The sequence below is a fragment of the Photinus pyralis genome, unplaced genomic scaffold (assembly GCF_008802855.1).
Source record: "Photinus pyralis isolate 1611_PpyrPB1 unplaced genomic scaffold, Ppyr1.3 Ppyr1.4_LG3b, whole genome shotgun sequence".
NCBI lineage: Eukaryota > Metazoa > Arthropoda > Insecta > Coleoptera > Lampyridae > Photinus > Photinus pyralis.
The window spans coordinates 23991483-24279840 of NW_022170510.1; the positions used below are offsets into that span (position 1 = coordinate 23991483).

Sequence of the window (288358 nt, forward strand, 5' to 3'; positions counted from 1 at the left end):
GTTGCATAGAGGTAGAAATGGTCCTAGCATGGGCACGGCCATGATGTGCACGTTTTAGTTATTTTCTAAGGAAATTTTCCTAGTGCTCAAGTTTTGAGACTATTGCAGTCTTTGAAAATGACATGTGTCACAGTAATTTATTTAGAAAACGTGAGGTTAATGTTGGGTTAATGCTTGTTTATTAGTTTTGAATTTCGCGCCAAGTGAGTGCACATCATGGCTGCCCCAATGTATGCGTCATTTATCAATCCAGCATTAGCAGTTCATCTTAATTTATAAGTTCGTGCTAATTACAGAGTGACCCGCATATTGCTTTTTAGAGGTATATATAGGTACTAATAAATGTAAAACAACGAAAGGCATTTAGCCAACGAGGAGACTATCTGGGACACATCCACTAACGCGCGGACAACAACTAACGAAGGGACAATAGCTACGACTTATACAGGTTACACGCGTATTTTAAAAATTCTAATACACAACCTCACCCTTTTGTACATTAATTTAGTTTTAAATTTATCTATTTATATTTATGTATTTGATCTCTCCCATTTTATTAATTAACCACATTTACGGCATTCCTGACCACACTGTTATATAACATCGTTAAAATGTTGTATTCATTTTCACTTCATCAATGACGGTAAGATATCACCACCTATAATTTGTATTATATATTATAGCTCGGCCTGAAGATGACCAGTTAGGTCGAAATCGATAGCCGCATAAGACAAATACAAAACGTGTTTACAAAGAATTTCTTTAAACTCCTTCCACAATAGATACCCTCGTGAAAACATATTTCCCTAACGACACCAGTAATTGTATAGAGGAAGACATTGATCCAAAAAAGTTGGGGAAGCCAGACGACGAGTTCTCGTGGGAGGAGATATATCAGGTCGTCAAAGAGGTAAAGACATAAAGCGGCAGGCCGGAGCAAAGTTACATAGGCTATAGTAGAGGCGGAAAATCCACAGAGCTTTTAATATACAGGGTGGGGGAGACCAACTGACCACATTTGAAATGGACGTCATACTTTTAATTTTCTCGTTATCCGAATAAAAAAATTACAACTCAGGTAACCTAGGTAAATGGCGGAGGTTTTTTCTAATATAAAAAAAATTAATTATTTAGAAGAATGTCTGATAAATACCGTCCTTCATTAGTAACGCATTATCATTCTCCAACATTTCAACTAGCATTATTGCAACTCAACGGCGTCTGGCTTCTTTGAAATGTGTGGCTTTGTAGATGGACACTTTTGACACGTGTCCCGCAGGAAGAAATCGCAGGGGGAATCGGTTGAGCGGGGTGGCAATGGAACGTCACTATATCATTAAGTTTTTCCCGGAGGAAATTCACTGATACTCCACTTTGTTGACCAAAATGTTAACCCTCCTAGAAACTGAACGGTTGTCCGGGAGAATAGCATGCGGAGCTATCGAAACTGCGTCCGGAAAGTATTCCGTGACACCGTGTATCCATAAAACACTCATTGCGGAAGAACCTCTTCACGACGAATGATGTTGAGCACTCCAATGAAACATGGCAACTAACTTCCCAAATAAGTCAACCAAATGTGACATTGAACGATCTTCCTCCACTTACCGACCACGACTCATTATCGTATGGTCGCTTGGTCTCACCCACCCTGTATTTTCAACGATGTGATAACATGATTGAATAATTCCAGTAAGATTAACTATTTTAACACTTTAATCAACTAAAATCGAATTTAATCATTTTTAGTTTGTCCTGTCAAGATAAGAATGATCGGTATTAAACCTTTTGCCACATCTAATCGGAAATAGTTGGTTTTCAGTGCATTTCCAAAAAAATAAAACTTACTTACTCGTGTAAGGCGCGTTAATTCGTATTAAATTTATTCCCCAAATATGCTTCTTAAGTAATCTCTACTAAATTTATGTAAGGATATTACATGTTAAAGTGTTATAACTAATACACTATTACAAATAATTTTGATATACTAGTTTAATATCGTGTTGAAGCAGAAAATGACTTCAAAGGGGATTATAACGACATTCATATTTATCATTTCCTACTTAAAAGTAATACCTTAACCTAGTTTGCAAATTCCTTCATTCTAATCTATAGGTAACAAATCCAGCACAACATTTATAAATATGCTTCACGAATTTTAACGAGCATACATCGCATAATATGAATTCGACATTTCCATAATAAAACTGTTTACCAATTACAATATTCGAAACAAATAAAGCGAAAAACTATATGTGAAGTCAAAAACAAATTTGCGAAGGTGGCGTAGACATTCCGTCAAATTTAAATATTTTAACAATTTTCTTTGAATAGGTTCAATGTTTGATATTTGATAATAAATTATAAGGGGTAGCAACGTATCATATATAGGGAGAAGGAATAAGAACAAATATTTGATGGTGTTGATGTCAGTGAAAGGCCTGCACTTACATACGTAGTATATAACCTAATGTCTCAGAGGCAGAATTGCATACTTGATTAATGTGATTTGAAAAAGTGATCTTGTAAAAATAAACTCCGAGGTATTTAATAGTGTAACTCGCAAATCGTAAATCGCAATTAGATAAATGTTATAGTTAACCCAGTGGCGGATTTTCCATAAGGCACAGTAGGCCCGGGCCTAGGGCGGCCAGAGATTAGGGGCGGCCAATCGTCACTGATGATAACAAAAAATAACTCAAACTCAGAGTACGTACCTGAATATTCTAAAGTTCTCACTGCAAGAGTCTATTATAGCAGTTAGCAGCTGTTATATAAATTAAAATTTCTGAATCGATTTTAAAAGTTGGCAATAAAGTAAATTCATTATTGTAGTCTATATGATTTGTACTAAGACAGGGGCGGGTACGTGGCCTGGGGCCTAGGGCGGCCAAGGCTGCAAATCCGCCACTGAGTTAACCCCTCCAACTGTATGATATACCTAGTAACACTACATATTTTAGACCCTGTTTTAGACGCATCCAAGGAAAGTTGCAAATAAAAAAGTCAGTTGAAACCCATACGATTTATGTTTTACCGTATTTTTCATGGAAAGGAAGTTTATCTGTGTGAATTCCGTCCGTCTGCCCCAAACATAGAAAGCTCAGCATCCGCAGTCCACACAGAAAGTTTCTGTTGTTTTTATTAAAAGGTGATAATAAGTAGAGTGGGTAAAATGAACGACTTTTATACAAAAACACATTTCAACTTTCTTCTTTGTTCAACTATTTTTAAAAAAAGGTTAACACCCGACTATACCAATAAAGTTAAATCCTGTCACAGTCTTGGTTTGGGTATGCGCGCTGCAACTTGATAAAAATTAATTTTCTCTTGTAAATACCACACAATTAAGACTTCCGAAGTACCGAAGCAAAATTTTACCACCTTCATAGGTACGCTTAAGCGCATGAAAATTGCAGTATAGGTAACATTTTATAAAAAATTGGAACCACATAATTAGTCATGCACAAATAACGATTTAAGTCGATATTATGATTAAATGATCACCAAAAATTCGATATGTCGATCATGGTATTCAAGTCTGCAAATTCGATTCCAAAAATTCCGTGGCTGCGGGTGGTGGGAAAATGCTATGTAAGTAGAAAAGTACGTCAATTGTTTGCATTCCTTTTCCTAATTACATTTATGTATCACAACCTATATTATTTTTTAATTTTAACAATGAAAATCAAAACAAACCTAATTTTTTACTGATTTTTAAATAGTAGGTAAGTAATAGAAAATTCATAAAAATTTTGTTTCTTTTATTGTATCCATTGTAACTAAGGCAGCCGATATCTATCAATAAAAATGGCTGACGGTAGAAATATGCAATTTTAAAATTTTGAGAAATATGATAAAATATATAATAATATAAAAAAAATATAGAATGGTACATCAATATAATCACGATAAACAATGCAAACTTTGATGAATATACAGGGTGTTGAATTTAAAAAATACCAAGTTTGGGTCAAATCAAAGAAATTGTTTTTTGACTACGCTACTGGATTCTATGTAAAAATATCTAAAATAGGCAGTTTTTTTATTTTTTCTATCTTACATCGGTGGTAATATGATAACATCCCAAAAACCCTGTATCTCCGCAACAAACGTAGTTGGATAGATTCTGTCTGTCGTATACTCGTATTAAGTTTCACAAAAAAAGTGGCACGCCGTGAAGTTGTTTATGACCCGCAGCTATACAGGGTGATTCCTATAGTACCTGCCACCGTTTGAGAGCGTATAGGGGGTGCCTAGGGGAGTATTTTGATATAGGACACTTGGGGTCGGAAATCTAAAATAAGGGCGCCAGAACCAAATTTATCTTCTGGAATTTCACGCCTGTATGTAGGCAACCCAACCGACCGACGTTTCGCGCGGAGCGATCCAGAGCGAGTTAGCGCGAGGAAGCGACATGGGAGGGAAGGAGGGAAAACGACAGTCAAAAGCAATAACGTTTACAAGTGTTCAACGTGGCCACCGTTGTTCTCAATGCACTTCCTACATCTAGCCAACTATTATTATACTATTGCCATAGTTTTATTCACTTGATACGCGTCGTTGCAGACGGGATTTCGTGGGTTTAAACAAAATTCTGATCAAGTGTCAGCCACACATCGCCGCCTGAGATCGCTCCGTGTGCACCGCCGGCCGGTTGGGTTGCCTACCTACAGGCGCGAAATTCCAGAAGGTAAATTTCGCTCTGGCACCCTTATTTTAGATTTCCGACCCCAAGTGTCCTATATCAAAATACTCCCCTACGCACCACCTACACGCTCCCAAACGGTGGCAGGTACTATAGGAATCACCCTGTATGTAGAAACCTAAAATGGCCCTTGATGATAAAGGAGTTTGGCATACCCTAACTTATAGGTAAAATAACAAGTTTTCCGTTGCACGTCATTACTGGAATAATTTCACATACCAACCTAAATATTTAAATGGGATGTGTTGTTATAAGTTAAAAACAGTTTATTTGAAATTATACGGTTGGTACAGAAATGCGACGTTGGCGCGACTCTGTACTATGCATTTAAGGTTATGTTGCTATCTGTCACCCATTCTGTCACCTTGCGTGTGCTTCCAATCGACTAGTTTATCGTAGTTTCGTGGCTTTTTATCAAGCTTCTCAATTCCACAAACCAAACTGTTCTTTTCCGATCCACTTTTTGTCGTACTGTACGTGAAGCGTTATTTATTACGATGACGAAGAATTTGGATAGCACTGCTAAAAAAATGGTAGCATCTTTAATTCTGTATTTTGAACAAGAGCGTGACCATGGAGGCCTCTTGTCACCTTTGCATGCAGTAAGAGAGGTAACAAGAGCATAATTTTTACATTAGGTACCTATTCTACTAAGTAATTATCGTAGAGAGTGGCACAAGCTTTAAATATCAGTATCTCCACGGCCAGTACCATATCAGCGGCAGTGAAGAAGAATGAAGTGTTGAAATCGCCTTCAAAGATTCGTCCTCGCCTTAAGCCTGTGACAGATGTATCTAATTTGAACATCGATGGTATTACAAACACAATTTATAAAATGTACGAAAACAGTAAGTTGATCACACTTTGTTTCACAATTTGTATAATCAGAGTTGCAGAAGTGCATGAACAGCTTCGTGAAAAAGTAATTTTTCATGGTTCATTGGCATCATTGCGAACAGTGCTAAAAGAAATTGGATTTAAATGGAAAAAAACGAGCCCAGGCGAGGTCTAATGGAACTACCCCATGTGGCAAGTAAAAGAATTCGTTTTCTGCGCCAATACAAAGCTTTCAAGGAAAAAGATTTGTACGGTCTATTCAGTATATCTTCCGTTGCACGTCATTCCCTGAAGAAAACGACGTACCAACGTAAACTTACTTTCGTTTATTAGGCAACACATTAAGCATGTAGTTTATTTTAGCCGCAACAATTGGTAGCATTTCGCTATGTTGTCGCGTTTAAATTTGTAAATTTGACAGGTTGCTTTTGGTTTACTTTTCGTTTGATTTGATTTTGATTATTTTCTACGTCTTTCGTTGTGCATTGGTTTGAAGAGAAATTACTGAAGAATTTAGATAACCCGTTAGTAATTGTGTTCGATAACGGGAAAACAAACAACATTAAAGTGTGGTTAGGTGATCATAATGTGCAGTTCTTCGAAAATGATTTTACAGCCGAACTGTTGAAAAGGTTGCACAGTAAGTACGTTCGCAAATTATTTGATGTTATATAAATCTTGTTGATACTTTTAGGAATAAATCAGCTAAAATGTACCGCATAAGGCATTGACCACTTAGCCGAGCAATACGGTTACTTCGTTTTACGATTATCACCCTATCATCGTGTTTTTAATCCTATCGAACATATTTGGGGCATAGCGAAAAATTACTACAATCGACACAGATGGAGATGGACGAAGCATTGAAAATTGCATAAAAATGTGACAAGAAACACTACAATCGATAACTTCCGAAATGTGGCGCAATTCAGTTAAGGATACGGAAACTGTAATACACAAGTGGTACGAAAGAGAAAAGCAATTAGATCTTGAAAACGTTGCTACTATTATTATAAACTTTGAACACGAAAGCAGTTCCGATGATTCCGATTAATTTGAATATCATCCATCACATCACATAACCTGTAAAATTTTATATTTAGTACCTACTTTCTCTGTAAAAGAGATGCTACATTTGTACAGTTCATAAGTTATTAAAGTATATTGTATGTATATTGTGGTTCCAATTAACGAAATGAATAATAAAAATTATTTTTATTTTATTTAAGGTGTGGATTGTTCACACAAAGAATGCACTGTCTTGTTGACAAGTGACATAACCTAAATCACTCAAAACTAGATTTGGCATTATTGCATAGTAATTACGTCATAGAATATGATGACGTGCAACGGAAGTTATACGGAATAAAGTGTACCAATTTGTTTTTCTTGATCAAACGTGGATATTCCAAAATGGCACTATACAACGCTCATGGCAAGATAGTAATGGAAGAAGTGTGAAGACTATCAAAACTGATGGAAAGCGGTTGGTTTATTATTATAATAGTGGTAACAATAATTATAGCAAAAAATATGTTACAGACAAATAATTCTGCATGCTGGAAATGAGAAAGGATTCATACCTGGTGCAAATTTAATATTTGCATCAAAAACTTCAAGTGGTGATTATCACGGAGAAATGAACCATACGAATTTCTTACATTGGTTTCAAAATCAAATGCTTCCAAATTTAAGTGAACCGTCTGCCATTAATTTCCAGAATTAAACCAGAAAAAACATATTTTGTTGACCAATTAGCGTAACAATATGGTCATAAAGTGTTGCGCCTTCCACCCTACCATTGTATTTTTAACCCTATAGAGTTAATATGGGGTATAACAAAAACTTGTTTAAATATGTGGCAAGAAGCAGTTAATGTCGTGACACCAGACATGTGGAAAAATTCAATCAAACACACTGAAGGTGAAATAATGAAATGGTATGAAAGAGAAAAAATGTTAATGCAAGATATACTGCCAATTTAGGGGAAGATAGTGACAGTGACACAGAAGATTCTTGTTAATTTGCAAATTAAGTAATTTGTATTTATTTAATTGTAAGATTATAAAATAATTACATAAAAGTGAGTTATTACTGCAAAATACTATCCCCTGGCTTTAATGGTCAAGTATGACATGTAAATTGTGAAGCCTTTAAACCATGTAGAAAAGTTAATTAATGAATTTATCGAAAGTGCTGTCGGTACTTAACTTCCCAGTATGTACTACAAAGTGTTAATCCTTACATAAAGATCCAACATTAAAAAGTCAATCGCCTGTAAGCAATTGATAATCGTTACATTCCTGTACACGTAGATATCTTATACTTCATGACAACTGAGTATAGAGTTAAGATTTGTAACCTATATACGTTGTCTGGTGGGTTTATTTTTGTATAATTTTCTTGTGTTAATGTTTATTTGACTCAAGTTTTGAAGATTGTAGGGATATGAGTAGGTACTGGGTGGGGTACTATAAAAAATGTGTGGTTTTATGGCGGCGATTTAAAGGTAATTTAAGGCACGTAAAAGCGATTCTAAAATTGTTGATACTACATGTTTAGTAGGTCAAATGTGCAAGCAGTAGATACAATGATTTGAAAATAGTTCTATAGTATACTAAATGTTTGTCAACGCTGCATAAGAACGACGTCAGAAAATTAATGACGTGCAACGGAAAACTTATTTTTTCTCCAACCACCTGAATAAGACGCTATTTTGTTATACTTTTTGGTCCAAAAAATGGGCGATTTGGGGAGCCGTCAGTATCACCATGGTAACTGTCCAAAAAGTAGGTACTTTTCGGACTAGTCCGCAAAAGTAATTTGGCCAATCAAAAAATTACATATAGTTGTCATTGACCTGTCATTCAGAACATGACTCGAGATGTCACATTAACAAAAACCGTAAACATGTCTATTTTTATATTAATCAGCACTTGCACATCAACTTTCAACAAGATCGAAATAAATGTCAACTTTCTGTAGGAAGCGCTGTCAAGACTTGTTTAGACGTGCAAGATTTTATTGCAGGAATGACTTGCCTGAAAGTTTTCGACTTGCTGGGATGAGCTCTTCTATCACCGTTTACATTATGAGAGTTATTGGGAAGTGCTCTCCGACACAAATTTGTGGTAGTTTTACTATCCCGTGTAAATTACGCTTTAGTGCGTGAAAGAAATAACTACCTACAAAATGTTGTTTTACATTAAAACATTTACAGATGGAATTGAAAATTACAGCTTCGGTAACATATGTTCGCAGTTAATATGTAGGAGTAGCAGTTCAAATTAAACTTTTTGAATCAAAGTGAACATTCCTTCAAACATAGGAAAAACTAAGACTTCACAGTACATACGAAAAGTAACTTCGCAATTCAATTCATGTACGATTAACTAATATGGACAACTTCGCACAGTGCTTATATCCGCATGCTTTGGTTGTGAAGAAAATATGTTTCTCGGTAAACAGTTTCGCACCTTCAAGTAAGAGTAAGGAGATGTTCAGCATCCTAGACCTAATTTTATGCACTCCAATGCTTCCTGTACTTGTACCAGTAAATTTCGAGGTTACGTTGCGCTAATAAGCCCCCCAGGTATGATCATGAAATTGATAGAAATGGATAGAGGACACCTTAATAACACGTTATCAGTTAAAAAATTTGCGGAAGAAGCCTTACATTTTCCACAATCTTCATTCAAAGTTCACTTCATTTCGTCGTGAGTGAGGTTATATTATTCAAATTACATTGTTGATTTTAAGTTGGTTATAGTGTAGTGTTCTTAAAATTCCTCAGTGCCAACTTTAATTTCTTAAGAGGTTATGTTATTTCTTCACGATATAATAAACATTAAATAATGATGTACAAGTATTATACATGTGTTTTTAATTATATCATAATAGTAGTAAGCAGTTCCCTACATGTTTTACTTAATTCATGTTCATGTTTCAATCCCAGTGATTTGGATATAACACAAGGGTGTCACGTTGAAGTGAGATTGACAATATTATCATGGAAAATACGAGAGATGTTCCTTCCCCTCTCGACCGTATTAGGCGGTGGATGCTAAGCGGCGATCGATACGAAAAAGGCGTTCCAAGTTAAGCGGCGATCGCTAACGTAGCTGCGATCCATCGAAAATGCGAGAGATGTTCCTTCCCCTCTCGACCGTATTTGGCGGTGGATGCTAAGCGTCGATTCATATGAAACATGCAGGAAGTGCCTGGGTTTCCCCTCTCGGTAATCGATACCAAGAAATTTTTGCCCCATGCAACCTTCTCTACTACATCCTTCTTCCCCAATGCATTCAAGTTTAGACTGTATAAGCTTCAAAAAGTGGTGTTATTAAAATGTTAGTCACATGGAAGTGTCGCTTATTTGGTGTTTAAGTCCAACAAAACCTAAAATTGAATTGTATATTATACCTGTTGTACTACTTTTATTACATTCTGTTAATATACACGTTAAATCCAGCATATTTCATTTTAGTAGACGAAGAAGTTAACATAACCTCCCACAAAAATTTACTGTCACCTTTGTTTATTAGTGGAAAAAGAGCTATCACATAAAATTTTTCAGTTTCGCCAACTTAAGAATTACAAAATATACGTAATATAACACCAGATTTCCAGAAAATGAGGTGAACTTTTAATTAAGATTGTGGAAAATTTAGGCCCTCTTCCGCAAATTTTTTTAATCTAAACGTGTTATTAAGGTGTCCTCTATCCATTTCTATCAATTTCATGATCATACCTGGGGGGCTTATTAGCGTAACGTACCCAATTTCGAAATTAAACTTGTCATCGACCACTTAAAGAGAATCTTAGGTTAATAAAATGTACCCGTTTATGCTACTTACTTGATTGTACATCTTGTCGTATTTGATTAAGCAAAAATAAGATGTTTCGTGTTCATATTGAATTGTTCTAAGATATTTACTTCATGTTTACTTTCATAAGGAGGCTACTTAACCTAAAAAATATTAATAGAGTGGCACCCAAAAGATGAAGCAGTGGTCGACAAACGACAACTACAAGAGCGTGCGCAAACACACTGGGTAAGTAAAAAAGTGCTTGGAGAAAAAATTTTATGTTTCATTCGTACGAAAAATGCGTTTCCGTGACACGGAATGTTGGTGGACGACGCTGACGCGTCGTCCACCACCACCCTTCCTCGTCCCGGAAACGTGCATTTTTCGTACTTATGAAACAAATAACTAATTTTACCTATAATTGTAACACTACGAATTAAAAAGTTATGGAATATAGAATCCACACAATGTGAATTGCCGTTTATTTCCAATTTTCCCAGACAAGTAGTTGAATTAATTGATCTGTTCAGAGAAATATTTGACTTTTGTAGCAGAAGTTTCAAACAATTGTCTATGATCATGAGAAAGTGAGAGCTAATACAATTGAGACAGAAGTTTACTTGGTAGGTTTGTTAAACACTTTAATAAAAAGTACCCGTTGTGCCGCTAGTCCTGAGATTCTTATAGACTGCGTAAGTAATAATCATCATTGAAATATTATTTCCATGGAAAAAAGATGCAAGGTGTGTTCCAAGTAATTTTCGAAGTAGCAATCGTAAGTTCCAAGTACAAGTGTTAGTATAAACTTAGTCGGATTGGTTCAATACGCGAATGTGCCATTGGTGCCGTATTGTATTTATTTTTGTACAGGGCGCTGGACATAACGTATCCTAACTTACGAGCGCTCATGATGTGCCTGGTTAAGTATTGTACGAGTTTCGTATAAAATATGGAAGCGATAAATAAATACATTGTACTGAATTATCGCGGGATCTGTTTTCGATTTGGAGGCACATATATAGAAATACGCCGATTCTGCTTTGCATGGTGATGTTAGTGAACCGTTTAGCGTTATTCCCGATCGCAGGTGCAATTTATGGTTCTCTCAAGATCGAATTCCGTGATTTACTACCTCTATCTTCGAAACTATTGCCTATACTTCTTATCCCCTTACATCTCCCGAGATTCGCAATATTTCAAACATCGCCATCATTATTTTCAATAGAATCACATTATTTTGGTCGCATATGAAGGTGGAGTAAAATGGAAGTGACCATATTGGCGTGACAGAACATCATACCGGTATTAAATCGTTGCAGTATGACTCGGTCGTTCGTCAGAAATCAGATGGAGAGCGCGGATATTGTGAACTGTCAAAGCCTGCCATGAACCGTCTACTATCCACCACAAATCATCCACTCCCGGAGGGCGAGCAGTCAGCTGTCACAGTGCGAGAATCCGCCACGACACACGTTTCACAACAATAGAATCGAGACGTGGTTGGAAAAGTAAACTTCCTTGTCGCTTTCCTCACGGGATTGTGTACGATTTTGTATTCGACATGTTCAGAAGTCGTCGCCCATTTCCAAGTACTAGCCGTTATACTTGCTCACCTAACCCACCCTTAACATTTCCTACAGCCTTTACATTAGATAATGTTATCGGATAGAAGATTATTTGTTACTTTCCGGCTGAGTGTACACAACGCGTTACAAAGGAGGGCAGCGAAATACAGACAAAATGTAATATTCAAGACCTTCTGTTTGAACTAGAGAAAATAAATTGTCTGGCTTGTATAATGGATGAAAGGAATTCACAGAACTAAGTGATGGCGTGCCACTGAGAAATCTCAGAGTACAGAGGGCTGTGTTCTTTAGTCACTTACTACGTATATTTGGATGGCAATTTAGACACGGCACGCTTAGGTCGCTATTCATAACATTCCCATATTAATGAGAGGTGGAACGTGTATGCCATTTTTTCTGCACGAGGCTTTATGTCAGTTATTCTATTTCGGAATTCTGCCTTCCAAGAAAGTCGTAATTATCACAAACCTTTAATTATCGCCACAGGCTCATCTCTTGTTTATCCAGAACTTAGCAAAGGGATGTTAGCGAATGGAAAATAAACACTATTAACACAAACAGATATTTACTCTGTTTTTCTTTTCTCTTCACTTAGTAAAGGAGCCCTCCGGCAAACTTCATAAAAATAAATTCCGAACAGAGTTTCTAATTACTAATACACTGCATCGCACTGAGAATAAAATATGGCGGTTTAGCTCAAAGTTAATTTACTGTTCCTTGCTAACAGCACTAATACTAATTCACACCTCCATGTGCAGGAATAGTAATACTCCATGCTGGCATCACTGCAATCATTTCATGAGTATGTCATTATAGGGGAAAGCGATTCGTTTATTGAAACACAATAGCGTTATTGATTTTAAATTGTAAAACATCAACGCTGGTCAGATTTTTTAAAGTGCGAAGTACTCTCAAATTTAATCCTGGGAATGTTGTTTTAACTGGATTTTAAATTTATGGAAATTGGAAACATGATGTACATTTTCAAGTTTCCTTTTCCTTATCTCAATTTCAATTCGGCGTAGACCCCTTAACCTGGATTCGCCATTCCAATTATGCGCTGTTACGGTAAAGAGCATACTAGATATCTGTATGAAATGATCTTTATAATAATAACGTTCTTAATAATTATTAGCCTTAGAGTTTGTGGGCATTAATTATTTAAAAAAATTATCCAGCGCGCTCATATGATTCCTTCAATTACTTCCTTTAGAGTTTATTCAGTTTACAATAATCTCTCCGAAACCGTGGAGATTCTAAAAATATAACGTTAGTGTGAAGATCGTATTATCCTTAGTTGCCAACTGCCATGGATATAATCTTTCACGCCTGCAGAAAAGGGAAATGTAGATATAGTTGTCATCTGTTTTTGAAAAAAAGGACTCGGAGACTGGACGTGACAGCAGAGCGCAGTGTCCTGGAGAACTTTCCTTTGGCCGTATCCATATTATAATTGATCCAGTGTGTAGAGACATTTTTTATAAAGGAAAATAGCGCAATTCCAACGTCATATTTGGGTCAATCCACCACCAAATTTTAAAAAAGGATTTGTTTTGCTACCAACCAAAACGCAATTCTAGCAAATAAAGTGGGTACTCTACGTTATCATGCAACACATAATCAAGAAAATAAAGTAGCCGAGTTTGTTTCGTTCAAAAAATAGGTCCCGTTCTTGAGGAGCGAGATTGAAATAGTGAAGAAGTGGGAGGGCGAGAGATTCTTGTTTGAGTTCGCGAGTCGAAATGTACTAGTTGGGTGCGTTGAAAATTATATTCGAATACGAATTTGCGATTTAATTTTGATATACCCAAATAGTTGTTTCACTTTTTCCGAAGTGTTGGAGGAAGATATTACCAAAATATTATTTAAATTGTCATCTAATGCTACTGGCGTGGACGGCATCAGTATAATTATGTTAAAACATTGTTGCCCTTTTCTAACTCCATATATAACTCATATTATAAACCATTGCATAAAATCTCATTCCGTACCTTCTGTATGGCAGTGTTCTCTTCTTAAACCTATTGCGAAAGTGGCATCACCTAGTGGTATATCCGATCTTCGTCCTATAAGTATATTACCTGCCCTCTCAAAATTACTGGAAAAAGTTATATTTGCGCAGTTGACTGACTATATTAATCAACTTAATGTCCTCCCCGCTACGCAATCTGGATTTCGTGCTGGGTATGGTTGCCCTGGAGCACTTCTCGATATTGTTGATGATATATTAACTGTTTATTATTAGCGCTTCTTGACTATTCAAAGGCATTCGACACTGTGAATCATTCTCTGCTTGTGTCCATTTTAGGTTACCTAGGTCTTAATGCTGAAGCAGTAGCTATTTATGTAATAGAAAACAGATCGTGTGCATTGGAAATAATCAATCAAGTGCTGTTACAGTACAGTCGGGAGTGCCTCAGGGTTCCATACTCGGTCCCCTACTTTTTACGATTTACACCGCGTTTTTATATAAGGACATAAAGCATACCAAAGTCCATATTTTTGCGGATGATACTCAGATCTATATCTCATTCCCTAAAATTGAATTTCAAAGTGCAGTAAACAATTTAAATCTGGACCTCCAACAATTGTCAACAAATTCTAATAAATATAATCTTACGTTAAACTCTAATAAATGTAAAGTTATGTTATTTGGGAGTAAGAGGAATAGAGTGCCGTTAATAAATCTCACTCGAGTATCCATGAACGGTACAATACTCCCACTTGTGGATAGTGCTAAAAATCTTGGGCTCATTATGGATTCAGATTTGCGATTTAAGTTGCATATCTCAAAATTAATGCAAAAATCATATTTTACGCTGAAATTGTTGTATTCTCATAGGCATTCATTAAATCAACATTTAAAAAAGTTGCTTTGCGATACTCTCATTTTATCGAATTTTAATTATTGTGATGTCGTCTACAGTTCAAATTTGGATTTCTGTGAAATAAGACGAATTCAAATCGTTCAAAACTCCTGTCTTAGGTTTATATTTGGCGTCAGAAGAAGGGAAGGAATTTCCCATTACATTAGTAAGGCAGGTTGGTTGAAAATGGAAGATCGAAGGAAGCTGCATTGCTACTGCACTTTTTATAAAATAGTTGTCAATAAATGCCCACAATTTCTCGTTAACTTAATACGTTTCAGAATTGACACTCATAATATTAATATACGAAGAAAGGATTTACTTATTACAATCCCTAAGCATAATCTTCAATTATATAAAAGGTACTTCTCTTATTTAATAGCTTTTTATCTGAACAAACTAAAAATTAACTTTTCATCTATGTCGCTAGCACAGTTCAAAACCTTAATTAAAAATAAGCTTTATTCTGGTGAAGTATAATACCTATAATTAATGTAAATTTGTACCATCTTCCTCAATTGAAATCATTGACTGATAACTTTCTCTCTTTTTCACAATTTAATGGATGTAGGTAGATTTCCACGACTGAAGTATACCTCTCTATGGCGTATTGGGGCTGAGTGGTAGACCAGATGGTTAATATTTTTGACCAATCTGAATCTTAACCCCTTGGGGGAAACTGGAAGGACTAAAAAATTGTAATGATCATGCTCATGCACCTGATGATGTATTCCATGTTAAACCCAATAAACGATTTATTATTATATTATTATTATTATATTCCTAGAGGAATCGGTCAATGCTTGCTTGCACAAATTTGGATTTCATTTGTGAATAAGAATCGAATCCAAACAAAGGAAACAGCCTGTATACTCAGGTATAAACAAAAGGTGGAGAAGATGGCGGATGGTTTGGGGGTTGCAACGATTCAAAATCTCAGTAGTCGTGTACGAATATTTTTGAAGTGAAGTTGAGTATTTATATTGATTTTGCTATCAGAGTAAATATTTATAGGATCCTGTCAACAATTAGGAGGACTACAAATGTTCAGGCAAAAATTATATGAATGCAGAATACTACCCAAAGCAATTTTCAAAAATTTGATGACGGATATTTTGACCAAGATGAATCATATTTCTTACCCTCATTGAAATTTAAGGGTAGCTCGACAAGATAGGGCTGTCAGAAGTAACTTTTAATATTCTGTTGGAATAGAGGATTTAATGCCGTTTGAAATGACAACCTAAAGTTGGTCACTGGCTTTTCCAAATGTGGATCATATGTATTTCTTTTGTGTACCTAATCCATCAGTTACCTGGACATTATTGGAGTCGAGATTATTTAAGATTCCTGATAAAAATCTTGTCGGATCTTGATTACAGTAGTTTTGTTATGGCTGCTATTAATGGCCCAATTTCGTTAGCGCGTCAAGTGCCTTGGAAACTAACCTTTACCCACAAGTAATCGTAAAATACCAGAAAAATAAAAATAAATTGAATTGTTACGTTGCTCTTGTAACCCCACATTTGAAAATACGGAGATCATCTACGTGAGCTATAATCGGATCTCTAAAAGATAGGTAACATTCGGTGATGGTATTCTCAGATATCGGAAAGGCCTACGATATTGCATGTAGTTAAGTTCTTCAACCGTTGCCATGGCAGCAATCGTAAGGGTAATTTTCCGACAGTTATGTCAGCAAACAACATTGTTATAGTAGCCCGTAACCACGGTGTAAAATATCTTACACCGTGCCCGTAACGTAATCACACTGACTTGAGGAGCTTTAAAGTGAATAGGCATCGTGTATGTAGTAGGTTCGTTTTTACTACGGAGCAACGACCAAAACGGCGACCAATTTCGTGGTAGCCACGACGTTTTGCCAACGTCCAGGGAACAACGATAGCGACGGTTCCGTAACGTCGCGGTTATGAACCAACGACGTCGACCCCACGTGGCAGCCACTGCACTTTAATTATTTATTTATTTACAATAGCACATGAACTTTGGCTTCTGGTTGTTGGTGAAGAAATATACCCACAACGTGTTTTGATTAAATTGTTTTTCCCATGCATCGGAAAACTTAATTCTTATCGCATTCTGTGCGAACTACATGTACGAGTTATGTCCACAATGCATATTGCGTCAATTTGGACGAGTTCTGTAGATGGAAGATGTGAATGAAACTGGCAACGTTTAGTATTGCATGGACTGACCCATTAGTCTTATTATACAGACTATTCAATTCATCTAACATTTGTCACATTTCAACCAGTGAAATGTCTCGATTTCAAATTGCTGCGCCAATGGGAACGAATTATAGTGACAATTCAACTCATGCATAAAAAATCGCATAAGTCGCAGTGAAATTGTCACTTTGACAGCGGCAAAAGTTACCTGCAACTTTTCCAGCGACAAATGCACTAGTGGTTTTTTCACTATTCATTTTCGAACCAATTATCGCATTATCCTTGCCCATATGACTAGTTTGACGTCTGTCAATAATTGATTAGTTTGGTGAATTTCTTGTTCGTTAAATTGTCCTGCCGAATTACACTCGAGGGTTGTATTTAAACCGAGTAAATTTGGGTTGTGGCAATTCAAATCTATTTCCTTTTAGCAATTGGACTCGAAAAACTGTCAACCTAAAAATGCGACACCGCATTTACTCGGTAAAATACAAACCTCTTGTGCAATTATAAGTGATAATTGCACGTGTGGTATTTCAGCGACAATTCAACTCATGTATAAAAAATCGCATAAGCCGCAGTGCAATTGTCACTTTGACAGCGGCAAAAGTTACCTGCAACTTTTCCAGCGACAAATGCACTAGTGGTTTTTCACTTATTCATTTTCGCACCAATTATCGCATTATCCTTTCCCATATGACTAGTTTGACGTCTGTCAATAATTGACTAGTTTGGTGAATTTCTTGTTCGTTAAATTGTCCTGCCGAATTACACTCGAGGTTTATATTTAAACCGAGTAAATTTGGGTTGTTGCAATTCAAATCTGTTTCCTTTTAGCAATTGAACTCGAAAAACTGTCAACCTAAAAATGCTCCACCTTCGGTGTCGCATTTTTATTAGTTGACAGTTTTTCTCGTCTAATTGCTAGGCAACAGATTTTCATTACCTTAACAACCCAAATTTATTCGGTAAAATACAAACCTCTTGTGCAATTATAAGTGATAATTTCACGTGTGGTATTTCAGCGACAATTCAATGCGATTATTCAATGACATTTGTCAAACTTCCGCCAGTGAAATGACGCGAAATTTTGTCGTATTAACCGGAACATTCTTCTTAGTTTGTTAATCAATTTCGACAACCGACTTATCACCACATCTTTTAATTTAATCACTCATAACGAATTAGCTTGGACCACAAAAGTTCGAATAGAATCAATAGCAAAATGAAAAGCAACTTCCATAATTTATTTTGACGTTTATTGTTGTCATGGAAATACATTCGCGTGGGTAATTATGCTTAATTTTTCTTTTGATTCATTGGATAGTCCTCCGAATACCATTCGTAGTCGAAGTATTTGTAGATTATTTTTGAGCTGCTGCTCCACTCATGCTAGTTACGCTTTTTAATACCACTCGCGCAAGCGCTCGTGGTATTATTCAGCGTAACTAGCATTCGTGACAGCACCTCAAAAATATTCGACAATACTTCGACTACTTATGGTATTATATATGAATATTTGACGTATAATTTATAGTATGTCCTGCACCAAATACCTACAAGCAAAGTATTATCAAGATCCACCCTTTTTAAATTATGAGAACGTTGTGTTTACATCATACAGTCTTGTATTCAAAAGTGAGATATAAATGTTAATGCGACGTAAATGGGGTAGGATATTCTGAGCGCGATAGTAAAGCTGCAATTTTCATATAAAGTATTACTACACTGTGTTGCAAACCGAACCCTGGCGAGTGTAGTGTATTAATAAGTACCTAGATAGGTAAATTAGTTCACACCTTCAATTCATGAGAAATGGAGGTCCATTCATCAGTTGCTATGAACAACCATTGTATTTAAAAGGTTTATTCTTCTGCTGAAGAACGCTAATCATGTTACCGTATCAATATTCTAGTAATAAAAATTGCGTTACACAAAAATCTCAACTTATTATACACGAAAGCTGTAAATGACTTAATGTAGGCAGCAGCCGTGAATAGAAAAGTACCTTTTGTAATTATTTTATGTACAATCCACCTTTCAAAAAAATAAATGCTGCTTGAACTTTGCGAGTAAAACATTTACAAGCAGAAATCTCGTTACACGCTGCAACGTTTTATTTGATGAAGGGTTATTACTATATAAAGTCCTTAGTCGCACAAGATTATTAAAGCTCGTAAAAATTACGACAGAGTTAATTCATAACGATACGTAATAATTATTACAACAAAGATTAAACCTTGACTTCGGTTTCAGTTTAACTCTGAACCTGTAATAAATCTAGTGACCACAACATGGTTAGCTAGCTGCAACCCAATTTATTTACGTTAGACAGAATTTCTATTTATTTGTAACTTTGGTTTACGGAAAAATTTGTTACCGGTACTTATTCCCCCAATTTGTCTTGATAACGAATTATATGGTAGTTATAACATTTTATGTTGCAAACTTGAAATGGATAGCCCATCATTGTGAAAGTGATCATTTTACTGAAACAAACATTATACAAACTTGATGTATGTTCATAAATAACAGGTGGATAGATTTCTTTCTTAAATTTAACGATTGAGAACTATTGCTTACAATTATCCCTCAACTTCAGTTGTGACCCACATTTTGATGGATCATTAGATATTTTTCTTGGATCAATTTTATTGTATAACATTCCTTGCGGATGAAAGAAACCTAAAACAGTAAAACTTGATGCACAAAATTGAAATTTGAACATTGTGTACTTCATATTATAAAGTTTATAACGCTGTTGAAGCGAGCTGCACTGAGAGGATTTATTTCAATGCCTCAAACAATCCGCTTAAATAAGACGTTTATTACATTAAAGTTTGTCGCTACCTACGATTGTTTCTCGAGTGTAACACGTCAATACAGTATTTTCTTTTTGGGTCTCAATTTTAAAACAGCATGCTTATTTGCAAAACTGACGATTGTTCAGCAATTTATGTGAGGCGGATGAGAGACCTTGAAATTCGACAATGATTGGTAATAAGAAGACCCCCACTAATTTGAGCTAGAGAGGACACTTTCGAATCTCTTACAAGGGTTTGGTTCTAGCTGTAGTTATCGCTTGCTTGTTCTGATAGAGGTACTTTAGAACTACTGCCAGGTGGCGGCTCCAAACTACCTCCTCCTAATCTTAGTGACTTATCGGGATGTACGTTCAGGTTACAAATGCCTGAAGTGTTCAGCAATAAAAAATATCGAATTTTGGGAAATATTCTGACTTAGTCCACTTGTGATAACAAAATGTATTAAAACAAAGAAAAATAACCGAGCTAGATCAATATGAATGTAAGGTGTACTTTAATTTACGTTTCCTCATCCTTTCAGTCCGGTGCGCTGCAACAGGGGGAGGGACAAATTCTCGCCTTGACTGTCTTTATGATATTGAAACACCAAAATCAGATAGATAATCACAAATAAGTGCAAAATTCTCACACGTGCTCCGTAAATGCTACCTAATTATGTACGGCAAATCCTCGATTATCTCAAAATAACTTAAAAAAGCCACAGTAACGTGATAAATAAAAGCACGAATGGCTGATTATGCAACCAAAATTCTTCCTTACCTTTTAAGACAAAAAAATTCAAAAAGCGGTCAAAACACAATTTTTCATACCAACTGGACATCCAGAAAACACCAGGGAAAGCTAATGTGGTGGCCGAGACTTTATCAAGGCCGCGTCGCCCACCCCAACTTTCGAGGCCTGCCAAGTAACCTCCCCTCCAGGTCAGCAGTAGACATTCGGCGGGCACAGCTCCAGGATCCGGAACTGACAAAATCAACCAGTGATCCAGTGGAAATCGTAAAACCTCTAAATAATTCAACCTTCTAATTGTGAATTTGTAATTTTGTATCGGGAAACTTGAACACCATTCATGATTAAAGACGTAGGTAAGAGAAAAAAGTAAGCTTTCTCATGACGCGCACTCAAAAACCGTGGGTCAACAAAATTTCTTTAACCTTAAGTGAAATAATTTCAAATAGAAGCGTGTTCATTTTAATGTCTATATCTCGAACGATTTGAGCGTGAGAGCTTTGGTTCCATCTTTAATAGCGACCCTGTATAATAAAGTTTGATTAATTCTAAAATCTTTTTCCCTTTTACAAAAACTTCCTATCCACCACCCACGTGAATTAGCAACTTATTGGGGATCGTCCAACAGTATACCGTTCGTGTGTGTCAGCTTACGCGACTTAAGGAACTGTGTAGTCGCACTTGATTATTTTGCAATCAATACCTATAAGTGACTTCCCTTGGTAATTTGTAGCTGAATTGACGTAGGCGGAGTCGGCTAGGGCCCACACAAATACATACTTCAACTTCGTTTATAACGAGAATGTTCGATATGATACTTGTTTATCATCAATTTTTTATTATTAAATTATACTTAAATTCAAAGCAAGATGGAGGCTGGCAGAAAGTGTCAGTATTCGAGGTAATTAGTAGAGATAGTGGAAAGGCTATGCGATTTAGTAAACGAACGAGAAATAGACACATACAGCACTTCACCAGGTTCGCAATGCAAAATTTCGCCCGTAATTGTATTTCTAAACATAGAAAATTGAAACTGAGATGGCAGACAAAAGTCTGCTGCGAAATTTAAATAACAGGTTAACACAAACTTTCCACTGGCTAAAAAATAAGGCGGATATTGCCCCTACAATACCAAAGTAAATTAGAATTTCCTGCTTCCAACGCCCTTAATAAAGGCATAAACTACTTGGATCTTTAATGAATCATTTGCATTTTTAGTACACGCCTTTTAAATTTGTTTTACGAGGCGGAGATATGCAATCAAAAAATTAGCACACATTTTTCTAGAGGAAATTGAGTCTTCATTTTTTATTGAAAATTTACTTATTACTTATAATTTAAGTATCTCTTCTATTACCTGGTATAAAACGTCAAAACATTATTTATTGATTCTCCTTCAAACTATATGTTATACTTTGCAAAAGTAAAACAAATCATAAATAAACCACAATAACTAAATACACGAGTACATACGTAGGTACGTATTATTCTGTATTTTTACTTACGATTTAGGATGGATGGTCGGTCAGTAAAAGCACAAGAAATAGTAATATACGTATGTTGTACATATACATATATTATTGTGGGTTATTGGTGTTTTGTTTTACTGTTGTAAGTTCAACAGCCACAAGTAGTTCATGTGCTTCCAGTACTCTAGCGTTTCTCCAAGAAGTTAACACGGTAAGAAAAGTGCAGTAAATCGAAACAAAGACCTTTAAAAAAGAAATTTTTAATTTCAAATTGAATTACAAAATTACTTTAAGCTTTTAAAACTGCGCTGGCTCTGAAATACTGAAAATTGATAATAAAATTTTCCATGACACGTCCGCTACTACGAAAAATCGGGTCCGTTAACTTGGCCCCTCCACTGAGAGATTTGATAGTCGTATTATGCGCTCATATGCGCCACCGGTAATAACTCTTGCGCCATTATCGTTTTTTAGAAATCCGAAAAAACATTTGGGGGGGGGGCCAAGTGAACGTAGCCCCCCCCCCCCAGTACGTATTTTGTCCCTTGTAACTAGGCCACCTGATACATTTGGTTCTGAGCTCAATTGCGCCACTTGAATTAAAGCTAGCGCCATTACGGTTAAGCCGTGACAAATTTTCAAAAAGTGGGGGGGCCAACTCAACGTTTTTAAAAGTTACTTTTTTTTAACATCTTTTCATACGAAATTGTACTCTTTGGTATGCGCTGAAATGCGCCGTAAAAAGATATCTTTGCGCCATTATTGTTTTTTGGTTATCCTTAAATATATTTGGGGGGGGAGGGGGGGCAAGTGAACGGAAACCCCCTTAACGCATTTTGCTACGCGTTATTGTGCCCACCTGGATACATGTGGTTATGCAGCTCAATTTGCGCCACTTGAATTAAATGCTAGCGCCATTTACGGTTAAAGCCATAAAAATTTTTTAAAAAGTTGGGGGCTAAACTTAACGTTTTCAAAAGTGACTTTTTTTAACATGTTCTTTCTACTACATCGTACCTTTCATCATGCGCTAAAATGCGCCGTAAACAAAAATCTTGGCGCCATTATAGTGTTTCAGAAACACTCTACAGGGTGTTTTTTTGGGAACTTTAGTTAAACGATTCTGGGAAAGTAAAATAGGTAGGTTTTTAAAAATTTGTATTTAGGAGTTACTCCGAAGGCCGAATCGAAGTAAAATATTTTCAAAATGGACGCACTTCCGGAAATAACTTTTGAAAACGCTAAATTAGACCCTCCACTTTTTAAAATTTTTTTATGGCTTAACCGGAATGGCGCTAGCTTTAATTCAAGTGGCGCAATTGAGCTCATAACCAGATGTATCAAGTGGCACAAATACCGGTAGCAAAATGCGTTATGGGGGATTCCGTTCACTTGCCCCCCCCCCCAAATATATTTAAGGATAACCAAAAAACAATAATGGCGCAAAGATATCTTTTTACGGCGCATTTCAGCGCATACCTGAGAGTACAATTTCGTATGAAAAGATGTTTAAAAAAAGTAACTTTTAAAAACGTTAAGTTGGCCCCCCCCCACTTTTTGAAAATTTGTCACGGCTTAACCGTAATGGCGCTAGCTTTAATTCAAGTGGCGCAATTGAGCGCATAACCAAATGTATCAGGTGACCTAGTTACAAGGGACAAAATACGTACTGGGGGGGGGGGCTACGTTCACTTGGCCCCCCCAAATGTTTTTTCGGATTTCTAAAAAACGATAATGGCGCAAGAGTTACTATCGGTGGCGCATATGAGCGCATAACGAGCGCATTCATTTCAGAATAATACGACTATGAAATCTCTCAGTGGGGGGGCCAAGTTAACGGACCCCGAAAAATCTTGACTAGACTTTAATTTTGAGAATACAAGAAATTCAGCAGCAATTGCAAAAAATATTTTACAAAATTTTTTAATTGATACCTGATACAAGCACCCACCAAAAAGCTTCACCAAATAGCAACGTTTCTCATTTGCTTCGTCTATTTAAGGACTCTTCCCTCTCCGTTTACTCGAATTTAAAGATTGGATAAGTACACCGATTGACAACATCTCCTCCAAACTTTCCACCTTATTTTTAAGAGTTTCCTCTCCCAACAATTAATTTTTCTAGATTCTGGTTAGAAGTTTTGTTCATACCATAGAGTATTTTCTGTATGAGAGTATATTGGAAGTTTTGATCTCACGGTGAGATATGCTCCGTCCAAATCTTCTATTTTCGTTTTGAGATTACTTTTTTTAATAACACTTTGTTTCCGAGATACAAATTTCTATATTTGACCATATCGACGGAAACATATAGCTAAAGACTGTTAGTGAAATAATTTTCACATTAGTTTCAAAACAGGAGATAGCGAAAATAGAAAAAAAACTTAAGCCGTTTTTCCGTAATATCGGACACAGAGGGTATGAACAGAACAATCATATTAATAAAGTGCAGCTACTTCGTATTCAAAGTACTTCCGAAACAACAGCTTTCACGCAATTTTAAGTGCCAAGAACGTACTCTTTGGCCTTTGCCTCCTCTAGTGGTCCCCCTGTTGCATTTGTCACAAGACAAGAAAATAGAGTAAACAGTTTGGGAGATGAGTGAGGTAGATTACTGAACAGCAAAATATTAAATTAAATCGGTTGAACGTTGAACCATATGTACACTTTAATATGGAAAATTCGAATTTGTACCAGAGAACTCTTATATTTGTCGTATTTGGGCTCGATCAATTACAAAACCAGTCATTTACAGTATTTACAGATAAAATCAAATTCACTTTACATTAAGCAATCAGGGATGAACGAAAAACAGGCGCTCAGGTGCAGAATAACACAAACCAGGTAAACAAACGATCGATAGACGATTCGGAATCTCACTTCTTCGATTGCAAAAAAAAAACAAAAGCACATCTTTCACCAAAAAAGAACCACGATTAACGTCCGATTTGATATCTAAAACCTCGCTTTTTCCTTTCCATTTTCTTCCTTCCACCTTCCTTTACAAAATAATGCGCGTCTTCAAAAGATCAAACCCACTTCCTTATATTGAAGTTTAATTAGAGTACGCAGCGATAAGAAAACTTCTTATCTAAGACCGGAAAAAACATGAGATAAACTTTTACAAATACTACAAAAATAATTTTCAGATGTTTAAATCTGATCAACACCCAATTTCTCTACAACCAAATGAACAAAACGAACTAGACAATTATTTAAACGATAATGTTGCAAACCTCCTCGACGTATAGACTTCAACGTTGTAGGAAAAATGCTGAATTGTTTTCAATTGTTCAATTATAAAATTCATTCATTCATTTATAAAAAGAAAGTGTATGTATAAATACAAGCGATCCACCAAGAAACAATTTGTGTCCATTCATATGCTGGTAGACGTATAAATCTTTATTGAAACCTCTTACAAATATTGAAAGCAAGTCATCGAAATTAAAAGTTAAGAAAGTGTCCCCTAGAGCCATTATCGTGAAAACGGAATACTGCAACGAGCACGATTTTGTATAATAAAAAATTACAAAAAGACGTTGATTTAAAATTAACTTCATGAAATATCATCTTTGGAACAACGTTAAATTCCAATTGAGTTACAAAATTTGAAATTTAAATTATTTAAATCGACAAATGGAATTGAATCGGTATTTAAAGAAAAGTTACATGATTTTCTTTCAGAAGTTTATTTATATTAGACAAAGTTTTAGTAGTGAAGGAGAAAATCTGTCATAAGAAATATATTTGGATGGAAATAAACTGCTTACATTTAGACGGATTTGCATAATTGAAGTTTCTAAAAAATGCCAAAACTTACGTTCGGTTAAGAATTCAAGCGAAAAATTATTGTACATATTCTTGAAAGTAATTCACAAATGCATCTTGTCATTTAGATTATACGAAAACCATTACTCACAAATTCCCAATGGAATCTACGGTTGCTGTCAGTTGTTCAACGACCAATCTTCAGTGACATATTGGACTAGCACGCATTTTGTAGGTTGTAATATTATGATAGCATACGGGTTTGACAACACGCTATTATGGAATTTATTATTAATATATATTTCTAAAGCTTTGATCCGGAAATAAAATCTAAGGATAAATTTATAATGATTCTGAACAAATCGAAGATAGAACGGTCACTTACTGAGGGATAGTTTAGGATTCCAAGGTGTGTTTCGTGATTAATGGATGTGGCCTAATGGTGCAAGTAATCCGAACGGGGCATTTGTGGCGGTTCATGCATGCACGTTTACAGTTTCTTTGAATATTGTATAAGGTGAATTACACAGGACTAAAGGAATAATTATGGGTAGCGAAACGTTGTTTATGGTAGCCGATACGCTATCGAGCACCATTCCTATTTCACGGTGTTAGTTGGCGCCGAAGCTCTGCATTATCCAAACTTCTGTTCTGTATGCAGTTCAATCTGTTCCCAGTAGAGGGACCGAGGAGCTCATGCATAATAATGAATTACATCCCAAGGGCAAATTAAAATTAAGGTTCTTGCGTCTTCAAAACTTAGCTATTTAGTGCAATGATTTCCCTATGCAGATTATCCTTTGGAAAATTCTATCGTAACAAATGATTTGGAAAGTAAGGGACGCGAATTCGAGTATTGCGGAGACTTCTTTAATAGAGGTTACTTGCAATTTATGGAGAAACAATGAACCGACTCTGTTCCGAACGACCCTAGGGTTGCATTATTAATAACCCTCTACTTGGACCCACGCGACTAAGCAGCGGTGAATCTGTAACAGCTAGGGAAGTCGTGCGTCGCATCGAGAAATGGACCAGCAAATTCACGACTTTTGGCTAAGGGAATACATTTTTATTCTTATTATTCTTATACGTAGTAAAGCGCGAATTTTGATTTTTTATAATCTTATATGTGAGACACAACTTAATTAGGTAACTGTGTTTCTTAAAAAATTATCAAAGTCCTCGTGAGAGATCGGAGGGACTTCAGCCGATTTTTGTGCGGCAGATCAGTATTATATTAGCCAGTTTTAACTCCACTATCAGTAAGATCCTGTCGAGGGCTACCGCATTCCCTTTGTTGGTACCCACTTTCGACTTCCCGTTAACGCGCCATTCGCGTTTCAAGTGTTGACTCCACCATTAGTCAGATCTTGTCGGAGGCTACCACATTCTCTTTGTCGGTACCCACCTCCGAAGTCCCGTTCATCCGTTTGAGTTTGAAGTCGCCCTGTTTCCAATGTGGGGGACGCAAAAGGGAACTAAATCAAGTTTCTATGCTGCTGTCACACTCTCCAGAGTTTCACTTGAGTGCTGTTTCTTGTACTGGACGGTGGACCAACCAATGAGCATTTTATCAAAAATAAAATAAAATTAATTGCTTGTAGAGTATAATTTTATATTTAATTTATTAACAGTAATGCATTTCGTTCGAATGATCGTTTTTGTGTCGCTCACTGCTGCTACTACTAGTACTGTAACAGCGTTTTATTGAACTTGTTCAGCCATTTGGTTTCACCTAACTTGTTGCTGATATTAAAGTATTTCCTTACACAAAAGTTCAAACGGAGACAAAAAATTGGCATACGTTCAATGCATTTTACGCGCGGACGTCTTTAACATTCAACATACACAATTTTGCACCGAATCCGTATAAAACTTCGATTTAAAAGTTGCATTTAAATGTTATGAGCTTTAAATGTAGCATAATATCCTCTTGCTTGGAAATGTGCATGTTTATTACATATCCCATAACATGGTTTATATGTCTTTTTCCACATCATTAATTAATAGCCTGCTCTATTTTTTTTTAGTTTAGTTAGCATAAGAGTCCAGTCATTACTATGCCAAAAAACGGCAAATAGAAAAAATTATTCGTGTAGTTCCAATTTTTTCGGGAATGTGTGGTTGAAGGTCCCCTGAAGATTGTGCAATAAAGCCCCGAGCGATTTCGGTGTCGCTGGAGGGGGCTGAAGATATTGCAGTTTTTCAGCTATATCCGAAAAATGGGGGTCGTAGGAAAAAATTGTCTCATCAAAATCGAAGGCTCACAAAATTTTCTACAACTTTGTTTTTATGCATTTTTTTTTTTTCAAAAAACGCATCGTTTTACAGCTACGGGCTCTTGAAGATAAGTAATTAAAAAAAAACTCTAGTTATCGGTAGAACTTTTCCACTAGCTTTCCTCTGCAATCTGAACGTACAAGTGGATGGTTGGAGATTGATCTCTTGGTTGGAGATTGATCTCTAGCATTGAATAAATAATTATTATAAATTATTTATTCTCTAGTGCGCAAAATTTGTTGATCATTACTATGTCTATGAAAATTATTGTAAGAATATCATACTATAGGTATTAGACGTTTCGCAAACGTCTCTCTCCAGATGGAAAACTGGCTCGTTCCGTTCGCTCGCATGTTCCAACTTAGAGCTCTAGAGAAACCTTTGCTCACTTGTACTAAAAATAACTATTACCAAAAATCTAATCAACTGCATACGGTCCATGTGTGTAAAACATCCATTGCGTTCTACAGACTTTGGACTATTTCTTGTATTAAATTTAATCTGAATTAGCGAAGTTTTTCTGACTTTTCTCCACTTTTTCATTTTAATTTTACATTTTCAATTTAAATGCCTAAGGGCCCTTCTTTCATATTGTCGGTAAATTTATCTGATAGTTGTTTTCCATGGAAACAGAAAATTTGCGTCGGATTTTGTGTATCAATTAAGACTGAAAAATAAATACTAACTCTAAATTGATAGTTCAGGTTGCTTTCCATTATGACAAAACACCTGCGTCGAATATTCCCTCATAGTCATGAGAAGGAAAGTATACAAGACTATAACTTGTACTGTTATTTTATAGGCTTTGCAGTTTGGTACATTATAATTTATAAGACATCGTGCAATAAGCCCCGTGACTAACAAAGAAAACATTTGTTTCGAAAAATTCATTTTTATTCACGAACATAGTTACCTTCAAGAGCATACAATCATTCCAATGCTTTTCCCTTGTCCTCAAAATATGCTCCAGGTGCCGCTATCATTTCATCATTCGAACCAAATCTTTTTCTGAAGCATCTTTTTGAGATCAGAAAACAGCCAGTAATTTCTGGGGGCTAGACCTGGAGAGTACAGTGGACGGGGAAGCAAATTGAAGCCCAACTCGTTCAATTTGGCTATTGTTTTCATTGATTTGTGACAAAGTAGCGTTACTTCAATCACTTTCACCATAGTAGCTTTGTTGTTTATTGTTCGCTTGACGTGAAAATGTTCTTTGAAGGTGGCTTCTTTCCAAAAATGAAGTCGTGTTGATATTACTAACGCCACCTGTGTCCCGGTGATTATTGAACGACGTTATTATTTGGCTAACTGATACTTCTTTTCGCTTTTGTAAAATTTTGATATGGCGATCAGTATTAAAGATATCTTTGTCCTCGGCCATCTTGGTTTTATGGTATTTAAAAGCGTTACCTATAGTCCGTACGCTGAGTAATCTAACATAAGTTATTAATTCTTAAATAAAATGTCATTTATAACACGACCAATTGAGATGCGTGAACTGAGCTCACTTTTTGGCGTCAACATCTAACTTAAATTAAGGCAGGAGTTGCCTCATATGTTTTACTTGTACGTGCGATTTTATTATTCAGTAATTAGTTTGCTAAACGATCATTCTTATTTGGGGCTTTGTTAAACTGGGGAATTTCAATTGTATAGTGACGTTCCTAAGAGTTGTGAGTAACATATGTTACAATTTTGAGTATTTGGGGGAATATTTTGTGGTTGTACAGTACGCTATCCAATTGTGAAGACAATTTTATTTTACAATTTAATATATTTGACAATAAATCAGTATACAGATTCTCACCAAACCATCTGAAACTGTGTTTATGGTGCATTATCGAGCAAAAGGTACCTGGGATAACACTCCGAACACCATGCCATCTAAATAGGCACTTCGTGCATTGTTGTTTCACAACATAGGTCCTGTGATACGGTATTAGAAAGCTTACGCATTTTTCTACTTATGTTGGAGGGCACTATTATGGTCACTTTTTCCGTTCGTCCGTTCGAGGCCTTAACTACTCCTAACGTTTTCAAGATACTTACTTCATTTTTTTGCATTAGGAAGCTTATAGCTATGGTACTTGATCCAAGAAAAATCTAGACGATTAGGGTGCGCAGGTTGAGTAATGTCCACTTTCTTATTTATGGAGATATTTTGTTGAATCGTTAACCACAGATGCTTATTTGGGAGAATTTTTATTATTTATGTCTTAACTTATTTTCCTTTGTACACATAAATGGACCGTTACATAACTTTTTGAGAAGTCCTGATCAATTCACAGAAAATGCGCTAAAGTTACTCATACTCGCCCTAAGGCGAAATCATTTTTTTAAATTTTTTTCTCTTTGTTACTACCTAATGGTGTTAAAATTACAAAATAATGCAACAAAAATAGAAAAACCTTGCCGTACCTAGCTGATGTAATGCACTTTAAATATAGATACCTTTAAATTTACAAAACGTCAAAAATTATCAAAAGAAACCTAGAACATGTTTAATAAGTGACAAAAGCACAGTACGTTTGATTTGTTTCCTTACAACTATTATATTAAGTGACAAATAAATCTTAATTTTGTGAAATACGGACCATTTGACAAACTGTTTTGTCCATTGTTTTCTAATTAAGCACCATTCGTGATTAAGGTAGTAAGAAATAAAAAAATGACGTATCACATGACACGTTCAAGTTGCTACTTAAAAAATTCAAGAACCATGCGTCAAAAAAGTTATTTTAACCTCAAAATATGCGAAATAATTTCAAATGGAAGCATTCTCATTTTTATGTCTCTATCTCAAACGGTTTGAGCGTTGAGAGCTTTCATTTCACCTTTAACATCGAACATGATTGTGTGTTAATTTGCAATTTTTGCAAAAATTCAAAACACTATTAATGACCATTCCTATAGTATCAATCAGGGTGTCAATCTAAGCTGTTATTCTGCATTTTTTACAACTTTTGTATTTAGAGGGGCTTTACTTATATTTATCATCTTATACTGTTATGCATTATGCAGAAAAATGTTTCGATTTTATGTAAAATTAGGACAACTGGTCACTCAAACAAACCTAAAGAAAACTGTACCTATGCCTCTGTATAGTGTACTTTTGCAAACATTTCAAGACATTCTGGTTCCTCTCCTTGCACTTTACCATTCCTTTACAAAAAATTGAATGAATCTGCCGTCGGTTCTCTCAACTCTTTAAAACTTTGTTTTTTTGGTGCTTGTTTGCGTAGTTAGGTTTTTTCGTTGTAAGTTTTACACATTTTTTCCACTGACCAGCAAAAAAAAACACTAAATGGCCATATAATCGTATATTGAGAGTAATTTAATAATATTAATATTTTCCACATGCAACGTAACGTAACGTAATTTCAATTGAAATGGCCACTTCATTTTTAGCGCATTTTTGGAAAAATACGCTATTATATTCGTTATGGCTGGCCGGCCGGCTGTCCCCGTGAGATCTCGGCAACTACAATAGCTAGAGAATTTTTATTAAAAGCTTTCCGCTATAGTGTAGATGTGCAGGCACTAGTCTATTTTGAATTAGATTACTTGTGAGATCGATAATTTAAGAAAATAATTTCGATATGGTTTTCGGAGGTGCTATAATTTTACCGTTAGATAGCGTTACCAGTATAAAACTTATTATTTACTTTGTGATTTGTTTTACAAAATAAAGACGTACCCTCAATTGAAATTAAATAAAATTAATTATTTAAAGCAGCCAAAATTACTCGTGAGATCGATAATTTTAAACTTCGCTAATAAAATACTGACCTGCATTACCAAAAATGCGCTTTAATCATGCATATGCTGATTTACAACATGTTTAAATATAAATTGCCTAAATTCTTGAATTTGAGTAATTATACATATACACCCAAACAATTTTTTAGTCACTTTATAGAGTGTTTCTTAATAACATGCTAATATTTAAGGGGATGATTCTTGAGCCCATTTTAAGAAAAAAACTTCCTATAAACGTATGTCCAAAATGTCTTAACTTTTGAAATACAGGGTGTTAAAGAATCTATTTTTTGTCACTTATTCTTGTATAATATATATAAATAATATTTTTTATGAAATTTGATGCGTGCAGAGTTTATGCATGAAAGAGCATTTTTGACCTAAAAAACAATTTTTTTATAATTCTAACAGTAGTGTACGTACTGGACTGAGACTGGATATTTTTGAGAGAAAAAGTGGTGCTTTCTCTTAAAATAAAAATTATGGAGTCTCCATTCAATTTAGAACCAATCTAGTTTCTTGACTTTTTTCGTACGACTAACCTTGAACTAGAGGCCACCTCGTTCGTGGAATGGATTGAAGCCCTGAGCATCTAGTAGGTATAGCGGAATGGTTACAATAGAGATGTTTTTTTTTCAAGAAACTTGCATTTAGAAAGCCGTCGATATTGAATTCTTCAGGTAATTACCTCAAGTGGGATTTTTTTCTCGATTGCAACAAGTAGTCCAGTCAATGAGTGCTCAAGGGAGACGTGTAGAATACAATAAATAATTATTCGATTTTTTTTGGGTCAGGACTTTTTTAGGAGTAGTAAGTAGGTAAATATACTAAAAGTCCCCGTCTCTGGGGGGTGAGCTAAAGATGGGAGGGGGGGTCAAAGGTGCAATTTTGGGGTTTTTTAATTATACCTCGGAAACGGTAGATTTTAGGAAAAATTGTTTTACATAAAAATGGCAGCTAATTAAATTTCCTATAAAATTATTTCTATACATATTTGCCGAATTGTCAACGGTTTTTGAGGTATACGATATTGAATGTCGATGATTTTCGAAATGATTATTTTAACTAACTCTTTTTGTCGATATTTGTTTATTACCTTGACTTCCACGATCGTTTCTCAGAAAAAGTTTCAGAAACCAAGTTGTGGAGCAGTAAATTTCCTTTAAGTTGATGTAACTTGCAGAACATGCAGAAAGATCTGGTAACTTTCTTGCTCACTTGAATTTCTGTGAGCGAATGATAACTTTTTTTATGCCGCTGGACACTTCGCCCATGCCAATTAGTCTCGCCACTTATATATACATTGTATCCCCTCTATTGCGTTGACACGAGAAGTACCAGAAGTACGTGAACAAAGGATACTTTACTATGAGAGAGATTGATCAGTTCTGGTCCGGCATGTGGTCAGACATAGCCATCGAGACAACCATAATGCGGCCATTCAAAAGCCGAGGTGGAATGATCCGTGGAATTATTTAACTAAAGTGGAATGAGGAAGCGCAGAAGTCAGTACCTACTATACAAACTGTTTAAGGATTTTGATAGGGTCGTTGACATTTGAATTTGTTGTTGATGGAGGTTTCCTAATCCACAAAGTTGTTTGGCAGAAAGAGACAAACCATTTGTGATGGTTACGTTACATTTCTGAAGACCCATTATAATGGGAGAGGTTGATGGGCACCGACACACAAGTTATACCTACGTACCACACCCAAGGAATTTTATTGCTCTTAAATTTTTTTCTGAGAAATGATCGTGGAAGGCAAGGCAAACAAATATTGGCAAAAGAGTTGGGTAAAAATGATCTTTTCGAAAATTATGGACATTCAATAACGTATCCCTCGAAAACCGTTGACAATTCGACAAATATCTATAGAAATAATTTTTTCTAGAGTCCATCGTTTCCGAGGTATAATTTAAAAACCCACACATTTCACATTTGACCCCCCCTTCCATCTTTAGCTCACCCCCAAGGGCGGGGACGAAGAAAAAAAGTGTCACATATTCCATGCATTCTACAATATATTTACTGACTGGACCATAAGGTCAATTTCATTTATGGACTTTGTTAGTATTTAGTATTATAGAAGAAAATCCTCAGTAAGCACATGCACAATATGATTTCACAATGAGATCGTTTGAACTAAGTCTATTTTATGAAAATATCGATTAGTTATAATCTGTACGTATTTAATCAAGCGTCTCTCCTGATTTAATTAATACGCTACAAATCTTTTTATTGCACTTAGCAGTAGCTTTCGATTTTAATGAAGGAATACGGGATTTTTCTGTATATCAAAACATAATTTTTTTTAGATTTCATTCACATTATATTCATTTTTAGGATGATAGGAGACATACGTTTCTATTGTGTGCATTTGAAATGTACCTTCGATACATTTGATCATTATATTTTCTGTATTGGTCAACGCATATAATCACTGTAGGTGAGAAAAGTATCTTACACAGGATTTCTTACGGAATTACACTAGTACTAGCGGTATAACGGAAATTCTTGAAAGATACTGCATTTTTTTATACCAAGGTGCCACTTGGTGCAGTTGTTCCTTAGAGCAATTTAAACGATTTGACCCGAATAACACTTGACATTTTCCGTGTGGGTAGATTTTAGAGGGGTTGGGGGTGATTTATTGTAACATTTTTTTAAAAACTAAATATGGCCTAGAGACGAGATCTGGGGGTTGATTTCGTATGATTTTAACCCGAGGAATCCAATGGTAGCGCCAGAAATGTAATCCGGATACGCGGAAGTCCGTAAAAAGCCGCCATTTTTAGAAAATGACAGACTTTTGATCGAATTATATTTCTAAGGCACACCGGGTCGTGTAAGGTGTCTAGACTTATGTTTTTGGGGTCAGGGAATTCATTTATGATAACAAATATAACCTAGTGTCATCGGAACTGCATGAGAGGCTTCCCCGCTGCACTTTTTGAAGACGTCGCACGCGGTGAAACCCAAGATATTCCAAAGTTTTAATATATAAACTTATATTATTTTATTGAATAAAAATACACATTAACAAAACATAAGATATATTAAAACATGGGGTAAAAAATGTATAAGCCGATGAAGAATCACCAAGTACATCGCTGACCCCCTCTGAGATTGCGTTATCACCATTGAAAAGGAATTTTACATATAGGTAAATATTAAAGGTTCGGCAGTAAATTATATCGAAAGTATACAATCTTACCCTTTGTTTGAGCAATCTCCCATACATTTTTGGCATGCAGGGGAACATGGTAATCCGTGTCGCCGCAGCAAGAGGTGGAGGAGCACATAAGGAGGGCGGCGTATGTCGCTGGCCATATCTGGGAATGTGCAAACCAGGTGATGAGAAGCTCCACAAGTCCAGAAGGATGGGGATGGACTCTTGAAGCCAAAGGCTGGAAGGTTCTGCAGTCCAAGCTGCCACAAGTATGAAAGGCAGTCCGTGCTCTGGACAGGTGTGGCTGCGGGACCCTTTTATACCGGGTGAATATTCCCAAAACGAACATAGGAAATTAACATGGGAAAAGGGGTTTTTGTAGATAGTTGCTCCCCATGTTAACTTAGAGGGATGATCATGACACCAATCGAAAGAAGATTTTCCTCGTCTAATGATATACGAATTAGTTCATTTTCAGGTGTATTTCTCACTGTATTATCAAAAACTCGAGAAATCGTCTTACCAAAATCATATCTTTAGCCATGACTAAGACAAAAAGCAGATTCAAACGTCGAAATCAATATCAGTTTATGACACCTGGCATTAATTTTTTTTTGTAAAATGCGGTTCACTGAAAAAAAAGTATTTATAATAAACAACGTTTACAGGGGAAATATTTACTCTAGTACGCGGTATTTGTTTTCCGTGTATGTGAAAACCTCCTGGAAAACCTATTTCAATTCGTTAGGAAATTTCCATCGCTTAACATGATTTTGCTATTAATTGGATTTATTGCCGAATTTTTGATAAAATAATGAGAAATACACCTGAAAATAAGCTAATTCGTATATCATTAGATGAGAAAAAAATCTTCTTTTAATTGGTGTCATTACAAACCCTCTAAGTTAACATGGGGAGCAACGATCGGCAAAAAACGTTTTCCGCATGTTAATTTCCTACGTTCGGTTTTAAAATATTCACCCGGTATGTGAAATACATTTTCAGTGGTGATAACGCAATCTCAGATGAGGTCAGCGATGTACTTAGTGATCCTTCATAGGCTTATACATTTTTTACCCCATGTTTTAATATATTTTATGTTTTGTTAACGTGTATTTTTATTAAATAAAATATTACAAATTTATATAGGTATTAAAACTTTCGAATATCTTGGGTTTCACCGCGTGCGACGCCTCAAAAAGTGCAGTAGGGAAGCCTGTCATGCAGTTCCGATGCCAGTAGGTTATTTTTATTATCATAAATGAATTCCCTGACCCCAAAAACATAAGTCTAGACACCTTACACGATCCGGTGTGCCTTAGAAATATAATTCGATCAAAAGTCTGCCATTTTCTAAAAATGGCGGCTTTTCACGGACTTCCGGTATCCGGATTACATTTCTGGTGGTACCATTGGATTCCTCGGGTTAAAATCATACGAAATCGACACCCAGATCTCGTCTGTAGGCCATATTTAGTTTTTAAAAAAATGTTACAATAAATCACCCCCATCCCCTCTAAAATCTACCCGCACGGAAAATGTCAAGTGTTCTTCGGGCCAAATCGTCTAAATGGCTCTAAGGAACAGCTGTACCAAGTGGCACCTTGGTATAAGAAAATGCAGTATCTTTTGGTATACCGCTAGTATACCTCTCATGATTACGATTATTACTCAGAACCGATGTGATAGTACTATATTATTTCAAATACCTACACCAACAAGTAATGAATGAAAATCAAATGGGCAATTCGAAAACGTGCGCTGATCTGTATACGTTCTACAGAATTACGATGGATTTATATCTTATTGTTCCTAAAATGTTAGTCGTTAAACCGTTATAAAAAAACTGCTTTATGTTTGTAAAAAATGAATACATTGAGTTATATTTCTTGACAGTTTCCTTACGTTGTACGCAGAATGGATCTGAATAATTTAATTTTAGAGCTGTTATAGGCGTCCTACTGTTTTATTGGGCACTCAAATGCAGCTTTGTGACTTTTAAGAAGTGCGACCGATTACGCAACATCACATTCACATGCTAGTCTTTGTAATTAATTACTTTAGCACTGACAAAGTAGTCAGAACGGTCTTATTTCTAAAATGCTTCCATACGTACCTTAATTAAACATCTTCTCATTGGAAATAGTGCAGTCGCTCTTTGTGACTTACCTGCTCTCTTATAGACCGCTCAAGCTAAGATGATAACAGCACGCAGGAGGGATTTTCTAATATTTATAATGTTATTTAAATTGTATTCCTATTAGTTTTAGAAATATGTCAAAAACAATAGTAAATTAATGATTTATTTATTGTATTAGCACACAATGGCAGTAAATTCTCATATGCTGAATCGATTTCGGTTGAAACTTTCCGAGGATGAGGAAACGCATAGGGCAAATATAATAAAATAAATAGAAAAAGAGTAAACTTCTTTCCATTCATACCTACCCTGAACCCTATAAAAACAAGAAGATATTACGAAAATCGGGCAATATTGGCAGGATTTCGTTTTAAGAAGGTACATGTGACAATATTACTTTTTGAATTCGATATGTGTTAAATTTCAAAGGAATCGTCGGAATAAACGCCAAAAGCGTTTACACTCGCGAATTGTAGCAGCTTTATTGAGAAATTTACTTATCTAATACATGGTAGTATCACGCTCTATTATCAGGCATCTTATATAGACCTAAATAGCATCGCGAATATGTTATATACATTATATATACGTTTTACAAACGTTAGTCTTTTTTACATATTTACAGTACAAAATTCAGTCGCACAAGATATGTCACTTCCACCACTAAACGTCAAACATTCGATGCGAAAACTCTTATATTATGAAAAGCGAAGTCACCTGCGATTTAGTGTCACCAACCCCAGCACAACAAGCAGCGTAAGCAGTCGATGGATTAGAGATCTTGATCCGCTGCTGAAAGCTCCGGGGTCTTCGTGTATGGGAGGTGGGGCAATTGAAGGTAGAGTGTATTCATCGTCATAACCATATTCTGAAACAAGTTATAAGTATTGGAAAACGGATTTAGCAGTTTAAAGAGGCACATGTACTTTAGAAAAACATTTTTCATATACTCTCAGATGAAAACGGTTATTAAAATTCGATATTTGAAAGGACAGGTCCCTACAAATATATCAGGTGCATAAATACATTCCTTTCGTTGCAACAGGTTATAAAGTACCACAACATTAAAGTCGTTTTTCAATTGGCCGTATGTTTAGCAATAAATTCTCAAACCGGGCTGCTCTAAAAAAAAAACTTTCTCCTCCTGAAGTCTCCTGGTTCTCCGCCTGTCCTTAAAAACACACAAACTTTAAAAGTCTAATTTAACTTTGTCAAACAGTTACCTAACAGAAAAAAGTGATACACAGTCCAAATTGAGTGATGCGTCATTTATACACTTATATTGATAAAATTCATGAACTTTATTACGAGGGCGCTAGACCCATGTCGATGTTACATACATTCATAATCCTGCTACCAGAAGTGTTAAACATGGAACAACTGTGTACAACAGTTACGTCCCTTCAGTATTATGTTGAAAGGTAGATCCTTTAAACACGTGGAAACCAATCAATGTTCGCGCCCATGCTCGCCTCTAATGTTATATTTGTAGATAATCAGCGGTAAAAGGCCTAATTTTTTCATTACCCACGCACGAGTGTACGTAATGGGTCTAGGCCTCGAAATTATACGTTATGACCAAATTTTCAGAGAGGTCGTAGAAGATCAATACAATCTGTAAACTAGACTATCCAATGGTGATGTCAAAACTTTAAATGCGAATATCTAAAGAACGTTGTGTCTGAGGAGAGTACTAACAAAGGCGAAATAAAACGTTTGGACGAGACATACCTATTGATGAGGTCGAAACGAATACCTCGCAAATGAAGTGTCGGAAGAGGGTACCTACTTATAAAGGGCAATTGGAACGTCTGGAGCAGAAATATCTGTTGGTGGCGTGAAAACTTTCAATGCAAATATCTGCATATCAGGGTGTCGGAGGAGCATACTCTCAAAGAGGCTCTTGGGACGCCTAGACGAGACATATCTACTGACAACGTGAAAACTTAAGTGTGAATATCTCAAAAATGCAGTTGTTGCGTCCCCAAACTAGAATAAAATGTCCTTTCGTTTTTCCTTTAATGAAAATACCCTGTACATAACCGTTTTGCCTTGCCTGTATATATTCCTATTTGTTACGTGTGCGCGCATGAACCGCAGAAGCGCAATATGTGTACTCGTCGCGCAGAATTCGTCCGATTCTTCGCTTAGAAGCAATCGACTCAACTTTGTTGAGAAGTCGCCGTTAACCAATGGCCGATTAGCCTTCGTCGTTCGCATATAGATCTCGATCGATCCCCAACGGGTCAAGATGTCGCCGTGCAGTTCGCAACATCGTTATTAACAAGCAGAACGTCAAAGCACCGCACATCAATTAGAAGATTTCGTTGTAACAAAATCGACAAATTCGACAACTTCGTAGAAAAGAGCAATCTTCGCCATTGCAACATCGCCTTCGTTGTTAATGGACTTCGAAACAACACGTAAGTTCCTTCCTTCCTTCGTAACTTTACCATATTCTAGTAGCCGTCGTGCCTACGTCAACCATGTTCAATAGAAATTCATTCCCTTTGTATTTTTGATAATAAACACGTTTATTTATGTGTCTATATTCTTTCATTCCCAGCATAAACAAGGCCTTGGAAGTAATTCATAATTACAGTCCACTTACAATCAAATTCTTTGTTATCGAAGCCCCCTTGTACGGTACAGCAGTGTTTGGGGAAATGCAATACTGCTTCCCCATATTTTTCAGTTATCAATTAATTAAAAATCAATTGTCTAATTCACCAACTACCTAATCGCTCCTATGTTTTTTAAAGAGTCACTTTTAATTCCTCTATAATTTTTACAAACTTAAAGATTGTTAACATAACCTCCTTACATTTATCGCCATAACTTCACGTAGTCTCCAGTGTAATTCATATACAAACATCGATAATGATCTAAACAAGCAAGTAACGTTAAGTATTGGTTTTTTAAATAGATCCAGCTCGAGTAGCAGAAAACCTCACCTCAAGACCCATAACAAAGGACGATACTTACTAATAGATAAAACTTAGAAAAGACAAGAGCATAGCTGAAAGTCTAAGCGAAGCTTATGAAAATGGCCTTATAATGAGAAGCCACGGTTTATAGAAGAGGTTAAGGCATTAGCGAAAGAATGGTGGACGCTTACGAATGGACGGCAATGATTGGTCTGGAAGGACCAATAAGTTAAAGGTACAAATAATTTAATTATCGTCGGAAAAGTAACATTCAAAATGGCGGATAGACCGAGACAGGCAGACAAACAGAAAGCTGGTCCAAAATGGCGTCCAACAAAATGGCGGATTTAAAATAGTTACTAATAAAATGGTGGTCGAATCCAAGATGGCGTCCAACATGGCGCCTTACAAAATGGCCGACCACACCGCTCATTGGCTGTGACGTCACAGAAAGCGGGCCGCTTAAACCTATTGGCTGTGACTCACTTCTTTCTCCATAACGAGTACTAATCGCGTGAGGGGGTATGCACTCGGTATTTTAACCTTACTACGTCATAGGTTGTGAGTAAACCAAGCGGACACTGAAATTGTAATAACGGACCACTAAATCTTTGTGACACCGGAAATCTACCACGAATGGTACTTCCAAAATTCTATTTTCAGGTATTTTAATAGACCAGGGACCTGCAAACTTTGAAAAATGAGAATTTCGTTCAATAATTAGTTCAATGTTGATGTAAACAAACGTGAAAATAAACTTTAATCATGAATCATGAAAAATGCATTGCAAAACAAAACATTCGAATACATATTAAGGACAGCAAAGGCATGAGGCTATAAATATACAACAATCTCGCGATTTCAAAAAGAGCGATGTCCGAAAGCTTGCGATTACTCTGAAAGAAAGCTTGAGCTCCTTTTAAAAGTATTTGGAACTCGGATACTTGGGACTATACTTTGGACAAGTGCTTCTGATTACGACTTATACAAGAATATTCTTTTTTGTGAGGAGACGCCTGTACCTGACTCTCCTCCTCCACTCGCTCCTGTCCCATACATCATCTTCATCCAACCCCTTCTCTCTCGATTCTGCTCTCCATTCTTTCAACATATCCCTCTTTTCTTCCCATTACATGTCCAAACCAATGAAGTTTCGCTTCGGAACCTTTCTTAAGACTTAAGACTTTGTCACTTCACCCATCTCCCTTTTTGTATCTTTCCGAATCCTACTCTCCAGTTCCAATCTCTGTTTTAGTAAGTACCAAGACCACCGTCTCCTTCAAATCGCATGTATTCCGTTTTCGTTTTACTAATTCCGAATCCTCCACCCTCGATAAAGCAGGTAAATATGGGCTCAATGCAGATCCTCTGTACTCCAACTCCTACAGGAAACCTAGCTGTCATTCCACCAATCGTACCCTGATATGTACTTGATCATATATGTCCTTCACGAGCGGCATATACTTTTTTGGCATTCCCTTAACCCTCATACATCTCTATATTTCATCCCTAGACACCGTGTCGTACGCTTTCTCCTTTGTCTCCTCTCCATTACTCGTTCCCAAACCTTAAATGGTGCGCTACCAGTTTTATTCCTCTATAATTCTTACAATCCTGGATGTCGCAATTCTCTTTGTACAGTGGCATCAACACACTCTCTCTTCAAGCATCGGGCATTTTCTTATTGTATATTTCACTAAACAAATCCAATAAAAGATCTACACCTTCCCCATCCAAAACCTTCCATCAGGCCGTAAGGCTCTATCTCTTTGTATTCTCAGCAACGCCTCAGCGATTTCCTCACGTTCTATTCGAGATGTAACATTCTCGATAGCATTTCCTTCTACTCTATCAATTCTTTGACAATTTTACATTCAACAATTTACTGAATTTGTCACCCCACCTCTTCCTTATGTAGGTATTCCTTACTTCTGAGCACTACCCCCTCACCATTTTTAACTTGCCTCACGTGTGTAAAATCCTTTGAGGCTCTATCTCTGGCTCTAACAACTGTACAATCTTTTAACTCCTTCAGGTGTATTCAGTTCCGTAGAGCTCATCCGATGCCCTTGAATTTGCTATTGCAGCAGCTTAATTCGCCTCTTTCTTTCGTCTTTTGTACACTTCCATGTTCGTCTCACTCTTTATCCTGTGTAATTACTCTTTGAATCAAGTCTGCAAGATTCCAGCCTATTCCAGTCATACCCCCGACATTGAAATATCCTATGCCACTATCTTCTTTAACCCTACTCGCTCCTCATGGAGTAGTCCTTGCCGTATCGCAAGGGTAGAGCGAGGCCGTTTACGCTTACGGGGTACGTCCTAGCCGTTACACCAATTCTTCCACTCCCCATCTTTGGTTTTGACCGTTGAGTGAAAAATTTCGTTTTTGACAGCCGGATGCCCATCTTGCCACCAGCCTTTGCCAATTTATCTTGGTTTGGGCTCGGTACCGAGTTGAACTGGTGATAGTGACAGCGACCTAATTTTATTGAGATGCTACTATCATCAAATCTAATGATAGTCAACTAATGGTAATGATTGTATAAACCAAAGTATAAGCCCACCAAAAATGTAAAAAAAAGTGAAACTTACCGAAATATCTAAAATGTAAATAAAGTACGAAAAGTTGTTCGTCATTTTATTACACCCCTATCAATTTCAACGATACTACCGTCACGGTTTCTATTAGAAATTTCTTATAACGTTTCCATCAATGTCACAGGGCTGTATAAAGATCGCAGCAACATACAAATGATATTACTAAAGGTATCATAATGTATGTGAATAAGGAAGAGCTTTCGCATGGATTACTCACTAAACACCTCATTTTACTTGGTGATTACAGCACAACACTAATAACTCAAATTATTTAAAATAACAATTCAAAAACATGTAAATACCTGACAATTGCCACAAGGAGCAGTGAAATTCTGATATTTCCCACAGTTGTGTTTTTATAAGTTGTTAAAGAGCGGTAAACTTACTATTAATTTATTATTAATAGCATCGGTAACATTTCTTGGCACGGTATTTGGAAATAATGGCATGTGTTACTGTGAAATATGTAGGTAAATATTTGATAGATTAGTTGAAGTGTAAAGTGTACTTCCTAGTTATTCTCTGACGTACTATTTCTTCTTAATAAAACAGTACTGTAATAGGAACTAGCCCGTCTAGAATTTCGCTACATAAGAGAATGTCTAAACTGAATAAGCTACGCGTTGCTTTGAAACGAAATTTATGTTCATGTGTATTGGCATGAGAAAGAGAAGATCCTAGCTAGAGTCTGCAGTTCAATTTTGTTCACTGCTGAGGGTATTGTTACATTCCATAAGAACGGACAAACCAACCGGTACAATTTTTACTACTGGGATACACTCATTTCCCATAACTCCTTTTTTATTGCATTATTACTTTTGGTCCTTTAAGTGTGTGAAACTATCTTTCAGGGCTTTATTTTTTTTAAGGAGATATGCATAATTGCAATTAATTATTATTATTACAAACAAAGTAGCCACAATATTTTGAAGTGGTTGCTGAGGACCAACCACATTATAGATGAACAATGTATATTTGTATATTTGTAGGCTAAACTTTTATTCTCGGGGTTTTGTAAATGACTGGGTTTATCGAACTTATGTTACGGCTAAGAAGAGTATGAAGCAAAAATACGTGAGATATTTCAGAATTACAGAATCACGTACACGAACTCATATCTACTTGAATCGACATGAAGGTTACATTGCACGTCTCATTTGATCCACCGCATATGGTTTTTTGTGGATTTTAATAGTATATTATTCCATGAGCATGTAATGGTGGCTATTACTCATGAGAATGTGTTTGCGGCACGAGCCGAAGGCGAGTGCCGTAATTCTCTCGAATGAGTAATAGCCATTACATGCGAATAGAATACTATACTTTTTCTACGAATATTTGGCAAAATTTAATGAAAATATTGAAACTTGACGTTTGTTACCAGTTCAGTTATTTTATAAATATTTAAAGTTGGTCATACGTTTCAAACAAAATTTTGAAAGTCGACAGCGTAGAAGGACTAGGAGATTACTGGTGGGGTAAGCTCTAAGCAGTCTAAGTATAATTTTATATTGCATTACGATCTATCCGGTCGCATAGTAAAACGTCCGCTCGCACTTCCGGTTTAACCGGAATTGGAGGCAACTTTGTTTTTCAAATGCAATGACTACATTTTAAAATATTTGAAAAGAACAATTAATTTCCTGTACGGCAACATAAAATCGGATTTATGGCTCAGTGGTAGAGCATTGGGTTATAAATCCGGAGGTCGGGTGTTCGAACCTGGGTTGAGGTGAATTTTTCATCTGTGGCGGAGATGGAAATTACCTTAGACCAGTTCCGAGCATTCTACCGGCTACTCCGAATTAGGTTTTCCTGCAGTTTTCCTAATTCGTAAGGTAAATACCGGAGTAGTATAGACCATCTTAAGACCTTCTGCAGAGGCACCTCTAAATAGCATTGTGCGGGTCACTCTGTAATTGGGCGCATGCCTGTTGAGGGCCCAAAACAAGAGAGGGATAATAAAAAAATAAAAATAAAAATAAAATAAAATATGCATATGGTTGATATACAAAAAAAATGGAAAAATTCAATTTTTAGAAACCCTATGGGATCTAGAATACTGTGTGCTGTCAGGATGCGCGGTGTCGGTTGTATTATACAGGGAGATACTACCGCGCAAAAGTAAATATTCAAAACCGAATATTACACAAGTTGATGTAGGTCTTTTCTGTGTGGGCACACAGCATGTTAGATTTCATAAGTTTTCTAAATATTGAATCACGAACTTCTCCATTTTTTGTATATCAAGGCATATTTTATGTTAGCAAATTGATTGCAAAGATCTTAAAAAACATAGGTATTGCATTTAAAAAACAACAGTTCCATCGATTTTCGGTTTAACTGGAAACGATACCGGGAATCTCAATATTCCATCGGATAGATCGTGATGTCGCTTGCAAAATTATATTTGACCATTTTTTCGAATCTCGCCAAATAAAAGAGATATTGAATTGGCCCTCTGGAACATACTGTACAAATTTTTATTCAGAAAATCAACCCATCAATAATTGTTCTGATCAGAACGTCTGTGTATTTGTTGACCATACGAACTTATCACGTACGACGTTCATGATAGATAGAGAAAACTACAGTCAACTACTTTTAGGACAATTACGATCATACGTACAGTCGTAGCCATGTGGCGCAATTGACATGGACATGGACTGTCTAGACAATTCGTGAAGCAGGACTGTGTAAAAATATTTAATTGATGCTTCTGAAGAAATTTTATTTTTTTGTTTAATTAAGATAGGGATGAAGACTGATTATCGGCCTTTATTCGTTTTATTTACAAGAACTACACCGCAGTGGGTCGACCGCGTAGCAATTCTTCGATCTTAGATACAATGTATTAGATCAGTTCCAGCTAATCGGCAGGTAGCAATCTTCAATTCGAAACTCATAACTTCTTTAATACGATCACTCGATTGATAGGAACGTAGAAAGAAAAATATATCATAAAATTAATTAATAAATGGGTTTCGGATTGCGATATAGGTAAAACAAAGCATAACCTAAAAAGGATACAGCCTGCCCATTCGCGTAAAAACGCTTAGATAATTAATTTAAACAATTTTAGCGTGATGACTGGAATTTTCCAATATATCATCATTCGCAAAAAATAAGTCTTGTGACTTCCACGACAAAAGAAAAAGGGATATATTTTTTATTTTGCCTTTATTTTTGAGTGGGCGGAGTTTCAGCCAAGGTTCAGCTTTAACTTTAACTGCGCAACACGGGCCGGCTCAATACCAATGGTGCTAACTACACCTGATACACTAGAGCGCATTCAGTTCATCACCCAAACCAAGAGTACATTCAACAAAACAACGGGACGTTACAATTTTTAAAAAAATCTGTCTTTTGACAATATTGTTAGACCAAGCTTCTACTATTGTTTGCAGCGGAATGTTCATGTGGGTGTATCGAAGGGATATTTATGGTGGTCTAACACGTGCAAAAAGAATTGAAATGGAGATTATTTACCGACAAACAATTAGAAAACGATCTTCAAAGCTCCTCTCGATTGAAGATAAAACGAGCATTTTGAATATCCTCAAAGCTTATTCTCAAGACAACCCAGAAAACTCGACAACAAAAACCGTAGAGTTTACCGCAAATGCAACAGGTATTTTTCGTTTCTGTAGACATGAGGATTTATTTACACACATCTTACATCAGGTGTTAGTGTCGCGAGTGTTTACAAGATTCTTCGAGAATATAAAACAAACTCACGAACTTCACGCACCTGAAGTATATCAGACCGAGCACAATTTTGGACAAACATCGATGTTGGAACTAAAAATGTTCCCAAACGTTTGGTCCATTGCTTTTTTGAGATAAATATATCGCCAACATTGAAGAACTTGTAATATAAGTACTTATTTTGCTTGTCATTATAGATATGGGAAAAGGTCGCGCAATAGTGTTCTTAGAGAAAAGGATGAGGTCATTACTTGGAGGCGTCATTTCGTGCGAGAAATATGGAAGGATGTCACAATTCGCAACCCAAGACAAGCATTCACTGAAGGATTAACAACGGGATTGAAAGATCTATCGGGTAAGGGGAGTCGATTCAGTACATTTGGTCTGAGGATGGCATTGTCGAGGGAGATTTGTTGTCCTTTGAATCGAAGAAAACGGGAGACTGGCACGAAGAAATGGCCAGCGCAGTATTTGAAAGCTGGTTTACGGGAATTACAAGCCACTTAGACGAACAATCTGTGATTGTAATGGACAACGCCTCGTTCCATAGCCGAAGAAGTGAACAACTACCAAACACAGACAAGAAGAGAGCCGATATACAAACTTGGTTGACAAGTATAGGAAGATATGGTAAGAGGGGAACTCCTGCAGCTTGTCAAGCAGACTGCTGTTATACTTTAGGTACGTTGTTAACGAAATTGCGAGAGCAATCTACAGTTTTGAGATCGCCTCCGGTATCACTGTGAATTGAATCCAATTGAATTTATCTGGGGGGTAAATAATTAATGGTGAAGTTATGAGGAACAACACCACATTTAAAATGAAAGACCTGCGTTCATTACTTCAGAAAGCTATAGAGAATGTTACCGTAGAAAATTGCCGAAATGTGGCAAATTGATATCGTAATGGACACATCATAGTGATCATCAATGTGGGAGATGGCATGTCCTCCACAGAATCAGAATTCTGATTGAAGGCCCTGTAATCTTGAAATTGAATCTTTCTTTACTTTACTACACACACATGTAATTTTCAAAATTTGCGTTACTGTAACGATATTGCACTTGCTTTAAATGATGTTCCACATGTTATGATTGGTGTAAATAATAAATTAAGTGAGTTTCTGCGGTGTGAAAAATAACCAATGCTCAATACATGACCCTAATGAAAATGAAAATTTATCAGGACTTCTTGTGTTCATATGAACTTTTTAAATTTCCAGTTGGTATCCATTCTCCTGTTGGTAACTTCAAATGGGGTGAAATGTTAACCGAAGTTGAACATTTTTTATTTACAAGACCTCTATAAAATTGTAATTGAGTTTATTTGAACGGCGACATGTTTCGGTTAAAAGCCATCATCAGGCCCTAAAAGATGTAACATAACAATTTTGAGCGTTGTTCATGAAGTTTCTTCGTCTTAGATTAAGCTCAAATTTGTTATGTTACATCTTTGAGGGCCTGATGATGGCTTTTAACCGAAACATGTCGCCGTTCAAATAAACACAATTACAATTTTATGGGGAAGGTCTTGTAAATAAAAAATTTTCAACTTCGGTTTTTTTAATTTCCCGGTTTTGATCGTTTTGTGGGTGAAAAACTGACTGATTGAATATTGGACAAAATTTAATGGGAGTGGCTTCACCATTTCTGTTCAGCGAACAAATTATAGGATGTTGCAAACAAAACGGGGGTTTGTTTGAATATTTCGTTACAATTATAGACGATCATCGGCGTTACGTTTGTTACAAAAGTGCGATGCATCGATCATGACAAATAAATTTTTGAAGTACACAACAAAAATGTGATACGATATCTTAGGTAATCTTAGAGTAAGAGGTAAGACAACATGAGGCGCTTTATAAATTGTTGTATGTGACCAAAATACATGAATTTTGACAATGAACATAAAAATTGTTAGTCGTAGTCGACACTGCAATATTTCAGGTCTAATTCGTAAACGTTCAATTATTACAAGACCATAAATCATCGCTGCATGGTTACTGCTTAGTCAATAGAAAGGAACATTTATTGTACAAATGAACCATTTGTTAATTACATAACTAGTTGTACTTCAATAAACTATGTTGAACTTTCCAACCGATCAATAAACCTACTGTAACCAATAAATAATGCAGGTACGCCTAACGCATTGGAGATTTTAAGGGTTGTCCTAAATTGACAATGAGCTTAATAGAAAATGCCCGCGAAATAAAAACATTTTACCTAACGCTATGGAATCAGCCAAATTAGTCGAAAAGTACCTAGGTGAACAAAAGCACCACGGTGTTTGGACACGGAGACTACTTAGGACAAAATTGAGAGATATAATCACTTAACAGCTTCCACCTTTAATTGAAACAGAAGGAAACTGACAATTACAACAGTCAGTATATCTTTCACGTTTTATTTACGCGTCGGTTTTACACAGCCTACGTACCAAATACGTTTGAAACGTCGGAAAATTTGCCATGGGCACAATAACAGATAGGTACATTCTCCTTAAAATGTGTGCGCCATAATTTGCCATGAAAAGCTTCACAATTGCCTTTAAGGTTTCTTTATGTTTGGAAATTATTAGGAATATACTAATCTGTATTATTAATTGTTTCGTAATCAGTTTGTGTTCCAAATCCTTGTATAGGTACGCTTGTTCTGGTTGCTTCTTGTCTATAGTTTTCACACTCATAATTACGAAAATTTAATTTTCAAAACCTGAATCTTGTTCCGTCAGTGCAATATTTTCTTTATTTCTGGCTTCATAAGTATTGACAGGCTGATAGGCAATAATATAAATAGGAGAAAAATTTCATCACCAGCCCACAGTCGTATTTCCTTATATTGCTAAACACGACAGACAGTAGAACTGTTCAATAAATCTTCAGTGTCCGTATTATAGGTTGTTTCAGAGTAATTACTTAACTACGAAATCGCCTATATCCCCTTATGATTTAAAAAAAATTTAAAAACCACCAGGTAGCTATTGCAACATTATACTATTGTTACGGATGTTTGTATCAAATGTGTATGGAAGTAATTCCTCTACTAATCCAGAGGGGATCGTGTAAAATTTAAAAATCGACCTAGTTTACCTAAACATGAAGAAGAAAAGTGGCAACGGGTTATTTGTTTGAAAGTATTGATTGCTGCTTTACTGTACAATCAGTGAGTTGCCAACCCACTGCAAAAGAAAAAGTCGATCAGATTTTGGAAAAACTTTTTCAGTAAACGAGGTAGTTTGAATGAGTAAGATAAATGTATTTTTAACCGTAAGGGCGACGACACACTTAGGTGTATAGTGTGAGTATAGTGGTGAGGCGCTATCACCACTTCTGCGGAACTAAACTATAAACAGGGGGTATGCGGATGATGGCTGTACATTGCCATGATAAAACCTATCCTCTGCTATGGAGCAATTATTGCCTGGTGGCCTTGAATTTGCTCTCCACAACTGTAGACCTTCTTAAGAGGCTTCTATACCAGCGCAAAAACCCTATGTAAAAGTGTTTCGCGCCGTGTCTGTTTATTCTTAAACGAAATATAATATTGCTAAAATTCAGTGACTATGATGTTTATAAAGGTGAGATCTGGGATTGTATCGAATTGTATTTTAAATAGTAACTTTAAATCATAAGATACAGTACAGAGCGATAAAGAATTGCTATTTTAGACAATATTCAAAGGGTCGTAGATCTTAAACAAAAAAAAATAGTAGCAAAACAAATTCGATACAATCCTAGCTTTAACCTTCCTTTGGCAAAATCCATTCACAGTAACTGAAAAAAGTTTATTATGTACCAGTAAACAGACACGGCCCGGGACGCTGCAACTGTAAAATTCTAGCAAAATTTTATTAGGAAAGTGCTGCCACGTCTTGTGGAATTCGAACTTAAGTTACATGTTACCGCCCATTTGATAAAAGGAGGAGTTCATTCTTATCTTTCCAACATAATTTTAAATCTACCGGAGTTAGTTAGCAAAATAATTTTCTTTGAGTTTTAACTAGAACCCTTTAGGAAAGTAGGCACTGTAGAAGTATACTAATACGTACAACAATGGAAGTACGACATTCCTATCTCTGTGAATAGACGCTATAATGCAACAAAATATTATCCCTGATTATCCGTCTGTCTGTCCGTTCATTTGTCTGTCTACGCACAGTAAAGCCTTGCTCTTAGATCACCTATCGATTGCAGGTTGTCGCTGTACCATTGCTTAGGCTGCGTTTAGTTGTGCGAAGTACCAAAACCATTTGTGAAATTAAAATATAGGTTGTAAATGTAATCAAAAAAAAGAACGAAAAACAAATCCTATTAAGATATACAGGCTGTTGCATTCAAAAAATGCCAATTTTGGGACAAATCTCAGAAACTGTGTCCCAAAAATTTGCTGTGGGTAACACAGATACCACCCGCACACCTGTACATGCGCGATTCTGCCTTTTTTGGATTTGGATCCAGTCGGTTCAGCCGTTTAGCCGGAAACGAGGCCGGAAATGAGAATTTGACACACTTGCGCATGCGGGATTCTGTCCAAAAGATTTTCAGTTCTTCCTTTTATGTTTATGAATAGGTATACGGCAGGCATGTCAAACTCATTTATCATCAAGGGCCATTATAAAGTTTCCACTTATAGCTGCGGACGAGGCTGCGGACATCATAAAAAGTCCACATAAAAAAATTTTGATTTTTTATTATTAACAAAAAAGTAAGCATACAAAATAATACAAAAAACGAAAAAATGCAAATATGTAAACATAAAATCATTAATACGTACTCAAGAAAATGTACCGTGTGTCCTATGTTGGTTAAGACTGCAGTGTATTTCAGCTGCTTTTAAAGATAAGAGACTTGTGGTTTTCGCGACCCTGTGCCACTTTTTTGTGAAACAATACCACAAACAGAATCGATACGTTTGTTTCTGAGGTCTGAGATATAGGGTGAATGTGAAAAATTGGACTTTTTGTGATGTTGTCATATCTGGCTACCCATGTAAGATAGAAAAAAAGTAAAAACTGCCTATCTTAGGTATTTTTACGTAGAAACCAGTGACGTAGTAAAAAAAATTTTGACAACAGTTTCTGAGATTTGACCCAAATGTGATATTTTTTAAATGCAACACCTTGTATTGTATGTTTACATCAATTTTGTTGCATTCTTTTTCGAGATTACATTAATGTATCATTCTATATTTATTTACCATTTTTCAAAATTTTGAAATGTCGTGTACCGTCAGCCATTTTTGTTGATTGGCATCGACTGCTGTACTTACAATAGAGACAATAAACAAAACAAAATCTCCATTTATTTATTTATTATTTCCTACTATTTAAAGAAGTAAAAAATAAGGTTTTTATGGTTTCAACGCTAAAATTAAAAAAAAAATAAGTTGTGATACATCAATGTAATCAGGAAAAGGAATGATAAGAAATTGACGTTAAGATATACATAGTGTTGCATTTACTCAATACCAACTTTGGGTCAAATCTCAGAAACTTTTCGTTTTCACCTTGTATCTCAGAATCTAACGCAGCTAGATTGGCTTTGTTTGTGGTATTATGCGTTTCACTTTAAAAACAGCTGAGATACACTGCAGTCTCAACCAAAATAGGACACACGGTAGGTACAATTAAATTTTATAATTTACAAAAATCGTGATGGGCCGCAGGTTTCAGAAGGGGGGGGGGCCGCATGTGGCCCGCGGCCCGCGTATTTGACATGCCTGGTGTACCAAATTTGGTTCTAATCGGTTCAGGCGTTTCGCCGGAAATGAGCGTACAGACGGACATAATCAAGATCTTGGTTGAATCGGATTCCTGGTGCTTCAAAACGTGTATTTTCGTCAAAAGTGGGGGATCATTTTTTACCCCAATGCCCTTACACGTGCGGGTGGTAAAAACAGCAATCAGTTTGGTCAGTATTACGATTTACGAAAGTTACATAAGTAACAAACTAATTAATTGTTTATCCACCTGATGTGCCGACACGACACCCCTTCACTACCGAGGAAAATTAGTCTTAGTACTCCTAGATCAGTTTGCCATTTTTGCTTACGGATTTTGTTACCTCTTTCATATGTGGCCTCAGCTCACCTTTTCTTTTCTACAGTCACCCATTGTTCTAGTCAAGGAAAATGCGTCGCCGTGAATAGGTATACTAGAGTCTAGACCGATTAATTGGCGTTGATTGACGGATTTCAATCGATGCTGATTATAGCAATAACACCTATTTTAGGTGTTGTTTCATGTTTGAGTTGTTGATTATAGTGAATCTCAATATTGTGTGCGCGGAACGGAAAGGGAAAGATGCGTATCTACATACGAAAATGTACGGAGGGAAACGATATTGCGAATTGTAGTACCGCCTCCTCCGTACTCTAAATCTACACCCCGCAGGCCCCTGAGAAACTAAGCGACGGGTATAGAAGCCTCTTAACCATGTGCAAAGACTTGCGTACCTTGCTTGCACGAGCGCGATGCGAACAACTCCCACAGCCGCCATGGAGACGCTTCTGGGTCTGCCTCCACTAGATCTCCACGTGAGAGAACAGGCGATTCTGGCATCCTTGCGTCTGAAAAATAAGGGGTTGTTGAATAGCATAGGTATTGGGGTGGGCCACTGTCGAATTCTGGGACAGGCGATTAAGCGATTGCCTATTCTAAAAGGGCGATCTGACAAACCCACTCCTCAATTCATATTAGGGAAAAACTACCACATCTATCTTGATGAGTATGTAGCATCACAACCAGACATACCTATATATCTTCGCGGATGGATCTAAAACAATGGAAGGAACAGGCAATGGTGTCATCATCCAACCACTAGGCAAACTTCCTTCTGTATTCCAATCAAAGTTGGTAGGATTAACGTACAGTGCGAGAAAAGTTCTTATGTATAACAACAACCACAAAGCTATCAGAATTTCCAGTGAGAACAGGGCTGCCCTGCGGGCACTTGGTCACTGTAAAATTACCTCTAGGTTGGTTCAATGCCACCATGCACTAGAGCAAGTAGCAAGCAGCAACACCCTTGAGCTCGCATGGGTCAAAGAGTATCCTGCAATGGAAGGTAATAACAAAGCCGATGAGTTGGCCCGACTGGCCTTAAAACTTTCACTTACAGCTGCAACTATTAACAACTTAATAACTCAAGACACTCAAGCCCAGCACAGGGCTAGTTGGAACATGACATGGGTGGTTATTGATGAACAAGCACAAAATTGGTTTTATTTTAATTTGTATTTCCATAGTAATTTTTCCATTTTCTAAGTGTTTGTAATTGTGTAATTATTCAATTCAATTCTATCCTGCAGTGGGAGCACTTTATATGATTTGTTTTGTTATTCGGAGGTTCCTCTAAATTAATCCTCTACACCTCATTACTATTATTATCAGTAGGTACTTGCAGTTTCAAGAACTGTCGTATTTTATTCAATGTCTCTTTTGCCTGCTCTCCATCTTTCCTATCCAAAGTTGAGCCCCAAATGTTCCTTCTCTTTTAATATTAAGTTTGTAACCCTTAACAATTTTTTTCCTACGCCACTGGTTTCTGGATAATCTTTATATTCTCTTCTTAACCTAATGACACTACTTTACGCACAGCTAGTACAACAGTGGAAGTTGTTTACGGGACGTTCATTTCGAAATTAAGCGGTATACTTTCCGATTCCGATATTTCTATAAATCCCGGTTAACCATTAGTTTTATTATTCAATCCTAGATGACCGTTAATACCAGAACAGAAAAAGTAGCCACAGTGAATAAACAATAAAATTCATCAATTTTGTACACTTAGGTATTCCCTGGGGTATTCCCTTTTATCTCTGTAATTCTCAGATCAAAATTAAAAGGATAGTGCGCGTGTCATAAAAGGCTTATTCAATCCCTCTTTTTAATTAATAATCCGATAACGGTGGAAATTCACCGCAGTCTCAATAACCTCTGGTGAGAAAATGAAGGAAGTAATCCAAGGTTTGTTTATTTTGACATAGTTGTACTGTATACATTGTCAGTTGTATTATAGCTTCCATTTTATAATAACATGTAACCAAAATTAATCCATAAAGAAGGGTATTATAAACTTACCAAGATGTTCTCTGTTTTTATCTCCAACGACGCGGTTCTCATTCGAATCGCCTCGTTCGTGTCTCTCTCCCCACGTTCTACCTAAACATTCCAAATTATCATAACTTGCCGGCAATTTTACATATGCATAAAAGAATAAGAGCTATCCTAAAAAATTTCGTACCTCCATTTACTTTAATCTACAAATTACTTCAGACGTAACGATCAATATAAAAATGTTTCATACCTCCGAGCACTTACTATAATGGCCAACAAAGTAAAATTACTCTTCTGCGCGATCGTGAAAGATCTAAATACAACTTTGTGGCACACAGATGACCGAATAACATAATTCAACGCGTATACCGGAGATACAAATGTAATTGCTTAAATATTAAAACGCAAAAGTCACCTAAGGTTTATGATATTCGAAGCGGAAAACCGGTATAATAAAACCATTATTTTAATAATTTTGAATAAATATGTATGGGGGTTTACCTTTCTTCCTAGACGCTACGGTAAGAAACTGAGTTGTTGTGCGTATAGTCGTTGGAGCCGGAATTTCTGAAATGAAATTAGTACACATGAAATTTCCATACATCTACTAATATCACTAAAATACAATGATAATAACCCACCCTCCAACTTGATAACACCATCCGTTTCCCCGAGAGAGTTTTTGGCGACGCATTTGTACGATCCGAAATCCGACACGCTCACGCTTCGTATTTTCAGCATCATGTATTTTTTGTATCCACTTTCCATTGAGACTGCTTCGTACTTATCACCTGTGCGAATAATTAACTGTTAGTGGATACATGGGCTGATACCAAGGTATCTGTCGGCTGTGGCTTTGTAAAACATCAAACAGTTGCAACCTCAAATTTCAAAGCATAATAATATTTTAGTACACGATGAAAACAAACAAAGCTTTTAATAAAAAGCTTATGAAGCTCTAAAAATATCTTCATTTCGCGATCATATAGCCAGAAGCTGTCCTAAACAATAAACCACCCCATTATCTATGGAAAATGAATAGCAAATATAAATATCTATACAATACTAGTGAAATATAAATCAAAGCATGTACAAGCTAAACGATTTTTACATAATTTTAACTGTTCTGATAGTTTCGTCAAATACATTCCGTAGTTTATCTTCTTTATGAATTAAATGTTTAAGAAAAATTTGCAGACTTGTCGTGATACTATAATTTCCAACAAACGTCAGTTTCAGATGCAGAAGACTTTCCATCACCATTACCCACGTTCAAAGGTTCCATGTATTCAAAGATTTATTCGATGAATTCAATTCAATCGGCTTTTTGATTGATTGATCAACAAAACCAAATAACTTACGGCATTTGTTGTTAAATGTAAAAGGCCGATTCAGAGTTCCGTAACGGTAAGCGGTAAGAGGTAACGATAAGAAATAAGAAAAATAAACATTCAAACTGTAATGGTGACATTCAGAGTTTTTCCGTAAGACGCAAAACGTAAGTAGTAAGAGGTAAGAAATGGATTATTTCATTTCATACCTTATCTCTTACGGAATCATGTTTTGTTTATTAAGATGAGAAGGTTAAACATTTGTGTTGAAGGTATATTAACACTAAAAGCGCTATGATTATGATGTCACTATCCATATTCGTTTACCTACGTCTATGAAAAGCAAAATAACCTTTGGTACTAAAATCTCATACGTCAGTTTGACAACATATGACGCAAACGGTCTTCCGTTACCTCTTACGGATTTACGTTACCACTTATTTCTTATTTCGTACCTTATACCGTTACGGAACTGTTCAAAAATATCGAACAAGATTTACCCTAACGATGACACACTTTTAATACAGTATTTTGTAACTTGGTATTGTGTTTTAGGTAACTTAGTCCGCATATGGTAGATTTGTATATCTGATTATTTGTAGCTGAATTATGCTGACAAATCATATTAAGGTGATAACAAAGAATATAGGAAACCATTCCTACAATAACACCGCATAATTATATTAATGATGAAAAATACAACAAACTGCAAAAGAAGAAAACTCTTCTTTTTTAGCGCCGCTTTCCAAAACAATTACCTCCGTTCAGTGAGGCATTTCATAAGCCATTCAATGCTTTGGGGTAAATGGTTTAATTTTTCGATATAGATCTAAAGGAGTGGGTATATTTTCTTCAATTTCATAAACGGGTTCATTGTCTGGAGGTTGAAAAACTGTGGTTAGATGCTCTCCGAATAGGTTAGCGTTAGACTTTTCTTTATCACTCTTCACCCAAGGTTCCGCATTATTTTTCCTTATTGGTGGTACATTTAGTTTAGGCCTCCTGGAGTTTTTGATTGGTTTCCATATAGAATTATCAGTTCTAGTTAGTTTGGATATAAATTCTTCGAATTGTTCATTTCTTACTTCTCTGAGTGTTGCTTTTAACCTACTACATAAGCGATTGTACACATTTTTATCGGCGGGTGTGTGGCTTCGTTGCCAATTTGCTCTAGCACGTCTCTTCTCTGCAATCATTCTTTTAATTTCTGGTGGTATATGTCCTTATTTAATTTCTTTTGAGGAACTTTTGGTGTCTCTTGCTCTACAGCTTGTTATACTCGTAGATTTGTTTTAGTAGCTATTTTTATTTATTCAGGCTGTTTTAGTCGAATTTTTAGGTATGTTTTCACTTAGTGCCTTACGATAAGCATCGCAGTTTGTTCTGTGTGGAGTTTTTGGGTATAACAGATGTGCATCCTGTTATTAAACTACCATTATATTGAATTAAAATAGGGGAATGGTCAGATGATAAGTTAGATACCTAATCCTACTACTGCAACAACACAGGAAATTAATGTAAATACTTCTACATCTCCTCAAACTCCGATACAAATGCAGATTTTTACTTTTTGGTGTACTGAATCATAGTTATTAGCAGTTTGTTATGTGAACTAGGATGGCTTATACTTCCGGAAGGAATCATCTAGCGGAAAATAGACTTTTTACTCGGAAACTAATGCGGAATCACGTAGTGAAGAGTTTTGTTGCTCGAAAAGACACACCCTGTATATCTATTCGGTTTTGGGTACTGTGTGCTACCTCGTTTTGCTCCATGCTATGGATTGATTAGGGCGAACCTGTTTTAATTTTCAACCGATTTAGGTACTTTATTACGTACCGTATAAAAACGTGTTATGAATTTAATGTAATATTTGATTTGTTTCACGTAGTGTAGTATTGGAGCCCAGGCAACCTATTACTTTCGGTTAAATTTGTTAGTAAGATAGTACTGTAGAAATTTTAACAGTTTTGGTAAGATTTTTTAATTGTGTTGCGAATTTTAGCTAATATCAATGTTTGAAGACCCAAAAAAGTTACTTAGAGACCTCAAATCTCGCAGCCAAACTTCACTTTTTTATTTCGATTCTTTCGACTGTGCTGTCGGGAATCGGGATGTAAGCATATATTACAGACGTTGTTTACAAAGTAATCGGTTAACAACAAAAACCAAATAATTTCACCGACAAGAGTCCATTTCGATTATATTTTTTATTTTCTCGCTATAGTTTTGGGTAGACGCTTTTAAATTATTTTATTTTTCATTTGTCTATTATATGCCAATTATATCTGTCATATGATATATATAAAGCAGTCCATAACGTCCTTAGGTTAACTCCACATCTGCTGATAGCACCGGGTCACGAAGGAGATATTACCATCGAGAATCGACTCTTATATGGGACAACTTCCGTAACTTTAGCGTCTTGCTTGATAACTATTTTGCCCCTTCAGGGTTAGATGGGAATATATTTAAGTAATATGTGAACATAAGTACAAGCTCAGTATCTTTGTCATGTTATGATCGAGTTTGAAACAGAGTTGGACTGGGTCACTGGGTCAACTGGGTCACCTGGGTCACTAAATTAAACTGGGTCACTGGGTCACGTCCTACTCTTTTCAGTTAGGCCCAGTGACCCAGTTTGACCCAGTCCCAGTTTGACCCAGTGACCCAACTTGACCCAGTTTGACCCAGTGACCCAGTTTGACCCAGCGACCCAATTTCACCCGGAGACCCAATTCGACCCAGTCACCTAGTTTGATCGAATAACGCAGTTAAGTCAGTGCCCTCGGTTCAAGTGTACAGATTATGAAATAAATGAAATGCTGGTTTGTTGAAAATAATACTCGATTGCTTGACAACTGCCATTTCTGTGATGTTTGCTTTAATACTGCCGTAAAAAGCTTTCCATGTCCCGAATTGTATTAGAATAATGTTATTTCTTTGCTTCAGGGCTTACCAATTTGCTTACAGGTGTTCATTCACATTTAATTTTTTTCTACTAGTTAGCTTAATCCAAATAAATCTTTTTTCTAAATACTTTCATTGACTGCTTGACTACAAACTATAAACAAATGCATTTGATTTTTTTAGGTATTAGTTCTCTTGAATGAAATTGGGCTACGTGCTTGTTGCCGAATATTATTGAGGAAGTTTTTTTTTAAATTAAAAGTTACTTGAAATTGTTTTGGATGATACCTAACAATAATTTAATTACTGGGCCACCGGGTCAGGACGGGTCACTGAGTAAATGGGTCACTGGGTCAAGCTGGGTCACCGGGTCAAGCTGGGTCACCGGGTCAAACTGGGTCAAGCTGGGTCACCGGATCAAGCTGGGTCACTGGGTCAAACTGGGTCACCGGGTCAAGCTGGGTCACTGGGTCAAACTGGGTCACCGGGTCAAGCTGGGTCACCGGGTCAAACTGGGTCACCGGGTCAACTGGGTCACCGGGTCACTGGGTCACTGGGTCAGTAAACTAACTGGGTCACCGGGTCACTGGGTCACTCTATGCTTGACCCAGTCCAACTCTGGTTTGAAACGCGAATGTTGTTGCAGACCATCGTTTCCTTCTGGAGGAGGTGGCCTATTTAGTATAGATGCATCTTACGAGTAGAATTTTTATGGATTGAACTTTATTCAATTAGCAGATAAAGCAACAAAATTGCCTGGTTTATGCATACATGGTTTTAATTATTAATATAACTTCAGTGAATGGAAAATAAATTGAATTCTTTCCTTTTTATATGAGCTAGCCTGGAAGTCGTAGGACGGTAGGACGAAATTTGCATAAAGAATTGAATAAATAGAGCCACAAACCTGAGGTCTTTATCAATAATTTCAACTGCTTTTTCAAATTTACATTTCCCCTTAATTGTTATCTTTAGCTTACTGCAACATTGAAAAATGTTTTAACGATTTATTTTATCAGCCTAACGATGACGTACCTACTGTCGCAATATGCAGCTATCAACACGACCTTTTTAAATAATAGCTGAGTATGGGAGAGATCTAGAGTCTTTACAATTCTATTTAACCAGGTACATTTTTTCCAGATAACTGTTCACGGACCTCTTTTTCCGCTATTGGATCTTTTCTGTGTCGCCGTTTTTAAATAACGAGCTGTTGATTTCCTTTCCACAATCGAAACTAAAAGTCATTATCGTTATACAGGGTTTCTCAAACTTAATTGTTCCACGTACCTCTATTAGACTGTCAAGCCCATGGCGAACCCTGTTAAAAAATACAGACTACAGATAGGCATTTTATTTAAAAAATCATGTTTTAAATTTGGTAAAACAAATAAGGTGTTTTCTTAAAATAAACAAAAGAACTATTTTTAATAAAAAATAAAATAATTTAAAAAATAACATAATTAGCTACTAAAAGGTTTATTTTTCTTTCGGCCTTAGGTGGTGTTGAAGTGAAGGTTTGTAGGGTGAGTAGGTTCAAAAAAATTTGAGCCTACTCACCCTACAAACCTTCACTTCAACACCACCTAAGGCCGAAAGAAAAATAAACCTTTTAGTAGCTACTTATGTTATGCTACCTTATACCCACTGAAATTAATGTGGTGGGTGGGCTTGTTTTTTTTCGCAAATGGGGTCGATTCTCGGAGCAATTTTGCTCAATTTTTTAGTCTTTATTGATATTCGGCGTTCAGTCGATTCCTATATTTCGTCTTAACATGACCAGGCGTGAAAACCCACTCTCACATAAATAAGTGCGACTTTGCTCGTGCGCCGTCACGCTTGTTGTAAGCTGCCACCATTACGTAATTTTTTTCGCGTACCCCCTATCATTCAATGGCGTACCCCCAGTGGTACGCGTACCCCACTTTGAGAAACGCTAACAAGAAAAAACATTGATTGTACCTTTCGATCAATGTAAAATAATCAACAGAACTTTTAAAATTCGAAGGTGCATGCGCGTGTTTCAGAATTCAATATTCACAAAATTTAATGCACTGCTTCACGATCCCCTACAGACCACCACGACAGTTTCCTTTTTTTTCACCGCATAGTCTTGGAAAGCAGAAGAAGGAAATTAAATTCAGAACTACTAGCAGCTTTCCTTTACCTAAAATTACTATGATTACGTACATGACATAATCCTTCGTAGCGCTTATGAAAATCGGTATGTAACTTATTGTAAGTCAATTTGTACTTCATAATGAGAACTAAGGGCGTAGGTACACCTACTTCCATTTTAGAGAGTATCCCAAACGCTTGAACGGGCTTGTAACATTAAGTTCGGTGAAAAGTTACAAGATATCTATCTCTTTGCTTTAGAATCAAACAAATAGAGGCATTAAGTTCAAATATCTCCTTTACTATAGACCTATTTGATCAGCTAAACTTCTCGGAAAACTCAGCAAACTGAAAGTGTCTTGCCTGCCGATCTATTATCAACGCATGAGGTGTTTTTATAACAAAAAATTCCATTTAACGACAATGAAACTAATTCAATCGAGATGACAAAAAAGTCTTTTCAAACGTAACATTATTTGCCATCTTTCCATTGTAACGGGTGGAGTAATGGCCGGTCGAAATTTTGCAAATTTTTCGGATATCGCTTTGGATTTGTACTAAAATTGGATAAACCTTTCTTCCTTTTGGGGATAAAACTTTTTTCGCTTTGTAACTATTGTAGTATGACATCATGTTGGGTTCATTGTATTAAACTTCCTTGTGCCGCGATTCGCAATAAATGGGATCACAGAAAATTCTCAGTGCAAAACAGGATGCAGATAACGAATAAATATCGGATTTCTTTAGATAAGTTTTTTTATCATTGAGTCACCATCCAAGCTTGGGAAAGCTGGTTCTGCAAACGCTGAAAAAATTAGTTGATAAGTATTCCCCAGTTAATTGGTTTAGATGGAGGCAATTGTATGAGAAGTACCAGTAATAAAAAAGATCAGCCATTTTGCAACGATTAAGGGGCGTGAATATGTTAGGAGAGAGTTAAGAGGAAAAAATTTTTAAAAAAGATTGGTACTGCATAGCCGGGCCGAAGAGATCGTAAATTTTCAATCGCGTGCATTAAGCACCAAATAAGTGATTCCGTTTAAGTGACGGTCGATATTAGTCCGAGTTTAAGTACAGTTTTGCACCATTAGTTAAAACGTGAAATTTCCATTGGGTAAATTTCACGCCCGAAGAGAAAAAGTAAATCGCGGAATCTTAGTTAAAAATTTGTCAAGCGTATTGTGCTATGAAATCATCCACATAGTGTTGAAATTAAAATTAGACGTGGACATTACGTATCAAATATAAAGCGCTAAGTAAATTCGAGCGATAATAGCTGTGTGATATGAACCCTTGTTCTTAAAGGAAAATAATACGAGCGCATTTTTTGGCATCTATCCGACGGAACAAATTTGAACGTTTCACTCATTTGCCGTTATGTTAAAATTTACTATTGTGCCTCCTTGGAATATAACCATCAAAGTTTTTTAAGTGTGGATAGCCGTTTTCATCAAAGTAATGTGGTTTAAAAGTTCAATGTAATAGTTTGTTATGAAAAAACTTCTTTAAATCGACCAAAAAATCAGGCAAATTAATTCACGAACTTACGCAAATTAAGGTGTTCACATCAATAAAATTTCACTGTGGGATTATACCTACAAAACTACATGTTTTTGGAAAATCTCGTCTACCTTCTACAAGGAAAATAACCTACTCAACAGCGAGCCAAGGATTTTTCAACTGTAATCATCAGCTATATAAAAAAGAAAAAAAAAGGAAAACAATCGACGACGTAAAGTTGGCATTCCAAAAGTTGCAGTCTACCCCATCCATCAATCAACTAGCATGTAAAGGGCTTCCCAATCTTCATCGAAGTCCTGGAATTTTAAAGGTTAGTCTATTTTGAATATTTTCATTGTAATAAAAATAAAGTCAATTTGTGTGTATTTATATGTTTTATGATATGTTTTAATCGATTGTTTAGTGAATCAATTTCCTTAAAGAAGGTAATTAATTATATTTGAAATAGTGGAATTCGTGTCAAGGAAAATGTAGTCTAAAAAATAATAGTCACCTCTTCAAGGGAGAGAACATATTGTGAGTTGGCCAACAGAACTAATAATATTCAAATTTTTTGATAACTTAATAAGGTTTTAGTCATAGTTCCCAATTTTTATAATATTGATTGTAAAGATCGCAATTTTCTGGAATGCATTGGATTTTGCATTAAAATAAATGAATGAAATTATGGCCATTGAGTTGATGATTTTTCAACGAGAAGTTAGATGAGAAGTAGAGTAATTAACACCAGTAAAAAGTGAATTAGATTCCTGATTTTTCGATGGAAGTAAGACAGTAGAAATTTTGTGTGTAAGTATTTGAGCTAGTCGGAAGCGAGGTAAAGATTTTGTGATTTTATTAAGAATTAGCGAATTTTGTTGAGATAAGTTGTCCAAAAGGGTTGATGAGGTGAGAGAGGAGAGAAGGGAGAAGCGGGTACGTGTACCTGAGGTGGTTGTGTTTATCCGTAAAAAGAAAGCACCGCCACACCATAGTCCTTTTAACTTTATTAAACTTTTAATTACAGTAAACTGAATTCAAATATGCTACTGTGCGTAGGCACTATAAACGTAGAATTTCAAATTTAAATTATATTATGGTGTTATAATGAACTCCTCGTTACAAGCATATCCAAGCGACTTTTTAAATACAAATAGAGATATAAGAACAGACACTGAGATTGGATATATCGTTGGTTGGATAATAATGGTATGCCGACAGCTGCTATGTACTTTTTCGTTTGAAATTTGACACAACGCTAACTCGATTCGTAAACAGTTTTTAATGAGTAAAGTTTTGCGATCCTCGAATTTTGTCATGACCCCGACCGCTACGATTGTTCTCCCATTCCTACTGACCATTCGTGAACTAACTCGCAGTGAGTAAAAAGATTTCATTTGAGGTCAGTTTTGATGTACCTATCAATCCTTCACAGAATCGCTTTCCTTCCGTTGTGAACACTCGCTGAAACCTTTGAATATAATTTTATATTCAAAGCTGAAACGTTGTCCTCAAATTACGGCAGCAAACTAATTCTTGAAGAGGTACAGGTAACTGTCAGTTATCTTACTTAAATGTAAGAAGAAAAGTTGAATGGCTTCACAAGAAAAAATACAACTATTGCTAAGTGTTCAGGTCGAAAGCCTTAATTAATTTCAGATTAGGTTTGAAAGGTATCAATTTGTGTAGATTGAATGAAGCCTGTAGATTGGATGCAATTTTAGCAGGTTCACGGGTACGTTGTACACGTTTAACATATATATTTCTAGGCATTTTCCTATGTGAACACATTGCTTGTCAGCTGGTCAGTTAGTTCATCCAACCACTTTTTACTCGAGTACTATTGGCCTATAATGACTAGTTCTGTCCCTTTCACACTAGTTCGCTCTCTTCTTTTAGCCGCGATGTATGACGGAAAAAAAGCAAACTCTCGGGTTTGAACCCGTGTCATCGAGGTTCACAGCCTCTTACACAAAAACATCATTGCACAAGACACATATCACTTCGCGTGTACACTCGCCACGATCTGGAAGAAGACTGACAGGTCTTGGCTGTGCGTTAAAATGACGCATGCGGACATTTCAAGGTCAGATCAAAGTAGGTCAAGCTATCGATCAAAGTTCACACTGTTCAAAGTCCATTCTCCACTGTTCAAAGTACAAAGGTTGCTCACCGATCAAATTCCACTACACACCTGTTGTAAATCGCTCAACTGACTGGTTAAGGTTGTGCGTTAAAATGACGCTTACCAACTGAACTGATCGGACCGCCTATTAATAATACTTATACTGTTATGAATGCCACAAACTGATACGTATAATTAACAATAAGCTTAAACTCATTTTATTCACTGTGGTGCTATCAAATACGGTTTAAATTAGCATATTAGTTTCAAAGAATTCATAAATCGTTAATGAGTAAAACACAAAACCTTCGAAACACTTCTAATTTAATTTGTGAATTTAATTTTAAATAGCGACTAGTTTCGAAAAATGGTCATCTTCTAGCTGTAATACGAAGCTACAAAGAAATATTTACAGATCTAGACTATATAGTACATACCTCGTTGCAATGATGAATTCTGTTAAATTTGAAAAAATTACGTGTTGATGGACAAAATGCAATAGAGGATAATGTTTTTCATTAGGTTGTGCTTCTCATTGTGCATTTCTCAGGTGATTTTTTTCTTTAATTAACTAATTAAATGAGTGCATTGCATTATAGTTGCTAAAGGTGAATCATGGGTTGATTTACCAGGATACGTTATTAGTCAAAACTATCGCGCATGGGTAAATGAAAATTTTTTTAGAGCGATCTTCTAATTGCAAAAGGGTACGGCCTTCCTACTGTCCAGATTTGATCCCAACAGGTTTTTTTCTGCTTCCCATATTAAAGAATACCACTTTCAAAATCGTTTTCACGCCCTTGAAGAACTTTAGAATGCCGTCGAGAAATAAGTATGTCACACCGGCAACGCCAGCACAAATATTTGAAACATGAACCAGATACTAATAAATTAATTTACTTTAATTAATGGTGGTTATTATTTAGTTATCCATTACATTGATCCATCGCTGATTTTAAATAGATGACATTTTACCAACTTCAACAATTTTTCATTTTGCGCGAAATTCAAACTGTCCGCAATCATTTTGGATCGTTGCATATGTGCACCAGGAATCCGGAAGGCATTGCTACTGATAGTTATTAACTAAATCAGCTTGATCCTCATGTGATTTTGTTTTCAGTAGAAATACCCATTTAGATTTTGCAATTCGCTTTTATATTCGCTATCACTGTCGAACCCGTTTGTAATCTCTTTGGTATCTGCACACACTTCCTAATACCTGAATCAAATATGCATTCTGGACCTTAATTATTTATTTATGACCCTGTAGAGTAGAAAATGTACTTTAATCGTTTGTATAACTAACAACAATTCCCTTAAATTGACTGTATCCTTCATTTTAATTTAGGATGTAAATTATTTGCCCGTCTTTAAACAAGAATCCTTTCTATTTAATTCTTTATTACCTAACTTCAAACAATTCCGCATACAATTAAGTTGTTAGAGATTTTTGAGACTGGCTAGTTAATATCCTACATAAATGGCAATTATAAAAATGTTTCTCTTGAGTTTATATGCCACACAAGGATATATTAAAAAAGTCGGAAAAATGGCACGCCATCAAGTTCTTTCAAGTAAAGAAAAGTAATTTCGTCTCTGTATTTATTATGCTTGCAAACTTTCAAACTTTCTTTTCCAGATTTTAATATTAATCAAGCAAAATCTGAGAATAGGTATTTTTTTGAATGAAATTCTGACTGATTTCATGTAAATTATTTTACAAAAGTTACGAAGTTTCCAGCACTTCAACAAGCTATTGTTTATAGTAAGTTGCAAATTTATGCATAACTAAAGTTAATATTAAGTTTTAACCTGTTATACCAAATATGACTGCGGAAGAGCAGAATATCTCAACAATAACCGTAAATTTGCATTACGTACCGTTTGGCGAGTAGCTCTTCATTCCACCTTATTGATTATTATCACTCATGATAACCGTATATCAAAATAGTCGTTTTGCAATTGACAAGCGGTCTATACAACTTTACAACATTGATAGATAGATAGATAGATAGATAGATAGATAGATAGATAGATAGATAGATAGATAGATAGATAGATAGATAGATAGATAGATAGATAGATAGATAGATGTATATTTGTGCTGTACAAATGTATAAATATGTTTGCACACGTCAAATTGCAAATCTTGTATAATAACAATGGTATGTATACACGAAAAGAGAAAAAAAGTATTTGTATAGATAAAAAAGACATTTAACAATAAGATTAATGTATATCAACAAAAACAAATATTAGACAAACAAACAGAAAACTCAACCACACATATCGAAATCACAGTCTAAGTACTCTTCTACACTGTAGAATGCATTGTTTTGCAGATGTTTTCGCACTTGGGTTTGAAATTGTTTTGTTGGCAGGCATCTTATTTGGTTTGGTAGTTTGTTCATAAATTTTATACCGTAGTAGTTAAACGCATTTCTTGTTCGTGTAAGGCGCAGTTTTGAAAATTTTAGGTTGTGTCTATTTCTAAAGTTGTATTGATCGTCGGTTTTATCACTGTAACTGTTAATGTTAGTTTTTACATATAGCAAGCACTGATCAATATATGCACTCGGTATTGTTAATAATTTTTGCCGAACAAACACTTCTCGTACATCATCCCTATAATTTAAATTTGTGAGCACCCTCAAAGCCCGTCTTTGCATTTTAAAGATACGCTGCACGTGTGCCGAGTGTCCCCATATTAGTATCGCATACGTCGCGGTTGTCATAAAAAGTGCATGATAAGTCATAAGTAAAACACTAGGAGGAACAACATTTTTTAAGTTTTTCAGTAGAAATATCACTTTCGACAGTTTACCCGACACTTCATTTGCATGTAAATCCCACCGGAGCCCATGATCCAACGTAATCCCTAAAAAATGTACTTTTTCCTGATGGTCATTGTTTTTCTTTAAGTTAAAGATGATGGTTTCCGATTTATTGTTGTTTAGTGTTAATTTATTTTCCTTGAACCAATTAGATGCAGATTCATTTAGTCGGTTGGATGATTCTTTCGCCAATATTAGTGATGGGCTGGAGCTTAGGATAGTAGTATCATCAGCATATAATACTAATTTGGAATTGAATATATTCTGGGTTATCAAATCAAGGTCATTGACGTATATGATGAACAACAATGGGCCCAGCACAGAACCTTGTGGAACACCACTTTTCAGATTTGTCATTGTTGACTTTTCACCGTTATGACTTGTTATTTGATGTCTATTGGTTAAATAACTACTTATTAACTTTTGGCTGTTATTATTAAAATTGAAACACTCTAGTTTGCTTTTTAATAACTCGATCGATACGCAGTCGAAAGCTTTAGTTAAGTCCAGAAAAGTGGAGCAAGTGTATTGTCCCTTTTCGAAACCGTCAATAATATAATCGGTGAGGCTTTTGATTGCATCCACCGTTGATTTAGTTTTCCTATAGCCGAACTGCATAGGGCTCAGTAGATTATTTTCTTCCATATGGAAAGTCATTTGATCTTTGATAAGCTTTTCAAATATTTTTGACAGAACTGGTACTATTGAGATGGGCCTATAGTTACTCGGTTCATCCGGTTCTCCTTTCTTGTAAATTGGGACAACTTTGGATATTTTCAGCGCCTCCGGATATACTCCTTGTCTTATGCATGTATTTAAAAAGTTTAGTCATGGGTGAAATAATAATGTCTTTTACCTTGTTTATAATATTAATATTCAAACCATAATAATCTCTAGAGTTACTGGATTTTATTTTATTTATGCAATCCCGTACTTCAATTAACGTTACCTCTCTAAAGGAGAAGTTTTGTTTAAGAGAGTTAGATTTATTATAGATTTGCTGATAGGTAGGGAGAGTAGAGTTTCCGAAGGGATTTGACAGCTTGTTTGCCATGGATGTGAAATAAGAATTTAATTCTTCAGCTTTTAAGTTGCTTTTGACGTTGGAGTTTTTGTGGGGGCGATGTTTGTTGACGATCTCCCACGATGTTTTGGCTATATTTTTAGTTCGCATTATTAAGTCTTTGTTGTAATTTAATTTGACCTTTTTTACTGCACTGTTGTAAAATTTACGATAATTTTTTCTCATTGTGTTTAGTTTTTCATTAGGTGTTGCTCTGCAAAGATCTGATAGTAGCTTTAAAACTTCCCTTTTTTTGATTATGCTTTCGGAGAACCATCCATGTCGAGTTCTAACATTTACGTTTTCTTTTTGGCGTTTCTTTGGAAAGCTCGTATCCATGGCTAACTTTATCCTCTCAATGAATGAGTCCATCATGATATTAGGATTATTTGTGCTCTCAATGAAGTTCCATTTCATTGCCGCAACATAATTATAGAAATAATTCAATCCCATTTCAGTTATTGGTTGAATCACATTGTACTTAATTTTATGTGGATTAACGTGGTTTACTATATCAATATCGATACCCTTGTGATCAGATAGTTGATGGTCCTGGATATTCGTGTTATAATTTAAAACGCCATGAAAATTGATAAAAATGTTGTCTAGACAGTTATCATTTCTGGTGCTTAAATAAATTGTCTGTTTGAACCCATAAGAGTTTAGGATATCGCAAAAATTGATAGTTCTTGTCTCAAGGGTATTGAACCTTACGTTAAAATCACCTGCAATGATTACATAACTATTTTTGTATCTTGCAGTTGTGAAAAGTAGCAGTTTCTCAACGCAATCTAGGAAAATTTCAAAATTTCCGTTAGGTGATCTATATATTGAAATCAACAATAGATTATCTGTAAGCAGCAATTTCACAGTTTATTTCTGAGGAGAGGTTACATATTTCTTGAACGTTGTTGCCTGAAATAGTGTCATGACATAATATCATGGTACCTCCGTGAATATTATGTTTTCTTGAGAAAAAAGATCTTACTGCGTAACCTTCTAATTTAAATGTGCCTATTTCATTTTCCGAGAGAAAATGTTCATTTATACAAATTGCCTTATAACTTTGATCTGCCAAAAACGCCGTGAAAGTATGCACTTTATTTCTTATTGAGCATAAGTTTGTGTGTAACACACTAAAGTTACTTTTTGTGGGTGTTAAGTTGGTGCTGGTTGGTTTGTCCTCTTGTGAAAAAACCGGCTTACTCGTACACCAATCGGCCACATACTTGGATCGAGAAGGAACGCGTAATTAGAATTAATGTTTGCTCTTGTATCAATTCAATCTCTTACGCTAAGGAATTGATTTCCAAATGGTACATAAGAGTAGATTGTGGTATGTATGTGCATGCATATTTTTAACATGCCATTTTCTTGTTATACACGGTGATTCAGTTGTAGGAACCACTAATTCTATCGGCTTGTATTATAGTTTTATACATATTGTTTTCTATTTTGCGTTCAGAATGCTTCTATTACGATACGCGAGTGATGACATTTGCGTATCGAAAAGTGACTCATTACGACATGCAAACGGGATTGTTATCGGATTGGTAACACTGTTGAGTGAAAATGGTAACACTGACAAAATTTCATAACTGCCATAACTGATTAGTACGTTCTTCGAAATGTTGAATGCATTGTTTTGTGTGCACCACTCTTGAAACTTTGAAAATTCCTTTTCATACACCTTTTTTAATTTGTTAGGTAATAATCTTCACTTATATTTTGGGCTATTTCGCGCAATTCTGGTGGGGTACAACCCGGGGTACAACTCAATTCTTGGGGTCATTATTTCCGAATTTCGCGTATTTGTGTAAAACTTCAAATGTTTGAATCAAGAGTATGAAATTACCAGTTCTACCAACCTAAAGGTCAAAATAACAAAATTGACAAATTTTGCAATCCGGTTCATACCCAAAACATTCAAAAGAATGTTATGGCATGAGCCAATCAATATGCCAACATCCTCATCGACTTCTCTGATTGTGATTCGATGATCATTCATTACCCTTTTGTCCACTTTTTCCACTTTATTATCGGTTGTTGATGTGCTGAGGCGTCCAGGGCGTTATTGCCATCTTCAACGGCTTCACGGCTACCTTGGAAACGTTTATACCACTCGTAAACCCTTGTTTTATTTATCTATAGAAAACTCACTATAGGCCTTTGTTAACATTTCACACACTTTATTACACTTTATATCATTTTGTACGCAAAATTTGATACAAATTCTTTGATCCATTTTTTTCCGAAACGAAAATCGCCGAGCTCATAAAAGCACGTGTAACAATAGCGGATGCCACAGTCACAATGAATATATCTGGAAATTTTATCATACTTCAGGGACGCGAAATTTAAAAATTCTCATTAGATTCTGAACACACCTCGTACTACACATACAAAAAGACAATAAAAGGTGAAAGACGTTGAGATATGTATGGAGAGTTAAAAAGCAATTTAAATTAGCCTTCCTTTCTATGGTTACGCTTGCCAAATTCTGTTCAAGTGTGGGTACTCGTTTTATTACGTAAATTTAATCATATACCATTTAGAATTGAGCATCCAATTTTGGTAAAAATGGAAAACATATCGTTTCTAATAAACGCAATAGAAATGTTTAGCAATGGACGAACATGCGTGTAGTCGGCGAGGATGTTGATCTCCTTGTTCTCTTGCCTTTAACACCAAAAAATATAAAAATAAAGTCAGACAAAGGCAAAACTAAAAAGAAAATTTTTGCAGAAGTGATACCAAATATTGTATGTTTCAGAAGCAAAAATTACCATTTTTCAAACACTTGTAAAACAAAATGCAATTGGCTATAGTGAGAACCTTCAATGACCAACATTTCAACCCTATGAGAAGTAAGAGAAGCTGGTGAACCCCTTTTCCTGATGGTATACGGTGCGAAGAAAATTTGAAATCTTCGGTTAATTCATATAGGTTTTACCAATTTAAAACGGGTCATTGTAGCCTATTACAACACTCTTTATGCGAGGGCCACAATCCGTACAAGTGTACTACAACTTATTTCGTGCAACTGTACGGTTGCATACATGGAGCACATTTGCAAACATCTTTATGACCCCGTCACCCACTGATCTCGAAAAAGGGTCGCGCGGGAAAGTAATAGTTTGTACACACCAATTTATTTCGATGAGACCTTTCATTAGAATACCTTGAAAGGTAGAACCGTGTGTTTACCTCCCCCCCCCTCCCATTTACAAAAGTTTTACTTGGCACCACTAAAGGCATGCGTATACAAAACCCCAAACCAATTGGTTTTCGTATGTATAAGTTATGCAAAAAAAAAAGTGAAAATCCAGTTCACCCTACGCTGTTTGAGCATGACCACTCCAGCACACCTCTTGTGGTTAGGGACTCTTCGGTTCCTTGAAATATACGTATTTTCAAACGTCTATACCAAGTTTCAACTACTTCGCAATTTTCTTGTCTATTTTGGACAATTTGCCTGTACTATTATGATTGCTACTCATTCGTCTGATGCAGATCGCACAATTAGAGTTATCATTAGTAGATTTTTTTAGTACTCCTACTGTCGGGTGATAAATGAAAATGTTATCGATTTATCGATAAGTCTGTGTAGTACGATAATTATCGATTAATCGTTAATCGATATCTATCGACAATTATCGATAAGGTTAGGTAATTATCTATAACTTACAATAATTATCCACAATTATCGATAACTGTTGATAATTATCATCGATAACTTTTGATAATTATCGATAACTTTTTATAATAATCAATAATGATCATTAGCTGTCGACATCGATTATTGACATCTGTTGAAAATTGTCGATTTCTGATAGTTATCGATTAATCGAATAGCGATAATTATCGACAGAAAACTATGGATACCTTCTCATAAATCTTATCGATATAAATATATTCTCAATCGGTATAACTATGTCATCCATGCGTACACTCGTTTGCACTTTTGCTTATTTGGTATTGATATTGCTAGAGATAATTTACATAAAAACAGGATCTTTTGAAGAATATTAAAACAACTATAACTATTCCGTACTTTTCTGAAATCAAAGGTGGTCAAGTAGACGATAATCCTCAAAAGTTTGGTGCGGCCTTCCATATCCTCAAAGTTATTAGTTTTTAATAGAAACGGTATTTATAAGCATAATAGTATCTATTTCATGTCAACCAGCCTGAAGTAGGTTGTCAATTATTGTGATCATATTTTAGAAGTATCATCCCAACTCTTCAATGCTCTATTTGATTGCTTTTGCGATAACTCGATGTAAAATTAATCGGTAGGTTATAGGTATCGGTAATTATCGATTTATCGACCACTCTAAAATCACAGTTAATCGATAAATTTTTCAATAATTTTCCATAAATGATCAATTAGTCGACTATTTTTTAAAATATATCAATAATTATCGATAAGTTATCGATTAATCGTTTTTTGCAAAGCACTACTTTTAAATGACTAATTATTATTATTAATGGATGATTATCAATTAATCGATCATCTTTTTCAATTATCAGTTGCCTATTAACCGATAATTATCGATAAGTTATCGATTACCCGTTTTTTTGCACAGCACTACTACTACTGTAACTCTGTTACAGCTGTTTCAGCACCCCATTCAATTATCTAATAAATTCTGACTGATTTCACATTTTAGTTTCTTCTCAGACAACAACCCTAACTGCCTCTAGAAACGGTTGCGGAAAAATTCAGGCTGTACGTGGAAAGTTCGCACTTTACCGTTTTAAGCAATCACTCATCGCCATTCTCATAGTTTTGTTTATCATTTTTACCTTCCAAATTTTAGTTCCTTTTTAGTGCTTTTCTTGTATGTTATGTTGTATATTGAACAGATTCAAAATCTGTTCTCTGACTGAAATCCCCGTATCAGACTGTATAAATTAACCATTTCCCATCTAAATCTGTATTTAAAAAAGCCTTTGTGCGGACTTTTCTTTAAATTCTAATTAAAAACATAACTGAAAACGTAATATTCACTAAGGAACTGAAAATACTGAACAGACGTTACCCTTATATTACAGAACCTGTGCAAATGAAAAAAAAACCTCTCAAGATAAATTAATAACCGTCACTGTTAACCACATTTGACGGACATGAGGAATTACTATTGATTTTGTTACAAAGAAAGACACAGACCACGGGCTTGTTAAGAAATAAAACCCCAGCCTTCCCTTGGTAGTATTGCGGATTCATCGGTACGATAGAAAGCATTTCAAAGAAATAATTGCGTGTAATTCCCAGGCACGAAGGAGTATATAAAACAGTGCTATCCTTTGTTATCGTACCTTAGGTATTATTTTTATATCTAATATGAAGTTATAAATAATTACACTCGTAATGGACGGCCGGCCTTTTAATCGGTTATAATGGACAGGAATGCTATAAAAGGGGAAATTTGTAAATTATTTCACGAATGAATGCACTGCATTTATATTAATTAGCATCCATCTCGGTATAAAGTAAATAAATGACAGTAAAAAAATAAATAAAACTTGAGCATTTTCATCTCTCTCCCTGATTTAGGTTGGAGTGGTTTTCCGTAGGTAATTTTACAAAGCCACTTTAATTAATGACCGTACATAACACACATTAGTAAAGTAAAATTAGAACGGAATATTGAATTCATGTTACCTGAAACTATCATATCTCCCCTTTCTGTGGTCCAATAATTAATTGATGTTGGAAACGCTTCAGTGTGACACTCAAGAGCCACATCTTGGCCGATATACGCTCCCTCCAGTTGATTGGGGATGGAGAGCATTGGGGGAACTAAAGATTTATGTTTGGCAATAAATTAAGCGACCGTCGAATTATTTGTATGTAAACTCACATTGCACCCTTAATTGAACACGTTTACTTATAGACGGTGGAATCCCATTGGAAGCTATACATAAATACACAGCCATGTGTAATCGACTCACTTTTGTAATAAAAAGTATTTCCCCGTCGACTACGTTTACTGGAAATAGAAGCGTAACTGAAATTTTATTCTAAAACAATGGAATCTCTTTACCGTTTTCGCCGTTGTATCGAATATCTTCACCGTCTTCGCGTCTCCACATCACGTACGGTTCCGGAAAACCTGTAGCTTTGCAGGTGAGACTTACGTTTGTGGATTCTAGAACTACCATGTCTGAACTAGTTTCGCGGTCAATTATACTAGGAGGAACTGAAACGAGAATGTAGAATGCGAGGGCTGGGGTGAGGAATCGCCTTACCGACAACTTGTAAGTATCCTTGGCGACTTCGCATAGGATCAGTGTTTACTTGGCACATGTACCAACCTCTGTCGGCTTGTTGAACATTTTTAATGTGTAAATACCAAGAGCGATGGTCGTTGTAGCTTAACGATATTCGGGGATTTTGAGTGATGACGTTGTGGTGTATGGATAGGATAGTTTGTGTATCAACACGAACCCACGCGACCTGCACACAAACAAGGAGAGAAATGTTAGGCTCTTCGCGTAGCAATAAATTTAATAAAAGTTTCAGTGTATCGAAGTATCGAAGCTGTATTGCACGACCTAACTGATGATGTAAAAGGTATAGAGTAGGTAAAATGAAAACATGCCCTCACGGTATCTATGAATCAGAGAAACTGTTCACGTCTCTAGTCTGTCGAGACCCAAAAAACTGCAGCAAATTCTACTCACGAACAATTCCTCACTCCTTTTGTAGAGAATCGCACTTCCATTTTCAAGTTTGTTTTCTTTCTACCTCTTTTATTGTTTATACATAGCATGCGAGTACGGTAATGTTATTATTTTTCAACCCATCCATGAAATCGATTCGGTGCCTGTACGCATAAATCTAACACAGCTACCCTGCATAGCATAGCAGCTAAAGAAACTCGATTGCTAGTCGCGGTCCCTTGTCGCTTGTGCAATCCAATAATCCCTTCTAAAGCAATCCATCACCCAACCCTACTTACCTTGAATCCCCGCAGGTTGTCGACCACGCAGGTCAGCAGTGCGTCGCGCCCCACAGTCACGGTTACGTTAGGGATGGGTTCTGCAAAGCGCGGGTATGACATTTCTGAAACAAGAATTTATATAAGTTAGTTTAACCTAAATCTATCATACGCACAACAAACAAAATCGAATTCTCTCTTCAATATTGCATTACTCCAGCCGTCACATTATTAGATAAAAGTAAATGAGCGACCAAGCGACAAGCTCAAATTTACCTCCCGAAACGGTAGCCAATTAAGAACTTCTAATACACGTTATTTACGCTTCCATTGGCAACATTTTGAATAATTTATTTTGGTACTGCTGTCTCAATTTCACAGGAATTTACTTCACCTCTTTCAGAGAGTATAGAGACTACTATTAATATTCATGCATACACATATTACTTTACCACAGACTTCTATACAAGTGCATACTACGATTCATTTTAAACCATCACTAATTACCTGACCCTATTTAGCCATAATGCAAAGTAATTTAGGAATTTTATGAAACTATTCCCATTTTTGGGAGTAATATGTGGTTTTTCGTTCAAGATTAACAATAATATTTTTAGGCTATCATCACAAAAACGTTGATTTTGTGGTCGCTTTTGCGGCCATAAAGTTTCACTTTATTGTACGCTTCTGTCAATCTTTACTTTATTGTACACATCTGTCAAACTGTACCTACTTATTTGAAACTGATGTGTGAGAAACAGTAATCTGTTTGATACAAAGTGTCTATCTGGTCTAGCCCCATCAAGGATTGGGCCATCGACGTGCGTTTTTTTCATTTTCGAACTTGTAGGAATGTTTCACACTATTTTGCATAATCACAATGTTCACATTTAAAATTATAGTTTGACGTTTCAATCTTTGCTGCTTGCAGACCTTTTTGAAGTGTAGAACCAAAACATGAGGGAGATGTTATTGCTTACATTATTATACGAAGAATCACCAGCAATTAACTGAGAACACAAGTAGCTACCTATACCTACCATCAAAGTAGGTAATCTGATTTCTAATAATTGTACAGCATGTTAACTATAAGGTCTTGGAAGCCACAGTTACGAAGGACGTATTGCATTTGACATTATTTCGGGCGCCTTCTTGTGCAACGGAGGAAGTTGCGATTGTACTTTTACTCTCAAACGCCTGCTCTTATATCATATATGACTTAGGGTCGCAACGCTTGCAGCTTCCAAAATTTCATTTGGGGTATCTGAACTGTCGCTATCACCCATTTTGATACGCACAAAACACACGTAAAGATGCTAATTTTAATTACATACGACAGGAAATGCTTTGTTTTTAATTGTCTAAGATAACTATGATTTTCAGAAAAAATATGTTTATGAGCAAATTTTTGAATTCTTTTTTATGATTGCCTAAAAAATGTTGTGTGCACCTTGGCCAAAAGTGATTTGTTAGGCCTCATCTGAATTGCGGCCTCGGCTACCGCCTCGGCCACAAACAGCAGCTTCGGCCAAAAAAGATCACTTTTACGGCCTTGGTACACAAATAACTATTATAGATGCTGTATTTAATTTTTAATAATACTGAAAATATAATAGTATCTAAATTATATACCAAGAGACTAAAGTGTGTGTTTTAATCGCGAGGGTGCAGATTGTTGCCCGAAAAGTAGTTGAGGGCAACAAGCATCCGAGGGAATAGGGCGCACTTTAGTCCTGTGGTATATACGCTATTTTTTGTACTCCGGTAATCAGCTAAGCCAATTTCAATGTTAAAGTGCAAATTTGAACGAAAAAATTTGATTGATTGTAGAATCAATATAGGTGTCAAATTGTGACCGTATAACGATAAATGTCAGTTTGATTTAAAGATTCTAGTTTAATAATACGGCGTAAAAATGATCGTTAAAAACTCTGAAGAACATAAGCTATAAGGAAACCTACTGCCTTCCAAATTCAAAAGGATTTATGGAAAACGGTACCTACCTATAATAAGTGTAAAATATGGTGCAAGAATAAATTAAATATGTACATACAATACAGGTAACCATTAATCATTAAATTGTGTTTGACAATTCAGTGTGTACTGTCACTTTTTGTACCGCGTCGCGTTTTTCTCCCTCCTTGAACTTTAGTCCCTTAAATGAATGACAAAGAACGTTGATTTAGTACACGGAGTACAAAAATAATTTATCAAACGAAAGTGGGTGTATTCGTAAGATGAATCATATTCAGAAGAACATGATTCCCTGTTCTATCGCTTAAACCTACATGCCGATGTGGCCCCACGTTGGGCGCAAAGAATTAATGCAGTGTGAAATGGCACGCGGTCAAAATACCACCCATCAGACACCTACCTAGCTAGATTAAATTACCATTATTATTTTCTCTCTTAAAATTTATGTCAGCGCGTGACTGGGTTCTGATACAAACAAAAATCTAAATCTCAATTGCAATAACTGTCCAAAAACACAAAATAGGCCTCACCCCTGGCCTCACCTGTAGAAATTTTAAATCTAGATCCAGAGAACACAAAAATAACAACCTAAAATCTGTCATACGGCCACACATAAATAACAAACAACATTAAATTTTAATAGATAACTCAAAACCCTTACACATCGATGATAACTATCAAAAACTAAAAATACTAAAACACCTCGAAATAGAAAATACAAAAATAAATATCCCAGATAATCTTCTAAATCAAATCACAACAGTCCCTGAACCAACCACACATATACTATTTCCTACATCCCTTCAAACAACACATACACTCCCACAATTAATAATACTTCACATTACGAGGTCCGGCTATTATATAACGAGACTGCGCGCGCAGAACGCGTACCAGAAGTGTAGAGGGGGAAACGGACACATCGTAGGAAACCTTGAAGTGTCACCTATTCCAGTCCAAAAAGACGTTTTTGTGCGTTGAGTAGTATTTATGCTATTTGGTTTTGAAGCCAGCGTGTTTTTTTCTCGCGTCGTACCGCAAAACTTGAACCCCGAACAAAAACTGGTGCGTCACCAGATCTGTTCAGATGTTCTTGAAAGGTTAGTGGAAGAGCCTGGATTGTTGTAAAGGTCATCACATGCGAGGAAACTTGGATTTTCCAGTATGATGTTGAAGCTCCGAGAATGAAAAACGCAAGGATGTCGAAATCCAAATTCAAAGCAATGCTCATTGTTTTCTTCAACATTAACGGCGTCGTGATGACTCAATGGGTTCCAGAGGGTCAAACTGTGAACCGAGCTTATTATTTGCAAGTCCTGGTAACACTGCGAGAGCGAGTTCGTAGGAGACGGCCGCAGCTATGGAAAGACAAGTCGTGGATTTTGCATCAAGACAACGCACCTGTTCATAACGCGCTGTCTGTAAAACGTTTTTTAACCGATAAAAGCATCGCAGTGGTTGAACATGCGCTGTATTCGCCAGATTGTGCGCCCTGCGACTTCTGCCTATTTCCCAAGATCAAGTCTGCCCTAAAAGGAACGCGTTTTGGGTCAATGGAGAAGGTGAAGCAAAAAACGACGGAGCTACTCAAAGTGCTTACAAAAGAAGACTTTCAGCACTGCTTCCAACAGTGGAAAAAACGAATTATTCGGTGTGTGCAGAGGGAAGGGGAGTATATTGAAGGGGAGCATTCGTTAGATCTGTAATGTTTATAATAAAGACCTTTTTCGTAACCAGTCTCGTTATTTAATAGCCGCACCTCGTATTTTAAATACACACACACACCTTTTACACTCAAGCACACCACTGACACAACAGCAACCATAACCTCACTTTAATTCATCTATTAACATGCTGTGACCGTGATTCTTTAACGCTTTAATTAAATTACAGGTACCTACTCCATTTTTGAAAACACGATCTTCAATCTCGACGTATCTACTTATGTAAATTTCTAATTTTTGACGGCAACAATTTTTGTAAAAACTTGATATATCTTATTTAAATGTAAATTTCCAGCTAGGTACGGCCTGAAGATGACTACAAAGTTGAAGTCGATAGCCTATAGAAACCTATAATAAAAGAATATTTTGAGTCTCAATCTTATTTTCACATCATACACTTCAAAAACAGGAGCACTTCGTCGATAAGACTCTTTACATTTAGTTGATAGCTTTTCTAAGTTAATTAATTACGAAGACCCTAATCAAAATCAGTAAATTCCACTGAAATTACTACCCCAATTTAAATTGAACATAAAAGTTAAACTACAAAAATCTGGAAGAAAAAGTTAAGGTTAACCACGCCTTTTTGAAGGCACACAACCCGTTTACAAAATGGATAAATAAAAAGACGTACAAGTTAAAAGAGCTCAAGAAAAATAAGTACTCATATATTAGTGAAATTAATATCCAAATTATCTAGTCCGGACAGTGGGAATACGATGAACGACATACCAAACACTTGACCCAGAGCTGACAGCTTTTAAAACTCGCTTTTGTGTAGCACATGCGCGATTCTACCCATGTATGTCTAACAATATGTGTACCAAATTTGGTTTAAATCGTTTCAACCGTTTAGCAGGAAATAACAGTATAGACAGACAGACCGAGCGATATTACCACGATTTTTCTTATTCGAATTCCTGGTACTTCAAAACGTATTTCCCTCAAAAAGTGAGGGATCATTTCTTTAACCCAATGCCTAAGGATAATATGATGTGGTTAGAATGGTTTTACCAATGAATCAGAGCAATAAAAAGAGTCTAAGGCGATACATATTCAGCCACCTAGATGTGAGTAGTTTGTCAAATGTGTAATCCCATCTTCTAAAAAAAACAACCAAAAAGCCCCATGTATAAAACGGAAACATGAATGTTTAACCACTTGAAGGTAACCTTTAGTGTCACAATATCTAATTTATCCGCCAGTATGAAAAAAATTGGACTAGTTTACATCTAGGGTGTTACGACGACCATTGACCACTCTGTAAGGGAAGGTGATCTGTAAATTTTATATGCACCCGTCTACACATCACGTAGCAGGGTATTTCGGCTTTGACGTACTAGCTGCTCCACCTTTCTCTTTACGTCAACTTTTCAACTTGCCGAAAGCACGTTCAGATATAGTTTGCGTAATATGTAAATTAATGCAAATTAATATTATTGTATTCGTTCTATCCGTAAATTTGTAATTCGCCCATTATCAATTCGTCTGTTAATTGCATTAATTTAATTTATTCGAATTGTGGGCATCCCGCTTTCGACCACAGTACTTGTCAGCCATGTGCTTTTTGCCAGCTTTGTCATATTTGTTTTGCATGTACTGTTGCTAACATCAAAATATTTTATATGTATTGAAACCCTCATTTGCCTTTAATACCAGTAAGGAAAGTTCGAAGAACATCCGAATAGAAAATAAGAGAATCGAAGAATCAATTTAACCACCCCTTGGGAGACTACTAAAGTAAGGGGCACCGTCCGATCACCACCCATATAACTGAGAACACCACCATCGTCCACCTGCGGCGGAACAAATAAATATCTAGTAAAACCTAGTCAGCGAGGGTATCATTAGTAATAACTAAAAAGCTTCGTCTAAGTCAGTATTTACAATAAACCTGTTACTTATTGGTCAATGCAGGAGTAACGTGCTTTGGGTATAATCCCCCTTAACTTACCTTCCAAATTTTTGCAATCTACGGGGCCTCCCGTCAGATGCGTCCCCATTCCAATCCAAATTTTTCTAACACGGACCGTTCGGACTTGATTATTCGAGCGTCGCTTCTACTTGCCCGCTTTAAGGAAAATGTCAACCAATGAGGACATATTATTATTAGTTGCACTAGTAGGTAAGACAATTCCTGTTGGAATAAAAGCAGGGTATAAAGTTGGATCTTAGGCAAAAGTGACAACGGTGTATTGTAACCATTAAACTCCGAATCTACAACGAAATTTCGAGAAAAATGTACAAAATTTAAATCCAAACATGACGTCTACCGTTACATAATACACATTCTTTTTAACGTCGCGAAAAATAACAGCTAGCAGCAACCGCGTTTACTCGTTATCTCGACTATTTAAAGAAACATCACTTCCACTATCACATAAACTTCTTCCTTAAAAAAATTCAAATAACTCGCCAATCACAACTAGATTTGATAACACCAGCTTCAAAGGAACACGCCAAACGTCCTCACTTGCGCCGAAAATATCGTGCACAACGTAAAACACCTTACCTTTCCTAATAGTTATAAGAACACGTGCGTTCATTAGATTTCGTCCAATAAAAACTCCTTATCGCAAACGACCAGATGTCCTTACGTTTTAACACGCGATTTCACGTTTTCCAATTAAATACATAAATCTAAATAAACAATTTACAAAAGCGATAAAATTTCAACACGAATTACGCAACTACAAATAAAGGAAAATCAACACTAAGACACACTCTTTGGAAAGTCAGTACTTAAGATTGTGCACAGATTCATGTTGAGCTGTCCTCAAGGGATTATCATAAGTCAGCCCCAGTACTTATTTTTTTTAATTACTGCATGCATCAGATTCACAACAATGGTAGAATGGCTACTAGAATATTATTGGGGTCCTCTTAGAATCCTGTCAGAATCTTTTTGGGATCTTCTTAGAACCTTCATAGTACTTAGAAGTTATGTAGAAATTTTTGTTTCACGTATATACCTATGCAAAATTAGAAGAATACAGCAATTTTTTATAGATAGTTGGATGTTTTCGTACGAATGATAACTAAAAAAAAAAGATTTTATACTTGAACCAAGCCGAGCACAGGACCAGGATTTTTCAGAGACATCCGAGGTAAGCAATTGTGTGATACATACGATGTTTTATCTAAAATCACCTCGAAACTTTTTTTATACCAAAAAGACGTTAGAAAATGTCATATTCACACCTTTGGCGCTTTGTTTTTAAACGTCAAATCGTTCGCTTTGCTGCAGGTGTGACTATGACATCCCCTTCTGTAACAGTCGCTGTCAATAGCTGTTTTTGATGGCCTTACTTAATTAAAACAAGGGCAGTAAGAAGTTGTTACGTGCGTGGGACGTTTTCACGTAGTAGAAAATATCATACAACACATTTTCGATATTGTTAATAGTGTTAATCAGCAATTGCCTACACTCTCGACATGTATTGGTCGCAAATCACAATACCTTTCAGAGAAACTTGCAAATCACCTTAATCAATACTTCATAAATACCAGTAAGGGTGGGTCTTATTAAAAAGAACAAAGTTAAAACTAATCTTATAGACATACGAAGTCCTTTGAAGTAATGTTTATACAAAATGTTTTCCTTTTTAACGTGAAATATAGCTTTAAAATTGTATAGACAAGTTTTGTACCAAAAATGAAATCTCATTAGAAGATAAACTTTGAAGTGCACTACTATGATGCATATACTGAAATATTCAGTGTGTTTATTCATTACTTAAAAACAAGGCACTTTGGCTTAATTAAAATTCTTTTAATACAAATAGTTGTAAATGATTTAATCTTATTCAGATTTGAAGAGGGTATACAAGCCAATCCACAGAATAGCACGGGAACAATAGCTACACACCAAGACATCTGGAAGGATCACCTGAAAATTGGGATTCAGGATAGAGTACAGAACACGGGAGACAGAAAAAGCTCAAATGACCAAGGAAATATACAAGGTGAAACAATATGTAGGTATGTCATCAAGATTGATTACCTAATAGAGTTGATCCAAACATACATTCTTTACTGATCGTCTGTCTATCCGTCTGTCTGTCCGTCCATCTGTGTATCCCTGTGCAGTTGTGCACGATAACTTTTGTATTTCATAATACCTACATACTTTTGGTTTTGCGCAATCCATTTTCCTTTGTTAAGATATTTAAATGAAATTTTGTATGTAGGCGGCACTTAAAATAAACGTAAAACTAATGTCGAGTCGAAATAAATTTGTTTTGCGCATGCGCAATCCGATACGACTAAAATCACGCAAAACAATTATTGCGGATGCCCAGGCCCACATTCGATATTTTAGGGTAGGATTCTTATAAACTGCAATTGCAGCAAAGTAGTACAAATGGGAAATGAATGCAAGTGGAAATGCGCTTTTTGTATTTTTAATTTTAGGTTAGCTTGAAGTGAATCTCCCTTCGTCTATTATAGACGAAGGGAGATTCACTTCAAGCTAACCTAAAATTAAAAATACAAAAAGCGCATTCTATACGTAATTGAAAATATGGTATTTTTGTTGCGTGTGCTGTGCACCTAACATTATTATTAATTGTTCGTCTTATTGAGTGATAATTGCCCGAAAGGAATGTACTGTACAGAATATACAGTGTATTAATTTTTTAGTGAAATATTTATCGGCGACAGACATCATTCATATTATACTGGAATAATTCATATTTAAGTGCACATCGTATCAGTTTCCTTATTCATGGAACACATAAATAATTTATGGAATGATTTCTGGTGCTTGGTCTCATAGGGACTTTTGTTTAAATTATAAGTTGCTGACATAACTACGTATTATTAGAATCTATGGATGTAGTTTTCACAACCTTCATAAATTATGCTTGTAGAATTTGGGGTTTTCCCTTTATTTAGTAATCCCATTTTTGCTAAATTATAATTAAATGTACTGGTAACAAGGAAACACTTTCTGTATTTAAGTGTAACTTATGAATTTGATAAAATATTTGTACTAGTGTAAATCGCATTGAAACTAATCACTTTATCACTTTATAATGAAGGTTTTCTCAAAACAACAGAATGTGTTTCAGTATTATATTAAGTTTCGTATTCATTTTATTTACAAGCCACTATGTAACCCTATTTTTATTTCATAAACCAATATTATTCCCAATATACTATCGACATAAGCATTCCCATAATGTCTCCACTAACACCCCTGGTAAATTTTTTAACAACTTTGCATAGCCAAAACCGCAAGACTTCAACAATCCCCTTAAGAGCTATAAAATGATATCTATCTGACATATTTGAAATAGTAGTCGTATTATAGAATGGTAACTGTGTCACATTTATTACTTTCTAACTTAAAATGTGAACAACTACACTATATTTAGGACAAACGTATTCATTAGTGTTTGAGAAAAATATTAAAGGCAGGCGATTTTTTTTGTGAAATTCAAGGGAAAATGCCATTAAACCATTAATCTCTGTATTTGCTTTCAGGCTTACTTCCTAACGCAGTTAAACATTGTGGTCATAAGAATGACTAATTTTCAAACGTTCAAAATGTGTTTTTTTATGCGCATGAATTCCGGGAAACAATTCCGCACAACACAAGCTTTCGGGGAGAATACATTAATAGAAAGCGTTTCATAGACTTATGTTAAATCTATATCCAAATCTGTCAGTTTGCGTTTGCGGAACAGAGTGACGGAGAAAATTGTTTTGCCGCAAACTGAGCGATTTTTATTAAAAACAAACGGCGATAAGTATATTCTGAAACGTGTTTACCTTTAAACCTGCATGTGATAGATTTAGAAATATCTAGAATACTAAACCTGGAAAATGCAGCAATGGCAGAGCCCGAGGAAAGATCTGCTGCATTTATAACCATTTGTTATATTTGATAAAGCATTAGTCACTTGGTTATCAGTTGATAGTTAAACTGCGCAAAATTGAGAAAATTTATAGTGGATTCATTTCGCTATATTTCATATGTTCACCATAATTAATGTTTATTAAGTCGAGTATGTATATAGTGACTGTCAATTCAGTATAACATCCGGAAATCAGTGGTCAATAATGAATTTACTTCTAACAATAGACCGTATTACAATTATTAGTATCTTTGTAAAGGGGAGAGTGTACGACTGTAAGTTGTAAAGAAATACAAAATCCTTTACATGGTACACATTTTAGAACGGTCATAGCGTAACCTAACTTTTGGTTAGGGCTCCATCCCCTGCCCGCACTGTCACTGATTGAAGGATCTTTCAGCAGCTGAAGCGTTTATCTCTACTTTTCTTGGAGGATTTATAAGAATATTTATTTTTATTTATTTATTTATTATCCCTCTCTTGTTCTGGGCCCTCAACAGGCTTACGCCATTGAATAAGTACCTTAAAGAAATATAACGCCCGTGTTAACTGATGAAATAAGAAAATCTGCCCAGGATTCTGTCGTCCCTCTGTTGTGGGGGAAAGTGAATCACAAATTTAAAGCTAGTTACTGACTTTGCAGATTTCTTTACTTCTTTAAAATCCCAACGTTGCCAGATTTTTGGCAACGCTTTGAGTTTGAATAAACTAGATTAAAATATTGAATACACTTTTATTCAATGCCAATAACAATATTATGTAAGGAAGGATCAATCTGAAATGTAAGATCATAAGGAACAATAAATAAAGAGAAAAATGTAGTTTAATCTAATAAGAAAACAACAGAAACTGTTTTAAGGCCCATTATCTTTACATAATAAACAATCAAACCACCTAGCTCCATTTAAGGATCTGGTAATTTTAGTCACATTAATGATCCCAGTAATTAATTTCAGATTTAATGTTTAATTATAAGTAATTACTAATTACGTAGGGTGGTACCATTGAACCACCTTAAAGAAGTATTACCATTGAATAAGCACCTTATATTCAATGGTCCATGCTATATAAGATTTTTTGAAAAAAAAATAAGTTACCGGTTCAAACCGGGGTTTTCATGCAGGTGAAATGATTAGAAATTAGGGAAAAATAATTAAAACAGCTGAATTTTTCCGCGAATGAAATCCCGGGGATTGAAAGGGGTGGAAAGTGGGTGTTTTGCAATTTGTGGCAAAACTACTAATTTTAGGCTAAAATGTTCAATATAAGAGTTATAGAGAATAAAAAAATCAACTTCTTTTAACCAAGTTATTAATTGTAAATTGCACATAACTTTAAAATGGATTTCGCAGGATCTTAAGACAAAAACGTGACGTATAAAATGAAGATCACTATCATCAATAATAAATAATTCAATTTCAATGTTATTATGTATTATGCAACAAACTACATAGATAACAAAAAAAATTGATGCAAATTTCTAATTACATTCGCTTCAATAAAACGAACTAGGTACAGAAATACTCAGTGCAAAAACATAAAATAAAATAATAAAGCCACTTTTCGATATAACAAAGAAAAATATGACAACACTGTTCAACTCTGATAAACAAGGAAAACAAAGGGCCCCTAAGTATAACTGGTTTCCCTGTTTAAAATAGTCATTATTTACCGCCCCAGGTCAAATATCCTTCAATATTTGTGGTAATTAACCACTTCGCAGTGTATGCAACACACCTTACACCAATTTCAGGTTTTCCTATGTAGTTATACTTCTTTAAAGTGCTTATTCAATGCTTACGCCCAATTACAGAGTGACCCGCATAATGCTTTTTAGAGGTGCCTCTGCAGAAGGTCAACACACACCCTAATATCTGACGTTTGATTCAACGTAAATTAATTATGTCATAACTTTTATTCGTATTAATTGGATTCTGTGTCCTCTCGTGTAGTTAGAGAGGGTCCTCCGGGTACCCCCCGCTAACAAATACCAGCCCAGCTCGATGGCGTTAAGAGTACCAGGGTAGTCCCGTGCAAAGTTATCAACTTAATTAGGCTTAATTATCTGTTTCAATCTTATCAGAGAGATAACTGCCATCTTGAAGCCATTCTTGAATGCTTGATTGTTATAATTGGGCAATAGAGAAGACAAAGCAAGCGGTTTTTTTTACAAATAATTCAATGGTCCCATATTTTGCGTTACTTTTTTACTCAGCAAGTACAACACATGGCAAGCTGGAATTTATTATCTAGGTTTTTGATAGGTATTCTTCGAGGTATTCTTTTTATAAAAAATTTCCGACCCCCGAAAAAATTAGTTGACGCCTATAAAAGTGTGAGATGAAATAAACCGCCGTAGAGCTAAAATATATCTACGCATTTGCTACTACTTTTTTTGACCGGATTAATTTAAACAATAATTATCTCTTACATTTTACTTCATAATAACACAAGCGCATCGAAGTTGGAACTGTCTTGACATGCAATTCGATTTGTTTATATAGTGAGCCCGAGTGTTCTCGAGTGTTCGCGAGTTTGTTCGAAAGTTCTATAATAAAACACATCATATCTTCGGGAAGGATTACGTCGTGCATTTTGTATTCTTGAAGAAAAAGCAATCCACTGTCTTGCGAATCGGTTGCGGGGTTCCTCTGGGGTTAAAGCAACAGACCAATTCCACCCCGTGTCCCTGGAAACCACCTCCAGCATACTGTGCACGATGCGCCTGTCCAAATTATTGTGACCACATCCGATCTTCGGAATTGCCAGCTGCACACCATGAATCTATAGTTTTCAAGTACTGTAGCGCATTCCAAAAATCTTCAAAACTACCTATGCTTATCACAAGACCGGTCTTTTGTTACAAGATAATAAACAAATCGTCCTTGCTTCCGGATCGGGACGTTACAGGTAGATTTCTTTTAAGCGCCGAAACCAAAACTTGAACCTATTCGACATTTTGAATTTCCACAAGCAAATTTTAAATAATCATCTAAAACTGCAAAACGGGCCGTATGAATAAAAGTAAGCAAATGCTTATACTCGCAAAATTCAAAGTAAATACTCGTAAGTGCTCCTTCGCACTGGGAACGCTTCTAAGCAAAAGGAAAGGACGCAGTACAGCGCTGCTAAACCATGCTAAACAGACCAGTATGAAGGGGCAGTTACGAGTATTTACTTTGAATTTTGCAAGTATAAGCATTTACTTACTTTTATTCATACGGACCATTGTTCATTTAACCAATTCTCTATCTTTAATAATAAGAAAGTTGTCCATGCAATTCCACGCGATCTGGGACACACTGTATATTATACGTTTAACATTGATTTTCTAAACATGTTTAGGGCATGTTGCGCGTTTGGTTAGAGAAAGTGATTTTTCGTTACATGAAATTGGAAATCATCCTCCCCGGAACTAATGCATGATCACGCTTTATCAGGAATGAAGTAGGATCGTCATAGCAGAGGAACTGGAGGACGAAAACAAACAAGTCACTTACAAAACCACCGACTGCAACTTATGCCAATGAAAGACCGATTCTCAAGTATGAGATCATTCCTCGATAAATGATTTGCTAAGAAACGTTTTTCTGTAACTCCCAGAACGATGTACCGTCGAGTTAGAGGTGTAATGCAATTCTATCGGTCGCAAATGCAACTTTGTCGGTCGCATGTTGTTTTATCACTTACCGCCCAACACAAGGCCAAGACGTGGGCAACTGTTGAGTGCACCTCACTGCTGAGTCGAGAATGAACACTATTGCTTCCATTTTGGAGGATAAAAATTTGGATTTGTTGAATATGTAAGTAGCGGCCATTTGCACTGTGCGTTCTTTTTAGGATTTCTATTCGCTTTATCTGGACTTTGAACCAATTTGCTTCTAAGCCGTTGCCGTATTATTATCATTATTTTCTAACTAAACTCTTATTAACTGGAGGCACGTTAAGTTCTGTGTTCAAAGGTTCTTTGGTTGTTCTAATGTTATACCATGTTCCGATTGTGGAATTCACAAGCGTGTATGTGGACTCGGACTACATGTATTTCTTTCCTAATAGTAATAACTACATTCCTTGTGTATACCGTCATTCAATTTAAGTGTTGAGGGTTGAGTGAATCCTTATTATACAGGGTGGCCCAAATTTAGGGGTCCAGCCTGTAATAGCAGATACAGTACAGTACAGATACGACTTTCTAAGCAAGTGCTTACGACAAATTATGTCAAATGTAGGGTGCGTTGCGTGCATTTGCAGAACTAACATTCTATATTGGTGGTGCGATCTTCTTTTATATTTGAATAAAAGAAAATTGATCGCTTATGTCAAACATGTGGGATGCTCAGGCAGATTTTCAAGTGGGAAAAAGGGAGTGACCGATGAGGGTACTTACAAAGCGAAAATGATAGAGGTGACAACTTTAAACGTCTCAAAAACCGAGTGTTAGAAGGTGCTGACAAGAGAAAAAGTTAAACGTCGACGATACGCATCCGTCAGTGGGATAAACCGAAATAAAATCACTATGGCTCAATTAGTTCTAAAAAACGGATTTTCCTACTAATATTTTGATACCACACGCTATCATTTTAAATAGTTCAAAGCCCTCTAGTTAAACAGAAAGAATTACTGGACCGCTCCTTAACTTTTCTTAAAATTCCACACAGTCGATGGAGACTAAGAAACCTTATCAACGGAAGACATTCCCTGGTATGTCCCAACTGAGCCTTTATCCCATTCACGGCAATAAATTATAAATTTCATATCTGATATTCAAATACCGATCAGTAACTATTGGCGTATTTTCCACCAGCTTTAACTGTGATTTATCAACTTAATAAATAAAAATATAAATTTATCCTTCTGGAGAAGTTGAAGTGGTACTAAAACCCTCGCACTCTATAACGCGCAAGCAGCAAAATGCAAGGCACTACAAAAATACCATGTGCTTTATAAATAAAACACACGCCGCTGACCGGCCAGCTAGCTCTGTTGACCAAATAGCAATCAGCGGAGAGAGAAAGACTAATGTACAGGGTTGTGGGTAACAGAATTAACTCAATTGGTAATTGGCACTTATAACTCCTCGATCCAGCCTAGGTCGTCAGTACTTACTTTTGGTCGCTTCAATTAAAATCTCTATGGGCGCCACCTAATTCCAATTTAAGTTTCGCTTGCCACTACCGGAACTAGGAAAGGTAGCTTTAGCTTTAAAGTAGGCAACTGATAACCCACAAAAATAAATGTTTATTGGGTGCAATTGCACCTGCATACGTAACACCAACACAAAAGTTATGTTCCCCAATGGGAATCAAAAATCAATAAAGTATTTTATTTATTTATTTTTTTTTTATTTAATGATTTAATGCCCAACAGTTTACACCAATTATAGGACACAATATGAAATAATATAAGAAAAAAGAACAAAATTTAAGTTTATAAAATATATAGACGCATTTGGATTTTGGATTTGGATATAATTTAGTACATATCTAATAAAGGGAATCTAAAGGGAGTCTAAAGCCATATCTATAGTGGGAAAAGGGTCATAATTAATGTCAATATTTCTATTAAGTAGGTTAAGAAGAGCACATGTTGAATTAATAGGTGAATTACAAGAAATATTTAACCTAGTTTTTTTACAATAAAAAGTGTAGTGTTGTCGAGTATTCACATGAGGTACATAAAAGTTCAAACGTTCTAACAAAGATGGACAATCGATGTGATTGTGTATAAGATTGTATAAAAATCTTACACTAAGCCTTGATCTTCTGCGCTGCAATGACTGTTCGCCCATAACATGCAAAATGTACTGCTGACTTATATGCGGCTCAGGGTAACTCCCGTTTTCGGCAAAATAAAGATATTTGAGAAATCTTCGTTGCACTTTTTCGATATTGGTGATCAGGTAACCCTGCGTTGGTTTCCATACTATTGACGCATACTCTAACGTCGAACGCATAATATAAGGACTTCATAGAGAGAATGTTATGGAACTGTCGACACTGGCGAAATACAAATCCAAGCATCTTTGTAGCACGTGAACACATCTCATCAATGTGACTTGAGAAGGACAGCTTGTTGTCGAAGAGAACGCCTAGATCCTTAAATGTAGCGCTTCTTGCAATTTCACGACAGCCAACCTTATAAGTATAGTTTATAGGTTGATGAATACGGCTATATGACACAACTTGACACTTGGAGATATTCAATGTTAGCATGTTTACATTACACCAATCATCTATTAAGCTGAGGCAAGACTGTAACCGCACACAGTCCGAAACAGATTCAACTTTTGTAAATATCTTGATATCGTCGGCGTAGGCTAACGCGGTATTATTCAAAACACAAATTAAGTCATTTACATATATGTTGAATAGCAGCGGCTCCAGATTCGATCCTTGAGAACACCAGATGTTGACGCAAACGAATCGGAAGTAAATCCATTATATGTGACAGTGTGCATTCGATCGCTGAGATATGATCCAAAGAAATCTATTAAATTTGGATGGAAACCCAGCCCGTCAAGTTTTTGAAGCAAAATGCTGTGATTGATTTGGTCAAATGCCTTTGAAATATCGGTACAGATAACGTCTAATTGTTTCTTCTCTTCCATAGCTGCTATGATTTCGGTTGCGATACACACAAGGTTTGTGACGGTTGACTTGTTAGGTATGAATCCATGTTGGTTAGGTGACAATAAATATTTCAGAGAAGGAATTATTTGTAGATAAAGAGTTATTTCAAATATTTTAGCAAAATAGTATAATAAACACGTTATGTAAAAACTAAACAACCCCAAGTATAAGTGTTGAAATAATTATCCCAAATTCCAAGGTTTACATAAAATTCCCCCAATGAAATATTACATAAATTTAGTAGCTGAAACTAGTTCACACCAAAAATCCTGAAAGTAGGTATAGAACACCCACTACCGTTGCACAGTGATTGAGTTTAATGGGTTAAATTGACAGTGGATTGAATACCTTGATTGGTAGCTTGTAGGGTATCGAAGTTTAAATCATAGTATAGAGCTCTGTACTTCACAGGTGATTTACTTCACATGAGTAAATGCAGTTAATTAACGCAAATTATTCCCTTTCAAGTTCAAGCGTACTAATTAAGAGTAATATGGGTGCATCTAGTATTCGGCCAGTTAACATTTACCACATAAGTATGGGTTAAATGAAATGCAAATACACAAAGGCAATAGTTTAAACAATAATAAGATATCACCACTACGATAGGTAGGTCTCTGGTTCCTAAGATTCCTGGTGTACATGTAAACGGCTAACGGTTTTCTATGTACCGCAACAGGTGTCAAAAGGGTTGGTGTCCGCAGTATCTGTTTGGCTGCGCCTTAGAGATAGTAACGTTTCAATGGTAGATTTTGCAGTACACGGAACTCCTGCATGATGTCGTTTAACGTAGATGTGTTTCGCTTAGAGAGTAAGTAGAAGCTACGGAATCGTTGGACTTTGACTCCTTACAAGGACTCTAAAATATAATGTAATTATGGCCACGGTTAACCAAATATAATGCGCTAACCTCTTAAAGCAGAGAGTACACAAAAAAAAAGAACTTCGTTAAAGTAAGGTAGCCTTCTTATACCATAAATACGATGGATTCCCCCTAGAAATAGAAAGAAGGTAAAGTGGATTCGATCACACGGAATATAACTTACGATTAAGGTGGCTTGAAATTCCTCCAGTACGAAAAAAAATTCCTTACGGAAGTTTGTCCCCAAGCATTAAAACGAAACTGCTTGGTGCAAACATTAATTTGGGTTGACTTGGTTAAAAGATACTTTCGCCCGGGTGTTCGATCCAAAATCAACCACTGGAAGATATAACAAGCACCCCCAACTCTGGATCACAAATCGACCGTCTTTCTAAAGCAGGTGGCGAGAAAAGAAGACGCTAACTTTCTTGTTTCCGCTTTCCGGTCACGATGCAACCGACGACGAATAATTCCAACCAACCACGAGAGCCGATGGATATGTCAATACCATAAATGGTAATATCTAATGCTTATCGATAAAGGAAACGAATTTAAAACCAATGACAGCAAGGTATCGAATTACAGTAAACTGACGTCATTGATCGGTAGATCGAGAAACTAAAACGGGCAGGCAACACAAAAATATAAAAATAACTAGAGAATTGACACATTGGTTGCACTCAACGATGCGCGAACATGTAATACAGGGTAATGGAAATAGAAATATGACTACAAAGGTTAATACTATTTTAAACTGTTACAACTCGCATAATACCAAAACTGATGTATTTATTTGTTAGTTCCCAACTTAGTTGTCTACAAAGCTGCTACGAAAAAAATCCTAACTGATAACAAAATTTAAAATGTGCTCTTAGTTTCCAATACGGTTACATATTGTTAAAGAAATATTGTTGTTTAATTTCATATTCATATCGTTATCTGAATAAGTTACTTTACTGAAACAGGAAAAAAGCAATATTATGTACCTATGTAGCTATAATAAACTACCTCAGTTTGCCTACCATTAACCTCCTAGATCGATCTTTCTACTGGAAAGCGAAGCCAGCTTCTCTTTAAGATTATTGCAACGAATTTAGTACTTCATGGATTTTGGATTTTGCATCACTGATAAATTTTAAACAAAAGCAAATGGCATGCCCCGTGCGATCCGCATGAATTAATTGTGGAACCTCAACGTATGGCGTCGTGCATATATACTTAACGTTCCACAATGAAGTGGAAACCTTCCATCATACTAAATATTTAGATTGATGAAAATATAATAATTTCATTAGCAAGGTAGAAAATAATGTAAATTTAATTAAATGCAAACACGCTAGTTTCGTTTTGCGTTTGTTTAATAGATTGAGTTTAATTTCGCTGCATTGTGTCGGAAAATAATTACGATTTAATGGAAAAACGGATCACACATTACGATCTCTTGTTTTAGCTACCAGTGGGAGAATCAAACTCATCTCTTGCTAAGAATTTCGTAAAAAAAACTGAATGATTATCAAATTTATGACGTAGGTAATGTTGAACTTAAAGACAACAACACAAAATCCTGTAGACACTGTTTACCCCTTAACAGAAATTGCGTAAGGATATGCCACAACTGTTCCAAAATACGAATTTCATGATTAATCAATTCAAATGAGTTAAAATAATTTCGTTTCAGTTGATTACGATTAATATAATTAAAACGAGAGTACAAGAACCTCTTTGAGTGCTTTAAAAGTGTGTTACCGGTTTCAATTTTGGATCTACACGAATCTTCTCGGAACGCGAGGAAGTTCAGATGTGTGCTTCATATTTATCTAAATAAATGCACATAGTCCAGCTCTAGCATATGCTTAGTAAGGATTCACCAAAATAAATGGGAGGGAAATCGTCTACGATCAAAATACTAAATAGCTTGACATGGTTTCATGTCCGTCATTATAATAGACCGGGAGATGGTGACACTTTTTGTGGTGTGATTTGCTACAAGTATGGCGACCATTCAAAGGTTTAATTAAGTACTCCTCGAAACGAAAATGGTGCTAACTCTCTGGGAGTGGGGCCGTTATTGCGTGACGATTGTTTAAACATGTCGGAAAATTGAATGATTTTGGTTAATTTGCTACACAAAATTCTTTGGATTTTCTGGTAGTCGGTGACAAAACAAATGACGAAAACGAAATGCCATACTTTTCCGGTAGGCCTTTTAGCCCGCCATACTCATTTCAGCGTGTCGATTGTTTTTTTTTTTTTGGTTGATTTGCTACAAGCTCATTTTTTTATGAGCAATCAGTCATTCACGAAAATCAACCTGCCATACCGCAGCGACGGGCCCGCATAGCCGCCATACCGGCACAAAGATGTCATTTTTGTTAATAATTTTGGGCGATTTGCTACAGTGTGGCATTTGGATTTTCTGAAAGTTCATACTCCACATTGATCCATGATATATGTGCCATACTCGTCATGAAGGCTAAAGATGGCGCCATATCCGAAAATCTGTTTTCTTAAAACATCCTTGTGCTATAACTGGGACAAGCAAGAAACCTTAAAAACGACTTTCTCGCGAGCTTCAGAAAAATGATTTTATTATTAAAAATTGGTAGCATAATCCATTCAAAAGAATAATTGTTCTAAATTGATTAACTTATCCCGACAAGATATAATATCGTACTCGCCTTTAACAATTACTCGTCATCGGTATCGGATTCCTCAACATCGTCATGGGTCTCTTCTGTTTCGTTCCCATTGCCCTCGACACTACTACAAGTATAAACTTGACGGCAGCTACTACCTACTACATGCGATCCATTGAATGCAATGCAGAACACAACGACCCCGACCGGGACCTCTTCAACTTGATGAAGATGGTCGAGTGGATTAAGCAACATAACATCTCGTGATAAAACAAGATTGGCCTGGGATTCATGTTTGAAACTTGATATTTACTTTTATTACACCTCAAACTGTCACAAAACATTGATGCCATACTACTGTAGCAAATCGCCCAAATTTTCGGAAAATTCTTACATTTTTGAAAAAATATTATACATAATTGGCCCATGCCACAGGTATGGCGTATCGAAATTTATATTTCTGACTATAAAAATAACTGGTGGAAAAATTTATAAGGTGTAGAAAATCGCCCAAAATTATTAACAAAAATGACATCTTTGTGCTGGTATGGCGGGTATGCGGGCCCGTCGCTGCGGTATGGCAGGTTGATTTTCGTGAATGACTGATTGAGGACTTGATGCTCATAAAAAAATGAGCTTGTAGCAAATCACCCAAAAAAAATGCAAACAATCGACACTTTCAAATGAGTATGGCGGGCTATAAGGCCCACCGGAAAAGTATGACATTTCGTTTCCGTGATTTGTTTTGTCACCGACTACCAGAAAATCCAAAGAATTTTGTGTAGCAAATTGTCCAAAATCATTCAATTTTCCGACATGTTTAAGCAATCGTCACGCAATAACGGCCCCACTCCCAGAGAGTTAACACCATTTTCGTTTTGAGGAGTACTTAATTAAACCTTTGAATGGTCGCCATACTTGTAGCAAATCACACCACAAAAAGTGTCATTATCTCCCGGTCTATAACCTACACACCCGTGGAATTGTAATACATTGTGTACCAAACTGCTTTGGTTGATAGGGGACAGCCTCTCTAGTTATGCAAATGCAAGGTATGCAGATTAGTCTTATATTAAAGCAGAAAAAGCAGTTGGTAACAGCGCAAACAATTCATTAATAAAGACAAATGTCATTTTTTTCCATAGGTGAAATATCTTAACTTCAACAAATGGGCTTGAAAAGGATTTTTAAAAGATTGAATCACTTTAGCATGCACGAGTAGCGAGAAATGTTAGCGAGGTAGATCGTTCCTAGGAATGGCGACGTATTACATGAAGTTCATACAAAATGCTGCTGTTATATTGCGTCTATTATATCAAATTTATAAAAAAAGTACACCATTCGTTTAGAGTCAGTAATGCAATCAAGGTCTACAAACCCAAGAACGCATCGATGTTGGAACTGTCTGAAACTGAAACTCGACCTGCCTATGTGGCAGACGACAATTGTCCTAGAATGTTCTTAGTACGCTCAAGGGCGCTTCAAAATGTTCTTGAATCAATACATAATATTTCTCGGAAAGATTACGTCACATCCGCATTCGTTCTTCATCGCCAATGACTAACCTTTTATGTCGCCTCGATGTCTATCGATATTTGTGGAATGTTCGCTACAGTAGTATGTGCAACTGATTGTTTTTAATGAAAACGTTACGTCATTTCTATATGCCAAACAATTAGGCACCCGAACGAAGAGGTGGAAAAACGAACCGATGAACTTCGCGTAGTTATTGGCAATACCTTTCATGACAAATACCCCACAGACAAAATCTAGGTAATGCACCAATTTACTTTCGTTTTAGTCTACGGCACATACCTAATTGCTCACTCGTACTGGTAAACACAATGATTAAAAGAATAATGACTTCAACACTAAAAAAGAGGAAACAATAAGAATTTTAAAGCGTGCATCAGCATATTTCTAAAATTACCGAAGTTGATAGTAATGAGAAACGCTGAATAATGAATTATGCCAATGGCTCACGGTACACCATAATTTAAGGCCCTAAGAAAATATGAGTAAAGCATAATTAGGAGATATTGGCGGCCTTAAATTCTCATTCCAGCTAAGTTATCAACTATACCCTAAAATGGCGAGCAAAACCTCTGTATGATCAATTTTCATTTAAGTAATAATAAAAGTTTAACAAAACTCCCAGAAAACTGCTTACTAACTAATTATATAATTGCTTAATCAATTTATAGGACAGAAAATCGCCCGTTCCTCCAAAAGTTTTTACTAATACACTAACAGTGCATATGAAACTTTATTAAAATCCTTGCATTCAACGTTTTCCTTACAAATTAAATTCTCTTTGACGCTAAAATAAAATCAATAAAAATGAAAGTGTACATTTTGCCTAATTTACATAAACACAGAAAATACAATTATGCAGTATAATTAGTAACTTAAAATGTATTTAAATTATGTCAAGTTGATTTTTATTCACTAAAGCTGTGTAAATTATTCCTATCTGAATTGCAAAGTAAGGGGCTGTTTGTGTTACATGAACAACGTCCTTTGAGTCATATATTTTTTTTTTAATTCAAGGAATTATGTTGTTGTTTAGAACGTAATCAAGTACGGCTGTCCCATCTCCATTGGGAATTAAAGATATTTTTATATGTATGTAGGCTGCTGGAAAGGTTTCAGGGGTCTAGTACTTACGTCTTTCAACTGTTAAATTTGTAAAATTTGCCACTTTTCAATTATAAGTCGAATGAGCAATCAAACTTATTTTCTTTACACAACGTTAAAAAGAACGTGGTTCTGTGACACAATTAAACTTCGTGCCGTGGTTTTTATAATCACATATGTGGTTTAGCAGGCACCAAAGCAACGTGTCGATCTACCTCATTTGACTGAAAGAGAAATGCTCACAAGATTTATCCGAGGGCGTTAAAATTTAATCTATATCGCCACTGGCGGAGTAATTTGATTTATCCCAACTAATCAGAAGTGAAAGAAGTATCCACCCACCCTTCACGCAGTGCAAATGATGGCGTGTTCTTCGGATTTACTGCACATATGGCTACCCTTGAGAGTAGGAAGAGATAACCACAGCAAATAAATCCTAAGGGTCAGAGTCAGAGGGCCGGTCCAAGGGGATGCGGATGCGAGGCTGAATAGAGGATCAGCAACTACCGACCCCAACCTCGAAGCACCAAATGCCTTACACATGTGCAGGGAGCACCGCGCTTGTGGACATTTCTTTCCCCCATACTCGTGGGACTTATGTGGAGCAGGCAAAACAAAAACAACAACCAAACTCCCAGAGCACCTGCAACTGGAGTCTCCGGGGTAACGCGTCAGAAGCTAAAAAAGGTGAGGCAGGGACGAAGGGGCTCTAGAAACCTGACCTCACATCTGATGAAATGGGGCTCTAATCAATCAGGAAATGCACCTACCAAGGCTGCACTGAGGACTGGAACGCAAAAGCGACACCGGTCTGATGGTAGTACTCCCAAGGGTAGTAGCACGAAAAACTCAAAATCTGCAGAAAATCTGAAATGCACAGAACGTCGTCACCGAGGGGGAGCGCTGTTGATCACATGTACAGACCAGGTATCGGTGAAATCCAAAATGCTGGTGTTACAACAATCACTTGGCGTGTGGTAGACAAGAAGTAGGACTCCAAGGGACAAACTTTGACCGTCTTTATAGACCAAACTCGCTGGGGGCATCTGCCAACCCATCTGTGCATGCATGAGTAAACATCATACCGATGTAGCCCTGGTACAAGAACCTAGGACCTACAAAGGGGTGATACGTGCTCTGGGACTGAAATCAGCGCGGATCATCACTGAGCGAACCAAAATAAATCCCAGATCGTGCATCTTAACGAGGAACTAGGAAGTTACTAACGCTATGGGAATTCTCTTGCAGAGAACTGGTAGCAGTACTGCTGACAGTCAAAAATGGATAGAAGTGAGAGGGAGCTTGTGCTCGGATTCGCATACCTCCTCTATGATCAAAGTTATCCACCTCCAAGCACAGAAATTAGCAAACTGGTGTAACACTGTCATCTAAAAGGAGGAAACGGATTTGATCCCAATTAAAACATAGGGGAATGGGGTTCATGCCTATCCACATTCGCCAAATATAATAAGGCCGTAAGGAAGGCCAAACGTGACTCGTGCAGGAGGTACGGCGAGGAAATTGAACAAATTCCCGAAGGTGCCAGAGTCCGAAGAGCTTTGTAAAAAGAAACAGAGGTATCCTTGAAGAAAATTGTGGGGGATTATACAGAGACCGTAAAAGAAACCTTGGAGCGTTTGCTTCAATCACATTTTCCGGAATCAAGGACCTTCGCTCCAAATCAAGCGGATGAACCAATTACTCTGGAACCACTGTCTCAGGGGGAACAGAGGAGATTGGGTTTTGCCTTGGCAGATAGTGAACCTAACCAAAGTTAGGTGGGCAGTGCAAACTTGCCCTCTGTGTAAATCTTCAGGGGTATATGCAATATTTCCTGCTCCATTACAACAAGGTCTCGAACTGTTAGCCCCCACACTATGTACGTTACAAGGGCAAGTATTGCCCTGGGAACTGGGATATACAGTGATATTCATGTAGAAGTAGATATAGGGAGTTCCTATGTCTACTTTCAAATGATATAGTCTTCTATTAGACGCCTAATTTTATGCAACCAAAATAACTTCTTGTAACAAATAAAAATCTGGCTGTCATATTAATTATTAATTTGAATATTGTTGCTTTGGCTTCACAAAAAATAAATCTCTTAATCTCCTTGAGCTGTTATCGGCACTATACCAATTGGAAATACCAACTTTTTCTTTAGTTAAATACATCGCACACAAACGAAAATTTGAATACGGAAGTCAAAGCGATAATATTCAAATTAATTAATATGACAAGCAGATCATCATTTGTTGTAGGGAGTTATTTTGGTTGCATAAAGTTAGGCGTCCTTTAAAAGACTTTTTATCATGTAAAAGTAGACATAGGAAATTCCTGTCTACTTCTACATGAATATCACTGTATACCTATTGCGTGGAGGGACGTAAAAATCGCTTCATACCGAAATCTGGACGACTTAACGCCCAAGAGCCAAGTCGTTTAAACCCATCAGTCTAACGTCGTTTTTTCCTAATACTATTGGAGAAACGTATTGAGCGACACATATTGAATGAGGTGCTGGGCTCCGAACCCATCACCCAATGTACCTAACAACGAGAAAAATCCTTGGCTATCCACAGAGAGGGGAACAAAGCCACAAGGTCGCTGTGGACCTGTAAGCGAGCAATCGGAAGCAAGTCGGGTTTATCTCTAAAGATGACCCACTGCCACCACTGGCAGATATACGCTAAAATGATTAAACCAGTCATTAGTGGCATTAGACCTTCACCTAGAAGAACATACAGATACTCAGCAAGTTACAACGTTGGAATTACGGGGGCCGTGATAACGACCCCTTACCGCAGAGATGGAGACCCTCTTGAACTTACCGCCACTACACCTACTTTTTAGGGTAAAGGCAATCAGAGGGGCATACCGGCTGAGAGTCAATGGTGAGGGAAGATCGTCAAGGATTGGGCACTCGCTCATCTTTAATGAAATCTCCAAACATGAAACCCTCAGTAAGGCAACTGATAGGATAACTTAAATAATAAAACTGTTTAAGACGATAATCCCCGCTCGATACGAATGGTAGGATGATTCAAGTAAGGTAAAGCTAAATGGAATCTCAAAACTACGGAGGGCACAGGCTCGTAGTCTACGGAAACGATGGACAAGGCTGCAGAATCTAAAGGACAAAAAGAAACAATGCTCCAACCAAGGTGGGTGCAATCCTGAAGGCAGCTACTCAACTATTAAAAGAAAACCTTACCAAAAGGAAAATCTATATACCTAGTTACAGACAGCAAATCAGCGATTGCGCATTAGACTTCTAAATAAATACCACACAAGTGCTAAACGCACTAGATAGATGAAACACAGGTACACTTGTGTGGGCACCTGGGTATGAGAGAATCGCAGGCAACCAGGAACACTGCAGACATTGGTCGCAAATTCCTGGACAGAACCAAAGATCTTTCTGGACGCCTCCAACGGGGAATTAGCATTGTCCACCTTAAAGTTAAGTAGGGTGAAGATAAAACTTGCGACAGAGATGATCACAAGCCACTGTCCGTTGAACAAACACATGTATAAAATGGGACTGACAGCCCGTTACGCAGGACTTGTGGTGAGGAAGAAAAAACGCCACACCATTTGCCATTGTGAGACATATACAAAGGAAAGGGAAATGAGAAAATTATACAACAGGAAGTAACGAGGGTTCACCCTATCAAAATCCTGGACTTTGTGAAAGATATACAGACATTCTTAAAGGGTAGACAATACCAGGGAGCACAATAGACCAAAGGTCGCAGTGCAGAAACCGACTGGGGCCACCCTTAGTACAATAAGTTATAATAATAATAATAGTCATATGGTATATATGATATTTTTGGTACTCCGGTAGTCTGCTACAGCAATTTCATCGCTAAAGCAAAAATTAAAAGAAAGTTCACAGATTTCGCAATCCTTGCAACCATCGGAGACATTGGAAATGATAACCGCATAACCTATAGAGTAAATTCACAAGGAATAAACTTTCTGAATAATAAGCGGCGTAACATGTTTGTAATACTATCACGGGCGATATGCGAGAATTTTCAATTCGAATTAACAAAACCCCTGCACACTGTTAAGTAAGTACCGTATCGACAGTATCCGCGACTTTTCTTGAATCTACCGATTGCAGTCGAGTACGGTACAATCAACACTAGACGCGACACCACTGTCTTTTTAGCGCATTTTTGCAAATTTATTTGTAAAAAGTAGCTTTTAATCTCACTTTGGCTGGCTGGCTGGCTGCAAATGTGGGCGCGTAGAAAAACTCTTGTAGAAAGGCAACGGGCGTACGTGTATCTACAAGGCCGTGAAATTTATCAACCTTAGGGACATAGCTACATGATGTGGGGTTGGCGACATCTGGGCGTCATCCTCGAGCGTAGTATACTAACGTGAAGGTTTTTCAGTTTTTTCCTATCTTCTACTACAGTTTTGATCCGATTCTTTTCAAATTGGTGTCGTCGGAAAGATGTTGTAAACGCACACAACTCCTGCGTGGCGGAATTTTGTTTTTTTGTCCTAGGGGCGAAATTAACGACCTTTTGCGAAGCGCGCGCGCGTCTTCGAGAAATAGTCAACTTCGGGCACCTTTTACCTTCCGTTGTGAACTCACGCGGTTTAACGTTTCGTAAATCTCGAATCGCTGTCTCTCTTTCTCGTGTCGCCAATAGAAGCGAATTGCGGGAGAACGGGACGTCGGAAGTGGCTACCGTCAAAGGGAATGTGGTAGCCCTCGACACAATTTTAACTTTAAAAGCGAATTGCGGATGCACGCGGAAAGTGGGAAACGGTTAGTGAATGGAGTAGCCTTCGACAAGATCTGTTATTGATGGTTGAGTCGAAAGTGGCTAATAGAATACTGATCTGCAACACAAAAATGCGCTGAAGTCCCTTCGATCTCACACGAGGACTTTGATAATTTTTTTCTACTCGGAAAACTTGGTAAATTCATACCCATACAAAACTTAAGCATTTCCAATGCTAAAATAATTTGATTTGATAGTTGAATCATAGATACCTTGTAATGTTACTATTGTTGCGGTATAATAATAAATGGTTAAAATAATGACACAGAAATAGCTCCTTGAATTTTCGCAGGAGAATAAGCTATGAGAGAATTACTGCCTTTTTTTCAAATTTTAGTAAAGCTCTAAAGTAAAAAGCTAGGAATTTATTGGTCGTAATGACAATCTTTTTTCCCTTACGGTTTGGCTGGAAATCATCCAAAACTTTTGAATACGACACTCTGTATATTTTTATTTTTGAATGCACAATAACCACGTTCAAAAATACTAGCAACCATGTATTTCGAAACAAATAATACAGGCCGTTTAGGGGACTGTTATGAGACGCAGGAGTCTGTGCGATCCCATGTTCCACCTCTATACGAGTATCATCATAATACATAAATATACAGCCAAGAATTTGTTTGTCCGAAATACTTTTAACGAAGATAACATCTGTTTACTTACACAAAGAGTAGATATACTTCCTGCGAAGCAGGACGGGCTTACTGGTGTCTCAATCAAAAGAACACAAAACTGACCTAATAAAAAATAAAACACAAAAATCAGGCACAGAAAGCACAATTTCTGCATATGCATTAAAATAAACCCCATTTAAAAATGCCCGTAATAAAGAACATGGCATTTCCCTTCTTGGATTTTGTAGACCAACTTAATGCACACCATCAATTAAATAATATTTCATTTGAATAAAATACAGTAAACATATACCTACTAATGACTAAGCCAATGATATAATATTCCGGGTTGCCAAACCGTACAAATTGCCTTGGAAACTAGAACTCCTAAATGTCACACACTGCTCAGGACGTCTTATGCTCGTTACGAAAAGTGCTTGTTATACGTTTTGAAAAATAGTCCCTTAAAAAAATATGTTAGATAAACTAGAGCTTTGTATGAAAAAATAAAGTTTAATGCCCACCACTTTTTTACATTAAAGAGAAAGTAAAACCGCATATAAATATGTATAAATGACGTAAGAACCTCTATCTGGATCGCGTATTTTTTTGATCTCATTCCTTATGGTCCTTTTTAACATGTTATAGTAGAAACGGAATAATATATAGAGGAGAAGCAAAAGCGCTGAAACAATCACATGCTCCATTTGATTGTCATATTCATTGCCTATACAGTTTCTGCGTTTATGGCGTGCGCATTTCATTATTATTCAGCGGAAATCTATTTTCCTAATAAAACCACAACGTATTCAATATCAAAGAGATCTAAAAATGCCTTATTCCCGAATTGATGCGTCAACATTCAATAACAATAAACAATTGGTTAACATCGTTGAACGCGGTAATTATAGTTGCACTGCCCCACCGCTACCCTAAAGAACCGATCAAGGATTTAAACAGAGAAATATTATCCTTATTTAGCCCCGGTAATCGCCTGATTAACTATAAAATGCTTGATCCTAATATAATTTAAATGTAGATTGCATAATCGAACGGCTGAAGTAACCTTAACGAAGATACTTGAAGGTAATTACCGTAAATTTCGTTTCCACATTCCCGAGACCGAATCTAAAATAGTCAAGTTTGTATCTTCAAGACTGCAAGGGATCGATGCTACCGAAGGGTGTGCTACTTTAATTGAAATGTAAATGCACTTATATACCGGTGGAGATAATAGAATGTGTACAACTCTGGGAAAAGGGTACAGAATAATTGTTCTATGTAACAATACCCCACCAATAATTCATGGAATGAAAAATTACCCCATTTCTCGAACTCAAGCATATTCTCAAAAAATCACTGAGCAATAAATGAAGAATTTATATTTTAGATTAAGCATTTGCCTGCAATTTGGAAACGAACATTTCTACTTGAGTACTTGAGTGTATCCCATCTAACAAGAAAAGAAAGCAACCTGTTTTCGTTACATTCCATCTCCGATACAAAAATAGAACAAAACGAATTGAAAATAAGATAGTATATTCTATAATGAGTAGGGAATAGGGTATATTCTGCTCGAGTGGAAAGTTGGGCTCGTGTGACCGTTCCATGAGCGTTGAATACCTATTCCTCACAAGACATAGACATAATTTTTTCTACTACTACCGTACGTCCGTACTACGCCGAATTGTTGCAAAATATATTGTAAATTTTCAATTCAGTTTTAACAGTAGACAATCAACAAGTACGTCTGTATGTGGTGGGTTGGTACCTATAACAGATCCCTGTGGCATATTCGAGTGTTGCTCGCCTAAATGACTCAGGCACGTCTAAAATGTCACGACATATTTTATCGACATTTGAAGAAAATATGTTGTATATATTATTGAAGGACGTTTCAAATTTCTTTTTTACTGTTTTTTGATCGTTTTTGTCGGTACTAAACCAATTTGGTTCCTAATAATTATCAAATGGAAATTGACTCTCATATCCGATAATAAAGCGAAAGAGGTTCGGCAAATTCTTGGAGAATTCGTGTATTTAATTGCTTTCATCTGAAGTGTTCTTTAAAATTATCCCAAGTCATAATCCAAACAAATAAGAATTACTCAAATTCCTGATCAAACAACATTATTTGTGCACGTAGGTACACTTTAAGTACCAAACTAGCCCGATTACTTATAACATAATGTGCGTTAATTTAGTGGGTAAAATTCAAATTTATTATCATCTTCTAAATTACTGAATATTTAATGATCCTGCGTTGCGTACTTACTGAGGGGTATATATGCGTCATAAATCATAAACGCTGCATTAAACCTAATAAACAGTTCATAAATTTGTCTTGTGGCTTAACACAACTCAAAATTTCACACTTTGTAATTAAAACCAGAACTTACCCATATAAGTAGGCGTTAACGGTATTGCATGCAACTCTTACTTCTATACCGATCTTTATAAAAGTTAGAGACAAATATAATTCAGTAGTACGTATAATAGTTCCATTGTGGTTTAATGGATCCTTAGCGCGCACAGTGGGTAAATGAGTGTATTAAGTTACACAAAATTATAATTGGGAGTATACTTTCTCTAATAATTATGAGTACAGTTGATTTGAAATGATGAAAGTAAAATATTTCGCTCATTATATGAAGTATCACTTAAGTTTTGCTTAATAGTCGGAATATTATGAATAAAAGACTTTAATTAGTTTAATCCCTGGGAGGGTAACTTTAAATTGAAGTAGCAATAAGCAAACATACACTCGGCGCTTTCCATTCAAAAGTTAGTAGAATGAAAGTTCATAGTAATTTTTAGAACGATGCACGCTGTAGTGTAAGGATATAAAAAGTTGACCAAAACCATAATAAATTTTTGTTGGGCTGCTTAACTGGCTCCTGACTATATTTATGTGCGGTAATGAACAGAAAAAAGATATAGAGCAGCAAATTCGAACTTCATTCCATCTGCGGATTATTTAAAGCGAAAATTTAAAAAATCCTTTTAACAAACGCCTTCTATTTGGTTTCGAATTTCTGGACCACAACATACAAGTGATAGTTTGAGACGAATGTAAGTGATCTTGTATTACAATGCATGAAATATACTATTACTATAACCTTGTTACTGCATTGTAATTTCTGTTCAATTTCGATTCACATTATATTATATCAAAAATAATATATAAGTATTGTATATATGTAGCGCCGTTTCCTAGGAAATATATATAAATAAATTATATTTGTCAAACGAAAGCATGTTTTTATCCGCCTTTTTTGGAAGAAGAATATCTGTAATTTCCAACAAGGTTGTTAAACCCAGTAATAGACGATTCTATAGAAACGGGCGCATTCGTGGTTAAAGTGTAATCAAAAGCAGCATGTCGGTTAACTCCATGTTCATTGTACCAAAGTTGGGAAGATTGGGCGTTCGCCGTTGAAAATTGTATGGTGTTCGACGGGCTTTCGAATACACTTGATGGTATACGGACACCACACTGAAAATGTAGCTAAATCTAAAGCAATATTGGATGCTTCGCTTTACGTGCACATAAAAGAAGCCAAAATTGCACAGTGGCTGTGGGACAAACTTACCAGGCAGATACTGGTCTTATTATATAAAAAGGTGTATTAAGGACCTTTATTACGAGTGTATGAAATCCTATGTTAATCAAGTATTAGAAGCATCGCAAAAATCGACGATAATTGGGTAGGCTCATTGTTACTCGTGGAAATGCCTGAGAGATATTCGCTCCAAAGGTAATGGCGGCAGAGAATAGCGCACAAAGTTGGTAGATATGCAGGAAGAAGGCAGTTGTCGCGAAAAAGAAAGCCCTCAAGACAAATTTACAAATTTACAAATGTAAAGTGTTTCCGATGCAAGAAACATGTGAATTGTATGAACAAGTGTCTTAGTAAACGCTCTGGGCATCGATTCCCGAAGTTAGTCGATATGCTCCGTGATGTGCATGTGATGTGACCGGCTGCCATGACGTCATGATCGTATACGATAGGGATAAGTTCAAGTTTAGCTGCATTCCCGAATCGTGGACAAACTTTATGCGCTAACCAATCACAGACAAGAATTGAACTGTCATTTGTCAGTTTTGTATTTTGTTTTGTTTTTGCATTATGGATACTGCTATTAATAACCAGAAAATCCTCGAACAATTCCATGTTTTATTTCACAGAAAATATCTGAATTTATAGGTTAGGGCACTGAATAACCTCTATAGCAAAACAGCTGCAAGATCCGTCCTGTAGCTGCAACTGCGCATGACTTTCACGCAACGAGTGGTCTAGACCAGTCGTTGCGTTCGATCAACTTTTCGCTCGATGTGGTAGGTTCGAGAATGCAGTGACATTCACGTTTACATCAAGGTCAGTCGATGTGAACAAAGCACATCTTCGGGAATCGACGCCCTGATATTGCTACGAAATTTAACAAGTCAAGTGAACAGGTACCTAACACGTTCAGTACAGTCTTTATGAACGGGAACTGATCGGACTGATATGTGGACGTCGGGGCGATTTACATCTGACCGCTCGCAAGCACTGGCTTGGGCATTTTTGTGTGGATATACCCTTCCAATAGAAATAATGTCAGCAAACAAATCCTCCACGTTTAATTGCGCCCAAACTCAACACTCTTTACCGCGCTTACAAACCAATAGAAATCCACCATTTTTCTTTGAAAATCGACTAGAAAAACAGAGTAACTAACTTATACAGTCACAATAAATCCCAAAAAGGTAGATAAATAATGTCGAGTAACAACTGTGGCGTGTACGTTATCACGAGTAATGGCACATAATCTGGTTTGGTACAAAGAAGTGCGTTCGCCGAAAAGAATTAGAGAGAATTCTGCACGACCTCGGACGGCAAAACAAAAAAAACTATTGTAATAATAAACCTTTAATTTCGAAAAATAAAGAACTAGGTAAAACAACTCTACTACTACTACAAAACTAGTTTATATCTAAATTTCTAAAATATTATTTAAATAACGAGAGTAAGAATTTAAATAACAGCAGAAATCAAAGGTTTCTTAAACGGTATTTAAATCAGACATTTCCATCGGTAAGAAAATAACGTACTGTTGTCAGTTCAGCGTATTTACGTACGTACATATTTACTAGTATAACATGGTTACAGTGAATTAGTAACCTTTCTTATATTCCTCCCACCATTTTTCCAAATAAACCAAGAGTTCGAAAGAGCTAGCAGGTTAGTGGAAAGGACACTAAACAAAGACACAGAAGGGTATATTATGACCGGGCAAGATTAAGTGCTCCATATTCCGTATAACGTCGCAGACATTCTAATACGGGGCAGAGATTTAAGGTATTTGTTAGGGAGCTACGCCGCCAAAAATTTGAGTTGCTTCAATTTTGTCTCAGCAACCATAAGACATCGGAAGATAGAATTAAAGACTGGGTTTGCATGTTTCAAAAATTTTCGCAAAATTCCTAGTGCAAAGATGGCGGACCCCTGAACGAAAGCGCAAACTGTTCTCATCTCGACACATTTTTAGTATCTGGGTATCTTAAAAAATGCAAATAAAAATACCAAACTTGGTTCCTTTAACTGTTAAAAACAAGTTTTAAATCAGCATAATGCATAATTAAAACGCATTTTTAGTAATACAGATCAATATTTTATTACCCAAGTTTAAAATTATCGAACTCACGAGTAATCTAACTTAAAATAGATTAGAATCTGCACATCTACACTATAGCAGAAAGCTTTTAATGAAAATTTGAAGTCTCTCGCTATTGTAATTGCTGAGATCGCAGCTAACCAGGCAGCCAGAAATAATGAATTTAATAGCGTATATTTTTTTTCAAAAATGCTCTAAACATTTTCAAATGCAGTGCTTGGCATTACAACAACAAAAATTCGGCTAATGTCGCTAATATGCACTGGACTGCTAGAGATGCGTTAGGCTTATCCACAACGCAAGATATTTTTAATTTGAAGCACGGTGTATATAACAAAAGCATTCATTACACACGACTTCGTAATATTTCTCTCTCTCTCTAGAGTATGGAAAAATAGATAGTACCCTAGGTACATATCAAACACACATGTCTCGAACAGGACTATTGATTTTAAAATAATTGGTTACCAAAACAATAAAATTTTCGGAATTTTAGTTATTTGCACAGTGCTTGGAATCGCGTAAATTGTTTACCCTATTCTTGACGATTGCGTAAGTATTCACCGAATTCATTTCCGTAACGGCGGTTGTTTACACACCGTGCTAATACAGTTCACTTTATTGCCTCTTTGGTGTAGATATTTTTTAAAGGTAAATAATAATTAACATCGCTGGCATTCGTGCACGTAAAAGATTTATTCGACTTTGTATTAAGTCTATTAAAAGACTAAACTCATTTTCTACTTCGATTTACAGCATGACCAATAATGATAACCCCCCTGTGTTTTAAATGAAGTGCTCTGTAAATTTTATTGCAAATTGGAATAACTGGAAAAATTCGCTCAATTTAATATGACGCTTGTAAATGCGACAGATTTTCGGATTTCAAACTGATTGCACGGACAAAGGGATTACGTAACAATGTAATCCGTAAAAGATACAATTGCTAGATTTTGAAAATTGAAGGTATATATTTAGTGAAAGATTAAGAGAAACTTTAATACATTTCAGCATCAGCCCATTAATCTTTAATTTGGAAGAGATTGCAGAGTACGGGGATAGCCATGGAATTGTACGGCATACAGTGGAAAGAAAAGGTAAATGTTTCATATATTATTTAATTAAAAGTCTGATGTGGGAAAACTTTCACCAACAAGCAAGTAGGAGTTTTCGTAATAGAGTTTCATTTGTTGTAATACAGTTTCAGGACAATCAGTCTCTATTTTTTAGGCTTCCGGGATTATTAATCCTGCTTTGTGCGGTCGTTATACGAAAAGCCACAAAGGATTTCCTTTCGGTGGAAACTTACCGTTTAAAGTATTAGGTACACACTACATTTGTTGTTGCAATACACCGAGGCCTAACAACAATTTTCTTAAATAATGTAGGTATAGCGATGTATGCTCAGTATCACTTTCGGTTAACAAAGGTCATTCTTAGCACATTTTGTATGAATGAATATGTGAACTAGCAAGATTACCACTATCCGAGTAAACGGCGATCAAAGTCAACATAACGTACGCCATCCTACAAGTGTCAAGTTTATGCCACAAAGTAACCTCTCCGATAGACGCCACCTAGCTACGTCGGACGTTTGAACGACGTTATATCCTACACTACATGCCATAGGATGTTCTCTAACAAGAATAGAAATTGAGTGGATATCTCACACACAACTTCTCTTATTTAGATTCAAAAGTCTATGTCTCGGAGTACGGGTAGCTTAATGCAAAATTTGGTGCTTGTATCCGGCTAGTAAATATAAGCTACATATTTGTCATATTTGGCAATAAACAAATTATATTCTTACAACTTGCTTTTTTCAACTATGAATTCTACTAAATTGTAATGAAATTATTTTTGTCTATTCAGCCACTTTTAGCAGTTGTAATTTCCTACGGTGAATGTGGATGGATAGTGTTGGATTCTTAATCAGTAAAAGGTGATTAATTTTTTCTCTATTTACATTCCCTATTTAGTTTAGGGAGAGAGAATTGGAGGCAAACACTTTCATTAAACGTAAGTTTAAGAACTCGATTTTTTGCCACGGCGTGCATGCATGCGAATATCCAGCAATTGCATACACTGGTTACGCATCTGATTGGTTCTTTCAATTTAATTTCAATGCGATCGCTATTGCTTCTGTTGCAAGAACCAATCAGATGCGTAACCGTAAGAGACAGTTTGCCATCTTAGTTTTCCCCTCTCTCTCATCTGCAGTATCCGTGGCACGCGCAGTCCATTTATGATGTCGATGGTCTTATCTAATGACTAATTTTTGTTTCAGAGATCTCGTACCTCGAAGACTCCGGCTCAAATATGGTAGAGGACGGAGCAGGCACTTGGTGGCCTTCTCAGCCTATATCTCGTAAGAGACTCCACCTAACAGAGAGCTGTCCGATTTGATAAAGTACTGCTACTGCCGAAATGGTGGGCTCCTTGCGGTTCGCAGTGATGCAACGCAAACCATGTTGTGTGGGGCAGCACGGGCACGAACTCGAGGAGTCGGGAGTCCTTGCAAACAACTGATTCGAATGTTTTAAATCAGGGATCTGACGTTGGGCTCTTTTTCAATAGCGCACACGATCACGAGTTGGAGGGTGTCTGATGAGCCATCGCTTTCCGCCTACAAGTACATTATGTGGAGAAACTGTTAGAGCGCTTAGATGAATCACGTTTCCCTATCGAAAAACGGGGCAGGTGGAAGAGGCGGCCGCATTAGTAAGCGATACCATAACAGCGTCATATGAAGACACCTGTAAACTGCGGACCTTTCGAGGAAGGAAGAGAACACCTTGGAAAAGGTCCGTAAGGAGTTTTCTCTTGAAAGACTCGGAACAAAAATTGGGAGCACTGAGGCTTCCATGCGGCAGATATACGCTCACCGAGGCTCTCACATGTGCCCTGGAAACACAACAAACTTTCCAGGCGCTGGAGACTAAGGTCCTTGGGCGAGGTCGAGAACAAAGCTTTTAAAAAAACAACGAACATTGTCCTTCCCCATTTCCAGTTTTCTTTAATTACGTGTAATTAATATATTCTAGAAGTGTGACCAGTTTAGAAGACTTAATTTTGAAATAATTGAAGCTAAAAGTGAATAGCGAATGTCTACAATTTTGTGAAAAACGTGCTTCTCTTCAAAAAAAACTACAAAACAACTGGAGATAGGTACGTAAAAAATGCTACAGCATCCAATTGTAGCTTTTTTAATTCCAAACCGGCAATTTTCTGTACGATCACGACCTTGTTTTAGCCCTTTAAGCTCACCCCATTTTAAAACTAAGGGTTTTAAATGGATTTGATGTAAATGGCCTTGTAGCTCTTGTAAAAACCTACAAAATGCTGCGTATTGCGCTTTATATCATAAAAAATAAAGGAGTTATGATTAAAAAACGATTTTTTTTCGAAAAATTCTGAAAGCACAAATTGGAGCACGATGATCTACATGAGCGGTGTATATTTCGTATACATTAGAAACTTACATACATACTTACGCCTATACATTTAAATGAAGAGTGTTTTTTTCTATTAGAAAATAGGCTAACAAATTCAATATGACACCACTCGAGATTATATCGATACGATTATACGTGCGCGGCTGCCCGGAACTTTTCCCTTTGCACAAATACACAAACACTCCTCTTCTCTATGAACTGTTTAATGTTTATATCAACGTTTGATACACCATCTATCAGGAGATTGAACACCATACTTTGTTCGAAATGCACACTGAACAACTGTCGTCAATAAAAAATTATTAACTTTTTGAGAGTAAATACTTTTTTTATTAAACCACAATAAGGGTTAATTTTTAAGGGTGGAAATATTCTGAGAGAATGTTGCAAAGCTTCTAACAATCAATACTCGACTCATCTGAACCAAATTTTTCTCACCTTATGTAGATTTATGGGTTTTGGAAAAAAAGATCAGTTTTCACCCCTAAAAAATGAAGAGCGTCCATCGGCATAATATAGATTTTGAAGTGGAGGGTAAGTTGAATTTAATCCCAAATTTTCATGCAAATCGATGCATTTCTAAAAAATTGACAGGTTTTATACTATTTTAAGTTTCGTTTCCTGGACTATTGAGAGTGTTCCATTTACGAATAGAAGGAGAGCGGACTTTGATGAGCTCACTCCTCGAGGGCGCCAACTGAGTTTGACCAGGTCAGTGAAATATTTCGGATCATCTTTCCGTCTGGCCTGGAAAGGGCACATCATTGACTAAATAAGCAAAAAAGCCACTGCATGTCTATGGACACATAGAAGGGCCAATAATACTGTACGGTGATCTACAATGATAATAATAATAATAAATAATAATAACAGACATAGACACTAATCGTTACTTGATTTTAATCCGTGCGATTAGTTAACCAGGCTAGACCTGAGCTCTCACAAGAAACACCGACCATAATAATAATAATAATATTGTAACGTGATTTATAAATTCGGGTTCGATTTATATCAATATTTATTAAACAAAACTAAAACACTATAAAAACTGTACAATTTGTATCGACTATTTATATCACACACTTCGCAATTTATATTTCCGCGCTCTATGTTTCATCCGTACTCGATCTCGTTCGGTAGTAGACTGCCGCGATGTTCGGTCCGCAACCATTTATACACGCAAGCAATGTAAGTCCAGAACATTCGCGTAATTACCAGATACGTTGCAAACATTCCCACTATCGCACGCCTAGAAAATTCCAGAGCGCCAAAGGCGACGTCATGTCTGGAGCGTTTCCGTTACAATATATTTATCATGTTAATGTGCGGAGCACTTACATTGGTCATTGTAGAAAAAGATATAGGTATAAGACATTACTAATACAAAAACATACATACTACCACAAACAGTTCGAGCAAACATATAACACAATACATGCGCAGGGCAACCTAAGGAACAGAGACTCGTGGAGGACGAAGTTCGGGAGTTTTCCATACGGATAAACGATCGGAGCGAGTGGAAGGATCGAAGCAGCCTTGGCTACTAATACCCTGTTCCCGGACAGGGAGAAGCGGCTGAACTCAGATTGCCGGTTCCTCAAACCTGAGGGGGGGCATTTGGTTTACAAACGGGCCCCTAACGGAAAGGGAGAACGGCCAGGGTATACTCGTATATGATAATCGAATTAGAGCAGACACTGGCTTCTCCTTTGGTCAGCATATCATCGGTTTCAGGAAGAGCCATCACGATCAGTGCACAGGAGAACCTCCGGAGAGCTAAGCATATATACATATGCAATGACAGTCAGGCGACGCTGAGGGCCTTGTCAGAGACAGGTTTCGATCGACTACGGCGTTTGATTGCAAGCGAACTATACATAGATGAGATGAGTCTAATAGGGTAAGCTGGTTCTGGGTGACCGCGCACTACCGAATAGGGGGAACGAAAGGGCGGACGAGCTGGCCCGTGAAAACAGTGGTGAGGTCTTCGTCGGACCCAAGCCTACTTTAGAAATTTATTCCTCCGGATTAAACACTGGGTGGCCAGAAGGTGTAAAGTGTGCCGGTTTGATCGGAAAGAGTTATCTGGAACCGAAAAGAGCGAAGCAACTTTCGCTAAACAGGGTCCTATCCTTTATTGAGAGAAGCGGGAACTGAATCCAGTTACGAAAGAAAGGATGTAGGCACCATGAATGATCGGTATGCCTACGCGCTTATCCCCTTATGAATAGCATAGAGTACAGACTCTTTGGCCATTGGATTACATTTGTTAAATAATCAAGCAATCTAAAATATCCGTGTTAAATAATATTACAATAACAGTTCTTGGTGTGCCCCTCTAGGAAACGTTTATCAAACGTATTATAGATTATTTGGGCTTTACGTAAATGCACGAAACGTGTCCAGGATCCGGTTCAACGTGTACCAAATATTATGGAAACATTGGTTTAAAGCTATAATGTTGCATAGCTTCTAATACATCGCCTAGGGTATTTCCCGTGTTGTCTATTTTTCTTTTAGATTAGTGTTATAAAATCCATTTCGCTCTTACACTGTGTGACGTAAGGCAAGGAAGTTGTTATGAAATGTTTCTGAAGGCTATTGTTGTAAAAGCCGCCCTAAACTGCCGCTGTACGTGAGTAAGGGTGTCAATTCTACATGTCTGGTTCTGTAAATGGAGTAAGTGTAATACTGATGGTGTTTTAACGTTGTAGTAGAAAAAGGTTACTCCACATGGAATAAACAATCTATAATAATGATAGTCGCCATTCAAAGCAGAAAAAGACTGAATAAGTATTTATGACTAAGGTTATCCGCCACAAAAGCTTTTGTAGTTTAGGTAATTTACAAGCTAACTCAAAGGTACACTTACATGCACACATGTATATAGTTATTTACGCACGACATACCGAGTCCAATTATGAGGAACATTAAAGGTAATACAAAGTGAAAAGTTACAACTCAACGAAAACTTAACATTCAAGTTACACAAGTAGCAATTATTGGGATTGAAGAAAACAGATTCCAAGAAAATCTAATCTATGATCTAGTATTCATACTTACACTTCTCCTGTAAATATTTAATTCCCAAATTGTATGTCATTAGAGCACCATTTCATATTCCTCGATGTCGTTTTCATGGGCTTGACCGACAAGTCGAAAAGTAAGCACCCGAGACAGAATTATGGAGAACTGAAAATTCGATTACCTACAATTTTGTGTACAATATTTATAAATAATTTGTTTAGCGCGCATGATTAATGTTCGATACATTACGTGCTATAACTCAATTTTCCCTTACATAATCTAGAAACGTTCCCTCTTTGATGAAGTTCATAATCCGAAAATTGACTACAGCAGGTGTTTTAAAGGGGCTGGCAATTTTTCTGACAGTACTTAATTAAAACTGACCCGGAGTTCAACGTGTTCGCTAACATTTTACATAATTACAATGAAGATTATGGAGTTACACTGTTTCACCCGCTAGACGTTACATATATTAAATATGATGATAAAGTATTCCCTATTGTTTGCCACTTTTCGTACGCCTTCCCTGCTGAAAACACATTGTGTCAGTCTTACAATAGGAGGAGTAACAATATACAACGTCCTTATATATTACACAATATGATATTCAACCAAATTAAGCCATCTTAATTTATAAACAAATAATCGTTGGTAGCTTTGTTATTACTTCTCCTAAACGACATATTACGGAAGTTAGACTAGCTTTACCTTGTTCAGAATAGAAGAGAGTGTGTGTAGCTAATGATGAATTTGTTGCAAATTATGTAGTTTTAATGGCAAAAGGTTCGCCTTTCCAGTCCTGTGACAATAAATTGAGTTACGTAACTCTACTTCCATTTGTTGTGATATTATAACCCCAACGCCGGAATAACAGCTACAAATGTGGTGGAACTTGGTAGCTTTCATTCGGAGCCGTATATCTTTCCTACAAAATCTCTTTTGTTTCATCTTTCATACAATAGGTAATTTTTTTTTAACAACCGCCTAAATCATTCGTTCTCTACATCACTAGATAAGTTAGTCCACCTGTGTGGCGTAGTGGAGACTTGATTGCGGTACTAAGGGTCCCTGATTCGAATCTGGGTTCGAGCATGGATATCTTATACCATTTTCTACCTGAGCCAGCTGGAAGCAAACGTGCCCAAAAAGTCAGTTCTAAGGGACTGCAATATACCTAACAAGACGAAGAGATCCCCTGAAGCATTTCCACCACGATCCTGAGAAAGAATTCAAGTTAAGTACCTTTTCTATAATTTGGAGGCTATAAATTGACTTCATTAGGATTAGTGGATGCATACTTAAGTAGTCGCCATTTGCTTACTCACTTTGTTATCTTATGTGCGATTGTTGTTCTTTACATGTTGGAAATACTTTGTATTAGAGTGGGAAATTTAGGTAGGTACGTTTAATTATGTAATATTTATTTTTGTTGCGGGTAAATATGTCCATATTTTATTGGTTAATTTACTTGTGACTTCCTGGGTATCTTCCTAGATTTATACCGTGAAATTTAAATCAACTGGATGGCGCTCAACCTTACACCGAGGAAGCTACGAAGAAGAGTTAACTCACGTTACATAGTCGTCTAATATTCTTATTCTACCACCCGATAAACTAATAAAAATGCTTCACTCAACATACAATTTCCCCAAAACCGACATAAGTTAAATCGTATTTGAATGGTTGTGTTCTGGTTACGTAATAATGAGAAATACCTATATAAAATAAATTTTACTTTGTCCCGTTGCAATTTAATTGATGTCGGCTGTCGGAAAATCTACGATTTCTACCGGAACACTCCGCTGCTGATTTTATTGTATCTGCGGGAAAATTGTTCGGAATTTTTATAATAATTTGCCAACACGGTTGAAGTTCAATGATTAAACGGTGTACGATGACAAATTGAAATGTCAGAACAAACAAGAGAAGTCATCAACCATGCGAGGGAAACCTTATTGCAAAAATACGTTATTTCAATTGAAAGCTAACAAAAGTAGACAAAAAATGTAAACGTTGATACGTATAATATCCCTAACTTAACATTAATTGTCAGTGAAGTTGAATAAACATATCTACAAGTTTATTGATTTTAATTATGACGAAAACTGAAAATTATTAGTAAAGTTTAACTTTGTTATTGTTGTACTATGGATTATCTGTTGTATAAACCTTTTTATATTTTTGAATACGAAACCTCCCGGATTTCAGCTTTCCTCTAAAATAACAGATCTGCGACTTCCACGTTTATATTTATAAAGCATGTGATTTAAAATTGTATATATTATCAGTTGTGTTCTCAATTGGGCCATTTAAACTAAAAAGCCTTTCTTTTAACGTTCAACTTGATACTTTCAATAAATTTCCGTTAACTGGTTTCTGACGCAATTCTTTGGGTATTTATTTCGTGTCTTGAACTTTTCTTTTGAGATAAAGGTATCAACTTTTGAACAGGAATTGTTTTTTAACCTTAAGGTTAGTAATATAAACCAAAACTTTCACAAGCCGCTTTGAATTCGCTTAAATTTCTTCGAAGGGCAGAAGTTCGCAACTCTATATGGGCAACGCTTTAGGGCTACAACTTCGAACAAAACTTTTACTGACATTGCAACTGTCATTGTGTTTGTTTTTTAATTTCGACCGAGATGAGGATTTTGTTTAAGTGAATTTATCATATTCAGCACTTAAAGCTGGAGAAATTAACTTTAATAATACGTTTTGGGAAAGTTAGTACCCCGTTAATTAAATCTTAAATTCAAAATAAGATTTCGTGCAATAAACCTCTGGAATGTGACATCGAAGCTTTGAGAACTTGTCTTCTAAATAAAAGTCGTATATTATTCTTAAAAGCGCTATTTTTTTTAGTTCGAATTTTGCTGTAATAGGAAATTACAAGGCACAAAAGATTCTGTCAATGAGGTCAACATATGAAGTTTTCAGAAGTACCACTTACATTTTTTCAAATAACCGCTTCTCACCATATTTACTCCAATTTGTAAGGATTTTTTATTGCCTAAATGGAACTAATAAAAATAAAGGAAACTATTTCCATGAAAAATGGACCCAACAAAATAGGACAATAAAGACCGCTTGAATGGCCAACGACGATGGTTTCTGATCGAACATTGTTTGTTATACATTTCTTCAAAAGTAAGTTTGAAAATATTCCAAAATTAGCATTTAAGCAATAAAAAAAATATCAGAAATTCACAAAATAATTTTCTTAAAATATCACTTTCTAAATCATGTCGTTACTGCGGTATTAGGTTGATTATATTTTTATTGCCCACATACTTTAGATTAGAACAAATACCGTCAGAATTAAATCATTTCGCTGAGTAAGTATTACTTCAAATTACTATTCTTGTCGACTCCAAAGATTCTAATAGTTATGCAGATCCTAAACAGTTTTGTAAGTAGTTATATGAAGCCAATTGTTATCGACAAAGGGAGGCAAACAATAGTAACAAAAAGGGATTGGCTTCGGATAAACTCGTCGTGAGGTCGTGAGTTGAAAAGATGGCTACCAGGCGATGCCAGGAACTTTTTCCACAAAAACCCGAAGACAAATCCTTCCAGAAGTAACCAAATTACTAACCTTTTGCCTTACCTTGTTTAGGTACTTGAAGAAATTTACAATACACAAATACACAATTAAAGACAAATTAATACACAGTTTACCTCTATTAAATCAAACTCAGATAATTGGCAATGTGTGAAATATGTGCCGTAGGTACTTAATGTATAGACTTCTCTCAACGTATAAACACAACTTATAATTCAATTAACTGACTTGACTGCTTAAAAATGAACACGAATAACAAAATGTCTCAGTAAAATGAATAAAGTCAGATGTCAACAAACTTCCTTGGCTAACATAAGTAACGGGTTACTCGTAGAACGCGCTAAATATACGGGATACATATACATAAACTAATCAAAAATATGCAGAATGGCTACATATGTATTGCTATATGCAATAGAAAGCAGTGAATAAACCAATCACAAGCACTTGTCCTGCTGGCTCAATTAAACACAGGTACTAACAAAATATTTTATACGAAATGATTATAATTTTTCCAGGGGACGTCCAGTATCCGCTACTACGAAAAATCAAGTAACCTGAAAGAAAAACAAGCACTCAGGGTCAGAATACGCATACTACGCACCAAGCGATCGATAGGAACAATTACATAATAGTATGGGGATTAAAGTGTGTGTATTAGTCCCGAGGGTGCAGTTTGTTGCCCTAAACGTACTTGAGTTGTCCCAAACATTTAGTCTTGCGCTATATTGAGCAGTGATTATATTCAATAAACGACGATTTTTATGCGAACAATACTTATTTCAAATAATAAAAAAACTGTAAGGACAATTGACAAACCGATAATTTTGGGAATTTAGAGTGCATTTCCAAGAAACCAATGTTTCGTCAGTAAATACGATTTGTCCTAACAAAAATTTAATTAGTTAAATGATACTTCAGGAAAACTCTACGATTATCCTTATCATCACTATAGAGCTGCTGATGGTTGGAAAATTTGTTAGATTTATACATGAATTTTCTTATGTCTTAACTACAGAACTACGGGAAATGTCAAATTGTGCAGTTGGAATTCAAAGTTTCTAGATTTACTTCAATACCCTTTGTCGAACCATTAATACTGAGAAAGGACGTACTTATCTACTAGTCATAGAACATCGTGGAGCTCAAAAAGTACCTACCTTCTGATAGCAATTATTATACAGTATATACAGAGTATTCAAATGCGCTATTGGCGTTTACTTGCCAGCATATACTTTTTTAATACATCTGTTTGTTGCTACGACACCGACTACATATATCGTGCGTAGGTAGCTAAGTAAGAAGCTAATGGCCAACAGGCCAACGAATATTGTGTAAACTTAATACTAGGCGGTTGAATAACATCGGCATTTTACTTTGAACTCTTAATTTCTGACTAAACGATTGAACGCCCATTTATATTTATGAATTACAGGCCTTCTTAACTCATAAATTATAAAAGCAATCCTTATATCGCATAAAGGCCTACCGCAATTTACGGAAGTCGACTTTTGATATTTTATTCCGAACAATATCGAAAGTTTCAATATTTACCTTTACCTTATAGGCTGATTTTTCACTTTTTACACTTAGAAAGAAATTCTCATAAGGAAAACAACTTTTCAAATCGCTAGAGGGTTTTCGAGCTCTGCATTTTTGCTGCCGAAACCTACGCTTTTGCTTCTCATTATGTAGCCCGGCATCATGTTTTTTGATCGATTGATATTTGAATAATACCATTCGTATTCAATAGTTTAAAACTTCATGGTTTGTGCGAAGAAAAAATTGGAGCACACATTAAAAACGTCGAGTTTAAAAGAACGTTGTAAAAGGCTTGCCTGAGTAGGTGCAGTTTCTACATGTTTTATTTTTTCTTTGTTACATACTATTCGTAAATTAGTTAAATGGACACACAGCCTAGAAGGTTTTGTAACGGGAGCAATTTAATACGGTGTAATTTTTTCGAATTTTCGATTAGAATTATAGGCGAAGTTGTATTTCGCTAGGGACGGGTTACGCATGTTTGAAAGTTTGGTAATAGAAAGTTACAGGGTGTCAAAGTTAAAGAGTCGATTTTTCCAAAATGTTTAGGAAATTTAGATGTTTCAAAGTCCGGGGGTTAAATTGGCGATTTTTATTGAGTTCGAAATACGTTTTAACCCGTAAATTAGTTCGGTTTTCGTGACCAAAACTGCGTGGCGCAAAAGCCTGAGAAAAGCAAGATTGCACATTGCAACTAGCGTGGGATTGCGAGTTCTGCCTCTAGAGGTAGCGTAATTCGTGGATTAAACGAATCAAATGAGTTAATGACTAGAAATAAGCGATTTGATTAATAAAACGCAATTTTGGGGCGTTAATTAATTAGAAAAGTAAGTAGGGATTTGTCACTGATCGAAAAAGTAGGAGATTCTTCGTTTAGCCACCGAGCGGGAAGGCATTGTTACGGACTCTCAAGTGTTAGAACACGCGAATCATTGTTTACGGGCGTCCGCGAAAACATACAGTGAGTAGAAAATTTTCCGTAGTGGGTCCAGGAGATTTGGATACCTATTTGTCATACAGATAGGTGAATTCAAAACATTCGCAACAAAAATCGGTTGGTTTATAATCCAAATAGCACCATATCTCGTATGGCAACAAAACAAAAGCTCTTGCAAACTCCTATTCATCTGTGTAAATAAATTGACATTCGGGATTACTATTTTGAAGATATGGACAAAGTTGTATTTAATAATTCTCTTAATTTCTTTTAATACTATTACTAAATCCAAGGAAAAAATTATCAGCAATGCACTCTAAAAGCATAAACAAAATGAATGACGCTTTTGTATAACTTCGTCAAAAATGATGTACAGTATAAGTGAAAACTAACTAACACCTAGATCACCTGATTTCTCTGTGTGGAAGTTTAACTACTGTATCATCTGCTTAGCTGAACAAGCAACTCCCCTTCGGCATTTATTTTAAATGAATTTTTGACTTGGGCACTATGATAAGTTTAGCGTGAAAAAGGGGTGTTTAATAATTACGAATTTGTCGATGTCTCCAAAACAGTAAATCCGAATGTCATTTTATTCACAAACAAGAAAAGAAGCTATTATAGGACAACAGAAAGAAAAAAAACGAAGGGTACGAACAAGGCAGTAGAAATGAAACATGGCCTGTTGTAAACTTCCCGGTGCACACCAAATTATACGCAATGAACACATTTTTCAAACAAAGTACACAAAGAAAATGGACATAGATCAGCCCAGATGGCAAAACGAAGAACGAAATAGAGCTAGTATTCACATCGGAAAAAAAATCACGGGCGTAAGATAGCGACCATCATAAACTCGTCGGAGCAGTACGAACAACAAATAAGACGAAGAACAAGCTTAAAAGAGAAAAAACACGAAAAAATGTAATCGTCCCAGACGTATTACAAAAGAACAGGCAAAAATATGACGAGGAATGTCTCAAAAACTTACAAACACAAAGCATCACAGATAATATAAGCCAGAAAGCAGAAAACATAGGAACGGCACACACAAAAGCAGCGGGGTGGAAAAGAAGTAGAGAGAAAAAGTAAAATAACAAACGAGACAATGAGAAAAATAGAGGAACGAAAGCATCTCTACCAAACAGGACAGCATGCGACAGATCTAGACAGACAAGGAAGAAAAGAATCAAAGAAAAAAGATTCGACAAGACCTTGAAGAACAGTACAGACATATGGTAGGGGAAAATAATAGAAAAGAATACACATCTTCAAAAAAGAGAGCAACAAATATCTCTAATCAATGAAAAAAGGAAGGCAATAACGAAAAGAAAAGATATAATAAAGATAGTATAATACTATGAAAATCTCTACAATAGGGAGATAAAAAGACAGACAACGCATACAGATACTAACATAACAAATGTTGGAACAGAAGACATCCCAGAAATAAAAGATCAATTTAAAAAACAATAAAGCACAGGGAGATGACTGTATTCTGATAATAAAGGAAGCGTCAGATATAATATCAAAACTAAGAGATCTATTTAATAGCTGCTTGGAACAGACTGGAATCACGCTGTCGTAGTAATTCTATTTAAAAAGGAAGACCGAAAAATTAAGAAAATATATCGGCTACATTCTATTTATTAATATAATAGCAAACGGAATAGAAGAGAAACTTGACAGTTACCTACTAGTAGAAAGAGCGGCGTATAGAAAAAAATACAATACATACCGACTGTACCTGACTATAGTAACTGCTGATCGAAAGATCGAACGGAATACAATCTGCAAATTCATATGACTTTTGTGGACTACGAAAAATCCTTCGACTCCCTAGCTAGAACACTGGGTTATAATTGAATAACTGGACAAAGTGAGGATTGACCATCGATACAAAAATGTAATGAAACAGATCAGGCTATACGAAGAACCAAAAAATATCAAAATAAGAAGAACAACTCAGGCAAATACAATATCACCCAAGTTATTCACACTAACATTGGAAGAAGTCTTCAAAAAACAGGAGATTTTAAAGAAACTGTAGAGAGAACTAGATACAGAATCAAGAAAACTAGGATTAAAAATGAATGAAGAAAAAAGGCAAAATACTAAGTACCGAACATTTAAATATCAAAATAAACGGAATACAAATAGAAAACGTAACGCACATAGAATTGGGAAAACAATGCAAAATGAATAAAATAAACAGAAGAAACTCTAATACGTAATAAAAAATAAGAAATCAAAAAAATTAAGAACAAAGATCTCCGACACATGTGTACTGCCAGCTATCACATATGGAGCACACACATGAACTCTCACAACACAAATGATAAATAAACTAGAAACGACATAAACGACAATGGAATGGTTCATCCTGTGCTTGAAACACTGAGAAAGACAGAAAATGAAACAAATTGATAATGTGAAAAACAGGAATACCAGACATAACAAGAACCATAACACGACTTAAATGGGATTATGCTGCTCACATTGCAAGAATAAAAAACAACAGATGGCACGGAAAAATCATAACATGGAAAAGAATACCAATGCTGGACGCGCATGCGAAACTAGGAGTTGACTAGCGCGCCGGGGAAACGATAGTGGCTCCCCAAATTGTGCTCGGCAAATCTGATTTAGTAAAGCTCGGAGAAATAAGGACGTGTCTAAACATGTACTAAAGTAGGTATCTCGAATGGGATCAGTTTTGGGCGTTGAAAGAGTACAATGGTAACTTTAACCAAATCATGAAACTTAGCAAAGACTCTATAATCGATCTCACTTGGTGCCAAGGACAAAACTAACAGCCATATTCTGATCAGGACGAACAATACAACCGCGTCGTCTTACATAAAACGTGTGGGTGGCATTTAGCGACCAAAACTGTCCATTCTGTCTATAAACATATGGCAACAGTGTGAAGGTAGAAATTTATGGATTTTGGCCTCGTACATAAGCTTGGCGGAGGCAAACAAGCAGACGAGGAGTCTCGTTCACTACCAGGAGACATGGAATGATCGCTGAACGACACCTATTTTGTTGAGATAGTATACCATTTTGGGCAACCTGAATTTGACCTTTTCGCAACAAAAACGGACGTGAATAGTAAACGTTACGTGTCGTGGAAGAGGGACCCAGGCTCGTTAGCTAGTGACGCATTCAAGGTTTCTTGGGGGAAACTATTTCTTTTACGCTTTCCGCCTCTCTGCTTAATCCTGAGAGCATTACAGAAAATTTTGCTAGACGAAGCGGAGAGAATAATTGTTGTACCATACTGGCCCTCCCAAGCGTGGTTTCTTCTTCTCACCAACATGAAAATTGCACATCTCCTTTTATCGAGCGAGGAGTTACTGCTCTCTCCTTGTAGACAACCACACCCGCTACACAAATCACTATCATTAGTGGTCGCGAAGTTATCAGGAAAGCGGTCCGGCGCCAAACTTGTAATGAGTAGGCGATTGACCCGTTTGAAGCCACACGGGAGTGGGTTTTTTCATTCGTACAAATGACATTGTCCAAGAGGGGCTGCAAATATGAAACCGACAATTTACACAGGTCAGCGATTTCTCTCATACTTAAAGCCAACCTTGAAGAGGAATTCCCTTATGAGGCGATTTATGAAAGGAGTACCGCGGATCAACCCATCGCTACGAAGATACGATTACATTTGGAACCCACAGAACGTAGTAGAGCACATTTGGATCATGTGAAGGGACAACAGTATCTCATTGAAACAGCTCACGCTGTAGCCTTTTGGCCCTGAGCACGGGCTACAGGATCCAAACCATTTCCTTGATCCGGTTGTCAAATATCACGGAAACAGAGGAAACTCTTCAATTACGGCTTCCGGCACTAATACCGTTCAAGCGTTTCTCCAGATCCAGTTTTTTAAAGAAGATATCACCCTGTACGTGTCCTAAACTCTAATCTATTGCATAAAGGCAACTAGAGACCTAAGACAACAGTCTCACGACTTCCTTTTTGGGCCACATAAAAAAACCTTCAGCAGGTGCATCAAGGAACTGCTACAAGAATGTGATATAGATACACATCCCGCTTCAAACAATACACGACTCGCCATGCCATCACTTCAACTGCGCTTCACCATGGATCCTAACATTCGAACAGCAAGGTGGAAGACGAAAAGTCTACTTGGTATGATATTGAGCATTGGACGTTGAAGTATAATTAATAGTCAAACGAACTTACCTGGAGTGCTATACGAGACGTTCAATTCGAAAATATCATGACCCTCCCTCCCAGCCCACGTTGCTATTCTGCCCGTCCCTAAAACAATAATAATGACATTATAGCGGTCGGTGCGCGACAGCAAACGCGGGAAAGGGGATTCTTTACTTTTCTTTTATGAAATAGAGATATACTTCTTTGCGGCCACATGGGCATAGATCCCAATAGGTCTGAAAACAAAATTATGTGCGCGATAGAGTACCCATTGATGATGATATTTTCGAATCGGACGTCTCGTATAATTATGTTCGAACATCACTTCAGGTAAGTTCGTTTGATCATTAATTATTTCAAACCGGCACACTCAAGGTAGAGCGGATGCTTAAGCCGATCATTAACCGTAAGGATAGATAAAGTGATCACTTTAACCGCAAGGGTAGATAAAGTGAAACATATGACTGTGCATTCTAATGATATCTGTCATTCTTAATTAAAATGACGTTCAGAACATATGACAATTCTGTTTCTATGGAAACGACCGCGACGGCAAAATCTTAGCTTGCTATTTTTGACGTCTCTAAATTAAATTCAGAATTGTCAGGAGCTTTACAATGATTTATATAGCTTCTGTTATAAAATAAGGTTTTGTATTACACACGACAATAAAGGCAAACTAACCATCTCGTGACTCAATGGTTAAAATATCCCTTTATCGTCTTGTATATTGATTGAGAGTACAAACGTACACAAATACCAGTTTGTTACATACATCAATGAATAAAAATAAAATTTTTATTCAATGCATACGTGTACTGTACATTGTTATAGCATTTGATCATTTTATATTCTAGTATACAAATAAGTATTGTCTGTCAGTTGTGTTGCACACTAAAATTCTTTCCGGCAAATAGACATCCAAACTAGCTTCACATAATACAAAACGTAAATAATATGAGAGAAGCGTTGTTGGGAAAATGGCAGAAACATTCAAGGAAATAATGATGTCGTAAGTACTTCAGAATATATCTTGCTCTTTTAACCCTCATGCTATGACATTTTCGTCTGCAAGGTTTCCGTGGAACCACATTCGGGTTGGGAAGTACTCAATTTTTGCAGCAAAGAATATTGTGATAATTTGGTGTGAGACAAATAAACGATCCCAACCCCTATACAATTTAAACTTAATTGTGTAGCTAAGTACCGACAGAATTAGTTATAAGATTACGCAACAGCTCGCTTTGAGTATTTAGTGTCAGCTGCTAGTGACTTTTTTTTAATTTAGTTACCACAACCACTGAAACGTAGGTAAATCCAGCCTTGGAATATGAAAGTGAAGCATAATTAAAGTTATACTTGCCGTGGAAAATCAGTGATGAAATCCGAAGGGTTTGATTAACGATTGTTTCTGGTTTGAAACTTTCTGCTAAACTCATACAGTATCAATTGAATAGCGCTGCCTATACTGACGGTGATAAAAGTTAAAGTATGATGCTGCCCAGTTTGTATTACGAATGACACCCTTATTAAATGTTTCGAATTCGAAGCAGCAACCCGCTATTAGGAAGTATTCTCCACGCTCCCGCAAGAAACTTTGTAATAATACACCAAGTTTGTTCTTGTTCATAGAAAGCCTACAGCGAAAGGGTATAAGAGCATAACTCAATAGTGGTATTATTCCGGACCTTCGTTGAGAAACTAAATCTAGCCCTCCCCGCCACATGGAAAGTGTAAGAACGTAAGCATAAACTACGCCTGATACAAACACTGCAAGTATGTTGAATAAATACAACTCAATTTGATGAAATGCTTCAAATGGCGCTCGGGATCAACACAAATTAAACCACCTGAAAATAAACGGAATGCGAAGGCGTACAAATGACTTTTGAGATGTACGTACACGATCATATATCTTTTCCTTTTACACCAGGGTGCTGTACTTTATATGTAAATCACTAATGTGGAATATACATCATTCATCATTTAGACGAGTGGTATACGTATAACAAACGAAAAGTAAGCTTTATTCTCGGAGGAGGCGTATAAAAAGCATAAACAAAGTTTTATATCCTGTTGCATAGTTCTACCACATTTTCGTAAAAATTATCAAAAGTGTATTATAAAACTCAAACCTACTTTTTTATAATGTGAAGGGTAAAGAAAAGCTGAGTTTACTCCCAATGTCTACATATACGTTAAGTCCAAAGTTGTAAACAACCCTGTATACAATGACAAGGGTTTTTCATCTGCATGGCATATACGCCGCCAGACGAATTTAGGCAGTGAATGAATATTACTATTTCTAATCGCTATTACCTAGAGGTAATGTTTTCAATTCCTATTGAATGAATTAGAAAAAGTAGGGTATTTTTTCAACAAAAGCTTTTGATACAGGATGTGTCATGTAACAAATTGTCAAAAAAAATCGTCAAATCAATTTCTGATAAATAATTTTGATACGGGAAATGCAGCATGATGACCTCAGTCTGTAGAAACCTCTAGAAAAAATTAAAAACAGTTTATTATTGCGTGTGTTACGGTTCTGAACCCAAATTAGATTTGATGAAAAAATAGTTTCATTTAAAATCGAGTTATCAAAGTTGATAAGAGAACATTCATGGGTCAATTCCGATTATGTGTAAGGTAATTTTTTTTAACAAAATCTAGTGCTTTTTATTATTATTTAATTCAAATTTAAATTGAGGTTAGTTCACAAAGACCGCGGTCACCATTTTAATATAATTAGTTGGGATTTCCTAATAAACATTTTATAAAATTTTGCAAGCAAGCAGGAAACTAAATTTTCGAGGCTAATTAAAGGAGAAATTTTCTTGTAAATAACCGTAATCACAAGAGCTAGTCGTCGGTCATTTAGCAAAGTTTATAAAAATTTCATTAAAAGATATCATGCTACATTTCCCGTATCAAAATTATTTATCGGAAATTGATTTGACGATTTTTTTTGACAATTTGTTACATGACACATCCTGTATCAAAAGCTTTTGTTGAAAAAATACCCTACTTTTTCTAATTCATTCAATAGGAATTGAAAACATTACCTCTAGGTAATAGCGATTAGAAATAGTAATATTCATTCACTGCCTAAATTCGTCTGGCGGCGTATATGCCATGAAGATGAAAAATCCTTGTCATTGTATACAGGGTTCTTTACCACTTTGGACTTAACGTATATGTAGACATTGGGAGTAAAAATCAGCTTTTCTTTACCCTTCACATTATAAAAAATTATCAAAGTCCTCGTGTGAGATAGAAGGGACTTCAGCGCATTTTTGTGTGGCAGATCAGTATTCTATTAGCCACTTTCGACTCAACCATCAATAACAGATCTTGTCGAAGGCTACTACATTCACTAACCGTTTCCCACTTTCCGCGTGCACCCGCAATTCGCTTTTAAAGTTAAAATCGGGTCGGGGGCTACCACATTCCCTTTGACGGTAGCCACTTCCGACGTCCCGTTCACCCGCAATTCGCTTCTATTGGCGACACGAGAAAGAGAGACAGCGATTCGAGATTTACGAAACGTTAAACCGCGTGAGTTCGCAACGGAAGGTAAAAGGCGCCCGAAGTTGACTACTTCTCGAAGACGCGCGCGCGCCTCGCAAAAGGTCGTTAATTTCGCCCCTAGGACAAAAAACAAAATTCCGCCACGCAGGAGTTGTGCGCGTTTACAACATCTTTCCGACGACACCAATTTGAAAAGAATCGGACCAAAACTGTAGTAGAAGATAGGAAAAAACTGAAAAACCTTCACGTTAGTATACTACGCTCGAGGATGACGCCCAGATGTCGCCAACCCCACATCATGTAGCCATGTCCCTAAGGTTGACAAATTTCACGGCCTTGTAGATACATGTACACCCGTTGCCTTTCTACAAGAGTTCTTCTACGCGCCCACATTTGCAGCCAGCCAGCCAAAGTGAGATTAAAAGCTACTTTTGAGCGCATTTTTGCAAATTTATTTGTAAAAAGTAGCTTTTAATCTCACTTTGGCTGGCTGGCTGGCTGGCTGGCAGGCGGGCGTGTTGACCTGGGGCGGTATGTAGTTCATAACGCACTTGATACCTTAATAACTATTAATAAACATCAATGAGTTTTAAAATTGCGAAAAATTGTCAAAGATATAAAACCGTTAATTTGACATAAATACATGCATACTACGATACCTCGTAAACGGAATGTCCTTGTAGCGAATGTTTCTCATACAATAATAAGGCCGAAACACCCTACCTACATTGGCTATCGAATAGAAGATTAACTAATGGAGCTGAGTACAGTTTGGAACTTTTCCGTCGGACAATTTTTCCTTCTGCTAATTGACCGGAGAATTGTTGCCCTCAAGATGAAATTTTTTGATCGGTTACCTTCGAGGTTTATAATTGCAAGCAAGTAAACATTTTGTTTAAATGTTTTTTGTTACCGTATAGAAAGGAAAAATTTTTCACAAGCAAGACACTATACTGTTATGGATGTCTTTCCAATACGTGTGTTACTATCAGTTCACGCTCGTTACAAGGTCAATCATTTTTTTAATGTAGCATACACACCGGAAACTTCGTACTTGGACAATAACTACGAAACGTCACGCAATTCATCCCCGTTTAAATAACTAACCTCGCAAATTTAGTGTAACATTTCCTTGGCATTTGACCGGCACAAATAATTTCTTTCCACTAAATTCATATGAAACGTTTAATAACTTGCCCACGCAAAATTTTCGTGTTAATAAACTTTGGCCGAAGAAATTCCTTTTGCTTGCAGTGGCACTCGTTTTACGTAAGTGATAAGATTTTTTTTTAAAACTCGCGATATAACGCTCTAATGTCCGAAAAAATACTCCCGCTATTACAAATTCGGAACGAAATTCTTTGCCGCAACTGAACGTGGGTCCCTTTCAAATATTTATACCGAAACCCCCTAAAAGCAGACTACTTCCTTTCTATTTGGTGTTAATTAATCTCATGTTTTTTTACATGACGTTTAATAACCAACTCCGTTATCTTTTTTCAAGCAGGAATTTTATTGGAGGCTTCACGAAATGAATGAGCTTTAGGACTTTTGTTGACTTACATTTTTTTAATAGGTAGGATAAACTCTTATATGCGTACCCCTTTGATCATTTTTTTTTCCTGTAACGAAACCCTACCAAGATACGATTACCTCTTTATCTACGACTCTTCGGAGCCTACAACTCCCTAAAGCTATTCAAAAAGAAAGCTCAATTCAATTGAAATACGTAGAATAAAAACCATTGTTAATTTCCACCACGGTTTAGCAATCTTTCTAATTTTGATACCCTACACACTTCACTCTAACCCTTAAGATCCTAAAAGTTCTATAATAACTTCCCAACGAAATTTCGGAAAATTTAAATGCAAATTTAGAGCTACCGTTGTCTACAATTTTCCCTTCCATTGTGGAAATATGAGAATTAAGCTCAACATTAAGAATTAGCAATAAAAATAAGACGGTGGACTGCTAGTAGGCACAGTAGATTCAACAAAAAGGTTTTATTCGTGTCGCATATTTATTTATTTGTATAAAAATGATACCCATACAATGAACTCCATAACCATGCCGAAGAGTGAAATGGAAGCCAAGGGGATCCAAGTGAAGCAGGCAGTAGAAGAGGCAGATGTAATGATTGTGGATGCTGCTGTCTCAGTTGCTGACAAGTAGGATAGTGTCATCATAACAGCGGAAGACATAGATCTTCTGCTTTTGGTTCTTCGAAAAAGAATGGCTATTTCCAGAAAGGTGGAAAGGATAACAGTCCTACTGCGCTGTATTCATCCTGTATTTTTTTCCTACATGCCATAAGTGGGTGTGACACGACCTCAGCATCCTTTGGTATTGGAGGTAATGCAGATGTATAGCAAAAACCCAGCCTTTCTGAGATGTTGACAATTTTTAAAGACCCCGAGGCAATTCCACCTCAAATCGTTGACGGTAGAGAGATATTTCTTGTAAGACTGTGTGGAGGGACCATTGAAATTGTCAACCTCGAAGAGCTGACGTACCAAGCCAAGAAAGCCATCAAAAGTTGCCTTCTGCTTGGGGATGGAAGATTACCAAAATTTTGGAGTTTTTGGCCTTATGGCCCTCGAGGTCGAGAGCTTGGGATAGACATCCTGGTGTACCCCCAACCAACTTTTGGAATACTGTTAAGGCAAAAAGTGATATCGAGTGGATTATACAAGAAAAACTGTCTTTCAAAATTATGTTCTTGTACTAACAAAAGTGAGTCTTCCAATGCACAGCAAATACACTGGAATTAATAATGGTCGTGGTAATTGATACGTACGTACCTAATCACAACGTATTTTCGATTGAAGCGTAACGGAAATAATTCACACATTTTCTGCATTAACTCTAATCACTTGTAATGCCACAAAATTGCATTATGGAAAATGAATTCATCTATTTTAAATGAACATTGCTTTATTACGTCCTTTAATTTTGTTACGTCCATCACAGTGACAATTAATTCATTAAAATGCAAAAGTTATCCGAATAGTTCCAAAGTATTATCCGGCGAGCCAATTCTAAATTAGGTTAGAACTAAGAATAAAGTTATAAAATTTGAATTCTGTTCAATATACTCTTAACGAATGCAACACTTTACAATTTGCAAGTAAATAAATTGCCGTTGTAAAATGTTAATATACGTTTGCTTACAACTTGTACGTTCGTTTTATGGTTCAGGTTTGTAACGTTTTAGTAATTTGTTACATATTTTCCCTACAACCATTACACAAGTGAATTTAATTCATATACGGTGAAAACCGAAGCAATAATTCTCCAAGTTGAGCTTAATACCCGGTATTTATTACTTAAAAGTTTCATGATTAAAATTTATTATTAAATTAAATGGGACCTTTTGCAATATCGATAGTCTTTGTAGTAATTAAAAGTTTAAGATATATACATAAAGGTATCTGTTAAGTTGAACATGAGGTAATTTAAGTTGTGTCGAAAGTTGGTTTTCAATTAAAATGAATTCTGTTTTAATGGATAATTGATACTGGAGACGATATAGGATAACAATACACTATATACATTACATCAGTCTTTGCTTACAGGGCTTACCGAGAACCTATGGCACAAAGAACCGCTTTTTCGAAACTCATTCATTTGTATCACCCTAATTTATTATTTGAACTCTGTAGCGCAGGCAAAATCTGCTTTGTTATAGAATCCCGACAATCATTTCATGATTTCTGTAATAGCAAATAAGCCAGTAATGATGACGTTACGGAAATATTTCGATCAATAGTAACACTGAAATTTCATGGTTGCAGCCCTAATGAATAAATTTAGCAGAATTAAGTTTATACGTACAATCTTCTACAAGTTATGGTGATTTATGCAATCGATTCTATTATTTAAAATCTATTTTACTTGCATTACCACAAATTATGGTACCTATCTTTACCGTACTAGTCGGAGGCATTTTCGAATGTAATTTATAAAACGACAAAAGCCTTTTTTGCTGAAGGTGGCTATTGTCTTAATTAGATCTGTTCGCTCATTTGTCGGACTGTATAAACATGACGTACTATTTCTTCAGTTTCGGTTTCCTCTCCCGCTTTTATAACTGCTTACATTTATGACAGCAACTGACTTCACAACCTTGAAATCCGTGTCAAAAATTTGACGACCGAGACGGACGGTTCAGGAGTGTGCGTTTGGGTTCGAGATCACTGACAGGGCAAACCATGTTATTATATCATAGCATACTAGAACACCTATAATGCAAACGGATCGTGCTCGTTTAGGACCCGGATGCAATGTACATATTTAATTAACGTCCCAATACAGATAATTGGTGTCGACAATATGGATATTTGAACACTACTAATGCAAGTACTGTACGGGAATTCTTAGCTTAGACCATATATAAATTAAAGAGTTCATCAAAAACGTGCGAAAAACGTGCACAGTGCAAAATCACAGAGAGAACCAAGGGCGAAAATGTCGTCTAGCTATTGGAAGCCCTATTAGGCACTAACAAATCTAATCAAGCATCATTAAATTGGAGCGGCTCGATGATTACAATTTCGTTTAAAAAATTTAAAGTAATTAGCTCATTAGTTTTATAATAGATAAGTGCAATGTTTTCATTATAAAATATACAGGGACTTTTTCTGAAATGTATACATTTGAGCTGCGTATACTTTCGCCCCTTTCGCATTTTAAATACAATCTCATTTAAATATATATTCTAAACCATCAAGATATTTGTTTTGTAAAGTATGTAAGTTATTTCTATAGAAGATTTGTTATTACCTCAGTTCATTCTCTTGTCGCTAGAGGCCATCTGTGATACTTCTAATGCGATCCCTTCTTTAATTTGATCTTGCGTATCTTTTCCGTTCCTTTCGAGCAGAGACGATGTTTCCTTCACAGCGGTTGCGTGCTAATTTTTCTCGGTACGCCATTATTTTTTACCTGACGTTTTACCGCAATAAGGGCTTGTTTTGGATATCACCATATTACACATAAACGTATTTTTTGATGCCGAGGATAAGTTTGTATATATGGAAGTGAAGATTAATGAAGATATTTTAGCGATAACGCTACTGTATAGTCTTCCCGCATGCTTGGAAAGCTTGAAATGCGCAATCGAAACTCGAGACAAAGTACCGGCTACTGATACTTTAAAAATCAAAATCATCGAAGAAACCAATGCAAGAAAGAATGAGTTGCGTCTCGCTCCCTCCAATGCATTGTTGAGTGATCTCGTTGTTCATCAAATTGGAATTGCAAGAATATTACCTCATGTGTTTAAATGTGTTTAAATACCGTTGCCATATATGTAAAGAAATTGGTCTTAAGACAGCAAATTGTAAGAAGGACATATCCACTCACTGCTCATACTTGTAGCGACGTAAGCAATTTTTTGGAACTCCATAATGCAAGTGGACATATGAATCTTACAAATCGTGCTTGGACCGAAATTAGAGATCAAGGTAGTGTCATCGTTAGTATTGAAATTCAGGGTGAGTCTAGACATTTGATCGATTTTCTGCATGTACCAGACTTACGTGCGAACTTGACATCGGTTAGCAAAATCGCTTGCAAACAAAGGATTCGAAATTGTGTTCAAAAAGGGCAGTAATGCGATTTTAGCGTGACAGGTGGATGTGATTTATCGCCTTTTGTGTGTAGTTAAAGGAGATGAATTTTTATTTTTCCTAGTATTATAGTTAATTAATGTCTGATAAGAAATTGTTTAGTAAAATTATTCGATCTCTATTATTTTGGTCTATTAACGTAAGTTGAGAGGATATTTTCTGTTGTCAACTGTGTATGATCGGTTGTTATAATTTTGATTTTCGGAAGAAGGTTTTCGCTTTTAATAAAATTTTGAAGAGGATGAGCGTCGCTTTTGGCCAAGCTCATCGCGGAACTACGTTCCTTTGAAGTTTTAAAAATCGGCTTCGCGCAAAATTACGCAGTATTACGTATCGTTGGAGTTTGAAGTCAGTTTTTTGCTACGTGCAGCATCGAACTACGTTTCGTTGAGGAATTTATTTCGCTTCTTGCAAGTTACATCGTGGACTTTTTTGTGTTGAAGCGACAGCCAGCATTGAAAGTTTCGCCTAGTGGGAGTTTGAAGATAGAAGAAGTTCCGTTTGCGTAGCCGTAAGCCGAAATCGCGGCTAATTATTTGTTCTACGTGTTAAAGTTTGGAGTTTTGGCCATCAAAGGTGTTGTTTTTTTCAAGGAGAGGTGTGTTTGTTGGAGCCCGCATAAGTTTGTTGTACAACGTGACTCATTTTGAAGTTGAGTTTTTTTTTATTGTAACGTCCTTGTCTACCCGAGGTGAAGATGCTGAGATTACCCGGTCGTCAGTGTAAAGTGTAGTAATTTGTGTTGATAATTGAAAATTGTTTTTGTGTACAGATTCCTTTTTTATTTGGATTACAATTCCCGGACATGTAATATAACTAATTAAATATTTGTTTGTGTGTGTGTGTGAGAGGGTGTGTGAGAGGGTGTGTGTGTGTGTGTACCATTTTCCTTGTGTGTTACGACTAAAACGCACTTTTGTAATTCTCACATTAATTTACCGTATGTTTCATTCTAACGACTTCATTTCTAAGTTATCTGTGTGTTCATTGGAGGCTTGCCCAAGGTCCATTTTAATTATTCAAAATTTTGCAGTTCGGTTTGGAGTTTAAGGTATTTGGTCTGACACAATATCTGTTAGAAGTTAACAGTTTAACTGAGAACAGAGTCGGATCTCTCCTCTGGGTTGGGGAGAAAGTTTCGTGCTGGGATAATAAGTGAAGGTAAAGAGCTAGCTAGGTTTTTGTTTTGGTGTTGTGTGTACGGTCTTTCTGGCCTACGGACCAGTGCACACAGAATTTTTATTTGACGCCCAACGTGGGGCACACAGCAATATATACCAAATCATTGCCCAACGAAGAGTCTTGGTGAAAAAACACCGTACGAATTGTGGCACGGAAGAATGCACATTGTGTGCCAATTCAAGTTTTTGGTTGTCGAGTATTATGTATCAATAGATTACCACATAAAGGGAAATTCGAATCCCGTACTGGAGAAGGTGCCTTTGTGGGCTACTCAAAGGAATGCGACTAAATTTAATTTGGATAATTCATGCAAAGAAGTGCACTGAAGCGATGCCTCCCCAAATCGTGGAGATCGGTAGAGAACAAAATGAGATCGGAAAGACAGTTGTGTGAAAACTTCGAAAAGGACTGAAACAATCAGGCGAAGTTGGTATTTTCCGCTTGATGATGCTTTGAGTTTGTTGGTGCTACTCTGACCAATGGTGATCCTTGTTTATATCGAATTGAGTTAGGATCTGCATCGATCTCAATTGCTCTTTATTTCTATGATACTGTTATCGCATCTAGAAATCAACAAATTGTCAATGATCTGATATCTTTTCTTTGCAACAGATTTGAGTTAAACGATTTTGGAGACTTTCGATGTTGTTTAGGCATTGAATTTACCAGAGATGGACTGGAATTTTTGTGAATTCATACAGGAATGAACTGTTGAACCGTTTTGGGTTGAGTGATGCCAAACCAGTTTCTACTCCAACGAATACTTCGTCGAAATTGAAGAAAGGGAACAATCCTCCTGATACAAGTATTCCCTATCGAGAACTGGTTGGTGGCTTAACTTACTTGTCAATTTGCACCAGACCCGACAATATCTTAAAGGTGCTTTCGAACTAGGACTTACATTTAAGAAGAGCTCAAAACCTTTAACCTTTGTTGACGCGACTGGGGAAATTGCAAAATTAATAGAACATCTTATACTTTGTATGCCTTCATTTTCGGAGGAGGTCCAATATCTTGGGACTCGAGGAAACAAAAGACCTTAGCTCTTTCCTCAACAGGAATATATGGCTCGGACCGAAGCTACTATTCCTAATCAAGTCATCTCGTTTCTGAAATCGTTTCTTATTGAATTAGGAATAGTTTTTTTCCAATGAAAGAGTATGAAGCCATCAACCTGGATGAAAATTCGACTTTTCATGTACGGAGTACGATGTAAGATCCAATTTTATTTGAGATGCTTTGAAAAACGAAGTCATTGAGGCGAAACACATTTCAACGGCTGCAATGATCACCGATGTATTTACCAAGGGTTTTCCAGGGCCTAGACACAGTGAGTGTGTGAAAATGTTAACTTTATTCCCGAATCGCATATCGCATCGCATATATGTGAAAGTACATAAAATACATATAACAGCGTTCACTGTGAAGCCTTATTAGAAGTACTAGGTAATTATACAAAAATCTTTCCGTGAAAATCAAGTAGTCAACGGTACCATAAATAAATTCGTATTGGGTTTTAGAAGTAAACAGTAGCTTAGGGTGCAAAGTCTACAAACGTTAACTAACTAACTCTCTTGACAGCTAATTGTGTCGATTAACGTGGTGTACTATAAGACTATATACGACTACACAGTATATTTAGGTAGTTTAATTTCAAAGCGAAAATTCTTTCAAGGTTAGCACACTATAATGATGAAGGTCTAAGTAAATTTGAATGTTACTTCAACCCGAACACCCGTAGCTTCTAAAAGGACCGCTACATAATGTTATAAATTTGGAAACAAGAAATTATTAACCTCGATAAGTACGGTTAACTGCCAAATTTATATGCAATGAACCGCTCTGTGCCTTTGTTTAAGTATGTAACATTTAATTATTACAATACGCTAACAGGGGTTGAATGCAATTCAACAACCGTAAGGACGAATGTTCAATCAACGTTCGTAGTTTTGTCCATACCGTAGTTTATCTAAACAAGCCAAAGAAGGGTCAGCATTGTGTATTCAATGTGCTGCCTGCATTAGCCCATTCCAGTTCGCAACCTTCGAACCTTAATCTCGTTTCCCTTTTTATTATCCATATAAAACCTTTATATGAAAGCAATAGCAGTTTCTCCAGAAGTCATATACGTGCGACATAGGTAGGGCTACTCGATATAGTTATTGTTATTAAAACAGCTCACCGTGATTAAAATCTCCCATAACTGATATTCGATTCGGCTCCGTGTTGCGGACTCGTTTCCCTAAACAAAAAGGAAAACGGCATTAAAATCATATACGTACGCTATTTTTCAATCAGTTAAGTTTGAACTTTGAATGGCAAAAATTCATGAACATTTGGCGAGGTCTCAAATTGCTCCATTTACTGATAAGGGGTCACGGCAGCGCAATATCTAAGGTTCTCTCTAGTTAGGGGTGGAGGTTTTTATAACAAGAATTTTGTTCGGATCTCGCAGTAGTTCTGGAGACGTAGGCGAGAGGAAATGGAGGGTGCCGATAACATTGATAAGGGCAGTATAGAACACTTGCCGGCAATATCTTGCGAAACGTCCAACAATGGAAGAAATCGAATGGAAGGTACAATCTTTCCAAATAATGTGCTAGCAGAGAACGACAACGTAAATAAAATATTCATATGCGAATATCTAACTTCGGCGCTAGTCATTAATTTTAATTTATCGTATCCCGGCAATTCTAATGAGACTTATAGAACTCCGGTGGCGGTTGATAATAGACACATCTCCAAATTTAGCAGTGGCATTTGAAATTACTCATACAGTATTAATTGTTGTTTACTTCTCTTAAAGCGTTTGAAATCTTTTTATGTATTTCCATAATGTAAGTTCTATTCTTACACTATGGTATTTCTAAAGCATATCGTATTCTCTGTGCCTGCTTTCCAAGGTAGCATACGGTAAAATGGAAATAAAGCCAATAAAATGCTGAAAGGGGTGCGTTCAGAAAGCAGGTAAATGTATTGGATAACGAATAATGGATAAAGGGTTGTAGTCACCAGTTCATTTTCCACGCGACTGGGCAGCTCATTAAGAGCGCGAGATAACAGCCGACTAAGGGCATTACTGCAGCGCCAATCCAAACTTTGCCCTGTTTCGTAGTTTTCCGCATTCAGCTGACATAGCTATATTAACGGTTGCAATCGGGGCCTATTGTACAATTAGAAACCTTTTTACCCGTTGTGTGCGGAGAATCTGTTTTTAAAACTGCTCCCAAAAGGCACTGCAGTTTCACCTTACAACCAAGTTAATCTGGGAATCTATAATGTATTAGGGAGAATTTAGATCAACTTGTGTTCGTTTACATTTTACGCAAAGATTGGGTACTGCTTTACCTCATCAATCAAGCGGTGGAGGTTAGACGACGTGATAGGTAACGCTCGCTCTGAATATTAATGAGCCTTTAAAACATACAACTCCCGACACATTATAACATAGCACTTCATATACGAACTTTTAATCAAACCAAATAGAAATGACAAGAACAAATCCCAGATTATTTTAATTCATGCTAACAACAAAGGCCCATCTGGTGAATGATAATGAGATCTATTTACTAAACTGTGCCGTAAGTACACCTCTAAAACAATATCTATGTAAAGTAACCTCCCAAGCGGTGCAATCGAGATTGCTACGCTGCTCAATTTCATTTCGGTAACTTCTTCGCTTCAATTGTAACAGAAATAGTATCAACAAACCCTAATGGCTAATTTAAATTTTCCACATGTGTGAAGCTATCCCTTTGCAACAATAGGATATACATGTAGATAAAACAGACTTTGGAATTGTTAATATATCAAAAACTACTGCAATGCCGCAAAGACGGCTAGTTACGCAGCCAACATTTCATCAACTGGAGGGTAGCCAACACTTGCAACAAACACTTGCCCTAAAAGGCGCCTTGCAAATCTGAAGTCTAACTTATTTTAGACATTGCGAAAGTTTCCGATGGAAAATGTTGGATAACTATGTGAATTTCGATTTAGGTGACTGTTTAAAGAATAGTAATTGGAGATTTAAGCTGATCATTAAGGAACACGTGCAAGAGTAGAAAACGCTCCGGTGAAATACTACACGTTTCGGTTCAGTGCGAACTCGTTTAGTGCAACGCTAGGCACGGTTCCACCGAGCGCCTCTGTGAGTTATGTCTCTCCGTGGTCGCACTAAGTTCCAAGACTGCCCAACTTTCCAAGTAAGTGTAGTTCTGACATAAACCAGGGCTGCGGTCCTTCCAACAACTAATCTGTTCCCAAATGACGTGATTTAGTGACGGTAATTGTAATTGAGATGAAACTTTGGAATTTTGCGTTGTAATGAGTAAAGTATCGCGGAACGCACAGAGCTCATTTGAAAGACTACTGGCAGAAATTGAAATCGATGTCGGTTGCAGCGGGACACAAAATTAATTTGGAAAGCTTACCAAGCACGATAGTTGTCGTCCAGGCGAGCGTCAATGCCAACACCAGTAGCGTAGACGGCATGGCACTAAGTGACCGAGGGCATTACCGGAACGAGCTTTCGCTCCGAACGGCACGGAGTATCTGAACAAGCCTGGTTGCGCTACACCCGCGCAAGCTCCCTTAAAACCCACGTGTCTTCGGATGGGGATCACGCCAAACTTTCATATATATTCTTATACAAACAATGAGAAAATATTACCCCATCTGCAGCCATTGCTATCAAAACTAGTCCCTCTTACTCCATTATACTGTATGATAAAGGAGCTTTTGTTTTATAGACAATACTGTGGCAAATTTGAAGCGATTTTCTTTTACACGCCTCATTTGATAGGTATTATTTCAACCATACATAAATTAAGTGCCCCCGATCAACTAAAGTCTAAAATAAAAGCTTTCCGTTCGTCGACAAAGCAATCGCACGGGATCAGCGGAACAAACGACGTGACGCATCATGAAACCGGAAGGACGTCCAATCACTTTACTTGCTTAAAGTAAATTTGCGATATTTTAGGGCGCCAGTTAACGTTTATGTGTTAAGCGCCTCCCTAAATAATATTGAATTATAACCTTCCCTAGTTAAAGGTAATAATTAAACAATCGCTCTACTTTATTGTTGCCCTTGTTTTGTGTATTCTATGCGCAATTTACTGAAGACATGCATTTTGGATTTAAAAAATATATTGCCTTGGCAAGGAACCAATTTCTGTGAATTTCGGATGTTTTATCTTCGAGCTGATGCGTAGATCCCATTTCTAGCTCTATACTTTACGTAAAAAAGCCATCCCATTTTCATATATTTGTCCTTTATTCGATGCATTCGTACTGTGGCAGTATTTGTCATCGGCTTTTTTCGCACTTTATGATAAGTAGTCACTGCCGCGTTTATACAATACATATGCGAAATTATTTTATTGTTTATTAACAAAAAATGTTAGACGAACTGGGTTGAGGGCCTCCCCCACAAATGCAATTTTGGTTCTTTCACATCAAAGATGTGTCCGTTGAGAGTATCCTTTAATTAATTCGGCATTATTTAGCCAAGCTTTTCATTTGCAATAACTTTGGACAACGGTCCCTCATTCTCCTTCCTGTCCCGTTTGCACCCTTTCCTTTGCAATTGCACGAAATGTGCGTTTTACGCGCCTCTTTATTAACACATTTCGCCTAAACTTGAGAAAAATATGCAGAACATGAAAAAATTAACTCACGAAATTCAAACGTTTGCCTTACATTTGATTTTAATTAGAAATGAGATATCGCTCCAATTTCAAAAGCGCGTTTATGCGTTTTCAAGGAATATCACCTAGCAGGAATTACAATTATTATATGGCGTCAGATTCGCGAAAGGCATTGCTTGTATTTATGCAGTCAGTAACCATCAAAAAATGTCTCTGATAGGTAGTACTAAAATGCAGATTGACGACACTTATAATTCTTCTCTGTGTTTTACCATAGTGTCTATTCTTATACTATGGTTTTACTATGCTTGGGATGCTGCTTTTATTTTTTTAATTCTCGGTTGATAGTTACTAAGGTAATATAACCTGCATATTTCGCCAGTGAATTACAATCCTGGTAAAAACAATACTTAAATGGGGACATGAAAGTATGCTATTATACGTATGGTATATTGGTATCCTTCAAAATTGTCTGGACGACCCTTTTCCCTTATTTGTTGGGTATGTAGTAATCTAGTTGGTGCCTAATAGTTTCGTACAGCATAAATATAAACAGGTTCTGTTGTTACTTTCAATTACAGGTGTGTGGGTTTGAGAACTTTTAATTTTCCTTGCATGATCTTAGAAACTGTTACAATACTTTGTTTGCGTGTGTTGGGGTGATTCGCACGTAACAGTTCTGACAGTTATTTTTTTAATTTAAACGACGTTAGCGCTATATTAGGTTTGGCTGGCAAATAGGACGAGTCATTTGCATTCAAGGTGGTGTAGTAGTTGATTTGTTCCCTCAAATACTCTTCAGCGGATTTACGCCGTGAGTTATGTACTGCTTATGATTCATCATTATTTTAACACATATATTCTTTTAGAGGTTTGTGTTCTCTCCTTTCTCTTTTTGGTTGTTTACTTTTGGAACCTTATGTAAGTTTTCTTGAATTAACCTTACGTTTTTGCTTTTATATTGCTGGGTTATTTCGTCTGGCAGGACGAAATTTTGGGATTCTTAACTAGAATGGACAAGGGCGGTTTCCTGTTTCCATGTAATTAATTTTCTTAATCTAAATTTTTGTTTTGTGTCGTTCGTTAAGTACTTCAACAGAAATTATTGCTACGAGAAAGAGGTCAAGGTTTGTATTTGTTTACATTTTAATCTCATCTTTAATTTTATTTAACTTAGATTTGTGAGAATTTCATTTCACTTTTATTCTGTTATCATTGTAAACGCTTAATTTAATTGACAGGTGGATGTTATTTATCGCCTTTTCTTTGTATTTAAAAAATAGAAAATTCTATTTTTCCTAGCATTTTAATTTTGTGTTATCTCTTAATGTCGGTTAAAAATTGATTATAAAAATAATTTCTACCTCTGGTTTAACGTGCGTTAGGGGGTAAATTTTCTGTTGTCAACTGCTTATCATTGGCTGTTTTAATTTGTAATTTGGAAGAAGGGTTTCCGCTTTAAATAGAACGGACTGAGAAGAGGAAGGGCTTTTTGCCAGAGTCAACGCAGAACTACGTTTTTTTGTTTTCAAATCAGCGCCTTGCGAGTTTGAGAGCAGATCCACATTTGCTGAAGTTTGAAGTTTTGTTTTGGAAGTTTTAATCGTCAGTTTGCTGCCAGTCAGGGCAGTTTTTGAGTTAAATGAAGAAATTTATTTTCGCTTCGGCGAGTTACCGCAGTAGTTTGGATTGTGTAGAGGCCAGCAGCATTGGAAGTTGGTGGAGTTTCCGTTTTACGGAGTGGCAAGCCGAGTTGCGGCAGTTTTGGAAGTTTGGATCTTCAGTAAAGTGCGTCACTAAGGTGTGGTCGGCGCGACGCCGACTTGAGTGTTTTTTGTGTAATTTTGAATTTTGTTGTTTTTTTTGTGTACCGTATTTGGGATTAGCAGTTTTGGACATGTACCGAATGTAAGTAAAATTAAGTTTTAATTTTAGTGGTTAAAATACCCACTCATGGTTGCGCCACTGGCATATTAAATTTATTTAACTGATTTGTATTGGTGGGAGGGCACTCTCGCTCAAGTCGCAATAAAAGTAACATCTATGCTTTGTCTATGGTAAAAAACATAAATGGTCCTTCGTCCACGAATTAATCGATCTATGGATAGAACAGTAGTTCCAAATGGTACAAGTAGCATCTGCATTTCGAAGTTATTTATATGCTAAAGGTTACAAACGTCAAGAAAAAACGTCGAATAACTCCGAAACAACGTCCATCTGGTTCCATCTGCACGTTGCAAGAAGTGATAAGGCCTAAAGTCACAGTGTTAGGAAGAGATAAGGTCCCAATACAATCAGTAAGCAGCCAACTCGCTCGTTCCTTAAACCACATGTGAAAAACGAGTAAGTGCATCTCCCTTATCCATTTTCCACTCATTCAAATCAAATCAAGTTATATTTATCTGTATTAACATCGTATTTTCCTGTTCAAAATAAAATGCCCAAGCAAACCGAATCACAAGCTGCAAAGCAATTGATAAATACAGCTCAATTATGTTTAAATTTACTTGAAGATTTTGAACGTTTACTCAACGAATTTCCCGATAATCCATCAAATGATGATATAGAATTTTATAATCAAAAAATGGCTACTGCAGAAGCTTCCCTGGATGATTACAAACGAGTTTGCATTCAGTTATCCCAAGATGAAATATCCGATTTAGAATTATTAAACTATTGTCAATTTGAAAATAAACAAATGCGCGCTTTAGCTAAAGCAAAAGGATTGATAAAAAAGGATATGAATCAAACGGATCTAAATGCAAGTAAAATTAAAAGCGAAGCCGGTGTTGCAAATAATTTGCAGCAGTCCCTTCCGAGGTTAAGTTTGCCTCAATTTAGCGGAAACTTTGTCGACTACTTAGCTTTTATTGATAATTTTAAATCCATAGTCGACCAGGCTAAGGTATCGCCATCCCAAAAGTTCTTTTATTTACTTTCATGCGTAAAAGATAGTGCCCGTGATCTAATATCATGCTTACCTCCTACCGATACTAATTATGAAATCGCTTTGGGTCTTTTAGACGAACGGTTTAATAAGCCAAAACTGATTATCCAATCTCATATCAAAAACGTTTTTGAATTAAAACCTGTTGGTAAGTCAACCGCTAGTTTGCGTGAATTCACTGATTCGCTTAACAAACACGTTTTGTGTTTACGAAATATGTCCATTAGTGATGAAAAGGTGGCGGGAGCGTTGTTTTCCCACATTGTAGTCAGCAAATTAGATCCTGAAACTAAAGAGAAGCTAAAAAAGGAAAAACCTAATGAAATATTAGGCATAACTGAAATAATTGAGTTTTTACAAAAAAGGGTACAATTTTTATTAGATATAGATGCAGACAATACAATGGACGAGACAATGGATAAGAATTCTACTTTTCGTTCTTTTAAAGATAAAAGTAATGCACAGCATCAATGGTGCTCAAACGCTAAACATCTTTCACTTGTCTCAAACGAAGAAAAAATCAAGGTTTGTCTCCAATGCAAAGGAGACCACTACTTAACAGATTGCAATAAATTCAAGGAGCTCTCAGTGGAAGAGCGCATAAATTTTACAAACGAGCAAAAGATATGCAAAAATTGTTTGAAACACAGCAACAAATATCGTTGTTTTTCAAAAAACAGATGTTTTCACTGCCATAAATTTCATCATACATTAATTCATATTTCTGAAAATCAAAACCTACCTGTCGTTGCTAAAGCTCGTAAAGCTGCAGACGAACAAACATTAGTATGTAACTACAATCGCAAAAAGTCCTTAACTTTGTTATCAATCGCAGAAGTAATAGTTAAGGATTATAAAAATAATACCCATTACGTACGAGTTTTGTTAGATTCCGGGAGTACTAACTGCCTAATTACAAAGAACCTAGCTGACAAGTTAAACTTGAAACAAAATCCAACGGATATCAGTATCTTAGGTGTAAATATGAATTCTATAAATCTAAATAAGTCCGTTGTAGTAAAAGTACATTCCATTAATTCTACTTACGAAACTAAAATGTCTTGTTTAGTAATAGATAAAATCATATCACAGATACCCATGGTTACTTTTAGTAAGAAGTTTATGGAAATTCCTAAAAATATTAAATTGGCAGACAGAGGTTTCAATCAAACTTCAGAAGTGGATATATTAATCGGAGCATCACACTTTTACGAAATTTTGGGGTCCGACAAAATTAAGTTAGGGAAAAATTTACCTATATTAATGGAAACTCAATTCGGATATGTAATTTCCGGTGATATACCGTCTAAATTATTGAAACCAGTTGTTCCTGCATCAGTTTCTTTGTTATGCAATGACGAAATGAATTTAGGGGTTATATTAAATAAACTTTGGGAAATTGAAAATGTTAGGCCAAATGATCCGCGATCATTATTATCTGTAGAAGAACGACAGTGCGAACATTATTTTGAAGAGACTACGGTCGTTGATCAAATGGGTAGATTGGTAGTATCAATTCCTTGGAATAATAAAATACAAAACTTAGGCAATTCTCATACAAATGCATTGCGTCGATTTTTGGGAATTGAGCAGAAATTAACAAAAAATAGGGATATTCAAAAACAATATGTTGAATTCATGCGTGAATATGAAAATTTAAATCACATGTCAAAAATAAGCATTCCAAAAGGTGAGCTCCACAAATATTTCTTTCTGCCGCACCATCCCGTTATTCGGGAAAATGCTTTAACAACTAAGTTGAGAGTAGTCTTTGACGGTAGTGCAAAATCGGCCACTGGAATTTCTATCAATGGCTGTCAGTTAAATGGGCCTGTGATTCAAAGCGATTTGTTTTCTATTTTGCTTAGGTTTAGACAACATTCAATTGCAGTTGTGGGTGATTGTGAAAAGCTATTCAGGCAAATTTTAGTGACACCAGAGGATAGAAAATTTCAAAGCATTCTGTGGAGAGAAAATTCTACGCATCCCATATCAACATACGTATTAAACACCATAACGTACGGATGTAAAGCTTCAACTTACTTAGCGACCAAATGTCTACAGTATGTAGCATTAAAAAACAATGTTAATTATCCACCAGCGTCCCTTAGCATTTTACGTGACTTCTACGTAGACGATTATATTCACAGCGGGAATGATCGCGACCAAGTTCAACAATTAATTATAGAAGTAACAAATTTATTAGGGTCAGTCGGTATTCCGCTACGAAAATTTGTTTCAAACCTTCCGGAAGTATTGCCAAATCCAAAGAAAACAGACTTACAATTTTTCACTATAAACCTGAAAAACGATGAATTTACAAAAACACTAGGAGTACAGTGGAATCCTCACGTAGACAAATTGTCATACAAGTTTGATGAGACTAAATTCACCAATAGCAACGTTACAAAACGAACTGTCCTTGCGGCAATTTCTAGTATGTTCGATCCCCTAGGTATTGCAGCACCAATTATAATAAGGGGTAAAGTTTTAGTTCAAAAATTGTGGCAATCCCATTTAAATTGGGATGAAGAAATTCCGGACAGTTTAAAAACCGAATGGCAATATCTTTTGCAGGATCTTAAAATAATTTCCAATTTTTCCATACCGCGTTGCGTAACGGTAAATCATGTTGATATTGAATATCATGGATTTGCTGATGCCAGTCTTGAAAGCTATGGGGCGTGCATACTCGTATACGTTCGAAGCATTAATGAGTCACAGATAAAGGTGCGTTTATTATGTGCGAAATCAAAAGTAGCTCCTATAAAAACAAAGTCAATTCCAAGATTAGAACTAGCAGCTGCTGTTCTACTGGCTCAATTATACAAAAAAGTCACAGAAACTCTAACCGTACAAGTTCAAAATTATTTTCTTTATACCGATTCCACAATAACTCTAGGACGAATTAATAATGCGCCAAACAGGTATAAGACGTTTGTCGCCAATCGAGTAGCGGTTATACAAGAACTAACAGATATCAAACACTGGTATCATATTTCATCAGAACAAAACCCAGCTGATATAATTTTACGAGGTGCCCGTGTGACCGAGTTATTGCAAAATCGGCTGTGGTTAAATGGTCCAAAATGTTTGCATTTGTCACGCGAATTAATTCAGGAAACAACAACGTGTGCAGAACATGATCCAGAATTGAAATCTTCAAGTACAGTTCTGTTATGCAATCAAACGGATGACACATTCAATAATTTGGTGGGAAGATTTTCTAGATTCTATCCTATTTTACTACCTAAAGGGCATATCCTAACCAAATTAATTATTGAACACTATCATGTCAAATTTCTTCACTGCGGACCTTTGCAATTGTTAGCGTTAGTACGTGAAAATTACTGGCCTATTGGAGGCAGAAACATGTGCAAACAGACCACGAAGAATTGCATAAATTGTTTTAAAGTAAATCCAAAACGTTTGCACGAAAAGATGGGGGATTTGCCAGCAGAGAGATTAAAATTATTTGAACCTTGTTTTACAAAAGTCGGTTGTGACTTTGCTGGACCAATCCTAATAAAGGAAAAATATACTCGAAACTCAAAATTAATAAAGGCATATATTTCATTGTTCGTTTGTATGCAATCCAAAGCGGTACATTTAGATGCAGTCACTGGACTGTCTGCTGAGTCATTTATTGAAATTTTAAAACGATTCATAGCACGAAGAGGTAAGCCCAACGCGATATATTGTGATAATGCTACAAATTTTGTTTGCGCAGCTCGACAAATCAAAGAACTTTACAATTCATTAAATGAAAGTGACTATCAGTCAAAAATTGAAAATTTTACAGCCTCTGAAGGTATAAACTGGCATTTTATTCCACCAGGAATCCCACACTTTGGTGGATTATGGGAAAGTAATGTGAAATCAACTAAAACCCATTTGCATAAAGTGATTGGTAATGCATGTTTAAATTATGAAAATTTATATACTGTGTTGACGCAGATAGAGATGATTACGAATTCTAGACCCTTATCACCGTTGTCGGAAGATCCGAATGATTTTTCTCCTCTTACTCCCATGCACTTTATACTCGGAAAAGGATCTAGCTGTTTACCCAATGATGTTTCTCTTGATGCTGCCACAAATCGACCAACACAATACCAGAGAAGAAAGCAATTAGTGGAACATTTCTGGCACCGCTGGTCACGTGAAGTGCTTCCTGAGATGCAACGACGATCCAAATGGCGTACCACTTCAAACGAATCCATTCAAGTTGGGAAATTGGTTTTAATGGAAAACCCCAACACTAAGCCATTGCAGTGGCCGCTTGCGAGAATAATGGAGCTTCACCCGGGCAAAGACGGATTAGTGCGTGTAGTAACAGTACAGTGCGGTAATGGAAGCAAGTTCAAGAGGGCAGTTACGAAGTTGTGTGTGCTACCTAACTGCTAATAATTATTGTATGTACTTTAGCCTTGACATGACGTTCAAAAATTTAATTACTGTATCTATAAACCTTTATTGTCAAAACATGTACCATGAAATATGTCTAATGATAGCCTGTATAATTTGTTGATACATCGCGTATCAACAGGCGCGGGTATGGTTAAAATACCCACTCATGGTTGCGCCACTGGCATATTAAATTTATTTAACTGATTTGTATTGGTGGGAGGGCACTCTCGCTCAAGCCGCAATAAAAGTAACATCTATGCTTTGTCTATGGTTCTTTGTAATAATTGTTTGTGTCTCTTGTAATATTTTCATTGTGTGTGTGTGACAATTAAATTTGAATTTTGTAATTTTCACAATAATTGCTGTGTATGTCATTCGAACGATTTCATTTCCTTTAATTTACTGTTTCCTTTGGATACTTGCCCAAGGTCCATTTTATTTAATCAAAATTCTTAAGATCGATTTGGAATTTAAGGTATTTGGTCTAACCCACTATCTGGTAGAAGTTAATAATTTAACTGAGAAAAGAGTCAAATTCCTCCTCTGTGCTGGGGAGAGGTTTTGTTCCGAGAAGGATAAAGGTTTCAGCTAGCTAGGTTTGTTTAGGTGTTTTGTGTACGGTCTTTTTGGCCTCCGGACCGGTGCACACAGCATTTTTAATTGGCGCCCAACGTGGGGCCACACATCAATATATTACCATTTATATACCGACAAATCGTGTCGAGCCAAAATTTTGCTTTTGCTCCTTAACGTAAAATGAATTATTACTTTCCATTGAATGTTAATTACGGTTTTTGTATTCGATTTATCCGACGTGATAAACGTTCCATTTATTTTCGAACTATGTCCCGCACTATCAGTACCCATTCCTTGTTTTTGGGTCGTGTTTTTATCTGATTGTAGATCATTGGCAGAGCAGGACCTTCCGTGCTCGGACCCATTAGTTCAAAAGCTAATATTTAATAATTTCGTTTTTTCCGTGAGATTAACGTTTGTGCATAAAGGTTTTCTATACAGACGAATTGTAATTAATATATATTTTTTGTGACTTAAGGAATTTGAATTCCGTAGTTGCTGCGGAAGTATATTTTGATAATTATTTTCTGACTACGAGTTCAGCCCTTTTTGCACGCTTGACTTTAAAATATGAGTTTGAGTAGAACTCGTATATTTCAACTTCGATTTATAAGGTATCGAAACCATTCTGAAATTTGCTATCGATTTCAATTATTCTTTGACAACAATTTTCAGCGAACCTTTAGATAGGAAAGGGAATTGACCACTGCTAGCCAGGGAAAACGAGTTTCCAGTGAAACATGTAACAGTTTAAAATAGTATTAACCTTTGTAGTCATATTTCTATTTCCATTACCCTGTATTACATGTTCGCGCATCGTTGAGTGCAACCAATATGTCAATTCTCTAGTTACTTTTATATTTTTGTGTTGCCTGCCCGTTTTAGTTTCTCGATCTACCGATCAATGACGTCAGTTGACTGTAATCATAGAACAACAAACTTAGAATGGAAACTCTAATGTAATGTAAAAATGACGCGCCATCTCGTGTATGTTCTCAGCAGCTTTTGCGTGAATGGCGCCAAATTTAAATATTAAAATGTAAGCTACGTCCGCATTATACTGCAATTCTCCGGATCTGTAACAATAACATTGGATTTGACTAGCTGAAACCTAAAAGGTAAATGAATCCAGCCAGTGAAGTCCAATTTTGTTTGTTAGGGATCCAGATAAATTCAGTTTAATGCCGATGCACCTCAACAGTCAGGGGCTTCAAAGAGTACAGACCACTTTATAAGTAACAACTCCAATTAATCCAATCAAGGAGTTATATTTAATTTAATATGGATATACAAGATACAAGATCAACTTCATGGAACTCTACACTTTATGATGCTCTCAAGATCGTTCTAAAAACAAAATATGTAGCAATTTATTACAATTCAATTAGTGTTACCTGCTAAAGATAATGTGCGAACTGCCACACGCTTTAAACCTCTTCGTGTTCCAGGTTCTAAAGCGCAACCAGAAAAATGACGTTCACAAACCAAAAACTTTTGTGTAAATTTCTTCCACATTATGTTCTAAACCAATTCTATAAAAACTTCGGGCTCCATTTTTGGGAAACATCTTCACAATTTGTCACACAACATTTACGTTTTCGATTTGTATATGCATAATTCATTGTAATAATGAATAGTAATTATACTTAAAGCACAATAAGCTGTCAATCAAAATTCAAAATTCAATTGTCATAATGGCGACACGTACTAAAGTCACTAGATTTAGTAACTTTAACAAGCACGCTAAATATGCGCCATCTATTGAATGTTCTCCAAACTAATTATATTTGTACTCAGTTGTTCCCGTTTACGTTTCCCTTCTAAGTTTTTTGTTCTGGGGACTGTAATTCGATACCTTGCTGTCATTGGTTTTAAATTCGTTTCCTTTATCGATAAGCATTAGATATTACCATTTATGGTATTGACATATCCATCGGCTCTCGTGGTTGGTTGGAATTATTCGTCGTCGGTTGCATCGTGACCGGAAACAAGAAAGTTAGCGTCTTCTTTTCTCGCCACCTGCTTTAGAAAGACGGTCGATTTGTGATCCCGAGTTGGGGGTGCTTGTTATATCTTCCAGTGGTTGATTTTGGATCGAACACCCTTGCGAAAGCATCTTTTAACCAAGTCAACCCAAATTAATGTTTGCACCAAGCAGTTTCGTTTTAATGCTTGAGGACAAACTTCCGTAAGGAATTTTTTTTGTTGTATTGGAGGAATTTCAAGCCACCTTAATCGGGGAATCCATCGTATTTATGGTATAAGAAGGCTACCTTACTTTAACGAAGTTCTTTTTTTTTGTGTACTCTCTGCTTTAAGAGGTTAGCGCATTATATTTGGTTAACCGTGGCCATAATTACATTATATTTTAGAGTCCTTGTAAGGAGTCAAAGTCCAACGATTCCGTAGCTTCTACTTACTCTCTAAGCGAAACACATCTACGATAAACGACAACATGCAGGAGTTCCGTGTACTGTAAAATCTGCCATTAAAACGTTACTATCTCTAAGGCGCAGCCAAACAGATACGGCGGACACCAACCCTTTTGACACCTGTTGCGGTACATAGAAAACCGTTAGCCGTTTACACGTACACCAGGAATCTTAGGAACCAGAGACCTACCTATCGTAGTGGTGATATCTTATTATTGTTTAAACTATTGCCTTTATGTATTTGCATTTCATTTAACCCAAACTTATGTGGTAAATGTTAACTGGTCGAACACTAGAGTCACCCATATTACTCTTAATTAGTACGCTGAAAGGGAATAATTTTCTTTAATTAACTGCATTTACTCATGTGAAGTAAATCACCTGTGAAGTACAGAGCTCTATACTATGATTTAAACTTCGATACCCTACAAGCTACCAATCAAGGTATTCAATCCACTGTCAATTTAACCCATTAAACTCAATCACTGTGCAACGGTAGTGGGTGTTCTATACCTACTTTCAGGATTTTTGGTGTGAACTAGTTTCAGCTACTAAATTTATGTAATATTTCATTGGGGGAATTTTATGTAAACCTTGGAATTTGGGATAATTATTTCAACACTTATACTTGGGGTTGTTTAGTTTTTACATAACGTGTTTATTATACTTTATTGATTTTTGATTCCCATTTGGGGAACATAACTTTTGTGTTGGTGTTACGTATGCAGGTGCAATTGCACCCAATAAACACTTATTTTTGTGGGTTATCAGTTGCCTACTTTAAAGCTAAAGCTACCTTTCCTAGTTCCGGTAGTGGCAAGCGAAACTTAAATTGGAATTAGGTGGCGCCCAAGAGATTTTAATTGAAGCGACCAAAAGTAAGTACTGACGACCTAGGCTGGATCGAGGAGTTATAAGTGCCAATTACCAATTGAGTTAATTCTGTTACCCATAACCCTGTACATTAGTCTTTCTCTCTCCGCTGTTTGCTATTTGGTCAACAGAGCTAGCTGGCCGGTCAGCGGCGTGTGTTTTATTTATGAAGCACATGGTATTTTTTGTAGTGCCTTGCATTTTGCTGCTTGCGCGTTATAAACAACCATCTAGATATGGCCAAAAATGGCGCCATGCGTGCACAACTCAGACCGAAAAGTAATTAAAAATATAAACTAAAAATAAAACAAGAATATAAACTTTGAGAATCCACCAGTGGATATAAACATCTTTGTCTTGAGAAAGAATCTACATCTATACAAAAGATTTTTAAACGAATAAAACAGTATTTAAATAAATTTGCAATTCTGACCAAGGTTATATTTAACTAAATGCATATTTTGAGCACAGATGATTACTTAGAACCTATAGGAAACTTAATTTAATTTGATTTACATGCAGGAAGATAAAGAAATTAACTAACGAAATTACCTAGCGTTAATACTACGACAAAGGCAGAAGATAAATTAAACGGCAAGTTACAGTTGCTTGTACATTAGAAACTTCTATAATTCATGTAATAAATTGCCAAGCAATTCGTCACGACGGTATCAAAAATGTAGTGCAATGGAAAAAATACGATAAAGACTATTACAGTTTACCTGCACTTTAGAAGCTGCTACGATGGTTCACACGTGAACTCGTTTTAGCATTCCGTAAGAGAACGGTACTTCATCGATAAGAATGGTTAATGCTCGTAACACGAAAGATTCATCCAAAAACTACAATATTAAATAGGCACAAATCCTTTTAATTAAGACTTACGTACCCCATTAATAAATGCGTTTGGATTGCAATATAGGTAAAATAAAGGTAGGTAATTAAATTAAAACACATGGCATAACCTCAAAAGAAACGGGTTAACAAAAAGGAATTCTATGAAAATAACTTTACCTAAATAAAATACAGCCACGCACCATTCGCTTAAAGATGCTTAGGCAATTATTTTAAACAATTTTAGCGTGATGGCTCTGAAATTTTCCAATATCATCTTTCGCAAAAATGGGAAAAAAAGTTGGCAATGAAGAAAAACATAAATAAAATTAATAAAGTAAACTATTATTCACTATTTAAAACTGAATCCATTCAAGACTGTATCGTTACGTACCTTCGACCTTCCATTCGTTCCATGTTTGATTGTTATGGTAGATAACAGCACATGTCCAAGGTAAATTTATTTCCAAGATAATTCAATACATTTTTAACTATTAAAATGATTTAATTACTTTTATTACACCGTTTCATCCACAAAAAATGAAACCGGTAAACAGTTAAACGCGATTACATATCAAATTTCCGTTCAAATTCCAATATCGAGACTCAATGTAAAAATACAATGTTACTCCAGCAGAATTGGTCACCGCAAATGTAAATCAGCTCAAGTAAAATGGAAATCTGTTGATAGTCTCTGCCAAAATTGCCCATTATAAAACTTATGAATGGTACTTATCGTTCAAATGGCGAATACTCGGTCAAATAAAACAGATAATGCGTTTACTGAGAAGACAACGTTCTTATGCTGCTTATAAATTACTGTTTCTGTTAGAGTTTTTGTGAAAGTGCAGACATCTTTTTTGCGTAGGCAGTTCGAGAAGTTAAATTTTGAGGGGTAAAAGCTTCATTTTTCAAACGGGAAAGATACTTTGACGTGTACATAACCAATAAGCGGTAGGAAATAAGCTCGCTGTAATGGAATTGTAAATTTACAACTGTCACAATTGTTTATAGTTGCTAACGTGTGTATTTTATAGCCCAATGAACACGAAATTACGATTAGACTTCATTAAAAGGTGTATTTTAGAATTCCGTTTAGTGCTAGTATATGTAGGTAACGAAACAGTTTGGTGAGTATTTGTTGAACTGAATGAATTTGAACACTAATATTCATAAAGCAGTTACTCTCCGATGATGACTGCAGAGCACATTGTAGTAAAGCCCTTTAGTGCAATTGTATATTAATGCGCGACGCACAATTAAGCTTACTAACACCAGCTGGCGCGAATTTCGCCTTGGAATGCATATTTGCCTTGATATTTTGGTTTATAATCCACTGACGTGATGGTCCTTTTTGTTAAAGTGCTAAAATGCAATGAAACATAAACTTTTTTTAAATTTTAATTTCAAGTATTTACCCATGTTAACTGCATGGAATCGCATCAGGATAATATTACTCGTATAATAAAATACTGGTATGAGTTATTAGGTTTATCACGAATCGTTGGTTTTAGAGCTATGATTATTGGATCAGTTGACGTTTCAGATGACTGAATGGCTCAATTTAATGATCAAGAAAAATCTTTCTTGGGCAATCTTTTGACTCTATCCTTGTTTATATATTTTGTAGAGCGTCATCAAGGCGACATCAAGTCGATAACGGATTTTCCACAGCCGTTAAGGAATGATAGCGGATTGGACACATACTTTGTATGAAGTATGATATACCATCGTTCGCGAGTGTGCCGTAATTTTCCAGATAATTTTTGTTATATTCGCAAATTAAATGGTGTTTAAGTTCCAACATCGATGCCAAAATACACTAGTGAATGAATAAAGCATCTCAAAGTAACTGATATGTATGGTCTTACAATGAGAGGGTACATAGCTCAAAGATATCTACAAATTATGCAACAAACATATTAGACATCCCCAACACAGCATAATATTGTAACTTTTTTTCTTTCAATTTAACATTTACGATATTTAAGATTCATTTAGTAGCCGTATCTGGATATTTTCTCTGTAAGCTCGTGTAAGTTAAAACAATGTTGTACAGATTTTGTTTCCCAGTTTTTTATTGTACCATTAGAGGTCACCCACAGTGCCATTTCTTTTAAAAATAAGTCCCTACCTTTGACTGAACGCTTGCGCAAGGCTGAACCGGTAGAACATAACTTGTAAAAGATAATACATGCCATTCTTTTTACTCGACATTGTTGTCTACATTTTGAGGAATACCAGTACCAGATTTACGCAATATTTCAATCAATATCGTATACTTTTTAGGGTTACTTTTCTTCTCTCCTTTGTTTTATGATTGCACTACATTGTTTTCTACATTGAGCACTATAATATTACGAACGACATAGACGTCCTTGATAAATACGCAGAATTTGATTGCCAAATTACTGACCGCCATGTCGAATTTCGAGTTAGAAAGCCGATCATACCACGTCATTGCTCCTGGCCTACTTAGAAATTATTAGACCAGAAGATTTGCTTAACGTTCCGGTTTTAACTGCAAGCATTACCAATATCCTTTTGAAAGATTTTTGTCAACCATTAAATTACTTCAATATGTTTTACGATACCGATAAATAACCGATTCGATCAACATTATGTTACTTTGCAGTTACGAAAAGTTTGCTTGTGTTAATTTACTTAGGTTTCAAATCAATGTTTGTTGTTAAGTGTTAATTACGATTCCCAGTATTCGAGTTGCTCGACGGGTCACACTTTTTTTTTTATTCTCGTAATTTATATGCCGTGCTGTTCATACATCTCTCTCTCTCTCTCTCTCTCTCTGTTTTTGTGTTTTATCTGATTACAGACTAATGGCAGACAGCGCCCTTCTCAGCTCGGAAAGGCTGAGACTAATGAAGATAAAATGTTTTAATTTCCTCGATACTCCGTGAGATAACTCACGTTTGTGTAGATTGACTTTCGAAACAGCCCAGTTCTAATTAATATTTTTATTTGGATATTAATTCATTCATTATACCTTCGTCAGTTGTTGTGAAACCTTATTTATTTTATTTTTTTTTACTTTGAGTTGCTTCTTTTGTAGGTATTTGCTATCAAGTAACATCCATATGTTTTGTAACATTTTGAGAATATTTAATACCCAATGGACATCGATTTTGACCACTTGACCAGTCAAGCGACTATAATTTTGGTTTATGCCGACAAAAGATCGCCTTGTGGATGTGGCTGTCAACCCATGTAGTTGGCCGTAGACGAGTTCGGTGTGATATGGTTATTCCAAAAGGAAAAATCTCCGACTCGCAGTGGAACGCTACGCTGTAGTTTGTTCCTGCCTCCACGCAACATTCCAAATCTATGAAATTGAAATTTACTCTCTGCCGATTAAAACGGGCGGTAGCCTCTCCTCCAATGTGTCACAGATAGGTCATACCTTTGTTCAAAGGTGTATTCCTTATCTAAAAGTTCTATTCGTGCAGCTCTACAAAAATAGACATGTTCGACCTAGACCACAAAATGGTTGTTACTTGCAGGTGATAACGATTCGCAAATTTAGATCGTCTTGGGAATCCACGGCTCGAAACATTCGGCCTGTCTGATTTGCACGGAGCCAAATTTAGGCAATTCCGGATTCTATTGTACGAAAATTCCCACCTCGTGAGAAGGTAAAACATTTCGGCCCGAGGGCTGTACGTCGGCTGTGGACGTTATTTCTGTTAACGCCTGTGGTGCTTTCAACGTTTCATGTCCTGCTTTACTACAATTTGAATTTTAGTTCCAAAAAAAGGAACATTTTATTTCATGCAGATGGCTGGCGATTAATTTTGACGGTTAGAGGGCATAATGAGATAACAATCCACTATGCCCTCTTATTATGCCCTTGGGCGTAATAGACGGTTACGACATATAATTGATATAATAGGCAAATGAGAAATAAAATAATTACAGACAAAATAATTAAGTTCAAAATTTCTACACCCATGAAGCGGTGGCCAAATTATTAATTAAAAGTAAACGGTAATCGCTATCAGGTTCCTTGAAGAGGAAATACTCAATTTATTACTACTTGCTTTAATTCCAGTAGGTTTTCCAACGGTCCCAATGAAATGTTTCTTATCTACGTTCACGCGTCGAGATTACGGGTTGAGTGAATGTTGATCGTGCTTTGGTGTAAAGTTCCCCACCAAAATTAGCTCGGTAAGAAAGACCTCCTGATAAGCATCTGATGTTGCACAACGACAGAGTAAATCGCCAGAAGCAATAGACAGTGATTGCAATAAGACTCGCATTGATTATTAATTCTGGACTCTGTTTCAACGTGCCAAACTCAGGCGTGCTGGTCTTAGAAAAAGAATGACCCAATCAATACCATCGATGGCAAGCAGTCGTTTGATAACAATCGGGTGAGGCTGCCCGCTTCACTCTCACTTTTGAAAACTTGAATCCATAGCAAAGTCGCCAAAAACTTCGTTTTTATGCTCACGCCAACATTAATCGAGGTAACACGGGATAATCTGGTTGAAACAATACATGGGTAGGTGAGACAGATACGCGGTTGTATTTGTCGCCTTTAGTTCCCATTGATCGCCTTTTACTATCTCTAGGACGGAATGTTGCCTACGAACCTACGTGGGGAATACATCCCTGTTATTAAAGATATCTTGATATATACAGAAAAAATTACAGAAGTTAAAAATAAAATTGAAGGATCTAAAAGCTAATTAAAAATTACCTAATCTATATTAAAGGGTGGGGATTGTGATAGAGAGACTCGCCATGCCAGTCCCTCACGGAACATAGTAAGATGAAAACAGTGATGATTTATAAAGACTGGAATAAAGTTAATTTGTGTAATATTCATTTGGTGACATGCTTTACCAATAAAGTTTAATTAGTGCCGGTGGGAAATTTCTGTGAGCGATCGATGCCGAGAATGTTTTTACAATAAATACAACTTTGAAATTGTTAATGGAACAAGCTAATTATAAAGCTTGGAGGAGGGTTGAGTAATAAATTTTCACTACTAATTTGATTGGGGTAATTTAAAACTAAGGGTTATATGTCGTTTTGCGCCCCTTAAAAATGGAAAAAGATGCTTTTAAATTATGGCGCAGTCTTCCGAATATGATGGATAAAATTATTTGCGCACACTCGCACTCAAATTTATTGTTTAGTAGAATTTCTAACCGTGACCGAAAAACTCCTCAGAAATGTTTATTTGATATTGAGTTTAATTTGCCAACAAGTACCTACTGAGTTTTAGCAAAATGGAATGTTAATTAACTGTTTTGAATGTAAGGTAAAATTTGCTTTTGTGTAGAAATCAAATAAAGCACAAAGAAACGCTTAGTTTCATAAATGTAGATTGTGTGCAGCTGAAGCAAGTGCCTTTAAATAGCTAAGATAATTAGGCTCAATTGTTAGAGGATATAGTTTTTGTATTTTCGTAACTATGGAAATCGGAGAATCGAGTGTAAACAGTATGCTAAACGTACACATATCCCGGTCATGGTTTGAAAGCTACATTATCACCCCCAAGGGTATTGTTTGAATTGTTCTGAAATCTTCCATAGCTCAAATAAATCTCCACACGTTCCATTTGTGTCATTATAGCATTTGAGTAGCGTAAAAGAAACAATATTTCTTTGGAAATCGAGCGGCTACATGTTCTAGCTGCTGTTTCAAGATCCAGATGCGTCATAATTTATGAACACGCTCTTTTTAAGCGATGCTTCCGATTTATGTCCACCTGGCCAGAAAGTTTAGTGTCTGAACTAAATATTCCACTTTCAATATTTGATATCCCATAACCGGGTGCGCGGCCGCCGTCAACGCCAGCTGTGCTAGCTCACACTTCATAACCTCCATCCCTGCACACGCTATCTCACTAATATCTATAGCCGGGGGATGATCGAGCGGCGCGAGCGTCCGCTTATTGGAAATTATATATCACTTCTCCTAGTTGTAAAGTAACGTATTATCCCTTGCAAAAAATTAAGTAATATTTGAATGGACTACTTTTTTATCCACCTTCCTCTTACTTAATTTCATTATTAGATTTCGCGTTACATTTACCAGAACAACCATTTCTCTCATTCACCTTTCTCCAGCAGACGCTAAGTACTAAATCTTATGTAAGTATATTATGCAGTCAAAACTTCTGGTCACGATTCCGTGCAACATGCGGTACATCTTACATCTAAATCGTATTACCAACTTTTGAAGCTGATTTTATACAAAACTATACTTACATCAATTTCCCCTCTTTTACACCCCATTTACCATATTCCCATTTTTTTTTCTTTTTGAATTATGATAGCCATTTAGTATCACTGTTACGCATATGTTGAAAGCGTCTTACGTTTTTGCAATATCAAGAAGATAAATTTGTCGAAGTTATAAATTTGCGCTGGTTTAAATATTTTCATTTAGAATGTAACGGCAATATCGACTATTGGCAATAAGGCGTGTTTAACCCAAAGTAGTTAATTTTACGTCAACCTGTTCAACACCTTAATATCGATTACAGCAGTCGTAATTTGGAATATCTCACTCAATCATGTTCCGGAATAGTAAGTATGTTTTGGTGGTTTATTGGTGTGATCCAACCAAAATTCACTTTGTATCTTAAATTTTCTGGAATTTGAAGGACCTTAAAACGCTTCTTTATTAATGATAGTACTTTTAATAATTGTCTAATAAGTGTTGCGCTTATTATCCGACTATCCGACTAGACTAGACTACTAAACAGCTTGCTTTCCTTACAATAAATTCATTCCGAACATCAAACATAATACGTAATTCGACATTAAACTACTTTAACTAGGTAAATCTTGATCTCAGTTCAGTGTGATCACTTGCTACAGACATTAAACAATAAAATATCAAATACAACAAAACACAACAGGAAAGAAATATACATATATATTGAGAGAAGAAGAATATTTGAAATAAATCCGTAATATGCACAATATATATAATGCTCAAATAACAATAGGGTTAGGTTTAGTCTATAGTTCCACAGTAACAGAAATAATAATTTGAACTATTTCAATTTACTAAGATTAAAGAAAAGGTTGGCTGAAACAAGGAAAATATTACTTAGTGAAATAAAAACAAAATAATAACCAACAATACTTTATGACTGCACGAGTCCGTGGTATAAAGCTGATACCTAGTTTTTATATCTGAATCCCCCTTTTTACCTAACGTCGGGTATACTAAAGGCAAAAAAATTTAGTTACTTCTATCTGTCGTTCAGTAGTTCAATAGAATCTCGGTAGTTCTTAACTTTTGTAAATAGTAGCTATAGTAAAAAAACTTAACTTAATTCAGAGCTGTCACAAATCGTTTAAAAAACGATTTAAATCAAAGATCAAAGATGCATTTCATTTTAACAAATGATTTAAATCAAAGATACTTTTGTCAATAAGAGAGTATTTAGATAATAAATCATTTTGAGATTTAAATATTTTTTGTGATTTAAATCTTTTTAGAAAGTATTTAAGATACTTTCAATGTATTTAATTCATTCAAAAAGGTTTAAATCTAATTTTGTTAATTTAAATCACGTATAAAGATTTAAATCATGTAATGATGTAATGATTTAAATCTTTTCCGATGATTTAATCGTTTTGTGACAAAAGGTTTGTAAAGGATTTAAATTCAATAAAACTGATTGGTCTGATGATCTTGCTCGAAACCCATTCATCAATATACCTACCATTTCTACCGTATTTTATTGTTATTATTTATTAAATTAAAATAGGTACCTATTTTTTTGCGAAAGAACTTTTAAAAAAACCAAGACATCGTCAATCTCAGTAGGTATACTCGATTTTGTAATAAATACATATAAACGTCTACCGAAATAAAACCCGGGTTAATTAGCTTAGTCAGGTTGAAATAAATCAAGAGAATTTGTTAGTATGTATTAATTAAATCGTCTCTAAAAGATTTAAATCACTCGGAAACGATTTAAATCTTTTCGAAAGTATTTAAATCTTTAAAAAGATTTAAATCATTTTTTAAGTTCAAAATCAAAGATAGTTTTCATGAAGATTTAAATCTTAAATCAAAAATCATTTTCCGTAAAAAGATTTAAGATCAAATGATTTAAATCGAAAAAAGTATTTAAATCATAAAAAAGATTTAAATCTTATTAAAAGTGACAGCTCTGACTTAATTTTAAGTACTTGAGATCACCTGAAGGGTGCATGAATGCCTGAAAGGCGTATAAGGTATACACAATTCAATAATAGAAAAAAACTCGACGTGTTAATTCCCCAAATTGTGTTGTACAGTGAGAAACATCAGCAATGAAGGATAGACTAGACGGCATAGAAAGACACTCCAAACCTGATACGGTACGTAGATGTTCCAATAATGTTTGTATTAACGTTCTTCCTAGGACGACGACTGCAGGCAAGGTTAGAGACAAAGAAGACGAGACGACATACAAAAGAACTGCTCCAGAATACTCGGTGAGAGGTTACTCCTGTAGTAGGACAATAATGTGGCGCGAGTTAATTGACGTAATAACTTCCGGGCAGTACGACAATAAAGAAAGGCAGAGAGAAAACGAGCTAAAGTAGAAAATGTTTTAGATCGGAATTAGACGAGAATGCACATACCTCTGAGATGGAACGCCAGCTCACATGTGGTCCAACCAACGATTTTAGAATCCGCCTGAGCGACAAATTACCTTGAATCAAAAATTTCCACAATGAGAATATAGGTAATCTGGTATTAACTTCACCAAAATCTTACTGATCCTTTTGATCAAAAGCGATTAAATTAATACTTTACAGAATTTGGCTGCACTTGATCGTTCTGAGGAAAATCGGGTACAAGAATGGCTCGTCAAAAAGAAGAAATGCTAATAAGAGATTAAAGAGAAGGTCAAATAATTTAGACAGGAAATAGAAGATTTCAAGAAGAGTAAATTTGCATAAATAAAATCACTGAAACAAGGTCTTTAGAAGATAGGCAACAAACAATGTTCGGTTCGAAATTAAAGTGTAACACCTTCGCGAAAAAAATACATTCATGCCGTTTGCCTATGGTGCGTTCAACTTGGGATACACGGTATGCACAAGGGCAATGGTAATTGCAATGAAAAGGGAAGTTGCAATGGAGAGTCACGGAACTACAAATGGAAGAGCATGAAGAATGCATGGATCAAAGTGACTGAAAGGAGGTGAGGTATAAGAGAGGAAAAAGAGCATTGAAGTCATGGATAACATTTGGAATGATTGAAAAGATGTAAGCATAAGCGAAAAAATACAATAGAGCGAAGAAAGAAATACCGACGGCTGAATAATGAATTAACAAGGGAAACTAGAAGGGTGACGGACCAATGGGAATAGGAAAGCACGACATCGTGTTCAAGAAAGTAAGAAACAAGGTGTGGAATAAAGAAAAAGCAAGATAGCTATTGACAACGAAAAAGAAGACGGGAAGGAGCTAACAGAGGATAATCAAGTACTAAATAGACGGAAACAATATATCATAGGCTGTAGGAATAGGGGACATCGGTAGAGTTAATAATTTCGACTGTGTGAAATACGAAAAACTGGGACACGGGTGAGGATTGAAGAGAAAGAAGATTGATTAGTAACTTGTACACGAAGCAGAAGGTGGCACTGAAGGTGGGTGATAAACATGACGGAATATTTGGAATACGAAGAGGAGTTAAGCAGAAGGCCAGCAAGGCTTTACTTCAGAGTTAAAAGCGAAGCCTCAAAAATCTTGACACAGGAGAGGGTAGAATGGGCACTAATGAGCTTTAAACCCTTTAAAGCGCCTGACGGAGATGATATCTTTCCAGCACTCTTCCAAAAGGTTATTGGGCACATACTGCAAATTAAGTGCATTATATGCTCTACAGATCCAGCTTCTGTTTAGCTTTACATACCCAGAACGTGACAGGAGGTAAATGTGGTGTTCATACCAAAAGGGTCAGGAAGCTCAATCGTATGCGCAAGGCATATGGGCCCATTGCTCCCAGCGCGTTCTTGTTGAACAGGATGGAAAAAGTCTTAGGCCAACTCCTGACAAGCGAGGTACTAATTTCACTCCCAACAACACGTCTATCAAAAAGGAAAATCGACCATCACGGCCCTACATAGTTTGACATGCAAACTTGAAAAGGTGTTCATGTCCAAAGAGAAGTATTAAAAAGAGCAGCAGAAGAAAGACTGTTAAACAATATTAGAAAGTGAAAGAGAGACTGACAGGACCACGTGTTGAAGGGTAATGGAATGTTGAGGGACGTATTGGAGGGATCGGTGGAAACGGAAATTGAGGGGAAGCAAGGAAGAAGAAAAAGGAAATAGATCGATGATTTGAAGGTGGGAACAGGTCAGGAACAGGCTATGGGGGAATGTAGACAGAGGTATCGGACCGGGAGTTGTGGAGGAAGGATGCCACTTAACCTGTCAACTGGCAGACAACTAAAAAAATCGGATAATTACCACCTACTAAGCCAGTCAGATTGATGTATCCAAGTGTTCACATTTCTCGTCAAGTAAAAGGCAGTTACTCATCGTTGAGACCTACGGCCGAAACTAGTTATTCTTACTGATCATGTAACCGCGAAAACCTCATTATTAAAAAGTAATTCTATCGCACAGTTGCGCATATTGTTACTAAAACACCTACAATTAATTTCACCCCCCATTTAAATAACGTTAACTCTTCCCTAATGTTTGTGACTTTTTACCTGACAGTACCTACTTATGAAAAGTTATACTACTTTGCATTATAACAACGTCATCGTCGTAATTGGAACGTATGTGAAATGTATAGATTGAAACAACGGTGTACGCATCTACGAATTCTAAAGCGGGTGTTATTATTATTATTTATTATACCCATTTTAAGGCTTACTTTCAAATAAAATTTTTCCATTGTTGCCCGCAAATATCTTAGAAAATTGGAAACCTTAACCGAAATTTCAGTTTTCCATAAATAAAGAGAAAGATCCGATCGTGAAATTTGAGCTCCGTTTATTGAACAACAATCATTACCCTTCCACGATGATAAAATAAAAAAAATAGGTTAACGCGCTATTCACTCGATAGTATACTATATTGATTTTGAAGCTGAAACAGGATTTTTATTTTATAAGTACACTAATTGCGCTTGTTATTGAAAATTATTACGAGTACGTACTTGTGGAGAAAAAGGCCAAAGCAGATTTAAACGGAAAACCTTTTAAAATAAAAGAACGCGTCCTGTCTGTATGCGAATTACGTGAACGAGACTGCAAAACTAAATTCTTGAAAACCAGGTAAAATACTCGTTATTCAGCTTTTCTCCGGTTTCAAGTGGGGCCCTATTAGGCATGCTTTTGTTTTCAGAAATAAGTCATGTGAGCCATTGTATGGAAATAGCTTTGTATAGGCAAGTGCATCTTTCAGATGTGGCAATTGGCAATGTGGAAGATGTAAATGCAGCGCCAGTTACAATTTATAATGTGTAATCTACATATGTATTTATCGGTAGTACCTGTACAAACTTTTTAACTAAAGAGATTTTACGCAACAAGAGATTATGGGTTAAACTGTAACCGTAATCAACTAAAACGTTTACACAATTACGTCAAGGAGTCACATTTGTAGCTCATAATTGTCTTTTTTCGGGTCCTTTGTACTTGTGGCTTTCATTTGACGAAGCCTACTTAGATACAATAGAAACAAACGACTTTAGTAAGTAGGATATAAGGTAAGTTAGCGCTAGCTTCAAGCTTTGTACAATTTTTTTCTTAAAATACTTTTTCTCTCGGGCTTTGAAAACACCATTTATGTATTAATACAGACGTACGGTATTTATTTATAGCATCCCTTGCATGAAAACTTCCTTAGTCTGCAATGTCTTTGTAGTTTCGTTGTTCACTCCCTCATTTAGTGAGAACGAAAATTTTGTGTATATACCTGCTTATCTATTGTTTCAGTTTTCCCTTAAGGCGATGCTTAAGTTGTTAGGCCCAGTTAATATCTAATTTCCACGACGACATTGTAATATAGCATGCAAATATGGGATCTCAAATACGAGTCAAACTTAAAAAAAATATTAGTAAATCTAGGGATGTAAATGGTTAATATTATTTGCTCGAGTTTGACCCTACCCAGATTTCTATAAGTAAGAAACTATTATGCAATCAAATCAAACTGCCACAATATCTATTATTCGGTTCTTCTTAGATAATGAACTTGTCGCTAAAGAATGAGAAATTGCCTGCAAAGGAAGATAGAAATTAATTTACAGGCACCACATGTTACACTGAATCGAAGTTTAAGCTCTTTTAAAAAAGTAAATTTAACAAAATTAGTTAAGGAAGTAAAGTAACATAATGGGGAGATATGATTAAGTTGTAAATTATTTATATAAGCGCATTTACGTGAATAGGGAATGGTTGTATCCTTTTCTGGTAAATTTTCACAGGAGTCCTTATTTTTTAGAACGTTTCTTTTTAGGTTATGCCATATGTTTTAATTTAATCCTATCTTTCTTTTACCTATATCGCAATCCGAAACCCATTTATTAAAGGGATAGGTAAGTTTGAATTAATTTTGGGTCTGACTTTGGCATTGTAGTTTTTGGATGAATCTTTTGTGTAACGATCCTATCGATGAAGTACCTTTTTATTATGAAATGCTAAAACGAATTCACGAACCTATGATTGATATGTTATGGTCAGCTGGAACTCATTTAACACTTGGTAGTTAAGATCAGATGTCCTGAAATGCACTGTGTGAACTATTGGAGCAGCTGCCAAAGTGCAGGTAAAGTGTAATAGCTTTTGTTGTGTCTTTTCCGTTGTATATTTCTGTTAGCTTATTTGTTCAGCAATATTATTATCAAAATGCTATATAATACTTTTTCTGTCATTATTTCTATAACCTTAAACATTAAAGGTCGATCCTGCTTATCGGTAAATAACTAAGTATGATAAATACCTAGTACCAACTAATCATTTGGACCTCATAAGGTTACTTTAACCTTTTTAGTATTGTTACCATAAACGAAATGTTACAAAACCAACCCTCACGAAAATGCGCAAAAGGGCAAATCCCTCATTTTCGTTGCCTAGTTATGTATAGTATCTACGTTTTCTCTCTTATTCCAAATATTGATTTACAAGCAAACCATTACTAACCCTAAAACGAAGTTCCTAGCGATACTTAAATCCAAATCCAAGAAAAACAAAACGCGATAATAATTAATGGAATCGCTCCCAAAAGGGACACGATGTTATTTTACAGGAACGTTTGTCATTTATGCGTGAATAACTTTATTATCATATTTCTGTACCGCAATTACGTATTCCGCACATACCTCTAACAGAACCGCCTTAGAAATGCATTTCATTCATTTTAAATTTACGTATGCACATGTGGTTGGAAAATTCAATTAAATTTCTATAAACACTAGCAATTGAATGGTGTTTATTAAACTCAAATTACAGTTAGTGTCCGTAAACTTTGATATGCGGTGTAACGTTCACGGATGTATGAGCAGAAATTAAACATTTAACAAGGCTCAATTTTCCCCAGTTAAATATTATTCCATCTGTAGTTTGCTTAAAATGGTGTGTATGGAACGAACCCTGCATTTCCTGTACGTAAGTTTAATTTATGGAATTATAAACTATGCGGATGTGCAATTTCGGAAAACCATAGACGATAACTAGTTACGCACCATTGAATAAGGATCTTTATCCATATATGTACCTACTGTTGTATCAGCTACATGGGGGAGGGGGGGGGTCATTTCTCTTTGAAATTCCACTCATGTCACGCCCATTCTATTTGCTTTTATCGAATGCTTTAAAAGTTTAATGAAACAACTCGGCAATTAAAAAAAGTTTCCCAAGGGACAGTAATAATAAATAAAGTTATGCATTTGATGGTCCAAAGTAATGACATGACCTTGGTCTTGAGCGTTCCGAAGATTGAAATCCAGTGGTCAAAGAGAGTATACCGGGTTCACCCTGTATCTACAACGTACGATGATGCACACAATTTTGAGAGCTGGCAACCGCATGGCTTTTTTGAAGGGAAAAGCTGTCTGCGCCATCTCGGAGAGCACGAACGCTTCTTACGTTAAAAGTCATCTTCGTTTTAGCTTTCGTCCAAAAAGCTTCGCTTACTTTTACGTTCATGAATCACGTGCATGGGAATTTCTATTATTTGAAATCGTTTTCATATTTAGTGTAAATGTTGTCTGAATTAGGGTTGTTTTGAATTTCTATTCACTACTATCTAGTGACATTCTGTGCGTTTCACCATTTCTCAGAAGTTTGTTACCTGCTTTACATAAACCTGTTTTTAACCTTGACCGCAACCAACTTGGATTTATTAATCAAAAGTCAATAATCAATCATGCATAATTGTTTAGAATTAATATTGGTTTTCAGTAGTGTCTCAAAAGATGCAGGCGCAGATTAAGGAGGAGGGAGGAAGTACACTGCTCACAGTACAAGTGAGTTTTTCAACGGATCTCTGGCAAATATACGTTGTAGAGGGGGTAGGGGTGTTACAGGAAATACCTACTACTATGACAAAAGTGCACAAAGATGGTCCTAATTTTAGGAAGAAACAGTTGATCCAAAAATGATATTACTATGAGGACTTTTTGCCGTCTTTGAGAGCTACAAATTTTGATATTCGATCATTTGGAAACTTTACTCACGGAAAGTATTTAACTCAATCCTTGAATTTTAAAAACAGCTATTGCACGTTGGTTCATGGTTTATTAAAGCGCGTAGCTAAGAAACCGAAATATTCAACAATTATGAACATTTTGCAAAGAGTTATGCACAAGCACCTATAAAGACTTTTAAACGGGTCATATTCACACGAAAGGAAAAGAATAGGACGTGTAATCGTGCTATTGGTAACTAATAGTAATAGCGCTTTGTTTAAGATTTTACTCATTGTAGGTACTACTGTGTGCAACAGTATGCGGCCACTATAGCGCCCAACAGACACCTACCTACCTAGCTCAAATTGCACAATTTAGGTTTTTTTCCCCTTTTTACATGTTCCCTCAGGGCACAACTGGGTTCTGACACAACAAGGAAATCCTAACTATGACTTAAAACTCTTATAACCTTGAAAGACTCGAAGGCTTCGATCAAATTCCGTAAATTCCAATGAAATCATTACTCAATTTCTGAATACCATCCAGATAAAATGAAATTAGAAAAATCTGACTTTTAACACACATCATAAAAAAAGAATGAAATACAAGAAAATCATGTAAGAAAAAGAATTAAGGCTAACAGTGCCTTTTGAATACAACATACCCGGTCGATCTAAAAACAAATTAAGAGATCTCAAAAAGTACTCACAGTTCTGTTAATAATAATCTAATAAAACAATTAGGACAAGAAATATGTATACGATGTTCGGCGAAACACACACCTTAACACGAATCTGAAAGATTATTCTGAGAAACAAAAAGTCTCACTTTTAAAACACTACTACTGACAATAACAGTTAACTTTGTGGCTGCTCGTGCTCCTCTTGTATTACACCAATTATTTCTTCATTCTTGATTAACACAAACATTCCACTTCTTGCACAACATTAAACTTGTTTCCGCATTCTTTAACTAACATAAATTTTTAAAATTGCATGTCCGGCTGGACTACCGGTACCAAAATTAGCCGCAAAGACAATTACGTTCTCTTTCAAAATGCTCTTAATTCTTCTTATTTTAGCAAAAACCACCTCTTCTAATAAAACAACATCGTTATTGCCAACGACACTCGCATTTTCTCTACACAGACAGAAGTAATAAAACAGCTGCATCGTTTATCTCACACGTGACATTGTCGAAAATCCAATTAATTCTTATTTGATAACGATGCCCTTGATGCATAAATAGCTATTCTTTTGAAAAAATTAACGCATTGCGAAACTGAATTTAATTTAAGCTTTATATCTCCTTGCATAACTGCTCCAGATTTCGTTAAAATCGATCACACGGATTTTTAGATTTGACTCTTTCAAGTGAGCGAATTGTACTTTATATTACTATACGAATAGTACTTGTGTATTAAATCCGGTGCAATATACGAGTATGCAGTCAAGCAGTATTTGAAAAGGCAATTAGATCTTTCAATTGTTGATCAAATCAAAATACCTTTTCTCTTTTATTATTCGTTCGGCTTCTTATTATCGATTAATTCAAATTAATGAACTGAGAGTTACCCCGAAAAGAACAACTTGAATATAACCTACTGATCCTTACGTCATTATTTTATTCTTCTTTGCAATTAAATTAAAACCTTACAGACTGAAAACTAATGAGGCTTTTTTTCCCTAATGAACTAATCCGGGAAAATTGGTATAAGTGATCTAAAAATTATCGAAAAAATCCTCGATATACTTAGCGTTTCTTTTTTCTGACAAGCCCTGCAGCTTAATTTCCTCTAACCGTTCACAAAGTTAGAATAAGTCGGTTTCGTCCTCACGCGTCGCGACAAAGTCCGGAAGTGGACCTTAATGGATCCCGCCTGGGTCGTTTCGCAAACTCAGGATCGACAATTCGTTTTGTTATTGTTTTGCGTAGTCCCTTTCTCCATTACAATGTTCCGTCCGATGACAAAATAAACATGTCGGGGTGCAGTAAGACATTGCAGACGATAGCGAAGACAAGCGCAGATAACGAGCATCACTTTGACACTCTGAAATTGCACGTCTAACGTCTTCATGCTACGGCGATTGCTCCCGTCTATTAAGGCGTCATTTTAATTGTCAGTGTACTACAATTATCTTTTAAAAATTTCAGTCGAGTCGCTTGATGTCAACTTTTCAACTAACTGCGAGAAACTAACGTTAGAGGAAAAATAATCGCAAGATCGTGTACTTCCTTTAAGTTTCTAGCTGAAAACAAGCAGAAGTTCAAATGTTCAACCTCGGCACGCTACAACTTCCAACTTCGCAGCTTTGCACATCTGTTGACTGTACAGATCCAGCTTATATTGTATTTGCAACATTTGTAAATCGTATGCGCGATTGCATTTATATATGTGCAGCTTTTGCAGCAAACTTTTGCCTTTAGATTGCAAAATAAAACATCTAAATAAATGTACGTCAAAGAGATATTATGTTGCATTGCAACTTTGAAGACCCTTCTGGTATTTTTCTTAAAAGTAATTTAAAAGTTCTGTCTGTCCATCAAGGTAAAAATGATGCAAGTAATTAAACTGTCTATGACTTAAACGCTTCATTTGTGGTTATAATTAGATAATACTCAGAAAAGCATACTTCTTATATAACATAGTGACTATAAAGGAATGAGATCTCTCTCATCTGATTGTCTGCTTCTGAGTTAACTATCTAAGGCATGCCTCCCGAATATTAAGTTCAAAGCTTTACCTATCTTTGTGATTTACATCATTAAATTAGTGAATTTGCTGATTAATTAAATACTACGCTTAGAAACAGGTTGAGATGATATATTTAGTTTATAATTTGAAGCGCCAATAACTTGCTATGAAACGTGGCATTATTAATTGGTTGTTAATTTAGCACATGTACGTTGTACACATCCTGTCAGTGCAATTGTTCTACGGAGAAATGAGTTTCTTTCTAAAAGGTTGTATTGGAATTGGTATTTAATGATGGCGGAACAAATTTGTTTCACACCAAACCATATTGCAACGTAGAATATGAACACTAATAGTGGGATTTATCGATTGCCGATTGTGCTTATCCTTTGACCTACATATTGACATACCCTGTGCTAGATCATTTTTCTCAAAATTGTACAATCTAGGTATGGATTGAAAAATTATGTACTTATGAGTGCAAGTGTAAGCAATACATAATATATACCAGTGATAAGAAGTAGACATAGGGATTTAGGTCTATTGTTCTTCCCTGTCTACTTTTTAATGACAAAATCTCTTTTGAAGGGCCGTTAATTTTATGCAACCAAACTAACCTCTTAAAACAAAAAAAGATCCAGCTGTTATATTAATTAATTTAAGTATTGTTGCTTTGAGTCCCATATTTTTATTTTCGTTCGTGTACGATGCATTCAAATGAAGAAAAAGTTGTCAATTGGTATAGTGCCGGTAACAGTTTAAGGGGCGAAGATATTTATTTTCTGTGAACACAAAGCAACAATATTCATATGACAGCCAGATCCGAGGCCAGGTCTTTATTCGCTTTAAGGAGATATTTTGGATGTATAAAATTAGGCACCCTTCAGAACGATTTTGTCATTTAACGCAGACATAGGGAAATACAATACACCTAAATTCCTATGTCTACTTCTTAAAAATAAAAATCATACAATACCACATTCATCTAGGATCTAGTTTCTTTTTTACACTTACACTTTTTTACCAGCTTACTTTTATGCACAGTTCGACTTTCCTGATCATTCTATAATTAGGATAATTAATAATTGTGAAAGTTTGGCCTCTTATCTCCTCTCCAAACCTGAAATTCAAAATCTAATGCTCTTGTTTAATTGAACTCGGATAAATAAGCATATGATTTTAGTTGGTTGAATATATTAAGAAAAACCATCACATTTTATTTTTCTTTGTACGTTCCTTTCCTGGATGTAAAATGCTCGTATTAATTTGACTCAAAAAAAGTGCCTATTTTGCATTTCGTGATCATGTGTGAACTGCCAATTTTCCAATCGATAAAACAAAATTTTTAAAAATAAACGACCACTACCTTATAACAATCAAAAAATTTAAAATAACTTACAGTAATCGGTGTGGATGATGTTCCTGTCAGGTTACTTGGTCTTATATCTCTTCAAGAAATATGGGAACATACCGCTTCATTGGTACAGCTGACAATGAGTTTTAATATGATTATTTATTCGGGGTTTGATTTTAAAGCCACTCCTACTCTAAAATGGTCCTTCGCGTAAATTGCATCGATATAACTCTCACCAGGAAAGATTTCCGGTCACAGAACACTTGATCCCGATCTACAATCTCTGTTTCTCGTAAGGTGCTAGCGACTTCCGGGATAGTATCGTGTCAATGTTGAACGAAAAGACTTTTTGTTCAACATTAGCACGATCCTATTCCAGAAGTCGCTCGCATCTTGAGAAAAACGACACAAGGTGTGCTGTGACCGGCAATCTTTCCTGGCGAGAGTTTTAGAAATGATTTCACGCAGAAACAGTTTACCTGATCGCTCTCTAATTAGTCTTCGAATATAATTTTGAAACCATCCAAACAATCGGCTCGCCAACTCAAGCAGGAATTTGGTATGTTTTTACTCGCGTAACCAATCTAGAATATCTCGTTCTCCGGCTTCCTTTCGCCCGGCTTTAAACCTAATTAAGCCTGATCAGCCCAATTTGGCTATTTCAACGCTTTAACACAAATATTGTTCACTGTTTTAGCTACTATGGGTTTATGGTCACCATTACTTTTATAGTTTATTCTTAAAGCACAGCGTCCTTTCGTGGTAAGAATTTTGAAAAAAAGTTTTCATAATCGGAAAAAGCACACACCAAAATCTCTTCATAAGACCTGCCACCAGTCTTTGTAACTCATATGGTTGATGAGAAGAAATCCAAATTTCACCACTTTTGTTTAAGGTGGCTCCCAAACGAAATGCTTTGGACTCTCTGTATACCTATTAAGCTGCGGAGTAAAGCGATGTATGCTTTATAGGAGAGTCGATGGTGTCCGTCTCTCCGTCTGTTCGTCCGTGCATACGATATCTGCCAATGAAACGCTTGTGGACTTTGAAGACGTTTCTACTATCAAGTGTCTATACTGTGCTCTTGTCCGATCTAAGTTGGAGTACTGTGCTTGCATTTGGCAACCATACTTTAGTAAATATATCGAACAAATCGAAAAAGTTCAACGACGATTCTTAAAATATCTATTTTTTCGATGTGAGGGACGATATCCAGTTAGAGGATATCCCCAATCGCAGATGCTGGAAAAGTTTAATCTATTACCACTTTGTGTTAGACGGAAACGTATTGGTATGGCGTTGTTGTTCAATCTAATGAATAATAATACTGACTGTATAGCACTACATAATTACATAAAACTAAGCATACCAAGATTGTCGGCAAGGCGTGGCCTCACATTTCACATACCAAAGTGTAACACAATTAGCCTGAAGAATTCGCCAATGTATACCTTGTGTCACAATTATAATTTAATATCTCATATAGTAGACATTTTTAATTGTACATTAAAAACGCTAAATAGCTTCTTAGTTTGAAATAATATTTTTTGTTTTTATTTTTGTTTTAGTTTATACACAGTAATTATTGCATTTTCCTTCACTTATATACCTGATCTTTAGTTTTATATCTAATTAACATATTCGTTGTCTTATTGTTTTATTTGAGTTAATTGCACTTCAACGTTTTTACTGTTTCTTTAAACATTTTGAAGTTGTCCAATATTGGTGTTATTGCTGTATGGACAATAAAGATTATTATTATTCAAACTTTGCACAGTTGGCCTACATGCCACATGTAACAAGCCTATTGAAAGTGGGTCACATCCAATGACCCCTGAGGGTCAAACCGAGGTGCTCTGCCACTTTTTTAGATCCGCTTTAGGGTTTTTTTTGGGAAAAAGTGCTTGTTTGGATTCCCTCTATCACTCTACTGTTTTACATACTTATATGTAACACCCTGTATACCCGTCTAGTTGGCACCATCACCCATTAAGCGCGGCATTCTGAACTAAATTTAAACCTACGCGAGAACACCATTCGCATAAATCGGTACTTACGTAAAAATACGCGTTGAAGAAAGATGCATTTTTAGTATAATCAAGTGTGTGTAATAGATTTGAAATTAATAGAAATTTGTCACTTATAATTGCACAAGAGGTTTGTATTTTACCGAGTAAATAAATAATAAAATGATCGATTATAGAATATTCTCTAGAATTATCTTTTTACACACGGGGTTAAACTATCAAAGGGTAGTTGTAGTCCCTAGTCGCATCGACTAAAACACGCGTCATTAATATTAAAACTGAACTAAAGAATATTAAACGACCCGCTCATCTCCACTGCCTACCCTTAAAAGAACTAACACATTCCACTGAGTAAACAAAACAAAATATAAAGCTCGCCGCCACCCATGTGTTTTTTATCAATTCTTATGGGCCTTGCTTGATTGAAAATGGGAAATTGGCTTACAGCGTCTTGGAAAGGGCCCAACTCTGACGCTGCTGGAACAAAAAAGGCTGTAGCTAGGAGCGCCACTTTCGTAACTACCCAATAAGAAGTATTGCAGGGGCAGTAACCACCTGAACGTTTCCGTAATTGCCGAGGGAGCGGCACGGGTTGAAGAACCTAAAGAAGAAACTTAAAATTCACGAAAAAGGATGTTAAAATTCACAGTACCACCTGAACTTTAAACTACGGTGCCAGGATCTTCACCAATCTTGGTGGCCTTCTACAAAATACAACTTTTAAAAAATTGCGAATACCCGATTCCCCTTCACAACACGGAAGTTAAAAGCTTCCACTCCACTCACTCTAAACCTTGCTCTAAACCCTAGCGTTAAGGGTTGCGGCTGACTTGCTGTTGTGTAGTCGCATCCCACGCAGTACCCTCTGCGATAGGGTTCTTCTCTCCTGCCCCTAAACGGATAAATATTTAAAAAAATCAAATAGAATGAAATAATAGACCGTTCTGTAAATGCTAAAGGTAGCTCGACTTAGAAGTTCCAATACGAATATACGATTTCATTACTTGAAGGTTGGAAAGGATTAAAGCTTTCACTGTACTTATATAACACATTCTATCCAAAGCAAGATATATCACACTGGATAATTAATTAACAACAGCGACAATTATTAATTGCAGCCGCACGAACGAAACTGTTCCATTAGAATGTCAACTATTAATAAATCCTTATCTGAGTGGATTAGAGTGTAGTATGACTGGTGTGATCGGACATTATGAAGCTCTTTAGCGTAGTCATTAGATATAAATTTGGATACTTGATTTTGTCGTATAAGCTAAACAGTGCACCATTTCTCTTCGCTTCGCAGGCTAAACACGAACGCAACAATTTCCGAGTTTCCTACATGTTTATTTAACACGAAACAATTTAGATTATTCAAACAAGTTATCGTTAATAGTAATATAATCTGCTATTATAATGCCCTTTATTAGTTCTCATGTAAGTAGCAGTAAATATCTTTATGCCATATAATGGAATAAGCAGTTCAAACTTTGGATTATATTGCCCCCGGAGAATAATGCCCCACATATTTGTCCTTTTTTAAAGTTGTTTCATAAACTTCGTTGCGGAATACTAATATGCAGTAGATCTGCACGTTGCCGAAGGGGTCCCAAAAGTCTATAATATCCCATACACTAGTGGATGTTGTTTATTCCGTAAATACCATAATTTCAAACGTGAATGAGGTAGCAGAATGCGGTTTATAATTCCAACTTATTATAATAATGTATACATCAGTGCCATCTAATTGCCTCAAAGTGCGCGAGCGCGATTTTAGAAGACACTTCCACAGATGAATTTACCGCGGAAGTAGGGTCACTGGCAAAAGTAACGATCGCCGAATAGGTAAACCGTTCAGCATAGCCAAACTAAGATGCCTTTCTCCTTATATATACATCGTGCTCCGTTGGTTTCTTCAAGGAGGGGGTACTTCACTGGGTTCGCATTAATAATACGGTACCTATGAACGGAGCGACTCCTCTAAAAATTACGTTCCGTAAAAAAGGGAGTAAATTACTTTGGTATTTGTTAGTGTTCGGGGTTTATTTTATAATTTTATAATTATCATATTCAAAACCTACTTCCAACCGGAAAAAGCTCGATTTAGAAATTTTTTAAAAGTTTTCTTACTGAATCAGAAATCCGCTCCCAAAACTTGAACCAATATCATATCTATTCCCGAATATTTTATGGTTTCCCAATTTGTGGAATGCGGGAAAAATAAATAGAATAGGATGTTATTGGCATTAAAAGTTAAATCATTTATGTCCTATCAAGAAGAGGAGAAGGGATTACAAGAGAGCATGATATTATTTCAATTATGATTACTAAATTCGGAAAAATCAAATCTTCTACCGGACCTTTGTAATCATTTAGTATTTTTACGTCTCATTTGACTGGACTAAATTCTTCATTTGGCAAAACGTTCATTAACGGATCCATTTTACCTAAACGTCGCTTTAAAAAAAATGCAAAAGTCAACAAATTATAGACAGAATTCCACTCCGTCACAAATGCGTCTGGAATGTACTGCTCCCAACAAAAGAATGATATCTTGCGTGTGTGCGGAAAAGAGTATTGTCGAAGATTGAAAATAAACTAGACCTCATTTTTGCGTAGAGGTTTCATACTTACTAGTGCTCAAAATCGCCCCCAGAACCTATAGTTTTACAACTAGAAACAGTATTGCGAACATAACATTTTGGAAACAGATAAACACTTACATTGGTCAGAAGGCGCAAGCACAAAGTAATCTCTACACCTAAATTCAATGTAATTTTTCATTTGAAGTTTTGAATATTTTTCATTTTCATATCAGAGCCAGTTGAAGCATGAAAAACAAAATAAACATGACCAATTTATGAAAGCATAAAGTTGACACAAAACTATCTACGTATTTGCACAGAGACAGACAGAGATCATGGATTAAAATAAAATAAATTTCCAATATGAACTGACGCTATTTTAGCTTGCGCCCTGAACAAAGTCAACAAAGATATTCGTTTTAGCATTTGAAATGCTTATGTTTTGTATGGGTATGAAGTTACCAGTTTCGTCAAGCAGAAAAGAAGACAGCGGTGTCGCATCAAGTGATGATTGTACCGTACTCGACTGCAATCGGTAGATTCAGGAAAAGTTGCGGATACTGTCGATACGTTACAGTGCGCAAGGGTTTTGTTAATTCGAATCTAAAATCCTCGCACATCTCCCGCAATAGTATTACAAGCATGCTACGAGTTTACGTGTCAAGTGATTTCGTGTGAATAAGGGTTATTTTGTGTTTTACATATTTTATAGGTTATACGTTTATCATTTCCAATGTCTACGATGGTTGCAGGGATTGCGAAATCTTTGAATTTTTACTTCAATGATATAATAAAATGCCATTTATTACGAAGACGTAGTTTCACACTTTTGCCACTGGTTTGAAATGTTGAAACAATTTGGTAAATTACAATTATTCGCCATTACATACTAGTTATTTCTATAGTATTTAGAAAAGTGCTCTGACTAATTTTAATTTAACTTCGGCCATGAAACGTCATGGAATCATTAACCATTCTCCATAGAATACCTAATTGATTATACAGTCAGCAATGTACCTGGAGTTTTGGTAAAAATACCGAATTATTGAATAAAACAAACGGACATGCCCTTGAAATTATGAATTATTCAACCAGTAACGATAATAAATTTGTAGTTGTTTATGGAAAATGTCACATGTCATTGGTACTGGATTGAACTCAATAGGTTAATACATACATCGTTAGACCACGCAAGTACAACCAAGAACTTTAATACAAGTAAGTAACAAAAACCAGTATCCAATAAAACAAATTCTCCAAACATTCAACAAAATTAAACGAAAACATATATTCTTACATCTCAGAAAACAGTACCCAAAGAATCAACAGTAAGAAATTGTGAAAAAATGTTTGAACCTCCCCTGATATTTTGATCTGGGGATATTAAAAAATGATGCATATGAGGAATATCCATACGTCACGTCCATTTTGAAACATGTAACTTTCTAAGGGATACTAGTTCTTTGTGAAAAATTAAAATGCGCTCTTCTGAATGCATGGAAATGGGACACTTTTTGTTGACTCTTTAGAAGCTACTATCGACCTCATTACGATTAGGTTCGAGCGATGTAAATAAATGAAACTACGTTTAGCCCTGGCTACGCTGTTCGATTTGCGCCCCCTCACTGAGAACATATATAAGTTAGTTATTGTGTAATGCATTTTGCTTTCCCCGGGGAAATTATAGCAAAAAAAAGATTTTGATCTACCAACTTATAACCAAAATGAGTATATGATAGAGAGAGCACATTTTGTTCATGTGGACCAAGTTAATGGGTTTTTTCCGTTTCCCAACCAAATTGGTGAATGATTGAAGATTTTGCCCAAATTAGAGCAACATCCCAAAGATTATGGGTCCGACTGTCGCACACAGCTTCGAGTAGCTACAGTGTGAATAAGTCGGAGAGCGAAGTGTTGACAGTTGTGTGTGTGTAAACGTCACACTGACTTTACAATCGCATTTGTTGTTTGGTAACAATCCGTTCGAAAATAATGAATGGTTTATTCAATTTTTGTATACGCGAATGCAATAAATGTATTGAGACTCATGTTTTGTGTATACAAGTGTCAAGAAATGGTGTCGAACATTTAAGATTGAACGAGAGGAGACGACCAGGTGCATTGAAGTGGCCCGTGTGGACGGCCTGATTAAAGAAAATTGTCAAGAATTTCAATCAGAGCAATTTCAGAAAATCTTGATGTATAAGATCTGTCTATATAGTATCGTACACAAACTGGGTTACAGCTTTGAATATAATTTTATATTCAAAGGTTACAGCAAGTTTGTGCGCCATTTGTCAGAGGACCAAGAAGCTTGCGAATGAACTTATTTTTAGAACATCTCACGGAACACATAGCAAATTCTCCGCCACGTTCTGCAGCCAGTCTCTAAAAGAGTGTTATTTTCACATTTTCACACATTGAATTTCAGTATTGAGTAATTAACCTTCACTCAACGATTTCAGTGCGGCGGTTATTATACTGTTGACGTAATTGCACTTTGTGCTTTAATATATGAATATTATATAGAGAGTGTTAACACTATACAAGAAATTAAAATTTTAAATAGTTATTTCAACGCGATAGACTATTAATTATTCCTCTGTTTTTTTTGTATTTAAAATCTAGAAACGGTGCAGAGAGGGGTGACCTTATGGGCTCTTTGGATTTAACCCCCTTTCAATAGGCTTGAACATGTGATACTGTGCAGAGGTATAAAACGAATGAGTTCAAGCGTTTTCCTGTTACCGTGTTTATAGGCAGACAGACAGCCACAATCGACTCCCCTAAAAAGTTTGCATCGCTTTCCTCTGCAGCTGAATAATCACTTTATGACAGAAGGGGAACAATTCAGCCATCCGGTGGTTACATGTACTTGCATTTAGATCGTCCGCATCGCGGCAATTTATTGCTCATGCTACATTGTTCTGATCTGGTATTTAAAGCTTATATAACTAACAAATTACACGATGATCAACTTCACATTGTCAGCATCTCGTACGTATGAGTGTTTATGATCATTAAATAATTTTTCAAGTTGCTCCACAAAGCGTGAATGCAGGTCTTCAATTTGATTTTGCGATGGATTTTCAATTCTGGATACTTCTATGGGGTCACCAACTGAAAAGAAAACTTAATAATGTAAACCACAACAAGCGATAGATACCCACCAATGGTCGTTATGGGCCTAGATTTAGGTAGTATCCCAAACCAATCTTGCAAAAATCCACATCCTATTGGAAGTATAAGCGCTACCCCAGTAACGGACTTCACGTAATTTTGAAGGCGCTTTAAATATGGATTTGACATTTGATCGTATATGTCAATTACACCGAACGAAAATACCGGTACCAGTGGTGACCCGTTCCTTAGCGCCACTCTTATAAAACCTTTACGTTTCTTTAATACAACATAGTAATTTCCAGGTTTCGCATACAAAGCTTCTTCAGCACCACCCACCGTCAAGCCCACTATATTGCCTCCTCCAGGATAGCTCAGCATGTAATTTAACGAATTTTCCGAAGCGCTACATTGACCGGCACTTAAAAGATACTCTCTATAAAATGGGATTGAAAAAAAGTGCCTCAACGTCGCAAGTCTTCGTATGTGATTTGGAAAACATTCATCAAAACCTCCGTAATCGGTTAGAAATGCGCCTGCAACCCCTAATGGCATCACCCCATGAGGAAAGCAACAAAATAGATAATTTCTCTTCGCATTCAACGGGGCTTTTGCAACATTTATAAATTTCATAGGAAAGTAATTAAGACCTCGTGGGAAGCAGTAACATATTCTTAACCATGTGTTACTCCTTCCCCCCCGGTCACAAGTGTCTTTATCTATTGTATAGATCCAGACTATATACACTAAGAGTAACGGCCAAACGTAAGTAAAAAACGCTACGTAAACCAGTACTGCAGCAGATAACACAGACCCAAACCACATTGAAAACAGCGGCATCGCTACATATATTTTTTCAGGTACTTTGCGAAAATAGCTAGTAGCATTATCCATATCTAAAATTGGAAAATCCTAATTTTTAAGAAGCTTGCAACCACCCTGAGCTAGACTTACCTGCTTGTAATAGTAACTATGACACAGAGAAGTATTTGCAATACGTGTGCCTCTCAAGGTCGTAAAATGTTACTTCCATACTGAAAGTAAGATGAACATTGTAGAAAATTAGAATTACGAATGCGTCACTTAATTAAACGTCATGGGAACATAACGTATTGTCCATAAAAAACGTACATATATCCTGTACTTTTGAGTTTGAGTGTATAGAATATAATATAAATAAATACAGGATGTACGAAAACACCATGGATTGTAACTTTTCTCGTAAAAAATTAAAAAAACTTTAAAAAGCAGCTACTACACAGTCGGCTCTAGTGCCATCTTTTTAAAAACAAGGTTAATTTTCATTCTTATTCACACTTACTACACCTATACTTTGCTTGTTCTTAACCTCTCGTACCGTAAGAGATTTGACCGTATTACAATAGATTTAATATTAATTCTTTTTGAACGTAGAGGAAACGGTAAGAATGTAAATCAAGCTCCTAAGGTATCTAATTGCTGCAGTATTTCTGGATTTGGGTGTTTGCTATTTTTGGATTGAGGGGCGTATTAATTGGATCCGTCCGATTGTTTCTTATTACGGAATTTCCGGTTCTAAAAAGCATTCATTTTTAAGAAGATATCTACGTCAGTCCTAATTTTGTCAAGAACTTGGTACGCGGCTAAGCAAATGTAGCAACACCGAGACCATTACACGCCCGAATTCCTTTTGTATTAGCGTTATCGTCGAGGTGAGGTCAACGGCAAAATCACCGCGACATTTAAACGAAATGTAAAAAAAAATGTTAACGCAATCCGTGAAACAGCGTGAAAGAGTTTCTAGGGCAACAGTGAAGTGAATAACTATAGTCTAGACGTTTTGTTTTGTTTTGTTTTTTATTGTATTTTCCCATTATTTTCTTTTGGGTAAGTACATTGTTTACATTTCCATGAAATATACATTATTGATGTGGATGATGAATGATGACAAGATGGACGATTTGCTTTGCTTTAAAGAAAATTTGTTATCAAGTTGCTTGTTAGTCCTAATGTGACAGTTCGAGTTGATTTGTTAGGTTTTTCTTTTATTTGTGAGAGATAAAGATAATTGTTTCGGAGATAACATGGTTTTTTAATCATTGAAAAAATTAAATTTCATGCATATACACTTGGAATAAAAGCAAAGTTAACACCAGGTTCAAAATTTGATTTTGCACATGCTATAGCCATACCCAGGAGCTCGTTTGCTATATTTGTTTACACGTTTTATTTTATTTCTTTATCATTTTGAATAAAATTAATAACTTTATTAATAACTGTGTCTGGGATTTTATTAGGTTGGGTGGTATTTTGATTCAAGGGAGTCGCTGCCTTATTAATGCGTCATCCAGCTTGAAAACGCACAGATCCTGAATTTCCCGATCTAGAAAAGTGATTTATTTATTTCGAAATAAACAGCATTTCTCCTAATTACATATTTCCACTAATATATAGTGGTTACAGTTCTAGAATTATATGATATGATCTCGTATTGATTGAGGTTGTTAAACATTGCAACGGTCCTCAGTCACCCCTGATGCTTTTGTGGAGGTAGACAATATTCGAGGATAAGTCCTAACCAGTAAGTATCAGTACATGTCCGCACCCATCAATTTCAAAAACAACAAAGACTAAAAACTATGCAACAAAATGTACAAATAAATTATAAAGAAATGCAATGGTTACTAACTGCATTAAATAACAAGAAAAACAACAAACTTATACTACACGGTGCTCTCTCTCTATGACCGCTTAAATCAAGATCGTTGAAACGCAAGAAGCGTTAGTGCTCTCGAGACGGCGCAGCCAGCTTTACCCTTGCCAGTTGCCAGCTTTAAAAATGTTGTAGGTTATATATATTATATAGGGTGGAACCTCTCAATAGTCTCTGAAATATTACCAGAGGATCAACCTCAAACGTCTTCCTACCAGCTTTGATGACAGCTGCAGCCGATGTTCGTAGTATATCTTTTTGCTGACAGTTGTTACGAGGAATACAGCTTCTGACACTTCGATTTTGCTTACGTTAATTATATTTTTCCGAAGATTCATTCTTTACTTGTCAGAACTATCACGGTCAATGCAAGCGGTTCTCAAGCAGAAGTTCAACTCCCTCACAAATGCTTAACGTGAATACCATTCCAACTGTCTATCGGATAAGAACTATATGATATTCTCATGTGCCATCCTAGCTCTTTGTGAACCGCATTACCGAGCGGCGCACTGAAAACACCCCTCTTTCCGTGAACGTACGGAGCTCTAGAGATGAGAGCATAGGGGAAATGGCCGGCTGCATAAAACCACCTATGCAACCGCGCACAACGCCCGTATTGTGCGAGAATACCTTTGGGACAAATTTTCCGTTTTAAGAAATTTCCTAGATACCTAGGGCGTTGTGTGTAGTTGCACCATCGTGTTGTAACCAACTTTTGTTTTTTTTATGTGTGCCGTGCATTGTTGTAATTGTAACAAAAAGTGCTACACAATACAGTATGTACTTTTTTTACGAACCATACATAAAAATAAAACTGATGATGATTTCTCTTAAACGAAACGTATTGAAAATCTCTTAACGCTGTCGTGTATAGGTTGAAAAGTAGTTTTGAGAAAATATTTTTTATTTATTTGTAGCTGTTCAAATAAAATCAGCAAAAAATAAAAACTAAATCGGTAAATTTCCGTTTTTCTGGCATATCTTCGGAAATAATCGGAATTTTCTTGTTTTCTTTAAAGAATGATCTCTTTAATTGTTTTTTTTCTAATTTGACCATCCTCGTATCTTCTATGGTTTTCGATATTCCCACGATAGACATCCTTATCTTGGCAGATAGTGTATATGAAAATTATTTCTACGCCACTGACTTCTAGATAAAAATATACAAAGATTTACAATTACCGTTTTTAAGACCTTTTATACTAAGCTATCTTCTGCTTTTTTACCCATTCAGTTGAAATTAAACATACATTTGGATAACATGAAAATCTGCAGGGGCTGCATTAAAACGTTAACCTGCGCAATTTTTTTTGTAAATTCCACATTCAAAACTTTATTTTACTACGGAATTCCCACACAAGCGGCAGATTTTTTATAAATGTGTTTAGTAATAATTATTCAATGGCAGCGTGTGTGACAGTCTACTTATTAAGTTATACTTATAACTCCAATTTGTTGCTGTAGCTTGGAGCGCATTATTTTTCAACTCTTGTAATAACAACCACTAAATAAAGTGTCTGTTAAGGTTTTTCCTTACACAATAATTAACTGGACATTGTTAGCATTTGGTATATATGACCATTTATGGTCATTAAATAATTTTACAAGTTCCTTCACAAAACGGGAATGTAGGTGTTCAATCTGTTCTTGTGTTGGATTTTCAATTCTCGCGACTTCTATAGGATCCCCGACTAAAAAGTGGTAACAATTATTGCATTTGACGAGACGCATATAACTCACCAAGTGTGGTTATAGGTTTAGATTTTGGTAGTATCCCAAACCAATCTTGAAAAAAACCACAGCCTATGGGAAATACAAGCGCTACTCCAGTTATTGACTTCAGCCAATTCTGAAATCGTCTAAAATGTGAATTTGATATTTGGTCGTAAACGTCAATTAAACCGAACGAAATTACTGGAACCAAAGGTGATCCATTTTTTAGTGCCACCTTCACGAAACCTTTACGATTCCTTAGTACAACATAATAGTTGCCGGATTTAGCATAAAAGGCTTCTTCTGCGCCTCCCACCGCCAGTGCCACTATTTTGCCTCCCTCTGGGTGGCCCAGGATGTAGCTTAGAGAACTTTCTGAAGCGCTACATTGACCACTGCTCAAAAGGTACTCTCTATAAAATGGAATTAAGAACAAGTGTCTTAAGGTCGTAACGATTCGTATGTGATTCGGAAAACATTCATCAAAACCTCCGTAATTGGTTAGAAATGCACCTGCAACCCCTAACGGCATTATTCCATGAGGAAAGCAACAAAATAGATAGTTCATTGCCGGATGCAACGGAGTTTTTGCGACATTTATAAATTCCATAGGGAAATAATTAAGACCCCGTGGGAAGCAGTAAAACTTTCTCAACCATGTGTTACTTCTTCCTCCCTCGTCGCATGTGTTTTTATCGACGGTATAAATCCATATCAAATATATTGTGAGTAACGGCCAAATTTTGGTGAAAAACGCTATGTACACCAATAGTGCAGCAGATATGACAGGGCCAAACCATGTTGGAAGTAGTGTCATTGCTACACATATTTTCGCTGTTACTTTGCGAAGATAATTAGTAACCTTATGCATATCTGTAATCAAAGCATTCTATGATTAGTGATAACGATTTTGAGGCTGAGCTGGACCTTGAATTGAATTTACCGTGTGTGGAAGATTCTTACATATCCAATGCTATTATTTAAATGATGTGGCAACAAAATGAGTGTATCATCAATTTTACTATACTTAAAGTGCACAAACCAAAACTAGTGTAATGTAATTGCTGGAATGGAACTTCATTGATCAATAACGTTTCTATATAAGATACCAAATTACTTACATTGTCAATAAACACATATTGAGTTCGAGCTCGAGTTCCCGAAGTATTCCGTCAGTTTGTAAATATTATAGGAAGTACAAGTGGAATTTCAAGGAAATTGATTACAGTTCTAATCTACGTCTGCTTTTAATTTGATTCTGATATGGACTAATTTATAGTTGAAAAAAATTTCGAATAAAATCTCTCAAACCGCGATCTTATTTTCCATTACCACTATGCTACCTAGGAAAGACAGAACTTTGCGTATCCATAGTAAGTCTGTCAACAGGAGTGTTCTTTGTATAAGTTGCAAAATGAAATCGGTTTTCACACTAGATGCGGCAATTAAGTCTTCTTATTTATTGTTCTTGTTTTGCAAAATAAATTTGTTTACAAATGTCAAGGCTAATGTCTAAATGTATAAAACAGTACAAATAGAAAACAAACAAACAAGTTAAATAAACAAACAAACAGACGTGTATAATTTACTCCATAAAATCGGCCGAAGGCTAACGATAGCTTAAGAATACATTTTTTGAGTAAAAACTTTTTCAAATTGTGTTTATAAATCGTGTATGGCAGATTTGTTATGTCTGTAGGCAGTTTATTTAAAAAGCAGGGACTATAATAATTTGCTCCGTATCTACTACGTTGCAACCTGAGGTACTGACTCCTCACGAGATTACCACCCCTGGTGCTCTATCCATGTATTTGGTTTTGAAATGTGTAATAATCTCTTTGTTGTTTAGCGTGTAACAAACACACGTGTATATATATAAACAAGGCAACGTAAGTATTTCCATAGTGTTAAACTGTGTTCTTACATCATTTCTATATGGAGTTCCTGTCATTACGCGCAGAGCGTGTACATTAAAACATAAGATGAGTGAAATTTGGTTCAGATGAATAAAGTAATGATTGATAGACGCTTTGGGACATTATTTCAGAGTATTTCAACATTTAAAAATCAACCCCTACATTTAATTTTTAAAAAAATGTTACTTAAGATATTATCCTCATATTATGAGGAGCTAAAGTGATACTTTTTATGGCGAGTGTTTTTTTTCCTGGGGTTGGATCTTCTGGAAACGCAGGAACTGGGTCAGTTTCGAACCTCTCCTGGGCAAATGCTATCGAGCATGCTATTGTTCTAAAGCTAGGACTGGATCCGCAAAAGCAACAATATTATCCGCGTAATCTTGCAATGCACAAAATTATTAATGAGGAGGTGGACATGAAGTTGCAAGATGGAGTAGTTGAGCCGTCAAATAACCCTTGCAGCTCACAGATAGTTTTGGAACAAAAATCTTCTGACAATTATAGATTTTGTATAGGTTATAGGCAAGTGAACCAGCTCACAGTCATGGATGCATATCCGTTACCACATATCTAAGCGATTTTAAGCCGTTTACGAGAAGGCAGGTACATCAGCACGTTAGATTTGAAATCCGGGTTTAGGCCTTTACGGTCCCTGGGGGGAGATTATCCCAGGTCAAAGTTTTACCATTTGAACTATACTCTGCACCAACCGCATTCCGAAGACATTTAGACCAGACCAGAGGTGAATGACAAGACGTTTGCTTATCTTGACGACGTCATTGTTATTGTCATGGGCTTCAATTCAGGAAGATAAATGCATTTTTGCTACGACAGGGCTGACGTACTAAGGTCATTTAGTTGGAAGTGATGGTATAAAACCAGATCCAGAAAAAGTCGAGGCTACAGTAGAGATGGAACCACCACAAACAGTAAAAGCAGTTCGAAGATTCTTCACCAGGAGGTGAATGGCATCGCTCATCCCTCAAGTTTCACAACTGATCTACCCACTGACCAGTCTCCTAAAAAAATGGTGCAAATTCAATTGGGTCCAAAGGAAAATTTCCAGAAATTTAAAGGGAAACTTAGCACATCACGAATCCTGACTTGCCCCAGTTTCAACCAGAAATGTGGTCTGCAAACGGATGCTAGTTCTATCGGATTAGAAGCGGTATTAACTCAATAACAGGAATCAGAGCACTAAACCCTGCAGAAATAAACTTTTTCACCATCGAACAAGAATGCCTTGCATTCGTCTGGGTGGTGGAAAAACTGAAGGGGTACCTAGAAGGGTAACGTGTGTACCCATTAAAAACCGGATTAGGATCCTCAAGGAATGTAATGATGTTCCCGACGCTGGATATATAAACCAATAGCACGAATATTTCAAAGGTATTATTGGCCAGGATGTACTAAAGATGTGATAAGATATGTAAAAAGATGCGATAATTGCCTTACATTCAAAAGTTCCACCCAATCTCCGATGGGCGAGATGTATGTACATAGTTCTCCAAGGCAAATCAATCCTGGGAGGTAGTCAGTATGGACCTCATAGGGGCATTTCCGAGATCAAGTAATGGTTTCGCAATTGAGTTTCAAGACAGGTTTACAAAATGGATCGAAATGAAGGCCATACGGAAAGCTACTGCTCCAGTAATAATTAATCTATTTCGGGAACAAATAATTTATAGGTGTGAGAGTGTTGGACAATGGCACACAATTCGTCGGCAATTCCAGGAGATGCTACGATACCGGGGTATTAAGCGCAGGTTGATACCACCTTTCTCTCCACAAGCTGATCCGGTCAAACGAGCGAACAAAGTTATTGGCGTTAATAATTTAGGTGCTATACCATTTGCCATTTATTCCATGCAGAATATGTCCACCAAGTTCGTTCCGGCTTTCCTAAATTTTGAAAGGCAACTTTTAACGGCTCAGATACTTTTGAGGGCGGTCCAGGTGGATAACTTCGTAATTCGATAATTCCGTACGAGCAGGCAGAGAAAATGAAAAAGTTTTGAAGACATGCGACAATTATTGTCTCGTGATAGTCGTAGGCCAGAAGATTTATTGACGCAATCATACTCTTTATATAATGATCAAGCTTTCCCCAACGTATTCTGGACCCTACGAAATTAAAAAAAATATTTCCCCTGTCATAATTGAAGTTTGTACAAACCATAAGAGGCGCCGATATCAGCGGATCCAAGTGACCAGTGGATGATGACCTCCCTATTGAAGAAGAAGTGGCAGCGTTATTACCAGCTCTGACTCCAGCTTTGTGTGACCCCAACGTTTTGAGCCTTTCAAATAGGGAATGATGTATAAGAAAATACGCAAGTGGTAACGTCAAAAACTTATTTGTAAACACCCCGTATGATGTGTTGTAAATTTCCTTCTGTAGTGTGCTTAACCCCCAGATTCTAAGCTAACTTTATACTACGAGAACACAGAAATAAGGTAAACTCGGCAACGTTTCAAAATCGAGAAAAGCATGCAGTGTTCCGTTGAACGAAGGGAGTGCCGAAAATTCTGGTCTTATGGTCTTCTTAATTTTGCATCTGGGGATCTGGGAACGCATGAGAACTCAAACTATAGTTTTTCAAAAATCAAGAATAATTTTGAACTGCAACTTTTTCCCCGATAAACAAAACATCGTAAGATTTCCAATTATTTCGACGTGTAAAACATGTTATAGAAAACTCTCACTTTAATGTGCAATGAACTCCTAGACAATTGTTATAAAGAATCTACCGTAGAGATACATTTAATGTTCCACTTCCAATCAAAAATTTTCCTAAACAACGCTGCTATATTTTTATACATTATGCTACGTTTATCTTGAGTACATTTTATATTTGTAGGACTGCCCTATATACTATTTGATTTGCAGCATATAAACTGATTATCGAACATGCACCAACTTTTGGCGCATTTAGAGTTCGACTGTCCAATTAATTCCAGTTCCAGTTAATTTTTTATTTTTAATTAACAAAGTAATATTAATTACTTCAACAGTTAATGGTCCACACTGTATTCTGTGTAAATAGCATTCGTATCGTGAGTTGCCTGACGCTCGGTTAACTTACAATGTTACCTCCATTATGCAAAAAATGTAAAAACATTTCCAATGTTTCAAATGGGTTAAATCTCTAACTTGTTGAAAACGCTATTCGTAGTTTCAAAGAAATATAAAACAGTCTTGGGAAGACGGAACATGAGTGGTGATTACTAATGGGATTCATGACTATGCGTGCCGGTAGAAAATTTAATTCGACTCTCATCAGTTTTGTCGATTTTATGATTTGCGTGTTTAAGAGGTGGTAGAAGACGTGAACACTTTACCGAAGTTAATAGCTAGTAGAAATCAATTCTGCAGTTACGTAAAGAGTGGCGTGCCAGGCCGCATGCCGCCCGAAACTATCGTGCTTTACCGCATTCCTAACCAATAGTTGATTTGAAAACCGAACAAAACCTTAATATTTACACACAATGATCTAATAAGTTATGCATTTAGTCTTATCGTCTTGGACTTGAAAGTCTCTAAATCATGATTTTTTGAATTTTTTCCAATGCAGCACAACATTCATTTAATATGAACAGTCGTTACAACACAAAGGCAATTTCATTTACGAAATAAAACGTTAGAAGGGCTCCATATACGGACTCTAAAGAGGCTCTTAAAACGAGAGATCCGAAAATAGAGAAATCAATTGGAGCTATTTGTAGAGAATACATACAAGTAGGTACGTAATCGGATTACTCACAAGGAAAATAAAACGTGATTTCTTCAATGATAATGTACCTACGTAATTTATAGGGGACAAGAAAAATACGAAAAATTTTCTTGTTTGTGTTTCATTTTACGATAATAATATTTAATGCTTAGCCTGAATTCGATAGGGAATAAACTTACGGTAGGTCATTACTATATAATATTGGTTTTAGTACACTGTAAATATCGATATATTCCTTTGGCGCAATGTTTTAATCATAGAGATTACTTATTACGTTTATTTCGAAGCTTTCCGGTACAATAAAATATCGAAGTGGTTGACGTGGTATGTTTTGTTCATCAGTACAATGAGATTGGCTTGTTACGAGTAAATAAAAGGACTTCATCGAAATAAGAGTTATACCGTTGAGTGAAGGAATTACTCAATGGTTATGCAGAGGAGTAATAAGAACTGTGGCGAGTCTAATTTGAATTACCACTCACCTTCTCCCAGACTCAGACTTCCTAAATAAATGATATATAACACATCTGGTTGTACTCTTGGGTCACTCGTGTGAATATTTCAGAGCCGATTTTACTGGACTAAAATGTTAGCGTTAGGACCCTCACCCTGGTATTCACTTTTGTCTTGTGCTTTACAAGTCCAAAAGGAGCAGTCTATGCTCGGATTACATAAAAAATTGCAGTATATAGGATATTAGTTATAGACTATTTGGTCAATTGAGAATTATTTAGCTGCGTATCATACAGCATATCCCATATGAAGTGAACAAGCAGCCTATTTTCTTTCAAAGGCCTGTCATTTATTAACTGTAGTCGATTCGTTAGTATTTACTGGGATCTTTGTACTATAACCAAAATTAAGAATTTCCATGTAACTCTTCACTTTGTTTTCAGAAAAAGCTCATAATGATGTAACGCAGCGTCTTATTTGGTTTTAAAATTATGGAAAGCAAATATTACTATGCTATTAGATTTTGTCGTTGAACGAGATGAATTTGCCAACAGTAAAAACACGCACGCCGACCCCAGGTCCAAGTCATCCTCACTTGAAAATTAAAATATACTCCATCTTTCTCTTTACAAAATACAGGGTGATTCCTATAGTACCTGCCACCGTTTGGGAGCGTATAGGGGGTGCCTAGGGGAGTATTTTGATATAGGACACTTGGGGTCGGAAATCTAAAATAAGGGCGCCAGAACCAAATTTATCTTCTGGAATTTCACGCCTGTATGTAGGCAACCCAACCGACCGACGTTTCGCGCGGAGCGATGCAGAGCGAGTTAGCGCGAGGAAGCGACATGGGAGGGAAGGAGGGAAAACGACAGTCAAAAGCAATAACGTTTACAAGTGTTCAACGTGGCCACCGTTGTTCTCAATGCACTTCCTACATCTAGCCAACTATTATTATACTATTGCCATAGTGTTTATTCACTTGATACGCGTCGTTGCAGACGGGATTTCGTGGGTTTAAACAAAATTCTGATCAAGTGTCAGCCACACATCGCCGCCTGAGATCGCTCCGTGTGCACCGCCGGCCGGTTGGGTTGCCTACCTACAGGCGCGAAATTCCAGAAGGTAAATTTGGCTCTGGCACCCTTATTTTAGATTTCCGACCCCAAGTGTCCTATATCAAAATACTCCCCTACGCACCACCTACACGCTCCCAAACGGTGGCAGGTACTATAGGAATCACCCGTATGCAAAGAAGTTGATCAAATTTGTATCCAGTGTATTCCAATGAAATCCTAAACTATTGCTTTCTTATTAGTAGAGCTACGAAGTCGGTTAAGTTAGCCCATATACGAGTATAAAGTATTTTTTCTATTTCGGTGTCACAATGACGATTTTGTACAACTGTTTTCGGCCGAAAACAGTTGTACAAAGACAGTGATTATAGTCGTTTTTTCTTGGTAACTCATCTCTTAAATTGGCACTTACTAGTTAGTACAAGTAGGTACTTCGTTGGGTACTTCCATGTTTGAACTTCAAAATGTCAGTCTTACTAGGCTGCCAACCTAAAACTTAACGGCATAAAAAGTGTTCCCAACATAAAACATGTTAGTTCTAATGTTCCCTATAGTTTCTGATAATGATTTTTTTAAATAAATTAAAGCACCGAAATAGAAAAAATAGTATGAAAAACGCGTGTTACAATGTTTTATTGTAATACTCCTATCTTGCGGACACTCGTGGCTACGTTTCGCGTCGCCACTCGTGCCACAAGATATTCGTATTACAATAGGTCGCATTGTAACACTTGTCTTTCAATATACTATTTCTCAGTATTAAAATGTTGTAATCAGGAAAACCATTCAGCACCGGATTATCATTTTATTACATGACGTTTATTTCAAGTCGATAGGATTAATATTTGCCATCTATAAGGTTTCAAAGTCTGGCGTTATTAATACCGCTCAAGATGCCGTCCCATTTCCGTACTACGTCATCAGCGCCGATTGTATACAGCGCTCGCTAATGTAGTCAGTCTATTGCCGGGTTTTGCCGATTTTTAGCGCATTTCTACAAAAATTTTAAAAAAATGCGCTATTGTGGCCACTTTGTCCGTCCGTCTGTCCCTCCGCCTGTCCATCCGGCCGTCTGGACGCTACTAGTTCTTTATCTTAAGAGCTATTGTTCTACGTTTTTCGCTATTTGGTTCGTTATGGTGTCGAGGCTTGCACCAAAGTAAAAACAAAAAAATCATTTTTTACATTTTCCATAATTTTATACTTTTGCCGTTTATTAACGATCCTAGAGATCGTTTATAATTTTGTATTGCTGTCTGCCATCTATCTGTTGGTCTGTCCGTCTGTTCCGTTATCTGTCTGTCCATCTATCTGTCCGTGTGATCGATAACTTTGTTTAGAAATGTCCGATCGCTTTGAAATTTGGTACACATGTTCTTAGTTAAAAGCAAAATTGATGATTATTTAAAAAATTTGTTAAGGTATTTAAATGGAATTTTGTACGTATAGGCACCTCGTATAAAAGTAAAATTAATGCCCGTTAGAGAATTGGGTTTGCGCATGCGGAATCTAATTTATTTAATTTGTCAGGATATTTAAATGAAATTTTGTGTGAAGACACCTCGAGTAAACGTAAAATTAATGCCTATTCACAAAATTTGTCTTGCTCATACGCAATCTCATTTTTAGCGCATTTCCACAAAAATTAAAAAAAATGCGCTATTGTGGCGACTTTGTCCGTCCGCCCGTCCGTCCGGCTGTCCGTCCCTCCGTCCGTCCGCTAACTTTGCGACGCTACTAGTTCTTTATCTTAAGAGCTATTGTTCTACTTTTTTCGCTATTTGGTTCGTTATGGTGTCGAGTCTTGTACCAAGGAAGAAATTTTTTCTGTACCGCTTACAAAAAAAGTTATTGTAAAAAAAACAAAAAACCGTTTTTTACATGTTCCATAATTTTACACTTTTGCCGTTTATTTACGATCCTAGAGATCGTTTATAATTTTGCATTGCTATCTGTCGTCTGCCGGTTGGTCTGTCCGTCTGTTCCTTTGTCTGTCTGTCCATCTATCTGTCCGTGTGAGCGATAACTTTGTTTAGAAATGTTCGATCGCTTTTACATCTCCGTTAGTTATGAACTGAATTGCATGAAATTCAATATGGGCATAGCTTTAGCCATATAATACGCAATGCCAAAAGTTGAATCGAATCGATTCAAAATTCACAGTGCCCTTTTCGCATCTCGACCATTTATAAACCGAATTGCAAACTGTTTTACTTATAAAAGTATTTGAATGAAATTTGATACATAGGCACTTGGAATAAAGGAAAATCAAACGCCAATTTCAAAATTTGGTTTTGCGCATGCGCAGTGCCAACGTTTTTATCTATGGAAGCATTTAAACGAAATTTGATATTTAGGCGCTTGGAACAAGGAAAATCTAACATTAGTTTCAAAATTTAGGTTTGCGCATGCGCAGTTCCAACTTTCTTATTTAGAAAAGCATTGAAATGAAATTCTTCTCATAAAATGAAATTGAAGTAGCACGTCAAAAATGGATTGCCCATGTGCAACGCTATCTTTCATATTTGTGGTCGGATTTTTTACGATTTTAACAGAAGTTCCATCTTACAAATGGGAAATGAATGAAAGTGGAAATGCGCTTTATGTAAATCGTTTACGATTACTTTTTAACTTGTTTTTATATAATTGGTAACATCCAAATTAATGAAATTTTGTATACAGGCACCTCAAGTAAAAGTAAAACTAATATAAACAATTGTTTTGCACATGCGCGATCTAATTTTCCTATTCCTACGGGGTTGCAGGTGCATTCACCGATAAATAGAACAAAAAAGTTGAATTTTGCAATGCTTTGGCCGCAAATTTCTATACTCTTTTTATCAATTCTGTATAATCGATTCCTCCAGATTTATTCAAAATAGTAAACATTGTTGTTCGATGTGTTTTGGTATCCTTAACATGAAGAATCCAAACGGAGCCTTGCTCCTTAACATCGTTGGTAGATAAGTTACAAAATTCTACTCCTCTGCAAGCCCCAAACGGATCAAAAATGGCAACCACTTACACTCATATGAATTTAATGACAGTAGCTTTGACCTATTGAAATCGTCCCTTCAAACGCAAATATTTTTCGTTTGGCGCGTTTTTCAAAAACTCCGTTAATTGCTCTTTTGAAAATACTTGCGATTTTTCTGGTACATAACAAATGGAACGACCTAATTATGAAGGCAATCAATTTTGGTACCCCCCCCAATATCCACGTTATTTGAGATTCGCAGCACACATTTCAGGTTTGAGAAAGTGCACCATAAAGATGAGACTGTGTGTACCTTTGACTCATAAAAGAAAGGGAAATAAATATGGGCAAAATTAAAAGGTTTAGTAAAACCTGGTCCAAAAAGTAAGCAAGGAGAACTTGTTTTGTCACAGTTTCAACACTTTTTTGTATTATACTTCTGCTGGGAACCAAATTACGCCCTGTTTCTTCCACTTTTTCTCTAATTTCGTCTATTGATGACGTTTTCATTTTTAAGTTTTTCGAGAAAAAGTTGAATTGTTTGGAAAAAACGTCATAGAAACTAACACACTATACCATTTTGTGTTTTTTTGTAGTTTTGATAAGATGAAGGTAAACGTAAATTTAACTGTTGTTCCATTGCGTCTAGTCGACTACAAAGTAGCGTAAAACATTCGTTTATAATGTGCGATTAGAATAGTCGGTTTTGTTATAACATTCACAATCGCTTACATTATAAACTAATGATTTAATATACTATTACGACACGACGCCATAATATAATACATTTTTTTTATTGCACGATTTCAATAAAGAACTACTTTTTTAACGAAAATCAGTTCTAAAAGTTTTAACTGTTGAGGCGATCGTAGATGAAATTATCTGAACCAACATCTAGCAGAATCAAGACCAAACACATTCAAAGGCTTGCGTTATATTCTTAAAACCCAAAGTTATATAAGATGTTTCACAAATTAATAAACAGTTTCATAAAAAAAATGCTTTAAGAATATTAAAAATCTTCCAATTATCTCTTCCAATAAAGGGCTTGGAAACTTGCAGAATTTAGTTTTTCCATTATAATTTTCCTTGTAATAAGAAAAAATGCTTCTAGATCCCCATTTTTAAATACGGCATCGATAAGTTGCTTTTACAATTAAAATTCGACGATAGTAGCGCATCCAAAAAATAATGTTTTAATGTGAGGCGCAAAACTACAATGAAAACTCTTCGATATTCGAAAACGACTTCGTTTAAAGAAATTGCCTATTTCATGACTAATTAAAAAGACCAATGAAAGCGACTTTGTGTACGAAAGCTTTACAACTTCAACATCGCTATTTAACATCCAGGGTATTAGGGAGTGTATGTTGCTTTTGTTAACCTTATTTATTCACTTGTCAGCTTCGCATCCGACGCTTTTGGTAATCCTACAGTAATATACCTACAATGTTGTGAGGGTATGAATGTCATTCTTATTATAATCAAATTTCAGCACCTATTGTAAGGCTAGCAGTGATCCAAACATCAATCTGGGGCCTTACAATTTATTTATCCCCTTGTCACATTTCTTAGATATTAATTGTTTCATCCTATGGCCTAGCTGGACACTAGCGGTTAATCTGGTTCTCCTTTACTTAAAGATACGAACGAATTTCATTGCATCAAACTTTTCTCGCTTCTAGAGCGTTCTGTTGTAGGTATTGAAAAGACTTGAAAATTCCTTTTTTCCCCTTTAAATATAAGTTTTTTAAATATAATTTTAAACATTGAGCACTTACAACAACGACGGTTTACTGAGAACTGACGTTACTATTACATTGCACTCCATTCATGCGCTTAATTTGAACATGAATGAAACTAAAAGTGAAGTAGTCAACTTGTCTTATTATTATTAATATTAGGAATCTACAATAATTTGTTTCAATGGAGAACACGGTTAGGTGACGACTGGCTATGCTCTACATTTAGCCGTATGGTTCTACGCTAGAGACCACTTGCAGAAATAAATCGTACATCAAATAGATGCGCGATTAGTACCGCATGCATCCAATCCAAATCCAATTTTTATCACAGTCTCCATTTTTTCTTGTCTCAACCTTACCAAATTAGTGGGTTGTAGTAGACACTGTTATTCATAAATTCCCAAAAGAGAAAATCGCAAGGAAACCAGCGAGATGTGTTATCTGGACCTATACAACCAATCGATCATCAGTAAGAGGCTTGAACTTTTAACTAAATATTTCAATGAAAGGGCTGCGTCTTGTGCTTAAATATAAGATGCGCTCTACATAATCTAGATCAGTGGCTCCCAAACTTATTTCTATGGCGCCCTCTTTCTTAAAACTAAAATTGCTCACGCCCCCTATCCCTATTAAAAAATAAAAACTGCTGTTATTACAAACGCATTAAAAAATTTTGTTTTTTCATTTTTGCTATGGGGACACGGAAACCGTAAGATATACTAAGACGCCAAAAAACAGAAAAATGTCATTTTAGAAAATACGTTGGCGTCCATTTATTTTCAAAGATATCAAAATAGTTATTTATGCAATGAGTGTATAAATGAGGCGTTTTATTGGTGAGTGAGATGTTTAGTCCGCCAAATTCGAATGAACCAATAAATCGCCGATTTATACATGAAGAATTTAGAACCCAGGGTAGAACCTAAGCTTGCTATTTTTGACGTATCTAAATTAGATTCAGAATTGTCAGAAGCTTTACAATGATTTAGGTATATGGCTTCTATAAAATAAAGCATTGTATACACGACGATAAAGGGAAATGGATAAAATATCCCTCATCCCTCAATATCCCCCAGTCCAAGAACAATCTAGAGCTGCCTTATCGATAAGCAAAGATCCAAGAAAACCATAGGCAGTGGGCAGGGGCAAAATTGACTCTTCATCTAGCATGCTTCATCGCCTAAAGGAATTTTTAAAGGAGGATTTACAGTTCAATCTTAATCATTAATTCTACTCAGTTTTGGTATTCTGGATGTTTCTAACACAAGTGAACTTACTTGCAATGCAATATGGTCTGCCATCCAATTAAGCAATTGCTTAATTCATATTTTTCCATTTCCTAATCAGAATTACAGTAAATTCTGATGTTAATTGAAATTGTAATTAAACTTTATTTAAACCCTAAATTTATGCAAACATATTAACTCCTGCTTTAAGAAAATCAGAAGTACCTCTTAATGTATTCCGTATCCCTGATTAATTATGCGCATATATCAGTTTCCAACAACATACGTTTTAGGCAATGTAAATTGCTCTCTCCCACGATAAAAATAATCCTCTTCGCATACTACAGTTCGTTCTTAAAGGGTAACCGCTAAAACGCTCATGAAAGACATTTCCAATCTTCAAACGGTTTTAAAATAATCGGCAAGACAGTGAATTGCGTTACCGAAATAAACTGTAAATCCATAACGTTAACACAAATCTGTTAAACCTGAGTGTTTCTCACATTTCCGAAAAGTATTACCCAAAGAAGCATGACAGTTTATTGTGAACGGTATGAAATAAATTGAAGCGAATAACAATTGTTTTCCATGATTGTGGCAAAAATCGATGTCGTGAAAGTTTTAGAATATAAATGATTGCAAATGGATCTTTCCGAGCGTAACTTATACTGCTACCTTCTTTGAAAATGGGGTCACATTCCGAGCTTACACAATGCAGATCGACGACAATATTCCCTAAGATTGCAAATATCGGTTCGCGTTTTTCATTGCAACGGAATGAATAAAAATATTGCCTGTCAATCCCTTTCTTTCCCTTTCCTTAATTATGGAGAATAATTTCAGTCATTTTACTCACAATATCCCACCCACAGGGAATTCTCGTTGTTTGGTAAAATAGAAGTACTCATTATACGTGAAATTTGTTTTTCAGAATAATTTCATTTAGGCAGGATCCCACAAATATCGTAGAATAAATCTAACCTGTGGCTAGGAAAATTTGATTTCCATCAACAATGTTCACCATTATGAATTCAGCACATATTAGCATATTACGAACAAAGTCGTTGTTGATGGCGACAGTCGTCAGTCTTAAACGTAAACGATGAGCGTAATTCATTTCTGCATCCTTCAACGGCCATCGTCTTCTAAAATATTAGTACGGATATTACCAAATAATGTTAGCTTCCATTTAAATTCCTAAAGACGTGGAAGGATACTTTCTTATGAACATCCGGTCTACCTGGGATAGGGATAATGTATCCGCGTTGATAACCTATTATTAGATAGCTAGTCAAAAATTGTGAAAAAGTTGTGACAATTGAGTAATTAACTTGATTCCCTAAAAACCGTATATTTAGAAATTATTCTAAAACTCTCCCAGCGCGCTTTCCACACTTCGTAGCATTTCCTGGAACGCTTCGACTGGGATGTCCGCTAGTACCCTCGTCACGGCCGCTTGGATGTCCGTAATCGCCTCAAAATGGGTTCCTTTGACCAGCGATTTTGCTCTAGGGAACAGAAAAAAGTAACATATCGGGCATATTTGGCGGCTGTTGCAACACGGCGATCTCTTTAGAGGGATACTCGGATACAATATGGCGGTGTGACACGGCGCGTTGTGGTGATGAAAGGATCCAGTTGTTTGCTATGTCTGAGCTCACCCTGTTAACTCGTTTTCGCAATCTTTCGAGTACTTGGAGATAGTAGACTTGATTTACGGTTCTCCCCGGTGGAACAAATTCTTTGTGGACGATTCCACGGCTATCAAAAAAGGTAATTATCATCGTTTTCACCTTCGAACTGCTCATGCGAGCTTTTTTCGGGCGGGGGCGTGCGAAGACCACCATTGTGAGCTTTGGCGTTTGGTTTCCTGGTCGTATTGGAAAAACCAGCTCTCATCGCCTGTAATAACTCAATCAAGCAGCGCCAATGCCTTAACGTGTTGGCGATGTTAATTCCAATCTAAAAGACCTATCTCGAAATATGCATTTCTCACTAATTTTTCAATTTCCGTGAGACTTTGATTGGAGTTATATTTATTGCTGCCTTATGCTTGGCCAAACTCCACATCACAGACCATGTTTTTTTAACAGTTTACCAACGCAATATGTCTTCGTGGCATGTAACTGCTTCATTGACCCCATTAACTCAACTTTTCGCATATCGTTGGTTGTTGATTCTTCGTTATTGTCGAACCTATCCCACGTACTTATGCTTTACGTGTTGCCTGCGTTGGCGGTTAGTTAATTTGTTCCCCATGGTAAGGCGCATTGTCCATAGCGACATTCCCATTTGGAGGCAAATTTGGGATTAGGTGCGTTTTCAACTATATCATGAAATTATTTGATTCATGTCGTCATTGTAATCTCCAGACTTACTTTTTCATTTGAAGAAGAAAAGTGCATTATCAAGGAAACCATGTGTTCCTCCTACTTCGGTCAGTTTTATATACACCAGGTTCATCTTCTGCTTGCCAGCACTTATTTACTTAAAAACAAAAGTTGAAAACTGTTGGTTTCAACAGGATGATGCGCCCGCGCACAATGAGAATACCTATCGAATAAATTTTACTATGTGTCCGATAAGTACCTATTCGATCACGATTGGGGCGTTGTACGAAGGTGCACCATCTTGTTCAAACCAACAATTTCTTCTCTATTTCTATTCTATTCTCAGGGGAGCCCGACCGGGCAGCACTTGGGCACACCAGAGGCCCATTGTGCCTACCCCCTTTCTTCGCAACTGAGTTCAGAGCCCGTTCCTCTCAATGAAGGATAGGACCCTGTTTAGCCTAAGTTGCTTCACCCTCCTCGGTTCCAGGTATCTGTCTCCAAGGAGTTGATATCTGTCCCTGATCAAAGCGTCACAGTGACAGACCACATGCTCGGTAGTTTCATCTGCCTCGCCACAGAACCTGCACGTGGACTCCTCCGCGAGCCCAATGTTATGCAGGTGATAGTTGACCATCCAGTGTCCCGTAAGGACACCGGTGATCTTCCTAATCTGGCTTCTATTCAGTTTTAGAAGCTTAGAAGACCCCGATTTGCCAAGGGGCCCTGTTAGAAAGGCCTTGGACTGTCGGAGTCCGGTTACTTGTTGCCACTGAGCCTGGAATTGACTGGTCAACCAATCTTTAATCCTGGCCCTAACAACGGAGGGAGCAATCCCTAGGGTAGGCTCGGGCCCGACGAAGACCCCACCACTGCCTTCGCGAGCCAACTCGTCCGCCCTTTCGTTGCCCCCTATTCCGCAGTGCGCTGGCACCCAAATCAAGCTTACCCTATTAGACTCACCTAATCTATCTAGGGTTCGCCTGCAATCAAGCGCCGTAGCTGATCGGAACCTGTCTACCGACAGGGCCCTCAACGCCGCCTGACTATCGCTGCATATGTATATATGCTTATTACGGTAACCTCTACGGAGGTTTTCCTGTGCACAGGTCATGATGGCTAACATTTCTGCCTGAAACACGGTGCTATGCTGACCAAGGGAGACGCTGACGCTGGCTCTCGGTCGATCACCATATATACCCATGCCCGTTCCCCTTTCTGTTTGGGACCCGTCTGTAAACCACACGAGCCCCTCAGGTTTGAGGAACGGGCAATCCGAGTTCAGCCACTGCTCCCTATCCGGGAGAATGACTTTATAACGCTTTGGTCTTAGCAAGATAGCTCGGATCACGTCCCTCCTTGCGAGGAGGGGATCGGTCCTGAGGGTTTCCTCCCAGATCCGCCCGTGCCCAAGGCTGCCTCGATCCTTCCATTCATCCCAATCGTTTAGCCGTATGGAAGCCTTCCGAGCCTCTGCCTCCACAGCTAAGTGTAGAGGCTCTAGGCCCAGAAGTGCCTCCATGGCCAAGGTTGGCGTGGTTTTTAGGGCTCCAGTGACTCCCAGACAGGCGAGTCGCTGGACCTTTCCTAGCTGCTTCCTGTAGGTTACCCTGCGCATGGCAGGCCACCACACAAGTGCACCATACAGTATTATTGGCCTTAACACTGCAGTGTAAAGCCAGTATACCAGTCGAGGGTTCAAGCCCCATGTACAACCAAAAGCCCTTCTACATGCCCATAGACATGCAGTGGCCTTTTTGCTTATGCGCTCAATGTGCCCTTTCCAGGTCAGGCGGGAGTCAAGGATGACTCCCAGGTATTTCACTGCCCTGGTCAGACCCAGTTGACGTCCTCGAAGAGCGAGTCCAGCAAGATCCGCTCTCCTTCTATTCGTGAATGAAACAACCTCGGTCTTTTCCGGGTTAACGGAAGGGCCATGGCTACTGCACCACCTATCCACCTGTTCGAGAGCCCCCTGCATGAGCTCTTCCCCGGTGTTTGGAAACTTCCCAGTTATGACGATCGCGAGATCGTCCGCGTATCCCTGTGTATACGCTCCCCCTCGTTCAAGATGCGGAGGAGCCCGTCTAGTACCAGGCACCACAGAAGTGGAGACAACACCCCACCCTGCGGACATCCTCTAGTAACCGATGAGCTCATCTCCGTCATCCCAATTGAGGATATAATGACTGCTTTCGAGCATGGCTCGGATCCATCTTACGATCGACCCATCAATACCAAAGCTCTCAGCAGCCTCACTAATCGAATCGAACGTGGTGTTGTTAAACGCACCCTCGATATCTAAAAACGCTCCCAGAGCTATCCCCCCGGAAGATATTCCCTTTTCCAGCCTGCACACCAGGCTGTGTAGAGCCGTCTCCGTGGACATACCAGCCCTGTAAGCATGTTGGAACGGATGTAGTGGTCTACTAACCAGTACGCCATTCCTAATGTATGCTTCCACCAGCTTCTCCACCGTTTTTAGAAGAAACGATGATAGGCTGATGGGCCTATAGTCCTTCGCCACGTCATATTTAGCACGACCCGGCTTAGGTAGGTACACAACTCTTACCTTCCTCCAGCTTTCGGGGATATACCCTAAAGCCAGAGAGGCTCTGAAGAGGTGCAACAAGTGTAAGAGCAGCGGCTCCAGGCCCTTCTGCAGAAGAGCCGGGAATATCCCATCCGGTCCTGCACTCTTAAATGGGCTGAACGTGCTGACCGCCCATCTCAGAGATCCCTCGGTAACCACCCGGGATGCTACCTTCCAGTTGATCGACCTTACACCGACCCGAGTAGCTCCCTTTGGTGGGTCCGAAGTTAAGTAGTCCCCGGAGCCTGGAAAGTGTGTTTCCAGGAGACATGTGAGAGCCTCACCCGCGGTAGCCGTATATCTACCGCATGGAAGCCTCAGTGTCCCCACCTTTTGCCCCGGGTCCTTCAAAAGGATTTTACGAAGTTTTTGAACTTCAGGAAAACCTTCCATGTTACCACAGAAAGTCCTCCAAGATCCTCGTTTCGACCTCCGAATATGGTCCTTATACCTGCGCTGGGAGATCTTAAGATCTTCCCAGTCCGCAGGTAACTTAGTTCGCATGGCCCTGGCCTGCGAACCTCCTTACGAGCCTTTTCAAGATCTGAGTTCCACCAAGGTGTTCTCTTCTTCCCTCGAAAGGTACGCAGTTTACAGCTGTCCTCATAGGACGCTGTTATGGCGTCGCTTACTAATGCGGCCGCCTCTTCCACCTGCCCTGCTTTCCGACAGAGCAAAAGTGGTCTATCCAACCGGTCCGACAGTTTTGCCACATAGCAGTCCCAGTCAGTGGATCGGGGATTCCGAAACCTACAGGGCCCGCAGTGCAATGCCAGGTTCAGTTGGAAAAGAATGTGCCTGTGGTCCGAAAGCGACGGCTCATCAGACACTCTCCCATTCGTGATCATGTGAGCTATTGAAAAGGAGCCCAGCGTCAGATCAATGACCTCCTGCCTCCGCGCTGTGACGAAGGTAGGGGCTGCTCCCTTATTTAAAACATTCAAATCAGTTGTTTGCAAGTACTCCAGAAGGTGGTCGCCCCTCGAGTTCGTGTCCGTGCTGCCCCACACAACATGGTGTGCGTTTGCATCACAGCCAACCACAAGAGGGAGCCCACTACTTCGACAGTACTCTATCAACTCAGCCAGCTCCTTGGTTGGTACCCTTCTGAGTCATACGGGAGATAGGCGGAGCAGACCACCAAGTGCCTGCCCCGTCCTCTGTCATCTTTCAGCTGAAGTCGTAGAGCTACGAGATCCCTGAAACAAAAATCAGCCATTAGATAAGACTCGATACGTCTATCGACATAAATGCAAGTCCTCGGGTTTAGTTGGCTGTCCCTCTTATAATAAAGAGAGTCCTCCACCTGGCCCAGACCTCTTACTCGTCCCTTGTAAACCCAAGGTTCTTGTATGAGGCATACGCCTGTCCGCTTTACAGCAAGTTGACGACCTATTAGACAGGTCGCCGCCTTACTGTGCTGCAAATTGCTCTGTAAGAAGGTTACTTTGTCCATCACTGATGTACTAGGTTCCCTCCTCCGTTAGCCAAGTCGGAGCCAAGAACCGCCACACGAGCCAAAAGCTCGCTGACATCTTTCTCGATCTCTTCGGGCGCCGGGAGCAATCCCGCCGCCTGTTCGAGATCAACACTGCGAGGTTGAGCCCCCTCCGTCGCACCGGAACTAGGTCCCGCTGCTTCGGTGGAGCTCTTTCCCTTACCTTGCGCAGCCGGAGCACCCGCTTTCGTCACAAAAGTGACGCGCAAGACCCCCGCGTGCGCCTGAAAGTTCTGTCGCTGGAGTGCCTGATAGGACGTCTCATCGACACCAAATGCGAGGAGAATCCTACCAGGCTCCTCCCTGCGAAAGAACGTCCTCCATAGACTCGTCCTGAAACCAGGATTTTGCCTCTGGAGGCGCTTCAAAATGGTGTCCGTGTCATCCGGGAGCCCGTACAACACAGTCATCACCTTGGTTACCCTCGGGACGTGCCTCTGAACTTTCAGCGACGCGCCATCCCAGGGCCGGATAAGAGGGACGGTCCTCTCCAACCAGTCCAAGGTCCACTGGTCCTCGCATTCGGCCACGATGGCACCATGCGGATTCCAGCGGAACCCTGCCAGCCGAGGAAAGGGCCCTCCCTCCATCTGGTCTACGACTGCATTCAATGCAGCCATAATGCACCTCGACTGAGCCTCAGAGATGTCCACCTCCGGGTTTGAAACCGGAACGACGGCCACCCTAAGCCCTGCCGCAGCGACTTGCCCATAAGTTCGTGGTGCACCCTTGGGTGCATCAGAACTTCTAGGCTTCTTCTCAGGCTGCCTTGAGCCAGACCCTGGAGTGCTTCCCTCTGATCTGAGACGCTTAGTCCCTGACGTCGGGTTGCCCCCTGAGCCAACGACCCAGACGCAGCCTTAGGCTTTGGCGCAGAGCCCGCTTGACCCGAGGTTTTACCCTCGAGCCGGCGCTTCCTGGCCATCGCCTTCTGTGCGCCAGTCCTATTCTTCTTGCGAATAGGAGCTGACCCACCACCAGGTCCTTGGGTAAGGCCCTGCGTTGGAGCCGTCCCCTCTTTCGAGGAGCCTGCCCCGTTACCGGACCCCTTTTGAGGGCCCGGCTTGTTGGTCCCCTCTGACGAGGAGCCCAGAAAGGTTTTGTTAGAAGAAGATTCCATACAATTCCCACGAGTAGTGCGGAAATGCGGTCTCACCTGGGCAGAGCCGCTTGCCCAGGGCTTGGCTGCCAGCCCCTTCCCGAAGGAAAGGAGCCACCACTCGGAGGTCGCCCGGTATCCGAGGGGCACCGTTATCGACACTGCACCCCAGTGCCACGCAGTCCTCGGCACGGTCGCTAACACCTTGACTTGGGAGGTTGGTCCGCGGCGACGACCTTCGTCGCTACCAGTCTGGGTTTTAGCCCCGACGAGCCACTTATAATCGTCACTACCCACACCGAAGCAAGAGTCACGTACGATCATTCAAGTGTCTGTATGGGCTTTCCCCTATCGGCCACCCGGGGACGCGCCCGATGGGTGCCTAACCACACGGGAAATTTCTTACTCTTGTTTTTTTGTGTGTCGTATATCGTTGTTCTCCTAATCAAAAATGTTAAATTCAGTGTGTATTTTTACGGGTCATATAAAAAATTAAGTTTATGATTTCTACGAAACAAAACGTATTGAAAATCTCTCAACACTGTCTTGTAGAGCTCAAAAAGTGACAATGAGAAAATTTATTCTTTATTTTTCTGTAACTTCTCAAATAACATAAGAAAAAAATAAAAACCAAATCGGTAAATTTAGGTTAATCTAGCATATCTTTTGGAAGTAATCGAAATTTTTTGGTTTTCTTGAAAGCATGACAATAATTGTTTAATAGCACAACGTTTCCCTAATTTGGCTATCATCGTATCTTCTATGGCTTGAGAGATCCTCATGATAGACATCCTCATTTTGGACACAGTGTACATTCACTTTGGCTGTTCGGCTGCCCCATTACAAACATTCCAAACCAACATTTTTTTCGAAAATGAGATCACTTCCATATAGATATTTTGTTACCGAACGACAACATAGTATGTGGTAGACCACTGTGTTTTGAAATAAACTATCCCATCGTCATGCTCAAAATGAAACCAACCACCACACTCAATTTTGAGGGCAAGAGAGAAGGGTGGTAGTTGGTAGAAAACACTTCTTATCGTTGAGACCTTTAATTGGAGTACCATATGAAAGATAAAACCAAATTTTGCCCCGCTCCCTCTCCGCCACCCACTGATCTCGAAAAGAATCGCGGAAGACAGATGTAGTTTGTAGACACCAATTTCTTTCGATGAGACTTTTCATTAGAATACCATGAGGGTACAGCGTTTGTTTACCCCCCTTCTCCTCCCAACCTATTTTTCAAAGTTACGCACGATTTACTTTCTAAAACAGTATCTCGGGAAATAATAAATGGGGGTGACACCCCTTAAGACAACTAAATTTGAAGGCCGTCTGGCACACCTTCAAGGTATAGGCTACCTATTGCAACATTCCCAAGCTGCAGTTTGAGCACATGTTGAGGACAACCCGAAGGAATCTTTTTTAGGGACATTGAGTTATTGTTGTTGAAGTGAAGTAACAAATGCACTGATGTTGGGGAGAACTATGGAAAAATAAAATTTAATTGTTAGACTACGCCGTTTCTTTCATAGTCAGGCCGTAAATGTTTGGCGCTGCCTTCGTATGAGCACATTTCAACCTAGGGCCTCTTATTAATCTTTTTGCAAAGTTCTAATTGAAGCGCATTCCTTTGATGTAAGGAAGCTCATGTCGACTAATTATCACTACTTCGAGCTATACAGAAGCTGTCATGGATCTGTAATTTTTTGTAGTACCTGAAGGGAAACACAAAAATAACCTTCTTACAATTTCGTTCAGCGTTATATACCTAGTTTTTGTGTCCTCTGTACAATTTTTTCGTGGATAAAGGTCATTTTTATTACAGTCTGGCATTACATTTCCGAAACATTCTTTGGAGTGATAATAATTTACCGTCGTAGGTAAGTATTCTTTTTCCCTACACTCAATCTCCCCTTCTCAAGTTAAATTGTACTGTTTAATGTACAAAATTAAACTTTGTGAATTATAATACACCATTTAGAAGGTAAAATAGAATTTTCTTCTTGCGCATCAAAAAGGAAAAATCCTAAAATTAACATCTTTTTGCGTACTGTAACGGCTAATGCAGTGCAGCGATATAATAAAGTTACCTTGGTTGAGTAAAGTACATCCTCGGGTGAAAGCGTGCTAGGGCATTATAAAATTTACAAAGAAATTTCCAGAGTTGATAAATGCAAAATATTTTTCTACATTAATCTTTATTGGCAGTAATTGCTTGTTTAATGGGCATTCCGTGATACTCTATACGATTTTATTCTTAACAGTAAACAGGAAATAAATTACATTGCTCATTAGTCATTATATTGTTACAAATTCTTGTATCTTATTTATACTGATATATTGTTGTGTATTTTGAGGTGGCACACTATTAGTTAAATTCACATGTCTTTAGTTTAGTAAACTTTAATTAATCATAGTCGCAGAAGTACAGAGAACTATTTATATCGAAATTAATATCCTAATTGAAAAGCGATGCGTAACTAACTAAAAAATAATAATTGACAATCTTTTTTTTTCCTAGCAACAGCGCGCTAGATTTTTCGACTTAATTCTAATTTAAATTGAGAACATAATAGTCTCCCCCCACAAAATTATGACAGTTAATTATAAATTTAAAAAGTAAAAGTTGTAACAACAGTTTAAATCACATGACATAGTCTCTAAAACGTTCTGGAGGACGGCGAGGTCGAGTAGATCGCCGGACGGATTCCACTGTTGGAGATTGTCCAACTTCTGAAGGTTCAGCTTCGACATCAGGAATAACATCCGATCCAGGATTGGCTGGTAGGAGCATGGACGCCAGTTTTTCGTAGTGGTGGTTGATTTCAGGTGATTCCGAATCTGAAGTAATTTGTGGTGGTTGCAAGGGTAGCTGACGGTTGGGGTATATATCGAAGTTGGCTTTTCTCAACTGGTTCGTGTGTCGTTTGAGCCGGTAACCATTATTAAGTTCAACTTGGTAGTGGAGATGTCCGAATTTTTGGATGATCGAACCAAATTTCCAAGTATTCTTGTTGTTCGAATACCATCTTGCTAGTACCTTGTCCCCAATTTTGAATTGTCGTGATGGTGGCAGGTCGAATTGTACTCGTTTTTGGATTTTTAAAGAAGGAGGCTTGAAGACGTCGAGCTGGCACCTAATGTTTCTATTCAAATACAATTCGGCTGGAGTTTTGCCATTCTGGAGAGGAGTGGCTCTGTATCTGAATAATATTTCGCGGACCTTGTGTTGTATAGAACCTGGTTCGGTCATACACTTCAGTTTTGATTTCAAGGTTTGTATATAACGTTCGGCCAACCCGTTAGTTGCAGGATGACCTGGCGCTATAAACTTTTGCAAAATGCCATTGTTCAGACAGAAGGTTTTGAANAAAGAAATTTCCAGAGTTGATAAATGCAAAATATTTTTCTACATTAATCTTTATTGGCAGTAATTGCTTGTTTAATGGGCATTCCGTGATACTCTATACGATTTTATTCTTAACAGTAAACAGGAAATAAATTACATTGCTCATTAGTCATTATATTGTTACAAATTCTTGTATCTTATTTATACTGATATATACTTTATTTTTATATCCTCCATTGTGATCAAATTAATTAACAAAACTGAACAGGCACAACGTCGGACGAAATGTAAAAATTATTCATTTACTTGCTCTGCGTATTTCGCTTTGGTTAACTTTACATCCATCTCAAAATTATGAAGTTGAAATTACTCGACCATTCAAAGCTTAAAATGCGGCGAACGTAGCTGAAGAGTTTGCGATTCTCTATAACTCTTATACATGTAAAACACTTATGGGTTTTTATACGCTGTGCCACTATTGACAATGCAATTCGACGAGAAATATTTTCATTAATTCGCTGCAATATCACCGGATTCAATAACTTTTACCATTATGTCAGCTTATACCTTACGAACATCGAGGTGCATTAATAAAAGTGATGCGTTAACAATATTACATCGGTACTGTAATTTTCGAAGTTGTCAATAAAAATTTAATCCGTGTTATAATTATTATGGAATGATTAAATTAAAATCCAACAAACATTAATTTTGCTGCCACAATAAATTATAAACGTATTGTGACCTTAATTTAAGTATCTATAGCAGTAATAATTTCAGAGCTCATTTTGTAAACCGGGCGTAAATAAAAAACTTTTAGGTATCTATAATTAGACCTACCAAAGCACTTGTTCGAGTTTAGTTTGGTAATATCATCTTTAAATTGCAATCACCTGTTGAATAAATTTATAAACACTCTTGATTTCCTGACTGGGGTTTACAGCAGTGAAAATAAAACTAGTTGTATCTTGAAGCTGGCTTTCCTTTTGTTTGACACAACAGAGAGCGTTACGCCACAATTGCCATTGTTTTCGATTCCTTTTTTACCAATTAATTCAAGTGGTCAAGTTATTACAGTTACGTCACAGGCGATCTCAATCTCTGACTGTCTCACAGGGATTGATAGCTCAATCAAACAAACAATTAAACAAACCTAACCAATTTCGACATTTACCTATACTCTTGGGGGCTGTCATCATCAGCGAACAACAAAGCTTTTTATATTTAATTAGTGTTTTAGTTTTACTTTTTATAAAGCTATCATTGTACAGTCTCGAGCTGCCTCGGAGTATCATTGATAATATGAGTGAGGAAAGGGCAACAACTATCCAAAAAGGGACTGTTCTGAATGGCACGTACAAGTAATCGCATTAAATACCTTGTAACGTGCTCTTCAGCACCGGCAACGCAGTGGATACGTGTGAATATACTGCTATGTGAAATGGCGAACGGTTACTAAAACCACCCACATTAACACATGTCCAGCACTCAAGTAAATTAAATAATTTCTATGCATAAACTCCCTAAAATGTTTCCAAATTCAACTCGAACTCCCAACAAAATTTCTTCGAAATTATTATAATTTTCCCAAGGCACGTCCAGTGCCCAACATGACCAAAAATCTCGATAAGGGTTTTAAATAAATCTCTTGGAAATCTCAGTAGCCTTTTCCCCACAATTATATAAGTGTTAGTACTCAAAAGAAATGTTAAATTCTATCGAACAGGATGATTCAGCAAATGTACGTGAGGTTTATGACAGTATTGAGACAGCTACTTACGAGGTTGACTTCTTTAGGAATGGTGCAGCCGAAAGAGGTAATAATACCTACATTAACTAAAGTGAAAACGCATGCTAAATATAGCTATAGATAAACGTATTCACAATGATGTATTGATGCACGAGTTCAAGGATTTGTAGTTCTACGCACAACAAAACAATGGTCCGTATGAATAAAAGTGAGCAAATGTTTATACTTGCAAAATTCAACGTAAATATTCGTAAGTACCCCTTCATACTGGTTTGTTTAGCAGCGCTGCACTGCGTCCTGTCCTGCTGCTTAGCAGCGCTGCTAAGTCGCCCAATGTGAAGGAGCACTTACGAGTATTTACTTTGAATTTTGCAAGTATATGCATTTGCTCACTTTTATTCATATGGGCCAATGAGTGGCTCTGCAAAGTGATTTCCTAGGTATCGAAAAATTATCGAGTTGTTATCATAAATAAATAAATTGTCGCGTACAATTTAGTAAAGTTCAACATTGTATTATTTCTGCGTAATAGGTACACAAACATAATATTGGTGTCAGAAGTGGGATAATATGTTACGCACATGTATCGAAAACGCTCACTGAGCGAAAATAACGCACACAACGCGTTATGGGCGAAGCTAAATAACCAAACACCGAAATTAAATATTTAACGTGTTATGGTCGGTTACGGTCAACCAGAACGCGTTGTGTTCATTTTAGAAGCGACCACATAACGCGTTCTTTTTGAAGAATGACCATTATACATTGAATTATTTATTAAATGGATTCTGAAGTACAATTGGAGGGCTGGTTAATAACGTTTAGTGGTTGCCCCCGAAACTGGCATTATCAAGTCATTGTGATGGATGGATTTATTTCAATGTCCTGGAGAAAGGGATTTTTTTATAGTGAAAGTCGTTAAATACTGCATCAACGAAAAACGTGGCTAGTTCCGACGGTCGGAAAGCGCGTACGTTTCTTTACGCTATTTTTATTCGGTCAGTCCGACCGATTTGATTATTTGAAGGTCGTTTGCCATTATTATAATAATTTTGTGCAGAAGCAATTTAACCAACGTTGTGTGCGAAATTTAAAGTAGTTTGTCCGTTTCATGGAAAAAATCTGTCAACATGAAGAATTAAGCAGTTAGTGCACCGTGAGGTTTTCTGTTAAGGTTCTCTTGTTAATAAAAGTTAAAAGTTTGTACCGCCTGAACAGCCATCGACAATTCGTCATTTTATTCATCGTGTTAATTGTTGTTTGTCATCAAGTTTTTGTGTTAAAGAGAAGTGAAGGTCAGAACCTGTCAGGGTTTGTATGTGAAGTTAAGTACACCTCGTTGTCGCAGTTCTTCGTACTATTGACCGCCTGAGTGCGGGATAATTTGTCCAAACAAGTTTTGTAAGCAATTCTTTCTCTCCGAATGTTTTTATTTCATCTGTTTCGGAAAAAAATTTTGTCATTGTCAATCAATGAATTGTGTATTTATTGGAATCCTTTGTATAATCCGAATAGAGTTTTCATGTCAGAATTGTTTCATGTCAGAATTGTGTGAGGTGTTAATTAAAATTTGTGTAGTTAATCCTTTGGAATTTTCGGAAGTTGATCGTCGATACTGAGTCTCCCAAATCATTAAATTAGTTTAATATTGGGATTTTTCTTTGTATCAGATCCTGGAAATGTACGAGGAGAAATTATAAAAATTCTAAGTTTCCCATTTCCCCATGATGATTGGATCGATTTTGTTAGACAATTTATTATTGAACTACGACAGCACGAACTCGTTACATCTAAAAAGAATACACAATTTATATGGCATTCAAAAAATAGCAAAATTTGGTAGGTATCTTGCTAGTGGTGTTTCCATTTCTCACGTCACAACTTCTACTTCCTTTAATAAATAACATAATCATAAATAAACTTAAACTAAAATAAAACTTTTTGATAGTACCATCAAAGCTTTTGCTACACACCGTTGTCTAAAATGTTAAAATATCTGGACACCATAACCTTATCGTTCAAACATCGCAGAAGTGCACAGTAAATAATTAATTTTTACTTCGCAAATTAATGCTGTAACTTTTATTAGAACACATAAAAATAACATGTATATTTTATTACATCTAAGCAGATTAAATTATTTATTGCAATGATAATAAATATTTCTGCAAGGTCGCTCTGCAGCTTGGTTTAAACTTCTTATTTATTAAGATGAGGCCCTAACATGGCCAGACGGAAGTTTTATCTACAATAACTTGTTTCCTATAAACAGGACTATTGATAGTTTTATTTCTATATCTCAAGTTCAACCTTGCCTTTTAATATTTACTTGACTGTACGTAGTGTCATTAAGTTGCGTTGGTCATTTTACTTCATAACTTTGCTTTGTTTTATTCTTATCTATATAGGCGATAAGGGACTACCGAAATCTAAACAACATCAACATAATACAATCAAAGCACCCCAATAAGCAGTTATATGGAGCTTTTATTTTCACGATGCAAGTGTATCCACAAAATTCGCCGCCCCATCCCCAATTTAATAAAGAGATGATCGGGTGTGTGGTTAATGATAAACTTCAGAAAGATTGATTTTGCGTTTTGTCAGTCAACTCTTTTGGATTCCTTCTCGCAAAGGATTCCCTTCACTTGCTTTACAGCAGACGTCCTAAACTTTAAGGACATTAAATAAACAAACTTCAGTTACCTTTTTGACAAAAAACTTCCAGCTAGTTGACAAACAAACTTATCTCAGGGTTCGTAAAAGGATCAGCCTATCGCCCGTATAACAAAACATTAAATTGCCGCATCAAGATCGCTCCATCAACAGTACAAATTACATTTACAGCAAGATTTTTTTCATATACCTAAAGCGAATTACGCGTATTTTAATGAAACTCCTTAATCAAATGTCAGGTCTTTTTCTAATAAAATTCGACGCTACCTCAAATTAACTTGCACGGAATAAAATATTTAATGTCCAAAGATTACCATTTCAAATAGTAAAACAAAGTTTTAACAAGAACGGCAAGACAAATTCCAAGTATACAAATCAATTTTCAACTTCCATGTAAAGCGTTTACTTACAGTAAAAGTCTACTTAAATTTCCACCAGGGGAAAGCATGTATTCGTAGGACATCCCAACCATTATCTTACACCCCGGCCGGCGACTTAGAAATCTATGTAATTTTGAGTAACAAACCAACAAAATTGTTTTTAGTACAATGGAATTCCAAGTCTTTATTATGATGGCACTGATACTACGTGTACTTTAACTGTTACCTTCCTTTTTAAAACGAATATTCCTGATTCGCGCTTTCCAGTGCACTAGTTATACAGAGTGTCAATTTAGACCTTGGTATCCTTTCAGGGCACCACTGCTTCAGGATACACTCCTGTATCCATCTGGTCTACGATGATTGACAGCGTTGCAATTTATGTGAATGTCATCATCAAACGATTATAATATCAATAAAACTTCTATAAAGTGAAGTAGGTACTGGTTGGTATACTCGTAAGTGAAATAAGTAATATTTCGAGAAAGTTTATCATGATTGCCCGACAATTATTATACAATTTAACCTTACTTTGCAATTACATGTAGCATGTACCTTTTATGTACATAACTATTTTTCAAGTAGTCCAGAAAGTGACACATTACTAGCGCGAAAATATTGAAGAACGAGGCCCCCTTGGGGCTGAGGATTTTACTTTCCGAGTCAAGTAGTGCCATTTTACTGGCGAGTTTTCTATTAAATTTTATCCGAAATCATATTTTGATATACAATTTCAATTTTCATATAGATCTTTTGATTAATGTCAATCTGTGAGTGATGACAGGAGTCATAGACATTACCAGTGTGACAGGCGAGGCCTTTCTCTGTCATGGAAACTAAAATTTTCTGACAAAGCAGGCATGAAAATGAAGGTTTTATGACGATTTTTGATAAATATCTATTTCAATACCTCTTTTTAAAAACTCTGCTGAATTGTTTTGAATGGATTTACTATTAATTGCCTGCATGAAGAGTATATTAATTCATTGAATCAATATGCGCGAACTCCAGAAGTTGGGAAATAATTTACCCTTTCCGTTCTATTGAAGCATAAGTTTCTCGTCGGTAACCTTATTTCATGATGTTTTGCAACAATGAATTGAGCGTTGATTTCACAATTCTCTAAGGGCTAATTGCAATTCAACATGCAACATATTTTATGTCGAGAGACATTACAAAAAGCATTCCTTTACAATTGTTGCCCTTTTCGCGACAATTTTCCGCATTTCTGTTTTATATTATTTTTTAAAACAGCTGACGCAATCGCTTGAGATAATATGACATGGTAAGGTAATAATGTGCACTGTGTAATAAAAACTTTTTCGGTGCGCTTATTTTCACACTAAGCGGAGTTTCGTATTTGAATAATTCAAGACAATATTTTCAGTTGAAGGTAAAACTCCTACGATCGATTTTCCATTTTCTGTTTTATATGGATATGTAACTAGAAATGTGCCTTCTTTAAAACAGACCGCCAGAAGTGTATTTTAACTTTTACGAGTTTGTACTAAAATAGATTTACATATATTTACAATTGACCATCTATGTATTCAAACGACAATTTCTGTCTTTCTTAATCTTCAAAAAGACGGCGTTATATAGCAGCCGACAGTTGAGAAAATCTGTTTATAGGATTTCACAGATGTTAGATTTTTAAATGTAAAATTTACCTAAATTTATTAATAATAATCATAATAATAATAATAAAGTTTATTAATGTTTGGTAGAACAATCTACATACATACGTCAAAGCAGTTTACGCAAATGAAGAATATTAATACAAATATGTATAAAACTAAACGAAAATTATAGAATAACAATGCAAAGCAAAGTCTTAATATTTAATTCACTTTTCAATATTTTTGGTCCTAGGGGCATTTCAGATTGTTTCAATTCTGATTTTTTTTCAGTAATTGTGACCTGCTGAACACGAATATCCATCTTGGCACCTCGCAGGTGGAATTTCCGAAATTGAAGATAATTTTACCCACGCGAGCGATTGTTTCAGTTTAAAAACGAATAATAACGTTATTAAGGGTGGTTTATTCAACCTGTTAAAGAACCAAGTCCACAATAAAAGTTTTGGGCTGCTTAAATGAAATTTAATATATATTTTAAAACAACTGTAAGAGACAACTGGCGGTAATAGAGGCGAGCGGGATACAGGCGCGGCGGTTTTACTATCGGCGGTGGCAGCGGCACTCAACGTTAATAAAACCATTCGAAATGGTCGAGCAGACAAAATTATTCATATATCATATTCATATACATATTCACTTTCACCTATTCAACATAAACATTACCTAATTTCCACCTACTTTGGTCGAATTTCTTTTGCCTCAGGTTGCCGACACTTAAATTATTAGCTGGAGTGTGTTACGTTTCCTTCACACCGATTTTGATTCTTACGCTATCTAGGTATTACCTTTGTAAACCAGTTTAAAATGTAAGTTACTCCTATAGTAAATTTGTTATTACCCGAGTTCCACTAAAAGCCATCCAAGTGTTATAGATTTCTTATTACAATAGTTCTTGGTTTTGCTGCCCGAGGTTGTGCAGAGGAGCGCGACCATAACAGTTTTAAATAACATTTTTAAGTAAAATTTCTGCCTCCAGAAAAAGAACATGATTGCTTTTAAGTAAAGGCAAAAACCAAAAATATCCACTTCGCATAAGAATTAAACTTGAAAATCAAAAGCGTCACTCTTATAGACAATATATAAAAAAATTACTAATAAAAGAATTAGTCAAGAGGTAACGGGCAGAGCTTGACCAGTGATCGTTTCAGTTCGCCATTACTCGTTTTTTACGGTTTCCACGCGTGCAACTTTAATATAATAAGTATTAAATTTAAGTTAGTTTTTTCAGTTAAGAACTTACATAGAATGATTTATTTTATTTAAATTGTAACTTGTAATGTTTGTATTATAAATAAAGCAGACGATGTATTACCTCCATTTGGCAGTATTTATTGATTTAAAGGTATAATTCAGGTAACGTATCGATTTTGATCTTGGTGGGATATTTAAAATTGGCGCTTTATCTGAACACAACATTCCCACATTTTTTTATCATGAATGTACCCAAGTTTTGGATATACCAATATGACATTATTGATTTAGCACATAATACATAACATATATCACTGTGACTCTTCAACTTCGGACCATATAGAAAAAATAAATGCAATGCCCCACGTTGGGCGAGAAATTAAAAATGCTGTGTGTAATGGTCCTGGCTAAAGTGAACGATACACAAAACACCTCAAACGTAACTAGCCCTCTACTTAAATCTTTCGCAGTACACATCCGTATCCCGGTACAATCAAACAAATTCCAATTTTGACTTTAAATTTCGGATTCAAAAAAACCAATGCTCACGATCAAATCCCTTAAACCCCAAAAGGATCACTGACCAAATTTTGAAGGTCTTGAAAGAACTTTGGGCACGGATCAACAAAATTAACAGTGTCCGAATAAACAAAACCCGCGTATGCGTTCGACTACAAATTAAACAAAATCAAGAAGTCTTCGATTACTTAGTTTTCGATTACAAATCCCAAATAAAATCTGGACACACAAAACATTAATTGCGAAAACAACGCACTTAACCAAGACGTAACGCACTAGATTTTACTCTTCATGAATTCGTTTCCATACAGGTTGCAGAAACGTTGATTGTATTCAAATTGAATTAACTGCCTGAACTCAAATACTCGACCGATGAATCGAATGGCGCAAAATCGTCTTGTGTTTAAGCGTAAGGAATCCGACCAGACTAACTAAATGAATTGTAATCAGCATTTGACTAGTAACTAAAGGACTCGTATCCACTTCATGTGACTGGACCTAAACCCCAACGTCCAAACGGACATTGTTTACACATTTAAAAATTAAATCTGATCTAGAATTATTCAACAAATAACCTTTTAAGATTCACGAGTTACCAAACTTTTTTTCGATTATCGTTGTCAAGCGCACGTAAGCAAAGCACCACACTTGGAGTTTGGATTTTAAAAGACAATTTGAAGAAAATGTAATTGGGTGGACCATTATTGCTACTATTGTGCAACCAATGAAAAGTCACACTTACGGATTATCGTCCAAGGAAGAAAGCTAAATTAAACTTGTTGTATAGCAGATAGTGTTCCAATAACACGATTACAACATAATAACCTATTATTGCTCAAATTCGTCGGTTGTCTCTATCACATGATATTCCGTCTAATATCTTATTAATTATTAATGCGTGAGGAAGGAACATACCTACCTACTTACAAGTGTTCATTATGCAAAATAGGTAACGTCTCGTTATCAAATATGATTGCCACTTATATTGTTGAAGGTTCAAGTTCCTTTTTAACAATCACAATACCTACAGGTAAATACATTTAAGTGGTCGCCCGCGCACACTTTGTTATAATAAGAAAAGCACGTTGGTACAATATCATACGCGTGAATATGATGTCTCGAGGACGGCTTTTCGAAGCTTTATCCTGAAACGAGGAACGGAAATTTAAAAGACCTAGTTCTCTTCAAATATGTTACTGTTGAATCATATTTTAGAAATATTTAGAAAACCTTGTACAAACTGATACATGTGCCATAATAAAAAGAGTCGTAAACATATTCAGTTTGATATTATGTTATGGATATGGATACCGGATATTCAGGGATACTGTATCTGATATAGGTCGCTAATAGACCATATCCTAACGTAATCCAATAACATCACGACCCGACATCTACTTGGGGTTACATTTATAGTAACGTGACATAAAATTTATCAGATTTTTATTATAAACGTTAAAATCGTAGGATAAACGGAAGTAGGTAACGTATCAACGTTAAAACATAAATGGTGACAAATGGATATGCAATTTTAATTTCAAGTTAACATAATGACGTTGTTTCTGATATAAAATTTTAATCACCTCCGGGGAACGGTGTATTTGCCCGCATGCAGATTTATGAAACCTTAAATATTAATTTAAAACGGCAAAAATTCAATAAAGCCGCATATAGGTATGTATGAAATTGTAATTTACAATTACTGCATGAAAGAACGTTATAAAATATTTATAGCGCATAATTATTTTGAATTTATATCTTGTAAATTTTAGGCATAGGTTTAAGATAGCGTCCGATGGAGTTGTTGGTTTAATTGCTAACGTACGTATTTTTAGTTAGGTTATTAATTTCTGATCATAAATCTTTATGGCTTTATGAGTTAGCGTAAAAAAAATAGTGTCTAGGTGAACATGTAAAATCAAAAGTAGGACTAAATTTTTAAATAAACGGGTTAGATATAGGCGTCTGCTTCATAGTCGTAATTAAAGGCCAGTGGGATTTTCGGCGATCTCTTGAACTGCCTAATTTTTTCGTGTAGTGTAGTGTTAGTAGTGGTTCAGTATTCTGAAAATCTATGATCTTTGAGTTGTATGGCAAGGAATCAAATGAGCTACCACGTGAGGCATGGATCAGGGTCAGCAAACCAGCGAAGAAGCTTCGTTCGGAGAACGGACTCTCTAAACGATCGTATTTTATTGTTCTTTCATGAGTGGACCTGAAAAGCAATTTCTTGCATGTAATAACTTCCAATCACCTCGGAACTTATACGAAAAATGTAATTTGAAGTTGATAAAAGCAAACAGAGAAAGCCCCAACGATAGCGTTGCTTGCTGAGGATAATGTCCTTATTCTGTCTGCTTTTTTCACTTTTTGTTCCCCGAATACTGGGTCTTTATAAACTCCTTCGCGTTTGGGCCCGTATTACAACCTGTGTCCTGGTTCTTCGTTTCTCTTAACCTATCAAACTTTTTTATGTTTTTATGTACATAGTTGAGCAGTTTTAGAATGTAATTGTAGGGCAGGGGTAGGTACAATCTTAAGCTTTTTAAATATGTTTCCAGGTTTCTAGATACGTAAGGTTAATCGGTCGAATTAGGCGTTTTTGAGAAGTGAAAATTCCCTCTCTCCCTCATTCTCTCGCTCTCCCTCCCTTCCTCCCTCCCTCTTTCCATCCTTTCCCACACAAATTAATAGCAATTTCAAATCATTAAGCTATTCAGAAGTAAGAAGAGAGATTTTGAAGTTTGAAGTAAACTTTAAGGTTCCCAGTTTGTCACAGCTAGAAGTTTAGTAAATAGAAAATGTAATGTAAAAAAAAGGGAGATGCGTCCTTTAAACCGCCCTTAACATTTTCTGTTGTTTGATCAATATACAGTAAATTGTCACTGTTGTTATTATTTTGCTGGACAGTACAAAGTCAAAGAATCCAATTCTAGCCAATTTTCAGAGAGACAGGAGATCTCTTGTGGTTTCCACCAGGGGAGTAAAGACTAACGTTTCATAGGGTAAGAGTAATCGGAGGCATTTTTAACAATTTTATGGTACAGTTCTTTCGTTGCAATTTTCATTTTTATAAAAAAGCAAAAGAAAAGCGTAGGGTCCGTTGCATCTTTAAGTACCCACGTAAAAAATACATTTCCATATTCCTCATTCCCAAATGAAGGAAAGTTTACGAAATATGGTCGTAAGTTATATACGTTTGTTTACGGGTTTATGCTTAGTCACGTATTTAGAAATAGGGAATGGATATGGGCCTGTAACCTTCATGGAGAATGCTCCTAAATTATTGTAATAAAATATTAGTTGTCTTTGACTATTATTGTTCTCACAAAAATTCGCTACACATAATGTACATAAGAGACGTAAGTAAAAGCACGCGTAATTAATTAAATACGTTCATACAAAACGGACAGGCAAGAGCTTGGGGTCCCATAACCACCAACATAAGATGATTTGAATGACAGAAGGGATATTACACTTTGTGTACATCTTTCAAGGATTCTCCAGACGCATATAACAGTCGTGTCTTCGTATTATCTTAATTAGAACATTGCTAAATGAAAGTTACACCTAATCATGAGCAACGTGTGTGTTCCAAAATTTACGTGAACATTACAGCAAATGAAATATACGCTGTAAACCGCAAACGAAGTCGTTTACATAAATTTCTATACGGGTATTATTATTGTTGAAGCAATAAAAATGTCTTGCGACCCCCAGTGGCGTATGATGCACGGTATGCAATTCGAATTTTGTTTTTATTTTGGTTGCACTTATCGACGACGATTGTTTAAAATAAGAATCGTAAACACGAGAAGGGTTAACACTCTGGCGAGTCTTTCGTTATATTAAAAGAAGGTAAGATGACAGTAGCGGCAGTAGCCGGTAACCGGTTCAGAATGCGAGAACGATTGTTGAGAGCAACGTTCTTGCAGTCTGCAAACCACAGACGGGACCAAGAGTCGCTGCAAATCGCAGCTGAACAGCTTATATACATACCCTGTAGCAAGCCCCTGACAATTGACTATTATAGCAGTAATTGTCAGTAGTTTGAGTTAATATATCGAGCACGTGCAAGGTGCGACTCTGCAACTTGTTGCATGTCCGGTTTTCATCTACTTAAACCACTACCTTTATTCACGTGCGTTTCCAGAACAAAGCGTAAACTATAATTACGTTCGTGTTATTTAGTGAAAGTTTGCGGTTTTAGTGGTGTGTGTTCTGCATAATCTGCATGTGGTGTATGGATAAATTTCTATATCACAATGACAGAATTACTTACGCCGCTTCTTGCTTGATTAGTTTTGCATTTGGCACGTGTAAATTACTAATGCTATCGGTAGATATATACAATTATACAGGATCAAAGTGAGGTGTATATAGCGATATGCTACCGTCTGTATCGTACGTGACCTTTGTGGATGCTATTTCTTGGATTAAATATGCCGGAAGGGATTCTTCGTACATTTTCTGATATACAGGTGAGTAAATGTTTCGAACCGAATGTAGTTTATCGCTGTGTAGGTACAACAAATATTTTGATTTGAAGCGTGACGCCCTGGGCCACCTTTAGCTACTATGGAAACACGCTGCATATTCATTTTCCCCGAATATATAGAAAAGTGCCTAGTGCGTTTTTAAAAGGAAAACTGTGCTAATTAGAATCCTCACACATTTATCTTCTTCTAAGCCGTATATTTTGGAAGGTTGTTTTTTTTAACGTAAAAGGTAGTAAAACAAAATGAGCCGATTTAAAATTCAGTTCACAATTATAAATAGCTTACGTGAGCCTAATTTCGGTTTTGAATCTGAAATCCCAATGTCTAAGTTCTAGTCGATAACGTAAGCCACTAATATACATATGAGGGAATCGAGGAATAATCCCAGCTTTTGTATCTGTTGTAGGTACACAAAAAGTGCCGTATTTGTTATCTATACTCTAGGAAAAAAACTGTACATAAATTTGTATAAACGCCCCTTTGGTAACAATAGTAACGATATTTGAAAGTAATTAGGAAGGAATACTACATAAGTATGGAATCAGTAATGTAATTATACTTCAAATTTTTGCCAAGGACCAAATCAACTTTAAAGTAACGAGAGCAAGAAATTGGTCTTTGAACTACTTCACCTTGGTAAACGGTTACAATACTCTCTTTCAGCACAACGAATTTTATTAACATTATTTAATTATTATACGCTATCTCCGTGCTTGTTATCGATTTGAAGTTTTTACTATATATAACGTATTGGCCTACAGCGAAACCATAATACTTGTTTTATTGCAGCTCTTTAAACGGTAAAGTAAAAATATTGTACCAGAAATATTTTATATTGTAAATTGTATCCACCTACTAGGCAGATTTATTCTCTGATTGATTTCAATTTTTAATTAACACGAAATAGCAAGGTTGTACCTGTATGGTATAATTTACAAACAGCAAAAGATCTTGAACAAGTTGGCGGAGCAAGCATGAAATCTAAAATCGTTCATTGTTTTATTACACTTACACTATATTTCAGGAAATTTTAGTTTACCCAAAATCAAACCTTCACTTTTTTATACGTACGTCAAATGTGATATTTCACCTATCATATTCAAACAGCGAAGTATTGTTTCGTGGCTAGGTGTAGAGAAGCGGAAAAGAGGCACAGAAAGTTTACTTCTCAAACTCTTTTCCGCTTCTCGGTTTCTTTTGATTTCTATACCTGTCTTGAGTCTTGACTAGCCGTTTATATACAAACAATTCCAGCATACTAATAAAAAAAAATTAGGGTTTACCACGGACGAGTGAGATCAGCGTAAAGGCACCTCGTAAGGAAATTTCCGACTTGTCAGCGAAAACTCACTTCTCGTCCATGGTAAACAATATACTATTTCATGCCTACTTTATGTCAAGAAATTTTAGTTTCCAAGACAGAGCCAGGTCAGGCTACTTTTTGTTGCCGCCTGTCACTTTACCGGCCGCAACAGTCACTTTTCCGGTCGCATCTGTCACATTGCTAAATGTCTACAATGACTCCTGTCATCGCTGACAGATAGACATCTCGATTCACATAATAATAATAATCAAATGTTGTACATGAATATTGAAATTTTATATCAAAAAATACGATTTCGAGTAAAATTTAATACATAACTTGTCAGTAAAATGACACTTCTTGACTCGGAAATTAAAGAACTCGACCTCAAAAGGGGTTTCCTCAAGGGCTTCGTATGCTTCAAAATTTCCTCGTGAGTAATGTGCCTAACTCGAGGGGTAAACCGCTGGTAATAATTTGTACACTTACTTCAGCTTACATCCCGTACTTCCGGAATTTGCCGTACTTCAAAGTAATTCACCGTACTTCAATGTACTTCACCGTATTTCAAAGTAATTCACCGTACTTCAAAGTAATTCACCGTACTTCAAAGTAAGTCACCGTACTTCAATGTAATTCACACGTAATTCAGCGTACTTCAAGTTGTTTTCGTGCAATTTAACCTACTTATAACTATGTTAGTACATTTTAATTGTTCCAAATTTGGTATATTCTCGTAAACAGACATATACTATGTTTTTACGCAGCATACGTCTGTATACTCGTTATTATACGAGTACTTGATTCCCTCGTTTTTTTCCAAATCAAGTACGAATGTTACTTTGTTATATGATTTTATATATTCGCTTTTACAAAATCCCATTATGTTTTAACCGTTGAGTGATAAATAGTAAGAGGCGCAACTATATGTAAAATTGCGAGTCAGGTTCCAGCTCGCATACAAATTTCAGTAAATTAATTTGACTTGCACCCATGTTGTGGGAGGGTGGTAAACGTGTGATTCTTATGCTTAAACGTCACGCATAAGAATCACACGTTTACCACCCTCCGTCAACATGGGTGCAAGTCATATTCATTTGTTGAAATTTGTATGCGAGCTGGAACCTGGAACGCAATTTTACATATAATTGCGCCTCTTACTATTTATCACTCAACGGTTATCAAAGTTCTCGTGTGAGATCGAAGGGACTTCAGCGCATTTTTGTGTGGCAGATCAGTATTCTATTAGCCACTTTCGACTCAACCAACAATAACAGATCTTGTCGAAGGCTACTACATTCACTAACCGTTTCCCATTTTCCGCGTGCACCCGCAATTCGCTTTTAAAGTTAAAATCGTGTCGGGGGCTACCACATTCCCTTTGACGGTAGCCACTTCCGACGTCCCCTTCACCCACCCGCAATTCGCTTCTATTGGCGACACGAGAAAGAGAGACAGCGATTCGAGATTTACGAAACGTTAAACCGCGTGAGTTCGCAACGGAAGATAAAAGGCGCCCGAAGTCGACTACTTCTCGAAGACGCGCGCGCGCGCCTCGCAAAAGGTCGTTAATTTCGCCTCTAGGACAAAAAACAAAATTCCGCCACGCAGGAGTTGTGCGCGTTTACAACATCTTTCCGACGACACCAATTTGAAAAGAATCGAACCAAAACTGTAGTAGAAGATAGGAAAAAACTGAAAAACCTTCACGTTAGTATACTACGCTCGAGGATGACGCCCAGATGTCGCCAGCCCCACATCATGTAGCTATGTCCCTAAGGTTGACAAATTTCACGGCCTTGTAGATACACGTACACCCGTTGCCTTTCTACAAGAGTTCTTCTACGCGCCCACATTTGCAGCCAGCCAGCCAGCCAAAGTGAGATTAAAAGCTACTTTTTACAAATAAATTTGCACCGAGATCAGCACATTGTCGCCCACGTTGTTGACAATGGTCGGCTGTCAGTCGACACCTCGGTCGACACAAAATTATTTCTTATAAAAACAACACTATTCAAAAAGGTCTCTTAGTGACACGTAATCTAAATGACAAGTCTTAAATTTGCCAAATAAGGGATTATCCTAAAAGCCGAAATGAAGCAACGGGCAAGTTGAAAAATCGTAAAGTCTTATTCTAACAAAGTGGTCTTTAAAATAGAACTGCGAAAAGATAATCCTATATGTTCTTAACTTAAAACTTAACGGTGCTACTCTCGATCAAAGATCATTGTAGTATGATGCAATTTTTTACATTGGAGTTAAAAAAATGACCAACGTAATTGTATTAAAAAAATATATGTTTTAGGTTCCTTTATTTCACCTTGCACTAGACAAAGATCGATTTTCGTAAAACATTTTTATTTATTGCATTAAATTGGAATAGAAATGTATTTCAGCGTACTTCTGTGAAATTCGCCGTACTTCAAAGTAATTCATTGTACTTCAGTGGAATTCAACGTACTTCAGCGTACTTCCACGTAATTCATCGTACTTCATTGTACTTCAGCGTACTTCAAATTGCTTGTACACCTACTTCAAGCAGCGGTTTACCCCTCGGCCTAACTTTTATGTAAATAAGACAGAGACAGTAACAGTTACCTGATTACTTTTCCTGTTACATTACATCGTGTGCAAACACATTAACATTAATAATTAGTTTTAGATCATTAGAAATTTTATGTAATACAAAACTACTGGACTCGGAAATTAAAGTACAAAAGGGATTTCCGATTTCGTACTTCAATATTTCCTCGCCAGTAATATGTCATTTTTCTAACTTTTATGTAAATAACTATTACAAAGCTAATGTTTTTCAAGGGTATGAATCGGTCGTTTCGGAATCCTGACGAGCCGTATCGTACAAGTCATAACAAAACGACTCCACTCTAATAGTGCGGTGCGAGGTGTGGTGTGGTGAGTGTAGGATGAGTGAGTAGGTGCTTTAGCATATGCAAATGGTTTTTGTATTTAGTTATTTATTTATTGTCCCTTTCTTGTTCTGGCCCTCAACAAGCTTTCGTCCAATTACAGAGTGACTCGCATCATGCTTTTTAGAGGTGCCCCTGCAGATTGTTCTCTATAATACTCCGGTATTTACCTTCGAGGAAAACTGCAGGAAAACCCAATTCAGAGTAGCCGACAGAATGCTCGAAACTGGCCTAAGGAAATTCCCATCTCTGCCACAGATGAAAAATTCACCTCAGCCCAGGTGCACCCGACCTCCTGTCCTTGTAGCCCAACGTTCTACCATTGAGCCACACCGTCAGGTGTATTGTTAAAAAGTTGCTGGCTAACCATGAAACTCTTATGGACCAAAACTAATATACCTAGTTTACAAAATATCAGTTTTTCATTACCCTAATTTCACCAATGCTGTCCTTATAGATGAAAGCAACTAAAATCTCTTATTATATGGGAAACTAAAACAGAGTCGAGTACACAGTTAAATGATTCATGGGGTTTCAAAATGGTATATCTGCTAGTATTGCAATTTTACACTTACAATAACAATGATACATGAAACGAAGTAGAAGCTCTCCAAGTTTACATCATTATAATCGTCTATTTCGTGCCTACCTAAATGATGAACTTCCACAATCCACATCGAGCGTACTAGTATATGACTCAGGTCTGTTTGCACGACCTCCTGACTCGCCTCCTGACCTCCCGAGCTAACGCTTTGTCACTTCTTCCTCAAAAGATTTATGTACACCCACTGCAAAAAACATTTTACGAAGTGCTACTTTGGTAACAATGTTACAAAATCCGTCCGTAAAACTAAGAAAAGTAGAAGTTTTTAAGCTGTAAAATGTCAAGCTTCTAAAGTACCTTGCCAAAATTTTGGACTTGACGATGTAAGAATTTCTCTGGTTGATTGCGATCAACAAAATATGTGTCATTTCTAGCCAGTCATTTTCAAGGGCCAAGATAGTGGTGCAAAAGTAATCTCATCATGAGATAAAGTCAACGTGGCATGACACTAATCAATTAAAAAGTAGATATCGCCATATTGAAAGGCAATCCCCCATTTGTGGATGTGGAAACAGATCAGCAATTAAAGAGGGGATCATTCAATTTTAAAAAAATGAACAGTTTAAATCTCCCAGCAATCGAGGACAGATCGCAAGACGGCCACTGTTTAGTAATCGCTATTTGTACAACTAGTTTTAAAGAGAAACTTTTTTTCATGAATCTGAATGAATTAGTGAGGACGAAACCCTCGAGTTAATCAAGCAGTCATGGAAAATTTTTTTTGCTTAGTGATCTTTACGGATCTTTAATAATCCAAAATTGAATAATATCATTGACATTCGCGCTTTACTGTCACTCAAAACTTTAGCTATTCTTCGTAGACAGGACTAAACGTCATGGAAGCGCATAGTAAATATCGTGAAAAAAGTACCACTTTCCATACGATTTTTTGACAGAAAAAGTCCGGTAATTTGATAGCTAAGCAAAAAAGTTGCTTTTTAATATATATACCAAGGATTACTTACCTCTCTTAAGACAAAAACCTCCCGGTGACAATAACATTCGGCCCGTGTGACGCAGTTGAGTGCAAACTCGGCTGCGGTACTAAGGGTCTCTGGTGTGAATCCGAGTTCGGGCATGGATATTTTGTATAGTGCGTTTTGTTGGTAGTACAGCAACCTTATCCTAGGTGGATCTGCTGCCATCAATTTCATAATTGGAATAATTAGATGATTTCATCTCTATTCGTATAATTTGGTTTTAATTGGCTTGGTTGAAACCCAGCCCACTCAAAAATAAAAGCAAACATAAATAAGTAAATAGCCCTTGCACAGTAAACCCCCCGAGCAATTTGATACCTATGCATTCCAGGAAAGTTAAGAAAAATATCCTAAACCTTCAAATAACCTAGTGTCCAACACTACTGGGTGCCACGCTCCTTTTGAATTCCTTAAAAAAATTTGTATGAGTAGTAGTATCATACGGATGTCACATTATGTACATAAATCCTTACAGAATATATTGATCTGTGGAGGATTTTTAGAAATTTATTGTTGGTAATACCGGTTTAACTATTTTTGTGTCCCTCGAGTTACATAGAAATAGAACGTAGGAGTTGGGCAAATAATTGCAAAAGGATGATCCATTTTATACGCTAATGATTTATCATTAATTCAATCAGCACTCAAGTAAAAACTGTCAGCATTAATACATAATATACGTATGTTTATTTTTTGTAATAATTTATTTCACGAAGCGATCTATTCCAAAATTTCCAAAACACGTCGAGCTTTATGAATCACGGCAATTGCTACGAGATATGAGAGTGATATTTTAAACATTTCCCTGGAATAAGTGCATTATTTCAAAGTCGCAGTCATATTTCATTTATACCGATTTTCACTAGTCCCTAATGCTGAATTTCGAATTTGCTACTACGATAAATTGTTTGATTACGTCTACACGTTTTTCTGCTACTGTTTTAAATATATCTTATAAAAAAGCTAAATGCGTTATCTTTCATCGTTTCTTTAATATTAAAGCGAACACGAAGAAAACGAATGTACGACAGTTTATAGTATTGTCATGTATTTAATGGTGTGCGAAATATTTAATTAAATTTATTTGATTGATGGTTTGATTAAAAATCAGGTCAAGTACGACGAAAAAGTGAGATATTATGTAATTGGTCAACTTCAGTCAATACGCCATTAGTATGGTATGTAACCCATGAATCATACAAAAAATATGCAGCAGATTATCAGTTCGCTTTATCGCTTTATGTTATGCAAATATTGAAAGATCTAGTCATTGCACCTGCAGCTAAATGGTTTTGATATGATCTACATAAATTCCTCGAACTTTTTACTAGAACTGCCCCCACATTGCCCATTTGTACTATAAAACTGTTTTGGCATAGAAGTTGGGACACAGGGCATTAACGCGATTAATTGTAAAGGAAAATTACCAGCTAAATAATTTGAATAACTTGTCCGGAAATAAAGGATGTTGATATTGTGGAAATCTCAAAAAATTTAAATTGAATTTCCTTCAAAGCCATTTTAATTAACACAAAGGGTAAGAACAGTAGATGCTAAGAGGTGCTTTAATCGATTTTTCTGTTTCCGTACATGCATAATCTCAAAGTTAATTGTCTGTTAGTTTAGCTATACAAAGAGGTTTTTCCAGATTAAATTATTAATTAATTAATTATAAACTAGAGCATATCTAATTTGATGTCTCAATTAGAGCGCTTTCATAAATATTTAAAGAAGCGCTTGAAGAATAAGTCGTTCACTTACACTTAACTTTAAACTCAAGCAAATTAACGAAAATTTATATTTGTTTTACCCCTGAACATTAAATCTCAGTGTGCAGATTTCAGAAGTTTTAATTTGTTTCTTTATATACATATTCACTAAAGAATGGCAAACGTAAATTGAAATTTCCTCCCATTTTCGTTTAAAGTTTTTGCATAATTTTTCGCATTTTGTTACAATAGACAATTTCGCGATTTGAAATACATTCACAAGAAACAGTTTGGTCGTTTGTAATTCAATCTTTTCTTAAATAACGCTCTTTGAAGTTTAAATTAATTTTTGATAAGAAACTATACCTACCTATTCAATATTTTCCTACAGTTAATGGAAATTTCACTTTTCGTAAACTTGTTTTTCGGCAAATTAAATAAGTTTTTATTTGTGACGAATTTAACAGAAGGCACGTTGATGTCGAATGGAAATTTCCAATTTAAACGAATTGAGAGATTATTTTTCTACCAATTAAAATTTTTGTAAATAAGCAGGGGGAAGTAAGCTGCAAATAAATCTAAACCGTAATCTCGGAAAAGTAGAGAAAATTAGGATTATACTAAGCAATATTCGACGCCGATTGCGAGGTCTTGGTTGCCTCTAATGGATTTCCTGTGTTTTCCGATGCATGCCAAGTGCTGGCGAGAAGTACTTGCGCTTCTGACTAAACCGCGATCTCAGAATGATCTTGAACAAGCAACTAAGTTAATGAAACCTTAATCAGTTGTTTATTTTCGTTGCATATTTGCTCATCCATGTTGCTACGTTACATATAAGTAATTGAGAGAGGTATCGAAAGACTACAATTTCGTCTCCAAGTAGCTCCAATAACCAGTTTATTGAAGTTTAAAAACTTTTGTTTCACTGTGCAAAAAAAATAGAAAATTTTGAAATTCAGTTTAAATTCCAAAGGTTCTTTGGACACTGTATACTAGCTGTTTCATGCCAACCGTTACCTAAAAGCGAGCCTAAAAGTATTCAGGCTCTAATTGATAGTTTAAATATGAAAATTGGCATACAAACATAATTTTTCATAATCTATCGAAACAAAATATTACTTGTATCATGATCTATGTCGTTTGATACCATATTTCCCTATGCTCAGCCTCAAATGTTTTCAAGTGATTCAAGATTTTTCAAAATTTTTGACGTTTGGCTGCTTTTGCTTTGGGACCTGTTCCCATGCTCCTCTTCCATAATCAAAAATGCTGACATAATGCTATATGAGAATAATTTAAATTTTGATCGCCCTTCTACAGGGTGTTTTAAAACGAATGATCAATTTTAATAAGACATGCTTATTTTTTGCACTTCTAAATGTCAAAAAAATTCTATATCGATCAAATTATTACATTCCGTTTACATATCTGTTATGCTTTCCGTTTTATTTTAGATTTTCTAAAATTGTGACCGTAATGAATTTATTTTTAACCATTATAATTGTTCATTGTGCCATTCTTGGACACATTACCTGGGGAAAACTACTGTTTTCAATTTGACCTAAAAAGTCGAGCTCAACTTATTTCATTCGAACCCAGCATCCAGCCGACCTGTGCCTTTTTCGAGTCGAGTTGAGCTTCTCGTTTCCTGTGTACTTATCGAGCAATTTGCGATAAAAATATTTCGTTGGCGAGTTGTCGCAGTGGCGAGTCGTCCGTTGGCGAGTTGTCGCGGTTGCGAGTTGTCCCGTTGGCGCGTTGGCGAGTTGTCCCGTTGGCTAGTCGGTCGGTGGCGAGTGGTCCGGTGGCGAGTTGACCGTGTCCCGCCAAAACAGGTCCTGAGATACCGCCTATCAAATATTAAATATTTTTTCCACAGTCTAATATACTTCCCCTAGACACCCAGTTATTTGTCCGTTTTCTAAGGAGAATTGTAAACAATTGCCCTCAAAATAATGAGCATTCAGGCTTTTTATGACAAATTTAGTGGTTGTTTTCGATGGAGTTTTAGTTTGCAATTCGGTTTCGAGATGCGAAGAGGGCACTGTGAATGCTGATCGATTAGGCTCAACTTTTGGAATTGCGTTTTATATGGCTAAAGCTATGCGCATATTAAATTTCATGCAATTCGGAACATAACGGAGATCTCAAAATGGGCTTCTTTATTGTTTGGCCTACATTGCCAATTCAAGAATTCCGATCTACAAATTTGATAAAGAATCTACCTGCAAAATTTCATCACAATCGGCCCATTCGTTTACGAGATATCGTGCTAACGAACGGACGGACGGGAGGACAGACGCACAGACACCGCCCATTCACGAAAAAATCAATGCCATTCAATTTCAAGCAGCACTACCAATAGTTTTCAACAGTTAATTCAAAATAATTTTCTTTTTCGCATATCCACGGTTGACGGTACTGTGAGAATATGGCCTTCTGAACAGCACAAATTTTGTATTTGTAAAATATTAGTTTTGGCGTGAAAAGGCAGATTCAAATTTACTCTGGGTTAGATTTAAGAAAATAAATGAAATTAGTGTTAATTTTAGATATAAAATAAAAAATAGAAGTGAATGATTGAGGGGGGGGGGGGGGGAGAAAAAGAAGAAGAAAAAAAGAACTGCGACTTACCATCGCTGCTCATATCGACGTTAACATCCGCTTTGGTCGCATACAAAGTTTCCTAGGATTTGTATAGGTATGTCCTTTTCCATGTGGCAAAAATGTTAAAGTTTATATTTCAACATGGCACACTCTTAAAGGGTGGCTAAAAAACTTCGTGTCTACTAAATTTGGTACTTATCTGGAAATGTCACGTGGAAACCATATAAACCTTTGCAAAAAAAGTTCATCTGCAATTCCTGCTCCTTCAAGTAGGTACAAATTTTGTAATATTCCTATACGCAGAAGGTATTTCATTAAAAGTTAACTTTTCGCTGATAATCCTAAAGGTTCATTATCTTGTATATTAAAAAAAAAGTTCCGTGGGCCTGGGTTTTAGGTGCGTCGCCTGTCAATCCCGACGCCAAAATCCTCATATCTTGTTTTTCTAAGCCGGGAACAAAAATCTTTGGCAATTTAATTCTTAAATTTTTAATTCATGACAAAAATTGCATTTGGAATCTTTTTTAAAATTTATTTTTGAGATTCGCTGTTTTTATGTTGGAAAATGCCCAAATTTTAGAATTTTTCTTTTTCATCGCCATTTAGGGAAGAAATTTATTGGTTGATAATTGGCCATAGATAAGTATGATCAAAGACTATCCAGGAGGATAGTCTTTGGTATGATTCAATAAGAAACCGTACACATTTTGAGTTTGGAGTATGATCTTTAGTTTGAATGTACAAGCATGATTATGAAGTTTACTGCTTATATTATGTATAGGTATCTACGAGGCTATCTATTTATTTTTCGTAACCATGAAGTAGCAATAGTATAATCGCGTGCTCGCATTTGGTGTTTAGTAGTTTGAAGTATACACTTTCAAGTAAAGCATCTGTCTGTCCCACTTGGAAAGTTTGACCAGTATCGAAGCAATTAGCAAGCAATCAAAGTTTACATTTCTGTAACTTCCTATTGGTAGTACTGTAATGATATAATTGTTTTAACATTTAAAGTTAAACAATGATAGTATATAAATTGTAGGTAAATGTTGAAACGTACATCTAAAAATTCTGGTCCGTTAGAGTGCGATTTGCACTAATCAAGCAAGGGATTAATTAAAATAAAGTCTAGATATTAATAATAAACACCAGTTTGAATGTTAGCAGTATTACAGTTGCTGAATTTTATTACTCACATTCCAACGCTCAAGAAACAATAACCGTAACAATAAAGACTGCAAGTTGCGCGTTTGATTGGAAGGCAAGCACTGAAATAAATTTATTTCTTTTCTTGTTACTACTGCAAGCATCTTACATTTTTCATGCAAATAAACGCTTGGGTAACTTGATTGCTGACCACTGACCAGCACAAGTTCTTGTAACTCGAGGCAGAACATCAACAAAGTTCGATGTAAATCTTTCGTTGTCCTCGCTGTTGGTGGATTGCTATCTGGGCGCGAGATGCCCGAGGCTAGAGACCGCCCTGCTCCTTAGCTTTGATAACTTGGAGATAGTAGGATAACGCCCGGTTGCTGTTGGCCACTTAAATGCTACCTCACAAATCCTGACCGTAAGTTACAAGCGAAATGGTCTCGATAATCCTGGGTTCAATAACAAACTCTTTTATCTTCCATAATCTGATTAAGTCGAAATAATCGGCGCTAGTGCCGTTTAAACGATTCTTTATTTAGCGAAAAATGCCCGACAAATAATGAACACATATTAAAATGAAAAAGTTGATCCGATGCAGTGTGATAAATGTACGCTTCGAAAGGAACAAAAAGGAGTTATAGTCGCCAATCGAAATATACGGAAGCAATTTTTCAAAAAAAAAATTCTTTATAATCGTCGAGTCACGCACAGGAGACACGTGTGATGATATTCCAAAAGCATTTGATAACCGTTAAACGGGTGTCATAGAAGGTTCAGTAAATCACGGGGCTGACATAATCACTAGATACTGTAAAAATAACATAAAGGTTCATGTCACGACTTAAATGGCTGCTTTTGTGTTCTTTCAGCGAGCGTGAACTCGTACACACTAAAGATAAGTATACAATTTTAAAGCATTTTCAATTATTGAAAACGAAGTGATAGGAAAACACTTAAGATTTAATGTGCCTCTTAAGTTTTTAACGCTTTACATTCTACATTTTTACGAAACGCGCGGAACACCTTATGCTTTGTATATTATTTTTAGCATTTTCGGCAACACTCTTCGCTCCTGAATAATTTAATTCGGTTTGTTTAATAATAAATACTTTCTGTTGCTGCATGCGTTCAGCATTTCAAAATTAAAGCAAGGGAAGCACTTCTTTTTCCGCTCGCATGACGTGTCCATGACAGTTTGTAAGTGATTGTATTATTTAATGCCTTTTTTCCTCAAAAGTAGATCTTAGAAATGTTTACAATACGGAATTTATGAAACTTATAACGCATCGGTCTAATTCATTAGATGCAAGTTATTTTATAATTAATTTTATTTGTAACTATTAATTAAGCGTAGTAAAGCGGTCGCACAAGCTCAGATAGCTAACGCGTATTATACAAAATCTGTTTCATGCAAATAATTTTCACGGATCGATTCCTTTGGGACTACTTATTAAAATTACTTCAAACAAAATTCCTTATGAAAATTGCTAAACATATCCGACCACTACTATACCTACTACTATTTTAAAATAACTTACAGTTATTGACGTAGGTAATATTTTCTTTTGGTCTTCCCTCTCCTTGCAAAATCCTACTCCCTTTAGAAATATGGAAACAGACTGCCGCGCCGTATGCCGTTTTATAGAAACAATTATTTGTCGTGCAAAGCGCTGTCCAAAGACGTCACTCAACTTTGTGAAATTTCCTTTTAACCCGCCGTTAATGTTAGCGATCTGAAAAAACTTCGTTGTTACCACCATGAGTTTTAATGTAAGTTTATTTACTCCGGTTTTTTATTTGGAAGCGGATCTGCGACTGGAAAATGTTCCTTTACGTACATTTTAACACTCGCAAATCATAAATCACCTTGCTACGAATCAGACTGTTACAAAGTTTTTCTTCGACTTATTTCTGGACGCAAATGGGCTCGACTGGCGTGCCCTAACAACCAATACAAAACCCGAAACTTATAGGTTCGAAGAGATCGTGGCAGCCGCTCGTTTTCCGCAATGCGGTTCTTGTTATCGCGTGTTATCTTCAGAAATACTTTCGTTCATGTTCGCTATGAAACGGTACATGTGGACATTTCAAAACCAAACCCTTGAAACGACAAAGCGACCACCTGTTACATGGTGCAATAACGCACGCTGAACGCTAACTTTAAATTAATTCCAAAGGTATATCCCTCGGTATATCCTTCGCGAAAAAATACTTTGATATTTGCCTATGATGCGTTCAACCTGGGACACGCGGTATATAAAACTCTTCCGTTATGTGATCGACGCACAGCGGTTGTCCTAAATTTGGTAGTAACTAAATGGTTTTCGGATCACTTAAGAAAATTTCTCTTGTTTATTTCAGCATGGTAATCTGGCCTATTGGTTCTTGAACTAAAATTTGCCATCCGTTTTCCGGCATGTAGAATCATATGTGTAACTTAAATACTGATAAAATAATAATGTTCTTTTTCCACATCAATATTTTACTTGCGTTCCTCAAGTTTAGTTTTTGACTCAGTCGTCTCGCCATGGCTCTCTTGTTCTATTTTCACCAGTCTCAAATTACATATTCTTTATACATTCGTCCAAAGAATGGGCTGATATTTGTATTCGTAGAACAAGTCAAGAATGTCGATAGTTTAGAATACTTTATTATTTAAGAAACCAAGAATGCTTGTTTTTCACGTTTGGAATAAATCAGATCTGTCACCCAAAATCAGTACCGCCTTCTCTATTACGTGTGTGTTTACCATTAGCAACAACTTATTAACTTATTAACATACTAAACACACCGTTTCCTTTTATATATTATATCTTAGTATTATATGAATTGAACTTTTAAATAAATTGTGAAAAATTTAGACCTTCTTTCGCAATTTTTGTTGTTTAACACGCTTAATTAAGGGGCCCTCTATCCATTTTTATTAATAATTTTGTGATCGTGCCTGGGGAGGGGGGGGTTATGACGACGAAAATCGAACGGGAAGTGTCAAATGTCACAAATAACGAAATAACGTTTGGCAACTGTGTAAAAAAATTTTCAAATTAACTTATTCCGCTCAAAAGTAACTAAATAACAATTAATGTAAATCCTTCAAGTCATTTTTTTCGGTCTTGTGTGAAACCATTAACATCGCTAACTGGTTTCCCGTATTTCCTTGTTCTTTTGGGGACTTTCTACAGGTTTGCCCGATTTAGAAATGTGTGAAATTGAAGTTACTGTTCGCAGGCTAATATTTAATGCATCCGCAACTCTGTGAAATGAAACTTTGTGACGTAGGTATACGAATTCTTATATTACCAAAGAAAGCACTCACCTCTCTTACTGCTGCAGGTGGACCACAACTGTCTCTTTTTCGTTCAAAATAACCAATAAGGAATATGTTGTCTACTTTTTGTTAGTAAACCCGATGACATTTTTGAGGGTTATACAACTTTTGGCTAGAATATCACGGTGAGACTTACGAAAGTTGTGCTTCTATTTATAATTGTTCATTATGAAATTAACGGGTTTTTTATCGGCAAGTTCAGCAAAATGCAATAAAATAATGAAAACGGCAGCAAACAGTTATCAAGTTTTACGTGTCGCAATGTAAGCGTAAACAACCACGATTTCGATTGACAGGTAACCTGAAAACAAAAAAATCCCTTTTCACTAACGGTTTCTATCTTACTTTTTAAATGCACACAATTCGGCAGGAAAAATGTGAAATGCAAAAATATGTAATTCCAACGTTTATTGTGGTTTGAAACGATTTTTTTATTTTGTTAATACGTATCTCCACAACTTGAAACTTGAGACTTGAAACTTTGACATATGCCTGGCGTCGCCGCCTCTCCCAGGATTTAGTCAACTGTCGTGAGGATGCGTCCCTGGTAGACACTATCAGGGACGTTTCTCCACTACTTTGTTGCCATCGCGCTGGGCCGCGACATATGCCAAACAATGTGGTGGATTCTGTGGATTGGGGAGGTTGTGGGGGGGCGGCTAACTGGGTGTTATCCGACCCGAACGGGTACGGCCACAGCTTCGCCACTGGTATTCTGCCTTAGAGGGAACTCTGCTTTCTAGTGATAGCTTCTTCTCCGGGCGTTCATTGGCTTCCGATGTTCCTATCCTTTGGTCTCGTTCCCTTCCCTGTTTCCCCTCGTGTTAGGCCCTTTTTAATGTTGTGAGAACTTCAGACAAAAATCCCTTCTCAAATTTAATTACAAAATCTTTGCTAGGTCACACCCAATATTAAAGACCTAATATCTATAACCCTCTCTCCAAGTATGCAGAATATGTAAAACTAAATGGGATCAACCCAATTAACATTCAACTTCGAAATATCAACATACGTTTTTTTTATTATTAATTCCAGTGATTTACATAAACGTTTCCTATTTTTCAAGAAATCAATAATGGGCTTGACTTTAATAAGGAGCAATTTTATTACATACTTTTTTTATTAAATGACGGCGATATCAACAATTTCTTCATCTAATGCTCTTTAGTATATTGTTGAAGGAGTACATATGTAGCTAGATCAACGGGCTGTAGCTCTTAACATAAAGTCGTACTATATCAAATTGAATTAGCACTTAATTATTCACTAATTTATTATTTTTTTCATTGCTACTCATGCTATAACTTTAAAAATAGCAATTAATGGGCAATTAGGACACCAAATTAGTGTTAAATTTTCAGTTAATATTCAGTATACCAATATCTGTCCTGATACTGCTCTGTTAATTACTTTTTTTTACTTAAAGGTCCTCTCTACCAATTACTGGTACGTTGGTACCCTTCGAGGTACCCTTACTACTTTTGGCGGAATAGTCCTTTAATGACCGCGATGGGGCACTAGGAGTCGATTCATTACCCATATCTTTGATTATGTAATATTCAAACATCCCTATACTGAGTATGTATCATCATACTTTTGCTGCCGATGTTTCAGTAACGGATCCGTTGCGTAGTGTGGTTTTGTCCAAATCGTTATTTTTGTAAAAGAGGCCAAAGTCCGTGGCTGGATGCAGAAACAAAGGTTTTTTTAACAAATTATACTAATCTAACTTACTTTGTATTGGCAATACTTTTAAACCGAAGACGCATTAACGTTATCCGCTTTTAGAACAAAACATACGAGGGAATCGTTTGTAGATAATACAAAATTGATGGGTTGCCGTTCACCCTTAGTGTTCCCTAAACATGTGTTAAGCAATTTTGTATTGACACAAACTGCTAGATTACAATACCACACCTTACGTAGATTCGATGGTGTAAATTAGCTCCTTTTGATCCTTGCACTTGGATATACAATATCCTTGTAATTAAGATTTAGTAACGACGTAGGTATATGTTACATTCATTTACGTTTGCGTATTCTACTGTCAAATACTGAGGCGATTAAGAAAACTAGCTACAATTGGAAAGATATGAATTTTTCACAATGTTTATGTAAACTAATGGTAATTGTTACAGAGCGCACGAATTCCCAAGGAAAATTGTGACGATTACGAGTCCAATGCGTGAGTGAGGGTAGTTAATTTTCGAGCGGAAATATACGTATTCCATAGAGACTTTTTGAACTTAACTGCGACGGCATCTTTAACTATCACATAGCGTTCAAGTAAAATTACCACGCGAACCGTAGGCCTTTTAGTACGAATTCGGTTTGAAAAACCAGAAAAAGGTGCTTCAATTGCTTGTTGTGTAATGCTCTAAAGTCTAAACCTGCACAAAGTTTCCCCACTATAAGCTCCCTTGAAGTGCGTTGATGTATATGATCGGGGGTTACGTTTAGCGACTGGGGTGAAAATCAACGATTTTCCTTTAGAAGAACGCTTTGTAAAGCCCTCGGGTTTTTGTCATTCTTTACTTTTGCCTCATTTTTCTTCTGGTTATTTATGTTGGCAACTTTTAGTAGTGATGAGACACAATTTAGTGACATGTTTAGTGTAATAAACGACACTGCAAGATGCATATAAGCTGTATGTTCGATTGAAATAGGTTAAACATATTTAAAGTATTGTGTCGGAGCAACTGATATAAATTAGTGCCGATGGCTATTTACATTTATTCCGCAAAGCAATAAGTTATTGAAGTAGAAATTTATGATAAGAGCAAAGATTTTCAATTACAACAAAATTCGTTTTCTTTTTACGCCAATCTAATTAAAAGAAACCTTTTAATGAAGGCGCTGATAACAAGTTTCTTTTATACAACTGCTCATATTTTGCATTTCCCTAAACTCTTTCTATTTTAAGATTTCAATTAACAATTAAGCCCATTCACGCATCCGAAGTTCGGACAATCCCTTATATTGGTTTTTAGGTAGTTCCGAAATAAATTTAAACTACAGTCTTAGTGAGTGGAAAAGTTTCTATGTAATTTTAAATTTTCTTGTACAAATAAAGGAGAACACATTGACGTCAATAAATTTTTAAAAAGTGTGTCACAAACTACCTCAGCTACCGCTTGATTGCGTACCTAGGAAAAAGCCTGGAAGGTGACAGAAGGAGAACATTAATAAACGCCGTTCAAAATAGTCAACATAATAAACGCTGGTAGTATTAAAATATGCGGTAACACCTCGATACGCCAAAAAAACTTACGGTCTGTAAAAAATATTGTATAGACAATATCAATTAATTTGAAACTCAGAACATTCTCCCTTTGCTGATGTTTATTAGTACATCTTGTTGCGACTAGTTTACACTTTAACAAGTCATCTTTTGGCTACAAAAAAATTCACAGATTATGCAATCCATGCAACAATCGGAAACTATATAATAAGACTGTTTAATTAAGTAAAAATTATAACAAATGGTATGCCTTGGTTGTGTAACAATTGATGCATTCTTTGGTGAAGCGAAGCCGTTGCTGGGTGTGAAGACTGAAGATACCGTCACTGGTTGTCGCTCTCTAATTGAATGGCGTCAAAATAAACGAATTCTCCTCGTGTTTTATTCCCGGAACGCGGTGTTGAACGGGCGGTTAATTCATAATTGACTGTAATTACAGACTTATTCAATAGAGGCATGGATTCTGATCAAGGCTACCAGGTGCAGGTATAGCAATTACAGGAAGCTTTCTCCTCAACTTAAATTTCAGGTCTTTACTGGTCCCCTACACGGGTGCATATAATCCAGACCCTAGTTTACTTAAACGGAATAGAATATACAAATAAGGCCGACAAGGATTTTCCTGACGACGGCCCTTATAGGAAACTTCCTCACGGTTCAAGCGACCTCCTCAAAGTCAGTTGAATCGGACGGCAAGCACAGAGTTGATGATACTTGGGTTCAAGTTCGATCTATTGACCGAATGCATGAACATAAGATAACAGTGCTGTAGGATTTTAAACCTACAAGGATTAACGACACCAGTAACACAGGTGAGTAAGACGACAAAATGAAATAAGCTATCAAAGTAACAGATCTGGGAATAGTAATAAAATAAAAGGAACACTCTCGGTCAATGAAAACAAAACGGAAATAAATTAAAAGGAATTCTGGTTTTCTAATCTGGGATGTAATTATACTTCGGTATGGAATCTGGTTCTGGTTTCTGGTCGGTAACAGGTGTAGTCATTCAGTTTCTAAGTCTTAGTCTTAACAATCACACTTTTATGGAGACAAAGAGAAGCGCAAAACAGGTGAGAGATTGAGAAAGGATTTAGTTTCAAACGATGGGGACGACAGTGGCGACATCTAACGGATGAATTTTACAACACATACTAGAGGATGTTTACAAATACAATTTTAACGTTACCACTTTTATATTTTCTTACATCTTTCTGAATAATAAGTGTCATAACATGCTCATAATACTACCAAAGCATATGTGCAACAATTTTAGAATGGAATAAACAAAACAATTGAGTACTATTAAGTAAGTACCGTATCGACAGTATCCGCGACATTTCCTTTACCTACCGATCGCGACCGATTACGCTACAATCGGTACTTGATGCGACACCGTTGCCTTTTCTGCTTGAACGAAGACTGTAACTTTGTACCCATATACCATATTAGGTATATGAAACCATAACCATTTCCGATGTTAAAACTTTCAACGACTATGCAGCGCGCCTGTCCGGCCCCTTTATTCTCAAAGAATGCATTGACTAATGGAACTGTTTAAAAAGAGCAAATTTTTGCTGAAATTTACGATTTCAGTGGGGGAGTGCCGATAACTCTCTTTACGATGATGGTAGGTAAAGTCCCTTTCTAAAAATTCTATCAGGCTCTATTTACAATAATTAAAAATTTGAATAAGGTCCTTACAGAAGAAATGACCGGAAGTGAGTATGTGACAGCAAATGATGTTTTTTGGTAAGGGGTTGATACGGTGAGGTTGTTATTGTTAACTGCATTAGTGTGTTAAAACAGGGTTTTTAAAAGAACGACCTGTCTGCTCAATATAAAAAGCTGGAAAATTTCTACAAAGCTGTTCATACACACCTTGCCTCGATATGGGGGGGGGGGGGCAGTTTTGGCTAAAACGAATTTCAAGTTGTTTTTTTCACTGAGAATGAACCTTTCATTTTTCCTCTGAAATACTAAGTATTGTCATCGCCATATTAATTATTTATAATCATATGTCGGACTATTACCATTACCACACATATAAATAAATACATATAGTAGATATATTGCATGTGTGTTATTAGTAAATATTGGTAAAGGTAATGATACTCCTTTGTTGTTGTAGAAGAGCTTTCAGAGTGTGTAAATTAAACGCGTTCTAATTCGATCTTTCAAAATGAAATTCATTAAGGATCGGTTTTTGATGTTTTAGTTAAACTAATCTGAGAATTAATTGCCATGGAAACAAATAGGAGATTATCCATCAAATTAGTTTAACTGAAATAGTAAAAACCGGCACTATACGTTTCTAGAAGCGAAAATTATGAAATAAAATTTATAACGGTGCACGGTGGACAGTTGGGGTAGGTTATATTACATAAAACGGCAAACAGATACTGTCTATCAACATAGTAACGTACGGAATATCAAACAAGGAAGAGACAACAGTCGCCACATCTTTAATAATATATCGGCCATATGTGTACACAAACACACAGCATCTCACATTATTGGCACGTAAGAATCTTACTAACGCAAAGCAGTTTGAGTGGTAATGTGAAACCCAACCACATAGTCTAGCTCACGTTTTCAGTGGGCACATTAAGGCTAGCATTCGATGCTATTCTGAACAAAATGTAAGTAAGTCACACTCTAAACATCAATTCCATTTGACGCAAATGCCTAAATATGAATTTGTTCGGTCCAACTTTCAATCATATTTAATTTTACGATACGAAATGTGGCGGAGAACTAATTGGTTCTAATATAAAATCTTTAGTATTGGGATTAATCTGAAGTAATTCCATCCACGTTTGAAGATTGATTTTTCCGGATATCCTCTTATTTTATATATACCTACCTACTGTTGGTTATTTTTGAGAAATTGTATAAACAAATCACGTTTTCTTAAAGATTTGAGAAACTGTCTGTTCGGAATGTAACCGCAGTAAGCCACCACAAGTCAACGTTTCATCACGAGCTCACAGAAAATAAACCTTTACTTTATCTAACACAAAAGCTTGCTCACCTGTTACTATCCACCATCTGTACATAAATTTACGTTCCCTCCATCCCCAAACCCACCCGGAATCGGTGATAAATTGAAATGGTAATAAATTTAGCTCAATCCGGTATTTTTGTAACAAATTAACTTACTTCGGTATGTAATTTAGTACACAAGTTGTTGAATTCTGTTACTATACGATACGATAGCCAGTAATACGTGAAACACACGTTCAGTAATAGGATTGTGCAGCAGAGCAATGATCTAATAAAGCCGGCACCTCTGGGATTTGTTCAGCCGTGAGTCGTTTCACCTCAAATCAATTTTGTAATTAGACCGTCGGTGTTCGGTCAGTCGTGCGTCCTTCGGTAATTCCTTCATCGGAAAGTAAGTCGATATTAAGAACAAATCTACCCATCTAATCTGATACATTTTCTTTAGAGTATTAGGTGAACGTTCATTTACGACATAATTTAATGAAATTTCAGAAATTTGCCTTGTGCAAAAAGTGGATGTCAAGACTGCAGTATATCGAGTTGCACGACGAGTCTGCAGCCCCAAATATAGCCTCATTATTCTTGATGGATAACGTCAATTGAAATACGATAGTGAAGAGGAAGAAGGCGAATGGAACACATTTAGCTTACTAACCGTTTCCTAGTTAAATGAAATCCATACTGGCTGAATTCCATGTTCCTTATTATTAAGAGCAGGATTTTACTCTCTCACACATACCGCAAATGGGTCTTCTACAATGCATATGTTACGATTGCAAACAAATTTTAGTACATAACCGACAACGAGATAAATAATAATTTCATTCTTATGTTAAAAGTCGCTATAGTCACTGGATTGGGCGGACTGCAAAAGTACAGACTATGCAATCGTTTTTGCACACAGCTCTGTCCGTGTAGTTTGAATGCTTAAATGAAAACCCTATTAGCCGATTCGAAGCAATAACGCGTAAAATCCTCAAAACTACTGTATCCTCGGTAGGTTCGATTTTAATGTTTTTTTTTCAGCAAAAAAATATTTCATCGCTAGCAGCGAAGGTCACAATGTTTAACATGTATAAAAGGCAAGTAACAATTGGATCAACTTTGTCTAACGAGGCTGTAGCTTTTTACCACCCGCTCGTTAGTAAGGGAATAATTGCATTGGGGTAAAAAAAGGCCCCCACTTTTATGACGGAAATACACGTTTTACAGCGCCAAGAATCCGAATCAAACAAAATATCGATGATGTCGGTCTGTCGGTTCGTTTGTACTCTCATTTCCGGATAAGCGGCAGAACCGATTGGAACTAAATTTTGTACGCATATTCTTATACATAAAGGAAAAAACTGAACAGCTTTTGGGCAGAATCCTGAATGCGTAAGTGCGTCAAACTCTCATTTCTGGCTAAACGGCTGCACCGATTAGAACCAAATTTGGTACAACAACTCTTAGACATAAAAGAAAGAGCTGCTAAGCTTTTGGATATAACGCGCATGCGCCGGTCTGCGTGTGGTATTTGTGCTAGCCAGAGCAAATTTTTCTAGATTTTGTCTGGTCTTCAAAACATTTAAGTTACAAACAGGCGGTTTATGTAATAAAAGTTTATACCATCGAAGAACTGAAAACGGGTTCTAGGTTGTTGTTATGAGAAAAGTTTCATTCATAGATTTAAAAATGGTACATTTAAGGGCGAATTAGTATCTGCAATGTGAAATATTAATAAGTAGGTAACCGGTAAAATCTAAAAAAATATAATAATGATAATAATACCTTTATTTGGTTACATATTGCACCCATATTATCAATTCAGTATAAACAAAAATAATTACAAGTGAGTACAGTACATTGCAAGAGCAATAGTAACTAAATAAAATAGTAACCTCAAAGTAGGAATGGCTGTCACCCTTTCATGTCATTTTAGTCAAGTTAATAATTTCAGTCTCAGCGACAAGAGATGAAGTGATTAAATTACTAACATTTATGCACATTTTTTTCAAAAATTATTTAAAAGTAACCAAATATCTCTGTTGCGTAAATGCGCTGCACTGTATTCTTTAATAGTCATACAGTTTCCGGATAAATTACTGTGTTAGAATTTGAATAAGGAGATGCCATTTTTATCTTTCGCTATTTTACAACATTATTAATAATAGGGTTTTTATAGACAATTATTTTTTTATAATGGAACATTTTTTAATATAATTTTACATGAAACAAGTAGAATATAAACTGGAATCAGAAAAAGGAATGGTACCCAGAATTACCGCTGCATTACCTTGTTGTGCAGCACTACTTATGTATTGTGATGGTGAAAGTTAACTCTTCCAACATTCTGGTCAATCTGGCTTCATCCTAAGGACTCAAAGTTTTTATTTATTTATTTGGAGCGTCTCAACTTCTAGGTCATAACGCTCATTATTTACAAATTGTTTATACAGGGTGGTGACTTGCGTCACGCATCATAGGGATTTCAATGTAAAATTCATAACATGCGATTATTGGCTCCCCAAATTATTTTAGAGCAAAAACGTATTAAGGTTTTTTGTAGAAAAAAATTTTTTACGTCAATCAACCGTGTTAGTTTTCAATTTTTTGCATAATAAAGACGGAAAATTGGAAAATAAAACCCACATCTTTTTCAATAATCTTTGATGCCATGGAATTTTATAATACAGCAACTACGCCAATATCCGTCATGCCATGGAATGTCTGCTATAAAACAAATCAAATTTTATCAAAAAGTATTATATTTAGAACAGCGAATTCAACATAAGGAAAGACCAAATTACTAAAAACGGTTTCCTGATATAACAATTTACAATAAATGTTCGAATAAGTCACCATTAACTGCAATACAGTAACCCAGTCGATCATAAAACCCATGTCGAACTGCTGCTAATTGATAACTGGATAAGTATCTTTTTGTTTTAGAAAATTCCATGACATCGCAGATTATTGAGAAAGATGCGGGTTTTATTTTTCCAATTCTCCGTCTTTACATGAAAAAAATTGAAAACTAATACGGTTGATTGGTGTAAACAAATTTTTTCTACAAAAAATCTTAATACATTTTTGCTCTAAAATAATTTGGGGAGCCAATAATCGCATGTTATGAATTTTACATTGAAATCCCTATGATGCGTTACGCAAGTCACCACCCTGTATATGTTGCTGTGTGCACTGATCCGTAGACCAGAATGACCGTACACAACACCAAAACAAAAACCTAGCTAGCTCTTTACCTTCATTTATTATCACGGTACAAAACTTCTCCCCAGCACAGAGGAGAGATTCGACTCTGCTCTCAGTTAACCTGTTAACTTCTAACACTAATAGTGGATCAAACCAAATACCTTAAACTCCAAACTGATCCGCAAAATTTTGACTAATTAAAATGACCTTGGGCAAGGATCCAATAAAAACACAGGTAACTTGGAAAAGACGTCGTTGTGAATGAAACACACGGAAATTAATATGGAAATTACTTTCGATTTAGTCCGGGAATTGTAATATCCAATCAAAAACGTATCCGTGCACAGTACACAAAAATTACAATTTATAATCAACACAAATAAAATTACTACATTTTACACTAATGACATCGGATAATCGCAGCATCTTCTCTTCGGATAGATCAAGAGCAACACACTTATGAAACGCCGACAAACACCTCTCTTTACAGCACCTTAGATGGCGAAAACTTCAAAACGTAGAACAAATAATTAGCCGCGAATTCGGCTTCAGGCTTCACACACAAAACTTCTTCAAACTTCAAACATTAGACGAAACTTTCAATGCTGGCTGTGGCTTCAAAACAAATAATCATCGATGGAACTCGCAAGAAGCGAAATAAATTCTTCAACGATAAGTAACTCCGTGCTGAACGTAGCACAAAGCAGATTTTAAATTTTCAATTAAACGAAGTTCTGCGTAGATTGTGGCAAAAGCCGATTTCAAAACTTCAACGAAACGTAATACTGCGTAAACTCTGGCAAAAGCCTATTTAAGTTGGCCGCACTCTGGTCCTAAACTTGGCATAAAGCGACGTTTTTCTTGTTGACGTCCTATTTAAGGCGAAACCCTTCTTCCGAAAATCAAAATTACAACAACCATTCATACACAGCTGACAACAAAGGCTATCCCCTCAACGTACGTTATTAGACCAAGAAAATAGAGGTAGAAAGTAATTCTTATGAATCAGTTTGTTATCAGACATTAAGAGATAAACCCAAAGTTAAATTCTAGCAAAAAATTAAATTTCATCTCTCTTAACTACACAGAGAAACCGATAAACCGCATCCACCTATCAATTAAATTAAGCATTTACATTTGAAAACAGATGAAAACCAAACAAAATTCCCAGAAATTTCTAAGTTAAATAAGTAAAAGAAAAATGTACACAAAACAACCTTGATCGCTTTCTTATATTACATAATAATCTCCATGCCGTTACATAGACCAACGACAAATTAATAAAATTTAATTAAAATGGAAATAAAATAGGAAATATACAGGGTGTTACACGACCGTTCGAAAAAAAAAAATCGGGTTGTAGAGGGCATCAAAACAAGCACTTTTTCCAAATAAACCGAGGGTCCAACGTGTTTCGTTTGGGAGCCACCCCCCAAAGAGTGTTGAAATCTGCATTTCTTCTTTAATTTTTTCCTCAGCAACCATAAGAGTTACAAAGTCGGGTGGCATGTCTTTGAATAGGTTTTTGGGTATGCTCTTTCCGATTTTGCAATTTTTTTTTCAAAATTCCTACCCCTAAAGGGCGCACCCCTACACTAGGGTGCAAAAAAAAAATTCTGATTTCGACGAAATTTGGTATCTGGGGTTTTTTTAACATGAAAATCACGAATCTGAAATTAGTTTTTGAAAATTCGAAAAAAAAAAGTTCCACTGCAATTCTTGGCGGGACAACGAAAATAGAGATAATTCCACGAAATTTGTTGTGTACATACTAAACGAGTTAAGTAACAAAACTGTCGAACAGTTTTTTAAAATAACTTTTCAAACAAAAGTTATACTCATTTGAATGTTGGTCCTTCGGGTCGCGAAGTGTCCCAAGCCTACTAGTAAGCCATAATTTCGCATGTGTTGGTTGACAAATGTAAATTGTAAATTGATAATTGGAAGAAATAAAAATAACAACTAACTTCACATTAATTTAATGTACCTTTTCGATTTGTCCTTAAAAGGAGCGTGTTCTTTTGGAAGTTATTTTTCAACCTAAGATTATGAAAATTTTTGATCATAGTGAAAAAGTATCATACGGAAAGTGATTTGACTTTTTCCCCTACCTTATTTAGATAATAAATAATCGATCAGCGCTTTAAGATACCTTGGTAGGTGTTTTAATCGATACATCGAATTTTTTAATCATTTAATGACCGAATTAATTCCAAATAACAAAATATCGACTCAAACCGTTAATCTTTTGTTTTTGCGACATTGTCAACCAACACATGCGAAATTATGGCTTACTAGTAGGCTTGGGACACTTCGCGACCCGAAGGACCAACATTCAAATGAGTATAACTTTTGTTTGAAAAGTTATTTTAAAAAACTGTTCGACAGTTTTGTTCCTTAACTCGTTTAGTATGTACACAACAAATTTCGTGGAATTATCTCTATTTTCGTTGTCCCGCCAAGAATTGCAGTGGAACTTTTTTTTTCGAATTTTCAAAAACTAATTTCAGATTCGTGATTTTCATGTTAAAAAAACCCCAGATACCAAATTTCGTCGAAATCAGAATTTTTTTTTGCACCCTAGTTTAGGGGTGCGCCCTTTAGGGGTAGGAATTTTGAAAAAAAAATTGCAAAATCGGAAAGAGCATACCCAAAAACCTATTCAAAGACATGCCACCCGACTTTGTAACTCTTATGGTTGCTGAGAAAAAAATTAAAGAAGAAATGCAGATTTCAACACTCTTTGGGGGGTGGCTCCCAAACGAAACACGTTGGACCCTCGGTTTATTTGGAAAAAGTGCTTGTTTTGATGCCCTCTACAACCCGATTTTTTTTTCGAACGGTCGTGTAACACCCTGTATAGTAAATTCTTAACTTCTGCTTGGGGTTTCAATTGAGTTTGCATGCCCACGGCTTGTCTGTGTTGACTGTTCATTGTATTTGGTACAGCTCACGAGTAGATGATGCACAGTTACTTCTGTCTGACAGATGTCACAATATGGTGGGAGTGGTTTTGAGACTAGATGTCCATGCGTTTGGTTAGTGCAGAGATGGGGAAATAAATGCACAAGAGAGCCACATAAAATAATTACAGCATTTAAGCGGACCAAAGAGGATTTATTATAAGCAATAAAAAAACAGCTGGACAAAGATTATTGTTTCGATGTCCTGGGTTAGTGTGAAAAATTAAATTTTGACGGTTCATTACTAATATCGTCGAAATTAGGCTCCAATTAGTGGAAAAAATTCGCAAAACGCTCTCAAGATGTTCCTCAGTTTATAAATTTGTTTTTGCGAATATAGATGACTGGTATTCACCACGGGCCGGATCGATCTAAGTCGCCGGCCGGATTTGGCTCACGAGCCACTATTTCATCCCTTTGGACGTTCTGGTTGCTGGGGCGCCCTGGTTCAAAGTCTGGGCTTATTTTTGTGTAAATTGTGTAGGTTAGGGTAGTGCTGTATGGATACCTTTTTATATACAGGGTGGTGAGAAATTGAGGATGCTAATTTTTCAGCATAGTTCACTAAGAGTATTGTCGATGATGAGGGTTGGTCCAGCTGCCTCGCCTCGAATACTATCCATTGCACTATTTCGAAAAGCGCCGATTCCCATTTTTATACCCGCGTTCAGTGAACCGTATTCAATTATTGGTCGTATAAGGGTGTTAAACAGTCGAAGTAGAATCTTTCGGTTTGGGCGGCAGTATTTATTATTAATCATTTTGTTCTCTCTCATCAATTATGTTCATGGGTTTCATTCATTTCTTTTTGGCGAATTCCACGTGGTTTCAAATCCAAACTATGTCGTATGCTTTCTCCAAGTCAAAGAAACGTATAACTGCTGTTGGAATATAAAAGCATATTGGAGTTCTGTGTGCAATAATACGAGGTTGTCGATGGTTGACCTTGATGTATACTGGATAGCAGTCCATTGATCTCTAGATACCAGTTGAGCCCTTTACTCATTATTCGCTCAAAAGTTTGTCCAACATGGCTAGTCAAGGCAATTGGTGGGTAATTGGATATTTCATGATTTCCGTTTCTTTTTGGTATGGGCAGCACTATGGCAAAAGACTTAAGTCATTTCAATGTGACATGCGATTTCTAAATTTCCCGGTTTATATAATTATTGTGAAACGTGTCTACATGTGTTGGGTGAACAGACTATAGATTGTTGATGACATAATCATCGTCAGGGGGTTGCAGTTTACCACAGTCTGTTTCAATCCAATGAATGCATGCAAGTTAGAGGAATGCACCGCATCCTGTTTTGTAGGAGAAAATTTGTTAAAATCGTACTGCATGCTGCTGGTGCATTATCTTCTTGCATTCATTTGGAAGTTTGTTTAAAAGCCAGCCCAAATTCTGTTACAAAAATATACAGGGTCGCTATTAAAGGTGGAACCAAAGCTCTCACGCTCATACCGTTTGAGATATAGACATGAAAATTACAACGCTTTCATTTAAAATTATTTCACATATTTTGAGGGGAAAAAAATTGAGTGCGACCGCCATCTTTAATTTTTCAAATGGCAACATGGGTCATGTGATACGGCATTAGAAAGCTTATTTTTTTCTCTTTTTTTCTAACTTAATCATGAGTGGGGGTTTTATAAAAAGGTGCAGAAAAATTAGAAAACCATGCCATACGCTTGGCTGGCGAATGTGCTGTACTTTACATTTAGTGACCTTTAAATTAACACTAGGAATAAGTCTGTCAAATTGTAGAAATTCTCAATAATATATAAAATACTTCTGCATCGACCGGGAATCGAACCCGGGCCGCCCGCGTGGCGGCTACAACGATTGACCAATGATGGCGACGGACGGCGGGTAGCATATTAATAGATATTGATTGATAACCTCAAAAATTAACAAAGAAGCAAAATGACAGTACATCTGGTTTGTTTCCTTTATTACGTCAGAAATAAATGTTAATTTTGTGAAATATGGACCATTCGGCAGAGTTTTTTCTCCATTATTTTCTAATTTTACACCGTTCATGATTAAGGTAATAAGAAAAGAGGAAAACATAAACTTCCTAATAACGTACCACGTCTTGCTATTAAAAAATTCAAAATGGCGTCGAAAAGTAACGCTAACACACTAGGTACTGCGAACATTAGTAGTCTTGCTATATTTTGGAGCATTTCAAAGTAACATTTTTAATGGTGTAAGTTCGGGAAAGTGGATCAAAATCTATTTTGACTCTCATGTCCATTACATTTGCTCATTAGTATACAGGAAACGTCTTTGTTGTAATGATGTACAAAGCAAATTCGATAATTAATACCAAGAGTGATTCTTGAGGATGTGGGACCGAATTACAATATTTATGAACTGTCAAAACTTTTAATGACGTCGAGTTTATAGTAATTGCACGTAATTTACGATAAAGCAATCAGAGTTTTAGGAAGTGGTTGTTCGAAAGCCGGAGATTTGCGGCTGTTAGGGTTGAATTATAGGTTCTTCAAGTTTACACTATCTGTGGGCATTGGCCTTAAGTTTAATCGAATCTGGAGACAAAAACGAATTGTTGGCGAATGTAAATGAGGACGTATCAGACTGCGCTTGCAGGGAGTGTACGTGCACAAAGGTCTGCCTGTGGCAGTTTTAAAACCTGTTTCTTCCAGAGTATGTCCCGCTGATATTGCAGAATTCGTACTCTTACAATGAATGCATAGATTTGCGGTCTGTACAGGAGTAAGAACTATAATTATTTCTTGACAATTCTCGTTTATTATATTTATAGTATAGGTTCAAGATGTTAACTTTTCAGATAAGGCTTGGTCGTATAAAGATAAATTGCGAATAGACGTAAGCGAAGAAAAAAAGTTCAATCAATATTACCCTAAGCGCTCGGTTACTGTAACTAGTAAATCATTGGGCGTGTTTTATGTCCTCGTTACTGTAGGGAACGCGTTGTCTACATCGTATCGCTGAGAAAACCCATGCATAGAAACACGATTCACAGATTTTCGCATTAGCAGTAGGACCCTTTTCGCTAAGCAGGAATTAATGTAGAGGATTGTGAGAATTGCCCAGCAGTCGCTCGAAATAGAGTTAACAGACTAAGGGTGGGTTTCTTGTGTTATAACCTGATATAAAATGACAAAGATGACGATGGATGCTTTTCTCTGCCCTCTTTAATAATAATGCTTGGATGATTTTAGTAGTAGTCTTCGTCTGGGAATAATTAAATTGGCTACAAAGTATCCGCTTCTAATGTGACGTTGTAAGTATTTGTTTTTCGGTTATGCCGCAAACTATCCATCTACGTCTGCGGAACCGCTACCACTTTACTTGGAATCTAAACGCTCCTCTACAAGTGAAGGATGCGATCAGCGAGGGTAGGTAAGTTAGGGGTGTGGTACTTTTGACCTGTAACGTAACATAACCTCTCGCCTCAAAGGTTTCAATTAACGAACATAATCCCAATGACTTCATGAGGGCGTTGGTACTTGTATTTCTCGTTCGGGGGTCGCTAAACTGCCCCGCAATAACCTGATTGAACGTTTAATGCTTTACCATTCAACTCAAAGAGAACGTAAAAATCGTAAAAGCCTACGACCATTCGTTACTGTCTCTTTTGTGAATAGAATAGTTAAGACTACATCCTTGCTAAATGCTCATGGATTTAAGAAAGTGGGGTATTTATTTCCTTACATAATATAGAGATGCAGAGATAACATTAAATGTTATTCACATCATTTTTCTATTTCCCTAGGACTATAAATTTGACTCAACTTGCACAATGAAGCCTCACGGGGGTTTTTACACTTTTTGCTACTGTTTAGCGACAACGTAAAAAAATTGAAACAAGGTATCTCTTTTGATCAATTAAAGCGGACGGCGACGGACTCTTTTGTGCGACGTTTTAACAAGTTGGAAAGGTGCACAAAGCGAAGTTATTTAGCGGACTTGGTCGCGTAGCACTTCAATGTTTCATTTCTGTTATTTCCAATTGTAGTTTTTTAGGTACTTTTCCAAAGTCATCGTAAAGACGTTCTAACATGTAGTAGTTTTTCGTTTCCTAAACAAAATGAGCAACTAAGAGGTGATAATCGCAATTAAGTTAATTATGAAAATATATTTGGGGGGGGGGGGGCTTACGAATCTCTCCATTATAGCTAAGGAAGAATCCCCCATCTTTCTTATATCACAGAAAGTTTTGCAAAACGTTTTTTTGCACTTGAAATACCGTAAGCCACTGCCCCAGGATTCCATTATTAACAGAATTGTTGAATTGCTGTGCAGAACTTTAATCAGAACTGCAACCCTCGAAATAATGCTCTAACTTCCTATTACCGGAAGTGCCGATTCTTTTATTTGGCACTTTTAATTTATCATAAAAATAGAATAACAATAGGTTGTTTGGAACTCTTCTCAGTTTTTCAGTGCCAAAAGTAAGTCTTTCATACCTTTTTCATTATAAGTTTAAGTCATTAATGATTATTGATAAGTAATTTTTGCATCAAGGATGCAACTTTTTTCTCATTTTTAATTTGTCGATGGTGTACCTGTATATCGACATTTGGCTATGTCAAGTAGCTTGAAACTAATTGAAATCCAGTCAATAATGTAGTACGGTCAGTCAGTCTCTCGGTCAGTCTGTACTTAAATTTCTATAAATGTGACCCTGAAGTTTGTTTGAAACATGGTCTAACACTAACATAAAAGCTCCATTACAGAATGTGTGAAAAGTATTGAGATGTTCTTCAAAATTAACTATGATTGAGGAATTTCACGAACTTCTATTTCCAGGTATATCCCCAAAAGTTCTGAATCTTTGTCTATCACCAAACATCTTATAAGAACAAGGAAATAGGGTGGATTTGACTTGAGTTTGACAGTTACCGTCAGAAATATTATCAAAGGAAATTTTATCTACTTTAATTTATTACTGAAGTTTTTTCGCCAAAAAACCGATACCAAATGAGTTATTTCGCATTTTGTAGAAAAACCGCCGATTTCCGCCATTTTTCCAAGATGGCGGCTCCCGCGTCATCCGAATTTTTGTGCAAATGTCAAATTCGGATTCAGCGATCCAAAAAACCCTGCATCTTGGTTCTTTGTCTCAGAAATTTGCAAGGTGAACCCCTGTTTTGAGCTCTAGGGCCTGGACTATATATTGAAAAACGAATATGGTACACAGTTTGTGAGGTGTATATATTTTTATTTTTATATTACGGTAGTTTCTTAAACAAGCGACAAGCGATATTTTTTAGTACTTCTCCAATCGCCTTAAATCTGAATACCAACAGGTGACACAGTGAATCTACCGGATCTGTAGGTATGCAACAAAGAACCGGTCACGAGAAGTGTGCAGTGGTTTTTACTTTGCGTATGGTTAAAGCAAGGTAATCCACGATTCTTCAGTGCCGAGAAACGTTCGAGGAAGATTATTTTTTGTTTCAGGGATACTATAATCACTACCGAAACCTCTTTAAATTTAAGCTCCTGGATAGACCTGTTCAATAACTACATATCAGCTAGCACCACAATAGCCAATTATTAATATAACCTAAAAGCGAAGAAGTAATGTTTTGTTATGCATTGTTATTGTATACCTTCACCGCTAAAAAATATTCATTTTCGGTATATCATTGAATTCCAATATTTTTGATTTTGTGGGCTGGTATTTTTCAGATTGCCTTTTTAAGAATGCATGTAGTAATTTAAGAAAGTTTGATATGTCAATATTTTGAAAAATGGAAAATCATGTAGGAATCATTGAGTAATTAGGACACATTATTGAATATTTTTTGCCTTTACTAATCTTGTTAAAGTACGCTAATAAAACAGTTTCTGTGATCTGCGTTACCTTATTCTGTTCGCACCAATCGTTAAAAGTTTTTGTACTTGTGCTTGGATTGTGATTTCATTGGAAGTAATGCATCTATAGCATAGCACTATTTGCCATATCGCGAAGCTCTGGGGGAGTTGATCGTAATTCAGTATCGGGATTAATTTTAATTCAAATTTGCAACAACTTTAATTTTAAAAATTTATTGACAGCGTCGTCATTGTAGGTAACACTTGTTTTTTAATACACTAAATGAGAGCCATTGGATAAGGAAACGAGTAGACGTTGATAGAAAGCATATACTGAAACTGCATAGACGCTGCGCTGGGTTAAAAAAATTGTGCCCCCAGATTCTGGATTATCAATTACCTTCATTGTTTTAATTAGTATTTTAGTACATTAAGCGATAATCATTCTTCACAATTTGCAGCATAAGGTACGCAATCTGCAAGATCTTCAATTTGGAATGCCCAATCACCGTAAAAATCAAGTAATACGACTCCTTGTAAATAAGAATATATAAACAGTCTCGTGCGCGTTTTATTTATGCAAACTGATAACATCTTATATGAATATCTTTTTTTAATATGGTGTAAGGTTATACTTAAGGAATTTTGGCGACAGGAGTCCCATGTCAATATAAATTTTTTCAACTCTCATATTAAAACTTGTTAGTTAAGATTGTGCGGTCGAAAATGAAAGTATACCCTTAGTAATTACATGCAGATATGTGATGATGGTGAACATAAATCCTCTGAAGCAGGTGTATCCAAGATAACGTCGCTTATCCTGAATTAATCTAAAAGGTATGTACATACCTAATTTCTATTAAATTAAAATAATTACAAATTATAACTACTCTTAATTTTCAAAGTGTATATCTTTTTCCGTCAGTTTCTACGCAACGTTAAATTTTAACCTTGATCATTGAGTAATTACCTCACTCAACACCTTGACTCAAGGATTTTATGTTCTATTTACATACATAAAGTGGCACATTTGTTGGGGGCAATCAATTTCCCCTTCAAATTTTAATAATAATAATTCAATTCGATATCGCACAGGCTGCACTGTGGTGGAAACGGGCATTGGGGGAACAGCTGTTCTGATTATTGCTTTGTACTTTAGTGAGTATTGATATTATTACTAAGATACTGAATTGGTTAATTTAATAGTTTGTTATTGCAATTAAATGATTATATAAGGTAGCTATCCTGGTAGCTATCGATGATTTTCAGAAAAGAAGTTAGACCCCCCTAGTATCGAAGCTTTGCAAAAAGGTATGGTTATTCATTTTTGTATTATTTTTAGTTTCATTTTTGCATGGTTTTGTGCGCCCACCCTATATGGGTTTGCATTCGTCTCGGATTCTTCCCTGACTAGCCGATCAATCCCGTTTTCTATCCTTAAAGAATCGTTACAAGTTTAAATTTTTTTTATTTTGTTAATACATTGGGATTACAATATTCCCCAAAAACAAAATTGATGACGTGCGCGCGAACTACGAACTTGCAATACCATAAAGATAAAACTACCCATATAGGTTTTTTGGAGACTCTCGATTTTAAAAATAGAAAAAAATGTTTTATGGTCTCAATATATTCGCCATTAAATAAGAAGAGGTAAGACAACTATTATTTTTGACGGAATTGTGGATGGACTCCGAATCGTGCTACAAGAGTAATTTATAACGTTTAGATTGATTTGTCAATAACTTTTAAAGCTATTTCTATTGTATTGTAACTGTAATAAAAGTGCACCTTTGGCACTCCTTCGTAATGTATTTTTATTAGGAAAATGTTGGAGCTGCTTCAAAGATTCATTAGATTGATATCAACGTGTTTGCCTGTTTCATGAATAATTAATTGCTTTTTACCATTTCAAACGTGCGATGTCTTTCATGCACCGAGGCTAATATGCAAAAACACCCGAATGAAATCTACAACATTTATAGAATATTGCCATAAACCTAAAAATGCTTGTTTTTCTTTTCTATACCTGTGTAGTTGGCATATTCCTACCGAGAATATAAAAAACGGCTCTCATAAGTTTCAGGGGTAAGAAATATTGGCAGAATTACAGGGTTTAGTGTCGCTGAAATTTTATACTTATACAGCAACAAACATTTCGAAAATGTTGTTTATAAAATGACTCAAGTCGATGTAACGTGTACCTTACGCAGTACGCACTATTCTTAACAAAACTGTTTGCCCTCATGAAAGAAATTACATTAAATTGTCTAACCCCGGTTCTAAACGTAGACAATGCTTTATTGTAATTGCGTTTCCTCCCCTTAACGGTTCTAGCTTCTGAGATCCCAAGAGCTTAGGATATCGCCAAAGAACATTATTAGAAGCTAAATCTCATTCTTTATTTATTTATGTCGGTGATTTGTGATATCCCAGGTAATGCGATATGGAAGATGGATTACTAATTTCGGAAAACGTTGACGTTTTCTTGTGTTACGACATTTCTCGGGAGCCCGAGAGCTGAGATAATTCTGCAGGCATTTCCGTCCAAGTTTGCCGCGGCGCTTACGAGGTAATTTCTAACTTGATAAAATTCCAACCAGATTTCTGTGGGATTACTTTTCGTTCAATTGGTAGATAATTACCGAGAATGTTAAATGAATTATCGCACACGTTAATCTAATTCATTACGCACTTGTTATTGTCGTTCATAATTTAGCAACTTCTACCTACCTACTCCACTAATGGAAAGCACTTACAATAAATAAAGTTGGCTGTAGAAGGAGAACGTGATTTCGATATGGTAGTGTGCTTGCGTATCACGACAATCAGACAATTCTGCAACCCGATCCAAGATTCCCCAAGCGAATATGTGAGACGTTGTGCTGAAATCGACATAAAATAAAGCTGTCTTGTAATACGTCTTATGATAAGAATAAGAAACACAATCTTCGCCTGATGCGGACCCGAGATGGTACACTACAGATTCTCGGTAAATCAAGCCATGCAGAATGAGCCCGCCGCCGCACAATAACGTCGTGATTGGAGGTTTACAACTTCGATAAGGGAACTGCAGGCTTAGCGATTGTCACAAGTTATTGATAAGAATACAACGATATAATATCTATTTCATGCTGGTTTTTCACATGGCTCATATTGTCGCTTTTATATCACTGTTTTCGAAGGGTATAATTATTGAACCATAGGAAAGTGCCGAGGTTTACGATTTTTTTAACGCCATCCATCCCTAATCCATTCCATTTTATTTAATTACTTATGGTCATATAGAATTGTTTCGTTGGCTTTCCGAAGTCGAGTTGTATAAAAAAATAATGGAAACTAGCCAAACGGTTTTAACTGAGAAATGTTACCAGCTCTTGCGAGGCATACTTCCGAACTCATTTATCATCGCTAACATGGAATACTTACAGTGCGTACTTTACAATTTAAATTTCGGTTGTGAAAGTTGAAATATCGAACGGACACGAGTTTCAGGCCAAGGCAAAATAAAAATATGACTTGGCCCACCAAAATGTGACAAGTTTCCAATTGCTATTTGTCTCTCCATGAAACTTCGGTTGACAGTTAAGAATGTGACAAGTTTGCCTCATTTGCACATTATGCAGCTACTCAGTAAGCACTCTACAATTAATCCAAAATTGATGTTAGAATTCATCAATACAGATTTTACGGAGGGGAGAGGCCTTAATTTGAAATCTTGATAGATCACCTACATCTGTTTCCTCCGCCTTCTTCATGTCTTAAAGCAAATAACAAATTCTACTATTGACCGAAAACCTTCGTAAAAGTTAAGCGATTAAAGTACAATTGTAGGAGGGCAGAGCACTTTATAAAACTATTCAGGGACACTAAAATTACTTTTTGCATGATCAGGCGTTTTTGACATCTTACAAGATATGACAGGAGGGTTAGTCATACTTACCGCCCTAGACCTGTAAGATCTAAATCTGTAAGATCTGTTAAATGTAATTTCATAACAACTCTTTATTTGGAAAAAAAGCTAGCAGGCTGAGTTTCCCGCATCGTTTACCCAAAGGGTCTCCTCTCATTTTGGATAGAAGAAAAAACTGTGCAGTAAAACGATTTGCCATCAGGGTCTCCTCTCATTTTGGATAGAAGAAAAAACTGTGCAGTAAAACGATTTGCCATCACAATGAGAATTGTACCTACTAAGGTGTTTTTTCATATTTTGGTTCAAATCTAGAAAAAAAGCAGCCAAAATGCACCCATGGGTCAAGGTTGCGGTGGCCGTTGTGCCGACATGATATCTTTATGGGGATTTTTCTATTTTTAAGTTAATAGTAGGTACGAATGCCTAAGTGTGAGTTACATGGCATGATAAAGTTTTACTACATGGTGGTAACTAATCTTTAGGTTATTCTTAAATAATACTGACCGGGGCCAAGCTCTCCTAACAAACCATTCAAAATGGCGACTACTTTAAATTACGTTATGGAAATTTTTATTGATGGCCCGCAAGAAGGCAGAAAGTATGAGTTTAATCGTTAATTTCGGAATTTAGAAGTACGCACAGACAGTGTGACTCTTCTATGCTACGATATCCTGAGCTTAGGGCTGATGATTGGTGACCAAAACTGTAGAGTTCTCTCGCCTCTCTAGCGGCCGCGAAATTCACCGCTAGCCCCTATAGCTATGTGACGAAGAAAACGAAGGAAAGAAGTAACCCAGCAATACGGCTCCAGCTGCTCTCGGTGGTAGGGGTGGTTCGACGATCCTGAAAGAAATAGCTATAAATGCTCCGGAAATTTAGGCGCCACTAATTTTTCGATAGTTCCACGCCGTACAGGAAAAAAATTAGAAACCTGCTCCTGTTGGTCTGCAATGCAGGGGTAAAACTATAATAAAGAGAAATAGAGAAAGATAGCGGGAAAGAAAAGGTATTTATTCTTCAAGGAAATCAAGAATTTAACACAGATACTGTAGCAAATGATGATGATTGATAATAGCACGGGATGATAACAGGGAAATAACGGCAAAAAAAGAAAACGGTACGAGATCTCGTCTCACAGTAAAACAATAAAATTTGACTAAATTACTTATATTATGATGTGGGGTGGCTGAATTAATGTGATGGGTTTTTTTTTTTTTTTTAAATAAACTTAACGGTTTTTTTTTGTAAGGTAAATAGATAACTTGCACTTAGCTGTTCTGGCTCCTGAAGTTGTCCAGCAGTTGTTCGGCGGACTTGGTGGTGGTAGACCAGTGGCTAAATACAGGGCAGATTAAGGATAGGGATGCGGTTAGAAGGGAACAAGGAAAAGAAATTTGAGGGTATCGAAAGAAGATTGAAGACTGAAGACGACGACTGTAGATTGAAGACGGACGACTGAAAATTGAAGACGGACGACTGAAGACTGAAGACGGACGACGACGAAGATTTCTTAGTTGTAGGCAGGTACGTATAACAAGTATAGATAAGAAATAACTAAAACTACAAGGCCCTAGAACAAAAACCCAACATTACAAGCTAAAACTATCACAAAAGGCTACTTACGAGATGGTGTGGGCCTTAACCCTATACCTATCTATATATTGTCTCTATGCTCAATTAAATTGGTGGACGGTGAAATAACGCTCGGATCCTAAGAGACAACGAAGAAATAGAAAAGGATACAGACAACAAAAATACTTACATAAGGGTTGAAATCCGGCGAGCAAGGGTAACAATATATATTGGTTGTAGGTAAGTTAACACAAATACAAATGCGCTTCCTCTTCCACTCTTAATCCCCAAAATAGGGTTTCCAAGGACGAAATACCAATTCCTGGTAATGAATGGAGACTAAATGATGAGGGTAGAAATCCCAAAATTGTCGGATGAAAGCGGCTGCAAAAATTCCGCACCTCACAAGCACACCATACAATTGACCAAAACGGAAACGAAAGCGTAGAAGATTTTGAAAAAAACGAACAGTAATACCAATAATTAAGGAACATAAAAAGTTTGCGGGAAAAGAAGAATAGATTTTTGAAAAGAGCGGGAAAGAATAGCGTAGTTTACAAGAACTGACAATAGATGACACTGAAAGCGGACCAGAGGCGTAACATGGAATAAAATAGTACACATAAGCTTCGAAAATTAGAATAGTGAAAACAGTAAGGAAAGAAAAAGCGTTTAAAGCGTGAAAAGGTAAATACAATTGTAAGAAGAGAGCAAGAATCCAAAGAAGCGAAGAAATCGAAAGAAGAAATTTAAGAAAATAGGCACGCCTATGTGATAAAAATCAAAACAAAATAAACAAATTCCTAACCTAAAAATCAAAATAACTAAAGCAAAACTAAACTAAAAATGGACCTGTAACAGCTATAACGTATAGGTAAGTAAAATTGGAACCATTTTGTGTAAAATTTATTAATGGAAAGCCATGGCAAGAGCGTACGATAAAGGCATTTGTGGGCTGCGAATAATGTTAAAGGATACCGTTCTTAAGTTTGAGGATGTAGTCAGGAATCTAGGTGTTATGATGGATCGTCAGTTGAAATTGGAGGAACACATTAATAAAATTGGTTGGGTTGGTTGGCTGGAACCCCGCCCACTCAAAAATAAAGGCAAAATAAAATTTAAAAAAAGTGTTAGTAGTGTTTACGCTGTGCTTAAACTACTCTATGGTGCGCGTCACATCCTTTACAAAACAACAAAAGTCATTTTAACTGAGGCGCTCGTCTTATCAAAGTTTAATTTTTGTGATACACTATATGGGCCGTGCATTAGTAAGCGCTTAGCTCAAAAAATTCAAGGAGTGCAAAACAGCTGCCTAAGATTTATACTTGGTATTAGAAGGCGTGAGCACGTCTCACTCAAACTTAAAGAGTTGAAGAATTGGTTAGATATGGGAAACAGAAGAAGATTGCATTGTTTACGGCTTTTTCATAGAATTATTAGTACAAAACACCCTCCCCTCCTTATTTATACAACAAAGTCACATTTAGCACAAATGTCCACAACCTCAATATTCGTAATAAAGGAAAGATTTCACCTCCACAGCACAATTAATTAATTGCTCTGTAACTGGCTTTGCTGTTGAGCAATAAATATATTATTTATATATTTATATTTATCACCTTCCTTTGCAATATAACAGTTTTTCGCCCAATATAAAAAACCTGAACGAACGGCCGTTTTATCGGGAATGCAAAAGGCATCTTCTGACTTTACAAAACTCTGTCATGTAACAGATACACCGAACGTGAACATTTACAATTTTTGTTTTATATGTTGCCGCTGAGATTTTTGTTTTTTATTAAGTTAAATGTACGGGTTAAGTGGAAGACCAACTACGTTGCAACCGAGGTTGCAACAGTTCTTTTTCTCTTTTTGTTTTTCCGGTTTTCCCGTAAGTAGGTACTGAAGTTGAACTTTATTTGTATTGTATGTATTTGTAAATACATTTAATAAAGACACATTATTATTATTATTATTGATTTGTCACAAAAACAGTAATTACCAAAGTTATAGATAATTATATGTATAAGGAACGTTTTTGTCCTTTACATATTTTCTGTAGCCCTTTTAGTTTTTGAGTTATAGTATGAAAACTCTAATTAGAACAAGTTATTTTTTTGGAAACGGCCGCTATTTTGTTGTTTTTATAGATCTATTTTGGCCCCGCTCAAAATTGTTTAAGATCGTCCTATAGAAAAGATATCTACAACTATGGAAACTTTATCATGTCATGTAACTCCCGTGATTTTTATGTATAGAAATTCACACCTACTATAAGTAAAATCTCCTTTAATCTAAACAAATTTTGATATGGAATATTGGTATAAATTTAATTTTCTCGATTCAAGAATAGTCTATTATTTTACTATATTTTAAAGCGACAACTAAAAACAAAACCAATTTATCCAGGTATATCTCTCACCTACAATATTGTATGAAATGAAACTGCTATTCATTTACGTACAACAAAAGAAATTTTATCTTCCTTTCATATTCCACTCTATCTGTTCTCATTATAAAATGCAGGAGCTTTATTATTTATCCATCTGATAAATTACGTTCTTTGAAATTGTGTTTTGATGAATTCGTGTAAAACTAGCACATTTACTATACCTACTGGAATAAAAGCAAATAATGTTTTTAATCGGATTGCTTTGAAATGTGTTGGTATTACCCTTGAGGTGTTTGATTGATTGGAAAGTGGACCATAGGCAAGTAAAGAATTTTAAATCGGACTCGGAGCTCCAAACATTACAAATGTTACCACTCGGAGCACTTGTTTAGGATTTCAGATACTGGAAACCTTTGTAAATTTCTAAATGTCAGGGCGTATAGTCTGGACCGTTGCTCAAGTTGGAATTCTCTAACAAAGCACGTATAAGGACAAATGTTTACGTGGTTATAGTTTTTCGACATAAATATTTCAATCAAGTCCTTTCGTGGCGTTGATTTGCCAATGATACGATTTGGGAACGCCATCTATTCCATTTAGTTTTCAAATCGATCCTGTTTTATAAATGTTAATGGCATTAAAACTGTAGTTTGGCAAAGCGTCCTGAAAATCCAATGTAAAAAGTCACATTTATATTTTAAAATTAACAGTCTAACAATTTGGAGAAGATCCAGGGTTATAAATTTTAAGCAAGTGAAAAACTTTATTGTTATTATCGTTTTATACCCTTTTGTTCTAGTTCACTATTTCACAGCGCTATTCCGCTTTTTTTTCTCGAAATATTCTGTTGTAACGAATTAATAGGGTCTGAAAGCTACCCTAATAATAAGTTCAAATCTAAACTGGGATTGTAAATGTGCGTTATATTGTAAAAAGTCAATGCAGTTCATAGGGTAGTATTAGTATCGAAGTTTTCAAAATGTCCACATCACTGTTTGCATCCTACAACAAGTCTCGCAAGACATTTTTCCGACGTAACGAAACACAAATTATTTTCATAAAATGAAAAATTGGCTAGTTCTAAATTTAATTACTTAATTTAATTGTTATAGGTATTCTATATGAAAATGTCACACCTTAAAAATAATATTTATAGAGGACTGTCAGATTTTGTTAAGTTAATAAAAAATCCGTATTCTGAGTAGTATAGCGAAGTAGTAACAATGTGCACGATTTGTGTCGAGATTTGTGTCCTACTTCTTCTCTTAAAGATCAAAGATAATTCTGGAAAACCACTTTACTTCTCTTCGTCGGGGCACTATAAATCCTTGTAAGGAAATAATGGGTTATGCAGAATTTTGCCCACAAAAATATAAGCGGATTGGGTAAGTACACCGACAAACATGTTTCGTCCATACCTTTCACTTTATCTTTGAGAATACACTCCTTTTGGAGATATTCAGATGTGTAGCTTTGACCATACCGATCGATATTTCTCGTGCAGGCCTTCCATTATTCTTATTCTTGCGACATTCTGTTTTTGAAATATTTGGATTTGAAGTTTTGACTCCGTCGACGGATTCGTCTCATCCAGACCTTCAGTTTTCCCTTTCAGAGACCTTCTTTCGACACTTGCCTTTCCTACGTTTTCCCACTGAAATTTGCAAATTAGTAACGATTGTGGCGTCTTGTGATTTGTTTACAAATAGGTAATCCTTTGAAGTAACAGACACAGATACTTGAACTCTCCACTCGTCCATACACCTATATTGCTATAGACCGTTCGTGAAGTCTTTTTGACCTAGCTTTTGACCCTGTATGTACACCGATAGACAGTTTGTCTAGATCTTTCATTTTCCGTTTGATAATAAGCTTCCGATTTTGAGATATTCGAATTTAAAGTTTTTATTCTTCCGACACTTCCTTAGATTCGACGGACAGGCGCATACCTTAAGCTTTCGCTACTTAATAAACAGTAATTGTGCATTGGTGCATAGCTTTCCTGCGTTTTCCAATTGACATTTTCGAATAAGGACCGCTTTTGACATTTTCTGTTTTTTTTGTGGAGAATAGGACCGTCTCAAAATAGGTAACAAATACTTGAACGTCTCCATAAAAAACTATAGCTATAACGCCCTTGGGCCTAGACTGTTAGTGAAATACTTTTGACCTTAGCCTTTGTCTTTGGCCACGTCTGAGTCATGCGATCACGCTCGAAATAGGAGGTACGTACATACGTATAGCCGTTTCCTCGAAATAATAAAATAATGTAATGGTTTTGCAAACACTCGCTTATCGACACCGTCAACTCACTTGATCGTTACATCTCCCCCTCCTCCGTCCCGAAGCTCCAACATATCGGGCCGAGGATCATGAAGAAAACGACAGGTTGCCCCTTTACATGTCCATTCTTGGGGAAGAAACAGTCCACTGATCTTGGATAAATCGAACCCCTTAAATTATAGTTGCAAACCAGAATGTCCACACCCGTTTCGCGTAAGATTGCCTCCAGCATATTAAGGACTTTCCGCCAATCGGGACCATCAAATACATTTTGGAATATTGTAGCTGATATCCCTTTCAACGACACACTAGATTCTAGTGACTAGAAGGATCATGCTTCAAACCTTGCTTATGTTGTTACGAGTATGTGTCACCATCATCCTGGTTGAACCAGGGACAAAAAGTTTAATTGGCAATATACTCGTGGAGGTTACTTTCCAGGTGTACAAAGTGGTGGAAAAATTGTGAAGCAATATTGCTGTCGATGAAAACAAAGAGAGACAACAAATTTGGTCTCAACTTATCACAGTTCCACTAGTCGGGTATTATCGAGGGTATTTTTTTACGAAAATCACGATCGCGTGCTTTTTTTTCAGAAGTATCTTCAATAGATTAGGAATAATACACACACAAATGCATCAGAGCTCGTTGTGGACGGACGTGTTGCGGGCCGGTCAAATATCTATTATTGCACCAACGTGATAGCGCGTATCGTATTCAAGTCTAACTCGATAGCCGTTAGTTACAAAAACTTAAATTTGTTCAACCTTAAAATGAGTACCAAATGTGTAATCTGTGATAAAAATGTTTCGTTGGCAACAAAAGGGAAAATACATTGCAATGATTGTGATGGCATTTTCCACGGAGATTGTCTAAATCTAACACAGGAAGATATAGATCACCTAATCGGTGAAAAAGCAATATGGAGGTGTGGTGATTGCCAAACAATACGTAGGAAAAGCTTGTGTGTGGATACTTCTTCTAAGATGGCAGGATCTGAGGAAATTTTAAGTTATCTGCGAGAAATGAGAGAAGAGTCGAAAACACAAATGGAGAAGCTGGAAAGTGATCTAGGAAAATCAGTCGAAGGATGCCACGAGCAAATCGCAGAGCTACTCAAAATTACCGAGGAGCAATCGAAACTCTTAAGGGAGTATGATAAAAAATTTGAAGTGTTGCGGCAGGAAAACGTTAACCTGAAGGAAAAAGTAAAATCCCAAGAAGAGAAAATCGACGAATTGGAACAGTATTCGAGAGTGAACTGTGTGGAAATAAATGGTATACCAGAATCCAAAAATGAGGACGTGTTAAATATCGTTAAAAGCGTCGGGACTGCTCTAGAGATAAATGTGAGTGATGGAGATGTTGATGCATGTCATCGTTTGGGAACAAAACAAGAAGGAAGAATCCGAGGGATCATCGTGAAGTTCGTTAGGAGAGCAACAAAAGAAGAGTTCCTGAGAAAAAGGAAGATAAAACGAAACTTAAACACCAGCGACATTGGAAGTACAAATTACCCAGCCGATGTTGTCTACATAAATGAAAGTTTGAGCCCAGTGCGAAGAAAAGTGCTTGCTGCCGCAAGATCTGTCAAGCGTGACCATGGCTATAAGTTCGTTTGGGTGAAAAACGGAAAAATCTTCTTACGCAAAAATGAAGGCGACAAGGTCATCGTTCTTACAAACCTGGAGCAAGTAGCAATGTTAAATGGCAAGTAACGTTTTAAAATTAGTATACAATTTTTGTTTTATGTAAAATGGTAGTCTTAGAAAGCAATACTTTTAATTTATATGAGAATGATGTAATTATAGTACAGCAAAATATTAGAAGTATAAGAAAAAATTTTGATGAGTTTATCTTAAAATTACAGAATTTAATTACGTTACCTCACGTTATTATATTAACCGAAATATGGGTAAAATCCCACGAACTAAGTATGTACACCATCCCAAAATTTTCAATGTATGCAAACTGTAATCAAAATTATAGAGCAGGTGGTGTTATTATCTATGTAACCGACGAGTTAGAGAATCGTGTTATGGTAAGCCCCGAAATGAAAACAGCAGATAAAGTACATGTGCAAATAAGTATATCTGAAAGCATTTGTTTAGATGTGATAGGCATGTATAGATTACAAGCGTTTCATGAAGAATGTTTTGTGGATGAACTATGTAATATATTGACAGTAATTAAAAACAAAAATCTTGTGTTGAGTGGAGATATCAATATAGACTTATTAAAAAAATCGAGTAATGTAGATAACTATTTAATTAACATGTCAAACTTTGGGTTAGAGTCTCTCATACACGTTCCAACTAGAATAAATTCGAGTTCCAATACGTTAATTGACCATCTTTTTGTTAGGTGTAACGGAAAACTTATCATATGTAGTAGTATGGTAATTGATTCCCAAATTACTGATCATTGTATGACAGCCCTTTGTATAAAATGTGAACGAAATAAAAATATTAAAATGAGCAATGAAAATAATGGTAAGTTAAAATTAGATTTATGTAAGCTAAAAAAATTACTCAAAAACACAAAATGGGATGCAGTTTATGCAGCACATACTGTTACACAAGCATATCAAATTTTTTTTCAAACACTTAAACAAAATATTGCCAACTGTCGGCAGTCAAAAATTAATCAAAAACGGCAGCCATCAAAATTAAAACCCTGGATGAATAAAACAATATTAAAAAAGGTAAAAGAAAAAAATGCATTGTACAAAAAATGTAAGCAACAGCCGAACAATGAGCAACAACAACAAGCTTATAGAAAAATAAAAAATGAACTTGTTACTGATATAAAACTGACAAAAAACCACTATTACAAGCATAAATTTACAGAAAGTAACGACCCGAGAAAACAGTGGGCTACTGTAAAAGAAATCTTAGGAGAGGATAGCAAGAAAGGTACGGAAATATTTCTTAAAGATAGTCAAAATGTTAGGATAACTTGCCAAAAGGCGGTAGCTGATGTTTTTAATCGGTTCTTTGTCACAGTAGCCGATAGTCTTAGAAACACCGTATCCAAAGACCAAATTGACATAAGAATCTCCAATTTTAGTCATGTTTATGAAATCAATTTCAAAAAACAGTGTATCCTACACTCAATCTTTTTATACCCTGCAACGAAAGAAGAAATACGGGCATTGATAAATTCGTTATCAACACGTAAATCTCCAGGATTTGATGACATTTCACCGCAGCTAATAAAGAACATCAGTGATCATATATTAGATGTAATAGTCTACTTAATAAATTTTAGTTTCACTGTTGGAGAATTTCCAGAGGACTTGAAAAGAGGAATTGTTATCCCTCTTTATAAGAAAGGAGACAAAGAAAATACAGATAATTATAGGCCTATCACGCTCCTATCAGTATTTTCAAAACTATTTGAAAAGGCAATGAAAAATCGTTTACTGAAATTTCTAAATAGTTTCGATTATTTTAGCAAACAGCAATTTGGATTTAAAAAAAACTCGAACACTGAAGATGCACTCCTAAATTTCATTGAGGAAATATATAATGGACTAAACAAAGGCGAGTATTGTTCAGGATTATTTATAGATATAATGAAGGCCTTTGACACAGTTGATTATACACTTCTACTAAATCGATTATGGAATGCTGGAATCAGAGGGGTTGCTTATAAATGGTTCCGTACGTTCTTAATTGGTCGATCACAACAAACGAGAGTTTGTGGGAAGCTCAGTGAAACAGAATATGTAAAAACCGGAATACCACAAGGTTCAGTTTTATCAGGACCCCTATTCCTTATTTACGTAAATGAGCTATGCAACGGCTGTTTCAGAGGACAATTGTCTGCTTTCGCGGACGATACAGCACTTGTTTACAGATCAGGTACCACTGAGAATCTTAAACTAAGTATGGAACACGACCTGCTTCTCCTAAGACTCTGGTTTACCAACAACTACATGGTACTGAGTCCCAAAACCAAATATATGACTTTTTATTTAAGAAGACGTTTCAGTTTGGAGTCACCATTAAAATATCATGAAGTAAATTGCACTACGAACTGTAGATGTCTAGAAATAGAGATGGTAGACCAAATGAAATACTTGGGGATTGTGGTGGATTCGAAACTCAGCTGGAAACCACATATAGCACAAGTAAAAAACAAATTACTCCAGTACATGAGAATATGTTATTTATTAAAGGATTTATGTTCTCCTGCTTTCCTTAAAACAGTATACTATGCGTTTGCCAACTCAAAATTAGAGTATGGGCTATCAGTGTGGGGAGGAACTTACTCTACGACAATTAAACCACTAATTACGATACAAAAGTGTTACATCAGGATAATCGGCAATATGGGAAGAAGAGAGCATACAACTCCCCTGTTTAAAAAACTTAAAATTTTGCCAGTAGGAAGCTTATATATATACAAAGTGTTAAAAATATTTTATAACAGAAGTACCAAAGAACGTGCTGATATCCGGAAAAAAAATGGTACGACAAGATACAAATCAAATGTAAACGTCCCTCGACCAAGCATTAATCACTTCAGAAAATTTTACACCTACTTAGCACCAAAGTTTTACAATTGTTTACCTTTACATATCAAGGAAATAAAAACAAAAACTATTTTCTTAAGAACCATAAAAAAATACTTATTTAACTTGGATACTACCGACTTTTTTTACACAATAATTGAGTAATAATTTTCTTCTAATCAACTATAATATAAATTAAACCCATTATATCAAGTAACAATTGCGGCGTCTTATAATTTTGTAATTAAAATCACACACACTAGTTAAAGAGAAAATATTGACCGGTCCGTCCCCTTACCCTGAAATAGTGAGCATGAAAAAGTATATGTGTAAAACCCAAACAGGCTAGTAGCCTCGGGTTTAATTTTAGTTTCTCTATTATCTTAGATCTTGTGTGCAAATACGCAAATACTTCGGTAGGAGTAGTTTACTGTAAAACTAAAGATAATAAAGAAAGATTCATTCAAAAAAATGTATATTTCCGGATAGACATCCGCAATACCTTTAAATGCTTATAATTCGTAAACGGTTTGTCACATAGTTTTTTGTGGATAAATCTGATAATCTATTACTTACGCTAGTTACGCAAAAGAAGTATCTTTTTATGTCTCGTGTCAGTTTTTATGGGAAGTGTAGCCGTCTACAATGTACCTTTATAAATTTCGGTTTGGCATGTGTTTTAAAATGAATTCGAATGAATTTTGATTTTCAAAGGAAGCTGCAAACGGCAGTGTGATAACTGAGCCCAAAATTGCCGTCTCTTTTACATTGCCTGGATCATAACCTCGGTTCACTTTCTTCTTATACTAAAGATTGGTATTATCTATATTCATTTAAATTCGGCTAAATGTTTTTCTCAACACCTTATATCTTATCTTAATTACTTTATTACCATGCCTACATGTCGTATCTAATCATTATTCATAAGTAATCGAATTAGAGAACCACTTTTTTTGCGTTCTTTTATCTAAGTGGGGAAAGTTGCTCACACAAAAACCTTCCTTATATGAATTCCCTCGGTGGCAGAATAAGAGAATATATTCTTTGTAAATAGTTTCACAATTGGGCCCAGTAATTAATCATCGGATACTTTAAAACCTATACTCACCGACTTGAAAATTCCTTTCTAAAAGTTTATGTAATTAAGACCTTCTACTTGAAGTTAAGTAAGTTACAGAATCAAAAGTTGTTACGTTCTAAAAAATCCTTTTTGTGTCCAGTTCTTTTCATGCCTTTGTAAAGAACAGAAGTTAATTTGTATTGTGTACGCCAATAATAGATTACATTCTATTGAAGGGAGCATGTCTGTTCTTGTGTTTTATGCTTGGTGTCACGAGTAATAAACTAAAATATCCGTTTTAATTTAAAACATTGACTTGAAGATTATTACTGATATAGATCTATAATATAGTAATTAGCTCACTTTACCTTCCACTAATCTGGAATTTATCCGTAATACCGTCAAATAAGATACTGTTTTTCTTTGTAAGTTTAAAGCGTCTCTGTTACCGAATGTATACTTATTAAATATGTATTCGGGTTTTAAAAAATCTTCTCAATTGAAATATATTTGCTATAACTCATCTCAAATAGCACAAGATTGTTCCATTCATTATTTAGAAAGTATTGAACCGTTGACTTTGAGCAATCCTTTAGAAGTACCTACAAGACGGATATGAATTTACTAACATCCACTTATTTTCTATAACAGTATAATGCATGTTGCTGTGTTTTGCTTTATTTACCAAGCGCAAGGTAAGCCTTTACCACTCCACTAGAGACCAATTATTAAAAATCGGAATTAATGTACTTTACTCAGTGGACCTCACTGAATGTTGTAATTTAGGCTTGTGGCGTTGAGTGAGAAATATAGAGGCGCAATCTGATTAATGAAAGACAGACACCTACATAGATACGCTACTTGTTAAAGGCACAGAGATGCAGAGTTGGACTGGGTCAAGCATAGAGTGACCCAGTGACCCGGTGACCCAGTTAGTTTACTGACCCAGTGACCCAGTTGACCCGGTGACCCAGCTTGACCCGGTGACCCAGCTTGACCCGGTGACCCAGCTTGACCCGGTGACCCAGCTTGATCCAGTGACCCATCTTGACCCGGTGGCCCAGTAATTAAATTATTGTTAGGTATCATCCAAAACAATTTCAAGTAACTTTTAATTTAAAAAAAAAACTTCCTCAATAATATTCGGCAACAAGCACTTAGCCCAATTTCATTCAAGAGAACTAATACCTAAAAAAATCAAATGCATTTGTTTATAGTTTGTAGTCAAGTAGTCAATGAAAGTATTTAGAGAAAAGATTTATTTGGATTAAGCTAACTAGTAGAAACAAATTAAATGTGAATGAACACCTGTAAGCAAACTGGTAAGCCCTGAAGCAAAGAAATAACATTATTTTAATACAATTCGGGACATTGAAAGTTTTTTACGGCAGTATTAAAGCAAACATCACATAAATGGCAGTTGTCAAGCAATCGAGTATTATTTTCAACAAACCAGCATTTCATTTATTTCATAATCTGTACACTTGAACCGAGGGCACTGACTTAACTGCGTTATTCGATCAAACTAGGTGACTGGGTCGAATTGGGTCCCCGGGTGAAATTGGGTCAAACTGGGTCAAGTTGGGTCACTGGGTCAAACTGGGTCACTGGGTCTAACTGAAAAGAGTATGACGTGACCCAGCGACCCAGTTTAATTTAGTGACCCAGTTGACCCAGTGATCCAGTCCAACTCTGCAGAGATGTTTCAGTACCTCGACAACCTAAAAAGTAGTCGATTTCCACAGTGGCAGTGTTGTTTGTGTTATTGAGCGACATTTAAGCATCAGAGTCGCACTTCTACCGCCCCTCCCTCTGTAAACCGGGGGGGGGGGGCTGCCGCGACTGAGATCGGGATATGTATCGCAATTATTTTCCATTTATATTTTTTTTATTTTACTTTTTTTATAATAATTTAATAATAATGTATGTATACGCTTCTATATTTACTTTTATGATTGTTAATTTATGGATTACTAAGAATCTGTTTAACAATACACATTACTGATTACTGAATACAGTATGGTTGCGCTTCTTCACTTTTTCTCACTCAACGCTTCTTACTATATTCTCTAAAATCAAGCTCCTTTTGTATGCTAACGGTAATTGCAAACAAATGACAATTATACAAACCCAACCTACAACAACCTTACACTGGACAAAGGCTTTTGAGGGTGCCCTATCACTCTTCATTGTTCGATGCGATGTCATCCATCATTCTCCACTATCATTGAATCAAAGATAAGCCTTGAAGACTCGTTGTGAGCATGAGATCATTGTTCCTTCAGAAGTAAAACCTATCAAACAGCGGTATTATCCCGTAAGCCCGGTGAATCCAAAAATAATAAACGATAAGACAGATAATATGCTGGAAGCTGGAATAGGCCTTCTAAAAGTAGCTTCCTTTATTTGTCTCATTAAAAAATGACAACCCTTATGGTTTAGCGGTGACTATTGGAAGCTGACTGCTGTGACAGTCAAAGGCGCTTATCCATTGCGCACGTTTCGTCAACCCCTAAGATATTAAATCCGCTTACTACCGAGTCGGAGTAGCCGAATCGTCTTATCAGTATACAGTTTCACAGTCCCTTGATGCGGATTTTTTAAGTTTCAGCGCATGCCATTGGGTTTAACTCCCCAAAAACCGGGATGTGAATTATTGATAAAATCCTTGAAATACTCGTATACCTACAACCATCCGATTGCATCCAGACTCCGATAAAGCAAAAGCCATTTTAAATATTCGAGTTCGTACCCACTACCATCATCGAAGAACTTCGTTCTTTTCTTGGTATATGTTCATGGTATCGACATTTCTTGCCAGACTTTGCTATTATAGCAGTTCTGTTGACTAATTTGCTTCAGAAGAATGCTAAATCGAATGGAGTAACGAATATGTATTTTCAGCATTTGAAGGAATTATTTTCCATCGCTCGAAACAATGGCCCCGACATCAATAAACCATTTGCGCTTCACATGGATGATTCCGCATACGGTTTGGCGGCCGTCTTTGTGACATAAAACTTTATATTTCCCGCTGTGAAGTATGCGTTCACCATAAATCCGATCAACTACAATAGGTAGTCGTCCTAAAGTGTACGAAGCTTGGTAGATGATCAGTGTAGACTTTATGGAATCATTCTTACGCTCCACCAAAGGGTATACTGACATCATGGTCATCAATGATTGTTTCAGTAAATTTGTATTATTATTTCCAACACGTGCATTTAAAAAAAAAGGAAATGGAATATTATTTGTATATCTGTTCATAACATATCTTGTAATGCAGGTCCATGTTTGCTTATTGTTGAGTACAAGTTACGATACGTCTAAACGGGACGATTTTTGAGTTATTTGAATGTTTTTCAAAAATCCATCACTTCACATTAATACGCAAAAACTATTAAAATAATACAAGGAAAAGAGAAATTAGGGGGATTAAATACGACCGATTCGAAGAAGAGGACGCCTATTGCCAGTTTGGAGGTCAAGGTACGATCCGCCTGAAATTTGCATTTGTTAGTTCCGAGGCCGAAGTGCGGTCCGTTTAGAAGACGCTTTTTGCTAGTATCAACATCGAACCGCTGTCCGGTGGCCGCAGAATGTTTTTACGTCGTATAAAGTCTTCGAGCCCAAGTTTTTCCGGTTCGTTTTGTTCGCCAGTCTCCAGTCTTGTTCGTTGCAAGATTAAAGGAGTTTTGTTTTCCGTCCAGTTAGCGGTCGAATATGTTTTTAAATTGAAGATTTTTGAAGGTTTTTCTATGTGCACTAAGTCAAGTTCAAGTATTTTACACAGCGATTTCAAATTTTAAATTGGATTTTACGTTAACGTGACTTAAGGACATTTCTGTCTACGTTTATTACATCGGAAAGAAGAAGCTTTTAAGGACCAAGTCTGTGCGTGCGACGTTTCAACGTTTGCGTCGGATTAGTGATTTGTGTTTGCGAAACCCCTTAATTTTAGTTGTTGATCAAATTGTAGTTAAGGTTAGCTTGGAATTTAAGGATTTTGAACATGCTCACTGTCTGCTGAGGGTGAAGAAAATAATTGAGGTCAGAATTGAATCATCCACCTGCGTCGGGGTGAGGATGTGTGCCGGGAAATTTTGACTTCATAAAGATGCACACTTTTCACGTAGTTAAATATAATAATATGGACGAAATTGAAGGAAATATCAATATTCCTCCAGACGTATTAGCAGATTCCATGGCTGCACGTGTCGATTTGCTACCAGAAAAAACCAGGGCGCGATATAATAAAGAATACAAAGATTTCAAGCAATGGCTTAAGATTAAGAGGATCAATTCAGTAAATGAAGACGTGTTATTACCGTAGGTAAAGGGCAAATCAGAAATGTACTCGCCCAATTCATTATCGACAAAAGTTTCAATGTTGAAACTCACTTTGAAGGTATAAATGACAACATTAACATTTCAATAAGGTTGGTAATTTATTTATGTAGTGTATTTATGATATATTGGGGATGTTTATTACATTGCAGATTCGGAAAATTATTCGTGTTTTTGAAAAGAAAGTCATCAGCTACCTACCGTGCTTGCAGAAAATAACGGCAATCTCCTAGCAGTGAAGGAACTTGGAGGATGGGATTCATCTATGGTAGCGGAGTCCTATATTGAAAATTCTGTTTTGAAGCAATTAAAAATCACCAAACAACTATTTCAAAGTTCCGATGGTAACGCTGCAACTACAACATCCATAGCCACAGCTTCTTCATCAAGTGTAATATAATATCCACAGGTGCTAGTGGTTATCAAGTTTCTTACGATAGACTACACATTTCTAGTAATAATAACTGTCACCTTCATTTTCATATTCATTATAAAAGCATTGTTCCTTAACGGCCACATATGCGTCCGTTTTTTTAACGGACCGTCCGTTACGAATGACATTTCATTTGTCAAATGAGTTGAGTTAAATTGAAATAACAGTATGGGATGACGAAAAATTTTTTAACTTATCTTCTATTTTCCAAATTATTTCCAGTCTGCTCATTATTGTGTTATTAGAAAAACTGTTTGCATTCATACGAAACACACAAACTTCTATAAAATACTTTTATAACTTCACATAATGGATGGATTTCAAAACAAAGTTAATATTATGGTTTTAAAATGATAATAGATGGTTATACGTTACATACTTATAACATTTCAAAATTGTTGGGGATCCTTTTGCTATAATTAAAATAAATATTTAAAAATATTTTCTATAATTGTGCACGATACCCTCCAGTTCTGTGCGAATAATTTACCTTAGATACTTGATGATAAATGGGTAAAATCAAAAATCGTGTGACTAAAACACCTGAAAGAAAGCGTTAAATTCCGTGGGCTGAGCGAACACCACCTTAAATAACAGCACGAGTTTGATTGTTCTGTCCTAAAGCAACGGACATAAATCTGGGACGCAGGATATACAAGAACTGCCTTCACAGCTGTTCTCTACAAAATTAATGAACTTCCAGAGCAACTATTGTTTGACATGCGGAGTGTTTCAGATGCGGAAGACAAGGAAAAATAGTGCTCGGCTTTGAACAAATCGATTAATTGAAATTTTTTCAACCGTATAACCGCAAATATCGGTTTATTATATCAATTTTGCATATTTATCTGCGATTCCGGACCGGGAAATATATTTAAAGCACCCAAAAAAATTACACTAAGAGCTAAATCCTGCACGAAAGCTCAGAGACCTCCATTTATTTCAATAAGAGCAAATTAACGTGACCGTTTATTCACTGCATTCACAACACAATTTAAGAAGTGCCGAATAAATCATTTTAGAGAGTGGAATTTAAATTTATCACTCAATTACAGTTATATTTTACTACGTAGGCATTTAGAGCAAGTATTAAATATGCAGGCAGGTTCCGTTTCATTATTATTACGATCATTTTTTGGTGAACGTAATTCTCCGAATTTATTTTAGATCTCAAAGTATTGATACAGGCGATAAAACCACCCGGATAAATAATCACCACTCACTATGAAAGAAGTCACCCGGAAAACTGTCGGGTCACCACGAGCAAATGTTCTTGGATTACGGATGTAATACGTTTGGTGGTGGTTTAAAGAATATAAACTGCGACATCTTCTCTATGCTAAATAATGTCACGCCTACACGAATTTCAGAATTGTACACAAGTGAAAAAGTCCCACCATTAGCAATTTGTTACCCTCCATCCTGGATTATTCGCCTTCAAAATATATTTGCAACCGTTTTCTTTTCAAATTTTTGCTGTTTTTCTTAAATACAAATTCAAACAAAAATTCCTAATGAAACTAAACAGCAAACAACACCAAAAAGCTTTGAACACTAGGTTTTTTTGTAGATTTTAGAATTTTATATAAATAAGTTTGGAATATTCCAAACAATTAAACCAAATCTAAAATTTTGGAATTTTTTGATATTATCGCAAGCGATTTTCACAGCACGTCCAATACTTTATTTACACCCACCGTGTAAATTGACCTTAATTCAGCTTACCTAATTGCTTGATATCCACTGCCCTGCTTGTCTTAAGCAGACTCCTTAAGAAGAATCAAGTTGGAGTTGGTACAAGCCGGGACAATTGCAGATAGGGTAACATGAAACTTTGAGTAAGGGTGTTTTACATATGGGGCACCTTTCTTACGGTTGGTCTTGGGAGGTTTCATTTTCTATCGAACATTGCGGTACTGTTGAATCTGCTTTTGCTTATTGCAGAGCACAGATAAGTTTTTATTAACTAAAGTTTCGATAAGCGCCCCCAGAAATGATGCCCCCCCCCTCCCTCTTTACGCCGCCACTGGGCAGGATTCGAAATAAACTTCAACAAAACAGAATATTTAACAACAGCCGAAGGGGAAATAGACGTAAAAAGGAAGTGTTTATTTTTTTTATCTTTTGGAGATATCTCAGGGTAAACATTTTTACTGTGAAAGAGATTCCGCAAAAATCAAACATTACCTTCTACTTTTCGGAGCCGTACGAAAGAACGCTTGTTTATAAGAAAAAACTAGGAACAATTTAAATAAGGGTTTACTCATTTGAATTATTCTTCCTAAAAAACGAATTCGAAGTCATTTAAACCGTGCATACCTATAATTATTATAACTCGAAACTTTATCTTTAATTACATGCAAATTTTCAACGAAAGATACAAATCGAATTGAATATTATATGTAAGGGATTTTTGGATTCGGAATATTGCGAGGGAGGTATTTGAAATTGTATTTCAACTGCGTGTAGGGAATTATGAAAACAATTGTAATCCGCTTGCCGGTTCATAGAGCGCAACAAAGGATTTAATGAAATATGAACCAACAAAAAGGTCGACAAAAGATAAAGCGCAACTAATCAAGAGAAAGAAAGACTTAACGAAAAAAGATTGATTAATGAAGCCGATACTAGCAGTGAAAATCCAAATTTGGTCGAAACACATCTGTTTTAGATAAAACTGAACAGTCTGCACAACAGAATTGTTTTTCTACGAGTAGTATTGGATTAATTTCGGTTGTTGATTGTAAAATTCAGTGACATTAAATTGCGTAACTGATGTTTTCTCCCAATTCCGTTAAGGCACCGCTTTTCTAATTACAGGCTCCATATAAAATCTTTCATTATTATATAATTGTATAACGGAACAACGAAGCAGAAGTTTCCGGATAATAACGAACATAATTAAATTACATGTTAATTGGGGGTTTTCTCAAATTTTTCAACGTAAAAGATTTCGTTCTAAATAATGAAATAAAGTTATGTTTCTGCTTTCAGGAAAATGGATCTGTTAAGCCTAACGTTCTTTACATGCACGTACCGATAGTCTTCTAGAATTGCAAGAGTAACCACTATATAAATAAATGCAATCGTATAGGAAATAAGTCAGGCTTTCTGTGATCTATATGTCGAAATATATCTCCGAAAGGCTAAACGAATTGGAAAATATACAAGTGCAATATACAAAATTGAAGCACGCTCTATCAAATATACGACATTCCTAAAATAAAACCGATGAGTTTTTAACAGAAAAAATACACTTCACTTTACAGTTTTATATACTCCAGGTGAAATGATGATTGGTGAAATCACATAGGACAGTAATTTGTTGTCGGGTTCCAGGGATTAGTAACAATTTTTTGGCATACTTGTAATAGCTGCTACGAAAATCTATCTAGAATGTTTACAATCTCCCCTAGAATTTTTAACATGTGACGTACTATTAATGTTACTCATATTATTATTGGTGTATTTTTATGATATTAGGAATGCGTACATGATCTGCCTCTATTCAATACCATCTTACGTTTCATGCATTAACTTCGACGCTAAGCCAGATGATGGGGAGGTAACCCCCGAAATCAATAGTAGCGTTCGCTCTACAACATAGTGAACCGCGGTGGGCGTGTCGTGGTATTTGTGTGGAGAATCTGACCCCTTTCCTGGGTAGGCACTACTTGCTGTGGCTCTCTTCCTCTTGGTCGTAGGTGAATCGCAATAGGATACCTCGTGACCTAAAATATCCTTTTGGCGTCCGGTGATGGTAGTCCGTTGTACCCGACTACTACTATTCGAACTTTTTTACGATTTTTCGCACCTCTGGATCCATTAGTTACCCTGCTGGTCGTTTTTAGAAGTGCACCGTCACTGTGCATACAGGGAATTCAGCCTCTGTTTCTGGAGAGCAAGGTGATCGAGAGAGGATGTAGGTAATTTTAGCTTTTAAGAGCCATTTCAGGGGTGGATAGTCAGTTGACAGCACAGCTGCACTCCGCTTACCCGCGGAACTTTGCAGGGGTCCAGACTGCAGCTAATGCCTCTCGTTCGGTCGTGGAGTAGTTTGTTTCCACTGCGATGAGTACGCGGTTTGCGTATTCGATCGGCCTTTCGTCGTCCTTTTCTCCCTGAGGAGTAGCGCACCGTTGGCGTGCTGATTAGCGTCCGTTTTTATGTGGTACGGGAGCATCGGGTCGGCTTGCCTAAACATGGGAGCAGTGGTCAGGTGTGGCTTAAGGGTTGTAAAAGCGGTGGTCTGTTCCGGTCCTCATTCTCAATAGGCGTTGAGCGGCCTTGCGCACGGAGCGTCTTCCTCGATGGTATCTAAGGCGAGCATGTTATCGATCTCGGTCTGGAACGTGTGTTGCTTGATCGGACTCAATCGATACGGTGGTGGCGTCCCCCCCCCCCCCCCATCCCTGAGTGGACGTGTCAATGCTCGCCTGTAGGAGGGTAGGTCACCCTTTCGGTAGGGGACAGGGCGAGTCTACCGAAAAAGCCAAACGGCAAAATAAAGGTCTTTTGAAAGACACACATATTCTATTATTGAAGTACGCACAATTCTTTTATCTAAACGCGCACTTGAAAAACCTCTAAATTGTTAACAATTAAATAAACAAATTACAAGAGAGATAAACAAAAATTAGACACCGTCCAGCACTACATCAATTCACAGTGATGTATGTGCATGTTTTCCCACAATAATTGGTTTTGCGCCAACTGCACATTACTGGTAAAAATGATAGGACAAATAAAAAATTTTTTTGCACAAATGGAGCATGCAATTTTTCAGAAAAAAACTTCCAATTTTAAACTGTTCACGAGTTATAAACATTGTAAGGTATTGCTTACATCAACACAGAAACACACAATTTATCTTCGGTACCCATTTGACATTAGACTGATTTATATCGACTATTGTAATTTGGACCTGTGTGGTTTTAAAAGTGTACCTACTTAACACAAAAATTAGACGATGTTCTCGTATTTAAACTAATTATTGATCCTTAATACGGCTAAACGCTAAACGTAATTATTATTCATGCCGGGAATAATTTTAAACCCACTTTTATTGTATATGTCAGTGTACAATATTTCAAATGTTCAATTAGCATATTGTTATGTCTGCTATAATTCTTTAACTGTGTTGTATTTTAACTGCCCACGTAAACCAACACCGTTACGCACTTTTTTTTATAGGCGATAATAAATTCTTTACAGCACTGAATGATTTTCATTACTTTTCGTCTTGTATTCCTGTACTTAGAACTTTCTGCGGAAAATCTTAATTGGTAACAAAATGTTCAGCTTATTTTATCACCGCCCTATATAAAAACATAGAAATTGCTGTGCATAAATACCACATTGACAGAAAACGAAATGCTTTGATTTTAAATTTATTATAAGTCGTTATACTTGGCTGCCTCTGAAGTTTCAGAATGGGCATTATAGCACAAAAAAGTTCGGCAGTTGTTCATTGTTCTGATAGTACAACTTCGAAAAGCACAATGCTTCAAATTTGCTCAGTAATCCAACTAAGGATTAAGGAATTTCGAGTTGTTCGTCAAAAACTTTAGCAAACTGATACCTTAACCTTGTAAAACGTCAACACCTTCTTCTACTAAATTACCTAATTCACAGTCGAGTTGATAGATAGCGCAATTAAAATAACGGCTCTCGTCCATATTGCGTAGAAAATTTTAAGAATTTAAATTGTTTTAAAGCAGAAGGCCTTCTGGGCGTTAGTAACTAGTAGTTTTAAACTTTATGAAGAGTAAAATGTTATTTCCCAATACAAAAGAATAAAATTTCCAATGCTAATGCATTTTTATTGTTCAGCTAAAACTTGTCTTTTATATTTGTACTGGAAGGTTTCGTTGAATATTAAACAATTCAAGAATTTATTTGCTCCCGATAATGCAGTTGCTTAAAAATTATGGGCTAACCTAATTGCAACGCGCAAAACTTTGCACTTTTCAGTAGAAGAAACTTTATTTCCTGCACCAACGCGCAACAGCAAAATCGTTCCTCTATGATCAAGATCGTGCATGTAAAATTACAAAAGTATGCCGTCTGTGAGCTGTGGTTATCAAATTTAAATAAAACTGGTTAACATAAGAATTTATTGTAGAAATTGTTCTTTTAACTTGGCTTTATTTAGAACAATTTCCCTCGTGCGTAATTTGCCCTCGTTTCGTAATGCCACACAATCTGACTTGTAGGAACGAGTAGGCAATTTTCCGGTGGGATACATTTCAGAAGAGCACGGGTGTAAATGCCTCGCTTTGAATAAGAAAAATGCAATCCGAAAATTAAAATGTTACAGTTCTGAACTAATTCGTGCGGTTGAAGTTGTCATTTAAACTAGAATTACCTATGCTTTGAATAAATCCCTTAATATCGAAAGGAAATAAATTTGAACGAAAATATAATTCAAGAGTATTAAGTATTTATTGAAGAAGAATATAAATGAGAATTTATATTAGGCAGTGCATAATTAATATGGCGCAGCTATTTTATATCTGCATTACTTGAATGTATATATTTTGGCGGGCAGCATAATTTAGTGTACAAGATCATTAAATCTCTTCTGTCTTCCCATACACGAGAATCGCTTAGGAAAATATGGCTTCTCTTGCAGAAGTTGTGAAAATAAATCTTTCTTCTTATTTTATACCTTTAGGTTTACCACACAACTTTTCATTACGTCTTTTTATTATATTAGGGAGGAATTTCGTTTATTTCTTCCAAAGGTGCATATTTTACCATTATCGTGATTGTTACGAACGGGTTTATGAGTAAGTTAAGCCTCATTTTAATTAGATAATTACAATATTTTCTATAGCCGTCGTTGGTATCTTCCCAAAAATGCAAAGATGCTTTTACTTAGAGCCGTTTCAGTTCAAAACTGGATTGGTAGGTGATCATCTAATGCTAATTATTAATTGCGTATGTTTATGACTTTATGTACTTCAATCATGCCACACGCGGATTAAGGATGGCTAAAGGGTAGCTTTAAGAACAACTCATGGCCATTTCACTCAATATAAGCGTATTTCCCTTTCCAACGGCTTTACTTAACGATGGCATGAATATTTAACAAACAGTGAAGTTTTCGACGTGTTATCGCCGAAATAAATAGATGTTAATTCTTTCGAAGACGTATTTTGTTAAGGGAGGAGGAATGGAAGTGAGAAATGGAAATTGTTTTCAATAGAAGAAGAAGCCGTTAATCCGGGATACTTTGGTGGTGGTCGTTTGTAACGTAGTCGTTTGTTTTGGTGTATTGCCGTATTTGAAAAGACAGTCTGTCTTGTTTAATTGTAAAGTTGTGTAGAAGAAAGCTAAAGAGTGTTTAAATAATTTATTTTTCTACGACCTCACTGAGAATGAGGTCATAACGTATAATTTAGAGGCATGATATAGTATCAATTACCTACACCCGTGTGTAATTGAAAAATTAGAATAGATGATAATTATCTACAAATGCCAAAACTTCAACAGATCATCGTTTTGGATTTGGCCTTATTTTCAATTCGAAATTCATGGTCGTAGAAACAGTATGGTACGTAATTCGGTTGTAATTTGCGTATTTGAGGGTCGTAGAATTGTCGCACTCTGCATCATCGTACGCAGTTTTTCTACTCACCTGTAATACGCACTGTTACAAGATTATGACGTAATACACAATTACGTCGTGGTAAATGTGAACGTTAAATCGAGTTAAATCTACATATCATGCATTTCGATGTCACAAGGGCCGTCCTTATTTTTTTGGCCGACATTACCAATTGACGAACTCCAATCTACAAATTCGATAAATAATCTACCTACAAAATCGTAATCGGTCCATCCGTTTTCGAGATATAGTTCTGACGGACCGCCGGACAGACACCGTAAAATTATGAACTGGCTAGAATTTCGTTTGTAAGGTGAATGATATTGCAGCTGTTCTATGTTGTGAGCCCCCGGTTATTTGATAGTATTCTTTTTCAAATAGTGACCCTTTTGAAGTTGTAATTAAAGTGCAGCTCTCTCATTTCGACAAGATTCGTAAATTTAATACCGTATCTCATGTACTAGTAACCAAAGCAAAAGAGACATACAATTTTCCCAGAAATATAAATATTTTTGTTTAACGTATACAATGCCGTTCCGCCTACATTAATCCGGTAGCTACGAATAGCCTACATTAACAATGTACACAAAGTCTTGAAATCTCTGCTGTGTTAGCTTTTAAGCAAAAACATTTTTTTTTAATCTATGAAATAAAAACATGTGATAAACCCGACGGACCGGCATGGAGGCCTTAAGCGTTAGATTATACGTCTACAGTGTGTTCAAAGCGAAAGTGTTCTCAAGATATTCATAAAATATCCTTTGTTTTTAATGGAACCCCCTCTATATCTTTACATATTTTTAAATAAAATCAAATTCTGCTTAGAAAATATTTAACACCTAACCTGGTGGTTTACTGATTGAATTAAAGGAACTACAATAACTTGTAATTTTATTATATAATAATTAATAATAATCGTGTAAACAAATTTAACAAACAAGCTCCTGGGTATGGCTATAGCTTGGAATTGCGTATTATATGACTAAAGCTATGACCATTTTGAATTTCATGCAATTTAGTTTCAGTATTTTGTATTTTTGTATAGGACGTTTACAGTTGTTGCGTGGTTTTCGAGACGGTTTTCTTTTGAACAGAATGCACCATTTCATTAATATTTCACTGTAATTTAGTAAGTGTGCCAAATTGTTTAAAGTTGTGTTTAATAAATAATGATTGTGTGAAGGCTTGTGTTAACTTTCAAATTCGCCACAGTGTGGATCGCCAAATAAGCGAATAACTAATGCGGCATTAGAATGTTTTTTCTTTACTGTGACACCATACATCACGTTTAAAAAACACAACAATGAGTGCGGGATGATATTTCCCTGGCATATTAAACGAAATAAAAGGTGTTTCTCTTTACAATCTTCTAAACCGTCGTTTTTTATATACACGAAATTTGACGAGAGAAAGCGTTACTTCCATTTGGTTAAGCTCCATTTTTTTCAAGTTAGACAAAGAAGGGATATTTCTTAATCTTAATTTAAAAGCATCTTTACGCTTGACCTACCGATGCTTACCACCCATTTCCAAAAAAAGACTATTACTTCATTTGTATACACATAATAATAGCAAACAAAGGCCTTTTCTTATATCATTAAACCATTTCACATAATCGTTCGTTGAAATATTGGGTTAGGGATGGACGCAAAAAATCGCCTGTCGTAGCATTTCCGCCTTTATACTTTGATAATAATAGCTCTTATGAAAAACTGTGCAAAAAAGCTGTTTTCTTTTAGTTTTTCCACTAAACGCGAATGGTGTATATAATTTTGGGTCAGAATACATACACTTTTCCGGTTGCTTAATGAGGATCGTTTATATACGAAATAGTATAGCCAATTTAGTTAAGATGCATTAACGAGATTAATATTTCGTCCAATTATTTAGGGAAATTTTATACTAAACATACTTCGATCCCGTCTGTTAATTTAAGTAAGTTACCTTGCGTAATGTTACGAAAGTTTCGTTTCGTCTTCACAAATTATTAACGATGTGCAAATATAATTTAAATTTTAAAGTTCGCTTGTTTTTCTATGTTAATTTTCTCATTTCGTTACCGCGTTAACACAGATCCATTACATTTTCCTTAGATTATTACTTTGTTATTTGCTCTGTCGTTACCTCTATAAAAATTTCTTGGTCATAACTTTCTGACCAATAAAATAATCGATTATTGACTGGAATAGGCAATTACGAAAAGGAAAATTTGGTAGAATTAATTCGCAAGGGTATAGTTACACATTATTTATTGCACAAGGGAATACGTGTGTATAATGACACCACCTACCTGTACGTGCTGAATGTTAAGACATAGTTTAACGAATTTTATGTAGCGGCGGCCCATGCCACAGAGACCTCTCGCGTTTTTTGCTATAAAAAGAACGATTAATATTATTTATTCAAAGAACTACGACATTTTCGATTCGAAACGAAAGCTACAGGAGGGTTCACCGTGAGGTTTCCGCCTGTTTATGGAAATGTATAAACTAATATGCTCTGACAATTTTATTGATGACACCTAATAGTTACTCGGTCAACTAAACCATCGTGTTTTCCAGTTACGGGCTATAGTATTCCCTTTTCTCCCAGATGGATTAAAATGCAATAAATTAAACAAATATAGCAAACAAGCTCATGGATACGACTTGGCTTGGCGTTAGGTATTATATGACTAAAGCTATGCTCATTTGGAATTTCATGCAATTCGGTTCATAACTAACGGAGATGTCAAAAGGGTCAATAATAATCCATTAATTAAACCAATTTCTGAATCTTAAAACAATTTTCCACAAATAACACATAAGGCAACTCTTACCTTGAATAAATCTAGCTGCTGACGCCACGAAGTGAGCTCAGTTCTCGCATCCATTCCTGAAAACAATCAAAGAACACCTCCCAAGCCACAGGAATCGGTATAGAATTAGTTAATTAGGTAATGCCTGAAGGGTCTCACTCTACTCGTAATCTGCTTCTATATCGGTATGCTAATTAATTGACCACCCCCTTCAGAAGGAAGTGGTGGTCTTCAACAACATTCGCGTTTCAAACTCGAACATAACCGAAATGGCAAAGATTCTCAGCATGTACTGTACGTCGAACAAGAATTGGTATGTAACGTAAAACGTGTATGGAACATGAACCCTAAAAGAAATCAAAGGTAAACCTCTTTCTTTGGTGACATAAAATTTACCTACCTCTTAGATAAGAGGGCTAATCGTAAATGAAGCAACGATAGTCGATGAAAATTACATTACAAAAATTACAGCCTAAACCTAAAGAAGATGCTCGATAAGTAAATGAAGTGCAATATGACGATACCTACTTACGCCTAAAGGGTAAAACTCATAGGTCAACTTCGACTGGGATCACAGGCAAATCCCGTCCAAACTAATCACGTCGGAATTCCCAAATTATAAATTCAATCGCCAGAGATCCATATATTCGGAAGACGGCAATTAGAATTCCATGCGTTTTACTTTGCGCGTTCAGCTGTTTTTTCAATCGACGTGTATTTCGATACGGTTTACGAAGAAAATGGACAACCAAAAATCAAATATGATAGCCAAATCCATAAGCCCTTATTCAAGTAGGTACACACTAATGCCCGTTTGCACCGACAAATTTAAGTGGAGCCTTAGCTTAAAATCCATGGCAAGTATTGCCTCAATAATCATTGCTATGGATTTTAAGCTACGCTTAAGCTAAGCTCTACTTAAGTTTGTGGAAAAGGCCATTCATCGAGTAAACAAGGAGCACTGAACCCCACACACAAACGCTGGCAGCTTCTGTACTTTACTTTTCTCTTTAGCACACAAAATCTTGATGACAAACAACATTAACTCGATGAATGAAATGACGAATTGCCGGTGGCTCTTCAGACGGTACAAACTTTTAAGATCATAAGACAACCTTGACAAAGAGCCTCACGTTGCACTAAACTGACATTTTCAACTGACAGACTTTTGCCATAAAGCGGACAAACCAATTTTTGAACTTCTCACACAACTTTCGTTAACTTACTTCTGCACAAAAAAGTGTCAGTTATTTTTTTGCTAATTGTGTACTAACGACAAAACGCGGATGAGTCACTCTAACAAAGTCGGCATTGTTGCAGGGCTCTATAAGTCTGTACCCCCAAAAATCCAGTCTTCGTCTGGAAAATTAAGGGCGACCATTTTTTGGCACTGTGACGGCGGTTTGCTTACTGAGTACAAAAGGGATCACGATTAGTGATGAAGCTTAAGGAAGCACGATTGAACGCTTAAAGTAAAACTCTTGGCGAACAAACACTGCGCTGTTGGTATGTCATTTTCTTCAAACAACAACAAAAGCAGTAACTTCGTTTTTTTTAAGGATAAGTAAATGATTTTCCTTGTGGAAAACAGCTGGTGCAACGGTGGACTAAATGTATTTGGGTAGATGTGTAGCCTTATGGTCTTCTTATAAAGTTTAAATAATTATTGTTTTGTAACCAGTTGCACATGGGGCTTGAACCCTCGACTGGTATACTGGCTTTACACTGCAGTGATAAGGCCAATAATACTGTATGGTGCACTTGTATGGTGGCCTGCCATGCGCAGGGTAACCTACAGGAAGCAGCTAGGAAAGGTCCAGCGACTCGCCTGTCTGGGAGTCACTGGAGCCCTAAAAACCACGCCAACCTTGGCCATGGAGGCACTTCTGGGCCTAGAGCCTCTACACTTAGCTGTGGAGGCAGAGGCTCGGAAAGCTTCCATACGGCTAAACGATTGGGATGAATGGAAGGATCGAGGCAGCCTTGGGCACGGGCGGATCTGGGAGGAAACCCTCAGGACCGATCCCCTCCTCGCAAGGAGGGACGTGATCCGGGCTATCTTGCTAAGACCAAAGCGTTATAAAGTCATTCTCCCGGATAGGGAGCAGTGGCTGAACTCGGATTGCCCGTTCCTCAAACCTGAGGGGCTCGTGTGGTTTACAGACGGGTCCCAAACAGAAAGGGGAACGGGCATGGGTATATATGGTGATCGACCGAGAGCCAGCGTCAGCGTCTCCCTTGGTCAGCATAGCACCGTGTTTCAGGCAGAGATGTTAGCCATCATGACCTGTGCACAGGAAAACCTCCGTAGAGGTTACCGTAATAAGCATATATACATATGCAGCGATAGTCAGGCGGCGTTGAGGGCCCTGTCGGTAGACAGGTTCCGATCAGCTACGGCGCTTGATTGCAGGTGAACCCTAGATAGATTAGGTGAGTCTAATAGGGTAAGCTTGATTTGGGTGCCAGCGCACTGCGGAATAGGGGGCAACGAAAGGGCGGACGAGTTGGCTCGCGAAGGCAGTGGTGGAGTCTTCGTCGGGCCCGAGCCTACCCTAGGGATTGCTCCCTCCGTTGTTAGGGCCAGGATTAAAGATTGGTTGACCAGTCAATTCCAGGCTCAGTGGCAACAAGTAACCGGACTCCGGCAGTCCAAGGCCTTTCTAACAGGGCCCCTTGGCAAATCGGGGTCTTCTAAGCTTCTAAAACTGAATAGATGCCAGATTAGGGAGATCACCGGTGTCCTTACGGGACATTGGATGGTCAACTATCACCTGCATAACATTGGGCTCGCGGAGGAGTCCACGTGCAGGTTCTGTGGCGAGGCAGATGAAACTACCGAGCATATGGTCTGTCACTGTGACGCTTTGATCAGGGACAGATATCAACTCCTTGGAGACAGATACCTGGAACCGAGGAGGGTGAAGCAACTTAAGCTAAACAGGGTCCTATCCTTCATTGAGAGGAACGGGCTCTGAACTCAGTTGCGAAGAAAGGGGGTAGGCACAATGGGCCTCTGATGTGCCTAAGTGCTGCCCGGTCGGGCTCCCCTGAGAATAGAATAGAATAGAACCAGTTGCACAGAGTTTTAGCATTGAATAAACACTTTAAGTGTTAAGTGTTTATTCAATGGTTTTAGTTAGTTCATCAGTTGGCACACATGGCATGCCAATTTAATGCGTCAATTATTGGTATGTGGTGGTTTTTATGATTAAATTGATTAGTATTGTTTTAAATCGACAGTTGCTAGAGATGATCCTTAGTTTTAATTTGCGTTAATTTGATTTGCTGAAATTGCGTTAATTTTCTGTTACAGATTTGCAAATCGAAATGCAGTAAAGTTTAATAGTTAGGGTATATTGCTTAATTATTTTGTTCAATTTCCTTTTTATCACAAACTTAATTATCTATGCCTTTTGTGAACACACGTCACATTATGTATTTATACAGTAATGCATTCGATGAATCACTTTCAATTAGTAGCGGCATAAAAAGGTCAGTAAAGGCATCTACTTTTCGTGCTATAAGCAGACAGTAAGTGCTCACCATTAAAAGTAATTATTAAACCATTAATGTCAACGCTGTTTACGTTCATTATGTATAAAAACTATGTCACTTGAAGCTTTTGAATTTTTAATTAAAATCGAGTTGAAGTTTATGCAAATAGAGGTAGAG

The 288358-nt window shown here is 36.5% G+C and overlaps 4 protein-coding genes and 1 long non-coding RNA gene across 6 annotated transcripts; 1 reads left to right on the plus strand and 4 right to left on the minus strand.

The window, feature by feature from the left end:
* Positions 1 to 37599: 37599 nt before the first annotated feature.
* LOC116166720 (neurotrimin) lies at positions 37600 to 140279 on the minus strand. Its single transcript, XM_031481795.1, has 11 exons — positions 140156 to 140279; positions 137905 to 137964; positions 75284 to 75387; positions 74571 to 74778; positions 74366 to 74521; positions 74183 to 74311; positions 73984 to 74121; positions 55073 to 55222; positions 54933 to 54998; positions 54456 to 54536; positions 37600 to 38005 (listed from the first exon to the last, which is right to left on the minus strand). Exons 1-11 carry the CDS (start codon positions 140214 to 140216, stop codon positions 37851 to 37853), a joined length of 1308 nt encoding a protein of 435 aa, XP_031337655.1. The 5' UTR covers positions 140217 to 140279; the 3' UTR covers positions 37600 to 37850.
* LOC116166725 lies at positions 109529 to 110662 on the plus strand. Its single transcript, XR_004144395.1, has 4 exons — positions 109529 to 109634; positions 109680 to 109765; positions 109899 to 110052; positions 110109 to 110662. It is a non-coding gene; the product is annotated as an uncharacterized LOC116166725 (long non-coding RNA).
* A 39350-nt stretch (positions 140280 to 179629) lies between the features above and the next one.
* LOC116166721 (2-acylglycerol O-acyltransferase 1-like) lies at positions 179630 to 180953 on the minus strand. Its single transcript, XM_031481796.1, has 3 exons — positions 180815 to 180953; positions 179911 to 180756; positions 179630 to 179860 (listed from the first exon to the last, which is right to left on the minus strand). Exons 2-3 carry the CDS (start codon positions 180752 to 180754, stop codon positions 179703 to 179705), a joined length of 1002 nt encoding a protein of 333 aa, XP_031337656.1. The 5' UTR covers positions 180755 to 180756; positions 180815 to 180953; the 3' UTR covers positions 179630 to 179702.
* Positions 180954 to 183938: 2985 nt separating this feature from the next.
* LOC116166722 (2-acylglycerol O-acyltransferase 1-like) lies at positions 183939 to 185315 on the minus strand. Of its 2 annotated transcripts, XM_031481797.1 has the most exons (3): positions 185193 to 185315; positions 184293 to 185138; positions 183939 to 184243 (listed from the first exon to the last, which is right to left on the minus strand). In XM_031481797.1, exons 2-3 carry the CDS (start codon positions 185134 to 185136, stop codon positions 184086 to 184088), a joined length of 1002 nt encoding a protein of 333 aa, XP_031337657.1. In that variant the 5' UTR covers positions 185137 to 185138; positions 185193 to 185315; the 3' UTR covers positions 183939 to 184085. The 2 variants fall into 2 exon arrangements, with proteins under 2 accessions (XP_031337657.1, XP_031337658.1); XM_031481798.1 differs by having other exon boundaries at positions 184293 to 185315.
* A 22253-nt stretch (positions 185316 to 207568) lies between these two features.
* On the minus strand, positions 207569 to 208177 carry LOC116166427. The gene has a single exon (XM_031481379.1). It carries the CDS (start codon positions 208175 to 208177, stop codon positions 207569 to 207571), a length of 609 nt encoding a protein of 202 aa, XP_031337239.1.
* Positions 208178 to 288358: the final 80181 nt, after the last annotated feature.

Excerpts from the sequence above, each read along its gene's own strand:
- LOC116166721 (XM_031481796.1), bottom strand. The coding sequence starts at position 180,754 with ATGGATAATGCTACTAGCTATTTTCGCAAAGTACCTGAAAAAATATAT. Across the intron at positions 179,861-179,910 it reads TAGGCCCATAACGACCATTG|TTGGTGACCCCATAGAAGTA; the intron begins GTGGGTATCTAT and ends TTTTCTTTTCAG.
- LOC116166720 (XM_031481795.1), bottom strand. The coding sequence starts at position 140,216 with ATGCCGTCTACGCTACTGGTGTTGGCATTGACGCTCGCCTGGACGACA. Across the intron at positions 55,223-73,983 it reads GGGAGATATGATAGTTTCAG|GTGATAAGTACGAAGCAGTC; the intron begins GTAACATGAATT and ends TTATTCGCACAG. Across the intron at positions 54,537-54,932 it reads CGTAGCGTCTAGGAAGAAAG|GTAGAACGTGGGGAGAGAGA; the intron begins GTAAACCCCCAT and ends TGGAATGTTTAG.
- LOC116166722 (XM_031481797.1), bottom strand. The coding sequence starts at position 185,136 with ATGCATAAGGTTACTAATTATCTTCGCAAAGTAACAGCGAAAATATGT. Across the intron at positions 184,244-184,292 it reads TAAACCTATAACCACACTTG|TCGGGGATCCTATAGAAGTC; the intron begins GTGAGTTATATG and ends ACCACTTTTTAG.
- LOC116166427 (XM_031481379.1), bottom strand. The coding sequence starts at position 208,177 with ATGACCGAACCAGGTTCTATACAACACAAGGTCCGCGAAATATTATTC.